The 287,500-nt window shown below is 43.8% G+C and overlaps 3 protein-coding genes, 1 long non-coding RNA gene and 1 other non-coding gene across 5 annotated transcripts in view; 1 reads left to right on the forward strand and 4 right to left on the reverse strand.

Moving 5' to 3' along the window:
- Positions 1-29,757, reverse strand: part of LOC106586792 (norrin-like) — a 55,354-nt gene extending 25,597 nt beyond the window's left edge. The window contains exon 1 of the mRNA XM_014174451.3: positions 29,470-29,757. The gene's annotated coding sequence lies outside the window, so the exon portion shown is untranslated. The remainder of the gene's footprint in view (positions 1-29,469) is intronic.
- Positions 29,758-64,645: 34,888 nt separating this feature from the next.
- LOC106586791 (FUN14 domain-containing protein 1) lies at positions 64,646-67,447 on the reverse strand. Its single transcript, XM_014174446.3, has 5 exons — positions 67,374-67,447; positions 66,685-66,841; positions 66,381-66,456; positions 66,044-66,172; positions 64,646-65,795 (listed from the first exon to the last, which is right to left on the reverse strand). Exons 1-5 carry the CDS (start codon positions 67,390-67,392, stop codon positions 65,718-65,720), a joined length of 459 nt encoding a protein of 152 aa, XP_014029921.1. The 5' UTR covers positions 67,393-67,447; the 3' UTR covers positions 64,646-65,717.
- Positions 67,448-69,396: 1,949 nt separating this feature from the next.
- On the forward strand, positions 69,397-184,740 carry LOC106586785 (lysine-specific demethylase 6A). The gene is given in 32 exon segments (XM_014174412.3): positions 69,397-69,849; positions 69,984-70,047; positions 89,336-89,444; positions 90,028-90,077; positions 93,620-93,678; positions 99,005-99,046; positions 102,622-102,742; positions 125,715-125,769; positions 126,745-126,779; positions 137,302-137,395; positions 138,956-139,082; positions 147,268-147,366; positions 147,831-148,050; positions 148,563-148,730; positions 155,724-155,846; positions 156,156-156,209; positions 163,271-163,378; positions 163,573-164,013; positions 164,841-165,766; positions 166,247-166,328; positions 166,330-166,377; positions 167,987-168,092; positions 171,385-171,590; positions 171,835-171,881; positions 172,057-172,131; positions 172,465-172,613; positions 173,480-173,594; positions 173,852-174,039; positions 174,296-174,437; positions 174,578-174,704; positions 178,335-178,505; positions 183,293-184,740. Coding segments are annotated over 32 exon segments (4,515 nt in total). The 5' UTR covers positions 69,397-69,712; the 3' UTR covers positions 183,320-184,740.
- A 71,830-nt stretch (positions 184,741-256,570) lies between these two features.
- Positions 256,571-287,500, reverse strand: part of LOC123730512 (uncharacterized) — a 67,554-nt gene continuing 36,624 nt past the window's right edge. Inside the window, exon 4 of the long non-coding RNA XR_006761954.2 lies at positions 256,571-257,319. This is a non-coding gene — a long non-coding RNA (uncharacterized LOC123730512). The remainder of the gene's footprint in view (positions 257,320-287,500) is intronic.
- On the reverse strand, positions 286,108-286,267 carry LOC123730687 (U1 spliceosomal RNA). The gene has a single exon (XR_006762122.1). It is a non-coding gene; the product is annotated as a U1 spliceosomal RNA (small nuclear RNA).

Genomic DNA, 287,500 nt, shown 5'->3' on the forward strand with positions numbered 1-287,500 from the left:
CACGCCCCCATTCTCATCGATGGGGCTGTAGTGGAGCAAGTTGAGAGCTTCAAGTTCCTTGGTGTCCACATCACTAACAAACTAGAATGGTCCAAACACACCAAGACAGTCGTGAAAAGAACACTACAAAGCCTATTCCCCCTCAGGAAACTAAAAAGATTTGGCATGGGTCCTGAGATCCTCAAAAGGTTCTACAGATGCAGCTACTCGGCCTCCGACCGCAAGGCACTACAGAGAGTAGTGCGTACGGCCCAGTACATCACTGGGGCCAAGCTTTCTGCCATCCAGGACCTCTACACCAGGCGGTGTCAGAGGAAGGCCCTAAAAATTGTCAAAGACCCCAGCCTCCCCAGTCATAGACTGTTCTCTCTACTACCGCATGGCAAGCGGTACCAGAGCACCAAGTCTAGGACCAATAGATCTTCTCAACAGTTTTTACCCCCAAGCAATAAGACTGCTGAACACATAGTCAAATGGTTACCAGGACTATTTGCATTGTGCCCCACCCCCCTCTTTTACCCTGCTGCTACTCTCTGTTTATCATATGTGCATAGTCACTTTAACCATACCTACATGTACATACTACCTTAATTAGCCCGACTAACAGGTGCCTGTATATAGCCTTGCTACTGTTATAGCCTCCCTACTGTATATAACCTCGCTACTGTTATTTTTCACTGTCTTTTTACTGTTGTTTTTTATTTCTTTACTTATCTATTGTTCACCTAATACCAATTTTGTTACTTACAAATTACACTGTTGTTTAGTAAGTAAGCATTTCACTGTAAGGTCTACACCTGTTGTATTCGGTGCACGTGACAAATAAACTTTGATTTGATTTGACTGACTACTGTGAGTCCTACAGACTTATCCTGTTGCTGATGACGTTGATCTTTACACCAGATTTTGTAGTACAGAGCCTGTACTACACATTGGACACATTGGATAAAATATTTCAGCCTGCAACAAGCTCAAGCTCCACATCATCTGACTTTGAAACATGCCAGGACAGCCAAAGGTATTTATAAAAGCACAATGCCCTCTTTAGAAAACAAAATCACCAAAACACTAAACTGTCATTAAGACAAGTGCTCCTCAAACTTTTCACACCCTTGCAGTCAGTTCTTTGGCATGCAGGAGAGGGGATGTTAGTGTACTCTCCTAGCATATTCACTCTATTGTTGACAGTGCTTGTCTACTCAACAGCATGACTGTAGGTGCTCGTAGACAACAATACACAACTAGACTGTCTGCAAGTCAAGCTCCCCTCAAACCTTTCACATCTTTGCTAACAGCCAATCTCAATGCCCCATTATTGACTCTGAGTGTAACAAAACACATATCAGTCTATTGTACCTTTTTTTAGTTTACAGATGAACATGGTTTAGTATACACATCCTCATGATCAGTCTTCATGTTTTACACATCCTCATGATCAGTCTTCATGTTTTACACATCCTCATTATTAGTCTTCATGTTTTACACATCCTCATGATCAGTCTTCATGTTTTACACATCCTCATGATTAGTCTTCATATTTTACACATCCTCATGATCAGTCTTCATGTTTTACACATCCTCATGATCAGTCTTCATGTTTTACACATCCTCATGATCAGTCTTCATGTTTTACACATCCTCATGATCAGTCTTCATGTTTTACACATCCTCATGATCAGTCTTCATGTTTTACATATCCTCATGATCAGTCTTCATGTTTTACACATCTTCATGATCAGTCTTCATGTTTTACACATCCTCATTATTAGTCTTCATGTTTTACATATCCTCATGATTAGTCTTCATGTTTTACACATCTTCATGATCAGTCTTCATGTTTTACACATCCTCGTGATCAGTCTTCATGTTTTACACATCCTCATGATTAGTCTTCATGTTTTACACATCTTCATGATCAGTCTTCATGTTTTACACATCCTCATTATTAGTCTTCATGTTTTACATATCCTCATGATTAGTCTTCATGTTTTACACATCTTCATGATCAGTCTTCATGTTTTACACATCCTCATGATCAGTCTTCATGTTTTACACATCCTCATGATTAGTCTTCATGTTTTACACATCTTCATGATCAGTCTTCATGTTTTACACATCCTCATTATTAGTCTTCATGTTTTACATATCCTCATGATTAGTCTTCATGTTTTACACATCTTCATGATCAGTCTTTATGTTTTACACATCCTCATGATGTCTTCATGTTTTACACATCTTCATGATCAGTCTTCATGTTTTACACATCCTCATGATCAGTCTTCATGTTTTACACATCCTCATGATCAGTCTTCATGTTTTACACATCCTCATGATCAGTCTTCATGTCTTTCCAGGGGACTTTCAGTACAAAGAAATCTTCTACAAAAGGTTGAAGCAGTGGGTGGTGAATAAAGTGTACGAGAGGCTTGTCCACCTGGCTGTGGAGTGGAAAGAACCAGGAGGAGACAGAGTCGCAGCCTCCCAAACGCAACATGAGTTTTACACATCCTCTGTATTTTTTTTAAGCAAGCCAACACCTGTTCTTAATCAGGAAATTAAAGGGGTTTGGGGTCAGCCAGGATGTTCTGGAGAGTGTGTTCAACAGCTTGGTAGAGAGCATCCTCAAGTTCAATATGACAGTCTGGTATGGTAATCTGAGTGTGAGGAGCAAAAGCAAACTGACCAGAATAGTAAACACAGCCAGCAAAGTAATTGGTCGACCACAGGCACAGTTGAACAGTCTGTTCAAAAAGAAGGTACTGGCTGTCGTTAGCGACCCTTCCCACCCTCTACACCATCAGTTCGAGAGGCTTCCCTCTGGCCAGAGCATCAGAATGCCCATGGCCAAGAAGAACGTGTTCAAACATTCATTTGTTCCTTGTGCTGTAGGAATACTAAATGCAAAGTCAGTTGAATCAGTATATGTACTTATCTATCTAGGGCAGTTGGGACAGCGGTCTGTTTTGAGTGAATGTATGAATGTCCTCTATGTTGTTAGTATGCAACATGATGGACTGACTGGTTTAAATGTGTATGATGTGAGAATGTACGTGTATGTGATTCTTTTAATGGAAGGTGATGCTAAAGAAAAATGTCCATCCTGGATGGACAACAAAGTTTTATTCTATTCTATTCTAAACCAGCAGCCATTCCCCAACACACCAGCTGAAGAACATTCTGGAACCTGCCTGAAACATTCAACCAACACAACATCCATATTCAGTTAGACTGATTTAAAAATTATGATATAAACCCAATTTTATACATACGGTATGTACAACACCTAGCAATATCTATACCACAATGCAGTGGTGAGTATATTAGGCATTCTGTATTATACACGTGACTAAATGATTCCAGCTTCATCAGAAACCAATAAAGCGTTCATTTTAACTTAATGATCAATTCATTGTGATATTCATGAAATGTATTTGGATAAACTAGCTTCAGTCTTACTGCTAATACAAACGATGTAGGGAGTTGTGTATCATTTAAACACATCTGTTGGCAAGTAAACATATCTTAATAAAACAGTAGATTAGTCTGTCAATATATCAAATAAGTAGACATGACTTGTATTCAAGACAAAGTTTATTTGCTCTGGAGACCGAGGTGAGTTTACACATCAGTATGCAGGAACAGTTATGGCATTTTATGATATATATACAGTAGTAGAAAAATATACTACTAATGCTTATAATAAATACTACAGTTCTACAAAGGGAATACTGGCATATGGTGTGTTTGGGTGGTGCAGTGAGGGGTTCGGAGTCACTTTAATACAAGGGGAGTTTGTTGTTATGGGACCTTTCACATCTCTTATTGAGAGTCATCAACGTATTTGTATCCGAGAGATATTGTCTGTGAGAGAAAGACGAAAATACTATATGACGTTCATGGGAAATCGTTGAGTACTGTCTGTATTCTTACCGTAGCAGCACGGTGTAGAATAGGAGAAATGTCACAGACACATGGTAGCTAGCTAGACTCAGACTAAATTGAGTCATCAAGCCAAAGTCATTCCTTTACTCTCCGCCATCATCATCAAAACAGTTATACAGTTTTGCTCATAATGAGAGACACTGAGGCTAGCAAGGCTAGTTAGCTAGCTATAATGTTAGACTACAGTACATTTTACGTATAGCGAACAACAGCTAGCTAGCTTGGCTTGTTGTCACGCCCTGACCTGAGAGAGCCTTTTTATGTCTCTATTTAGGTTTGGTCAGCGTGGGATTTGGGTGGGCATTCTATGTTCTTTTTTCTATGCTTTGTATTTATTTGTTTTGGCCTGGTATGGCTCTTAATCAGGGACAGCTGTACATCGTTGTCGCTGATTGGGAGTCATACTTAGGCAGCCTGTTTTCCTTTGGGGTTTGTGGGTAGTTATTTTCTGTTTTGTACATTTTGTGACCTGACAGAACTGTTGGCTGTCGTTCATTTTCTTGTATGTTTGAGGTGTTTCTTATTATTAAATCATTAATATGAACACTCACCACGCTGCGCTTTGGTCCCCTTCTTCTACAGATGACAAGCGTTACACTTGTAGTGGTTCTAACAAGCCCAGTTATGGCCGATTCAATCACCAAATTGTACTGAACAACAATGCCTCGGTTAAAAGCGAGATTATATTGCTAGCTAGCTACCGACAGCAAAACTATTTACTCGTTTGTAATTTATCCTCCTGAGTTCTGGTCCAGCTGGTTTAGGCTGCCGCCACTGCTTGCTGGTCTCTCAATTATTTTTCTCACCGTCTCAACTCCTCTTCAGTGTATTCCAGCTCAATTGAATAGGACTGTATGTTCCTATTAAAAACCTGTTAGGGACAGACGTTCCGCTAGCGGAACGCCTCACCAATATGCAATGGTAGAGCGTGGCGCGAAATACAAATACCTCAAATGCTATAACTTCAATTTCTCAAACATATGACTATTTTACACCATTTTAAAGACAAGACTCTCGTTAATCTAACCACATTGTCTGATTTCAAAAAGGCTTTACAGCGAAAGCAAAACATTAGATTATGTCAGGAGAGTACCCTGCCAAAAATAATCACACAGCCATTTTCAAAGCAAGCATGTCACGTCCTGACCAGCAGATGGAGCTGTTGTAGTAGTTTTAGGGTCAGGACGTGGCAGTCTTGTGTGTGTGATTGTTCTGTGTTGGTCTTGTGACTCCTGATCAGGAACAGCTGGGGATCGTTGTTCCTGATTGGGAGTCATATATGTAGGAGTATGTTTGTCACTTGGTTTTGTGGGTAGTTGTTTTTGCACTGTGTTGGTGAGCCTGCAAAACTGTTTAGTGTTGTGGGTATCATTTATTGTTTTGTCAAGTGGATGCTTTACTCTTTTTTTGTTAATTAAAATATGAGTATCCACAACTCCGCTGCATTTTGGTCTTCCCTGCAACACAACGAAGGATTTTGTGACAGAACTACCCACCACCAAAGGACCAAGCAGCGGAGAAGAGGACAGAGGCAAGTGAGGGAGGAATGTTGGAAGCAGCGCGCTCGGGAGGTGATGGATTCCTGGTCGCTGGAGGTGTTGACGGAGAGGATTGACTGGACATGGGAGCAGTTGCGGGTCCACTGTGACAACCTGCCTGGGAGGCAGGTAGAACCCGAGAGGCAGCCCCAATAATATTTTAGGGGGGGCACAAGGGCTATTTGGCGGGGCGAGATTACAGCCCCAGGCCAGCTCCCCGTACCCTTGTAGGGCAGACTGGACAGGTCCCGTGCTTTGGGGTTGGGGCTGTGGTGAGGCCTGGGATTTTCAGGCCGGTAGGCAAGGTACCAGCGCCCCGCATGTGCCAGGGCGAAGTAGGCATCGAGCCGGAAGGGGTGATGCCAACCCTGCGCTCAAGACCGCCAGTGCGCCCTTTCGGTCCGGTGTTTCCCGCTAGACGCACTAGCATGGAGGTGCGTGTCTCCAGGCTGGCACGTCCAGTACCAGCCCCACGCATCAGGAGTCTAGTGCGTCAGCCCAGCCTCGCCAGTCAACAGTCGTCGGAGCTGCCCGCCAGTCAACAGTCGTCGGAGCTGCCCGCCAGTCAACAGTCGTCGGAGCTGCCCGCCAGTCAACAGTCGTCAGAGCTGCCCGCCAGTCAACAGTCGTCGGAGCTGCCCGCCAGTCAACAGTCGTCGGAGCTGCCCGCCAGTCAACAGTCGTCGGAGCGGCCAGACTGCGCTGAACTGCCGACGTGGCCAGACTGGGCTGAACTGCCGGCGTGGCCAGACTGCGCTGAACTGCCGGAGTGGCCCTCCTGCCCTCCGGTCCAGCCCAAGGGGCCCTCCTGCCCTCCGGTCCAGCCCGAGGGGCCCTCCTGCCCTCCGGCCCAGCCCGAGGGGCCCTCCTGCCCTCCGGCCCAGCCCGAGGGACCCTCCTGCCCTCCGGCCCAGCCCGAGGGGCCCTCCTGTCCCCCGGCCCAGCCCGAGGGGCCCTCCTGTCCCCCGGCCCAGCCCGAGGGGCCCTCCTGTCCCCCGGCCCAGCCCGAGGGGCCCTCCTGTACCCCGGCCCAGCCCGAGGGGTCCGTCTGCCGGTCGCAGCTATCGGCGCCACCGAAGTGGGTGACGCCGAGGGTGGAGCAAGGTCCACGTCCTGCACCTGAGCCACCTCCAGGATAGGTGGGTTGGGGAGGGAGGGTGTAGCACAGTGCCGTCGTTGACGGCAGCCACCCTCCCTTCCCTCCCTTATTGTTTAGGGGTTATTGTTTATGGGTTTTGTTGGGGATTTTGTTTGTTGGTGTTTTTTTTGTTGTTAGGTGCATTCCGGGGTCTGCACCTTGAGGGGGGGGGGGGGGTACTGTCACGTCCTGACCAGCAGATGGAGCTGTTGTAGTAGTTTTGGGGTCAGGACGTGGCAGTCTTGTGTGTGTGATTGTTCTGTGTTGGTCTTGTGACTCCTGATATTCCATTATCGTATTTAGAAGCATGTCAAACGCTGTTTAAAATCAATTTTTATGCTATTTTCTCGTAAAACAGCGATAATATTCAAACCAGGCGACATTGTATTCATTCATAGACTGAAAGAAAAACATGGAGTCGTCTCGTGGAAGCGCATCTCTAGTGTCATTGTTCCCTGCCTGACCACTCACAAAAACTCCCGCTGTTTTTCGCCCAGAGACTGCAGACACCTCATTACACTTTCTGGTGCCTTCTGAGAGCCAATGGAAGCCTTAGAAAATGTCAAGTTACAGCACAGATGCTGTATTTTCGATAGAGATGCCACAGAAGGAGAACAAATTGTCAGACAGGGCACTTCCTGTATGGAATCTTCTCAGGTTTTGGCCTGCCATATAAGTTCTGTTATACTCACAGACACCATTCAAACAGTTTTAGAAACTTTAGAGTGTTTTCTATCCAAATCTACTAATTATATGCATATTCTAGTTTCTGGGCAGGAGTAGTAACCAGATTAAATCGGGTACATTTTTTATCCGGCCATGAAAATACTGCCCCCTATCCCAAACAGGTTAAAATAACATTTAAAAAAATGTCGGCGTCAGTCTCTTCTTGGAAAGAGGAATCATCAGAAGCAGCCATTGTAGCTAATTATTTAGCAGTCTCGGTTAGACAGTAAGCTGGTACCGCCCCTGTTTTGAAAAGCCTGCCTTTGAAAGACTGCCTTTGAGGGAGGGTAAAAAGAAGTATGGCTTGCATCAGGCTGTAGTCTTTACAAAGCCAGAGAAAATGAGTCAACCTAGATATCCTGCAATGTCCTGTCAGATAGGAATATCGTTGAGACAAGTCCAATGTCTCCATTGAACAAGGACAACCATTTGGAGAAACATAAAGTGCGGTTGGAGAAACATAAAGGTGACAATAGTTGCTACAAAACATGACTCTATTAATTTTTTTATCAGACAGCAGGCTCAATCAACCAATGACATCATTGGTTGAAATTTCCCGGTGTGAAATATAAAAAAACACAGCTATAGTACATAATTATGTCTGAAACATCCTCTCATCACTCATAAATATGTAGGAAGACAGGAATTTTTTTTGTGTCAAGTTGTGAAGTTTCCCTTTAATACATACACTGAGTATACTAAAGATTATGAACACCTTCCCCCAACCATTTTTGCCAGCAGAACAGCCTCATTTCATTGGGGCATGGGCTCTATAAGGTGTTAAAAGCGTTCCATAGGGATGCTAGCCCAGATTGACTCCAATGCTTCCCACAGTTGTGTCACGTTGGCTGGATGTCCTTTGGGTGGTGGACCATTCTTGATACACACAGGAGCGTAAAAAAACCCAGCAGTGTTTCAGTTCTTGACACAAACCTGGCACCTACTACCATACCCCGTTCAAAGGCAATTCAATATTTTATCTCACCCATTCTCCCTCTGAATGGCACACATACACAATCCATTTCTCAATTGTCTCAAGGCTTAAAAATCCTTGTTTAACCTGTCTCCTCCTCTTTACCTACACTGATTGAAGTGGATTTAACAAGTGACATCAGTAAGGGATCATAGCGTTAACCTGGATTCACCTGGTCAGTCTATTTCATGGAAAGAGCAGGTATCCTTAATGTTGTATATACTCAGTGCTTAACCACCAGAAACATCTCTATTTAGGCTGTGGGACTTTTGGGAGGAATGAGGAGCTTATTAAGGCAACCCTTAAGAGTCTATTGATGCATCCGTACGTCAATCTAAGTAGCATAATAAAAAAAAAAACCATCAAAATCCGTCAGTTTAAACTAAAGATACTGTCTCTGCTGCACATCCGCCTATGTCAGCCTTCCGAATCTGCAGTGGAAGGTGGCCGAGTTACAGTACAGTAGTGTTTGTCAGACTCTCACCAATACGATTGGGTTCTCTGTTTTGCTCTACATTCCCTACAAGTGTCATTGGACTGTCTGAAGGTAACCCGGTACCGGTTTAAAAAAATGAATGGAAGTGTGGAGGTAGTTTTGTGGCAACAAATTTTTTTTAAAATCTGTGTCCAGAAAACTGATACATTTCCTTTATATCTCTAGATACAGTGCATTCTGAAAGTGTTCAGACGCCTTGTCTTTTCCACATTTTGTTATGTTACAGCCTTATTCTAAAATGGATTTAAAAAAAAATCCTTATCAATCCACACACAATAACCCATAATGACAAAGCAAACATTTATTTTAAAAAATCGAATTAAAAAACATTTACATAAGTATTTACTCAGAACTTTGTTGAAGCACCTTTGGCAGCAATTACAGCCTTGAGTCTTCTTGGGTATGACACTACAAGCTTGGCACACCTGTATTTGGGGAGTTTCTCCCATTCTTCTCTGCAGATCCTCTCAAGCTCTGTCAGGTTGGATGGGGAGCGTCACTGCACAGCTATTTTCAGGTCTCTCCAGAAATGTTCGATCGGGTTCAAGTCCAGGCTCTGGCTGAGCCACTCAAGGACATTCAGAGACTTGTCCCAAAGTCATTCCTGCGTTGTCTTGGCTGTGTGCTTAGGGTCATTGTCCTGTTGGAAGGTAAACCTTTGCCCCAGTCTGTGGTTCTGAGAACTCCGGAGCAGGTTTTCAACAAGGATCTATTTTTCTACATTCATCTTTCCCTCAATGTTGACTAGTCGCGGCAGGTAGCCTAGTGGTTAGAGTGTTGGACTAATAACTGGAAGGTTGCAAGATCACATCACAGCTGACAAGGTAAAAATCTGTTGTTCTGCCCCTGAACAAGGCAGTTAAGCCACTGTTCCTAGGCTGTCATTGAAAATAAGAATTTGTTCTTAACTGACTTTCCTTGTTAAATAAAGGTAAAATAAATGTTTAAAAAGTCTCCCAATCCCTGCTGCTGAAAAACATCCCCACAGCATGATGCTGCCACCACCATGCTTCACCGTAGGGATGGTGCCAGGTTTCCTCCAGACGTGACGTTTAGCATTCAGACCAAAGTGTTCAATCTTGGTTTCACTTCAGAACAACTTTTCTGTTGGACTGTCTGTTGTTCCATGTAATGTCAAATTCAATGTTTCAGCCAATAATTTTTTTAATATATTCAAATAGCTAAATGATCCTTGGTATGACCCCCCCCCCCCCCCCCCGGCTTAGACAGGGCTTAGAGTCTAGAGGGCTTTAAGGCAATGAGAAAGAAAGGGAGAGATTAGTTTGTAGTGTTTTCCCATGCTATGGTGGATGCCTAGCTGACACATGCACGAACACACGAACACACAGACACACACGAACACACACACACAAACACACAAACACATACACAACTCGACCCCCTGGAGGCTGCAGGTGAGGAGTTTCTTTGCTAAGCTGAGGCAGACAGGGATTCTGTAAGATTTCACATACCACATTTTCATTCCCACCAAGTTTAACTACACAATAGGTGGGTCTTTCCACAAAAAGTGGATATTTTTTAATATTTTAAGTAGAAATTGTGCACCAATATTGAATATTAAAAGCCTTGTATATTAAATGAAGTGTTCTTTAATTTAAACCACATGGATAATTAAATTTATTTTATATGAATAAAGGCTTGATAAAGTAAAAGAAAATCTGCATTTTGACAAGATTTTAACCCAAATTTTAACCCAATCCCCAAATGTATCCAAGTTTCACCATCATTGTAAAGTTATTTTGCTGCTTTGGCAAAGTCATTTCTGAAGATTATGATTTATTTCTTGTGATTAGTGAATAATTAACAATTACGTTTTAAGGTCAAACCTGTTATGTGGTGATACTATTCCTTTTTATTTTATCAAAAGAAGCATTGAACATCTAAAAGTAAAATCATAGAGTAGAAGCAGGTAAACTTTATTTGGCACTTAATAGCCACTCACTATAGTAAAACATTTATTTTTTTACCTTTTGGTATGGGAATTTTTTTTTTACGAAGTTGAACATGTGCTCTTTAAGACTCTTTCAAATATATATATTTCTTTACCAAGGTAGACTTCTCAAAAGGCACCAGACGACCCAGGTGTTTTGTCGTTGCTGTCGGTGAGTTGGGATGAGGTGTATAAATATCCCTGCATGGTGCCAACTTCTCTTTTTGGTCTTTGGCTGGAGAATAGAGACACACATACATGTACATGTGTGTGTATGTGTGTGTGGGTATGTGAATTGCTGGTATTCTAGTGTGGCTGGGGAATAATATATTCTGAGGGATCCTCTCATCTTTATTTGTGTGTTGGAAGCAGTCCACAGTTGTTATGGGGACTTGTCTGTCCCCATAGGTAACTGCTGCCTGACAGGGAAGACAGGGAGGGATGGGGGAGTGTTTGTAGGTGAAAAGTTGGTTGTCTACAGCCAGTTATTTTTCTCTCTCTCTCTCTCTCTCCCTCCCCACATCATGCCAAGTTTACGTCATCGCTTTCTGTTCAATCCCATCCTCCATTGTTTCACCAGCTTTGAATAAACTAAAGGGCAGATTCTTTAGGGAGGCACACATACACACACACTGACAGACCCTTCAAAGTTAAGCCCCTCTCTAAATATATCCCCCTGGTAGAGATAAGACAAACAGTGTGGATTTGAGGCTGGTTTTCAGCCAATGATAGGCAGCCATGTGAGCCAAGCTAAGACAATGTTACGTTTACAATTGATGAGAGAGAGAGAGAGAGAGAGAGAGAGAGAGAGAGAGAGAGAGATGTACCTTAGCCAACCGAGAGAGAGAGAGACACATTTGGATGAGAAAGCACAAAAAAAAAATACTATTTGACACATTGGAAAGAATCAACCAAAAGACAGAGCAAATTGGAATGCTATCTGGCCCTAAAAAGAGAGTACACAGTGACAGAATACCTGACCACTGTGGCTCACCAAAAATTAAGAAAATCCTTTACTATGACTCAGTAAGCATAGCCTTGCTACTGAGAGAGGCCGCAATAGGCAGGCCTGGCTTTTTTTGCCCACAAAATGAGGTGGAAATTGAGCTGAACTTCCTAATCTCCTGCCAAATGTATGACCACATTAGAGATACATATTTACCTCAGATTACACAGACACACAAATAATTTGAAAACAAATCAAACATTGATAAACTCCCATATCTGTTAGGCGAAATACCGCAGTGTGCAATCACAGCAGCAAGATTTCTGTCCCTTTGCCACGAGAATAGGGTAACCAGTGGAGCACAAACAGCATTGTAAATACCACCAATATTTATCTGTTTATTTATCTTCCCCTACTATTCGTACTACAACTATTTGCACATTGCTAAAACAGTGTACTGATAATATAGCTGATAATATAACACTTCAAATGTCTTTATCTTTTTGAAACCTTTTTGAGTGCAACGTTTACCGTAAAATTCGAATAGTTTTTTGTTGATATTGTTTTGTGTCTTCTCACTTTTGTTTATTGTTTATTTCACTTGCTTAGGCAATTTCTCTCTTTTTTGCTCTTTCTTTCTTTATCTCTTTCTTTCATTCTCTGTCTCGGAGGACCTGAGCCCTAGGACCATGCCTCAGGAATACCTGGCCTGATGACTCCTTGCCGTCCCCAGTCCACCTGGTCGTGCTGCTGCTCCAGTTTCAACTGTTCTGCCTGCGGCTATGGAACCCTGACCTGTTCACCGGATGTGCTACCTGTCCCAGACCTGCTGTTTTCAACTCTCTGGAGACAGCAGGAGCAGTAGAGATACTCTGAATGGTCGGCTATGAAAAGCCAACTGAAGTTTACTCCTGAGGTGCTGACCTGTTGCACCCTCTACAACCACTGTGATTATTATTATTTGACCCTGCTGGTCATCTATGAACATTTGAACATCTTGGCCATGTTCTGTTATAATCTCCACCTGGCACAGCCAGAAGAGGACTGGCCACCCCTCATAGCCTGGTTCCTCTCTAGGTTTCTTCCTGGGTTCTGGCCTTTCTAGGGAGTTTTTCCTAGCCACCGTGCTTCTACACCAGCATTGCTTACTGTTTGGGATTTTAGACTGGGTTTCTGTACAGCACTTTGTGACATCAGCTGATGTAAGAAGGGCTTTATAAATACATTTGATTGAATGGAGACACATGTTTCCCATGTCAATAAAGCCACTTTGAATCTAATTGAATTGAGAGAAAGAAAGAGAGACACACACACATATTTCTCTCAGATTACACAGACCCACAAAGAATTCGAAATCAAATCCAATTTTGATCAACTTCCATATCTATTGGGAGAAATACCACAGTGTGCCATCACAGCAGCAAGATTTGTGACCTGTTGCCACAAGAAAAGGAAAACCAGTGAAGAACAAACACCATTGTAAATAAAAAATTTAATATTTTCTATAATGTAAAATAATAGTAAAGACATAAAAACTATGAAAGAACACATATGGAATCATGTACTAACCAAAAAGAGTTAAACAAATCTAAATATATTTTAGATTCTTCAAAGTAGACACCCTTTGCCTTGATGTCTTCACTATTATTCTATAATATGCAAAATATAAAAATAAACAAAAACCATTGAATGAGTAGGCGTGTCCAAACTTTTGACTTGTACTGTATGTTTCCATGCCAATAAAGCCATTTGAATTGAGAGAGAAATAGAGAGAGAGAGAGAGAGAGAGAGAGAGAGAGAGAGAGAGAGAGAGAGAGAGAGAGAGAGAGAGAGAGAGAGAGTGTGTGTGACCTGCAAGTCTCTATGATCTAAGACCAGTCATTGTCTATGATCTAAGACCAGTCATTGTCCATTATCTAAGCCCAGTCATTGTCTATGATCTAAGCCCAGTCATTGTCCATTATCTAAGCCCAGTCATTGTCTATGATCTAAGCCCAGTCATTGTCTATGATCTAAGCCCAGTCAATGTCCATTATCTAAGCCCAGTCATTGTCTATGATCTAAGCCCAGTCATTGTCCATTGTCTAAGCCCAGTCATTGTCTATGATCTAAGCCCAGTCATTGTCCATTATCTAAGCCCAGTCATTGTCTATGATCTAAGCCCTGTCATTGTCCATTATCTAAGCCCAGTCATTGTCTATGATCTAAGCCCTGTCACTGTCCATTATCTAAGCCCAGTCATTGTCGAATGATAATATTTATTGACCAGTACTCCATCTTCCCAACTACATCACTGAGGCCTCTCCAGACTAATCACACACCCAATTACCTGGGCCACTATACCTATTTTGCCAATTGGACTGGACCCCTTTGTTACACAGAACCCTACTAATCCATCACGACTGCTCTATTCTATGGTTATTCTTTAAAAGTGCCTTCCTCGCCATCTTAAATAAGCATGCACCATTCAAAAAATCTTGAACCAGGAATAGATATAGCCCTTGTTTCACTCCAGACCTGACTGCCCTTGACCAGCCCAAAAACATCCTGTGGCGTACTGCATTAGCATCGAATAGCCCCCGTGATATGCAACTTTTTAGGGAAGTTAGGAACCAATATACACAGGCAGTTAGGAAAGCTAAGGCTAGATTTTCAAACAGAAATTTGCATCCTGTAGCACAAACTCAAAAAAGTTCTGGGACACTGTAAAGTCCATGGAGAATAAGAGCTTGTCCTCCCAGCTGCCTGCTGCACTGAGGCTAGGAAACACTGTCACCACTGAAAAATCCACTATAATTGAGAATTTCAATAAGCATTTTTCTATGGCTGGCCATGCTTTTCACCTGGCTACCCTACCCCGGTCAACTGCCCTGCACCCCCCCCGCAGCAACTCGCCCAAGCCTCCCCCATTTTTCCTTCACCAAAATCCAGATAGCTGATGTTCTGAAAGAGCTGCAAAATCTGGACCCTTACAAATCAGCCGGGCAAGACAATCTGGACCATCTCTTTCTAAAATGATCTGCCAAAATTGTTGCAACCCCTATTACTAGCCTGTTCAACTTCTCTTTCGTATCGTCTGAGATTCCCAAAGATTGGAAAGCTGCCGCGATCATACCCCTTTTCAAAGGGGGAGCCACTCTAGACTCAACTGTTACAGACCTATATCTATCCTACCCTGCCTTTCTAAGGTCATCGAAAGCCAAGTTAACAAACAGATTACCGACCATTTCGAATCCCACCGTATCTTCTCCGCTATGCAATCTGGTTTCAGAGCTGGTCATGGGTGCACCTCAGCCATGCTCAAGGTCCTAAACGATATAATAACCGCCATCAATAAGAGACAATACTGTGCAGCCATCTTCATCGACCTGGCCAAGGCTTTCGACTCTGTCAATCACCACATTGTTATCGGCAGACTCAGCAGCCTTGGTTTCTCAAATGACTGCCTCGCCTGGTTCACCAACAACTTCTCTGATAGAGTTCAGTGTGTCAAATCGGAGGGCCTGTTGTCCGGACCTCTGGAAGTCTCTATGGGGGTGCCACAGGGTTCAATTCTCGAGCCGACTCTCTTCTCTGTATACATCAATGATGTCGCTCTTGCTGCTGGTGATTCTCTGATCCACCTCTACGCAGACGACACCATTCTGTATACTTCTGGCCCTTCTTTGGACACTGTGTTAACTAACCTCAAGACGAGCTTCAATGCCATACAACTCTCCTTCCGTGGCCTCCAACTGCTCTTAAATGCAAGTAAAACTAAATGCATGCTCTTCAACCGATTGCTGCCCACACCTGCCCGCCCACTCAGCATAACTACTCTGGACGGTTCTGACTTAGAATATGTGGACAACTACAAATACCTAGGTGTCTGGTTAGACTGTAAACTCTCCTTCCAGACTCACATTAAGCATCTCCAATCGAAAATTAAATCTGGAATCGGCTTCCTATTTCGCAACAAAGCATCCTTCACTCATGCTGCCAAACATACCCTCGTATAACTGACCATCCTAACGATTCTCAACTTCAACAATGTAATTTACAAAATATCCTCCAACACTTTACTCAACAAATTGGATGCAGTCTGTCACAGTACCATCCATTTTGTCACCTAAGCCCCATATACTACCCACCACTGCGACCTGTATGACTGTCTCGTTGGCTGGCCTTCGCTTCATACCCTTCGCCAAACCCACTGGCTCCAGGTCATCTACAAGTTTTTGCTAGGTAAAGCCCTGCCTTATCTCAGATCACTGGTCACCATAGCAGCACCCACCTGCAGCACACGCTCCAGCAGGTATATCTCACTGGTCACCCCCAAAGCCAATTCTTCTTTTGGCCACCTTTCCTTCCAGTTCTCTGCTGCCAATGACTGGTACGAACTGCAAAAAACACTGAAGCTGGAGACCCATATCTCCCTCACTAGCTTTAAGCACCAACTGTCAGAGCAGCTCAGAGATCACTGCACCTGTACATAGCCCATCTGTAAATAGCCCATCCAGCTACCTCATCCCCATACTGTATTTATTTATTTATCTTGCTCCTTTGCACCCCAGTATCTCTACTTGCACATTCATCTTCTGCACATCTATCACTCCAGTGTTTAATTGGTATATTGTAATTACTTCGCCACCATGCCCTATTTATTGCCTTACCTCCCTTATCTTACCTCATTTGCACACAATGTATATAGACTTTTTCTACTGTATTTTTGACTGTATGTTTGTTTATTCCATGTGTAACTCTGTGTTGTTGTGTGTGTTAAACCTCTTTGCATTATCTTGGCCAGGTTGCAGTTGTAAAATGAGAACTTGTTCTCAACTAGCCTATCTGGTTAAATAAAGGTGAAATAAAAAATAAATAAATCACCAATTTGATAACATCACAGAGAGTCATTTGGACACATAGTGGCTGACATTTATTTGATATTATACACAGTGGCAGACAATGAAGAGCTAAGGTTAACGGTGCTGCAGTGAATTATAGCCATGTGATGAGAAACCTTGCCTCTAGCTTTTGTCAAGGCTTCAGATCTCAGTACTTTAGTTCTCAGTGTTCAGTTTGTCAGGAAGTGTATTGTAGATGTTGTACCCACTGTGACTATTAAAATCTACCCTAACCAGAAACCGTGGATAGATGGCAGCATTCGACTAAAACTGAAAGTGCGCACCACCATGACTGGGAATATGGCAGAATACAAACAGTGTAGTTCTTCCCTCCGTAAGTCAATCAAACAGGCAAAACGTCAGTATAGAGACAAAGTGGAGTTGCATTTCAATGGCTCAGAAACGAGACGTATGTGGCAGGGTCTATAGACAATCATGGACTACAAAGGGAAAACCAGCCACGTCGAGGACACAGAAGACTTGCTTCCGGACAAGCTAAACACCATCTTCACCCACTTTGAGGATATCACAGTGCCTCCGATGCGGCCCTCTACCAAGGACTGTGGGCTCTCCTTCTCTGTGGCCGACGTGAGTCAGACATTATTGAAAGCGTGTTAGCCCTCGCAAGGCAGCCGGCCCAGAAGACACCCCTAGCCATGTCGTCAGAGCATACGCATAGCAGCTGGCTGGAGTGTTTACGGACATTTTCAATCTCTCCCTATCCCAGTCTGCTGTCCCCACATGCTTCAAGATGTCCACCATTGTTCCTGTACCCAAGAAATCAAAGGTAACTTAACTAAATGACTTTCGTCCCGTAGCACTCACTTCTGTCATCATGAAGTGCTTTGAGAGACCAGTCAATGATCAAATCAACTTTAACTTACCTGTCATCCTAGACCCACAATTTGCTTACCGCCCGATAGATCCACACTGCACACTGCCCAATCCCATCTGGACAAGAGGAATACCTACAGTTGAAGTCGGAAGATTACATACACCTTAGCCAAATACATTTAAACTCAGTTTTTCACAATTCCTGACATATAATCCCTGTAAAAATTCCCTGGCTTAAGTCAGTTAGGCTCACCACTTTATTTTAAGAATGTGAAATGTCAGAATAATAGTAGAGAGAATGATTTATTTCAGCTTTTATTTCTTTCATCACATTCCCAGTTGGTCAGAAGTTTACACACACTCAATTAGTATTTGGTAGCATTGCCTTTAAAATGTTTAACTTGGGTCAAACGTTTCGGGTAGCCTTCCACAAGCTTCCCACAATAAGTTGGGTGAATTTTGGCCCATTCCTCCAGACAGAGCTGGTGTAACTGAGTCAGGTTTGTAGGCCTCCTTGCTCACACACACTTTTTCAGTTCTGCCCACAAATTTTGTATAGGATTGAGGTCAGGGCTTTGTGATGGCCACTCCAATACCTTGACTTTGTTGTCCTTAAGCCATTTTGCCACAACTTTAGAAGTATGCTTGGGGTCATTGTCCATTTGGAAGATCCATTTGCAACCAAGCTTTAACCTCCTGACTGATGTCTTGAGATGTTGCTTCAATATATCCACATAATTTTCCACCCTCATGATGCCATCTATTTTGTGAAGTGCACCAGTCCCTCCTGCAGCAAAGCACCCCCACAACATGATGCTGCCACCCTCGTGCTTCACGGTTGGGATGGTGTTCTTCGGCTTGCAAGCCTCCCCCTTTCTCCTCCAAACATAACGATGGTCATTATGGCCAAACAGTTCCATTTTTGTTTTATTAGACCAGAGGACATTTCTCCAAAAAGTACGAGCAGTTGTAAACTGTAGTCTGGCTTTTTTATGGTGGCTTTGGAACAGAGGCTTCTTCCATGCTGTGCGGCCTTTCAGGTTATGTTGATATAGGTCTCGTTTTACTATGACTATAGATACTTTTGTACCTGTTTCCTCCAGCATCTTCACAAGGTCCTTTGCTGTTGTTCTGGGATTGATTTTCACTTTTCACACCAAAGTACATTCATCTCTAGGAGACAGAATGCGTCTCCTTCCTGAGTGGTATGACGGCTGCGTGTTCCCATGGTGTTTAAACTTGCGTACTATTGTTTGTACAGATGAACGTGGTACCTTCAGACTTTTGGAAATTGCTTCCAAGGATGAACCGGACTTGTGGAGGTCTACAATTGTTTTTCTTAGGTCTTGGCTGATTTTTGTTTGATTTTCCCATGATGTCATGCAGAGACCCTGAGTTTGAAGGTAGGCCTTGAAATACATTCACAGGTACACTTCCAATTGACTCAAACTATGTAAATTACCCTATCAGAAGCTTCTAAAGCCATGACATCATTTTCTGGAATTTTCCAAGCTGTTTAAAGGCACTGTCAATTTAGTGTACGTAAACTTCTGACCCACTGGAATTGTGATACAGTGAATTATAAGTGAAATAATCTGTCTGTAAACAATTGTTGGAAAAATGACTTGTGTAATGCACAAAGTAGATGTCCTAACCGACTTGCCAAAACAATAGTTTGTTAACAAGAAATTTGTGGAGTGGTTGAAAAACGAGTTTTGATGACTCACACCTAAGTGTATGTAAACTTCCAACTTCAACTGTACATGGACTTGAAATCACTGGCCACTTTAATAATTGAACACTAGTCACTTTAATAAGGTATACATATTTTGCGTTACTCATCTCATAAATGTTTATGCATGTACTGTATTCTATTCTATTCTATTCTACGGTATCTATAATCTGTGGAGCTAGAAACACAAGCATTTTGCTACACCCACTATAACATCTGTTCACAAGTTTATGTGACTATTAACATTTGATTTGATTTAATATGGTCTTGAAGGGTGTAGACAGCTCAGGTTCGATACCTGGTAACCAAGCAAGACCTAACCACAAGAGTTCTACATCCAATCCTACACATCCATCCTACACATCCATCCTATCTGTCTATCCATCTATCCATCCTATCCATCCATCCACCCATTTTTTCTGCATTGGGAAGACATTTTCCTCTACATTTATGACCTGGCACATTCTTTCACTGTTAGAATGACTTCACTGTACGTGCAGTGTGTTCATTATAATTCATTTACTGTGCCTGCAGTGTGTTCATTATAATTCATTTACTGTGCCTGCAGTGTGTTCATTATAATTCATTTACTGTGCCTGCAGTGTGTTCATTAGTTAAAGGCACGTTCCTGCTACAGTGAGACATAGTTCACCAGACTAGTTCACCAGACTAGTTCACCAGACTAGTTCATCAGACTAGGTCACCAGACTAGTTCACCAGACTAGTTCACCAGACTAGTTCACCAGACTAGTTCATCAAACTAGTTCATCAGACTAGTTCACCAGACTAGTTCATCAGACTAGTTCACCAGACTAGTTCATCAGAGTAGTTCACCAGACACAGTTCACCAGACTAGTTCATCAGACTAGTTCACCAGACTAGTTCATCAGACTAGTTCACCAGACACAGTTCACCAGACTAGTTCATCAGACTAGTTCATCAGACTAGTTCACCAGACTAGTTCACCAGACTAGTTCATCAGACTAGTTCATCAGACTAGTTCACCAGACTAGGTCACCAGACTAATTCATCAGACTAGTTCACCAGACTAGTTCACCAGACACAGTTCACCAGACTAGTTCACCAGACATAGTTCATCAGACTAGTTCATCAGACATAGTTCACCAGACTAGTTCACCAGACTAGTTCATCAGACATAGTTCACCAGACTAGTTCATCAGACTAGTTCATCAGACATAGTTCACCAGACTAGTTCATCAGACTAGTTCACCAGACTAGTTCACCAGAATAGTTCATCAGACTAGTTCATCAGACATAGTTCATCAGACTACTTCACCAGACTAGTTCACCAGACATAGTTCACCAGACTAGTTCATCAGACATAGTTCACCAGACTTGTTCATCAGACTAGTTCATCAGACATAGTTCACCAGACTAGTTCACCAGACATAGTTCACCAGACATGTTCATCAGACATAGTTCACCAGACTAGTTCACCAGACATAGTTCACCAGACTAGTTCACCAGACTAGTTCATCAGACTAGTTCATCAGACTAGTTCATCAGACTAGTTCACCAGACTAGTTCACCAGACTAGTTCACCAGACTAGTTCACCAGACTAGTTCACCAGACTAGTTCACCAGACATAGTTCATCAGACTAGTTCATCAGACATAGTTCACCAGACTAGTTCATCAGACTAGTTCATCAGACATAGTTCACCAGACTAGTTCATCAGACTAGTTCATCAGACATAGTTCACCAGACTAGTTCATCAGACTAGTTCACCAGACTAGTTCACCAGAATAGTTCATCAGACTAGTTCATCAGACATAGTTCATCAGACTACTTCACCAGACTAGTTCACCAGACATAGTTCACCAGACTAGTTCATCAGACATAGTTCACCAGACTTGTTCATCAGACTAGTTCATCAGACATAGTTCACCAGACTAGTTCACCAGACATAGTTCACCAGACATGTTCATCAGACATAGTTCACCAGACTAGTTCACCAGACATAGTTCACCAGACTAGTTCACCAGACTAGTTCATCAGACTAGTTCATCAGACTAGTTCACCAGACTAGTTCACCAGACTAGTTCACCAGACTAGTTCACCAGACTAGTTCACCAGACTAGTTCATCAGACTAGTTCATCAGACTAGTTCACCAGACTATTTCATCAGACTAGTTCATCAGACTAGTTCACCAGACTAGTTCACCAGACTAGTTCACCAGACTAGTTTACCAGACTAGTTCATCAGACTAGTTCACCAGACTAGTTCACCAGACTAGTTCACCAGACACAGTTCATCAGACTAGTTCACCAGACTAGTTCACCAGACTAGTTCACCAGAATAGTTCATCAGACTAGTTCATCAGACTAGTTCACCAGCAAACTGGCCATCTGAGTGTCACCACGGTCCAAATAAATGGACATACACACTGGTGAATAGAAACACACTGGTGGATAGAAACACACTGGTGGATAGAAACACACACTGGTGGATAGAAACACACTGGTGGATAGAAACACACTGGGGGATAGAAACACACTGGTGGATAGAAACACACTGGTGGATAGAATCACACACGGGGGGATAGAAACACACTGGTGGATAGAATCACACACTGGGGGATAGAAACACACACTGGGGGATAGAAACACACTGGTGAATAGAAACACACTGGTGGATAGAAACACACTGGTGGATAGAAACACACTGGTGGATAGAAACACACTGGGGGATAGAAACACACTGGTGGATAGAAACACACTGGGGGATAGAAACACACTGGTGGATAGAAACACACACTGGGGGATAGAAACACACACTGGGGGATAGAAACACACTGGGGGATAGAAACACACACTGGTGGATAGAAACACACTGGGGGATAGAAACACACTGGGGGATAGAAACACACACTGGTGGATAGAAACACACTGGGGGATAGAAACACACACTGGTATATAGAAACACACTGGGGGATAGAAACACACTGGTGGATAGAAACACACACTGGGGGATAGAAACACACTGGTGGATAGAAACACACTGGGGGATAGAAACACACTGGTGGATAGAAACACACTGGGGGATAGAAACACACTGGTGGATAGAAACACACACTGGGGGATAGAAACACACACTGGGGGATAGAAACACACTGGGGGATAGAAACACACACTGGTGGATAGAAACACACTGGGGGATAGAAACACACTGGGGGATAGAAACACACACTGGGGGATAGAAACACACTGGGGGATAGAAACACACACTGGTGGATAGAAACACACTGGGGGATAGAAACACACACTGGGGGATAGAAACACACTGGGGGATAGAAACACACTGGGGGATAGAAACACACTTGGGGATAGAAACACACACTGGGGGATAGAAACACACTGGGGGATAGAAACACACTGGGGGATAGAAACACACTGGGGGATAGAAACACACTTGGGGATAGAAACACACACTGGTGGATAGAAACACATACTGGTGAATAGAAACACACACTGGTGAATAGAAACACACTGGGGGATAGAAACACACTGGTGGATAGAAACACACTGGTGGATAGAAACACACTGGGGGATAGAAACACACACTGGTGGATAGAAACACACTGGGGGATAGAAACACACACTGGTATATAGAAACACACTGGGGGATAGAAACACACTGGTGGATAGAAACACACACTGGGGGATAGAAACACACTGGTGGATAGAAACACACTGGGGGATAGAAACACACTGGGGGATAGAAACACACACTGGTATATAGAAACACACTGGGGGATAGAAACACACTGGGGGATAGAAACACACTGGGGGATAGAAACACACTGGTGGATAGAAACACACTGGGGGATAGAAACACACTGGGGGATAGAAACACACTGGGGGATAGAAACACACTGGTGGATAGAAACACACACTGGGGGATAGAAACACACTGGTGGATAGAAACACACTGGGGGATAGAAACACACTGGGGGATAGAAACTCAAACTGGGGGATAGAAACACACTGGTGAATAGAAACACACTGGTGAATAGAAACACACTGGTGGATAGAAACTCAAACTGGGGGATAGAAACACACTGGGGGATAGAAACACACTGGGGGATAGAAACACACTGGGGGATAGAAACACACACTGGTGGATAGAAACACACACTGGGGGATAGAAACACACTGGTGGATAGAAACACACACTGGGGGATAGAAACACACTGGGGGATAGAAACACACACTGGTGGATAGAAACACACTGGGGGATAGAAACACACACTGGGGGATAGAAACACACTGGGGGATAGAAACACACTGGGGGATAGAAACACACACTGGTGGATAGAAACACACTGGGGGATAGAAACACACACTGGTATATAGAAACACACTGGGGGATAGAAACACACACTGGGGGATAGAAACACACTGGTGGATAGAAACACACTGGGGGATAGAAACACACTGGTGGATAGAAACACACTGGGGGATAGAAACACACTGGTGGATAGAAACACACACTGGGGGATAGAAACACACACTGGGGGATAGAAACACACTGGGGGATAGAAACACACACTGGTGGATAGAAACACACTGGGGGATAGAAACACACTGGGGGATAGAAACACACACTGGGGGATAGAAACACACTGGGGGATAGAAACACACACTGGTGGATAGAAACACACTGGGGGATAGAAACACACACTGGGGGATAGAAACACACTGGGGGATAGAAACACACTTGGGGATAGAAACACACACTGGGGGATAGAAACACACTGGGGGATAGAAACACACACTGGGGGATAGAAACACACTGGGGGATAGAAACACACTGGGGGATAGAAACACACTTGGGGATAGAAACACACACTGGTGGATAGAAACACATACTGGTGAATAGAAACACACACTGGTGAATAGAAACACACTGGGGGATAGAAACACACTGGTGGATAGAAACACACTGGTGGATAGAAACACACTGGGGGATAGAAACACACACTGGTGGATAGAAACACACTGGGGGATAGAAACACACACTGGTATATAGAAACACACTGGGGGATAGAAACACACTGGTGGATAGAAACACACACTGGGGGATAGAAACACACTGGTGGATAGAAACACACTGGGGAATAGAAACACACTGGTGGATAGAAACACACTGGGGGATAGAAACACACTGGTGGATAGAAACACACACTGGGGGATAGAAACACACACTGGGGGATAGAAACACACTGGGGGATAGAAACACACACTGGTGGATAGAAACACACTGGGGGATAGAAACACACTGGGGGATAGAAACACACACTGGGGGATAGAAACACACTGGGGGATAGAAACACACACTGGTGGATAGAAACACACTGGGGGATAGAAACACACACTGGGGGATAGAAACACACTGGGGGATAGAAACACACTGGGGGATAGAAACACACTTGGGGATAGAAACACACACTGGGGGATAGAAACACACTGGGGGATAGAAACACACTGGGGGATAGAAACACACTGGGGGATAGAAACACACTTGGGGATAGAAACACACACTGGTGGATAGAAACACACACTGGTGGATAGAAACACACACTGGTGAATAGAAACACACACTGGTGAATAGAAACACACTGGTGGATAGAAACACACTGGTGGATAGAAACACACTGGGGGATAGAAACACACACTGGTGGATAGAAACACACTGGGGGATAGAAACACACACTGGTATATAGAAACACACTGGGGGATAGAAACACACTGGTGGATAGAAACACACACTGGGGGATAGAAACACACTGGTGGATAGAAACACACTGGGGGATAGAAACACACTGGGGGATAGAAACACACACTGGTATATAGAAACACACTGGGGGATAGAAACACACTGGGGGATAGAAACACACTGGGGGATAGAAACACACTGGTGGATAGAAACACACTGGGGGATAGAAACACACTGGGGGATAGAAACACACTGGGGGATAGAAACACACTGGTGGATAGAAACACACACTGGGGGATAGAAACACACTGGTGGATAGAAACACACTGGGGGATAGAAACACACTGGGGGATAGAAACTCAAACTGGGGGATAGAAACACACTGGTGAATAGAAACACACTGGTGAATAGAAACACACTGGTGGATAGAAACTCAAACTGGGGGATAGAAACACACTGGGGGATAGAAACACACTGGGGGATAGAAACACACTGGGGGATAGAAACACACACTGGTGGATAGAAACACACACTGGGGGATAGAAACACACTGGTGGATAGAAACACACACTGGGGGATAGAAACACACTGGGGGATAGAAACACACACTGGTGGATAGAAACACATTGGGGGATAGAAACACACACTGGGGGATAGAAACACACTGGGGGATAGAAACACACTGGGGGATAGAAACACACACTGGTGGATAGAAACACACTGGGGGATAGAAACACACACTGGTATATAGAAACACACTGGGGGATAGAAACACACACTGGGGGATAGAAACACACTGGTGGATAGAAACACACTGGTGTGTGATGGTGAGAGAACGATCCCCACATAGATGGATAGACACACACACACACACACACAAACACACACACACACACACACACACACACACACACACACACACACACACACACACACGGACACACACACCTGGATTGGTCTGACTACACATGTTTCTGGAGACGTGTTTGACACTTCAAACACACCTCCTCTCCTCCTACTCCTCTCCAAACAATTCAAGAACAGTCTTTTCACACCAGCAGAACACACACAATGAGCATGAGGTGTTTCTCAACTGGTATCATTGGCTTCGACTGAAGTGAGATGTCTGGATGGAAGTATGTGTTGCTTACTCTGTTTCTTTCTCTCTCTGTCTCTCTCTGTATCCAGCAATCTGTCTCTCTTCTTTACCGGAGTCCCATTGTAGCTGTCATCATCGCCACTCGGCATGAGGCCATAACCCCGATACTAACCCTGCACACATGCACACATGCACACACACCCACACAGACACACACACAGACCCACACTCACACTGATACACACACCCACACACACAGACACACACACACACACACCGCGAAAGCTATGTCCCTAGGCTTCATCATTCAGGCACAACAAACCTCACCTCAGAAATCCTCTCATCCACACCCCCCCCCCCTCCCCCACATAAATATAGATTTATTCTTAATTCCATTCCTTTACTTTAGATATGTGTGTATTGTTGTGAAATTGTTAGATATTGCTTGTTAGAATTAACTACACTGTTGGAGCTAGAAACAGACGCATTTCGCTACACCCGCAATAACATCTGTTAAACACGTGTCTGTGAGCAATAACATCTGTTAAACACGTGTCTGTGAGCAATAACATCTGTTAAACACGTGTCTGTGAGCAATAACATCTGTTAAACACGTGTCTGTGAGCAATAACATCTGTTAAACACGTGTCTGTGAGCAATAACATCTGTTAAACACGTGCCTGTGACCAATAACATCTGTTAAACACGTGTCTGTGAGCAATAACATCTGTTAAACACGTGTCTGTGAGCAATAACATCTGTTAAACACGTGCCTGTGACCAATAACATCTGTTAAACACGTGTCTGTGACCAATAACATCTGTTAAACACGTGTCTGTGACCAATAACATCTGTTAAACACGTGTCTGTGACCAATAACATCTGTTAAACACGTGTCTGTGAGCAATAACATCTGTTAAACACGTGTCTGTGAGCAATAACATCTGTTAAACACGTGTCTGTGACCAATAACATCTGTTAAACACGTGTCTGTGAGCAATAACATCTGTTAAACACGTGTCTGTGACCAATAACATCTGTTAAACACGTGCCTGTGACCAATAACATCTGTTAAACACGTGTCTGTGACCAATAACATCTGTTAAACACGTGTCTGTGACCAATAACATCTGTTAAACACGTGTCTGTGATCAATAACATCTGTTAAACACGTGTTTGTGACCAATAACATCTGTTAAACACGTGTCTGTGACCAATAACATCTGTTAAACACGTGTTTGTGACCAATAACATCTGTTAAACACGTGTCTGTGACCAATAACATCTGTTAAACACGTGTCTGTGACCAATAACATCTGTTAAACACGTGTCTGTGACCAATAACATCTGTTAAACACGTGCCTATGACCAATAACATCTGTTAAACACGTGTCTGTGACCGATAACATCTGTTAAACATGTGTCTGTGACCAATAACATCTGTTAAACACGTGTCTGTGACCAATAACATCTGTTAAACACGTGTCTGTCACCAATAAAATGTGATTTTATTTGATATTTTGATACTCTCACATAAACACAGAACCTGCCTTCACACGTCAACCTAATAAACAGTCAATTTGTTTCTGTCTGTCTCCTCTCTGTGTGTCTCTCTCATCAGCACACACACACACACACACACACACACACACACACACACACACACACACACACACACACACACACACACACACACACACACACACACACACACACACACACACACACACACACACACACACACACACCGTTCTGTTCTATGAGCCAGGGGGTGTAATTATGTGGACTGATTTGACATCATAACACAGCAGCATAATGATTGTCACACTGACAGTAACAATGTTCTTACGGCTATTATGAATAAGATATTTGGCAACACAAGCAGCCATGGTGTCACGCACACACACACACACACCACACACACACACACACACACACACACACACACACACACACCACTTCATACAAATGTTCACATAAACACCTTCTAGTTCTGTCTGTCTGTCTGCGCTGTGGTCACACTGATTTATATATCTATCTTCAGCAACACATATGTTGAATAATAAGATACCTCCAACAACATTACACAGAGTATGTTGAGTAATGAAATACCTCCAACAACATTACACAGAGTATGTTGAGTAATGAAATACCTCCAACAACATTACACAGAGTATGCTGAGTAATGAAATACCTCCAACAACATTACACAGAGTATGTTGAGTAATGAAATACCTCCAACAACATTACACAGAGTATGCTGAGTAATGAAATACCTCCAACAACATTACACAGAGTATGCTGAGTAATGAAATACCTCCAACAACATTACACAGAGTATGCTGAGTAATGAAATACCTCCAACAACATTACACAGAGTATGTTGAGTAATGAAATACCTCCAACAACATTACACAGAGTATGTTGAGTAATGAAATACCTCCAACAACATTACACAGAGTATGCTGAGTAATGAAATACATCCAACAACATTACACAGAGTATGTTGAGTAATGAAATACCTCCAACAACATTACACAGAGTATGTTGAGTAATGAAATACCTCCAACAACATTACACAGAGTATGCTGAGTAATGAAATACCTCCAACAACATTACACAGAGTATGTTGAGTAATGAAATACCTCCAACAACATTACACAGAGTATGTTGAGTAATGAAATACCTCCAACAACATTACACAGAGTATGTTGAGTAATGAAATACCTCCAACAACATTACACAGAGTATGCTGAGTAATGAAATACCTCCAACAACATTACATAGCTACATGTATTACTCTATCTATTCATGTCTATGGTTGTACGATAGCACATACCAGTATGTCATCATCACAGTCCTTAAAGGCTAAATCTGTTTCTGATTTCTGATCATTTTAATAGTTCATATAACTCTATTGATGGCTAGAAATACCACAGCAGAGTCAGGAGATACCTGATGACTGCGTCTGAATCACTAAACAATGAGCTGACCAGGCAGGACCAATGCTTCAACCATCCTCTAATGGCTTTAAAAAGATCTGTATTATATATAATCTACCTATTGATGGAAGTACTGTTGATATAATTGTCTGTATAGTACATAAGATAAGGCAACCATCACCCAAAGCAATACTGTGCTATAATTATGCTTCATTCAGTTTGAACATTAATTGGTTACCGGCTAAAATACCTTTTGATGGAAAATATGATATCACAGTTATTCTGTCTATGTGTGCAGGAAATAGCAAACTGGAGCCCTAATGCTGTAAACCACAGTATTAACCGACATTCAGTTTGAACATGACAGTCTGCTAATGTACCCCATAAATGCCAGTTATGATGGAATAACTGCTGAGGACACCCAGTGATCGTGAGTATCAAATCCAGAGAAGGTGCACCGATCCTGGGTTGAGAGTGAGAGGAGCCCTGGGTCACCTCCAGATCTCTGGTGGTTCCATGGTGGTCTTACCTTCAACCCGCCACCGTAGACAGGAAGACAGGAATATCCAACAGCTGCTGCTGATCCGACACAGCCAGTAGAGTCTCCTCTTCCTTCTACAATAGCTTTTCAATCCCTCTGTCCCCTCTTTCACTTGCTCTCCTCTCTCTGTTTCTCTTTCTCTCTGTCTCTCTCTCTCTATGTCTCTCTATCTCTATCTATCTATCTGTCTCTCTCTCTGTCTCACTCTATATACCTCTGTCTCTCTCTCTGTCTCTCTCTCTCACACAGACTCGTGCAGACTGATCGTGTGAGCTTTGCTCACCCCCTTTCTCGCTCTTTCATTCGCTCACTCTTCCCTCCCTCTCTCTCTCTGCACTCCCTCCCTCCATCTCTCTCTCTGCTCTCCCTCCCTCCATCTCTCTGTTCTCCCTCCCTCCCTCTCTCTCTCTGCTCTCCCTCCCTCCCTCCCTCCCTCCCTCCCTCCCTCCCTCCCTCCCTCCCTCCCTCCCTCCCTCCATTCTCTGCTCTCCCTCCCTCCCTCTATCTCTCTGCTCTCCCTCCCTCCCTCCATCTCTCTGCTCTCCCTCCCTCCATCTCTCTGCTCTCCCTCCCTCCATCTCTCTGCTCTCCCTCCCTCCCTCCCTCCCTCCCTCCCTCCCTCCCTCCCTCCCTCCCTCCCTCCCTCCCTCCCTCCCTCCCTCCCTCCCTCCCTCTCACTTCAATTCAATATAATTTCAATTACATTTCAATTTAAGGGCTTTATTGGCATGGGAAAGATATTTTAACATTGCCAAAGTAAGTGAAGTAGAAAATAAATAACAGTGATTTTTTTTTTTATACAGTAAACATTACACTCACAAAAGTTGCAAAAGAATAAAGACATTTCAAATGTCATATTATGCACAAATAGTTAAAGTACAAAAGGGAAAATAAATAAACATAAAAATGGGTTGTATTTACAATGGTGTTTGTTCTTCACTGGTTGCCCTTTTCTTGTAGCAACAGGTCACAAATCTTGCTGCTGTGACGGCACACTGTGGTATTTCTCCCAATAGATAAGGGAGTTTATCAAAATTGGGTTTGTTTGTGTCTGTAATATGGTCATACATTTAGCAGGTTCGGAAGTGCAGCTCAGTTTCCAGTTCATTTTGTGGGCAGTGTGCACATAGCCTGTCTTCTCTTGAGAGCCAGGTCTGCCTATGGCGGCCTTTCTCAATAGCAAGGCTATGCTCACTGAGTTTGTACATAGTCAAAGCTTTCCTTAAGTTTGGGTCAGTCACAGTGGTCAGGTATTCTGCCACTGTGTACTCTCTGTTCAGGGACAAATAGCATTCTAGTTTGCGCTGTTTTTTTAATAATTATTTTCCAATGTGTCAAGTAATAATCTTTTTGTTTTCTCATGATTTGGTTGGGTCTAACTGTTTTGCTGTCCTGGGGATCTGTGGGGTCTGTTTGTGTTTGTGAACAGAGCCCCAGGACCAGCTTACTTAGGGGGCTCTTCTCCAGGTTCATCTCTCTGTAGGTGATGACTTTGTTATGGAAGGTTTGGGAATTGCTTCCTTTTAGGTGGTTGTAGAATTTTATGGCTCTTTTCTAAATTTTGATAATTAGCGGTTATCGGCCTAATTTGGTTCTGCATGCATTATTTGGTGTTTTACATTGTACACAGAGGATATTTTTGCAGAATTCTGCATGCAGAGTCTCAATTTGGTGTTTGTCCCATTTTGTGAATTCTTGGTTGATGAGCGAAACCCAGACCTCACAATAAAGAGTAATGGGTTCTATAACTGATTCAAGTGTTTTATAGCCAGATCCTAGTTGGATCCTCTCTCTCTCTACTCTCCCTTCCTCTCTCTCTCTACTCTCCTACCCTTCCTCTCTCTCTCTACTCTCCCGCCCTTCCTCTCTCTCTCTACTCTCCCGCCCTTCCTCTCTCTCTCTACTCTCCCGCCCTTCCTCTTTCTCTCTACTCTCCCGCCCTTCCTCTCTCTCTCTATCCTCCCACCCTTCCTCTCTCTCTATGCTCACTCACTCTCTCTCTCTTTCTAACCCGCTCTCTGTCATTCTCTCTACACCTCTCTATCTCTGTCTTTCTCTCTCTTTCTCACACTCCCTATTTTAAGGGGGAAACAAAAAGGGAAGTGCTTGGATGCGTTTGATGTGGAACGTGACACAGTAGTCATACATCAGACACACCAGCTGACACACAGACAAGCTCCCACAAGGCAAATGGGTATTCCAGGCCCGGACTGCTGTGCTCTACTTGCGCCATCAGAAGGCCGACCAAAAGCCTGGGCCAGTTTTACGAGGTCGGGGTTATAAAACTGTTAACAGAATTAGTTTATTTAAAAACAACTGGTCCCCTGGCCTTCCTGTTCGCACATGACCAATCACTATAGGACACCAGGGGGTTGGGGTGAGGAGGGGGACAGAGGGGGGCGGGAACTGTAACTTACCTCTGCTGGATATAATGGTAGACGTCAGAGTAAAATGGCATCCTCCTCTCATTTTCCAAATAACTGAAATGTTTTTGTTACCCTCAATTTATTTAACTAGGCAAGTCAGTTAAGAACAAATTCTTATTTACAATGACAGCCTAGGAACAGTGGGTTAACTGCTGTGTTCCAGGGCAGAATAACAGATTTTTACCTTGTCAGCTCAGGGATTCGCTCTAGAAACCTTTCGGTTACTGGCCCAACACTCTAACCACTAGGCTACCTGTCACCATGTTACCAGGTTGTTATCGTTAATGAGAATTCATTGTGGAGACACAGACAGTTGGTTCTTCTGTCCTAAACTGTCTCCACAGGGAGATAGACAGCCTAAAGACAGTAAGACAATAGCATCATAAGATTGCTGACAGAATGGATGAGGGATGATACATGAGAAAAGTCATGAGGCATTTTGAAGGAGAGACAATCGTTAGTGGGATACAGCAGTAGCCATACCTTCTCCCAAGGCGGACACAGATCCTGCCAATAATATTACAGTTTCATGTCTCTTTTCTTAAAGCATTTCTGGAATTCTACACAATTTGAGAAGATCAATATCATATGACCAAGGATACTGGCACCAGTGGTGAGAATGTAATCTGTTAAATGAAGTGTGGATCCCATACAAAAATACAACGTTTAGAGAGCGAGCGAGAGAGAGAGAGAGAGAGAGAGAGAGTGTGAGAGAGAGACAGACAGAGAGAGCGAGAGAGAGTGAGAGACAGAATGTGAGAGAGAGTGTGAGAGAGACAGAGAGCAGCAGAGAGAGAGAGAGTGAGAGAGAGAGAGAGAGAGTGAGAGAGAGACAGAGAGAGACAGAGAGACAGAGAGAGAGAGAGAGAGAGAAAGACAGAGAGAGAGACAGAGAGAGAGAGAGAGAGAGAGAGAGACAGAGAGAGAGAGAGAGAGAGAGAGAGAGAGAGAGAGAGAGAGAGAGAGAGAGAGAGAGAGAGAGAGAGAGAGAGGAATATGTTATCTTCGGATTCCACTGTCTAAGGACACCAAATATAAAGAGAAAAAACATGTTGTAACAAAGATATTCAACGTGCTTCAAACAATAGGCGCCTGAGACAATCTAAGAATAACAACCAAGCCGAATCAAAGATGACGGAGTGAGTATTATAATAAAAGCTGTGTGTCTAATGACAACATATACCTAGGTAATCATTCATATCACAGACAGACAGACATCCTGGTATGCAGTCTAAACTCTCTGGGGAAATAAGGAGGCAAGCCTCACAACTACACCTGAAAGACCTTAGCTGACCCTTAAAAGATCTCACCTTCTGTCCCACGCACGCGCGCGCACACACACACACACACACACACACACACACACACACACACACACACACACACACACCACACACACACACACACACACACACACATCCCTTCTCCTGTCTCTGACAGGAGCGATTTACAGCTGAGAGAGACAGAGTGGAAAGTTACACCTCACCAACAGGCAGCTTGGAGAGATCCAAGAGACTGTACTTCTATTTAGAAAAGAGGTTTAATAGTTTCACTGGTTTTAAAGGATCGCCTCAATGATTCTAAGTGGAAAACAGAATACAAATGATTCCCTGGAGGGAAATCTGAGTATCCCTGTTTGGCATAGAACGCCTGTGTTAGCATGAGGTGGTGACAGATTAAATGAGTCTAGGAACTGATGTTACAAAATATCAAATCAAATCAATCAAATCAAATGTTATTAGTCGCGTACACAACCATTTAGGCAGGTTTTATGGCGGCTGCAACCAAATGTTCCTATCAATCAGTAAATGTCAACAAGCACACAATAATCCCCCCAAAAATATAATATAATCATATACGTAATAAAATAATATACTTCATATTGTTCCGTTACAGCAAAAAGCAAATCCCACATGAAGTAAGTCTGAGAGAGTAGTACTGTGGATGACGTATTAAAGCAGGAGATGCTGTGTGTGTGCGTATGTTTTTTTATTTTAATTTTTTATTTCACCTTTATTTAACAGAAGAAAAGAAAGAGAAAATCAGGACAGAAGAAAAAGGATATCAAAGTGAAACAGTTCTCTAAAGACACAAGAGACAATAATACAAGAAACAACACTTCTGTAGCTTGTCAACTATGTGTCTGTCTATCCCTGTTCTCTCCTCTCTGCACAGGCCATACAAACGCTTCACACCGCGTGGCCGCTGCCACTCTAACCTGGTGGGCCCAGCGCGCACGACCCACGTGGAGTTCCAGGTCTCCGGCAGCCTCTGGAACTGCCGGTCTGCAGCCAACAAGGCTGAGTTCATCTCAGCCTATGCTACCCTCCAGTCCCTAGACTTCCTGGCGCTGACGGAAACATGGATTACCACAGATAACACTGCTACTCCTACTGCTCTCTTCGTCTGCCCACGTGTTCTCGCATACCCCTAGAGCATCGAGCCAGCGGGGTGGTGGCACTGGAATCCTCATCTCTCCCAAGTGGACATTCTCTCTTTCTCCCCTGACCCATCTGTCTATCTCCTCATTTGAATTCCATGCTGTCACAGTTACAAGCCCTTTCAAGCTTAACATCCTTATCATTTATCGCCCTCCAGGTTCCCTTGGAGAGTTCATCAATGAGCTTGACGCCTTGATAAGTTCCTTTCCTGAGGATGGCTCACCTCTCACAGTTCTGGGTGACTTTAACCTCCCCACGTCTACCTTTGACTCATTCCTCTCTGCCTCCTTCTTTCCACTCCTCTCCTCTTTTGACCTCACCCTCTCACCTTCCCCCCCTACTCACAAGGCAGGCAATACGCTTGACCTCATCTTTACTAGATGCTGTTCTTCCACTAATCTCATTGCAACTCCCCTCCAAATCTCCGACCACTACCTTGTATCCTTTTCCCTCTTGCTCTCATCCAACACTTCTCACTCTGCCCCTACTCGGATGGTATTGCGCCGTCCCAACCTTCGCTCTCTCTCTCCTGCTACTCTCTCCTCTTCCATCCTATCATCTCTTCCCTCTGCTCAAACCTTCTCCAACCTATCTCCTGATTCTGCCTCCTCAACCCTCCTCTCCTCCCTTTCTGCATCCTTTGATTTTCTCTGTCCCCTATCCTCCAGGCCGGCTCGGTCCTCCCCTCCTGCTCCGTGGCTCGACGACTCACTACGAGCTCACAGAACAGGGCTCCGGGCAGCCGAGCGGAAATGGAGGAAAACTCGCCTCCCTGCGGACCTGGCATCCTTCCACTCCCTCCTCTCTACATTCTCCTCTTCTGTCTCTGCTGCTAAAGCCACTTTCTACCACTCTAAATTCCAAGCATCTGCCTCTAACCCTAGGAAGCTCTTTGCTACCTTCTCCTCCCTCCTGAATCCTCCTCCCCCTCCCCCCCCCCCCCCTCCTCCCTCTCTGCGGATGACTTCGTCAACCATTTTGAAAAGAAGGTTGACGATATCCAATCCTCGTTTGCTAAGTCAAACGACACCGCTGGTCCTGCTCACACTGCCCTACCCTGTGCTTTGACCTCTTTCTCCCCTCTCTCTCCAGATGAAATCTCGCGTCTTGTGACGGCCGGCCACCCAACAACCTGCCCACTTGACCCTATCCCCTCCTCTCTTCTCCAGACCATTTCCGGAGACCTTCTCCCCTTCCTCACCTCGCTCATCAACTCATCCTTGACCGCTGGCTATGTCCCTTCTGTCTTCAAGAGAGCGAGAGTTGCACCCCTTCTGAAAAAACCTACACTCGATCCCTCCGATGTCAACAACTACAGACCAGTATCCCTTCTTTCTTTTCTCTCCAAAACTCTTGAACGTGCCGTCCTTGGCCAGCTCTCCTGCTATCTCTCTCAGAATGACCTTCTTGATCCTAATCAGTCAGGTTTCAAGACTGGGCATTCAACTGAGACTGCTCTTCTCTGTGTCACGGAGGCTCTCCGCACTGCTAAAGCTAACTCTCTCTCCTCTGCTCTCATCCTTCTAGACCTATCTGCTGCCTTTGATACTGTGAACCATCAGATCCTCCTCTCCACCCTCTCCGAGTTGGGCATCTCCGGCGCGGCCCACGCTTGGATTGCGTCCTACCTGACAGCTCGCTCCTACCAGGTGGCGTGGCGAGAATCTGTCTCCGCACCATGTGCTCTCACCACTGGTGTCCCCCAGGGCTCTGTTCTAGGCCCTCTCCTATTCTCGCTATACACCAAGTCACTTGGCTCTGTCATATCCTCACATGGTCTCTCCTATCATTGCTATGTAGACGACACACAATTAATCTTCTCCTTTCCCCCTTCTGATAACCAGGCGGCGAATCGCATCTCTGCATGTCTGTCAGACATATCAGTGTGGATGACGGATCACCAGCTCAAGCTGAACCTCGGCAAGACGGAGCTGCTCTTCCTCCCGGGGAAGGACTGCCCGTTCCATGATCTCGCCATCACGGTTGACAACTCCCTTGTGTCCTCCTCCCAGAGTGCTAAGAACCTTGGCGTGATCCTGGACAACACCCTGTTGTTCTCCACTAACATCAAGGCGGTGACCCGATCCTGTAGGTTCATGCTCTACAACATTCGCAGAGTACGACCCTGCCTCACACAGGAAGCGGCGCAGGTCCTAATCCAGGCACTTGTCATCACCCGTCTGGATTACTGCAACTCGCTGTTGGCTGGGCTCCCTGCCTGTGCCATTAAACCCCTACAACTCATCCAGAACGCCGCAGCCCGTCTGGTGTTCAACCTTCCCAAGTTCTCTCACGTCACCCCGCTCCTCCGCTCTCTCCACTGGTTTCCAGTTGAAGCTCGCATCCGCTACAAGACCATGGTGATTGCCTACGGAGCTGTGAAGGGAACGGCACCTCCATACCTTCAGGCTCTGATCAGGCCCTACACCCATACAAGGGCACTGCGTTCATCCACCTCTGGCCTGCTGGCCCCCCTACCTCTGAGGAAGCACAGTTCCCGCTCAGCCCAGTCAAAACTGTTCGCTGCTCTGGCACCCCAATGGTGGAACAAGCTCCCTCACGACGCCAGGACAGCGGAGTCAATCACCACCTTCCGGAGACACCTGAAACCCCACCTCTTTAAGGAATACCTAGGATAGGATAAAGTAATCCTTCTAACCCCCCCCCCCCCCTTAAAAGATTTAGATGCACTATTGTAAAGTGGTTGTTCCACTGGATATCATAAGGTGAATGCACCAATTTGTAAGTCGCTCTGGATAAGAGCGTCTGCTAAATGACTTAAATGTACATGTAAATTTAACCAGGTAGGCTAGTTGAGAACAAGTTCTCATTTACAACTGCGACCTGGCCAAGATAAAGCAAAGCAGTTAGACATATACAACAACACAGTTACACATGGAATTAACAAACATACAATTAATAATACAGTAGAAAAATCTATATACAGCATGTGCAAATGAGGTAGGATAAGGGAGGTAAGGCAATAAATAGGCCATGGTGGCAAAGTAATTACAATATAGCAATTAAACACTGGAATGGTAGGATGTGCAGAAGATGAAAGTGCAAGTTGAGATACTGGGGTGCAAAGGAGCAAGATAAATAAATAAATAAATAAATAACAGTATGGGATGAGGTAGATTGGATGGGCTATTTACAGGTGAGCTATGTACAGGTGCAGTGATCTGTGTGCTGCTCTGACAGCTGGTGCTTAAAATTTATATTACATTTTAGTCATTTAGCAGACGCTCTTATCCAGAGCGACTTACAGTAGTGAATGCATACGTTTCATACATTTCATACATTTTTTCTCCGTACTGGTCCCCAGCTAGTGAGGGAGGTAAGAGTCTCCAGCTTCAGAGATTTTTGCAGTTCGTTCCAATCATTGGCAGCAGAGAACTGGAAGAAGAGGCGGCCAAAGGAAGAATTGGCTTTGGGGGTGACCAGTGAGATATACCTGCTGGGAGCGTGTGCTACGGGTGGGTGCTGCTATGGTGACCAGTGAGATGAGATAAGGGGGGACTTTACCTAGCAGGGACTTGTAGATGAACTGGAGCCAGTGGGTTTGGCGACAAGTATGAAGCGAGGGCCAGCCAACGAGATCATACAGGTCGCAGTGGTGGGTAGTAAATGGGGCTTTGGTGACAAAACGGATGGAAGCCGATATAGCCAAATAGGAAGCCGATTCTAGATTTAATTTTGGATTGGAGATGTTTAATGTGAGTCTGGAAGGAGAGTTTACATTCTAACCAGACACCTAGGTATTTGTAGTTGTCCACATATTCTAAGTCAGAACCGTCCAGAGTAGTGATGCTGGTGTCCAGGGCACAGCTGGGGGCAGAGGGTGGTCTATAGCAAGCGGCAACAGTGAGAGACTTGTTTCTGGAAAGGTGAATTTTTTGAAGTAGAAGCTCGAATTGTTTTGGTACAGACCTGGATAGTAAGATAGAACTGCAGGCTATCTCTGCAGTAGATTGCGTGCGTGTGTGCGCGCGCGTGTGTGTGTGCGTGCGTGCATGCGTGCGTGCGTGTGTGTGTGTTTGTGTGTGTGTGTGTGTGTGTGCATTCGTGTGTGTGTACATATCTAGTGCAGCCGTTGTAGCAGCTGTAATAGTACTTGCAGCAGTAGTAGTAGCAGTAGCAGTAGTAGCAGCAGTAGCAGTAGTAGCAGCAGCAGCAGTAGTAGCAGTAGTAGTAGCAGTTGTAGCAGTAGCAGTAGTAGCAGCAGCAGCAGTAGTAGCAGTAGTAGTAGCAGTTGTAGCAGCAGCAGTAGTAGCAGTAGTAGTAGCAGTTGTAGCAGTAGCAGTTGTAGCAGTAGCAGTAGTAGCAGTAGCAGCAGTAGCAGGAGCAGGTGAGGCAGTTGCGGCAGTAGCAGTAGCGGCAGTATCAGTAGTAGCAGCAGTAGCAGTTGCGGCTGTAGCAGTAGTAGGAGCAGTAGCAGCAGAAGTAGCAGATGTAGCTGTAGCAGTTGTAGCAGTAGGAGCAGTAGCAGTAGTAGCAGTAGTAGCAGTAGGAGCAGTAGCAGTAGGAGCACTAGCAGTTGCAGTAGTAGTAGTAGAAGCAGTAGCAGTAGTAGTAGCAGTAGCAGTAGCAGTATTAGTAGTAGTGTAGCGTGGTTCGTTCTGCGTTGTGTACTTTTATTTAGGACACTGCCACAACTGGAATTCTGATGGTTGAATCATTTTTATTCGACCTGCACACGAAGAGACAACACACAATATGTTAGCCCTCGGTGCAGTCACAGCTCTCGGGCACCTTGCTAGTTGAAGGTCCGGCAAAAGAGCGGGAACTGCATACATACATTCAGTGCCCAACAGCACACTATACAATACAATTAAAATGATATACAACATATTCGGACAAAATAAAAGACATACCTGCACACGAAGAGACAACACACAATATGTTAGCCCTCGGTGCAGTCACAGCTGTCGGGCACCTGCGTGAGCACATAGCAACTCACTCAAACACGGTCCCAAATACTCCCGAGTTACAATAGGTACCCTAATTAGCGAGCTTGGTGAAAGTTGTTAACATAAATCTTTATAATTGTCCACATTGTAACAAAACCTATAGTTGCGTAACAGCACTTTATGTAACTTTACCACAGTTTTATATTGACAAATTACGGCGCCAAGGACAACATACCTTGCTAGTTGAAGGTCCAGCAAAAGAGAACAATAAAAGGGTACGTAAGTACGGATAACCCGCGATGGACCAAACCAAAATATACAAACTTTTACAATTAGGTGTATTTACAATATAGATATCAAAAAATGTTTGTACACCGAAAAATAACATTAACTATGCTGCTGTAATTAAATAAAGAAAACACATTGAATTATTATTATTGTTATTAACTTATTAACATCCCCTCTTGACCTGGCCTACTTGAACTGTCCTTGTGTGCAACTTGGTGCATAATCTAGGGGAACAACATCACTCTACTACATTAGCATGAGCAGTAGCGGCAGTAGCAGTAGTAGCAGTAGTAGTAGTAGCAGCAGTAGCAGTAGTAGCAGCAGTAGCAGTAGCAGATGTAGCAGTAGCAGTTGTAGCAGTAGCAGTAGTAGCAGTTGTAGCAGTAGCAGTAGCAGTAGCAGGGGAGGCAGTAGCAGTAGTAGTTGCGGCAGTAGCGGCAGTAGCAGTAGTAGCAGCAGTAGCAGTAGTAGCAGCAGTAGTAGCAGTAGCAGTAGTAGCAGCAGTAGCAGTTGCGGCAGTAGCAGTAGCGGCAGTAGCAGTAGCAGCAGTAGCAGTAGTAGCAGTAGCAGTAGTACCAGCAGTAGCAGTAGTAGCAGCAGTAGCAGTCGCAGTTGTAGCAGTAGCAGTAGTAGCAGTAGCAGCAGTAGCAGCAGTAGCAGTTGCGGCAGTAGCAGTAGCAGAAGTAGTAGCAGCAGTTCTAGCAATAGCAGTAGCGGCAGTAGTAGCAGTAGCAGTAGTAGCAGTAGCAGAAATAGCAGTAGCAGCAGTAGCAGTAGCAGCAGTAGCAGTAGTAGCAGTAGTAGCAGCAGTAACAGTAGCAGTTGTAGCAGTAGCAGTAGTAGCAGTAGCAGCAGTAGCAGTAGCAGTTGTGGCAGTAGCAGTAGCAGTAGTAGCAGCAGTAGTAGCAGTAGCAGTGGTAGTAGTAGCAGTAGTAGTAGTAGCAGTAGTAGTAGCAGAAGCAGTTGTAGCAGTAGCAGTAGCGGCAGTAGCAGTAGCAGCAGTAGTAGCAGTAGCAGTAGCAGTGGTAGAAGCAGCAGTAGTAGCAGCAGTAGCAGTAGCAGTTGTAGCAGTAGCAGTAGTAGCAGCAGTAGTAGCAGTAGTAGCAACAGTAGTAGCAGTAGCAGTGGTAGTAGCAGTAGTAGCAGTAGCAGTAGCAGTGGTAGTAGTAGCAGTAGTAGTAGTAGCATTAGTAGTAGCAGTAGCAATAGTAGCAGTAGTAGCAGTAGCGGTGGTAGTAGTAGCAGTAGCAGTAGCATTATTAGTAGTAGGGCTGCTTGGTGTTATTCTAACTTATGGGCCAGAAACACATTCAGTCTTCATTCAGGAGATTGATCTCCAGCCTTATTTGTCTTCATTCAGGACATTGATTTCCAGCCATATTTCAGTCTTCATTTAGGAGATTGATTTTCAGCTACACGAAAAAAGGGAAAGGGCCCATCATTTGGGGAGATTTATGTTGACCGGTGCAGACAAACAGGCCTGTTCGCCTCCAAAATGGGCTCTACCGGGAATGATAGTCCAAATGAAAATAGTCCCCTAGAACTAATTTACAGCCGGTGTAGAATAACTTCTTTTCATTTAAACAGCTAGAATAAAGTTATGCCCGCTCGCTGCCAAAGACAACCTGTGTGTGCGTGTGTGCGCACACGTACGTTTGATGAGTGTACCAGGTTTGACTGAGCGTCGGGGGATAGACTTCTGCTGAAGAAGTGTTCAGAACCTTTTAGGCGGAGGTAGTAAATGGATAATGACTGTTACGGGAACAAAATGTAAAAGAAATGGGGAATTGTCTGAAGATGTAGGGCATTTTCACTGATTTGCTCCCAGCATTTTCTCAGAATTTAGCTGATTATTCTTTACACACACACACACACACACACACACACACACACACACACACACACACACACACACACACACACACACACACACACACACACACACACACACACACACACACCTTATCTTCACAGAGCAGAGAGAGAGAGAGAGAGAGAGAGAGAGGGAGAGGGAGAGGGGGGGGAGGGATTGACAAATATAAAGAGTAACTGTTTCCCCATGTGCACCTGGCATTGGTTGACACTTTGAAAGTCTGGTCTTAATCCTGTCCCCCTACCCCTCCTCCCTGCTCCGCTGCCAACACCTATAGGTACTGAGGAATTACAGGAAGGAAGGGATAGTAGAATGAAGGACAGCAACCAAAACCAGCCTCCTAAAGTCTCTTAATCTCTCCCTTCATCTCTCTCTGTCTCTCCCCTCATTTCTCTCTTCATCGCTCTCTCCTCATCTCTCTCTTCATTTCTCTTTATCTCTCCATCTCTCTTTCTCTCTTCCTCTTTATCTCTTTTCATCACTCTCTTCTTCACCTTTCATCATCTCTCGCTATCTCTAAATTCATCTCTTCATCTCTCTTCCTCTCTCTTTATCTCGCTCCATCGCTCTCTTTATCTCTATTCATCTCTCTTCACCTCTCTTCATTTCTCTTTATCTCTCTTTATCTCTCTATCTCTCTTCATCTCTCTTCATCATCTCTCGTTATCTCTAAATTCATCTCTCTTCATCTCTCTCTTTACTTCTCTTCATCCCTCTTCCTCTCTCTTCATCTCTCTCTATCTCTCTTCATCTTTCTTCATCTCTCTCGTCATCTCTCTTCATCATCTCTCCATCTCTCTTCATTATCTCTCTTTACCTCTCTTCACCTCTCTTTATCTCTAAATTCATCTATCTTCATCTCTCTTTATCTCTCCTCATCATGTCTCTTCATCTCTCAATTCATTTCTCTTCATCTCTCTCTTTATCTCTCTCTTCATCTCATTCTCTTTATCTCTATTCATCTATCTTCATCTCTCTTCATCTCTTATTTAATCTCTCCATCTCTCTCTTTATCTCTCTAATTAGCTCTCTTCATCTCTCTTCATCTATCTTCATCTCTCTCTTTGTCTCTCTTTTTATCTCTCTTCATCTTTCTTCATCTCTCTTTATCTCTCTCTTCATCTCCCTTAATCTCTCCTCATCTTTTGTCATCTCTCTTTTTATCTCTCTTCATCTCTCTTCATCTTTCTTCATCTCTCTCTTCATCTCTCCTCATCATCTCTCTTCGTCTCTCAATTAATCTCTCAATTAATCTCTTTTCAACTATCAAATCATATCTCTTCATCTCGCTCTTCATCTCTTTCTTCATCTCTCTCTATCTCTATCTATCTTCATCTCTCAAATCATCTCTCCTCATCTCTCTCTTCATCTCTCTTCATCTCTCAATTCATGTATCTTCATCTCTCTCTTCATCTCACTCTTCATCTCTCTCTTTATCTCTCTTCATCTCTCAATTAATTTCTCTTCATATTTCTTTATCTTTCTTCATCTCCCTTTATCTCTTCACCTCTCTTCATCATCCCTCTGCATCTCTCAAATCATCTCTCTTCACCTCTCTGAAATCATCTCTCTGCATCTCTGAAATCATCTCATTCGCTTCATCTCTTTCTTCATCTCTCTCTTTCTCTCTCTTCATCTTTCTCTTCATCTCTCTTTTTATCGCTCTCTTCATCTCTTATTTAATCTCTCTCTTCATCTCTCTATCTCTCCATATCTCTCTCTCTTCATCTCTATTTCTGTCTCCATCTCTCTCTTCATCTTCCTCTTTATCTCTCTCTGTATCTCTTTTTATCTCTCTTCATCTCCCCTCATCTCTCTCCATCTCTCTTTTTTTATCTCTCTTCATCTCTCAATTCATCTCTCTTCATCTCTTGCTTTCTCTCTTCATCTTTCTTCATCACCTCTCTTCTTTCTCTCCATCTCTCTCTTTATCTCTCTTCATCGCTCTCTTTATCTCTCTTTATCTCTCCCTTTATCTCTCTCTTCCTCTCTTCATCTTTCTGTTCATATCTCTCTTCATCTCTCTTTAAATCTCTCTTCATCTCTTGCTATATCTCTCTCGTCATATCCATGTCTCTCTTTATCTAATTGTATCTCTCTCTTTATCTCTCTCATCTCTCAATTTATATATTTTTATATCTCTCTTCATCTATTGCTTTCTCTCTTCATCTTTCTCTTCATATCTCTCTCTTCAGCACTCTATCTCTCTCTTCATCTTCCTTTTTATCTCTCTCTTCATCTCTCTCCATCTCTGTCTTTTTCTCATTTTGTCTCTCTTTATCTCTCTTCATCTCTCTCTTCATCTTTCGCTTTCTCTCTTTATCCTCTATGGGCTACTCAACAGCCACTTTAAGCCTGTGGCGCGATTTTCAAAACCTTAAAAATCCTATTACTTCAATTTCTCAAACATATTACTATTTTACAGCTATTTAAAGACAAGACTCTCGTTAATCTAACCACACTGTCCGATTTCAAAAAGGCTTTACAACGAAAGCAAAACATTAGATTATGTCAGCAGAGTACCCAGCCAGAAATAATCAGACACCCATTTTTCAAGCCAGCATATAATGTCACCAAAACCCAGAAGACAGCTAAATGCAGCACTCACCTTTGATGATCTTCATCAGATGACAACCCTAGGACATTATGTTATACAATACATGCATGTTTTGTTCAATCAAGTTCATATTTATATCAAAAACCAGCTTTTTACATTAGCATGTGACGTTCAGAACTAGCATACCCCCCGCAAACTTCCGGGGAATTCGCTAACATTTTACTAAATTACTCACGATAAACGTTCACAAAAAGCATAACAATTATTTTAAGAATTATAGATACAGACCTCCTCTATGCACTCGATATGTCCGATTTTAAAATAGCTTTTTGGTGAAAGCACATTTTGCAATATTCTAAGTACATAGCCCAGGCATCACGGGCTCGCTATTTAGACACCCGGCAAGTTTAGCACTCACCATAATCATATTTACTATTATAAAAGTTTGATTACCTTTTGTTGTCTTCGTCAGAATGCACTCCCAGGACTGCTACTTCAATAACAAATGTTGGTTTGGTCCAAAATAATCCATCGTTATATCCGAATAGCGGCGTTTTGTTCGTGCGTTCCAGACACTATCCGAAATGGTAAAGAAGTGTCGCGCGCATGGCGCAATTCGTGACAATAAAATTCTAAATATTCCATTACCGTACTTCGAAGCGTGTCAACCGCTGTTTAAAATCAATTTTTACGCCATTTTTCTCGTAGAAAAGCGATAATATTCCGACAGGGAATCCCCTTTTCGGCAAACAGAGGAAAAAATCACAAAGGCGGGGGCGGTCGGGTCATGCGCATAAGCCCAGAGTCCCTTGATCGGCCACTTGAGAAAGGCGATAATGTGTTTCAGCCTGGGGCTGGAATGACGACATTCTGTTTTTTCCCGGGCTCTGAGAGCCTATGGAAGACGTGGGAAGTGTCACGTTAGAGCAGAGATCCTTAGTAAAAGATAGAGATGGAAAAGAAGTTCAAGAAATGGTCAGACAGGCCACTTCCTGTAAAGGAATCTCTCAGGTTTTGACCTGCCATTTGAGTTCTGTTATACTCACAGACACCATTCAAACAGTTTTAGAAACTTTAGGGTGTTTTCTATCCATATGTAATAAGTATATGCATATTCTAGTTACTGGGTAGGAGTGGTAACCAGATTAAATCGGGTATGTTTTTTATCCAGCCGTGTCAATACTGCCCCCTAGCCCTAACAGGTTATCTTTCTCTTCATATCGCTCTTCATCTTTCTCTTCATCTCTCTCTTTATCTCTCTCTATCTCTCCCTTTACCTCTCTTCATCTCTCACTTCATCTCTCTTCCTCTCTTCATCTCTCTTTATCTCTCTTCATCTCTCACTAGAACTGCTCCTCTGTTTCATCTGTAGATTGTGCCTTTAGCTAAAAGCACCGTAATCTCTTCTCCAGCAGGGGCCTATTTTATTGAATAGTAATGCAGTTACTAAGGCTACCCTAAATACAACATTGGATGAAGAAACATCAGGCTGGCGTTATTTTGTGATACTGTGATCAGGTTGAATGCTGGTTGATAAAAATTATGTTTTAGCTACCACACAAAAATGTCTTAACCAGACTGTAATATGATCTTTCTGTAGTTAGCTACTTGCATATTCTAAATGCAGGGCTGTATGTCAGATTATATATCAGATAGATGAACCTATTCATCGACCTTTGGACCTATCCACAGTTATTTGTAGGGCAAGGTGTCACACAAAAATTAGAATCAACTGGAACGCAGCCTCTCCTTGTGTTTGTCTCCTGTTAAAGGAGTCGGTACTGCGAGAAAATAGTCTGTCGTTAAACACACTAGGAAACTTTCCCCTATCATTCACTGGGGTCTGTAACGAGTCAGTCCTTCCAACATTGGCCCTGGCAGCATCAAGCATGCATTCTTCTGTTATCACATGTAGCTAACATGCACACGCACGCACATGTTCACAGGAGACCTTTTAACCCCAGAGACTTTTATGACCTTTTCCGGCGTATCGTATTTTACAGTGTTTTACAGCCAGTACCGAGGGAGGGAGCAGGACGACAGTAAAGTTAAACAAGGAAAGGACAACATTACACACTCCCCACCCGGGTGTTTTCGTCTCTCTGCTCCTTTCCCACTCCCCAGGTCACACCACCATAGCATCTGGAGGGAGGTCAGTCTGACCTGTGAAATGTGACCTGTGCTTTTTCTATGTCCTGGTAACTTTGTCTTTGGGCCAGTGACTGTGTTACATAGTCCGATGGGAGGGGGAGGAGGGAAGGATGTGAGGGTTATTGTCCCTCCTCACACTCTGTTTCGGGATGCATAAAAGGCCAAGTATGCACTCAAGCCTCCCCTTCCTCCCCCTTCCTCCAGATGACGTCAGAGTTTTTTTTAGCTTGTTTAAGCGGGTGGTGGTGGAGGCAGCGGGCAGGAGTGTGTGTGACTCGGGAGGGTAATATTTGAGTAGGTGTGAAAGCAGACAGTGAAGACCCAATAATGCCCTAGAGGTGATGTCATACACTCTTTCTGAGCTCCGAGTTGGGGGGGATTGTGTGTGTGTGTGTGTGCTGCGCACGTGTGTGTGAGTGTGTTTGTGTTGATGGATTGGGATCTCTCTGTTCCCTGTTTAAGAGGCGGGGGATTGGATGGTTGATTAGCAAATGTTTGAGTTATCCCCTGGACCAGAGAAACATATCAGTGACATAGATGGAGGCTCTGATTTCAACCAACCTGCCGATCAACCAGTTACTTTTTACACCCCAACACCACACACACACACACACACACACACACACACACACACACACACACACACACACACACACACACACACACACACACACACACACACACACACACACACACACACACACACACACACACACACACACACACACACACCCCAAGAATATCATGATCATCATGGTACATAGAGGGTAGTCCACTGAAACTGAGAAGAGGATGAGAGGAGAAGACGAGAGGAGAGTAGTGGAAAGACGAGAAGAAGAGGACAGAGGAGAGGATGAGAGGAGGTAAAAGGAGAGAAGGGGAGGACAGAGGAGAGAACGAGAAGAGGTGAAAGGAGAGAAGAAGAGAGAAGATGAGGACAGAAAAGAGGATGAGAGGAGAGGAAAGAAGAAGGGGAGGAGCGAAGAGGACAGAGGAGAGAAGAGGACAGAGAAGAGAAGTAGACAGAGAAGACAAGGACAGAGAAAGAAGGAGGACAGAGGAGAGGAGGGGAGAGAAGAACAGATGAGAGAAAAGGAGAGAGGAGAGAAGAGGAGGACAGAGGAGAGAAAAGAAGAGGAAAGGAGATGAGAGAAGAGGACAGAGGAGAGGACAGAGGAGAGAAGTAGAGGACAGAGGAAAGGAAAGAAGAGGAAAGGAGATGAGAGGAGAGGACAGAGGAGAGAATACGACAGAAGAGAAGAGGACAGAGGAGAGAAGAGGAGGGGACATGAGAGAAAGCAGAGGAAAGGAGAAGAGAAAATAGGAGAGGAGATCAGAGGACTGTGGCGATTGCCATAATGTCATACGTCACATAATCAAGTCTTGCCTGATTATTCAGGTCCTGACATTAACACCTGTTCATTTTTAGAAGCACATTTATTGATGTGTGGATGTAGTGGAAGAATGAGAGAAGGTGATATACTCGCAACTAGCTAGCGTGGGAGCACAGTGTGATGACTCAATCACGATTTATGACATTGTTTGGATAGCAGACCATCTGTGGGCTATCACCGGGGTCAAACACACCTTATCTGTGGCAATCTCAAGGAAGAGACGTTCTCACGGAAGTCCTGGGGTCACTGACGCTAGGAGAGGTGTGAAGACTGATGAAAATGTGAAATAACAATAACGACACAGGAGATACACTCCTATCATTTAAATTGAGTTGATTAGATTACAATCTGGGTGTGTTTTCCTGTCTTTTGTTTTCACTAGCATGGTGCTAAGAAATGTTAATTCATGTTGGGGGTGCGTTCCTTTTGGTTAAAAGGGCAGTGAATTTGTTCATATTTAGAGATCTTGCTATCAAGCTCCTGTGTGTATCAGACACACATTGTTTTTTCCTCTGAAGAGATTATTCTGGAATAAAGACACGTGGAAACCACATTAAATCTTAACCTATTGGTGATAGTCATTTACTCTGAGTAGTCTGGAATGTATCATGTATTTCATGTAGACTGGAATTATTTGAGTGTTAATTATTTTTGACTAATAAATGATATTAGTTGAATTGAGTAAATGCAGCCCTGGTTTTACAAAGTAATTATTTGATTGACTATAACGCCTATAATTTAGCAGGTGTATTAATAGTTGTTATTTACACTATACATAGCACATGCTTGGGTTCCACCTTGACGTCTCTGATCTGCTTGCCTCAATAAAGTAATGCTAGAACATTGGTCGCCAGGATTAGCTATTTGTATCTATTCTCTTAATAACTTCATAACGGTGTAAGATAGACACATGTTCATTATAATCATACTTAGAGGTGATGTAAGGCTATTTTTTACACTGCTGCTACTTAGTATGTACAAATGACCTTGACTAACCTGTACCCCCGCACACTGACTCTGTACAGGTACCCCCTGTATATATAGCCTCGTTATTGTTATTTTTTACTTTTTATTTTATTTCATTTTTTACTTTAGTTTATTTAGTAAATATTTTCTTAACTATTTCTTGAACTGCATTGTTGGTTAAGGGCTTGTAAGTAAGCATTTCACGGTAAGGTCTACACCTGTTGTATTCGGCGCATGTGACAAATACAATTTGATTTGATTTGATTGGTTAGGAACTATAAAACAGCAGCCATCCCCTCCGGTGCCATTATCCACGGCAGACAGGCACGCTTCTGATTACACTGGATCCTCTGTATTCCCTCTGCTGTGCCGAGTAGATAACTGGGGAAACGGCCTGATAAGGGATAAGCTTCTGACAAGGCAGAGGCATCCAAACTTAGCGAACAATCCAGAGAGCTATAACTACTGTCAGGCACAGGCTGCTGTCCCATTCTCTACCCTTCTCCCCTATTTTGTGTGTTTTGTCACGTTGTTGGTAACTTATTTTGTACATAATGTTTCTGCCACCGTCTATTATGACCGAAAAGAGCTTCTGGATATCAGAACAGCAATTATTTACCTCGAACTGAACCAAGATTTTTTCTTTAATGAGTCTGAAGCGAAGGATATAGCGTTGCTACCGGACCAGGCCCATCCCCGTCATTCGCATGAAGAAAAGATAGAGATACTGGGAGCGCAGATCCGGGTGCTTTGTGAGAATTCCTCAGCGAGTAGGTAACCCGCCTCTACCATCCGTTTTATTGGCCAACATGCAATCACTGGAGAATAAACTGGATGAGCTCCGTTGGAGACTATCCTACCAATGGGACATTAAAAACTGTAATATCTTATGTTTCACACAGATAATATACAGTTGGCTGGGTTTTCCGTGCATCGGCAAGACAGAACAGCTATGTTCGGTAAGACGAGGGGTGGTGGTGTGTGTCTATTTGTCAATAACAGCTGGTGCGCAATGTCTAATATTAAGGAAGTCTCGAGGTATTGCTCACGTGAGGTAGAATACCTCATGATAAGCTGTAGACCACACTATCTACCAAGAGAGTTTTCACCTATATTGTTTCATAGCTGACTATTTACCACCACAAACCAATGCTGGCACTAAGACCGCACTCAACGAGCTGAATAAGGCCATAAGCGAACAAGAAAATGCTCATCCAGAAGCGTCGCTCCAAGAGGTCGGGTACATTAATACAGACAAACTTAAATCCGTTTTACCTCATTTATACCAGCATGTCACATGTGCAATCAGAGGAAAAAAAACTCTAGACCACATTTACTCCAAACACAGAGACACATACAAAGCTCCCCCTTGCCCTACATTTGGCAAATTGGACCAAAATTCTATACTCCTGATTCCTGCTTACAAGCAAAAACTAAAGCAGTACCAATGACTTGCTCAATACGGAAGTGGTTAGATGACACGGATGCTACGCTACAAGACTGTTTTGCTAGTACAGACTGGAATATGTTCCCGTGACTCATCCGATGGCATTAAGAAGTATAGCACCTCAGTCACCAGCTTCATCAATAAGTGCATCGACGACGTCATCCCCACAGTGACCGTACGTACATTTCCCAAACAGAAACCATGGATTACAGGCAACATCCGCAATGAGCTAAAGGCTAGAGCAGCCGCTTTTAAGGAGCAGGACACTAATCCGGACACTTATAAGAAATCTTGATATGCCCTCAGACGAACCATCCAACAGGCAAAGCGTCAATACAGAACTAAGATTGAATGCTCTGATGCTCGTCAGATGTGGCAGGGCTTGCAAACTATTACGGACTACAAAGGAAAACCCAGCCGCGAGCTGCCCAGCAAGCTACCAGACAGGTTAAATGCCTTTCATGACTAACTGGGAAGTGTATTCACTGACATTTTCAATCTCTTCCTGACCGAGTCTGTAATAACTACATGTTTCAAGCAGACCACCATAGTCCCTGTGCCCAAGAAAGCGAAGGTAACCTTCCAAAATGACTACCGCCCCGTAGCACTCACGTCAGTAGCCATGAAGTGCTTTGAAAGGCTGGTCATGGCTCACATCAACACCATCTTCCCTAGACCCACTCTAATTCGCATACCACCCCAACAGATCCACAGAATATGCGATCTCAATTGCACTACACACTGCCCTTTCTCACATTCACAAAAGGAACACCTATGTGAGAATGCTTTTTATTGACTACAGCTCAGCATTCAACACCATAGTGCCCACAAAGCTCATCACTAAGCTAAGGATCCTGGGACTAAACACCTCCCTCTGCAACTGGATCTTGGACTTCCTGACGGGCCGCCCCCAGGTGGTAAGGGTAGGCAACAACACATCTGTCACGCTGATCCTCAACACGGGTGCCCCTCAGGGGTGCGTGCTCAGTCCCCTCCTGAACTCCCTGTTCACCCACGACTGCGTGGCCAAGCACGACTCCAACACCATCATTAAGTGCTGACGACACAACAGTGGCAGGCCTGATCACCGACAACGATGTGACAGCCTATACGGAGGACGTCAGAGACCTGGCAGTGTGGTGCCAGGACAACAACCTCTCCCTCAACATGAGCAAGACTAAGTAGCTGATTGTGGACTACAGGAAAAGGAGGGCCGAATTGGCCCCCATTAACATCGACGGGGCTGTAGTGGAGCGGGTTGAGAGCTTCAAGTTCCTTGGTGTCCACATCACCAACAAACTATCATGATCCAAACATACCAAGACAGTCGTGAAGAGGGCATCACAATGCCTATTCCCCCTCCCCTAACCCGGACGACCCTGGGACAATTGTGTGCCACACTATGGCACTCCCGATCACAGCCAGTTGTGATACAACCCAGGATCGAACCCAGGTCTGTAGTGACACCTCTAGCACTGCGATGCAGTGCTTTAGAGCGCTGCACAACTAGGGAGGCCATAATCCATGTCTTTTATTGAAAGAGGATAATATATACAGCGAGCAGTGAGGTGATTGATTTCATAGGCTGATGATCTATCTGGTGGTTTCTTCTCCATATCTTTGTCTCTGTGTTGCCTGTGTTGGGCCGGTTAGAGTGTTGGGTCGATGTTGGTCTGGACACTACCGAACATATCTTCCAGGAGGACAGAGTAGTTAATGCTCTTCACCTCCAGTCCATGTCAAACTGTGGACAATCAATTAAGTCGATTCAATTCAACAATAGCAGAATAAAGGGCTCAAGGCAACACACAATATAAGACTGAACTAGTCCCTCATTGAGGATGACAGTTGACCTGTTTTGTTAAATAAAGGTTCCCACTGGGCACAGATGTCAATTCAACGTCTACTCCACGTTGGTTCAATGTAATTTCATTGAGATGGCGTGGAATCAACTTTGATTCAACTAGTGTGTGCCCAGTGGGTTAGAAGTCCTAAATTAAATAATTGTCATACTAGTAACATCCCTGAACTTAAATAGATGCAGATCAAATACATTCACAAAACATAACAGCTTTGGCTTTGAAAAAGTGCAATGTTAGTGGTAATAAAACTATATCAAAACTGAAAAAATATGTTCAAACAGGTGTCCCAGGAAGACATAGGTACTGTAGATGCCAGGCATCAGCAGAAGTGGACAATCAGGAAAATAACAGAGCCTGGATGATGGGGCAAACAACCCAAAACAAGTCCACAAGCAGAATCAGGCAACTCTTCTGATGTCATCACTGTGAGACAGAGATGTGAGGACATGATGATGCAAAGTCACGGCAGCCATTGTTACTCTCTGGTGGGTCCGTGTAGCTGGTTTAGAAAGGCAGAGAAGCCCAGCAGAGCGTAAAAATCGCCTGTCCTTGGTTGCAACACTCACTACCGAGTTCCAAACTGCCTCTGGAAGCAATGTCAGCACAAGAACTGTTAGTCGGGGGCTTCATGGGTTTCCATGGCCGAGCAGCCAAGCGTCGGCTGGAGTGGTGTAAAGCTCGCCGCCATTGGACTCTGGAGCAGTGGAAACGCGTTCTCTGGAGTGATGAATTACCCTTCACCATCTGGCAGTCTGACGAACAAATCTGGATTTGGCAGATGCCAGGAGAACGCTACCTGCCCCAATGCATAATGTCAACTGTAAAGTTTGGTGGAGGAGGAATCATGGTCTGAGGCTGTTTTTCATGGTTCGGACTAGGCCCCTTAGTTCCAGTGAAGGGAAATCTTAACGCTACAGCATACAATGACATTCTAGACTATTCTGTGTTTCCAACTTTGTGGTAGTAGTTTGTGGAAGGCCCTTTCCTGTTTCAGCATGTTTGTCAAGATCGGTGGGGCAAACAACCTCATGCACATTCAACCCCATCAAACACCTTTGGAATTAATTGGAACACCGACTGCGAGTCAGGCCAAATCGCCCAACATCAGTGCCCGACCTCACTAATACTCTTGTGGCTGAATGGAAGCAAGTCCCTGCAGCAATGTTCCAACATCTAGTGGAAAGCCTTCCCAGGAGAGTGGAGGCTGTTAAAGCAGCAAAGGAGGGACCAACACCATATTAATGCCCATCATTTTGTAATGAGATGTTCGACCAGCAGGTGTCCACATACCTTTGGTCATGTAGTGTACGCGTCTCTAATATGGTCATACATTTGGCAGGAGGTTAGAAAGTGCAGCTTGGATTCCACCTCATTTTGTGAGGGTACATAGCCTGTCATCTCTTAAGAGTCAAGTCTTGCTCACTGAGTCTGTACATAGTCAAAGCTTTTCTTAGGTTTGGGTCAGTCACAGTGGTCAGGTATTCTGCCACTGTGTACTCTCTGTTTAGGTCCAGATAGCATTATAGTTTTTGTTGATGCTTTCCAATGCGTCTCATGATTTGGCTGGGTCTAATTGTGTTGCTGTCCTGGGGCTCTACGGGCTCTGTTTGTGAACAGAGTATCTCCCCCCCCCTCTCACTCCATCTCTCCCCCCCATCCCCCTCTCCCTCCCTCTTTCTACTTTCCCCCCCTCTCCGTTCCCTTCCCTATCTCTCTCCCCCTTTCCATTCCCTCTTTTTCTCTCCATTCCCTCCCCCTATCTCTATCGCCCCTCTCACTCCCTCTTTCCCCCCTTCCCACTTTCCCTATCCACCTGTCCCTCCTCTCTCTCTCTCCCCCTTTCTCTCCATCTCTCTCCTGACCAGATGAGCGCAGAGATTAGACAAGGGAGACCAGACGAGCACAGATGAGAAATCATCATTGATGCCAAGCTTGAAAGAGGAGATGCAAGACTTGCGTGCACGTTTTTGTGTGAGGACACAGCTGTTTTCCGTGTGTTGTTGAGGAGTCTGGAGCCAGTCCTTGACATTATGACATACCATCTTCATTACAGCAGCATTGGATAGGGAGGAGGAGGAGGACATTTAAGACAAATCTGAAACTACCCCAGGGTAACCACATGGCCGCATAAACAAGCTGATTGACCCTGTGGCGTGGCTAGACATCCATTTCCTACATGCTATGATCTACTGTGTGTGTGTGTGTGGCTCCCGACATGCTGATCTGTGGGGATCTTCTGGTTCCAATGCTTCACTCACACACTGCTGGAACTAATGGCTGCTACTCAAGCAGCTAGGGATCTGGGGCCATTGGCCAGCTGATTGTTGGCAGGCCGTGTCACTGCCTGTCTGTGTGGGTCTGTCTGTTTGGGTTTGGGGTATATATGGTTTTTGGGGTCAAGGTATGTGTGTGTGTGTGTGTGTGTGTGTGTGTGTGTGTGTGTGTGTGTGTGTGTGTGTGTGTGTGTGTGTGTGTGTGTGTGTGTGTGTGTGTGTGTGTGTGTGTGTGTGTGTGTGTGTGTGTGTGTGTGTGTGTGTGTGTATGGCTCCCTACCTGTGTTGGTCCTTGTGTGTGAAGGATCGGGTCATGTCGGAGAATCTCTCAAAGTCTTTCTTGCGGAGGTGGTCCTGAGCCACAGCCAGCGTGAGGCCAACCTCCGCCTCGGGCAGCTGGCGCTCACAGAAACTACGACTCGACATCATCTCCTCGTGTTCTGACAGACCACACTGCAGACCCCCCAGCAAGCACCTGGCAAACATACAATAACCAACCAGTAAGGCCCTGGCAGGAGCACAGAGAGTCCTACTCAGAGACAAAACCATTGTAAGAAGGTACAGGCCAGGAGGGCTCAGGGGCAGGGGAGCCTTGTACTTTACTTGACTGAAGTCCTCTGAGAGAGGGGCAGAGAGAGATATAACAGAACGAAATAGAGAGAGATCGATAGATAGATAAAAAGATAAGGAGAGAGAGAGACAAAACATTTGGAATGAAGAGAGAGGAGAAAGTAGTAGAGAGTGAGAGAGAAGGCAACAGTGGGTTAGGGGATCCATCTCTAACAGACCTGAGCCTCAGACAAAAACCTATACAATATTTGACCCCCTGATGTCCCCATCAGGCCTCTCCATCATTGGGGGGCCCCTGGGATAGTCTGTGACTAATACAGGGAGCCCCCCATAGTCAGTTTAACCTTGCCAAGAAACCTAGGAGGGGAAGCAGAGTGGGGTGGAGTGACCGACAGACAAGAGTTAGATTACTGCAGACTGGTTGAACCCCCCCTCTCCTAAACCCTCCCGTCTACAGATCGTGGGCCCCATTTGGATGGTGCAATACGGCGGACGTTACCGAATAAACAAGAGCATGAATCATGATAGCGGATTAATTTCAAAGCTTCTCGCTCACAGTGGCGAATCATCAGGTGGCGGTGGGGTATCTACTGTCAGTCTGGGACAGGAGACTGACAGACCTGGAGCTGCTGCTTTGGCGTTGGAAAAAGTTCTAAATGACATCTGGAATTCCACAGCCTCCAGGACTCCAACTATGGGTAAGACTATGTTCACACAGTGGATTTGAACTGCTGATATCACCATGAGAGTCAAAGCTTTGTTTACTATGACGTCAGGTGTCTGGTTAGACTGTAAACTCTCCTTCCAGACTCACATTAAACATCTCCAATCCAAAATTAAATCTAGAATCGGCTTCCTATTTTGCAACAAAGCATCTTTCACTCATGCTGCCAAACATATCCTCGTAAAATGGACTATCTTACCGATCCTCGACTTCATCGATGTCATTTACAAAATAGCCTCCAACACTCTACTCAGCAAATTGGATGCAGTCTATCACAGGGCCATCCGTTTTGTCATCAAAGCCCCATATACTACCCACCACTAGGACCTGTATGCTCTTGTTGGCTGGCCCTCGCTTCATATTCGTCGCCAAACCCACTGGCTCCAGGTAATCTATAAGTCTCTGCTAGGTAAAGCCCCGCCTCATCTCAGCTCACTGGTCTCCATAGCAGCACCCACCCGTAGCACGCGCTCCTGCAGGTATATCTCACTGGTCACCCCCAAAGCCAATTCCTCCTTCGTCCGCCTTTCCTTCCAGTTCTCTGCTGCCAATGACTGGAACAAACTGCAAAAATCCCTGAAGCTGGAGACTCATATCTCCCTCACTAGCTTTAAGCACCAGCTGTCAGAGCAGCTCACAGATCACTGCACCTGTACTTAGCCCATCTGTAAATAGCCCATCCAACATCCCCATATTAATTGTATTTATTTTGCTCCTTTGCACCCCAGTATCTCTACTTGCACACTCATCTTCTGCACATCTATCACTCCAGTGTTTAATTGCTATATGGTAATTATTTCGCCACTATGGCCTATTTATTGCCTTACCTCCCTTAGCCTACCTCATTTGCACACACTGTATATAGACTTTTTTTCTATTGTATTATTGACTGTGTGTTTGTTTATTCCATGTGTAACTCCGTGTTGTTGTTTGTGTCGCACTGCTTTGCTTTATCTTGGCCAGGTCGCAGTTGTAAATGAGAACTTGTTCTCAACTAGCCTACCTGGTTAAATAAAGGTGAAATAAAAAGTGCTGTAAACGCTGCTCTATCACCGAAGCGTCCAGGCCTGGTTAATGTTAACGCTGCTCTATCACCCAAGCGTCCAGGCTTGGTTACTGTAAAGCACTTTGTGACATATTTTGTTGTTATATACAGTATATATACACATTTTGATTTATTGACAGTGATTATTCTAAGAGTTGCATGGTTTTGATGCAGTGGAGAGATTTCCATAAAAATGTATTATCATATTGATGGTAAAAATTATTATAATTATGTTATTCTAATCTCCAGCCAAATTGAACCTTCACTAAATATGAATGACAAAATCTAAATTCAGATATGGAAAGCATCTTGGGGTCAATCTAAAACATTTAAAGATTATGGAAATACTTGACATTGAAAACAGCAAACATGGGTGCACTTGAGTTTGCCAGAGCAATGCAGTGAAGTTTATATTATACTTATACTGACATCCAGTGGTTATACACCAGAACTGCAGGCGATGGGCTAAGGTATTGGATAAAACAGATTACCAAAGTTGGTGTGTGTGTGTATTATGTGACTCACCAACGCCGTATTTGGAGCAGTAGAACGCTTTGCTGAAGTTGTCACAGTCACAGATGACCACCCTGCATCCCCACACATTGACCACACGTCCCAGTGTCCCCCCTTCTTATAGAACTTCTCTTGGACCGCACCCATCTGACAGAGGAGGAGAGGAGAGGAGAGGAGAGGAGAGGAGAGGAGAGGAGAGGAGAGGAGAGGAGAGGAGGAGGGAGAGGAGAGGAGAGGGAGAGGAGAGGAGAGCTAGAGAAAGAGAGAGAAAGAGAGAGAAAGCGAGAGAAAGCGAGAGAAAGCGAGAGAGAGAGGAAGCGAAAGAGAGAGAGAGAGAGAGAGAAAGCGAGAGAGAGAGAGAGAAAAAGTGAGAGAGAGACAGAGAGAGAGAGAGAGAGAGAGAGAGAGAGAGAGAGAGAGAGAGAGAAAGAGAGAAAGAGGAATACAACAGTAAAATATGATGGATCAAACTGACCCTGTACACTAAAGAACAGAACTGTGTTTCTACAACATCCCTTACAGGTCACCAAATTATAGGCTTCTTTTCTATTTCACATTCGAAATTGCCAAATATGACCATTTGACTGTGTAAAATCTCCCTAGCAACACCTAACTTTGAGGGTGTCCAGGATGTAGCATCCTGCCTGGCCCATAGGACCAAACATGTTGAGTACCCTTCGGTCTGTAATCTCTCCGGGCTGACGCTTGGGAATGGGAGCATGGTGCAGGAGAGAACAGAGGAGAAAACCCACAGATGGAGAAGAGTCAGAATTAAAAACACACACAAGCACACACACACTTATACACACACACACACACACACACACACACGTGCCAAGCTAAAACCCACACACACAAACCACACCACCTCCACACCACAAGTGGCTGGTTCTTGCCCCCTAGTCCTTGGGAATGGAAGCAACATAACAGGGAGAAAGAGAAAGAAGACTAACAGACCAAATCATTATAATTTGTCTTGAGGGACAGGCTTACTTTTTTATCTGGGGAAAATCCTTATGTGCCACTGGCTAGGAGGTTCAGATGCAACCTTTCAGGATGACATTTAGAGAAAGGCAATCGAAACAAACAGCATGACAATCTCTTGAGAAAAAAATAAGGAAAACAACTGAATGAGCAGTGGCCATTTTTTATGCTGAGTTAGTGTCTAAACAGTGACAGCTAGATGTTGTTTTTTTACCTTTATTTAACTAGGCAAGTCAGTTAAGAACAAATTCTTATTTTCAATGACAGCCTAGTCCAGGACTACAGATTTTTAACTTGTCAGCTCAAGGATTCGATCCAGTAACCTTTCAGTTATTAGTCCAACACTCTAACCACTAGGCTACCTGCCACCCCCATTACTGCAGACCTGTCAGGTTGGATGAGAGCTATGTGAGGGAAGGGAGGGCGGTAAGGAGGGATTGAGAGAGGGAGAGGGGGAGAGACAGAAAGAGAGAGAGAGACCTGTCAGAGTGGATGAGAGCTCTTTGAGGAAAGGGAGGGAGGGGAGGAGGGATTGAGAGAGGGAGGGAGAGAGAAAGAAAGAGAGAGAGTGATAGAGAGAGAGAGACCTGTCAGAGTGGATGAGAGATCTGTGAGGGAAGGAGTGAGGGAGAAGCCATCCAAGCAAAGAGAAAGAGGCACTTTTCCTCTTGACTACACATCTGTCATGATATGACGAAATCAAATGAAAATGTTGTGCATTCTACCAGGAAATGGCTTGATCTTACTCTTTTTTACGTGTGTATTGTATGATTTCACTTATGTTTTGGAGTGTCACTAAGTGGATTCACAGGAGCATTGCCTATATTCACTGGAGATTAACAACGGGAGGAACGCAGAGGAACTCATGGACCTGTTGGCACACCAATCCCCTTGCGAGAATGCAGGTACAATCATTCAGATGTATTCCCATTGGTTCACTGCATATTGTAGCCTGTATTTAAACCCTTGCAGAAGCAGCATGGAGGCAAAACGGCTCAGGGCGCCGATGAGGAAGGATCACAAATGAACATGGAGAAGCTGGAAAGGGGGTGGAGCTCTGGCCGCATCATTGATGGAGAACATGGACTGGGAAGTCCACTGTTTTTTGTTGTTTTTTCCACTGGACAGGACTCACGTTATTTTAAAGAATGGATTTTGTTTTTTAAGGAAAAGACTGTGGTTTATTGTAAATATATACTCAAAGACAATTGTGTGGCATTGTACTGCTCAACATTTCTTTGTTCCTCGGGCCTAACCCAGAGGAGGTGGAGAGGACAGAGCAGATTGAAAACCATGATCGGACTTCCCCACCCCTTAAACTGGAGAAAGACCTTTTCTCTTTTTGTGGAACGAAATTCCACTTTAGCCCATTAGTAGGTGGCTTACATTTTTACCTATTTATTTGCGTTCAAAATAAATGTCCATACTTTTTGCTGAAATCACGCCTCTTTGTGTTTTATGATTAGTGTGGTTCCCAACTGCTCACGACAACCTTATACATTTAAGAGTCCTGGTCTCCAAACCTCCATCAGGTGGTGTAGTGGCAGGATTGTGACTACTGTATTTGGAACCCATGACCGTAAAAATTAGTGAAATTGCAGAAGAAGCCCCAGGTAAGGTATGGCTGGACCATTTTCTATTGGAGCACCATGGGTGCCAAAATTCCAAGGCTCAGATGTGCGCTATGAAGACTGGAAAGATCAAATTCAAGCCATGTTGCATGCCAAAAGTGGTCGGAAGCTCAGCAATGTGATTTCATCATGAGTGCATTGGAAGGAGAGGCCCGTAGAGAAATCTTCATTCTTAAAGAGGACGAACGAGCTACCCCTATACTAATTTTCCAATATTTGATATATCTACTGGTGCTTTACGTGCTCTGTTTTTTGATTGGAGACAGAAGTGAGCTGGCGCAGTGCTTTCAAAACTGAGACCCACAGGACCACCGCCAAACAGACAGACACACATAACCAGTACATCCTCGGCTTGCGAGAAAGGGCAGAAACTATGACCCCGACCATAACTTCCATCAGCTGCGCCGGGAGGCCCTGTACCTTGAGGAAGATGGGCGTGGCCAACATGAAGATGAACCAACCTGCGCAGTGGTTAGGGATCTTCCAAATAACCAAAACCTTATTCATGGGAAGAAGAGCTAAAAAGATAACCGCTGGCTGAGATGAAGGAGCAAATGGCAGACCTCAGCTGAACCATCTGGGAAAAGCTTTGAGGAACCAGGGTGAGGTATGAGGACACTTCTTTGTAAATGGACACTGGGTCCCAAGTTACCCTTATGACAGAGGCTTGTTTTAACCAACTTTTTCCAGAACAGGATGTTGGCTCCAAAGAGGACCTTGGCTGGCTGACACTGACTGCGGCAAATGGGTTACAAATCCCTTACGTTGGCTATGTACTAGCAGATGTATAGGTGGGAGAGCTTGTGTTGAAGTACAAAGGGATTGTGATTTCAAGGAGTGAACTCAATAACCCTGACTCCCTACCCATTATAGGCAGTAACATCATTGCATCATGACGGGATACGCCTCTCTCTGTTTCACAGATTAAATATGACTTCTTTCCAACATCTGCTGACCACTCAGCCATGGATCCAGGCCTCCACAACACCCACATAAAAGGTGTGGGTACCTGTCAGGGTGAAGAATCTAAACTCCTTTCCAGTCATATTGCCACGCTACCACAATACATGGCCATACCACCCACCATGTACCAGGAGGTTGATAGTATCTTAGGGACCATGCTGAAAACAGGACTAGTAAGGGAAGCACAAGCACCAGGGACGCATCAAATGTCTTAGTCAGAAAGAAGAATGGAGAACTTCGATTTTGTGTTGATTATCAGAAAATGAAAAATGTAAACTCATAAAAGATGCCCACCCGTTGCCCAGATTTGAGGAAGCACTGAGCACACTCACAAAAGCCAGTTACTATTTCACCCTAGATTTGGCCAGGTGGAAGTGACAGACCAATACCGTGAGAAAATGTCTTTCTGAACCCTGCTTGGCCTTTAGGAGTTTGAACGCATGCCCTTTGGGTCGTGCAATGCCCCCGCAACCTTCCAAAGACTAAGGCAAAGCTGTTTGGGTAACTTCGTAGCAGAGTCCACTTTGGTCTACCTTGACGGTTTCATTGTGTATTTAGCAGACTTCGAAACACTTGACCTGGATATAGTGTTTGAAAGGCTGAAGAAATTTGGCTTGAAACTGCACCCTGACAAATGTACTTTGTTTCACAAACAGGTCAAGATCCTGGGACAAATTGTCAGTGGAGATTGAGTTGCCCCTGATCCAGAGAAGATTGCCATTGTCCAGAGCTGGCTGGGCTATCCCTCAGACAGTAAAACAAGTGCAGTCTTTCCTTGGATTCGCTGGTTATTACAGTAGGCTCATACCTGGTTTTGCAAGCTTGGCCCGGCCACTCAATTGTCTCCTAGTCCCACTGTTCTTGAATTCTGAGTCTACCACCTGGATGGCGTTGTCCTCCAGATAGAAACAGATCTTACACGCAGTCGGAAGAGCATGAGACTCTTAATCTCAGGGTCGTGGGTTCGCGCCCCACATTGGGCGCTCTGTTTTTTGGGGGCCAGTAACTGAAATGTTGCTGGATCGAATCCCGAGCTGACAAGGTAAAAATATGTCTTTCTGACCCTGTCATTGTAAATAAGAATTTGTTCTTAACTGACTTGCCTAGTTAAATAAAGGTTAAATAAAAAATTACGTGATACTTCTCCTCTCGCTTTCTGAGGCACAGCCTCCCAAAAGAACGCGTCGAAGCTCAGCACCTGAGGGAGAGATGGTGAAAATATAGCATTCTGTTTGTAGTCATCCTTCTTGACAACAATTAACCACAATGTGTATGCACTCCACAAAGATTCTTTGGAAAGCCCAAAACAGTTCCATGACAGACCTGCTTGTCAAAAGCCACCCATGACAGAGTGTCACTGCCCTCTCCTTTGGGGGAGACAAGAGTAGTTTGGTTGCGCCTTCCTGCCCAGCAGCAACTCCCCTTCAATGCCTGGCTTCCCTGAACCCACCATCATATGGACCCCCTTTGGAACAGTCAAATTACTAGGACTTGTGGAATTTGTCTTTCCCCAACTGTAGGATAAGGAAGTCACAAGTGAGTCAAGAAAAGACAACAGAGCCAATTGCAGGGGAATATTATGGCTTGTGGTAAGAGGATAAAGTCAGACAAGCAGGAATTCATAACATGCAAATTGCTGCCCTAATTTCCTCGCAGCAAAAAGGAATGCACTATATAAGGCAATGCACTTGCACAATGAGGAATGCACTATATAAGGCAATGCATTTGCACAATCTGTGGACGCAGCTAGTCGATACAGTGAGGGAAAAAAGTATTTGATCCCCTGCTGATTTTGTACGTTTGCCCACTGACAAAGAAATGATCAGTCTATAATTTTAATGGTAGGTTTATTTGAACAGTGAGAGACAGAATAACAACAACAAAAATCCAGAAAAACGCATGTCAAAAATGTTATAAAATGATTTGCATTTTAATGAGGGAAATAAGTATTTGACCCCTCTGCAAAACATGACTTAGTACTTGGTGGCAAAACCCTTGTTGGCAATCACAGAGGTCAGACATTTATTGTAGTTGGCCACCAGGTTTGCACACATCTCAGGAGGAATTTTGTCCCACTCCTCTTTGCAGATCTTCTCCAAGTCATTAAGGTTTCGAGGCCTCCACAGATTTTCTATGGGATTAAGGTCTGAAGACTGGCTAGGCCACTCCAGGACCTTAATGTGCTTCTTCTTGAGCCACTCCTTTGTTGCCTTGGCTGTGTGTTTTGTGTCATTGTCATGCTGGAATACCCATCCACGACCCATTTTCAATGCCCTGGCTGAGGGAAGGAGGTTCTCACCCAAGATTTGACGGTACATGGCCCCGTCCATCGTCCCTTTGATGCGGTGAAGTTGTCCTGTCCCCTTAGCAGAAAAACACCCCCAAAGCATAATGTTTCCACCTCCATGTATGATGGTGGGGATGGTGTTCTTGGGGTCATTGGCAGCATTCCTCCTCCTCCAAACACGGCGAGTTGAGTTGATGCCAAAGAGCTCCATTTTGGTCTCATCTGACCACAACACTTTCACCTAGTTGTGCTCTGAATCATTCAGATGTTCATTGACAAACTTCAGACGGGCATGTATATGTGCTTTCTTGAGCAGGGGGACCTTGCGGGCGCTGCAGGATTTCAGTCCTTCACGGCGTAGTGTGTTACCAATTGTTTTCTTGGTGACTATGGGAAGATTGCCTTGAGAAGATCCTCCCGTGTAGTTCTGGGCTGATTCCTCACTGTTCTCATGATCATTGCAACTCCACGAGGTTAGATCTTGCATGGAGCCCCAGGCCGAGGGAGATTGACAGTTCTTTTGTGTTTCTTCCATTTGCGAATAATCGCACCAACTGTTGTCACCTTCTCACCAAGCTGCTTGACGATGGTCTTGTAGCCAATTCCAGCCTTGTGTAGGTCTACAATCTTGTCCCTGACATCCTTGGAGAGCTCTTTGGTCTTGGTCATGGTGGAGAGTTTGGAATCTGATTGATTGATTGCTTCTGTGGACAGGTGTCTTTTATACAGGTAACAAACTGAGATTAGGAGCACTCCCTTTAAGAGTGTGCTCCTAATCTCAGCTCGTTACCTGTATAAAAGACACCTGGGAGCCAGAAATCTTTCTGATTGAGAGGGGGTCAAATACTTATTTCCCTCATTAAAATGCAAATCAATGTAGAACATTTTTGACATTCGTTTTTCTGGATTTTTGTTGTTGTTGTTAAACTATCTCCTCACTGTTCAAATAAACCTACCATTAAAATTATAGACTGATCATTTCTTTGTCAGTGGGCAAACGTAGAAAATCAGCAGGGGATCAATACTTTTTTCCCCTCACTGTATATAACGTTAGTTAGCGTAAGCTGTTTTTTCCGTTCGCTTCAATTCGCCAAGCATAGAGTATATATGGTCATTCAATAAACAAAATACAGTCAAATATAACCACTACAAAACGTACGTTTTTGATAAGAGAATTGCCAGGCAGCATCGGCAGCGCCATAGTGGCAGAGAACTCCTTCCGTCCTTCCCCAGTTTCAGGTTGCCATGGAGCGTGCCGGTTATCCTCCGTTGCCCGGCAACAGTGCAGCGTCAGAATCTAGGGTTTCAGTTTAATTTTTTTGCAACATTCTTCTCTGAAAATGGTAACACTGTACAGGAACATTTTGCAATATTGCAACAACATTTGGAAATAATATACAATTTCAATGACATAGTAACGATGACTTGAAAGATAAATACTTGCTCATTAAAGTAATTTAACTCAAATTGGAGGGCAGGAAAATATCTGCGCCTTAAACTCAAAGCACCATAGGAAGTTTAGTTTATTAGGATCCCTATTAGCTACAGCACTCTGCACATGCAGCACCTACTCTTCCTGGAGTCCACATAAAACATTCAAATACATGACAAAGTACAGAACAGTAATAGACAAGAACAATAAAAAATAAGTTATATATAGGAAAGACACCAAGAGACAACAAAAATAGAATTTACACACTATACATACATATTCATATTCTTATATACAGTACAGGTAAATTAGATCTTTAGAAATAGTAGAGGCGCTGTGATACAATGTTTTTATCTGTTTTTTAAAGCTAAACTTGACACAGACATAGGCCTATTCTTTCATTTGAAAACAAGAAAGAAAGCCATGATTGTTGGTTGCATTTGGTCTTTTATATTAAGAATATATACACAAACTACAACAGCATTGTAATTCAATAACAAAGGTAAATTGCTTTCCTGTGAAAGAGAAAACACAAAAGAGGCTATATTACCTCCAAGCAAATATTGCACTGCTCGTAAAGGCAAAACAAAGATAGTCATGGTAATCCTAAATCAATAAATATAATGTGATTGAAGTATTAACTCATACAATGAATGAAAATGGCATATGTTGTGCAAACATGTAGCACTGCATGACTTGGGTATACTTGCGGTGTAGGACTATATTGACCAGAAAACACTCCAAAGAACTAGACCCAAATGTAATCAATAAGTTCCCGCATTGCAGCCCAATTAGGTGTGTATGTGTAACAAGTGAAACAGTACACTGTGCATATACTGTACACATGCATGAAGTTCTGATGAAGACCACACAGTTGATCTCAATAAATACAGCATCAATCGCAGTGTTTTACATCTTCCTATCCTTTTTACATATGTACATACGTCAATCTCCAGCACCAGCTCAAAGCCATTGGAAGTGAGTATGTTTCTATCTTTTCATATGATGAATATATGAATCAGAGTGAGTCAGGAACACTGGATCCCATCTACAGGGTTGCAACACCTGTGTGCTCTTATCGCGTTTTGATGAATAACTGTTTTATTGACCAGCGTTTCCCACAGGACCCACTGGCTAGTTCCTTTTGGGTTGTACCCAATTGCCTTGAGTTGGGGGCTAAAGCCTAGCTAGAAACACGGTTTTGTTTATATGGTGGAGCAGCAGGATATCTTGATTCCAGTTTCTATCAGGTGGTGCTAAAACCATGCAATTACATGGTAGATAGACAGGTAGGTATTGTGAAACAGTACAGTAAGTACACATTACAGAGTATTTACAACTGTGTTACCTGTTTGCGGGTTGTGTAATTGGCTCATTTTGATATATTGTGCTGTGCATCTGTTCTTGTTGTTCCCATCACCTTTTTAAAAGGGCACTTCATTTCACAGCCACACCTCTCAAGTGATTCCTATATAAAACTGCAGGCCCCTGTTGTGTTCTTAGGATGCCAGCCCAAGCAAGAAGCCTCCGAAGAATCCACTGGTGACGATAATGTTTGTCTTCACAAACTCTGTGGACTGGGAGAGAGATAGAGATAAATAACGGTATTAAAATATAAGAAAGGTGCAATATCCTTTTAAGACAAATAACAAATCTGAATGCATATGGATAATTGATCCTTTGACTTAGTAGCCTAGTCTGTACAAGTAGGCAGAATTTGTATTATGTCAGTATGAATGTAGTTCAATTCACACTGCTTTGTCATGCACAAATCAAATCAAATGTTATGTGTCACATGCGCCGAATACAGCAGGTGTAGGGCTACCTGGTCGATAAAAGAGTTGAGCTCTGGTACAGCCCTGTCGGCTTTCCTCTTCAGGTGCCTCTTGGCTTTGTTGACATCCTTCTCCACTCTCTTCCAGTCCACCTGCACATAGCCACTGTGGTTGGCTATCTGGAGAATAGAATAGAGTTTTTTTATTTTCGGGACTATTAAAAAAACTAAGCAAAAATGCTATGTAAAATAATCTATGACAATAAGGATTTTAGCTAATAGTATTGTAGCTAAAGAGCAAGCTTCTCTTCACAGTGGGTGACCAGCATGTGAAATAACTCATTTAGACTTGTATACTGTACATTAAAAACTTGTGGTGATTTCCTACCTGTAATAACAGGAATCCTCCACCCACAGCGGTGGCTGCGATCTTCCCCACCTTCTGGAAAAGATATCCTGCACACCTGGCAGCGAGAGACAATGCAAAACTCAAATTAAACCCTATCCTGCATGTAGTACACTAAACAGGGCAATAGAATCCTCTACAGAGGAAGCCTGTATTTTGATCATACCATGCATTAAAGTAGAGTAGCACTGACCACCATGTGAGAGAGATATCAAATGATAAAGAACAGTCCTGAGGATGCTCTGTTGTATAATCAATATAGGCTACCTTGGCCTGCAGGACTTACCAGCCACTCACACCACCCAGTGCTATTTGTGTGGCCACCGAATACTTCTCAGCCATAGGACCCGAATTGTTCCCACCAAATAGGCAGCCCCACCATTGTTGACGCCTGGCATATTGTGTCAGGTCGACCACCTCATATGTGTCCTCATTCTCTGGGTCTTGGGACGGGAGACACAAAGTAGAGCACTTTATGTACAAGAGGCGAACAATTGGCAGTAGCACAAGTATTAATATCCCCGCCAGACGTTTTGGCTGATTGTGCCATATTCCATTGGCAAGTCTGTTTCGTTTTCGTGAGAAACAGTATAAATGAAGTAACGTAAAACCATTTTGGAAGGAGAGGATTATGAGTCTGATTTCTTACAGGCACATCTTGGCATAATAATCCATTCGCGTATGTGGGGAAATAAAACGTAAAATTGCACAGTGTTATAACGTGGTAACAATGTTGCAACTGTAGCCATTCCTACTTATCTTGATATAATCTATGACGTTGATACATTGAAACACACCGAGTGAGTGCGATCAGAGACCGAGAGAGTAGACCTAACAGTTTTTTTAGCGAGTAGGTTGCCACATATTTGACATATGTGGATATGATTTAATGTTCTATAGCGTACATCTAAGATGGAAATATGGGTCCAAATATGGAAACATAAAGGTCGTTTTTGGTTTGAGAGCGACACTTACCCTCTTCACGATCCGCCATTTTGGAGTGTCTTGACTTGAATGATGTTGACAAATGCTGTCACAGGCGTGATGGGATACATGGTTTGCATAGTTTGTCACACAGTCAAACAGAATTTCATGCATTTAAAAAATATCCCTCTAATTATTGATCTTATTAGAATGTATCAATACAGTTTAGAATTTAATGCAGCTTTCATAAATGTAGGTTGGCTCACAAATAAATAAAACTGACATATTAACAAATAAAATGTTTTACCCCCCCCAAAAATGTATAGCTTACAAAATATACAACTGCACACAGTGAATGCAACAGCACAGAATAGGCTACTTCAGTCTGTTATTTTGGAGCAGGATTATAGCTATAATAGAGTCGGGTCTGTAGCCTTTGCAATAAATGACTTATTAATGTTTTAATGTTTTTTGTGTATTTCATATTAACATTCATCAGAGTGATTTATGGGTAATATACCCTGTGGTACTATTGTATGGTATGTAATATGACAACTGTACAGTATGACACTATGACAACTGGACTGGTATTCTGGGAGATGTTTTAGTATTACACATAATCTAACTCAATATCTCCAATATCTAAGAGCTCTTGAGCTTTATGTAACTAAGCCTATTCTATGACTTCATGGTCGGTTATTATTTCCTTTATATTGAAAAGACACAATCTGGAGTCTGTGTTTCATCCCTTTGGCAGCCCACCCATTTAATGGACAGATTTTAATTAGATAACTTTTGCACCTGGAGTTTATCAATCGAACTGGAAAGTGACCTCTGCTCTGAGTTATCAAGTCTGATGGACGAAGCCACATCGTCTGCAGGAGACAACAACAACAGCCAGCAGGATCAAGGCTCCCCATATACTTCATCCAATACCCAAATCTTCACCTTATGTCATTATGAGTTGAACATTGGTAACAACCCCAACTCTCCAAGGCCTGTTGTGTTGTGATGGGCATGTTTAGTCAGCTCCCATATGAGTACTCCAGCATCAGACCATTTAGAGAAGCTTCAAGTTTTACTGTTACGTGCACACGTACAGTGAAATGCCTTTCCTGCAAGTTCTAGTCTGGCATATGTCTGAAGATACAGCATCTTGCCTACAATGGCATTGGCATCTTGCAAAAATAAACACATTTGTCTATGCTAACACTTGTAACACTTAGCACTTATATACAGTACAAGTCAAACGTTTTGACACACCTACTCATTCAAGGGTTTTTCTTTATTTGTACTATTTTCTACATTGTAGAATAATAGTGAAGACATCAAACTATGAAATAACACATATGGCATCATGTAGTAACCAAAAAAGTGTTACACAAATCAAAATATATTTTATATTCTTCAAAATAGCCACCCTTTGCCTTGATGACAGATTTTCAAACTCTTGGCATTCTCTGAAGTATTACATACTATAATTTTGTAAATCACACACAGCATTGTTATAGCAAACAGTGATAACAAAGCAATCACATCAGATAAAATAGTAATAGCAACACTGTAGCATTCATGCATAATCCTTGGCAACCAACTGACCTGTACCCCCTCCCATACGTTCTCTCCGGAATCCTTGGGACGTCCATACCCCCCATGTAGTTTCGATTTCAAATGGTCAAGGTAAGGGTTAACGTTAGGGTTAGGTAACTAGACTTTCCTAGTTAAAAAAATTAAATAAAGGTAAGGGTTGTGTTAAAAGTTTATAGTAAAGGTTAGGATTAGGGTTTAGTGTAGGGACGCCCCAAGGATCCCAAATTATCACTAACCATACTGGCAACATTTGAAAAGGACAGTTACCTTAACCAATAAGATACCTCAAAGTAGACCTACAAAAAACGTAATACTAATCACAATACAACATGGGAAACCAATCGAAAGAAGCTGTGGAACTGCGTAAAGTTCAGGGTTTGTTATTCATGTGTGTGAGGAACGACACCCAAGAAAAATGAAGTCACATGATAACGCACAGATACATTCGTTGGTCACAGTGAAGCGAGGGCGTTTCTACGGTGGCGGCGTGCATTCGCCTATGTGACACAATTACAACAACTTTGAGCTGGTGTGGGGGGAAGTTTACTATATTACCAAATAACGTCCTATCGTAAAAACCGGCATCAACTCTACTCCATGCATTATTTGGCAATTACATACATTTAGTATTTTGTGTACAATCATGCGATAAGGCTTTTTTGGACGTGTCTTGTTTTCCTTCAGGATTTGGCAATCACTCGGCTGAGCTAGCTACGTTTTCAGTCCTACATACGGTGGTGTACTTTCGTTGTTGTTATATTTTTGGTGGAGTTTGTCGCCCGCTTCCCTGTTCCTTTTCTATGAAATCGTGCGGAGTGTCGCTCGGCGCTGCTGGTGATGAGGAAAAGAAAATGGCGGCGGGAAAAGCGAATGAAATCGAATTGGACTTTCCGAAGCTAACAGCTCAGGAGAGAGACAGCTTGGTCGAAATTGACAGGTTAGCGAATGAACAATGCATTTGCTTTCTTTGTCTACGTTTTTGTGTATTGAGTTTTCGTACATTAAAGTCTTTTAAAACGACGTATATGTCCCAAGTAATACGGAACCGCCTGTGTTGTCCTCTGCTTGCAGTTCACTATTTGGATTTCAGAGGCTTCATGAAGATGGCGCCAGAACGAAGGCCTTGCTGTTAAAGGTATGTCACAGATAGGACCAGAGTCGCCCCTCCGCTGTCACTCCTGATTTGTGCATATCTGGAATAAGTGTCAGGGACCTGCTGGATATTTAACCACAATCCCCTTCCATTAGTTAGAAGCCCAGGCGCACAAGTGGGTGGATATTACGTTAATGAATTCTCTTTCCAGTCAGTGTGAATTATAGTTGTATCTTGACAAAATGTGGAAAAGTGGCACCGGACATTTGTCCGGCAGCATTTAAACTTAACTAACGTTACAGGACAGTTGAGAAATGCATTGGGTGCGTAACCTGATTACGGCGTCCACCCACGGTTCTCATAATGACACAAGTCACATTTAGATTATCGTAATTAATTTTAAGAGGATGTAACTGTAGGATGCAACTGCGTGCGTCCTTACCAAATTCTGATGCGCATTTAAACATGTTAGAATAACTGCCACATTTACTTTTCCTCAGCCAACAACACCAGTAATGAACAGCAAAATCACTAACCTATGTCAATCTACTATCCCCCATAGTAGAAAAGTTTACATTCTGTTGGTCAGTTTTTCGTTATGTGCGAGAAAGAAATGGCCTATTCCAAACCGACTCAGGGACAGTTGTGGGAAGATGATTCTTAAATTCATACTACCAGTATGAATACTAGGCTACATCTGACAAAAATGTGAATGCAATGATGCTGATGCAACAGAACAGAATGTTGATAAAACTATTTTTCTTCTCATTATAAGCGAAGCAATGTGCACAAGGCAGTAGGCTACATACTAATGTTCGTTCCTTAAAGTGGAACTGATGGAGTTTTAAGTACTTTGCAGATATGAAACAGACAATCATCAGTCAAAAATATAAATTTCCCAGTTTATGCGACAAAACCAACTTTATAAGAGGTTTTAGTAATAGGTTCTGTTTTCCTCAACATTCCATGACATGACTAAGGTATTGTTGGCAGAATAGATGGATTATATATATATATATATAAATATATATATGATGGAAGCATTTCAATGCTTGATTATAATTCACCAATACATTTAATTCACACTCACTCCAGTGTTTAATTGCTAAATTGTAATGACTTCGCCACTACGGCCTATTTATTGCCTTAACACCCTAAACTTACCTCATTTGCACACACTGTATATATATTTTTTTCTATTGTGTTATTGACTGTAGGTTTGTTTATTCCATGTGTAACTCTGTGTTGTTTGTGTAGCACTGCTTTGCTTTATCTTGGCCAGGTCGCAGTTGAAAATGAGAACTTGTTCTCAGCTGGCCTACCTGGTTAAATAAAGGTGAATTTTTTTTTTTTTTAAAATACAATTTCTTGGTAGTCCAAAAATATTGCTATCCGGATGTAAATCACAGCTGATCTGGTACATTGTTTGCTGCCTCCATTGGGATGCACTGTTTTAGTTTCAATGGCTCAATATAAAAATAAAAAAAATGGAATAATGTAACTAAGGCTGGGAATGTCAATACAATCAAACTAGCAAAGATCACAAGTCTATCATAACGTGACTAATAGGCTAGCACATCTGTTTATGTAGCAAGCTAAAAACACGGAGCCTAACATTAGCAACATGTCATTGGAGGAGTGGGTGAGTGACACTTTTTCCCCTCATTGTTTTTTGGTGGCTTTACTATACTCAGCTAGAGATACAGGTGTCATTTGGTTAGCTAGCAAGAACTTGAACAACTGTTATCCAGTTAGCATATCGCTTGCTTTCGCAAATTCACTCTCGCTATCTACTCCTATTTCAAAGCACTCTCGTCTGAGTGTGCAAGAGCGCAGAATGACTGATGAATTTACGAAAGCGCAACACCCACTAAATATGACCGACCGGGGTCAGTAAACGTAGGCAAAGAAAGTAATAGTTAGTCAAGAACGCTCTAGATAACATGTAAACAGCCTAACTAGCTCTGCCAGGGTGAGTAAAATGGTCAGAGTAAGGTGTTGTCTCATTTGTGTTTGGAAATACTGTAGCAAGTTAGCTTTGGGTGCTTGTTTGGGACAAGCATGTATTGTTGTCAGCCAAGCTGCAGAAGGACGAGTAGGCTACAATTCCCCATCGTTTCAGTGCAATTTTGAGGGTTTATGTAATGTTCCTTCGTTATATTTTAGCTCTTCTTTCTCGGTCTAGCATAAGTTGTTGATCTTTTTGTTGATATGCATGACTGAGGGAGAGAGAGCCTACCTTTTTCATGGTTGTTTGATCAATAGGACTGTGAAGTTCCCAAATGTATGAGGACTCCCAAGTGGTATTTACATATTTGCAGAAATCCATTCATGTGTATTTTGTGGCTTTTGGCAAATGTGTTCTAATGATGTAAAGTCATGCTGTTGTTACTGCCTGTAAACACACAGTCTAGTTCAAAGTAAATGATGGCAGGCCTGTGTGGCAAATAAAGGTCTATTGTAGCTATGATTGGCTATGGCTTCTAGTCCTGGACGAAACAGATGGTTTTATTTGCTTCAGTGTCTATTAATTGTCCAAACGCACGTCCACTTTCCCACTCTGTATTCTATAGCATTTTCACAAACTCCTTAGTATATGTTAGGGATGCACGATATATCGATGAACATATTGGAATCGGACAATATTTGCTAAAAATGCCAACATCGACCCGATGTCTCGTTTAACGGCGATGTGCAAAACCGATGTTAAAGCTGATGTGCATAACTATATAACGTAGGCACATGACGTAATGGCACCATATAAAATTTAGCGCTACACGTGCAACACAGCATTCCTAACCTAGCCCACAATGTCTGCTGTGTGGATCGAGCAGTCAACAAGTCGAGCAGTCATTTGAAAGAGTAAGAACATTTCAGTGAGACAACTCAAAGGCGAAATCCATTAACCTCTCTCGGGTATGTGGGACGAAATTGTCCCACCTAGTCAACAGCCAGTGGAATCGTGTGGCGCGATATTCAAAAACCTTAAAAATGCTATAACTTCAATTTCTCAAACATATTACTATTTTACACCATTTTAAAGACAAGACTCTCGTTAATCTAACCACATTGTCCGATTTCAAAAAGGCTTTACAACGAAAGCAAAACATTAGATTATGTCAGGAGAGTACCCAGCCAGAAATAATCAGACACCCATTTTTCAAGCTAGCATATAATGTCACAAAAACAAAACCACAGCTAAATGCAGCTCTAACCTTTGATGATCTTCATCAGATGACACTCCTAGGACATTATGTTATACAATACATGCATGTTTTGTTCAATCAAGTTCATATTTATATCAAAAAGCAGCTTTTTACATTAGCATGTGATGTTCAGAACTAGCAAACATACCGAAAACTTCCGGTGAATTTACTAAATTACTCACAATAAACATTCACAAAAAACATAACAATTATTTTAAGAATTATAGATACAGAACTCCTTTATGCAATCGCGGTGTCAGATTTTATAATAGCTTTTCGGCAAAAGCACATTTTGCAATATTCTGAGTAGATAGCTCGCCATCACGGGCTAGCTAATTTGACACCCACCAAGTTTGGCGTTCACTAAACTCAGAATTACTATAAGAAAAATTGGATTACCTTTGCTGTTCTTCGTCAGAATGCACTCCCAGGACTTCTACATCAACCACAAATGTTGTTTTGGTTCAAAATAATCCATAGTTATGTTCAAATATCCTCTGTTTTGTCCGTGCGTTCAGGTCCCTATCCGAACGGTGACGCGCGGACGCATGTCGTGACAAAAAATGTCTAAATATTCCATTACCGTACTTCCAAGCATGTCAAACGCTGTTTAAAATCAATTTTTATGCGATTTTTCTCGTAAAATAGCGATAATATTCCGACCGGTAGACGTTGTTTTCGTTCAAAGACTGAAAGAAGAAAATTGTGTCTTCATGTGCACACGCGCGCCCGTGTCATTGTTCTCAGATCAACCACTTTCCAAATGCGCTACTGTTTTTCAGCCAGGGACTGCAGAGTCATCATTCCCCGTTCTGGCGCCTTCTGAGAGCCTATGGGAGCCTTAGAAAATGTCACGTTACAGCAGAGATCCTCTGTTTTCGATAAAGAGGCTATAGAAGGCCAAGAAATGGTCAGAGAGGGCACTTCCTGTATAGAATCTTCTCAGGTTTTGGCCTGCCATATGAGTTCTGTTATACTCACAGACACCATTCAAACAGTTTTAGAAACTTTAGGGTGTTTTCTATCAAAATCAAACAATTATATGCATTTTCTAGTTTCTGGGCAGGAGTAATAACCAGATTAAATCAGGTACGTTTTTTATCCGGACGTGAAAATACTGCCCCCTACCCAAGAGAGGTTAACGCCAAGATAATGGAATTCATTGCCCTTGACAATCAACCGCTCTCTGTCGTGGGTGATGTTGGCTTTTGCAAAATGTTCGAGAACCGGTACACACTACCAAGTGCGCTATTTTTCAAATGTTGCCCTACCGGAGTTACATAGTAATAGCGTCACTGCTATTAGCTTCACGACTGATATTTGGACCAGCGATATCAGCCCCTATCACAGTGCGTGGTCAAGGATTTTGTACTGAGGAAAGTCGTATTGCATGCTCATGAATGTGCTGGTTGTCATACCGCTGCTGCAACTTGGAAACATCAACACACTAGCTAGCGCCAATCGAACAACTGACTCGAGAAATAAGCTCATCAACTGTGTCTGCAGCAGACGTCATGACATTGAAACGCCTGCTCAACAAGACTGCTGACACAGACTGTGAACAAGCTATTCGGTTGCTGCGGGGGGTGCAGAGCTGTTGGCCAGGGTAGCCAGGTGGAAAGCATGGCCAGCCATAGAAAAATGTTTTATTGAAATTCTCGATTTTCGGGGATTTATCGGTGGTGACAGTGTTTCCTAGCCTCAGTGCAGTAGGCAGCTGGGAGGAGGTGCTCTTTTTGTCCATGGACTTTACTGTGTCCCAAAACCTTTTGTAATTTGTGCTGTAGGATGCAAATCTATATTTTAATAATCTAGCCTTTGCTTTCCTAACTGACTGTGTATATTGGTCCCTAACTTCCCTGAAAAGTTGCATATCGCGGGGGCTATTCGATGCTAATGCAGTACGCCACTGGATGTTTTTGTGCTGGTCAAGGGAAGTCAAGTCTGGGGTGAACCAAGGGCTTTATCTGTTCTTAGTTCTACATTTTTTGAATGGGGCATGCTTATTTAAGATGGTGAGGAAAGCACTTTTAAGGAATAACCAGGCATCCTCTACTGATTGGATGAGGTCAATATCCTTCCAGGATACCTGGGTCAGGTTGATTAGACAGGCCTGCTCGCTGAAGTGTTTTAGGGAGCGTTTGACCGCAGATCCATTATTGACGCAGGCAATGAGGCAGTGATCGCTGAGATCCTGGTTGAAGACAGCAGAGGTGTATTTAGAGGGTAGGTTGGTCAGGATGATATCTATGAGGGTGGCCGTGTTTATGGATTTGGGGTTGTACCTGGTAGTTACCTTGATAATTTGTGTGAGATTGAGTGCATCTAGCTTAGATTGTAGGATGGCCGGGGTGTTAAGCATATCCCATATTTAGGTCACCTAAAAGTACGAACTCTGAAGATAAATGGGGGTCAATCAATTCGTATATGGAGTCCAGGGCACAACTGGGGCTGAGGGGGGTCTATAGCAAGCGGCAACAGTTAGACTTATTTCTGGAAAGGTGGATTTTTAGAAGTAGAAGCTCGAACTGTTTAGGCACAGACCTGGATATCATGACAGAACTCTGCAGACAATCTCTGCCGTAGATTGCAACCCGCCCCCTTTGGCAGTTCTATCTTGGTGGAAAATGTTTTAGTTGGATGGAAATTTCAGAATTTTTGGTGAGCTTCCTAAGCCAGGATTCAGACACGGCTAGGACATCAGGGTTGGCAGAGTGTGCTAAAGCAGTGAATTAAACAAACTTAGGGAGGAGGCTTCTGATGTTAACATGCATGAAACCATGGCTTTTACGGTTACAGAAGTCAACAAATGATAGTACCTGGGGAATAGGTGTGGAACTGGGGGCTACAGGGCCTGGGTTAACCTCTACATCACCAGAGGAGGAGTAGGATAAGGGTATGGATAAAGGCTATAAGGACTGGTTGTCTAGTGCGTTGGGAACAGAGAATAAAAGGAGCAGCTTTCTGGGTGTGGTAGAATAGATTCAGGGCATAATGTACAGACAAGGGTATGGTAGGATGTGAGTACAGTGGAGGTAAACCTAGGTTTTGAGTGATGAGAGGTTTAGTCTCTGGTGGGACCAGTTAAGCCAGGTGAGGTCTCCACATGTGTGGGGAGTGGGACAAAAGAGCTATCTAAGGCAAGGTGAGCGGGACTGAGGGCTCTACAGTGAAATATAACAATACGGACTAGCCGACAGCAGTAGACAAGGCATATTTACATTAGCGAGAAGCATAAAGTAGTCACAAGTGTTGATCGGGAGATCTAAGACGACAACGGTTAAATGACGACGAATGGGCAGAGCGGGTCTGTTAGGTACATACAGGACCTGAGTTCGAGGTTGGGGCCGACAGATAAACAAAATGAGGTACCATGTTATTGAAATAGTCCAGGGGGCATCAGCTGTGTGCCCGAGTGATCATAGTGTCCAATGAACAGCAATAGGTGAGTCAGGGAGCCGTTCAGTAGTCAGTACTACGCTAGGCGAGTGGGAGACACGGCGCTTAGAAAGCTAGTGGGCCGGGCAAGAAGATAGGTCTTCGGCGGCATCGCGGAAAAAGCCTGTTGAGACCACATCGGGTGACCACGTCGGCAGACCAGTCGTGATGGATCGGCGGGGCTCCGCGTCGACAACAAAGGGTCCAGGCCAATTGGGAAAAGAGCTATTGTAGCCCTAGAATTAGCTGGTATATGGCCCTAGCTCGTGGCTAGCTCAAGGCTAACTGGTGCTTGCTTCGGGACAGAGGCGTTAGCTAACAGTAGCCACTCGGTAGCAGCTAGCTAGCTGCGATGATCCTGTGTAATGATCCAGAGCGGCAACAATCTGGTGATGTGGTAGGGAGAAGCAGTCCGATATGCTCTGTGTTGATATCGCGCTGTGCAGACTGGCATGTATTGTCTGAGCTAAAGCTGGCGGTGTCCGAGCTAAAACGTGAAGACCGCAAGCTGTGGCTAACAAAGACTAGTAGCTAGTTAGCTGGCTAGCAGCTGACGAAGGTTCCTGTTATATGGAATTAAAATAGCAGATCCGTACCACATTGGGTGAGGTGGGTTGCAGGATATTTAGTTCGTAGATAGAAATACAAGAAAAAATAACACATGGAATCTTGTAGTAACCAAAAAAGTGTTAAACAAATCACAATATATTTTATATTTGAGGTTCTTCAAATAGCTACCCTTTGCCAAGAGTGGGCAAAGCTGTCATCAAGGCATTCTCTCAACCAGCTTCACCTGGAATGCTTTTCCAACAATCTTGAAGGAGTTCCCACAAATGCTGAGCACTTCTTGGCTGCTTTTCAATCACTCTGCTGTCCGACTCATCCCAAACCATCTCAATTGGGTTGAGGTCGGGTGATTGTGGAGGCCAGGTCATCTGATGCAGCATTCCATCACTCTCCTTCTTTGTCAAATAGCCCTTTCACAGCCTGGAGGTGTGTTGGGTCATTGTTCTGTTGAGTGCCTCCCGAGTACCTTAGACCAATGCACCACTAGGGAGGCCCCACAAATTATTTCATTTAGAATTGTTGCACAATGATTGGGCTTATGAATGCACGTTTTACTGCAGCAGCAACAGGAGCTGTAGCAGCAGCTCTCGCACTCTGACAGATTCTCTGCTTAAGCTAGGCTCTGTCTGTATGCTGTGCGTGTGATAAATAATCATAGCGACTAACAAAAATACACGTCCCAATTTTAATTCCACAAAATAATGTAAATTAACCCGGCCAAATGTATTTAAATTGACTGGTATTTTCACAAATGAATAGGCTAAAAATCATATTTCTTTGGGGCTTAAAGCTGGCTATTACCGGCTAACGGAAACCTCGGTTGACTATCATCAGTAGTGTTGTCACGATACCAGAATTTTGACTTCGATACCAGATTTAGTATCACGATACCAAAACGATACCGCGGCAGAAGCGTATTAGCTAATGTCACAGAATAATCACTGGGCATACTGATTTCCTATACTGTGTATTTTGTAGGCTATTTAAACATGTCATATTATAACGCTCACATGAGTGTAATGCGTGGAGGTATGTTTTCGTTAGAAACCATGCTGTTGGCATTTTCTGTCCTCTCGTTTGTTTCTCAAAAGTGGCTGTGTCAGCTGCAAGCGCAAGTAGCCTGGGTAGCTTACTGCTGCCCCATTGAGAAGACTCGGACAAATTACTAGACAGACTTGATCCTCTCAATCCGTGTATGACGGGAGACAGATTTGACAGAAGTCCCGAAAGTAACAAAAATGTTGTGTTCTAGTATCAAAAGTACTGATGTTTCAGTATACCGTGCAACACTAATCACCAGTCACCATGCACTTATACCATAACACAATTACATGGTAGCTAGCTACTTCATATTAAAGGGGCAATCATCAGTTACTATATCCCTTTTTGGACTTATAAAATAATATGATTCTTGAAGAATATAACTTAGAAACACCCCATGAGCTTAGTTCAACTGTCGTATCCCACCAGAACCCAAAATATAAGCTTGTTTTACTCTGTAAACAAAGAAAAGGTAATCAAACACTACATAGTTAAAACTATAATTTTGATATCATGGATGGTCAGTGCTTGCATCCATAGCTCTCTCTATGAATTTGAGTGGTTAAAGTTCTCCAGCCCCATCACTCAGCTTTCTACCAAACCAGGGACGGGAGACAGCTTTGTTATTGTTTTTACGTAATTTACGTACAGGAATGCTTGCTAATAAGCAACAACACATTTTTTGCAGTGTTGTTTTTCTGTGTTGGTGACAGACTTCATAGCTCAAATGTTCCATTCATATTGGAACTGTCCCATCATATAAACGTGTCAAGCTCAAATAAACTGCTGTTTGATCAGAGCTTGTCGTGGGGGAGGCGAGGCTGGTGGACTCCACACTTACTACTAGGTTACCTACAGACGCATGGCTGATGAAGGGCAGGCCTGTTACTTAATGGTCTACGGCTCCTGTTTGTCTGTTCTTTATATATTGAGTTTTTGTTCAGTAAAAGAGTGGCCCAATCACTGGCCACTTTAGTAAATGGCTCACTAGTCACTTTAAACAATGCCACTTTAAATAATGTTTACATATCTTACATCACTCATATCATATGTATATACTGTATTTTATACCATCTACTGCACCTTGCCTATGCTGCTCAGCCATCGCTCATCCATATATTTATATGTACATATTCTCATACACCCATTTAGATTTGTGTGTATTAGGTAGTTGTTTAGGAATTGTTAGATTACTTGTTAGATATTACTGCATTGTCGGAACTAGAAGCACAAGCATTTTGCTACACTCGCATTAACATCTGCTAACCATGTGTATGTGACCAATGAAATTTGCTTTGACATTGAGGATACAGGGTTATTGAAAATGGAGAATCTGTTGAGCTGCCTAGAACTTGCCACGGTGTCCCTATCAGATTTTGCACTGGGAGCCAAATCAAGTAATCATCAATCAAAGTTGTTGGTTTCTCAGGCGGGTAAACTATTAGATTTTGAAATATGACAACTCCATACATGGCGCTGATTTCCTGTGCCCTGTATTTTGTAGGTTAGTTCACTCACAGCCTAGTGTAGGTTTTTAGTGTTTATTTTTTTAGAGAGTGTTTGCATGGTAACATTGTTGGTTTATAAATGTTTTGCTTTTATATGTAGGGTAGGCCTAGCTAGTTAGCTGGGAGTTAGTAGTAAGGCTACCACTTTCCTCATGGTTAATGGCAATTCAGTGTGTAATGATGACCAATCTGAAGCATTGTGACGTCTTGTAACACATCAAACAAAGAAACCACTCCATAGCATGACCCAAGACAAACCCACCGTGCGGTTCTGAGTCTGACCCACTATGTTGAAAACCATTGACCTAACTTCATCAACTTCAGAATGCAACACTGTAACACTACGTTAATATTAGCCCTGTAATATATATTTGATTGATTGAGTAATGACCCACCCTGTGAGGAGATGAAGGCGGGCCCGGCACCATGCAGGGCAGAGAGAGCTCTGCTGCTGGAGCTAAAGACATGTCACTTCATTTTTTATATAACCTTTATTTAACTTGGCAAGTCAGTTAAGAACAAATTCTTATTTACAATGACGGCCTACCAAAAGGCAACAGGCCTCCTGCGGGGACAGGGGCCTGGGATTAAAATAAATAAATACAATATAAATAGGACAAAACACACATCACAACGAGAGAGACAACACAACACTACATAAAGAGAAACCTAAAGCAGCAACACAACATCATAACATGGTAGCAACATAACATGGTAGCATCTTAACATGGTAGCAGCACAAAACATGGTAGAAACATTATTGGGCAGGGACTTCGGACCACTTGGCATCCAGCCAGTACGCCACTACACTTTCCTTTTTTAAACCCTCCTCTCTTGGCACATGGCAGGCTTTCAGCTGATAATTAAGGCATGAAAACAGAGTGTTAGCCAGCTCTGGACCTGCTCCAGAAAGGGGGATAGAGTGGGGACGTAAAAGTGTTGCCCTGGATTGGAAGGCTTTGATTGGTTACTGTACTGTGCGCACTAGTTCCTATTACAGAGAGAAACTGTCAACTGTTGTTTTTTCATATCAATGGATGGACAAACAGGACGGGAAAGCTTGACGTAGGCTACCCTTTTATTAGGGCATGTTTGGAGATACTATAGTAGCTTGCTTTGCTTGGACATTTGACAGACATTTGATTAGTTAACTTGGCGTTGTTAGTTTGGATTGTATCCAGATGTTGATACCGTTTCTGTGCCATGTGAGGTCGACCGATTGTGATTTTTCAACGCCGATGCTGATTATTGGAGGACCAAAAAAAGCTGATACCAATTAATCGGCCATTTTTTTAAATGTATTTGTAATAGTGACAATTGCAACTAGAGGTCGACCGATTATGATTTTAATACCGATTATTGGAGGACCAAAAAAGCTGATACCGATTTTAATCGGCCGTTTATTTTTTTATTTTTTATAATGACAATTACAACAATACTGAATGAACACTTATTTTAACTTAATATAGTACATCAATAAAATCAATTTAGCCTCAAATAAATAATGAAACATGTTCAATTTGGTTTAAATAATGCAAAACAAAGTGTTGGAGAAGAAAGTAAAAGTGCAATATGTGCCATGTAAGAAAGCTAATGTTTAAGTGCCTTGCTCAGAACATGGGAACATATGAAAGCTAGTGGTTCCTTTTAACATGAGTCTTCAATATTCCCAGGTAAGAAGTTTTAGGTTGTAGTTATTATATTATTATAGGAATTATAGGACTATTTCTCTCTATACGATTTGTATTTCATATACGTTTGACTATTGGATGTTCTTATAGGCACTTTAGTATTGCCAGTGTAACAGTATAGCTTCCGTCCCTCTCCTCGCTCCTACCTGGGCTCAAACCAGGAACACATCGACAACAGCCACCCTCGAAGCAGCGTTACCTATGCAGAGGAAGGGAAAAAACTACTCCAAGTCTCAGAGCGAGTGACGTTTGAAACGCTGTTAGCGTGCACCTGGCTAACTAGCTAGCCATTTCACATCGGTTACACAAGCCTAATCTCGGGAGTTGATAGGCTTGATGTCATAAACAGCACAATGCTTGAAGCATTGCGAAGAGCTGCTGGCAAACGCACGAAATTGCTGTTTGAATGAATGCTTACGAGCCTGCTGGTGCCTACCATCGCTCAGTCAGACTGCTCTAACAAATCATAGACTTAATTATAACATAATAACACACAGAAATATGAGCCTTTGGTCATTAAAATGGTCAAATCCGGAAACTATAATTTCCAATATAAAACGTTTATTCTTTCAGTGAAATACGGAAGCGTTCCGTATTTTATCTAATGGATGGCAACCCGAAGTCTAAATCTTGCTGTTACGTTGTACAACCTTCAATGTTATGTCATAATTAATTACGGCCTTTGTTAGGAATAAATGGACTTCACACAGTTTGCAATGAGCCAGGCGGCCCAAACTGCTGCATATACCCTGACTGCTTGCACGGAATGCAAGAGAAGTGACACAATTTCTCTAGTTATAAGAAATTCATGTTAGCAGGCAATATTAACTAAATATGCAGGTTTAAAAATATATGCAGGTTTAAAAGTCATTGATGTTTATGATTAGGTACATCGGTGCAACGACAGTGCTTTTTTCGCAAATGCGCTTGTAAAATCATCACCCGTTTGTCGAAGTAGGCTGTGATTCGATGAGAAATTAACAGGCACCGCATCGATTATATGCAACGCAGGACACGTTAGATAAACTAGTAATATCATCAACCATGTGTAGTTAACTAGTGATTATGTTAAAATTGATAGTTTTTTATAAGATAAGTTTAATGCTAGCTAGCAACTTACCTTGGCTTCTTGCTGCCCTCGCGTAACAGGTAGTCAGCCTGCCACGCAGGCTCGCCGTGGAGTGCAATGTAAGGCAGGTGGTTAGAGCATTGGACAAATAACCGCAAGGTTGCAAAAATGAATCCCCGAGCTGACAAGGTAAAAATCTGTCGTTCTGCCCCTGAACAAGGCAGTTAACCCACCGTTCCTAGGCCGTCATTGAAAATAAGAATGTGTTCTTAACTGACTTGCCTAGTTAAATAAAGGTGTAGAAATAAAAATAAATAAAAAAAGATAGGCAAATCGGTGTTCATTAATACCAATTACCGATTGTTATGAAAACTTGAAATCGGCCCTAATTAATTGGCCATTCCGATTAATCGTTCGACCTCTAGTACCATGGTAAGACCATGTATATGGTAGTACTGAATGTGCGCGTGAGGTGCGATATCAAAAAGGCACAAAAAAAACAATTGTGTGTATGTACAGTTGAAGTCGGAAGTTTACATACACTTAGGTTGGAGTCATTAAAACTTAAACTGTCCCACAAATTTCTTGTTAACAAATTTCTTGTTTCTTGTTAACAAACTATACTTTGTGCATGACAGAACACATTTTTCTAACAATTTCACTTATAATTCACTGTATCACAATTCCAGTGGGTCAGAAGTTTACATACACTAAGTTGACTGTGCCTTTTAAACAGCTTGGAAAATTCCAGATGTCGTGGCTTTAGAAGCTTCTGATAGGCTAATTGACATAATTTGAGTCAATTGGATGTGTACCTGTGGATGTATTTCAAGGCCTACCTTCAAACTCAGTGCCTCTTTGCTTGACATCATGGGAAAATCAAAAGAAATAAGCCAAGACCTCAGAAAAACAATGGTAAACTTCCACATGTCTGGTTCATCCTTGGGAGCAATTTCCAAACGCCTGAAGGTACCACGTTCATCTGTTCAAACAATAGTACGCAAGTATAAACATCATGAGACCACGCAGCCATCATACCGCTCAGGAAGTAGACGCGTTCTGTCTCCTAGAGATTAACGTACTTTGGTGCGAAAAGTGCGAATCAATCCCAGAACAACAGCAAATGACATTGTGAAGATGCTGGAGGAAACCGGTACAAAAGTATCTATATCCACAGTAAAACGAGTCCTATATGGATATAACCTGAAAGGCCACTCAGCAAGGAAGAAGCCACTGCTCCAAAACCACCATAAAAATCCAGACTACGGGTTGCAACTGCACATGGGGACAAAGATCGTACTTTTTTGATCAATGTCCTCTGGTCTGATGAAAATAAATAAATAATTGGAACTGTTTGGCCATAATGACCATCATTATGTTTGGAGGAGAAAGGGGGAGGAATGCAAGCCAAAAAACACCATCCCAAATGTGAGGACGGGGGTGGCAGCATCATGTTGTGGGGGTGCTTTGCTGCAGGAGGGACTGGTGCACTTCACAAAATAGATGGCATTAAGAGGGAGGAAAATGATGTGGATATATTGAAGCAACATCTCAAGACCTCAGTCAGGAAGTTAAAGCTTGGTCGCGAATGGGTCTTCCAAATGGACAATGACCCCAAGCATACTTCTAAAGTTGTGGCAAATTGGCTTAAGAACAAGAAAGTCAAGGTATTGGAGTGGCCATCACAAAGCCCTGACCTCAATCCCATAGAAAATTTGTAGGCAGAACTGAAAAGCGTGTGCGAGTAAGGAGGCCTACAAACCTGACTCAGTTACACCAGCTCTGTCTGGAGCAATGGGCCAAAATTCACCCAACTTATTGTGGGAATCTTGTGGAAGGCTACCCAAAACGTTTGACCCAAATTAAACAATTTTAAGGCAATGCTACCAAATACTAATTGAGTGTGTGTAAACTTCTGACCCACTGGGAATGTGATGGAAGAAATAAAAGCTGAAATAAATCATTCTCTTTACTATTATTCTGACATTTCACATTGTTAAAATATTGCCAAGAAACTGAAGGTCTCGTACAATGCTGTGTACTACTCCCTTCACAGAACAGCGCACACTGTCGTAACCGTAATAGAAAGATGAGTGGGATGCCCCGGTGCACAACTGAGCAAGAGGACAAGTACATTAGTGTCTAGTTTGAGAAACGGATGCCTCACAAGTCCTCAACTGGCAGCTTCATTAAATAGTACCCGCAGAACACCAGCCTCAACGTTAACAGTGAAGAGGTGACTCCGGGATGCTTGCCTTCTAGGCAGAGTTCCTCTGTCCAGTGTCTGTGTTCTTTTGCCCATCTTAATCTTTTTATTCTTATTGACTGGTCTGCGATATGGCTTTTTCTTTGCAACTCTGCCTAGAAGGCCAGCATCCCAGAGTCATCTCTTCACTGTTGACGTTGAGACTGGGTTTTTGCGGGTCAGAATCAGAATCTCCACAAAAGGGCTTTATTACAGACAGAACTACCCCCCCTCAGATGATCCCGCAGGTGAAAAAGCCAGATGTGACAGTCCTGTGCTGGTGTGGTTACACGTGGTCTGTAGGCCTGTTGGATGTACTGCCAAATTCTCTAAAACGATGTTAGAGGCGGCTTATGGTAGAGAAATTAATATTCAATTCGCTGGCAACAGCTCTGTTGGACATAACTGCAGTTGTGTGGCAAAACTGCACATTTTAGTGGCCTTCTATTGTCCCCAGCACAAGTTGCACCAGTGTAGAGATCATGCTGTTTAACCTCTTGGGGCTAGGTGGGACGCTAGCGTGCCACCTGTGGTGCACTCCATCAACAGCAGGTGCATTTCAAGAGCGGCAAATTTGAATCCAAATAAATGTCAAAATTCAAATTTTTCAAAAATACAACTATGTTACACCATTTGAAAGATAAACATCTCCTTAATCTAACCACGTTTTACGATTTCAAAAAGGTTTTACGGCGAAAGCATAAATTTAGAGTATGTTAGGACAGTACATTTACAAGAGTTGTGTGTAATGTTTTGTCAAGTCAAAGACAGGGTCACCAAAACCATAAAACCAGCTAAAATGATACACTAACCTTTTACAATCTCCATCAGATGACACTCCTAGGACATTATGTTAGACAATGCATGCATTTTTAGTTCTATCAAGTTCATATTTATATACAAAAACAGCGTTTTACTATGGCATTGATGTTGAGGAAATCGTTTCCCTCCAATAACCGGCAGTCAAGTCAGCGTCAGAAATTAAATAATTAAAATTAGAAAACATTGTTAAAATATTATATTGTCATTTAAAGAATTATAGATTTACATCTTTTGAACGCAATCAACTTGCCAGATTTAAAAATAACCTTACTGGGAAATCACACTTTGCAATAATCTGAGCACTGTGCCCAGAAAAATACGCGTTGCGATACAGACTAGACGTCATGTTGGGGAGATCTAAAATCGAAAATACTATGTAAATAATCCATTACCTTTGATTCTCTTCATCAGATGTCACTTCCAGGTATCACAGGTCCATAACGAATGTAGTTTTGTTCAAAAAAGCTCATCATTTATGTCCAAAAATCTCCGTCTCGTTAGCACATGATGTAAGCCAGCCGGACTTCTCGTCATGAACGAGGGGAAAAAATATATTTCCGTTCGTTCAAACATGTCAAACGTTGTATAGCATAAATCATTAGGGCCTTTTTTAACCAGAACATGAATAATATTCAAGGTGGACGAATGCATAGCCTTTTATAACGTATTGGAACGAGGGTACCCAACATGAAGTAGCGCGCCAGGTGTCTAATGGGACATCACCGTTCCATGGCTCTTGTTCGGTCAGATCTCCCTCCAGAAGACTCAAAACACTTTGTAAAGGCTGGTGACATCTAGTGGAAGCAATAGGAAGTGCCAAAATATTCCTAAACCCCTGTGTCTTTCAATGGGATAGCTTTAAAGTCAATACAACACATCAGGTATCCACTTCCTGTCAGAAAATGTCTCAGGGTTTTGCCTGCCAAATGAGTTCTGTTATACTCACAGACACCATTCAAACAGTTTTGGAAACTTTAGAGTGTTTTCTATCCATATATAATAAGTATATGCATATTCTAGTTACTGGGTAGGATTAGTAACCAGATTAAATCGGGTACATTTTTTTTATCCAGACGTGCAAATGCTGCCCCCTAGACCCAACAGGTTAATCAGCTTCCTGATATGCCACACCTGACCTGTCAGGTAGAGGGATTATCTTTGCGAAATGCTCACTAACAGAGACGTAAACAAATTTGTGCTCAAAAACTGAGATTAATAAGCTTTTTGTGCATATGGAACATTTCTGTGATCTTTTATTTCAGCTCATGTGACATGGGACCAACACTTGACTTGTTATGTTTATATTTTCGTTTCCTGAGTCATGTTTGTGCCTGTGAGATTAGAGTCCGACAAGTAGAAGCGTTGTCTTCTCTTCCCTTGCAGTTGAAACTCAAACAAAATCAACAAAGGTTGTGATCAAAACATTGTAAATAGCCAAGAAACACAAGGACAAAGTTTCACTTTGGTAGACTTTTGCTTCAAGTCAATTAGACTAACTTTTATGCCTGTGCACAGGGCTTATAAAAATGAATCTTTCACTCAGCTCTTTGTGTGCACAGCCCCCATCCAGGCAGTGTTGCAGCGCCAGGTGGAATAGACTATTTAGGATTCGTAGTTTGACTTTCATTTACCAGCTATAAAATAAAATGTCGGAAATACTTAAAACAGCTACTGCAGTATTTATTTGACTATAAATGGGATCATACTTGACTTTTTTTCATTCAGGAAATGCTCACTGTGGAGCCCTGAACACCCGCCAACGTGGCTGGTGAATAGATATATCACCCGCCAATGCCAAAATCAACCCGCAGGCTGTTAATTTTAGATCCTGCACATCGACTCTGTACTGGTTCACCGTGTATATAGCCAAGTTATCACACACTGTGCATTTTATACATTTTTATTATAACAGTACGTGTTTTACTGTTCTATTAAATAAATATATTTTAAGTATCATTTTCTCTCTTTTCTTTCTCTCTGCATTGTTGGGAAGGGCCTGTAAGTAAGCATTTCAGTGTTAGTCCACACCTGTTTTCCGAAGTATGTAAAATTAGATTTGATGTACCTTTGCCTGCTTGCCTGAAAGTATTTTTTTTTACCCTGCAATAGAATTCAAGCATGTCGAGGAAGTTTGAACGTTTCTGTGGGACCATACTTCATGCCATCCCATTGCTTCCCATTCTCTGTTCTTCATTAGGCTGGCTTCTCATGCTATGGAGCCTAGCTGCAGTGCCTGATTGGACGGCTGGCTCTCTTCCTCTGGCAACTCAGGACAGAGCCCTGTACCCAGGGGTGTATGGGAAATATTTCCCACATAGGGTGGTGAAATAGTCCTCTGGAGTGGTGTGTTACTTTGGGGGAAAGTGGTAACTCTGGAATGGTGTGTTACTTTTTGGGAAATGGGGTGACTGGAATGCTGTGTAATTTGGAGGGGAAAAAGGGGTGACCTGAAATGGTGTGTTATTTGGGGGGTGACATTTGTCTGGTTCATATCAGCCACTGTCTGCTTCAGTCAGGTCCCGAGTGATCCTGTAGCACAGTGTCTGGGATGTCTGTGTCTGGCTGGCTAGATCTGAATGGATGAGACAGGGCTGTGGTGTGACGATTGAGACTACGCTGTCTGTGTGTCTCTGTCTCCCCTCAGGACTGCACTGACCTCTCTCCTCTTTCGCTTCTCTTTTTCTCTCTCTCTCTTTCCGCTCGCTCGCTCGCTCGCTCGCTCGCTCGCTCACTCACTCACTCACTCACTCACTCACTCACTCACTCACTCACTCACTCACTCACTCACTCACTCACTCACTCACTCACTCACTCACTCACTCACTCACTCACTCACTCACTCACTCACTCACTCTGTCTGGCACCTTTGGCTGCCTGACTGACTCAGATCCCCCTCCTAGTCAGTACAGCTCTACAGTGTCACCTGCTCTACATTGTGTGTCAAATGAAGACATGACCACCGCTTTACCCTGGTTCCTGTAATGCCATTGCTCCTGCACTGTGATAACATGCCTAACAAATGCAAATGTCGTTTTGATATCAAGTTGGAGGATTTGAAATTGCTCGACCGAACTACCCCCTTTATTCTCTCTGAGTGGCTAGGCTATATCCCGGCCACTGGTCCTGGTGATATACAGCTGGGCTGCACATACTTTTAATTCAGCCAGTGAATCGCCATCCTCCAGCTCACTGCCTGTTTCCAGGTGCTGCTCTCTCATTTGGCCCTCAGCCAAAGTGGGTAGTCACACCTCCCTCTTTGAAAGTCTGTGGTGGTGGTTTGTGTGATTTGTGTGGCTGTTATTTACATTTTGCCAGGCTATAACCCCAACTTTGGCATGGGAGCCTTGGCTTGTCACCTTGCCAAACGACTTGGGCGGTGAAAGCCTTGCAATGCACCCTCCCACTGAAAGGTCACCTGTGTGTCTGGGGCGACCTGCCATAAACCTGTATCTATTTTTATGAGAGGTACAGCGATATGGTTCAGTGATGATCAAGTTATTTGAGGGACTTGTAGTTGCTGTTTTGTAACACATTTAGATGGCTGTTATTGATTTCATATGTTGGATATTTTTTGCCATTAGACAGACCGTAATCAACGTGGATAGTTTTTAGGAAACGTAGGCCTATAAGCTCAAACTGATTTAGTGTGGACTTCTAAAAGTTGGGGCCTTTTTTAGACCACCATTTTTAATACGGGGTGTTGAAATGATTTCCCTCTTTCCCCTCTCCCCCTCTCTCTGCAGGCTGTAAGCTGCTATGACTCTGCCATCCTGAAGTCAGAAGGGAAAGTAGAGCCAGAGGTGTTCTGCCAGCTGGGCCACTTCAATCTTCTCCTGGAGGACTATCCAAAAGGTGATCAAACATATATGCGTGCGTGCGCACACACACAGTCTACACCAGATCACATCCTTAATTTAGTAATAACAATGCTTTTGAAATTGTATGTTTGGCAGAATGTAGGATTTCGGTGTTGGGCTTTGTCCTTTAAAGTAGCAGCAACTGCCAGACAGACTACACGTCATACCTCTTATTCTTCCCAAACCCTGTAAAAGGTGTCTGGGAAATTACAAATAATAGTAGGCAGTTATGTTGGTGTGTGGAATGCTCTGCTGTCTCTGTTGTCACACGGATAGTCTGAGTTCCTTCACTTGTCTGCCGTTATGTAATTCCACTGCCATTGTTTGCGGATGGCTCTGGGCTTTATATGACTACAAGTCTGGAGGAGTTTCTTGAAGAAATGTAGTTTGTGTGCGTTTTCATGCTTGAGTGTTTTTTTTAAGTTCGAAGAGCTGTTTATTGTTATACTTTGGGTTTTATTTGGCCTGTATAGCTGATGAGGTAGTGGATTGTGTGTTGAGTGGATGAAGATGATGTAATGTAGGCTAATTGTTACAGCATTGTTTTGATCTGTTCACTAACTGGTCTCTCCTCTCAGCATTATCTGCGTATCAGAAGTACTACAGTTTACAGTCGGACTACTGGAAGGTGAGTGGCTACTTTCTGAAACACCATGTATCCAAGTAGGTCTAGCTGTCGACTTCTACTTTCTGAAACACCATGTATCCAAGTAGGTCTAGCTGTCGACTTCTACTTTCTGAAACACCATGTATCCAAGTAGGTCTAGCTGTCGACTGCTACTTTCTGAAACACCATGTATCCAAGTAGGTCTAGCTGTCGACTGCTACTTTCTGAAACACCATGTATCCAAGTAGGTCTAGCTGTCGACTGCTACTTTCTGAAACACCATGTATCCAAGTAGGTCTAGCTGTCGACTGCTACTTTCTGAAACACCATGTATCCAAGTAGGTCTAGCTGTCGACTGCTACTTTCTGAAACACCATGTATCCAAGTAGATCTAAATGTTGACTGCTGACCCCTTGTTGTCTTGGCATTTAACTGCATACAACCACCTTGACGATGACAGTCTGTTCATAAAGGAATGGTGTTAGACTAGGGAAGCTGTTCTCCAGTGTCTGGGTCATATTCAGTCGACCGTTTGACCCGGCCAGGCCAGCCACCAGCTCTTATCATGCAGTGTGTCCTTTCCCTGCCCAGTGTGGGTGGATAAGAGGAGGATGGATGTTAGTTCCAGTCTGCCGTGGTGCCCATTGGCATGTGAGTGGAGATAAGGTGTTGGGGATGTGACCATGATGGGGACAGACAGCGTTGTGTTTCTGCCCCTGTTCACTGCTGGGGAAGTGTTTGATGATCTCTCCCGGGCTGTGGTTCGTGTTCTGGGGCTGTGACTGGGGCTGCCTGGGAGAAAGGGCTATGGCTTTAGACTGGAGTAAGGAAGGGCTACCTGAGACTGGGCAGAGCGCTGAAGCTGGGGTGTAGGGTTGGAGCTTGATTGAGGATCTCTAGACTGAGCATCAGGTTGGGCTTTGGACTAGGGGCTGGGTGTAGGGTTGGAGCTTGATTGAGGATCTCTAGACTGAGCATCAGGTTGGGCTTTGGACTAGGGGCTGGGTGTAGGGTTGGAGCTTGAGTGTGAGACTGTTGGCGAGGAGCCAGGTCTGGGGTAGAGGACTTGACTGGGAGGAGCAGGGAGGTAGGCTATACTCCCTGAGTCTGTGGAAGAAATGGTCAAAACATTGACTGAACTTGACTGAGTCTGTCTGTCTCATGGGATACGTGAGGTGAATGTGAAGGGTAGGCTGCCAGGCTGTCAGAAACGTTCTTACTCAGACTCACGCATCCTCTCTCACTTTCTCACCTCTCACATCGTCTTACTCTGGGGACCGATGCGTATCGATGAATTATTACTGGTGTTGCATGGTATACTGAAACTTTTGTACTTTTTCCGATATTAGAACCTGAAAAACGGTGTGGTACTAAAATGTTTGCTTTCGGTACTTCTCTCAAATGTGTCTCACGTCGTCTACTGACAGAGAGAGTATCAAGTCTGTCAGTGCAGCCGATGTCCCCTTGTCGTCTGCTCCACTTACTCATTGCTAGTTGTAGCGGCTAGAGTCTCTGTCCTGAGGAACCACTGCACTCACTGGGAGTCTGGGCTGCATCAGTTATGCTGCACAGAAGTTGAACTCTAATGCATGTAGAATTGTTGAAAATATTGAATTACTCTTTGCAAAACAATGTCCATTATATAACTTTATTCATTCACTTCATCTCCCCCGCTTCACCTCTTTCCCAGTCAAGATCATCTTAGCTCGAGCCTCGCTGTCTGTCTGTGTCTGTGTCTGAGATGTCATGGGTCTTAAAGAGACAGCACAGACTTTTATAAAATAACAGATTGCTTCTTCTATGCAGATGTTGTTGATCAATAAAATTAGTCCCAAATGGAAGGGAAACAGTTTGTCAAATTGACTGTGATTTATATAATTGATTCATTAATGCATACATTCAAATCTAAAAAGTCAAATGTAATGATATTGACCTCATGTGGAAACCGTCAGCCATGCTGTCTGTCTGATCCTCCTAACTCCTCAGCCATGCTGTCTGTCTGATCCTCCTAACTCCTCAGCCAGGCTGTCTGTCTGATCCTCTCTCCTCCTAACTCCTCAGCCATGCTGTCTGATCCTCTCTCCTCCTCTCCTCAGCCATGCTGTCTGATCCTCTCCTCTCTCCTCCTAACTCCTCAGCCATGCTGTCTGATCCTCTCTCCTCCTAACTCCTCAGCCATGCTGTCTGTCTGATCCTCTCTCCTCCTAACTCCTCAGCCATGCTGTCTGATCCTCTCTCCTCCTAACTCCTCAGCCATGCTGTCTGATCCTCTCTCCTCCTAACTCCTCAGCCATGCTGTCTGATCCTCTCTCCTCCTAACTCCTCAGCCATGCTGTCTGATCCTCTCTCCTCCTAACTCCTCAGCCATGCTGTCTGATCCTCTCTCCTCCTAACTCCTCAGCCATGCTGTCTGATCCTCTCTCCTCCTAACTCCTCAGCCATGCTGTCTGATCCTCTCTCCTCCTAACTCCTCAGCCATGCTGTCTGATCCTCTCTCCTCCTAACTCCTCAGCCATGCTGTCTGATCCTCTCCTCTCTCCTCCTAACTCCTCAGCCATGCTGTCTGATCCTCTCCTCTCTCCTCCTAACTCCTCAGCCATGCTGTCTGTCTGATCCGCCCTCCTCCTAACTCCTCAGCCATGCTGTCTGTCTGATCCTCTCTCCTCCTAACTCCTCAGCCATGCTGTCTGTCTGATCCTCTCTCCTCCTCTCACCTCCAAAAAATGTAATTCTTATTAAGAACATTTACATCTGATTGGTATTGAAAATTACATTTGTTTTCAGGTTGATTGGTATGTCTGTATGAGTAGGAGGTTCTGTGGTTAGAGGCTTTCGGTTGTGACTGATACCGGTACTATAGTGTCATGTGAAACTATGGCACAATGGTAACCTCTGAAAGGTGAATTACTGGGACACAATGGTAACCTCTGAAAGGTGAATTACTGGGACACAATGGTAACCTCTGAAAGGTGAATTACTGGGACACAATGGTAACCTCTGAATTTCACTATTTGGAAATGCACTGCAGTATGTATTTAGGCCTCTACTCTACCATTGCCCTTATGAGCATAGAATGCACTTTAATCCTGAGAGGGAGGAGGAGCTACTGTTTTTTGGCTAGGCCAACTAAACACTTTCCGTTTAGTAATATCAATCCCTCCAGGATTGCATTATCATTTTTTGTGGGCAAAATCAACAATTCCCTTCATATTAGGCTACGCTAGGGCCTGCAAACTTCACTAATCACGGCACTATTTCCTCATAAAACAGTCAAATCATCTCCATTTTGGGACAAGATCTTTGCATATTCTAATGCAAAAATGTCAGAATAGTGCACTGTGAAGTCAAGTGTCCCCCCCCTCCCCTCCCCTGCAAATATCCCAGCTAAATCCTAGAGGGACTGTGAAGTGTCCTTTTTTGTTGAAACTTGACTGAGTAATCAGCGCTGTTCAGACATTCTATCTTTTATTTTTTAATTTTTTGAATAATTTTTTTGTACCAATGCTGTTTGAGAAATAGACGAAATGTTCCTGCCACTAATGTTTTTTTCTCCCTCTCTCAAGAATGCTGGCTTTTTATATGGCCTTGGTTTGGTCTACTTCCATTACAACACATTTCACTGGTAAGTACACATTCACAGTATATTCCTTTGGACTGTAGTGCGTTTTTATTAGCTAGAGACCTGAGATCTGGATTTGCTTGGCCTTGTGGGCCTGTGTAGTGATACACAGGCTATATAGTACATTACATTTGTGTAGCTATTGTGTGTTCCTTACTGTGTGTGTATGTTGTGTTTTCATTGAACCCTTACCTGACTGGTGGGATTGACTGTTGAGTAGTCAATTATGCTTCTTTCATTCTATAAACTCATAGTTTTAAATTCAAATAACATTTTATTGGTCATATACACGTGGTTAGCAGATGTTTAGCAAAATGCTTGTGCTTCTAGTTCTGACAGTAATATCTAACAAGTAATCTAACAATTCCCCAACAACTACCTAATACACACAAATCTAAAGGGGAGAATGAGAATATGTACATGGATGAGCGATGGCCGAGCGGCATAGGCAAGGTGCAGTAGATGGTATAAAATACACTATATACATGTGATATGAGTAATGTAAATATTATTAAAGTGGCATTATTTAAAGTGACTAGTGATCCATTTATTAAAGTGTCCTGTGATTGGGTCTCAATGTAGGTAGCAGCCTCTCTGAGTTAGTGATTGCTGTTTAGCAGCCTAATGGCCTTGAGATAGAAGCTGTTTTTCAATCTCTGTAAATTCTGTTTATCAGTGCTGCCATTGCTTTGTATGACACTTGTTTTTCTAAGAATGTTGATATTTACTGCCACTGTCAATTGTAGGTCAGACAGCCCAGAATACTACTTACAGCAAATATAGAAGATTTGATATGCAGCCAGACTAGAGCCTGTGCGTTTCGGGGGGGGGGTGGGGGTGGAATGAGGAAGTTAGGCAGCTGACAGTTCAGGGAAAGGAAATCCTTCTACGTTCATACACTCAAGAGCTTAAGTTACGGTCATGAAAAGGTTAAAGCGTGGGGAGAGGGCGTAGTGTAATATGCTGTCTTAAACTCTTGTCCGCAGTAATGCTAGTTATGTGTTGGGCGTGCGACCAGTCTCAATGTCAACAGTGAAGCGGTGATTCTGGGATGCTGGCCTTCTAGGCAGAGTTCCACTGTCTGGTGTCTGTGTTCTTTTGCCCATCTTATTCTTTTATTGGCCAGTCTGAGATATTGCTTTTCCTTTGCAACTCTGCCTATAAGGCCAGCATCCCGGAGTCGCCTCTTCACTGTTGACGTTGAGACTGGTCTTCTGCGGGTACTATTTAATGAAGCTGCCAGTTGAGGACTTGAGGCATCTGTTTCTCAAACTAGACACTCTAATGTACTTGTCCTCTTGCTCCGATGTGCACCGGGGCCTCCCCTCTTTCTATTCTGGTTCGAGACAGTTTGCGCTGTTCTGTGAAGGGAGTAGTACACAGCGTTGTACAAGATCTTCAGTTTCTTGGCAATTTCTCACAGGGAATAGCCTTCATCTCTCAGAACAAGAATAGATTGACAAGTTTCAGAAGAAAGTTCTTTGTTTCTGGCCATTTTGAGCCTGTAATCGAATCCACAAATGCTGATGCTCCAGATACTCAACTAGTCTAAAGAAGGCCAGTTTTATTGCTTCTTTAATTAGCACAACAGTTTTCAGCTGTGCTAACATAATTGCAAAAGGATTTTCTAATGATCAATTAGCCTTTTAAAATGATAAACTTGGATTAGCTAAAACAATGTGCCATTGGAACACAAGTGATGGATGCTGATAATGGGCCTTTGTACGCCTATGTACATATTCCATTGAAAACCAGCCGTTTCCAGCTACAATAGTCATTTACAACATTAACAATGTTTGTTATTTTAATGGACAAAAAAATGTGCTTTTCTTTCAAAAACAAGACTATTTCTAAGTGACCACAAACTTTTGAACAGTAGTTTGTATATAAGGCTTATGAGAAGGGGGGAGACGAATAGACTATGACGTTCATCTAAACTGGAGGGGGAAATGATTGTCTAAACAAACACCCAACAATGATAGTGAATACAGTGGGGGGAAAAAGTATTTGATCCCCTGCTGATTTTGTACGTTTGCCCACTGATAAAGAAAGGATCAGTCTATAATTTTAATGGTAGGTTTATTTAAACAGTGAGAGACAGAATAACAACAAAAAAATCCAGAAAAACGCATGTCAAAAATGGTATAAAATTATTTGCATTTTAATGAGGGAAATAAGTATTTGACCCCCTCTCAATCAGAAAGATTTCTGGCTCCCAGGTGTCTTTTATACAGGTAACGAGCTGAGATTAGGAGCACACTCTTAAAGGGAGTGCTCCTAAAAGCAGCTTGCTACCTGTAAAAAAGACACCTGTCCACAGAAGCAATCAATCAATCAGATTCCAAACTCTCCACCATGGCCAAGACCAAAGAGCTCTCCAAGAATGTCAGGGACAAGATTGTAGACCTACACAAGGCTGGAATGGGCTGCAAGACCATCGCCAAGCAGCTTGGTGAGAAGGTGACAACATTTGGTGCGATTATTTGCAAATGGAAGAAACACAAAAGAACTGTCAATCTCCCTCGGCCTGGGGCTCCATGCAACATCTCACCTCGTGGGGTTGCAATGATCATGAGAACGGTGAGGAATCAGCCCAGAACTACACGGGAGGATCTTGTCAATGATCTCAAGGCAGCTGGGACCATAGTCACCAAGAAAACAATTGGTAACACACTACGCCATGAAGGACTGAAATACTGCAGCGCCCACAAGGTCCCCCTGCTCAAGAATACATATACATGCCCGTCTGAAGTTTGCCAATAAACATCTCAATGATTCAGAGGACAACTGGTGAAAGTGTTGTCATCAGATGAGACCAAAATGGAGCTCTTTGGCATCAACTCAACTCGCCGTGTTTGGAGGAGGAGGAATGCTGCCTATGACCCCAAGAACACCATCTCCACCGTCAAACATGGAGGTGGAAACATTATGCTTTGGGGGTGTTTTTCTGCTAAGGGGACAGGACAACTTCACCGCATCAAAGGGACGATGGACGGGGCCATGTACCGTCAAATCTTGGGTAAGGACATCCTTCCCTCAGCCAGGGCATTGAAAATGGGTCGTGGATGGGTATTCCAGCATGACAATGACCCAAAACACACAGCCAAGGCAACAAAGGAGTGGCTCAAGAAGAAGCACATTAAGGTCCTGGAGTGGCCTAGCCAGTCTCCAGACCTTAATCCCATAGAAAATCTGTGGAGGGAGCTGAAGGTTCGAGTTGCCAAACGTCAGCCTCGAAACCTTAATGACTTGGAGAAGATCTGCAAAGAGGAGTGGGACAAAATCCCTCCTGAGATGTGTGCAAACCTGGTGGCCAACTACAAGAAATGTCTGACCTCTGATTGCGAACAAGGGTTTTGCCACCAAGTACTAAGTCATGTTTTGCAGAGGGGTCAAATACTTATTTCCCTCATTAAAATGCAAATAATTTTATACCATTTTTGACATGCGTTTTTCTGGATTTTTTTGTTGTTATTCTGTCTCTCACTGTTTAAATAAACCTACCATTAAAATTATACACTGATCATTTCTTTGTAAGTGGGCAAACGTACCAAATCAGCAGGGGATCAAATACTTTTTCCCCCCACTGTATGTACAGTGCTCACTCACCGGGAATATGGCCGATGCTTTCCACTGGTGCCAATAAGATAGGCTATTGGCCTACTGTTAGCTCAATTAAGTTGAGAATTTTGATAATTAAAAAGCAGATTTGTTTTTTTTTATTGTGTTCTCTTTACAGCAAGAGCCATTTGCTTTCGAAACGTATGTTTTCCCGCGATTACATGTTTTAAATATTGCAGTATGCCTGGCTGGGCCTCTACTTTTTGCTGACAGTTGCAACTCAACAATCGTCTATTTGGTATAACTCACGCGCGTTGCCCAAATTACATGCGCTGCCTGCCTTTCCTTCCAACTGTAGGCAATATGGTTTAAAACAAGCTAACGATCCTCTGTGTTCAAATCATGCAAATCAAATTAGTGGCCTATTTTGAATGATAGTATTTATTTATGTATAGACAGAAGTAGGCTATATAATTACTAGGGGAAAGCTTCCCCTAACCTTATGGACACGCCGCCTATGAGCCTATGTCAATCTACTATTTCCCCATAGTAGAAAAGTTGACCTATTCAATTGGTCAACTTGTCGAGATAGAAATAACCCAAACAGACTCTAGGACAGTTGTGGGACGATAGATCCCAAATTCATACAACCAGTAGGTCTAGACTACATAAAAAATTAAATACTTAAAAAGCAATGAATCTGATCAGAACATTTAGCTTAAAATGTTGATAAACTATAATTTCTTAAAATGATTAGCGCACAAGGCTGTAGGCTACGCACAAATGTGCATTTGGCTACTGGACAACGAAAGCAAGTTGAAAACCAATAGAAATAGGCTACTGGTTTCAAAGGCTTTTGGAAGTCTTTAAATAATTGCCTCCGGATATGGTCGCATTTTTGCCTAAGCTACTTTGAAGCGAGGTAAAACATGCCTCATATGTAGTGAAACGTTCAAGTAAAAATAAAATGAAGTAGCTATATGTTTTAAAAATGCCTCCAGCTCCTGAGCATTTGAATGGCGAATGAGAAGCACACTTTTTAATCATGGCCCCAAAACTTTTTTTAACACACGATTGCATTTAGAATTGTTGCGCTATGATTGGGCTTATAAAAGTGTTGTCTGACGGTTTTTCCGTTCTGTCTGTATGCTGTGTGCATGTGATAAATAAGATGCATAACGAATACACATCAATTTAGTTCCTTTAAATTATGCAAATGAAGCCATAGACCGATTTACATCAACTGGTATTTCCGTCGATGAATAGGCTAAAAAACATTATTTCGCAATGGGATATTATTTTTCTCCCGGACAATTTTATTTATCTGCTCACACTTTGCCTCTGCATTGGGGTGCTCTGTGTGGAATCCAGTGTTCAGTCTTCGTTGTCTGTCTCAGCCAGGTAACCAGTTACCAGACCCTGCTGTGTTGTTAACAGTACTGTCTCTCGGTCTCTTCACAAGCTTACCTCACTGTTTTCTACCACTATCCAAGCCTGTAAAGTGTATGGGACGAGTGACTACCACAGATGCCACTATAACCGAAAAAGCCTAACTAAATAATTTTAAATCACAAAATAAAAATGACACCAGAAGCTTACTAAATACTCTCCCTCCCCATATACCTATTATATGGAATATATTACTGTACTTTAGAGTTGAAGTTGGGACCTTGTTGAGTAAGAACTTTGCTGTGGCTGTGTAATGGTGTTAGGCGTCTGTGGCATTGCCTGATATTGACTATTGTAGGTCCCCTTTCTCCCTGTCTAGGTCAGTGCAGCCCTCCTCAGAGGCCCATGCAGGACAGAGAAGGTAGGCCCACTATGTTGGTTTCCATATGGAGAAATTATGCTAGAATGTGTCTTTGATGCAACTTGATGCCATCTTGAATCTATATGTTGTCACGGCAGTCATTATACATTTTAGTAATTCCATAGAGAATAATGCAACTACATTTTACATTTTACATTTTAGTCATTTAGCAGACGCTCTTATCCAGAGCGACTTACAAATTGGTGCATTCACCTATAATATCCAGTGGAACAACCACTTTACAATAGTGCATCTAAATCTTTTAAGGGGGGGGGTTAGAAGGATTACTTTATCCTATCCCAGGTATTCCTTGAAGAGGTGGGGTTTCAGGTGTCTCCGGAAGGTGGTGATTGACTCCGCTGTCCTGGCGTCGTGAGGGAGCTTGTTCCACCATTGGGGTGCCAGAGCAGCGAACAGTTTTCACTGGGCTGAGCGGGAACTGTGCTTCCTCAGAGGTAGGGAGGCGAGCAGGCCAGAGGTGGATGAACGGAGTGCCCTTGTTTGGGTGTAGGGCCTGATCAGAGCCTGAAGGTACGGAGGTGCCGTTCCCCTCACAGCTCCGTAGGCAAGCACCATGGTCTTGTAGCGGATGCGAGCTTCGACTGGAAGCCAGTGGAGAGAGCGGAGGAGCGGGGTGACGTGAGAGAACTTGGGAAGGTTGAACACCAGACGGGCTGCGGCGTTCTGGATGAGTTGTAGGGGTTTAATGGCACAGGCAGGGAGCCCAGCCAACAGCGAGTTGCAGTAATCCAGACGGGAGATGACAAGTGCCTGGATTAGGACCTGCGCCGCTTCCTGTGTGAGGCAGGTAAGTGTGAGGCAGGTAACTAGTAAGTGTTACTGCCCTGACTAGGAGCCATCTTGAATCTACGTGTTGTAAAGCCAACAGTCGGACCGTCACGGTAGACAACTCGTGTCGCCCTCCCAGAGTGCAAAGAAACTTGGCGTGACCCTGGAGAACACCCTGTTGTTCTCTGCAAACATCAAAGCAGTGACCTGCTCCTGCAGTTTTATGCTCTACAACATCCTACCTCACACAGGAAGCGGCGCAGATCCTAATCCAGGCACTTGTCCTCTCCCATCTGGACTACTGCAACTCACTGTTGGCTGGGCTCCCTGTTTGTGCCATCAAACCCCTGCAACTTATCCAGAACACCGGAGCTCGCCTGGTCTTTAACCTTCCGAAGTTCTCTCATGTCACCCTGCTCCTACGTACACTCCACTGGGTTCCAGTCGAAGCGCGCATCCACTACACGACCATGGTTCTTACCTACGGAACTGGAAGAGGAACTGCCCCTCCTACCTTCAGGCTATGCTCAAACCCTACACCCCAATCCGAGCACTCTGTTCTGCCACCTCAGGTCTCTTGGCCCTCCCACCCCTACGGGAGGGCAGCTCCCGCTCCGGTAGGACAGCAGAGCCCTGGCCATCTTCCGAAAACATCTGAAACCCTAACCATCAAACAGTATCTTTTAAATAATTCTCACCTCAACCTGGATTATATATCTATTGTTGGATTTTTTTTAATGCTAGGTCTGACTGCCCTGTTGGAGCTAGAAACACAAACATTTCTGCAAATCTGTGTACGCAAACAAACTTTGATTAGGGGGCTACAGGGAAGCATGTAATCTGGATTCCCTCTATGTACTACAAGTTACTTTCAACAGCTAGAGGCTACAGAGGAATGCAGCACTATCAGATGTAATGTTACCAGATTTCTCCAACCGACCCTGGTCCTAGAGAGTTACAGGGCTAGAGCTGTGGTCTCCAACCAACCCTGGTCCCAGAGAGTTACAGGGCTAGAGCTGTGGTCTCCAACCGACCCTGGTCCCAGAGAGCTACAGGGCTAGAGCTGTGGTCTCCAACCGACCCTGGTCCCAGAGAGCTACAGGGCTAGAGCTGTGGTCTCCAACCGACCCTGGTCCCAGAGAGCTACAGGGCTAGAGCTGTGGTCTCCAACCGACCCTGGTCCCAGAGAGCTACAGGGCTAGAGCTGTGGTCTCCAACCGACCCTGGTCCTAGAGAGCTACAGGGCTAGAGCTGTGGTCTCCAACCGACCCTGGTCCTAGAGAGCTACAGGGCTAGAGCTGTGGTCTCCAACCAACCCTGGTCCTAGAGAGCTACAGGGCTAGAGCTGTGGTCTCCAACCGACCCTGGTCCCAGAGAGCTACAGGGCTGGACTAGTAGAGCAGTGGTCTGGTCCCAGAGAGTTACAGGGCTGGACTAGTAGAGCAGTGGTCTGGTCCTAGAGAGCTACAGGGCTAGAGCTGTGGTCTCCAACCGACCCTGGTCCCAGAGAGTTACAGGGCTGGACTAGTAGAGCAGTGGTCTGGTCCCAGAGAGTTACAGGGCTGGACTAGTAGAGCAGTGGTCTGGTCCCAGAGAGCTACAGGGCTGGACTAGTAGAGCAGTGGTCTGGTCCCAGAGAGCTACAGGGCTGGACTAGTAGAGCAGTGGTCTGGTCCCAGAGAGCTACAGGGCTGGACTAGTAGAGCAGTGGTCTGGTCCCAGAGAGCTACAGGGCTGGACTAGTAGAGCAGTGGGACATTTTCCCTACATTTGATAATACAACAGGATTTTGTCAGTAATAGCATCATTCTGGTATTAGTGGGGTTCAGTCAGAGAGAACTTGGCATTGTGTGGTGTTGTCCCTCTGTCTCTACCAGTCTGTCTGTCCTGGGGACTGTTTAATGTTATTCTTCTGTCTCTACCAGTCTCTTTGGCTTGAGGACTGTTTAATGTTATTCTTCTGTCTCTACCAGTCTCTTTGGCTTCTGGACTGTTTAATGTTATGCTTCTGTCTCTACCAGTCTGGTTTTCTGTTAGCTTGTCTGCTGTACACTCAGTTTCACTGCCAGTCTGTTCCAGCCTAGAGAAGCTAATGTGCCTACCACTCTGGAAGGAACGTATGAATAAGAGAGTGGGAGGGAGGGAGGGATGAAGGATTGGAACAGGGAAAGGAGGGGGAGTGAGGCCAATGGGTTCAGAATGCTTATCCTGTGTGTTTGTGTGTAGTGAGATCAGTGTTTCTACAGTAGTCTCTCGTGCTGTGGCAGTCCCCTGTCATGCGATAGCCTTTGTTTTCACAACTGCACTGTGAGTGGATTTTTTTTTTGGAATAGGTTCTTGTAATTGTTTGTTTATGTGTTGAATATGGGTATTTGTATATCAGAGGGTGAAGCAGTAGAGTGGGTCAGGTTTATTTTGCAGCCTATATAGTTTATGTGGTTTACATCAGTGTTGTTATGGGTGGGGGTTATGTTGCCAAGGTAACAGCAGTGCTTGCTCTCTTGCTTCTGTTCATTCTCTCTCTCTCGCTCTCTCTGAATCCAGAGATGCTCTAGCAGGGTACAGAACTGGAGGACTCTACAATGCCTCTGAATGTGAAATAGAAATGTATTTTACAACAGTAGGAGCGTGTCAAGGTTTTTCTTACTCACTCGATTTTTATCCCAGAAAAAAAAGCAGCCTCATTTAACATATCTGGTTATTTCTACACATTTTGCTTTTTTTTTTGTGTGTGTTTTGTTCCATCCTATGTTTAACGCTCTCCTCCTGTTTCTCTCTGTATGCAGGGCGATAAAAGCATTTCAGGATGGGCTCTATATTGACCCCAGTTTCTCCCGAGCCACAGAGATCCACATGAGGCTAGGCCTCATGTTTAAAGGCAACACCGATTACGAGTCCAGTCTGAAGGTATGTACTGCTACTATTAAAGGGCTGATCCCAATTAGTCGACTGCATTTGATTTTTAGTCTATATCACTTCCCCATTACGTGTATCACCAGTGATACATTTTCTGTAATTCCTATCATTTGTAATCTACGTTTGTTAGATTATGGTAATTTATGTTAATGAATTCAATTTATTATAATTATTCCAGTCTTACCGTTCACATCGTTGGAGTGGACACATTGTTTGCAGAGCGCACAACCTATGCTACGCTTGCAAGAAACAAGTTTTTGTTTATTTCATTCCATTTACAAGTTTTGTCAATTCAATTTAGTCATTATCTTTAGTTTGGATTTAATCAGTCAGTGTTGAGTAAGGACGCGCACCTGATTACACATAGACGTATATAGGCCTATAGGCAACCTGGGCTGTGAGCAAATGTATATGGGGATGTGATAGTATTTCTGATTAGCTTAACACACAACCTAATGACCTGTGGAGCTTCTCAGAGTAATGTTCTCTTCACCTCAAACATCAAGCAAACAAAGTCTGTTTATACATCCATTGAGAATGACATCAGGTCCTCAATGTATTTGAAACATCTTTCCAGCGCTCTCCCTTTTCGATAACCTCTCAGCATGAAAGAGCAAAATGTCATGTTCTGATCCAGTGGAAACGTCATAGAACAGGCCTACCTGATTACTTCTTATTAGTGCTTGACTTGGACTGAAATAGGTTCCGGTACTCATTTTGGTTAGTGATGCACCGATATGACATTTTTGGCCGATTCCGATATTTTCCTTGCCAAAAAAAAGATACCGATAACTGATATTTAAAAATGTTGTATAGTTATCACACACACACACACACACACACACACACACACACACGGACACACACGGACACACACACACACACGGACACATGGACACAGTGGTCTAAGGCACTGCATCTCAGTGCAAGAGGCATCACTACAGTCTCTGGTTTGAATCCAGACTGTATCACATCCGGCTGTGATTGGGAGTCCCATAGGGTGGTGCGCAATTGGCCCAGCATCGTCCAGGTTTGGCCGTCATTGTAAATAAGAATTTATTCTTAACTGACTTGCCTAGTTAAATAAAGGTTACACACACCACACTGACCAAAAAGTTATTTTGTTGGCATTCACATATGTCCCCATTACCAGTAAAACATAATCAAAACCTATTTCTTTCACTTACTTGCTGTGCTGTTTCTTTGTTCATTCGTTTCATTCTCAACCAGGATTTCTATGGAACGTCGTTTGGGTCTCTGCTATGGAACGCCGTTTGGGTCTCTGCTATGGAACGCCGTTTGGGTCTCTGCTATGGAACGCCGTTTGGGTCTCTGCTATGGAACGCCGTTTGGGTCTCTGCTATGGAACGCCGTTTGGGTCTCTGCTATGGAACGCCGTTTGGGTCTCTGCTATGGAACGCCGTTTGGGTCTCTGCTATGGAACGCCGTTTGGGTCTCTGCTATGGAACGCCGTTTGGGTCTCTGCTATGGAACGCCGTTTGGGTCTCTGCTATGGAACGCCGTTTGGGTCTCTGCTATGGAACGCCGTTTGGGTCTCTGCTATGGAACGCCGTTTGGGTCTCTGCTATGGAACGCCGTTTGGGTCTCTGCTATGGAACGCCGTTTGGGTCTCTGCTACGGAACGCCGTTTGGGTCTCTGCTACGGAACGCCGTTTGGGTCTCTGCTACGGAACGCCGTTTGGGTCTCTGCTACGGAACGCCGTTTGGGTCTCTGCTACGGAACGCCGTTTGGGTCTCTGCTACGGAACGCCGTTTGGGTCTCTGCTACGGAACGCCGTTTGGGTCTCTGCTACGGAACGCCGTTTGGGTCTCTGCTACGGAACGCCGTTTGGGTCTTTGCTACGGAACGCCGTTTGGGTCTTGCGCGTCAAATAAGCTTGTTGACCAATCAGGACCTGAATATGACTGCACGTCACATAATTTATTAACGCGTTTTGTAAATTTTTTACATGGTTATTACACATTGATTACTCTATTACTCGTATTTCATGTCACAACGATTCATTGATACGTATGCTATGATGCTGGTAAAGTTGTCTCGTGCACCTACAGTGCTGGTCATAAAAAAAAAAAAAAGCTAGCTCATGGATGCAAACAATGTTCTTCCCCAAAAACATAGCAAAACGACAGTCTAGGTGTCATCATCTAAAATAACCCTAATTTATAAGACGGTTCTAATTTTATTAATGGTGGCCAGACCCATCTATGTGAAGCTAGCCACAGTAAGGATTAGTCACATAGTGGAGTTTGCAGTTAGCCTTCAAAATAAAAGTATGACATAAATCTACTTTTTGTATTAATTTGCATCACTGTCAATGACTTTTATTTTGAAGGCAAACCACAAATTCCTCTATTGCGCCTAATCCTTATTGTGAGCAAATCAAGTGCCCTATAAATCTACCGCTGGCCAATCGGATGGCTGAGATGACCCTGTCTTCAGTAACATAGCAAGCATAAAGAAAAGCTACAGCAAAGTTGATACTGTGAGATTTCAAAACGTCTAAAACCATGACTAGAGAGAGATTGTCAACGAATACAGCAAAGAGATGCTGTTTTTGAGTGAATTCATGTTTAAGTTCTTACTCAGCACTTTCAACACTTTTATTTTTTTTTTATTTTTATTTTTTTAATAGGACAGGAAATGTTCTTCCTATTTCCGCTCAGCGCTTCATCACACACTGCAGCAGTAATGAATGATTGGAGAAGTGTATCATTAGGCATGTGTTGTTATTATTGGCCTGGGTCTTTTTTTAGAATATCAATAATATCGAGTGTCAACATATCTAGATCTCTCCCTCTCTCTTGTCATTTTGTCTTATTTCATCAAACCGTAAGCTTAAAGCTTCAGACCAGCTCAATGCATATAGTTGATTTTATTAAAACACATAGGGTGTGTCTATATATGTAAAAATACACTTTTAAAAATGTAAACCAATCGATTGGTTAAAAGAACAGACAACTTTTGATCGACCAAGATTTTCTTTAGTCGGGGACAGCCTGCTGCTGTATAAGCCTAGGTATGTAGCCTATCTAGTACTGTACACGATACACACCCCTCTTAGCCAGCACACTGCAGTCCTCCAGAACTAGGAGTGAGACCCACTGCCCTAGTACCCTCTAGGGGTCAACAGGTCCCTCCCCAGTCTAACACTAGCATGGTCTTACCAGCCTCTCTAATGCGCGATTAAATCAGAGCTCTCCTTTATGACAGTCTATGTCTCCTATTTCACAGAACGACCTTCCCTACTGGATTATGTGTAGAAAAGAATAGCCTGTTTGGTGGGTGTGTAGGCCTGTCTGGTGCCATTGACATTGACACTATAAGCTAGGGTGGATTTTTGTCCTCTGTGAAAGTGATACATCTGAATGTATACTTTGTTCTGCTTTGTTTTGCCCAGACCAGACACCTGAGGGCTTCTGAACTAGACAGGGTTAGAGCTGCCATGCATTGGATAGGGCTGGGGGTTGAATGGTGCTATTATTCCCAGCAGAGCTCACAGAGGAGTTGCATGTAGTAGACTGTCTGAGTCTAACGGTGGGTTTACATGCTATATGGATCTATGGGTTTATATGGAACGGTGGGTTTACATGCTTATATGGAGCGGTGGGTTTACATGCTTATATGGAGCGGTGGGTTTATATGGAGCGGTGGGTTTATATGGAGCGGTGGGTTTATATGGAGCGGTGGGTTTACATGCTATATGGAACGGTGGGTTTACATGCTATATGGAGCGGTGGGTTTACATGCTATATGGAGCGGTGGGTTTACATGCTATATGGAGCGGTGGGTTTACATGCTATATGGAGCGGTGGGTTTACATGCTATATGGAGCGGTGGGTTTATATAGAATATGGAACGGTGGGTTTATATAGAATATGGAACGGTGGGTTTACATGCTATATGGAGCGGTGGGTTTATATAGAATATGGAACGGTGGGTTTATATAGAATATGGAACGGTGGGTTTACATGCTATATGGAGCGGTGGGTTTATATAGAATATGGAACGGTGGGTTTATATAGAATATGGAGCGGTGGGTTTATATAGAATATGGAGCGGTGGGTTTATATAGAATATGGAGCGGTGGGTTTATATAGAATATGGAACGGTGGGTTTATATAGAATATGGAACGGTGGGTTTATATAGAATATGGAACGGTGGGTTTATATAGAATATGGAGCGGTGGGTTTATATAGAATATGGAACGGTGGGTTTATATAGAATATGGAACGGTGGGTTTATATAGAATATGGAACGGTGGGTTTATATAGAATATGGAACGGTGGGTTTATATAGAATATGGAACGGTGGGTTTATATAGAATATGGAACGGTGGGTTTATATAGAATATGGAGCGGTGGGTTTATATAGAATATGGAGCGGTGGGTTTATATAGAATATGGAGCGGTGGGTTTATATAGAATATGGAACGGTGGGTTTATATAAAATATGGAACGGTGGGTTTATATAGAATATGGAACGGTGGGTTTATATAGAATATGGAACGGTGGGTTTATATAGAATATGGAACGGTGGGTTTATATAGAATATGGAACGGTGGGTTTATATAGAATATGGAACGGTGGGTTTATATAGAATATGGAACGGTGGGTTTATATAGAATATGGAACGGTGGGTTTATATAGAATATGGAACGGTGGGTTTATATAGAATATGGAGCGGTGGGTTTATATAGAATATGGAACGGTGGGTTTATATAGAATATGGAGCGGTGGGTTTATATAGAATATGGAGCGGTGGGTTTACATGCTATATGGAACGGTGGGTTTATATAGAATATGGAACGGTGGGTTTATATAGAATATGGAACGGTGGGTTTATATAGAATATGGAACGGTGGGTTTATATAGAATATGGAACGGTGGGTTTATATAGAATATGGAACGGTGGGTTTATATAGAATATGGAACGGTGGGTTTATATAGAATATGGAACGGTGGGTTTATATAGAATATGGAAGGGTGGGTTTACATAGAATATGGAAGGGTGGGTTTATATAGAATATGGAACGGTGGGTTTACATAGAATATGGAACGGTGGGTTTACATGCTATGTGGAACGGTGGGTTTACATGCTATGTGGAACGGTGGGTTTACATGCTATGTGGAGCGGTGGGTTTACATGCTATGTGGAACGGTGGGTTTATATAGAATATGGAGCGGTGGGTTTACATGCTATATGGAGCGGTGGGTTTACATGCTATATGGAGCGGTGGGTTTACATGCTATATGGAGCGGTGGGTTTACATGCTATATGGAGCGGTGGGTTTATATGGAGCGGTGGGTTTATATGGAGCGGTGGGTTTACATGCTATATGGAACGGTGGGTTTATATAGAATATGGAGCGGTGGGTTTATATAGAATATGGAACGGTGGGTTTATATAGAATATGGAGCGGTGGGTTTATATAGAATATGGAACGGTGGGTTTATATAGAATATGGAACGGTGGGTTTATATAGAATATGGAACGGTGGGTTTATATAGAATATGGAAGGGTGGGTTTATATAGAATATGGAAGGGTGGGTTTATATAGAATATGGAAGGGTGGGTTTATATAGAATATGGAAGGGTGGGTTTATATAGAATATGGAAGGGTGGGTTTATATAGAATATGGAAGGGTGGGTTTATATAGAATATGGGTTTATATAGAATATGGAAGGGTGGGTTTATATAGAATATGTGAGAGCGGTGGGTTTATATAGAATATGGAACGGTGGGTTTATATAGAATATGGAACGGTGGGTTTATATAGAATATGGAACGGTGGGTTTACATTCTATATGGAACGGTGGGTTTACATGCTATATGGAACGGTGGGTTTACATGCTATATGGAACGGTGGGTTTATATAGAATATGGAACGGTGGGTTTATATAGAATATGGAACGGTGGTTTTATATAGAATATGGAACGGTGGGTTTATATAGAATATGGAGCGGTGGGTTTATGTAGAATATGGAGCGGTGGGTTTATGTAGAATATGGAGCGGTGGGTTTACGTAGAATATGGAGCGGTGGGTTTATGTAGAATATGGAAGGGTGGGTTTATATAGAATATGGAACGGTGGGTTTATATAGAATATGGAGCGGTGGGTTTATATAGAATATGGAGCGGTGGGTTTATATAGAATATGGAGCGGTGGGTTTATATAGAATATGGAACGGTGGGTTTACATGCTATATGGAACGGTGGGTTTATATAGAATATGGAACGGTGGGTTTATATAGAATATGGAACGGTGGGTTTATATAGAATATGGAATGGTGGGTTTATATAGAATATGGAACGGTGGGTTTACATGCTATGTGGAGCGGTGGGTTTACATGCTATGTGGAACGGTGGGTTTACATGCTATGTGGAGCGGTGGGTTTACATGCTATGTGGAGCGGTGGGTTTACATGCTATGTGGAGCGGTGGGTTTACATGCTATGTGGAGCGGTGGGTTTACATGCTATGTGGAGCGGTGGGTTTACATGCTATGTGGAACGGTGGGTTTATATAGAATATGGAAGGGTGGGTTTATATAGAATATGGAACGGTGGGTTTACATTCTATATGGAACGGTGGGTTTACATGCTATATGGAACGGTGGGTTTACATGCTATATGGAACGGTGGGTTTATATAGAATATGGAACGGTGGGTTTATATAGAATATGGAACGGTGGGTTTATATAGAATATGGAGCGGTGGGTTTACATAGAATATGGAGCGGTGGGTTTATATAGAATATGGAACGGTGGGTTTATATAGAATATGGAACGGTGGGTTTATATAGAATATGGAACGGTGGGTTTATATAGAATATGGAGCGGTGGGTTTATATAGAATATGGAGCGGTGGGTTTATATAGAATATGGAACGGTGGGTTTACATGCTATATGGAACGGTGGGTTTATATAGAATATGGAACGGTGGGTTTATATAGAATATGGAGCGGTGGGTTTATATAGAATATGGAACGGTGGGTTTACATGCTATATGGAACGGTGGGTTTATATAGAATATGGAACGGTGGGTTTATATAGAATATGGAACGGTGGGTTTATATAGAATATGGAACGGTGGGTTTACATGCTATGTGGAGCGGTGGGTTTACATGCTATGTGGAACGGTGGGTTTACATGCCATGTGGAGCGGTGGGTTTACATGCCATGTGGAGCGGTGGGTTTACATGCTATGTGGAGCGGTGGGTTTACATGCTATGTGGAGCGGTGGGTTTACATGCTATGTGGAGCGGTGGGTTTACATGCTATGTGGAACGGTGGGTTTATATAGAATATGGAAGGGTGGGTTTATATAGAATATGGAAGGGTGGGTTTATATAGAATATGGAACGGTGGGTTTATATAGAATATGGAACGGTGGGTTTATATAGAATATGGAGCGGTGGGTTTATATAGAATATGGAGCGGTGGGTTTATATAGAATATGGAACGGTGGGTTTACATGCTATATGGAACGGTGGGTTTACATAGAATATGGAGCGGTGGGTTTATATAGAATATGGAACGGTGGGTTTATATAGAATATGGAACGGTGGATTTATATAGAATATGGAACGGTGGATTTATATAGAATATGGAACGGTGGGTTTATATAGAATATGGAACGGTGGGTTTACATGCTATGTGAAACGGTGGGTTTACATGCTATGTGGAGCGGTGGGTTTACATGCTATGTGGAGCGGTGGGTTTACATGCTATGTGGAACGGTGGGTTTACATGCTATGTGGAACGGTGGGTTTATATAGAATATGGAACGGTGGGTTTATATAGAATATGGAACGGTGGGTTTACATGCTATATGGAGCGGTGGGTTTACATGCTATATGGAGCGGTGGGTTTACATGCTATATGGAGCGGTGGGTTTACATGCTATATGGAGCGGTGGGTTTACATGCTATATGGAGCGGTGGGTTTATATGGAACGGTGGGTTTACATGCTATATGGAACGGTGGGTTTACATGCTATATGGAACGGTGGGTTTACATGCTATATGGAGCGGTGGGTTTACATGCTATATGGAGCGGTGGGTTTACATGCTATATGGAGCGGTGGGTTTACATGCTATATGGAGCGGTGGGTTTACATGCTATATGGAGCGGTGGGTTTACATGCTATATGGAGCGGTGGGTTTACATGCTATATGGAGCGGTGGGTTTACATGCTATATGGAGCGGTGGGTTTACATGCTATATGGAACGGTGGGTTTACATGCTATATGGAGCGGTGGGTTTACATGCTATATGGAGCGGTGGGTTTATATAGAATATGGAACGGTGGGTTTACATGCTATATGGAGCGGTGGGTTTACATGCTATATGGAACGGTGGGTTTACATGCTATATGGAGCGGTGGGTTTATATAGAATATGGAACGGTGGGTTTACATGCTATATGGAACGGTGGGTTTACATGCTATATGGAACGGTGGGTTTACATGCTATATGGAACTGTGGGTTTATATAGAATATGGAACTGTGGGTTTATATAGAATATGGAAGGGTGGGTTTATATAGAATATGGAAGGGTGGGTTTATATAGAATATGGAAGGGTGGGTTTATATAGAATATGGAAGGGTGGGTTTATATAGAATATGGAACGGTGGGTTTATATAGAATATGGAACGGTGGATTTATATAGAATATGGAACGGTGGGTTTATATAGAATATGGAACGGTGGGTTTATATAGGATATGGAACGGTGGGTTTATATAGAATATGGAACGGTGGGTTTATATAGAATATGGAACGGTGGGTTTATATAGAATATGGAACGGTGGGTTTATATAGAATATGGAAGGGTGGGTTTATATAGAATATGGAAGGGTGGGTTTATATAGAATATGGAACGGTGGGTTTACATGCTGTATGGAACGGTGGGTTTATATAGAATATGGAACGGTGGGTTTATATAGAATATGGAACGGTGGGTTTATATAGAATATGGAACGGTGGGTTTATATAGAATATGGAACGGTGGTTTTATATAGAATATGGAACGGTGGGTTTATATAGAATATGGAACGGTGGGTTTACATGCTATATGGAACTAAGTGTAAACTCTGACAGTCTATTAGCTAGAAAGGTATCTTGGCGTTGTAGAGAACATGTTGCTGTTGTAAAGCATATTTTCTGCGATTCTAGAAATGTTTCCATTGAGCTAAGAGAAAATGTGCAATTTTTAAGCATATTTTTGGAAATTATACACGTTTTGGCATGGAGATGAGAAAGAATTTTGCTGTTAAAGCTAATTTCCACCAATTCTATGCATTTTGCCATGGCTAATGTTGTTCCTCTGTTCATTAACATTAACTAAATCAATGTGCATGTTCCCTGAATGTTCTATTCTCCCTGACTGTCTAGATTTTATTTGATTGTTGGTTCTCAGAGATGGTATTATAAAATATATGTACTTTTTATCTGGTTTTGGTCGTTTAAGTTGACACATTGTTTTTACATTCAGAAAATTACCACTAAGTCGGCCCGCCTAAGAATTATCTATACAGAAAAAACCCTGTAATTAGCTCCATATTAAAGAGATAGTTTGAGATTTTGTCAATGAATCCCTTTATCTACTTCCCCAGAGTCAGATGAACGGGAACAGCTAGCATGATAACTTCCTTCATTCTGGACGCAGAGACATATAAATGGTATCCACAATGGTATTCTGTTGCAGCTAGCGATATTTATAAAATAATGATTTTTACATGGACAAATCCCTACAAATATTTTTTCCAATAGTGGACACAGTTTGAAAACCCCATGCGCTAGGCTACTTACTATGCATTTGCATGCTATATGTAACTATGGATTTGCATGCAGTATATTGGATTAGGGGAGTAGTCCTCAGGGATCTGTCCAAATAAGGCTGCTACAGCTCTCCCTCTCAGCATGTTGAATTCCATCACTCTAGGCCTAGAAAGTGACCTAATCTAAATGACTGGCTGTGTTGGCTGTGGATGGATACACATGTTGTTATGGAGACTGGGTTCTCTCAGGACTGGGGAGATGGCCAGCGAGGGACATCCTACCCTGGGACAGGAAAGGAACAGGCCATTTGTCTGTCTCTGGTTCTGCACTGGCTTCCTGTTGATTGGCTGCTGACGGCCTATCAGCTTTGTGGAACACGTGTGTGTGTGTGTGTGTGTGTGTGTGTGTGTGTGTGTGTGTGTGTGTGTGTGTGTGTGTGTGTTTGTGTTTGTGCAGCACTGGGTTCATGAGGTTGCCGTGTGTGTGCAAGCAGCAGTATTGAGCTGTACAGGCTACACACATGCTGCACGTCCTCTCTCTTCCTTAGTCACACACACACTGGCCCAGTTATCTACAGAGAGATGGAGAGGTGTGAGCAGAGAGAAAATAATAGGAGGGGAGATGGAGAGAATAAGAGCAGGGAGGCTGAGTGATGAGGGTACGAGCAGATGCAATGGAAGGGAGGCTGAGTGATGAGAGGGTACGAGCAGATGCAATGGAAGGGAGGCTGAGTGATGAGAGGGTACGAGCAGATGCAATGGAAGGGAGGCTGAGTGATGAGAGGGTACGAGCAGACAGAATCAAATCAAATGTATTTATATAGCCCTTCGTACATCAGCTGATATCTCAAAGTGCTGTACAGAAACCCAGCCTAAAACCCCAAACAGCAAGCAATGCATGTGAAAGAAGCACGGTGGCTAGGAAAAACTCCCTAGGAAAAACTCCCTAGAAAGGCCAAAAACCTAGGAAGAAACCTAGAGAGGAACCAGGCTATGAGGGGTGGCCAGTCCTCTTCTGGCTGTGCAGGGTGGATATTATAACAGAACATGGTCAAGATGTTAAAATGTTCATAAATGACCAGCATGGTCAAATAATAATAATCATAGTAGTTGTCGAGGGTGCAACAAGCACGTCCGGTGAACAGGTCAGGGTTCCATAGCCGCAGGGAGGGAGGCTGAGGGATGAGAGGGTACGAGCAGACTGAATGGAAGGGAGGCTGAGTGATGAGAGGGTAAAGGAGGGGAGAGAAATAGAGAAGGGAGGGGTGGAGCATACGGCCTAGTGGAAGTGGTTTCCATCCCTCCTGAAAGAGGGAGGGGGGGAGAGGCAGTGGTAAGTTGGCTGAATGGAGAAAAGGCATAGAGACGGTTTGTATTTTCATGTAAAAGGAATCAATGAGCCAACCTATGGAAATAACCAGCCATTTTGCATAAATTGATGTGCTTTTGACACCACATGCTACTGTATTTACAACAAACACACCCACTCAGTCACTCTCTCAGCAGGTGCTAATGTAGGCAGTGAGAGAGACAGATGGAGAAGGTAAGGGATCACTAGAGTAACTGACTGGTACATATTAGTCAGCTGATGAGAATCCTTCCTGGGGAGGGAGGGAGAGGGACATCCTCTACTGCAGCCATCTGCTGAATAGTAATCAGTGACACCGAGAGGGGGAGATCCTCTACTGCAGCAGTCTGTGGAGAGCTGTAGAGAGGGAGGGAGAGAAGGGGCAAGGAGGAGCAGTAGAGAGCTGTAGAGGGAGAGAAGGGGAGAAGAAAAGCAGTAGAGAGCTGTAAGAGGGAGAGAAGGGGAGAAGAAGAGCAGTAGAGAGCTGTAGAGAGAGAGAAGGGGAAAAGAAGAGCAGTAGAGAGCTGTAGAGGGAGAGAAGGGGAGAAGAAGAGCAGTAGAGAGCTGTAGAGGGAGAGAAGGGGAGAAGAAAAGCAGTAGAGAGCTGTAGAGGGAGAGAAGGGGAGAAGAAGAGCAGTAGAGAGCTGTAGAGAGAGAGAAGGGGAAAAGAAGAGCAGTAGAGAGCTGTAGAGGGAGAGAAGGGGAGAAGAAGAGCAGTAGAGAGCTGTAGAGGGAGAGAAGGGGAGAAGAAGAGCAGTAGAGAGCTGTAGAGGGAGAGAAGGGGAGAAGAAAAGCAGTAGAGAGCTGTAGAGAGAGAGAAGGGGAGAAGAACAGTAGAGAGCTGTAGAGGGAGAGAAGGGGAGAAGAAAAGCAGTAGAGAGCTGTAGAGGGAGAGAAGGGGAAAAGAAGAGCAGTAGAGAGCTGTAGAGGGAGAGAAGGGGAAAAGAAGAGCAGTAGAGAGCTGTAGAGGGAGAGAAGGGGAGAAGAAAAGCAGTAGAGAGCTGTAAGAGGGAGATAAGGGGAGAAGAAGAGCAGTAGAGAGCTGTAAGAGGGAGAGAAGGGGAAAAGAAAAGCAGTAGAGAGGGAGGGAGAGAAGGGGCAAGGGGGAGCCGTAGAGAGCTGTAGAGGGAGAGCAGGGGAAAAGAAGAACAGTAGAGAGCAGTAGAGGGAGAGAAGGGGCAAGGAGGAGCTGTAGAGAGCAGTAGAGGGAGAGAAGGGGCAAGGAGGAGCTGTAGAGGGAGGGAATGGGAAAAGAAGAGCAGTAGAGAGCTGTAGAGGGAGAGAAGGGGAGAAGAAGAGCAGTAGAGAGCTGTAGAGGGAGAGAAGGGGAGAAGAAGAGCAGTAGAGAGCTGTAAGAGGGAGAGAAGGGGAGAAGAAGAGCAGTAGAGAGCTGTAAGAGGGAGAGAAGGGGAAAAGAAAAGCAGTAGAGAGGGAGGGAGAGAAGGGGCAAGGGGGAGCCGTAGAGAGCTGTAGAGGGAGAGCAGGGGAAAAGAAGAACAGTAGAGAGCAGTAGAGGGAGAGAAGGGGCAAGGAGGAGCTGTAGAGAGCAGTAGAGGGAGAGAAGGGGCAAGGAGGAGCTGTAGAGGGAGGGAATGGGAAAAGAAGAGCAGTAGAGAGCTGTAGAGGGAGAGAAGGGGAGAAGAAGAGCAGTAGAGAGCTGTAGAGGGAGAGAAGGGGAGAAGAAGAGCAGTAGAGAGCTGTAGAGGGAGAGAAGGGGAGAAGAAGAGCAGTAGAGAGGGAGGGAGAGAAGGGGCAAGGGGGAGCCGTAGAGAGCTGTAAGAGGGAGGAGAGAAGGGGAGAAGAAGAGCAGTAGAGAGCTGTAGAGGGAGAGAAGGGGAGAAGAAGAGCAGTAGAGAGCTGTAGAGGGAGGGAATGGGAAAAGAAGAGCAGTAGAGAGCTGTAGAGGGAGAGAAGGGGTGAAGAAGAGCAGTAGAGAGCTGTAGAGGGAGAGAAGGGGAGAAGAAGAGCAGTAGAGAGCTGTAAGAGGGAGAGAAGGGGAGAAGAAGAGCAGTAGAGAGCTGTAGAGGGAGAGAAGGGGAAAAGAAGAGCAGTAGAGAGCAGTAGAGGGAGAGAAGGGGAGAAGAAGAGCAGTAGAGGGAGAGAAGGGGCAAGGAGGAGCTGTAGAGAGCTGCTGGAAGATGTAATGATGTTTCAGGGAGTTCCTGCACCGCACATAAGGTTTGGCAGACATGGTAGAGTATTCTTTGTGTTTTGGTCTAGTGATTCATTTTCCATGTTGAGTGTGTGTGACTTTGAAGATGTTTGTTTGTTCCAGGTATATCTCCTCAGCTGGTGTGTGTGTGTGTGTGTGTGTGTGTGTGTGTGTGTGTGTGTGTGTGTGTGTGTGTGTGTGTGTGTGTGTGTGTGTGTGTGATTAGCTGAGCTGTGACTTACACTCTGCCAGCACTGACTGAGGTGTGGAAGAGAGAGAGGGGGGAGGGAGGTTGGCTGATGTACCCTGATTTTTATCTGCCTGACATTGACGTGTGTGAGAGACACGGTTAAATATATTTATTTTAGACAAGCGGCTCTGTTATTTTTGATGAGGTGTTATGCCTTATCTATTTGATGTGGGTTACATTCCTTTGCTTCCTGTTTTCAGTGTTGCATTACCAGTACAGTGTGCTACCAGTTTCCAGTGTTGCGTTACCAGTACAGTGTGTGCATATGTTACAGTATGTATTTTATTATAAACTGGGTGGTTTGAGCCCTGAATGCTGATTGGCTGACAGCCATGGTATATCAGACCGTATACCACATTTATGACAAAACATGTATTTTTACTGCTCTAATTATGTTGGTAGCCAGTTTATAATAGCAATAAGGCACCTCGGGAGTTTGTGTCGTGTCTAACAGCCCTTAGCCGTGATATATTGGCCATATACCACACCCCCTCGTGCCTGTTTGCTTAATTATACTATGTTCTGTTGGTATGTCACAGGCTGGTGATGGTGATAAGATGTTGTCTAAGTAATAAGGTGTGTTGCAGAACCTGTGATATGAATGTTTTTTTTAGCTTAAGCATTATTGTCATGGTGTATTTGTGTAGGGGTCAGAGTATGTGAGCTGTGCGGTCGGAAATCCCGCTCATAGCTCATGGAGTGGTGCTTGCGCATGTCCTTTCCAACCGCTCCGCTAAAAACTGCTCCTCAAAAAAACCTGACGCTCCAAATTCGCTCCATTCATTAAAATCACTCATCATTTGAAATGGGCTACATGTCATTTTTAAAAAGCATATAAACACTAAATATTTCAGGATTCAGACAGGTTGCCTAAAAACGAACTAAAATGTATTATTTAGGCTATTTTATTTCAATAATTTTTAGGCCATAGCCTACAAAGAACTACATTGTGAAGCATTTGTGAGAGTGACACTCTAGGCTAGCAGTGACATTAAGCGCTCAGCATTTAAACAACATTTCGAAACATGAGTTTGGCCAGAGTTTGTGGCTTCAAGCTCATGCAATGGTGTCTGGAGAGCAGGCCAGCAGTAGAGACTACCCTCTCAGCGCTTGGAGAGCAGGCCAGCAGTAGAGACTACCCTCTCAGTGCTTGGAGAGCAGGCCAGCAGTAGAGACTACCGTCTCAGTGCTTGGAGAGCAGGCCAGCAGTAGAGACTACCCTCTCAGTGCTTGGAGAGCAGGCCAGCAGTAGAGACTACCCTCTCAGTGCTTGGAGAGCAGGCCAGCAGTAGAGACTACCCTCTCAGTGCTTGGAGAGCAGGCCAGCAGTAGAGACTACCCTCTCAGCGCTTGGAGAGCAGGCCAGCAGTAGAGACTACCCTCTCAGCGCTTGGAGAGCAGGCCAGCAGTAGAGACTACCCTCTCAGCGCTTGGAGAGCAGGCCAGCAGTAGAGACTACCCTCTCAGCGCTTGGAGAGCAGGCCAGCAGTAGAGACTACCCTCTCAGCGCTTGGAGAGCAGGTCAGCAGTAGAGACTACCCTCTCAGCGATTGCAGAGCCACTGGGGATGCTAAACACCCTTCGGGCCACTCTTACCAGGCTGGGCAGGGATATGTTTTATAATTTTTTTCTGTTGGTAGGCCTAAGGGTTATTTGACCTAATATCCTTTTCAAAACGGAAAGCTCCTTGAAAGAGGTAATATGCCAGGCATATTGGGCCAAAATCAATGATGGCCTATTGTATAGATAATAGAACAAATGAACAAAACTTTTAAGAGATCTGGTTTTTAGTTTAGAAATACTTTGCTACAATGATACACTTAGCTAGCTACCCACCTGGTTCCTTTGTGTTATAGCATGTGCACGTACTAAGTACACCATCATGCTTTTGGGATACCTATCTTTTCAGATTTCACAATGATTTCCTCCTCATCTTTGACTACCAATGCATGCTGGGTAAGGCATGCCCTGAGCTCGTGAAGTGAGCATTACTGGAGAGAAATTGGACCGGGCAAGAAGGCCAACACTCCAGCCTTTGGGGAAATTGGCGCCACGCTCCAGTCAAACTGAGCACGCTCCATTGCTCGCTCCACTCCAGCTTCGCTCTGCTTGTAATACTCTGATAGGGGTATAGCATGTGCAGGCTTTCGCTCCAGCCCAACACTTAACACTTGGTGCCTAAATGTAGGTTGTGGTATCAGGTGTGGTATAGCTCAGCTGGAACAAAAGCCGGCAGCTCTCCAGGATTACCGGATCATGACCAGAACATGACACTGAAACCAATAGAGGCCTAAACTATATGTTGAGACTGGGGCCTGCCGCCTACCTCGGGTACAGGAGAGTGAGATACTGCTAGGCCCGGGTGGCTGAGCTGGCTGACTGGTTGGCTGCACTGTCTGCAGCGGATGGCTTTCTGCTTGGCTGATTGGCAGGGATTATTAATGGGATTGGGACGTTTGTTGCTTAAGTGTCATGCAGGGCAGGATTAAAGTAACTCGAATCTCCAACCTATTCTAAAGCAATGAGCGTATTCTTGGCCTTTGTACTGTGAAGCTTGGTGGTGCTGACCTGACTGACAATCTGGCTCTGGGTTAATATCTGTGAGCCATGGGTGTTGTTAGCGCTTAGCGTTTAGCCAAATGTTAACATTTGCACCAGCTTCCAGGCTAATTAAGCTCCTAACCCTCTGCCAAGCGTCAGCATAAGCATCCAAGCTACTCTTGAGCCCTGTCATCTGCCCATTGTCCCCCCTCATTGAGGTTTCAGTGACGGTACCAAACAGCAGAAGAATGGTGTGTGTGTGAGTGTAGAAGAGAGAAATGGAGGTGTAATGGTTCTTACTTTCAGCTTTGGACAAAGTGCAGGGGTTGGAGCCAATCAAAGCCAGCGGAAAATGCTGCAGAGAGAGAATGCATGTCATTAAGCAGGGTTTCTATGCAGCGTTGGTTAGCATTTCACATGAAGTATACAAACATGTCTGGTCCCGCCAGGCTTACAAACAAGAGCTAAAGTATGACAGTGCAACGGACAGAGAGGACGTTCAAAGACGGGGTTGACCATGTGACTAGCCTCCACAACCCTGCTGCAGCGTCCTGCAGAATATCTGCAGGATATCCCCCCCCCCCCCCCGACAGACAGTTACTAGGAATAAGATGAATGGACATATGATGTGGTGAGATGGATGGATCGGAAGAGAATGAGGATATCCTGCAGGAATTCTGTGACAAAAATCTAGCAAGCGATGAGTGTCGATTAGGCTTGGGCAGATTCCTGTGTATTCCGGGCATTTGGATATGGCAATGAGATGGTTTTTCAGTACCGTTGAAACCATTTCCTTTAAGTTTTTTTTAAATATGTTTGAATATTTGTAGTTACTTTTAAAGTGAATACATGCAGTCAACTTGTGCAATTTGTTAGGAAATAAAGATCTAGGAAAAAAAGAAGATTGTGTTCTTAATTTCACGTCACAATTTTTCATTATGAAGCTTACCGGTAGTTCCCAGTGGTGGTGTATGTTTACAAGCACACCACAACGAGAGACCGGAGCCTTGCTAGTCACTCACTGTTGTGCAGCACTCGGCATGTGATCTAGTTACAGTATAGAGTTCACAACTAAATGTTTGCCAGTTAGATATCATAACTATCAAGTTAACTGTCTGAAATATGATAAATGCTCTGCAGTTGGGCATCTGGTTTGCTAATTTAGTAGCTAGTTAGATATCTAGCTAAGTGGTTAGCTTTTTTTCCAAATCAAGTTTCACTTGGTAACAGCAGAGAACCCCCTCCTAGATCAAGATCCCTGTTTTCTGATATTTGTTTTGTGCAGCAAACTTTCAGTAGCATTTTTTTGTAACTTGTATAACTTTAAGAGCGGGGATGTCTATCCTACAAATAATTTAGGTCAGATACTTTAATGTTCAATGCGCTTGTTAGAATTTCAGTAGCATTACATGTACTTGTTAGCATTGCTAACCTTCGTTTGCAGATGTTCAGTGGTGTTTGACTATCTCCCCTTGTGTTCAGTGCAGGTATTATGGAATATCCCGATAAGGCACGAGGTCGGTATGAAGGTTTGACAATCTGTATGCTGCCCAAGCCTAATGTGGAGCAGAGTATGTGAGCAAAGCGTGGCCAATTTGACTGGAGTTTGGAGCGAGTTTCCTAAAGGCTGGAGCGTCTGACTTCTCGCCCGCTACAATTTCCCTCCAGTATCACTCACTTCACGAGCTCAGGGCATGCCCAGCCCAGCATGCATTTGTGGTCTACTTGTGTGCCGCTAAAGATTAAGAGGACCAAGAGCAAGAGAGGGAGTGTGTTGATGTAGTGTCCACAATTAAAGAATCATTGTGAAATCTGAAAAGACAAGTATCCCAAAAGCATGATGGTGTACTTAGTACATGCACATGCTATAATATAAAGGAATGAGGTGGGGAGCTAGCTGTGTGTCATTGCAGCAAAACAAAAAAATCAGATCTCTTAAAAGTTTCATTAGTTTTCGTTATATTATCTATACAATAGGCCGTCATTGATTTTGGCCCAATAGTTACCTCTCAAGGAGCTTTCTGTTTTGATAGGGTTATTTTACCTAAAGTCCTTTAGGCCTACCTACAGGAGAAAAAAAACAAAAAAACAACTAATCATCCCTGCCCAGCCTGGACAGAGTGACCAGAAGGGTGTTTAGCATTCCCAGTGGCTCTGCAAGCTCTGATATTCTTCGCTGCTGGTCTGCTATTCAGGCACCATCGCATGAGCCTGAAGCCACAGACTCTGGCCACACTCATGTTTGTGAAAAATGATGATTCAAAGGCACTGTAGATAGAGCATAATATGGCATTTTTCATTTCATTTGCAATTCATTCTAAGTCACAGTTTAGACTATAATGATTTAATACAACAAAATGTTGAAATAGTGTAGCCTTGAGAATGTTGATCTTCCATCTGGAAGGTTCTACCATCTCCACAGAGGAACTCTGGAGCTCTGTCAGTGACCATCGGGTTCTTGGTCACCTCCCTGACCAAGGCCCTTCTCCCGTGATTGCTCAGTTTGGCCGGGCGGCCAGCTCTAGGAAGAGTCTTGGTGGTTCCAAACTTCTTCCATTTAAGAATGATGGCCACTGTGTTCTTGAGGACCTTCAATGCTGCAGACGTTTTTTGGTACCCTTCCCCAGATCTACGGACAATTCATTCGACCTCATGGCTTGGTTTTTGCTCTGTCATGCACTGTCAACTGTGGGACCTTTATATAGACAGGTTTGTGCCTTTCCAAATCATGTCCAATCAATTGAATTTACCACAGGTGGACTCCATTCATATTGTAGAAACATCTCAAGGATGATCAATGGAAACAGGATGCACCTGAGCTCAATATTGAGTCTCATAGCAAAGGATCTGAATGGTTATGTAAATAAGGTATTTGTTTCTTAGTTTAAATACATTTCCAAAGAATGTCTAAAACCTGTTTTTGCTTTGTCATGATGGTGTATTGTGTGTAGATTAATGAGGAAAACAATGAATTTAATCAATTTTAGGACAAGGCTGTAACTTAACAAAAGGGGGAAAAAGTCAAGTGGTCTGAATACTTTCAAATGTATTATATGTAGAGCAGACAATTGACTACTCATATTCCACATCAATCTGAGCTTGCAATATTGGGTTACATTACCTTATGTGCCCCTCCCCCCATAATTACTATTCACTGTTTGAGATCAGGGTGTGTGTCAAAATATCTATAGGTTTAACAACTTTTGCAGTAAAATATTTTTACACAACCATCCATTTCATATATGGGTGACCTTGGTGGTGTTTTGTTATACAATGGGGGGGGGGGGAGTATTTGATCCTCTGCTGATTTTGTACTCTTCCCCTCTTACAAAGAAATGATCAGTCTATAATTTTAATGGTAGGTTTATTTGAACAGTGAGAGACAGAATAACAACAACAAAAATCCAGAAAAACGCATGTCAAAAATGTTATAAAATGATTTGCATTTTAATTGGGGAAATAAGTATTTGACCCCTCTGCAAAACATGACTTAGTACTTGGTGGCAAAATCCTTGTTGGCAATCATAGAGGTCAGACGTTTCTTGTAGTTTGCACACATCTCAGGAGGGATTTTGTCCCACTCCTCTGCAGATCTTCTCCAAGTCATTAAGGTTTCGAGGCTGACGTTTGGCAACTCGAACCTTCAGCTCCCTCCACACATTTTCTATGGGATTAAGGTCTGGAGACTGGCTAGGCCACTCCAGGACCTTAATGTGCTTCTTCTTGAGCCACTCCTTTGTTGCCTTGGCCGTGTGTTTTGGGTCATTGTCATGCTGGAATACCCATCCACGACCCATTTTCAATGCCCTGGCTGAGGGCATTGACAGTACATGGCCCCGTCAAATGATGCGGTGAAGTTGTCCTGTCCCCTTAGCAGAAAAACACCCCCAAAGCATAATGTATCCACCTCCATGTTTGACGGTGGAGATGGTGTTCTTGGGGTCATAGGCAGCATTCCTCCTCCTCCAAACACGGCGAGTTGAGTTGTTGTCAAAGAGCTCCATTTTGGTTTCATCTGACCACAACACTTTCACCAGTTGTCCTCTGAATCATTCAGATGTTCATTGGCAAACTTCAGACGGGCATGTATATGTATTCTTGAGCAGGGGGACCTTGCGGGCGCTGCAGGATTTCAGTCCTTCACGGCGTAGTGTGTTACCAATTGTTTTCTTGGTGACTATGGTCCCAGCTGCCTTGAGATCATTGACAAGATCCTCCCGTGTAGTTCTGGGCTGATTCCTCACCGTTCTCATGATCATTGCAACCCCACGAGGTGAGATCTTGCATGGAGCACCAGGCCGAGGGATATTGACAGTTATTTTGTGTTTCTTCCATTTGCAAATAATCGCACCAACTGTTGTCACCTTCTCACCAAGCTGCTTGGCGATGGTCTTGTAGCCCATTCCAGCGTTGTGTAGGTCTACAATCTTGTCCCTGACATCCTTGGAGAGCTCTTTGGTCTTTGCCATGGTGGGGAGTTTGGAATCTGATTGATTGCTTCTGTGGACAGGTGTCTTTTTTACAGGTAACAAGCTGCGGTTCGGAGCACTCCCTTTAAGAGTGTGCTCCTAATCTCAGCTCGTTATCTGTATAAAAGACACCTGGGAGCCAGAAATCTTTCTGATTGAGAGGGGGTCAAATACTTATTTCCCTCATTAAAATGCAAATCAATTTATAACATTTTTGACATGCGTTTTTCTGGATATTTTTGTTGTTATTCTGTCTCACACTGTTCAAATAAACCTACCATTAAAATTATAGACTGATCCTTTCTTTATCAGTGGGCAAACTTACAAAATCAGCAGGGGATCAAAAACGTTTCCCCCCACTGTACCTCGGGTAGAGGTATCACATTTTAGTTGGGGCGGGGTGGGCTTGCCACTAGCCTATAGGTTGAGCCATCTCCATATTGATTACACATCAAATCATATTTAGCAGATGTTATTGTGGTTGTAGTGAAAATGCTTGAGCTCCTAGCTCCAACAGTGCAGTAATATCTAATAATTGGGTGGCATTGACTAAAATACAGTAGAATAGAATACAGTATATACATATGAGATGAGTAAAGCAGTATGTAAACATTATTCAAGTGGCCAGTGATTCCATGTCTATGTACATAGGGCAGCAGCCTCTATGTGCAGGGTTGAGTTGCCGGGTGGAAGCTGGCTAGTGATGGCTATTTAAGTCTGATGGCCATGAGATAGAAGCTGTTTTTCAGTCCCTCGGTCCCAGCTTTGATGCACCTGTACTGACCTCGCCTTCTGGATGATAGTGGGGTGAACAGGCCGTGGCTCCCTCAGCTGTTTCCTGAAGTCCACTATCAGCTCCTTTGTTTTGTTGATGTCTAGAGAGAGGTTATTTTCCTGGCCCCACTCTGTCAAGGCCCTCACCTTCTTCCTGTAGGCTGTCTCGTCGTTGTTGGTAATCAGGCCTACTAACGTTCTCATTTGCAAACTTGATAGTTGAGTTGGAATTGTGCGTGGAAGTGTTCACCCACGCAGTCATGGGTGAACAGGGAGTACAGGAGGGGGCTAAGCACGCAACTTTGTGGGTCCCCTGTGTTGAGGATCAGCGAAGTGGAGATGTTGTTCCCTACCTTCACCACCTGGGGGCGGCCCGTCAGGAGTCCAGGACCCAGTTGCACAGGGCTGGGTTCAGACCCAGGGCCACGAGCTTAATGATGTGCTTGGTGGGTACTATGGTGTTGAAGGCTGAGCTGCAGTCAATGAAAAGCATTTTGATGTAGGTATTCCTCTTGTCCAGATGGGATAGGGCAGTCTGCAGTGCGATGGCGTTGTCTGTGGATCTTTTGGGGCGTTAAGCAAATTGAAGTGGGTCTATTGTGTCATGTAAGGTGGCGTTGATATGATCAAAACCAGCCTCTCAAAGCACTTCGTGATGACAGAAGTGAGTGCTACAGGGCGATAGTTCAGTTACCTTTGATTTCTTGGGTACAGGAACAATGGTGGACATCTTGAAGCATGTGGGGACAGCAGACTGGGATAGGGAGAGATTGAATATGTTTGTAAACACTCCAGCCAGCTGGTCTGCGCATGCTCTGAGGACTCTAGGTTTTGAGTAGGTTTTAATAGTCACCATGGGAACAACATACCCTATACACACATCCAGTCCCATTCAGGTCTACACACACTAGACTAGGGGAGTTGGGAAAATGACATGTTCTAAGTCAGGGCTCTCCAACCCTTTCCCTGGAGAGCTACCCTCCTGTATATTTTCACTCCAACTCTTTCCCTGGAGAGCTACCCTCCTGTATATTTTCACTCCAACCCTTTCCCTGGAGAGCTACCCTCCTGTATATTTTCACTCCAACTCTTTCCCTGGAGAGCTACCCTCCTGTATATTTTCACTCCAACTCTTTCCCTGGAGAGCTACCCTCCTGTATATTTTCACTCCAACTCTTTCCCTGGAGAGCTACCCTCCTGTATATTTTCACTCCAACCCTGTCCCTGTAGAGAGACCCTGCTGTAGGTTTTCACTCCAACCCCAGTTGTAAATGACCTGATTCAGCTTATCAACCAGCTAATTATTAGATTTGGGTGTGCTATATTCGTGTTGGAAAAACCCCCTGCAGGACGGTAGCTCTCCAGGAACAGGGTTGGAGAGCCTGGTTGTAAGGCCGTGTGCATCCGCAGAGTTGGGTCTGCTGTTGAGGAGACACTGCAGCAGGGTTGTGGTGGCTAGTCACATGGTCAACCCCGTCTTTGAACGTCCTCTCTGTCCGTTGCACTGTCATACTTTAGCTCTTGTTTGTAAGCCTGGCGGGACCAGACATGTTTGTATACTTCATGTGAAATGCTAACCAATGCTGCATAGAAACCCTCCTTAATGACATGCATTCTCTCTCTGCAGCATTTTCAGCTGGCTTTGATTGGCTCCAACCCCTGCACTTTGTCCAAAGCTGAAAGTAAGAACCATTACACCCCCATTTCTCTCTTCTACACTCACACTCAAACACACCATTCTTCTGCTGTTTGGTACCGTCACTGAAACCCCAATGAATTCCCCTTCCTGCTTTTTCCCCAGCATGTGGAGTTATGTACTCACTAGCTATGTGAGATGATGCATTATCCATAATGACAGTGTCAGGTTGACTTGGTCATTTGTCAGTATTAACCACGTAAAGGAAAGGGCACAGAACGCTGTCTGGATATTTTTATCATTTCATTATTTACTCCCGGTTGCCGTGCAATTTCCCCATGGTCTGTACGCCTGACCCTGGGGTTTTCAAGGCGACACACACACTCATTCCGACCACCTTCCTGAGATTGAGTTGCCTAGGAGACCACATTAGAAGGGATCGGCAGAGCTCAGACTAGAGCTCAGACTCTGCCACACGTACACTTACATGTGAGCAGTTTTATACACACCACACACACACACACATTGGAGACCTAACCTCTCTCCCATCTGTAGCCACACACCATGCAGACCCCTTCCTTCTGCACCCAGGGGAGTCAGAGGCTGTGCCACAGGGGAGTCAGGGGCAGTGCCACAGGGGAGTCAGGGGCAGTGCCACAGGGGAGTCAGAGGCAGTGCCACAGGGGAGTCAGAGGCAGTGCCACAGGGGAGTCAGAGGCAGTGCCACAGGGGAGTCAGAGGCAGTGCCACAGGGGAGTCAGAGGCAGTGCCACAGGGGAGTCAGAGGCAGTGCCACAGGGGAGTCAGAGGCAGTGCCACAGGGCAGTCAGAGGCAGTGCCACAGGGGAGTCAGAGGCAGTGCATGGATTTATTTGCCATAGCCCTCTCTAAAAACACATGTTTTTCTCCCAGCTGGAGCTTCTGTTTGGTTTCATCACTAAGGGGAAATGTGAGAGAGCACACTATGTAAGTAATCTCCAGTCCTTTGTGTCAGTTTGTAACTCTCTCTTTCTATTTACAGTCCAGTTCCACATCGCTCATTTATATGAGATTCAGGTAAGAAATCCTTCCTTATTTCCCCTTTTTCTCTGGTGCTGGTAGTGAAGTCTGCTGTGAAGTCTGCTGTACATATTGGTGGTGGATAGGTTGAGTTGACCTCATAGAATATAGATCTTCTCATGACCTAGTATCACTATATACCTTGTCATATAGCCTATCTTGTAATCCATTATCAGTTGTTGTCATTACTCCTAAAAGGGAAGTTAGCTGTGGTCTGTTTACCTTGTGGTCTGCACAAACCGTTATTTCTTTGTCCTCTGTGACAGCAGGAAGTAGGCATATACAAACTGAAACAAGGCAACAGTAAACATGAATGATGCAGCCCACCCCTCCCTTGGGCCTGTTAGTGACAACTAGAAACATGAACAACATTTATTGTCAACTGTATCTGTATGGAATTAAAGTACCTATACATAGTCTACACAGACTTATCAAATGTTAACTTTTTGTGAATGAGCTTATCGAGTCAGTCAAAAGTTTGGACACACCTACTCATTCAAGGATTTTTCTCTATTTTTAATATTTTCTATAATGTAGAATAATAGTGAAGTCATCAATGAAATAACACATATGGAATCATGTAGTAATAAAAAAAGTGTTAAACAAATCTAAATAGATTTTTGATTCTTCAAAGTAGCCACCCTTTGCCTTGATGACAGCTTTGCATACTCTTGGCATTCTCTCAACCAGCTTCACCTAGAATGCTTTTCCAACAGTCTTGAAGGAGTTCACACATATGCGGAGCACTTGTTGGCTGCTTTTCCTTCACTCTGCGGTCCAACTCATCCCAAACCATCTCAATTGGGTTGAGGTCGGGTGATTGTGGAGGCCAAGTCATCTGATGCAGCACTCCATCACTCTCCTTCTTGGTCAAATAGCGCTTACACTGCCTGGAGGTGTGTTGGGTCATTGTCCTGTTGGAAAACAAATGATAGTCCCACTAAGCACAAACCAGATGGGATGGCGTATCGCTGCAGAATGCTGTGGTAGCCATGCTGGTTAAGTGTGCCTTGAATTCTAAATAAATCACTGACAGTGTCACCAGCAAAGCATCCCCACACCATCACACCACCACCTCCATGCTTCATGGTGAGAACCACACATGTGGATATCATCCGTTCACCTTCTCTGCGTTTCATAAAGACACAGCGGTTGGAACCAAAAATCTCAAATTTGGTTCATCAGACCAAAGGACAGATTTCCACCGATCTAATGTCCATTGCTCGTGTTTCTTGGCCCAAGCAAGTCTCTTCTTATTGGTGTCCTTTAGTAGTGGTTTCTTTGCCGCAATTTGACCTATGAAGGCCTGATTCACACACTCTCCTCTGAACAGTTGTTGAGATGTCTGTTACTTGAACTGTGAATTCCGGATTTCCGGATTGACTGACCTTCATGTCTTAAAGTAACGATGGACTGTCGTTTTGCTTTGCCTTAAATGGACTTGGGTCTTTTACCAAATAGGGCTATCTTCTGTATACCGCCCCTACCTTGTCACAACACAACTGATTTGCTCATGCATTAAGAAGGAAAGAAATTCCACAAATTAACTGAAATGCATTTCAGGTGACTACCTCATGAAGCTGGTTGATAGAATGCCAAGAGTGTGCAAAGCTGTCATCAAGGCAAAGGGTGGTTACTTTGAAGAATCTCAAATATAAAATATATTTTGCTTTAACACTTTTTTTGGTTAAACGAATAGTAAAAATAAAGAAAAACCCTGGAATGAGTAGGTGTGTCCAAACTTTTGACTGGTACTCTATGTACAACATGTCATGACTAGCACAAAAGGGATAGGATATAAGCTTGTTCAAAGTTTGGAATTTCAGTTGATTATTATAGCGCCCCCCCTTGGGCCAATCAGTGTAATTTTGTAAATGCCGGATCTCTGATCCCCCCCCAAGTGAGGAGCAAAACCCGCAGACACTCGGCTCTCCAAAGAATGACTTTGACACGTGTGATTTAGGTGAAAAACAAAACTGACCTCAGATCAGTGTCCAGTGACAACGTGAGCCAGGAGAACTCTACAGCTCCAGTCACAGTGCTCTCCTAACCTGCTATAGTCTGCCCCCCCCCCCCCCCCCCACTCCTCATCCAATCAGCTCTTCTCTGCCATGCCTGGAGCTGTGGTGATGCCAGGGCAACAACAAATAGTTTCAAATGTCCACGGTTAATGAGGTGTTTTAGGGGCGAACATGGTTATTTTCTGAATAGTAGACATGTTCAATTGGTTAAGACAGCTACTGCTTGTCAACACCTTGCTGTTGGTCCCTGAAACACACTGTGGTGACAGCAAGCCATAGGACAGCTACCTGCCCTGCTGCTTTTAACCGTTCGTGGTGTGTCCAAAGCTTTAGAATGAGTTGAATTTCAGATGTACAGTTGGTAGGACTAGTTTTAATCAGCCTTTGAAACATATATTGACTCCTCATGGCTGTTGTCCCTCTGCAGCAGACATATGGTGAGCAATATGTTTGGAATATCGAATCGCAGTAAAATCGCAGTATTGAATCGCAATACATATAAACTCAGCAAAAAAAGAAACGTACCTTTTTCAGGAGCCTGTCTTTCAAATATAATTTGTAAAAATCCAAATAACTTCACAGATCTTCATTGTAAAGGGTTTAAGCACTTTCCCATGCTTGTTCAATGAACCATAAACAATTAATGAACATGTACCTGTGGAACGGTCGTTAAGACAAGAACAGCTTACAGACGGTAGGTAATTAAGGTCACAGTTATGAAAACTTAGTACGCTAAAGAGGCCTTTCTACTGACTCTGGAAAAACACCAAAAGAAAGATGCCCAGGGTCCCTGCTCATCTGCGTGAACGCTCCTTAGGCATGCTGGAAGGAGGCATGAGGACTGCAGAGGTGGCCAGGACAATAAATTGCAATGTCCGTACTGTGAGACGCCTAAGACAGCGCTACAGGGAGACAGGACGGACAGCTGATCGTCCCTGCAGTAGCAGACCACGTGTAACAACACCTGTACAGGATCGGTACATCCGAACATCACACCTGCAGGACAGGTACAGAATGGCAGCAACAACTGCCCGAGTTACACCAGGAACGCACAATCCCTCCATCAGTGCTCAGACTGTCCGCAATAGACTGAGAGAGGCTGGACTGAAGGCTTGTAGGCCTGTTGTAAGGCAGGTCTTCACCAGACGTCACCGGCAACTACGTCGCCTATGGGCACAAACCCACCGTCGCTGAACCAGACAGGACTGGCAAAAAGTGCTCTTCACTGACGAGTCGCGGTTTTGTCTCACCAGGGGTGATGGTCGGATTCTCGTTTATCATCGATGGAATGAGTGTTACACCGAGGACTGTACTCTGGAGCGGGATCGAGGTGGAGGGTCCGTCATGGTCTGGGGCGGTGTGTCACAGCATCATCGGACTGAGCTTGTTGTCATTGCAGGCAATCTCAATGCTGTGCGTTACAGGGAAGACATCCTCCTCCCTCATATGGTACCCTTCCTGCAGGCTCATCCTGCCATGACCCTCCAGCATGACAATGCCACCACGCACAGAACGAGCAGTATGGCTGATTTCCTGCAAGACAGGAATGTCAGTGTTCTGCCATGGCCAGCGAAGAGCCCGAATCTCAATCCCATTGAGCATGTCTGGGACCTATTGGATCGGAGGGTGAGGGCTAGGGCCATTCCCCCCAGAAATGTCCGGGAACTTGCAGGTGCCTTGGTGGAAGAGTGGGGTAACATCTCACAGCAAGAACCTTCAAATCGGGTGCAGTCCATGAGGAGGAGATGCACTGCAGTATTTAATGCAGCTGTTAGCCACACCAGATACTGACTGTTTCTTTTGGTTTGACACCACCCTTTGTTAAGGGGCACATTATTTCATTTCTGTTAGTCACATGTCTGTGGAACATGTCCAGTTTATAGCTCAGTTGTTGAATCTTATGTTCATACCAATATTTACACATGTTAAGTTTGCTGAAAATAAACGTAGTTGACAGTGAGAGGATGTTTCTTTTTTTGCAGCGTTTAGAATCGTGAGAATCGCAATACGTATCTTATCGTGATAATATCATATCGTATTGTAAGGTCCCTGGCAAATCCCAGGCCTATTAATACACTTATTTTCCAATGGGACATATTGGAAAGGTAAACACCACCTCATATTGAGATGTAGTGACTGGTAATGGTTGGTGCATTAGATCCTGGTGGTTGGGGTGCTGTGTGTACAACTGGGTTTGATTACCCTGGTTTTTATAGCCAGACAGGAAGAGCCAAAGCCAGACTGCTTTATGGCCCTGTGTGTGTGTGTATGTATCAGGGCCTTTACAGCTACAGACATGGAGGTGCTTCGACTTGGTGATGGCTGAGTAAGAGCAGATGAGAACAGAGACCTCCAGACTACACACAACCGGATCAGACCCAATATCAATGAGAATAATTAACAAGTCTCAGAGTGTGCTTTTCAGGTTTACCCAGATACAAAACAGCACTGAAGGTGGGAAAATACACACACACACACACACTTTTCCACAAGCACATAGAGTAGCTAGCCAAATAGAAAAAGTAGCCAGCCAGGCTCCCCAGACAAGCTCTATTTTGGTGTCCTCTGGTACATTCTAATGCTAGATTGTATTTTTAACCAGCAACTATCAGGAAATAACACTGAATTTTAAAAAGGTCACACTTTTACAGTGTTAGTTTCATTAACTGTTGTACAATATGATATAAAACCCCAGACAAACATTATTTCTACTGCCGACTTCCACAGGATTCAAGCTTCCTTTTTAATAGCCACTTTCTCAGCTTTCTGCAATACAGGTATGCAATCATAGAATGAAGCAGGTCTTAACTTTTTTTAAACAATTCAATCTGTTTTCTTTTATCATATTTCAAATCAAAATCCAATAACATTTTATTTTGTCACATGCTTTGTAAACAACATGTGTAGAGTAACGGTGAAATGCTTACGATCCCTTCCCAACAAAGAAACATTTTATAGAAAAATGATAAAACAAGAAATAAATGGAAAAATGATAACACAAGAATTAAATACAAAATGAGTAACGATAACTTGGCTATATACACGGGGTACCAGTACCGAGTCGATGTGCAGGTGTACAAGGTAATTGAGGTAGATATGTACATATCTTTCTGAAGACAGTCTTTCACTCCCCTTGACTTTTTCCACATTTTCTTGTGTTACAGTACGTGTCAAACTCTGTCTGTTACAACAAAAGTGTCTTCGCTCCTCCCTTGTTCTTGATTGATGAAATGAGGTCACTAATTAGTAAGGAACTCCCCTCACCTGGTTGTCTGTCTTAATTGAAAGGAAAAAAACTAACCCCGCAGACACTAGACCCTCCATGGAATGAGTTTTACGTCCCTGTGTTACAGCCTGAATTTAAAATATATTAAATTGATGTTGCGGGAGAGGTTGTTGTCCTGGCACCACACTGCCAGGTCTCTGACTTCCCTGTATGCTCTCTCATCGTCTTCAGTGATCAGACCTACTACCGTTGTCGTCTGCCAACTTAATGATGTTGTGGGTGTACAGGAGGGGACTAAGCACCCACCCCTGAGGGGCCCCCGTGGCAATCTCAATGCTTAATGGGTCAGCGTGGCGGATATGTTGTTTCCTATTGTCACCAACCTGGGGGCCCTTTATGAAGTCCAGGATTCAGTTGCAGAGGGAGGTGTTTTTTTTTTTTTTCTCCCCCAGGGTCCTTAGCTTAGTAATGAGCTTGGAGGGCACAATGATGTTGAATGCTGAGCTGCAGCCAATGAACAGCATTCTCACATAGGCGTTCCTTTCGTCCGGGTGAGAAAGGGCATTGTGGAGTGCAATAGAGATTGTGTCATCTGTGGATCTGTTGGGGCGGTAAGCAAATTGTTGTGTGTCTGGGATGATGGTGTAGAAGATGTGAGCCATGATCAGCCTTTCAAGGCATGTCATGGCTACAGATGTGAGTGCTACAGGGCGATAGTCATTTAGACAGGTTACTTTGGCATTCTTGAGCACAGGGACTATGGTGGTCTGCTTAAAACACGTAGGTATTACAGACTGGGTCAGGGAGAGGTTGAAAAAGTCATTGTAGATACTTGCCAGCTAGTCAGCGCATGCTCTGAGTACGAGTCCTGATATCCCCTTGTGAATGTTAACTTGTTTAAAGGTCTTACTCACATCGGCTACAGAGAGTTTGATCACACAGACATCCGGAACAGCTGGTGCATAGTTCAATGTTGCTTGCCTTGAAGCCAACATAGAAGGTATTTAGCTTGTCTTGTAGGCTCACATCACTGGACTACTTGTGGCTGGGTTTCCCTTTGTAATCCATGATAGTTTGCAAGCCCTGCCACATCAGTGTCCCGCTCATTGAAAGCACCAGCTCTAGCCTTTAGGGCTCCCGAGTGGCACAGCGATCTAAGGCACTGCATCACAATGCAAGAGGCGTCACCACAGTCCCTGGTTTGAATCCAGGCTGTATCACATCTGGCCGTGATTGGGAGTCCCATAGGGCGGCACACAATTGGACCAGCGTTGTCCGGGGTAAGCCGTCATTGTAAATAAGAATTTGTTCTTAACTGACTTGCCTAGTTAAATAAAGGTTACGTTTTTAAATTTTAAAAATTTTATATTTTTTTATATAAAAAAATTATGTTTAGCTCAGTGTGTATGTTGCCTGTAATCACTGTGGGGACAACGTCATCAATGCACTTATTAATGAAGCCGGTGACTGATGTGATTAACTCCTCAATGCCATCGAATCAATCCCGGAACATATTTCAGTCTGCTACTTCCTGTTTGAGTTTTTGCTTATAAGCAGGAATCAGGAGGATGGAGTTATGGTCAGATTTGCCAAATGGAGGGTGAGGGAGAGCTTTGAATTCGTCTGATTGATAGTGCCGTAAAGGTGATCTAGAGTTTTTTTTTTCCGCATCTAGTTGGACAGGTGACGTTGGTAGAAATTGGGTAAAGCGGATTTCAGTTTTCCTGCATTAAAGCCGCCGGCCACTAGGAGTGCCTCCTCTGGGTGAGTATTTTCTTGTTTGCTTATGGCCCTATACATCTCATTGAGTGTCACCTTAGTGCCAGCATCGGTTTTTGGCGGTAAAACGGCTACAAACAATATAGATAAATTCTCTTTCTAGATAGTGAGGTCTACAGCTTATCATGAGGTATTCTGTCTCAGGTGAGCAGAACCTCGAGACTTCCTTAATATTAGAGATGGTGCACCAGCTGTTGTTATCAAAGAGACATACCCCTTCTGAGCTTCCCTGATGCAGCTGTTCTGTCCTGCTGATGTATAGAAAAACCAGCTAGATTTTTTAAAATCTTTTATACTGTGTCCTTGTTCAGCCACGACCTGGAGAAACCTAGGATATTACAGCTCTTCAGATCACGTTGATAGGATGGACTCGAACGGAGCTGATCCAGTTTACTCTCCAGTGATTGCATGTTCGCCAATAGTAGAGGCGAATTATCCACACTGCGACATTGTCTCGTTAGTTATCCCGCTCGGTGGTCTCTATAGCGACGTCTCCTCCTTTGATTGTCAGTGTTTTGGGCCTGGTCTGCGATAATCAATGTCCTTTGCCTCCAACTCATCGAAGTAGAAGTTCTTGTCCAAATGGAGGTCTAGTGATAACTGTCCTGATGTCCAGAAGCTCTTTTCAGTCATAGAAACAAGTTACTATCAGCGCCGAAAATACACAAAATGGCACAATTGGTCAGGACCCCGTAAAATGGCCGCCATTCCCTCCTGCGCCATTATCCCATTTTAGACCACAGTGAGGCTCTCTCCACTAGCCTACCTATTGTTCTTGCAGTGAGGAGTATCCACCATCTTTATTGAATGTTTTCATAATTTAGCTGCAGATAATTGCCAAAAAGCCTACCAGTATGAAAATTAGGGAGCCAAATGAACAGCTCTCTTACCGAGACAATTCGGTAGGCTACTGACGAGTCACTCACTTCAATGTCACTTTCTGGCAAGTCCGGATGGACTTCATATCGAAAAATGCAAACAAGATCTTTACAGTACTTGTCTGGATGCGATACCATGGACATATAACTAGGTTGTATGATTTCTGAATGGAAATGATATGAGATCGACTTTATTCAGTCAGTTCGACAACCTATAAACTAGTCAAGCTTGCTGTTTGTCAATCAAAGCACAGTAAATGGTATGGGTGTGCCGACATGGCCTTACTCGTAATCGTATCCATAAATTGACAGTTGATAATGGGATGGAATAATACTTGTGAATGAAAATAACAGAAGTGTTTTAATATGCTTAAGTAGATGTTGGCAAAATAACTACGTGCCCATTTTAACTGCTACAGATTTTGAGCAGGGTGCGCGTGTGTGTGTGTGTGTGTGTGTGTCCTCAACTTGCAGCCGGCAGCCAAGTTTGCTGTCACTCAGTCAGAATGCGCATCACCTTTTCATATTTTTCCCTACCCATGCCTCGCTTGTTAGATATTATGCAAAATGATAGCTTGATAGCAAACGTCCTTCGGCATGTGATTTACTATGGGAACAGGCAGCGGCAATCTAAATCATCAAACCGAAAACATGCAAGGGAAAACTGATTGGGTGAAATTATGAAGCGAGCGGATGGAGAAATACAACTTCACTCTATCCAATCAGAGCAGCAGGATCAACATACAGCATGTCCTTCTCTTTACAGACAGCCACATGACTGACTGACATGAGAAAGATGTGTGCTGGCACCCGAAAATGTATTTGTTACAAAAAAGAATTACATCCTAGTCGTATACAGTAAATTGCCCAAATCCGTTAAGATGCTTGTTTTGTCCGACTATTTGGCACACCGTTAGTAAATAACCTATACACCACCATGTGGCATTCAGAAAGTATTCAGACCCCTCGACTTTTTTGTTACTTTACAGCCATATTCTAAAATGGATGAAATAGTTCGTTTTCCCTCATCAATCTACACAAAATAACTCATAATGACAAAGCAAAAACAGTTTTTTTAGACATTTTTGCTAATATATATATATATATATATATATATATATATATATATATTTTTTTTTTTTTTTTTAACGAAATCAGATTAACATAAGTATTCAGACCCTTTACACAGTACTTCATTGAAGCACCTTTGGCAGCGATTACAGCCTTGAGTCTTATGACGCTACAAGCTTGGTACACCTGTATTTGGGGAGTTTCTCCCATTCTTCTCTGCAGATCCTCTCAAGCTCTGTCAGGTTGGATGGGGAGCATCGCTACACAGCTATTTTCAGGTCTCTCTAGAGATGTTTGATCGGGTTCAAGTCCGGGCTCTGGCTATTATGTACCCTACTCAGGGGGAGTGGTCAAGTTAAACCCAGCCTCACTGTGTATCAATGCTACAGTAGGTGTCTTTCTAGCTTTCTATCAACCGTAGCTAGCATATTTTATGTTCACTATTAAAGGTTTACATTTGTAAATGACTTTTTCTAAAATAAGCTCAGCAAGTAGATTGATGGGCACTTGTTTTTGATCTGAACAGCTGACGTGTGCTGTGTGAAGGCATCAACTCATGTACTGCTCCAGATGTTGTGACTAGTGATGCTAGCGTGTGCTGTGTGAAGGCAGCAACTCATGTACTGCTCCAGATGTTGTGACTAGTGATGCTAGCGTGTGCTGTGTGAAGGCATCAACTCATGTACTGCTCCAGATGTTGTGACTAGCGGTGCTAGCGTGTGCTGTGTGAAGGCAGCAACTCATGTACTGCTCCAGATGTTGTGACTAGTGGTGCTATCGTGTGCTGTGTGAAGGCAGCAACTCATGTACTGCTCCAGATGTTGTGACTAGTGATGCTAGCGTGTGCTGTGTGAAGGCAGCAACTCATGTACTGCTCCAGATGTTGTGACTAGTGGCAGCGTGGTGGTGCTTGAATCACCGGCCAGTCATGTTGCTCAAATTCAAATGGCATGAAATTTACACATGTAGTCTTAAATGTTTCTTCAATGTTTTTAATTATAGACTGTGACAGAGCAGGGAAATGTTGAACTGGAATGCAAAAACACTTCTGCACTTGGCGGTCCCGTTCTGTGGGCTTGTGTGGCCTACCATTCCGTGGCTGAGACGTTGATGTTTCCACTTCACAATAACAGCACTTACAGTTGACCGGGCAGCTCTAGCAGGGCAGAAATTTGATGAACTGACTTGTTGGAAAGGTGGCATCCTATGACGTTGCTATGTTGAAAGTCACTGAGCTCTTCAGTAAGGCCATTCTACTGCCAATGTTTGTATATGGAGATGGCATGGCTGTGTGCTCGATTTTTATACACCTGTCAGCAATGGGTGTGGCTGAAATAGCCGAATCCACTAATTTGAAGGGGTGTCCACATACTTTTAGCCTGTAGTGTATCTGAGAGTGGTCTGAGGTGTCTAAACTTCTTAGTTACTGACCAGTGAGACCATAAAACACACTGACTCTTCGGTCTGGCTTAAACATCCTTCCTCTCTCTCTTTTCCTTCCCCTCTCTCTCTATCACTCTCTTTCCCCCACTGTCATTCTGCAGAAGAAATTCAGAGCAGCAAAAGAAGCGTATGAGAGTTTACTACAGACAGAGAATCTACCTGCACAGGTGAAGGCTGCTACACTGCAGCAACTAGGTAAGTCCTCCTCTCTCCTATGTACCACTGCATCAAAGACGATACATTTGGGCCTACTTGTTACAAGCAATATGTCACTTGTTGACATGTCCTTTTGGTAACGTTAACCTATCATTTTCTTTGCGTCTTGTTAAAAATATATCCTAGTTTGTTCTTGAAGGTTCTATTTGAAAAGTGCAGTCTTTTACATGTTATGTATAAAAAGTGTTGAACTTTCTAGAGCAGTGTCTAGGTGCGGTGTGGTGTTTTAGTCGTCAGTTACTTTACCACATGCCTCTCTAGTACTTTGTATTTTATTTTTTATGATTTATAAAATGTATTTTTATTTTATAAACAATACAAAACATACACATACAAACATTACTGCATCACACCTGCCTATATCCACTAGCCCTATATCCAGCACCCTAATACATTTCTTCCACATGTCCTCAAACTGCACCATTTGTTGCTGAAGGTACTAATATGTATAAGGCTGATAACACAGGATTGCATTGTGTTCTGGGAGAAGTTGTGCTCCTTGTTGTTTACCATATTCCCAACTGGACAGTATTCCCAGATCCCCACCTCTTCCCTGCTCCCATCGCAGTTTTCCCAAGTCTCTCCCAAGCCTCCAGTCTCTCTCTGCCCTGGACTGACTGATGCACACACGTACCTTCCCCGACGTAGTCCTCTCTGAACACAGACAGCTCTTGTCTTGTTTCTTGCCGTCCTCCCCCAATTTGGGATGTTCCCTAGGGTCTGAAAAACATTCTCTCTTTCTGCCCTGCCAGCCACCCTGCTGGGGAACACAAGCGTTTCGCTACATCCGCAACAACATCTGATATAAATATGTGTATGTGACCGATAAAATGTTATTTGGTGGTGGCCTTCCAGCAAGGCTCGCCACAGCTGTTGTGTGGAGCGATGGGGAGGTGTGTGTGTGTGTGTACAGAGAGAGAGGTGGGAGCGACCCCAGGGGTGAGTTGTTTAGACCTTTGAAGACACGGCTGATGTGTGGACGATGAATCCCCCGCTCTCCTTCCCTCCCTCCCTCTTTCTCCTCCCTCTTCTTCAGAAAGCTCTAGATAGATGTGCCTTTTGGTCCTTTTATGAGACTGGTGCTTTTACACACCAGACAGACAGCAGTGTTCCCCTCTGTGACTGACAGTCTAGTGTAGTTTTAATATGTACTGTATATTAGTGTAGTACTAGACCTTCTAATGGACTAGCAGAAGCACCTGCAGGATCAGTTGTGTTGACTTACTATTGGAGACAGTAAAGTGTAGTGGTTCTGTTGACCGGCTAGCAGAAGGCTAGCCCTGGACCCAGACTAGCAGTGGCGTAAAGTGTAGTTCTGTTGACCAGCTAGCAGAAGGCTAGCCCTGGACCCAGACTAGCAGTGGCGTAAAGTGTAGTTCTGTTGACCAGCTAGCAGAAGGCTAGCCCTGGACCCAGACTAGCAGTGGTGTAAAGTGTAGTGGTTCTGTTGACCAGCTAGCAGAAGGCTAGCCCTGGACCCAGACTAGCGGTGGTGGTTGTTGGATCCTTCACCCTGCTAACTCCCCTGGTCTCCTCCAGGCTGGATGCATCACACAGTGGAGCAGTTACGGGACCAAGGCTCCAAGGACAGCTATGCCATCCAGTGTCTGCAGAAGTCACTAGAAGCAGACCCCAACTCTGGACAGTCCTGGTACTTCCTCGGCAGGTAAAAGTATTTTCTTTCGTAAACATTTTGGCATTTTCTTTCGTAGTGAATTCCTGCTGGCTATTGTTTCCCTTTAGCAAGTGTGTAAAACGTTAAACCGCTTTGTGTAGAATAAGACTCTGCCCTGAAGGTCTTTTCTCTCTTCAGCTCCTGTCTCACCTGTTTCTCTACAATCTATAGAGCTGTTTCAGAGCTGCTCCTCTGATCACGCTGATTTTTATTGATTCAAGTCTGTACTCTCTGGGAAGACAGCGTGTTACACAGACACCTAATGATTAATAGCTCTGTAAATCTGACCTATTAATTAGATGGAATTTTTCCTTTCTGTTATTACACACGCTTTTATAAAGGCTTTTATATAGTGCTTACTTATTTAATCTACTTATTTTAGTATAGATCATTAGACCACAGTTGACCTGGTTTGGCTAGTGTGGCAGACAGTATTGCAGTGGATAGATGGCCTCCTGTCTGTAGTACAACTAAGGGCTGCAGCAGTATGTTGTTGTGTTAGCGGCTGTGAGAGAAGTTAATGGCTAGCAAGCAGGGTTTGGTAGGTTACTTTATAAATGTAATATGTTAGTTACTAGTTACTAGTTACCTGTCCAAAATTGTAATCGGTAACGAAACATTTGGATTACCCAAACTCAGTAATGATTACATTCAGTTACTTTTACATTAATTTCCCCTTAAGAGGCATTAGAAGAAGACAAAATGTATGTTACCAATTGAAACACATCTATTGCAGGATACATCAATGTGAAAGTTCACATGGCTGGCCATATATGGATGTTCAGTTTTACTATATGGCTTCTTCTAACCCATCACTTTCTACTACATATAATAACATGATTAAATTACATCTTTACGTTAAAAACCAAAATCTATCAGAATTCCAGTCATTCCAATAAATGTTATACCCCTTGATCTTCAAGAAAAGGACTTGGAAATATGAAGGTACAGATTAGCCAAATGGTTTTACCTGAGCATGACCCAAAACTAAGGATTTATTAGCCAGCCCTACTCTGTTGTTTATGATTGTGTTGTCATGGAGGACTGATTGGGCTCATTGATTCCAGTTGATAAATAAATGCTGTGCTCATGGAATGGCACGCTTTGAGCACTACTGAAAAGTGTTACGGAAGCCGTGTGGCTCAGTTGGTAGAGCATGGTGTTTGCAACGCCAGGGTTGTGGGTTCGATTCCCACGGGGGACCAGTACGGGGGGAAAAGAATTATGAAATGTATGCATTCACTACTGTAAGTCACTCTGGATAAGAGTGTCTGCTAAATGACTAAAATGTAAATGTGAAATGTTATTTATATGTGAAAAATGAATGCCATATGCTGCATTTGCTATAGGCCTGTTGCTTACCTTTTCATTGGGGACACTTTGATATCTTGATAATATGCAGCTGTTTAAAGGGCAAATCAACAAATCTGTTTTGGTAAAAAGCTGAGGGATGGGCCTGGAGAAATGTAACCACTCAGATTAATAGACAGAGCTATTAATGCAAGGACTGACCATACATGATATGAAGATTATTGTTTTAACCATGTTATGAGGCTATACAGCGTTTATTTACACTACCGGTCCAAAGTTTTAGAACACCTACTCATTCAAGGGTTTTTCTTTATTTTCTACTATTTTCTACATTGTAGAATAGTAGTGAAGACATCAAAACTATGAAATAACACATATGGAATCATGTGTTAAATAGGGTTAAGTGTTAAATAAATCAAAATATATTTTATATTTAAGATTTTTCAAATAGCCACCCTTTGCCATGATGACAGCTTTCCACGCTCTTGGCATTCTCTGAACCAGCTTCTCCTGGAATGCATTTCCAACAGTCTTGAAGGAGTTCCCACATATGCTGAGCACTTGTTGACTGCTTTTCCTTCACTCTGCGGTCCAGCTCACCCGAAACCATGTTATATTTGTGGTTCTGATGGAGTATGACAGTTGAACTAAGCTTATGAAGCGTTTGTAGGTTATATTATTCAAGAATCAGTGGGTATATATATCCAGTGCCTTCAGCAGGGTTGCACATTTTGGGGAGTATTCAGAGGTGGGAACTTTCCAGGGGAATTAACGGGAATATATGGGAATTAACGGAAATAGATGCAAGTTAATATTAATACCATTTAAATGTAGATGTTTTTTGCATTGGATATATTTACCATATCATATGGAGACAGAAACATAAACATTTTACCTTATCAAAAGTAGACATAATTGCAGATTATTAAATCTTTCCTGTAGAAATAAATAAAAAACAATTGTTACGATTTTAACTTTAATTAAATGAGTCGACTCTTCACATGGGATGATTTCACTGAACAACAAAATAAAGTGAATATTGAAGGGTCCCAATGATCCAGGAGTTTTAGGTTGCTTACCACTCTCTCCCAAAATACATAATCTAGGAGGATCCTCTTGATGGGGCTGTCCATATTGGCAGACTGATATGGCCATTTCTTGGAGAGACTCCTTCCCCTCCAGGAGACTGTCAAACATGATGACAACACCACCCCAACATGTGTTGCTGGGCAGCTTCAATGTGGTGCTCTTATTCTTCTCACTTTGCTTGGTGAGGTAGATTGCTGCTATAACTTGATGACTCTTCACATACCTAACCATTTCCTTGGCTCTCTTGTAGAGTGTATCCATTGTTTTCAGTGCCATGATGTCCTTGAGGAGCAGATTCAATGCATGAGCAGCACAGCCAATGGGTGTGATGTGAGGGTAGGACTCCTCCACTTTAGACCAAGCAGCCTTCATGTTTGCAGCATTGTCTGTCACCAGTGCAAATACCTTCTGCGTTCCAAGGTCATTGATGACTGCCTTCAGCTCATCTGCAATGTAGAGACCGGTGTCTGTTGTCCCTTGTGTCTGTGCTCTTGTAGAATACTGGTTGAGGGGTGGAGATGATGTAGTTAATTCTTCCTTGCCCACGAACATTCAACCACCCATCAGAGATGATTGCAATACAGTCTGCTTTCTCTATGATTTGCTTGACCTTCACTTGAACTCTGTGGAACTCTGCATCCAGCAAATGACTAGATAAAGCATGTCTGGGTGGAGGGGTGTATGCTGGGTTAAGAACATTCAGAAATCTCTTCCAATATATATTGCCTGTGAGCATCAGAGGTGAACCAGTTGCATACACAGCTCGAGCAAGACATTCATCAGCATTTCTCTGTTTCTCCATTGAGTAAAAAAAAAGTCTGATTCCAGGAGGACCATGAGCTGTTGCTATCGATAAGGTGTCTGATTCATCATTTTCACCTCAAATAGAAGTGGAGGGACTTTTGTCAGAGGTTGCTTGTTGTGAGCGCTGAGGGAACATTATGCACTTGGCCAGATGATTCTGCATCTTTGTTGCATTCTTCACATATGATTTGGCATAGTATTTGCAAATGTACACAGCATTTCCTTCTATATTATCTGCAGTGAAATGTCTCCACACATCAGATAGTGCCCGTGGCATTTTCCTGTAAAGATTAGAAAAAACCCAAATACAATTCCATGTACAGATAAATAGATAAGCAGTTAGATTAAACAACTCCTTTGTAAGATAATGTTTTAAAATGAAACATGTATTGAAACAGGTGAATTAACACTCCTCAGTTAGCAGGCTCAAGCAAGCTAAAACTAACTAACAGAAATTGTTATGATTTAAAATTATTTAGAAATTATTTAAACACACTTTGCCGTAGGCTACTATTTACTAATTAACCACAAAAAATAATGTATGTCATATAAAATATATTCACCCCACCCAGTATTGTAATCAAAACTTACCAGAAAGCATGTAGTCCTTGGCTCAGACAGTGTAGTAGTGTGGGCTCAATAGCATCTCATTAGTGTACAAGATCTTGAGAATCAGCTGCACATGTGATGGAAGAATGCACTGTGCATGCAGAGGGTTGCATTTCCATTGAATTGGGGATAGTTTAACCAAAATATGCCACAAGACCAAGAATTGCCTTATGTGTATCCCACAAAAAAAGGTTCAACGTTATACGCTAACATTTTTGATGAATTTTAAGCAAAATTCCCAGGCTTAATTTACCATGGAAAATTTCCGCAACCCTAGCCTTGAGACAGCGTTCACACCCCTTGACTTTTTCCACATTTGGTTGTTATAGCCTGAATTTAAAATAGATTAAATTGATATTTATTTTGTCACTGGTGTCGATACAATACCCCATAATGTCAAAGTGGAATTATGTTTTACTAAATGTTTACAATTTAATAACAAATGAAAAGCTGAAATGTCTTGTCAATAAGTATTAAACCCCTTTGTTATGGCAAGCCTAAATAAGTTCAGTAGTAAAAATAAGCTTAACAAGTCAAATAATTAGTTGCATTGATTCACTCTGTGTGCAGTAAGTGTTTAACATGATGTTTGAATGACTACCTCATTTTTGTACCCTACACATATAATTATTTGTAAGGTCTCTCAGTCCAGCAGTGAATTTCAAACACAGATTAAACTGTGAGGTTTAAACAGGGAGGTTTTCCAATGCCTCGCAAAGAAGGGCACCTATTGGTAGATGAGTAAAAATAATAAAAGCAGACATTGAATATCCCTTTGAGCATGGTGAAGTTATTAATTACTCTTTGGATGGTGTATCAATACATCCAGTCACTACAACGATACAACGATTCCTAACTCAGTTGCCGGAGAGGAATGAAACCGCTCAGGGATTTTACCATGAGGCCAATGGTGATTTTAAAACAGTTACGGAGTTGAATGGCTGTGATAGGAGAAAACTGAGGATGGATCAACAACATTGTAGTTACTCCACAATACTAACCTATTTGACAGTGAAATGAAGGAAGCCTGTACAGACCAAAAAATATCGCCAAAACATGCATCCCGGTATCAACAAGGCACTGAAGTAATACTGCAAAAAATGTGACAAAGCAATTAACTTTTTGTCCTGACTGCAAAGTGTTATGTTTGGGGCAAATCCAATACAACACTGAGTACCACCCTCATTATGTTACGGGTATGTTTGTAATTGTTAAAGACTGGGGAGTTTTTTCAGGATAAAAAAGGAATAGAATGGCGGTCAGCACAGGCAAAATCCTAGAGGGGAAACCTGGTTGTCTGCTTTCCACCAGACACTGGGAGATGAATTCTCCTTTCAGCAGGACAATAACATAAAACAAAAGGCCAAATCTACACTAGAGTTGTTTACCAAGAAGACAGTGAATGTTCCTGAGTGGCCCAGTTACCGTTTTGACTTAAATAACTTAAAAATCTATGGCAAGACCTGAAAATGGTTGTCTAGCAATGACCAACAACCAATTTGGCAGAGCTTGAAGAATGTTGAAAAGAATAATGGGCAAATGTTGCAAAATCCAGGTGTGGAAAGCTCTTGGAGACTTACCCAGAAACACTCGCAGCTGCAATCGCTGCCAAAGGTGCTATTACAAAGTATTGACTCGGGGGGTGTGAATACTTATGAAAATTAGATTTCTGTATTTCATTTTCAATAAATGTGCAAACATTTCTAAAATCATGTTTTCACTTTATCATTATGGGGTATTTTGTGTAGATGGGTTCAGGCTGTAACACAACAAAATGTGCAATAAGTCAAAGGGTATAAATACTTTCTGAAGGCACTACAGATTGTCCCTTTATTATTTTATTTCATTTAACATTTAACTAGGCAGGTCCGTTAAGAACAAATTCTTATTTACAACGACGGCCTACCCCTGCCAAACCCTAAGCCAGATGACGTTGGGCCAGTTGTGCGCCACCCTATGGGACTCCCAATCACTGACGGATGTGATTCAGCCTGGATTCCAACCAGGGTCTGTATTGACTCCTCTAGCACAGTGATGCAGTGCCTTAGACCGCTGCGCCACTCAGGAGCCCGAGCTAGGTGAGGTCGCTAGGTGAGACAACCACATCACAGTCGTAGCAAGTACATTTTTTCTCAATAAAGTAATTATCGTCAAAGTTGGTGCAAGTGGGAAGTGCAGGCCGTGGGATTTCTGCTATTGGTTGTTGTGTGGTAGAACCACTGAATGCATGGTTCTGCATGAGCTGTAGTCACCCTTTGAGCTTGTAGATGTGCAGTTGCATAACTGTGTGTAGAGTGTTAGCTTTAGGGCTGACCTCATTTAGTCAACCGGTCAATTGTTTGGTTGATAGGCTGTTGGTCGGCCAAGATTTCTTTAATGGAGCACTAGCAACAACAACAATAAATGGTGTACAAGACACCCGTCTCATTGGCTCCTGTTTGAGTGGACTGATCGATTGTGGAGGCTGTTGTAATGAGCTTTATTGGCATGGGAAGCATATGTTCACATTGCTAAAGAAAGTGAAATAGATAATAAACAAAAGTGAAATAAAAAATACGAAATGGACAGTAAACATTACACTTACAAAAATTCCAAAGGAATAGAGACATTTAAAATGTCATATGTCAATATACAGTGTTGTAACGATGTGCAAATAGTTAAAGTTCAAAAGGGAAAATAAACATACATGTGGGTTGTATTTAAAATGGTGTTTGTTCTTCACTGGTTGCCCTTTTCTTGTGGCAACAGGTCACACATCTTGCTGCTGTGATGGCACACTGTGGTATTTCACCCAGTAGATAAGGGAGTTTATCAAAATTGGATTTGTTTTGGAATTCTTTGTGCGTCTGTGTAATCTGAGCGAAATACGTGTCTCTAATATGGTCATACATTTGGCAGGAGGTTAGGAAGTGAAGCTCAGTTTCCACCTCGTTTTGTGGGTAGTGTGCACATAGCCTGTCTTCTCTTGAGAGCCAGGTCGACCTACGGTGGCCTTTCTCAATAGCAAGGCTATGCTCACTGAGTCTGTACATACCGTAAATTCCGGACTATAAGCCGCAACTTTTTTCCCAGGCTTTGAACCTCGCGGCTTAAACAATGACGCGGCTAATATATGGATTTTACCCGCTTTCAAAAAAAAATCTCCCAAAAAACATATTCTGTGATGTGCTCAGTTTTTTGGCGGCATGAAGCTTTCATTAGACCATTGAAATTGCCGAACGGGTTAAGGTCAAACAACTTTTTTGTTTACTGTTTAGATTAAATCGAGCGCTCTCAAACTTCCCATCATTCTGATTACGGTAGTCATTTTGTCACCCTCATCATGGCAAAGACACGGAGAAATGCATATGATGCAGCTTTCAAGTTGAAGGCGATTGATCTGGCTGTTGGAAAAGGAAATAGAGCTGCTGCACGGGAGCTTGGTCTTAATGAGTCGATGATAAGACGTTGGAAACAGCAGCGTGAGGAATTGACTCAGTGCAAAAAGACAACTAAAGCTTACTGCTGATTAAAAAAAAATTGATACAAGCTGTGTTTCGTTAAAGCCTATTTATTTTTGTTACAAGCCGTGGTTCGTTAAAGCCTATTTATTTTTGTTACAAGCCGTGTTTCGTTAAAGCCTGTGTAAAGTTAATTTGTTTCAATGTACCTGCGGCTTATAGACATGTGCGACTTATTTATGTTCAAAATAAAATAAAAAAAATTCAGTGGGTGCGGCTTATACTCAGGTGCACTTAATAGTCCGGAAATTACGGTAGTCAAAGCTTTCCTTCATTTTGGGTCAGTCACAGTGGTCAGGTATTCTGCCACTGTGTAATCTCTGTTTAGGGCCAAATAGCATTCTAGTTTTCAGTTTTTTGTTAATTCTGTCTCTCGTTCTTGCAACCTCGCTCCCTCTGTTTCACTCTCGCTCCCTCTGTTTCACTCTCGCTCCCTCTGTTTCACTCTCGCTCCCCCTGTCTCACTCTCGCTCCCCCTGTCTCTCTCACTCTCGCTCCCCCTGTCTCTCTCACTCTCGCTCCCCCTGTCTCTCTCACTCTCGCTCCCCCTCTCTCTCTCACTCTCGCTCCCCCTCTCTCTCTCTCTCTCGCTCCCCCTCTCTCTCTCGCTCCCCCTCTCTCTCTCGCTCCCCTCTCTCTCTCGCTCCCCCTCTCTCTGGCTCGCTCCCCCTCTCTCTGGCTCGCTCCCCCTCTCTCTGGCTCGCTCCCCCTCTCTCTGGCTCGCTCCCCCTCTCTCTGTCTCGCTCCCTCTCTCTCTCTCTCGCCCTCTCTGTCTCGCGCCCTCTCTGTCTCTGACAGTCTGACAGTATCTCTCTCTTCATACTCATATTGATAGTACTAAGCATAATGTGTGTTCTCTCCAGGTGCTACTCCAGTATTGGGAAAGTCCAGGATGCCTTCATCTCCTACAGACAGTCCATTGACAAGTCTGAGGCCAGCGCTGACACCTGGTGCTCCATAGGGTAAGACCTGACACACTGCAGCCAGCGTGTACTCACCTATCATCTGTCTGTAGGAACCTTGGAGAAGTCTTAAAGGATTACTCAATCTGAAGGCTTATAGGTGTTGGCCATGGCAACAGGAGGGAGGTAGTGGTCCCTAGAGTTACATATGGATAGACTTGGCGTGTGGCCACCCGAGGGAGAGAGGACACTAAAAACTCCATGCACTCCCCCCTCTCCCCATCACTTGCTCTTTCTCACTTTCTCTCTTCCTTCTTCCCTCCCTCCCCTCTCTCTCCTTTCCCTCCCCTCTCTCTCCTTTCCCTCCCCTCTCTCTCCTTTCCCTCCCCTCTCTCCTCCTTTCCCTCCCCTCTCTCTCCTTTCCCTCCCCTCTCTCTTTCTTCCCTTCCTACCTTCCTTCCTTCCCCTCTCTCCTTCCCTCCCTCCCTTCCCTCTCTCTCCTCCCCCCTCCCTCCCTCCCCCAGTGTTCTGTACCAGCAGCAGAACCAGCCTATGGACGCTCTGCAGGCGTACATCTGTGCAGTGCAGCTGGACCACAGTCATGCGGCTGCCTGGATGGACCTGGGCACGCTCTACGAGTCTTGCGGGCAGCCGCACGACGCCATCAAGTGTTACATCAACGCCACGCGCAGCAAGGCCTGCACCAACACCGCTGTCCTCACACACCGCATTAAGCTGCTGCAGGTAGGCAGGGATGCAGAGAGGGAGGGATACACACACACATGCAGAGATATGAAAACACACACACACACACACACCAAGCAGAAGCAAATTATTTTACTGTCTGTTTTCTATTAAACGTAGTGCTGTGAGTTGTGTTGCAGTGTTTGTATGTGTTTTAAAGCCAATGACATTATTCACTCTCTGAAAGAGTTGTATTTTATACATGTGTGTATCCTTGTTTATTGTAAAGGATGTGATTATTCAGTTTTTTTATTTGAATCATTGAGATATGAACACTTGATTCATATTGATGCGATACTACACATTCTCACCAGTAATCGTAAGACATAATCTCATGGCATTGACCATTCTTTGAGTGATTATTTTCATTTGACTTCATCTCATCTCTGGAGAGGCTGTATTTCATGTGCAATTACCTATAGTGTAACAAGGTGCTCAGTCAGTGGGTTGTCCTACCATAACGTAGAGCAGTACTGAAATGTGTCTTTATGCCATTCCCCCTCCTCCTATAGGCTCGGTTGTGTAACCCTCAGACAGGTAGTGTTGCGGGGGGGGAGGGTGGTAAAATGCTTCCTAGTATTGAGGAGGCGTGGAGCCTGCCCATCCCCGCTGAGCTCACCTCCAGACAGGGGGGCCTGAACACTGCAGCAGGCAGCCCAGGGCCACAGGCACAGCAGCAGGTGAGACCTCGAGAGAGACCCCCCCCCCCCCCCCCCCCCCCCCCAGCTAACAAACCCCTGTTTCTACCTAAACTAACCTGTCCTGGTGCATCTTAATAGCTTTCATCTTTCCTCGTCTTCCTCCTCTCATTGGCACTGATCTGCAAACTCAGGATAGTTGAATACAGTGGATGCCCTCTAGCAATATATACATTCACCTGACCGGTCTAGAAACGTTTTGCATCAGTGCAGACAAACCAAAGGAGTTGAGTTGAGAGAATCCCCCTCACAAACACTAAGCTCACATACAGGAGATTTACTAGGTGTAATTCTCTGTGTGGTTCATAATACAGTAGATTTACTAGGTGTAAATCTCTGGTTCATAATACAGTAGATTTACTAGGTGTAGTTCTCTGTGTGGTTCATAATACAGTACCGTAATTTCCGGACTATTAAGCGCACCTGAATATAAGCCGCACCCACAGATTTTTTTTTGATTTTTTTATTTTGAACATAAATAAGCCGCACATGTCTATACGCTGCAGGTGCCTACCGGTACATTGAAACAAATGAACTTTACACAGGCTTTAACGAAACACGGCTTGTAACAAAAATAAATAGGCTTTAACGAAACACGGCTTGTAACAAAAATAAATAGGCTTTAACGAAACACGGCTTGTAACAAAAATAAATAGGCTTTAACGAAACACGGCTTGTCACAAAAAATTAAAAATTAGCAGTAAGCTTTAGTTGTCTTTTTGCACTGAGTCAATTCCTCACGCTGCTGTTTCCAACGTCTTATCATCGACTCATTAAGACCAAGCTCCCGTGCAGCAGCTCTATTTCCTTTTCCAACAGCCAGATCAATCGCCTTCAACTTGAAAGCTGCTTCATATGCATTTCTCCGTGTCTTTTGTCATGATGAGGGTGACAAAATGACTACCGTAATCAGAGTGATGGGAAGTTTGAGAGCGCTCGATTTAATCTAAACAGTAAACAAAAAAGTTGTTTGACCTTAACCCGTTCGGCAATTTCATTGGTCTAATGAAAGCTTCATGCCGCCAAAAAACTGAGCACGTCACAGAATGTGTTTTTTTTGGGGGAAAGAAATTGAAAGTGGGAAAAATCCATATATTAGCCGCGTCATTGTTTAAGCTGCGAGGTTCAAAGCTGGGGAAAAAGTATAGTCCGGAATTTACGGTTGATTTACTAGGTGTAATTCTCTGGTTCATAATACAGTATATTTACTAGGTGTAATTCTCTGGTTCATAATACATTAGATGTACTAGGTGTAATTCTCTGGTTCATAATACAGTAGATTTACTAGGTGTAATTCTCTGTGTGGTTCATAATAGAGCAGTACAGGTCATAAGTCAAGTCCTTTTCTCACTCACCCCATCTCCTCACCCTGACTAGCTGTTTGACATGACATGACAGAATGAATGTAAACTACTGATATGCTGTTGATATCTGTTCGTGACTATGAATATTTAATTCCTTGTCAACTTGCATGTCTTGTCTTTTTTTCTTGGATAACCGTTTGACATTAAAACTACCATGGCACCAAAGGTTTGATGGTAAACGGTGGTAACCCAGATATTTTTGTTCCTTAAGTTTCTCACATTAAAATTCATCTCATTCCTCTTGCCAAGAAAAATACTTTCACACAGTTTGTTGGCTCTGAGATTTCTGATTAGAAGTATCACTTAGGTTGTTGTCAGGATTTTGGCATCTGCTCTGACCCCCTCCTCTCTTCCCTCCCCCCATAACCCCCACACTCCTCTCCTGCCTCCCCCTATAACCATCCCACTCCTCTCCTGCCCCCCCCCCCTCCCTCCTCTCCTGCCCCCCCCTATAACCATCCCACTCCTCTCCTGCCTCCCCCTATAACCATCCCACTCCTCTCCTGCCCCCCCCTATAACCATCCCACTCCTCTCCTGCCTCCCCCTATAACCATCCCACTCCTCTCCTGCCTCCCCCTATAACCATCCCACTCCTCTCCTGCCTCCCCCTATAACCATCCCACTCCTCTCCTGCTCCCCCCTATAACCATCCCACTCCTCTCCTGCCTCCCCCCTATAACCATCCCACTCCTCTCCTGCCTCCCCCCTATAACCATCCCACTCCTCTCCTGCCCCCCCCTATAACCATCCCACTCCTCTCCTGCCTCCCCCTATAACCATCCCACTCCTCTCCTGCCCCCCCCTATAACCATCCCACTCCTCTCCTGCCTCCCCCTATAACCATCCCACTCCTCTCCTGCCTCCCCCTATAACCATCCCCCTCCTCTCCTGCCTCCCCCTATAACCATCCCACTCCTCTCCTGCCCCCCCCTATAACCATCCCACTCCTCTCCTGCCTCCCCCTATAACCATCCCACTCCTCTCCTGCCCCCCCCTATAACCATCCCACTCCTCTCCTGCCTCCCCCTATAACCATCCCACTCCTCTCCTGCCCCCCCCTATAACCATCCCACTCCTCTCCTGCCTCCCCCTATAACCATCCCACTCCTCTCCTGCCTCCCCCTATAACCATCCCCCTCCTCTCCTGCTCCCCCCTATAACCATCCCACTCCTCTCCTGCCCCCCCCTATAACCATCCCACTCCTCTCCTGCCTCCCCCTATAACCATCCCACTCCTCTCCTGCCCCCCCCCCTATAACCATCCCACTCCTCTCCTGCCCCCCCCTATAACCATCCCACTCCTCTCCTGCCTCCCCCTATAACCATCCCACTCCTCTCCTGCCTCCCCCTATAACCCCCACACTCCTCTCCTGCCCCCCCCTATAACCATCCCCCTCCTCTCCTGCCCCCCCCTATAACCATCCCCCTCCTCTCCTGCCTCCCCCTATAACCATCCCACTCCTCTCCTGCCTCCCCCTATAACCATCCCACTCCTCTCCTGCCTCCCCCTATAACCATCCCACTCCTCTCCTGCCCCCCCCTATAACCATCCCACTCCTCTCCTGCCCCCCCCTATAACCATCCCACTCCTCTCCTGCCTCCCCCTATAACCATCCCACTCCTCTCCTGCCTCCCCCTATAACCATCCCACTCCTCTCCTGCCTCCCCCTATAACCCCCACACTCCTCTCCTGCCCCCCCCTATAACCATCCCCCTCCTCTCCTGCCCCCCCCTATAACCATCCCCCTCCTCTCCTGCCTCCCCCTATAACCATCCCACTCCTCTCCTGCCCCCCCCTATAACCATCCCACTCCTCTCCTGCCCCCCCCTATAACCATCCCACTCCTCTCCTGCCCCCCCCTATAACCATCCCCCTCCTCTCCTGCCTCCCCCTATAACCATCCCACTCCTCTCCTGCCTCCCCCTATAACCATCCCACTCCTCTCTTCCCTCCCCCTATAACCATCCCCCTCCTCTCCTGCCCCCCCCTATAACCATCCCACTCCTCTCCTGCCCCCCCCTATAACCATCCCACTCCTCTCCTGCCTCCCCCCATACCCTCCTCTCCTTCCTTCCTGCCCCCCCCTATAACCATCCCACTCCTCTCCTGCCCCCCCCTATAACCATCCCACTCCTCTCCTGCCTCCCCCTATAACCATCCCACTCCTCTCCTGCCTCCCCCTATAACCATCCCACTCCTCTCCTGCCTCCCCCTATAACCATCCCACTCCTCTCCTGCCTCCCCCTATAACCATCCCACTCCTCTCCTGCCTCCCCCTATAACCCCCACACTCCTCTCCTGCCCCCCCCTATAACCATCCCCCTCCTCTCCTGCCCCCCCCTATAACCATCCCCCTCCTCTCCTGCCTCCCCCTATAACCATCCCACTCCTCTCCTGCCCCCCCCTATAACCATCCCACTCCTCTCCTGCCCCCCCCTATAACCATCCCACTCCTCTCCTGCCCCCCCCTATAACCATCCCACTCCTCTCCTGCCTCCCCCCATAACCATCCCACTCCTCTCCTGCCTCCCCCTATAACCATCCCACTCCTCTCCTGCCCCCCCCTATAACCATCCCACTCCTCTCCTGCCTCCCCCTATAACCATCCCACTCCTCTCCTGCCCCCCCCTATAACCATCCCACTCCTCTCCTGCCCCCCCCTATAACCATCCCACTCCTCTCCTGCCCCCCCCTATAACCATCCCACTCCTCTCCTGCCCCCCCCTATAACCATCCCACTCCTCTCCTGCCCCCCCCTATAACCATCCCACTCCTCTCCTGCCTCCCCCTATAACCATCCCACTCCTCTCCTGCCTCCCCCTATAACCATCCCACTCCTCTCCTGCCCCCCCCTATAACCATCCCACTCCTCTCCTGCCTCCCCCTATAACCATCCCACTCCTCTCCTGCCCCCCCCTATAACCATCCCACTCCTCTCCTGCCCCCCCCTATAACCATCCCACTCCTCTCCTGCTCCCCCCCCTATAACCATCCCACTCCTCTCCTGCCCCCCCCTATAACCATCCCACTCCTCTCCTGCCTCCCCCTATAACCATCCCACTCCTCTCCTGCCCCCCCCTATAACCATCCCCCTCCTCTCCTGCCTCCCCCTATAACCATCCCACTCCTCTCCTGCCTCCCCCTATAACCATCCCACTCCTCTCCTGCCTCCCCCCATACCCTCCTCTCCTGCCTCCCCCTATAACCATCCCACTCCTCTCCTGCCTCCCCCTATAACCATCCCACTCCTCTCCTGCCTCCCCCTATAACCATCCCCCTCCTCTCCTGCCCCCCCCTATAACCATCCCACTCCTCTCCTGCCCCCCCCTATAACCATCCCACTCCTCTCCTGCCCCCCCCCCTCCCTCCTCTCCTGCCTCCCCCCTATAACCATCCCACTCCTCTCCTGCCTCCCCCTATAACCATCCCACTCCTCTCCTGCCTCCCCCTATAACCATCCCACTCCTCTCCTGCCTCCCCCTATAACCATCCCACTCCTCTCCTGCCCCCCCCTATAACCATCCCACTCCTCTCCTGCCCCCCCCTCTCCCCATCCCACTCCTCTCCTGCCCCCCCCTATAACCATCCCACTCCTCTCCTGCCTCCCCCTATAACCATCCCACTCCTCTCCTGCCCCCCCCTATAACCATCCCACTCCTCTCCTGCCTCCCCCCTATAACCATCCCACTCCTCTCCTGCCCCCCCCTATAACCATCCCACTCCTCTCCTGCCCCCCCCTATAACCATCCCACTCCTCTCCTGCCCCCCCCTATAACCATCCCCCTCCTCTCCTGCCTCCCCCTATAACCATCCCACTCCTCTCCTGCCTCCCCCTATAACCATCCCACTCCTCTCCTGCCTCCCCCCCCTCCCTCCTCTCCTGCCCCCCCCTATAACCATCCCACTCCTCTCCTGCCTCCCCCTATAACCATCCCACTCCTCTCCTGCCTCCCCCCATACCCTCCTCTCCTGCCTCCCCCTATAACCATCCCACTCCTCTCCTGCCTCCCCCCTATAACCATCCCACTCCTCTCCTGCCCCCCCCCCCTCCCTCCTCTCCTGCCCCCCCCTATAACCATCCCACTCCTCTCCTGCCTCCCCCCTATAACCATCCCACTCCTCTCCTGCCCCCCCCTATAACCATCCCACTCCTCTCCTGCCCCCCCCTATAACCATCCCACTCCTCTCCTGCCCCCCCCTATAACCATCCCACTCCTCTCCTGCCTCCCCCCTATAACCATCCCACTCCTCTCCTGCCGCCCCCTATAACCATCCCACTCCTCTCCTGCCTCCCCCCTATAACCATCCCACTCCTCTCCTGCCCCCCCTATAACCATCCCACTCCTCTCCTGCCCCCCCCTATAACCATCCCACTCCTCTCCTGCCCCCCCCTATAACCATCCCACTCCTCTCCTGCCCCCCCCTATAACCATCCCACTCCTCTCCTGCCCCCCCCTATAACCATCCCACTCCTCTCCTGCCTCCCCCTATAACCATCCCACTCCTCTCCTGCCTCCCCCTATAACCATCCCACTCCTCTCCTGCCTCCCCCTATAACCATCCCACTCCTCTCCTGCCTCCCCCTATAACCATCCCACTCCTCTCCTGCCCCCCCCCATCCCTCCTCTCCTGCCTCCCCCTATAACCATCCCACTCCTCTCCTGCCTCCCCCTATAACCATCCCACTCCTCTCCTGCCCCCCCCCTCCCTCCTCTCCTGCCTCCCCCTATAACCATCCCACTCCTCTCCTGCCCCCCCCTCCCTCCTCTCCTGCCTCCCCCTATAACCATCCCACTCCTCTCCTGCCCCCCCCCTCCCTCCTCTCCTGCCCCCCCCCCTCCCTCCTCTCCTGCCTCCCCCTATAACCATCCCACTCCTCTCCTGCCTCCCCCTATAACCATCCCACTCCTCTCCTGCCCCCCCCCTCCCTCCTCTCCTGCCTCCCCCTATAACCATCCCACTCCTCTCCTGCCCCCCCCCTCCCTCCTCTCCTGCCTCCCCCTATAACCATCCCACTCCTCTCCTGCCCCCCCCCCCTCCCTCCTCTCCTGCCTCCCCCTATAACCATCCCACTCCTCTCCTGCCCCCCCCCCCTCCCTCCTCTCCTGCCTCCCCCTATAACCATCCCACTCCTCTCCTGCCTCCCCCTATAACCATCCCACTCCTCTCCTGCCTCCCCCCATACCCTCCTCTCCTTCCTTCCTGCCTCCCCCCTATAACCTTCCTCTCCACTCCTGCCCCCCCCCTCCCTCCTCTCCTGCCTCCCCCTATAACCATCCCACTCCTCTCCTGCCTCCCCCCATACCCTCCTCTCCTTCCTTCCTGCCTCCCCCCTATAACCTTCCTCTCCACTCCTGCCCCCCCTCCCTCCTCTCCTGCCTCCCCCTATAACCATCCCACTCCTCTCCTGCCTCCCCCCATACCCTCCTCTCCTTCCTTCCTGCCTCCCCCCTATAACCTTCCTCTCCACTCCTGCCCCCCCTCCCTCCTCTCCTGCCTCCCCCCTATAACCTTGCTCTCCACTCCTGCCCCCCCCTCCTCTCCTGCCTCCCCCTATAACCTTCCTCTCCACTCCTGCCCCCCCCCTCCCTCCTCTCCTGCCCTTCCAGGCATGTAAGCCCCACCAGGGAGGTGAGGGAGGCCAGGTACAGACACAGGTCTCTCCCCATCCCTGCCACACTGACAGTCAGGCCAGCCCTGCCAAGAGGAAACGCACCACCAGCCCAGCTAAGGTAGGGTTCAGTCTTTTACCCAGCCCAACTGACTCTAAACTAGGGTTATATTCATTAAGGCATTCATTCAAATGTGTTTCAACGGATAACTAAAGTGAGTGTTTCTTATTGGACATAGTCCCACCCTTTTTCAGTAAGTTTTCATCCATTTGGTGCCTAATGACAACAATCCAGCTCGGGTACTAAAGCCTGGGAACTGTCCACTCCATCACACAACTGGTGAACGCAAAAAGGAATGACGCTGAAACGTTTACAAGGTATATTGACGAGCATCTCTCTCTTCTCTCTCTCTCTCTTCTCTGAGCACAGAGTGATGTACAACAGCAGATCCCCAGCTGGTACCTAACAGCACAGAGACTACAGGTGGGTTATTCTCTGTCAGAGTCAGACCTGAACTGTATTTGTTAACCCCTGTAGGTCTAAGCCCTTAAATTGCAATATCTACTAAGTTAACATATGGAATTGTTTTAAGATGATGAAGCCATTTGATTGTGAATTTTAGGACCCCTGTAGGTATACAAATAAAACACAAACTCAGCAAACTGCGTTTATTTTCAGCAAACTTAACATGTGTAAATATTTGTATGAACATAACAAGATTCAACAACTGAGATAAACTGAACAAGTTCCACAGACATGTGAATAACAGAAATGGAATAATGTGTCCCTGAACAAAGGGGGGGTGGTCAAAATCAAAAGTAACAGTCAGTATCTGATGTGGCCACCATCTCCTCCTCATGGACTGCACCAGATTTGCCAGTTCTTGCTGTGAGATGTTACCCCACTCTTCCACCAAGTCACCTGCAAGTTCCCGGACATTTCTGGGGGTATTGGCCCTAGCCCTCACCCTCCGATCCAACAGGTCCCAGACGTGCTCAATGGGATTGAGATCCGGGCTCTTCCCTGGCTATGGCAGAACACTGACATTCCTGTCTTGCAGGAAATCACGCACAGGCGAGCAGTATGGCTGATGGCATTGTCATGCTGGAGGGTCATGTCAGGATGAGCCTACAGGAAGGGTACCCATGAGGGAGGAGGATGTCTTCCCAGTAATGCACAGCGTTGAGATTGCCTGCAATGACAACAAGCTAAGTCCGATGATGCTGTGACACACCACCCCAGACCATGACGGACCCTCCAAATCGATCCCGCTCCAGAGTACAGGCCTCAGTGTAACACTCATTCCTTCGCCAATAAACGTGAATCCAACCATCACCCCTGGTGAGACAAAACCGCGACTCGTCAGTGAAGAGCACTTTTTGTCAGTCCTGTCTGGTCCAGCGACGGTGGGTTTGTGCCGGTAGGCGACGTTGCCGGTGATGTCTGGTGAGGTCTCTTACAACAGGCCTTCAAGCCCTCGGTCCAGCCTCTCTCAGCCTATTGCAGACAGTCTGAGCACTGATGGAGGGATTGTGCGTCCCTGGTGTAACTCGGGCAGTTGTTGTTGCCATTCTGTACCTGTCCTGCTGGTGTGATGTTTGGATGTACTGATCCTGTGCAGGTGTTACATGTAGTCTGCCACTGCAAGGACGATCATCTGTCCGTCCTGTCTCCCTGTAGCGCTGTCTTAGGCGTCTCACAGTACAGACATTGCAATTTATTGCCCTGGCCACATCTGTAGTCCTCATGCCTCCTTGCAGCATGCCTAAGGCACGTTCATGCAGATGAGCAGGGACCCTGGGCATCTTTCTTTTGGTGTTTTTCAGAGTCAGTAGAAAGGCCTCTTTAGTGTCCTAAGTTTTCATAACTGTGACCTTAATTGCCTACCGTCTGTAAGCTGTTCATGTCTTAACGACCGTTCCACAGGTGCATGTTCATTAATTGTTTATGGTTCATTGAAGAAGCATGAGAAACAGTGTTTAAACCCTTTACAATGAAGATCTGTGAAGTTATTTGGATTTTTACGAACAATGTTTTAGTGTTTGTCCTGTATCTGAGAGATATAAGAAGTCAGGATTTGTATTTATATACACTGCTCAAAAAAATAAAGGGAACACTTAAACAACACAATGTAACTCCAAGTCAATCACACTTCTGTGAAATCAAACTGTCCACTTAGGAAGCAACACTGATTGACAATAAATTTCACATGCTGTTGTGCAAATGGAATAGACAACAGGTGGAAATTATAGGCAATTAGCAAGACACCCCCAATAAAGGAGTGGTTCTGCAGGTGGAGACCACAGACCACTTCTCAGTTCCTATGCTTCCTGGCTGATGTTTTGGTCAATTTGAATGCTGGCGGTGCTTTCACTCTAGTGGTAGCATGAGACGGAGTCTACAACCCACACAAGTGGCTCAGGTAGTGCAGCTCATCCAGCTCGCTCAATGCGAGCTGTGGCAAGAAGGTTTGCTGTGTCTGTCAGCGTAGTGTCCAGAGCATGGAGGCGCTACCAGGAGACAAGCCAGTACATCAGGAGACGTGGAGGAGGCCGTAGGAGGGCAACAACCCAGCAGCAGGACCGCTACCTCCGCCTTTGTGCAAGGATGAGCAGGAGAAGCACTGCCAGAGCACTGCAAAATGACCTCCAGCAGGCCACAAATGTGCTTGTGTCTGCTCAAACGGTCAGAAACAGACTCCATGAGGGTGGTATGAGGGCCCGACGTCCACAGGTGGGGGTTGTGCTTACAGCCCAACACCGTGCAGGACGTTTGGCATTTGCCAGAGAACACCAAGATTGGCAAATTCGCCACTGGCGTCCTGTGCTCTTCACAGATGAAAGCAGGTTCACACTGATCACGTGACAGACGTGACAGAGTCTGGAGACGCCGTGGAGAACGTTCTGCTGCCTGCAACATCCTCCAGCATGACCGGTTTGGCGGTGGGTCAGTCATGGTGTAGGGTGGCATTTCTTTGGGAGGGCCGCACAGCCCTCCATGTGCTCGCCAGAGGTAGCCTGACTGCCATTAGGTACCGAGATGAGATCCTCAGACCTCTTGTGAGACCATATGCTGGTGTGGTTGGCCCTAGGTTCCTCCTAATGCAAGACAATGCTAGACCTCATGTGGCTGGAGTGTGTCAGCAGTTCCTGCAAGAGGAAGGCATTGATGCTATGGACTGGCCCGCCTGTTCCCCAGACCTGAATCCAATTGAGCACATCTGGGACATCATGTCTCGCTCCATCCACCAACGCCACGTTGCACCACAGACTGTCCAGGAGTTGGCGGATGCTTTAGTCCAGGTCTGGGAGGAGATCCCTCAGGAGACCATCCGCCACCTCATCAGGAGCATGCCCAGGTGTTGTAGGGAGGTCATACAGGCACGTGGAGGCCACACACACTACTGAGCCTCATTTTGACTTGTTTTAAGGACATTACATCAAAGTTGGATCAGCCTGTAGTGTGGTTTTCCACTTTAATTTTGAGTGTGACTCCAAATCCAGACCTCCATGGGTTGTTAAATTGGATTTCCATTGATTATTTTTGTGATTCTGTTGTCAGCACATTCAACTATGTAAAGAAAAAAGTATTTAATAAGATTATTTCTTTCATTCAGATCTAGGATGTGTTGTTTAAGTGTTCCCTTTATTTTTTTGAGCAGTATATTTTAGATCCATGTTTTGTCACGTTATTTTTGGCTCATTTTACCCGCAATGACATTTTTTCAATTTGTACAGCCCAGTCCTGGGCACTGGTGGAAAAATACACAATTGTCATACTTGAGTGAAAGTAAAGATAAATTAATAGGAAATTACTCAAGTGAAAGTCACTCAGTAAATACTACTTGAGTAAAAGTATTTGGTTTTAAATATATTTAAGTATCAAAAGTAAAAGTATAAATAATTTCACATTCCTTATATTAAGCAAACCACACGGCACGATCTTGTTGTTTTTTTACGGATAGCCAGGGGCACACTCCAACACTCTGACATAATTTACAAATGAAGCATTTATGTTTATTGAGTGTGCCAGATAAAGGCAGTAGGGATGACCAGGGATGTTCTCTTGATGTGTTGAGTGAGTCTGCCAGATAAAGGCCGTAAGAATGACCCGGGATGTTCTCTTGATGTGTTTAGTGAGTCTACCAGATCAGAGACAGTCGGGATGACCAGGGATGTTCTCTTGATGTCTGTGAATTGAACCATTTTCCTGTCCTGCTAAGCATTCGAAATGTAACAAGTACTTTTAGAAAATGTATGGATTAAAAAGTACATTTTCCTTAGGAATGTCGTGAAGTAAAAGTTGTAAAAAATATTAGATATTGGTGACATTTGTTTGTAGTGCCAACGGTTTGGTCTGGACAGTTGGTTTTGTGAGAAGACTTCTTCAAAGTCAGAATGTCTGTAAAATGTGTGGGTGTCGTAGAGCCAAACACCTGACAATATCGTGTTTGTGAGAGTCTCCCCTTTCCATAATGGTGACATAATACACTGAAATTATTGCATGTTGCATTTATATATTTAAAAAAAAAAGATTTTACTGAGTTACAGTTCATATAGGGAAATCAGTCAATTGAAATAAATTCATTAGGCCCTAATCTATGTATTTTACGACTGGGAATACAGATATGCATTTGTTGGTCACAGATATGGATCAGAAAACCAGTCAGTATCTAGTGTGACCACCATTTGCCTCATGCAGGGCGACACATCTCCTTCGCATACAGTTGATAAGGCTGTTGATTGTGGCCTGTGGAATGTTGTCCCACTCCTCTTCAATGGCTGTGCGAAGTTGATGGGTATTGGCAGGAACTGGAACACGCTGTCAGACATGTTGATCCAGAGCATCCCAAACATGCTCAATGGGTGGCATGTCTGAGTTTGCAGGCCATGGGAGAACTGGGACATTTTCAGCATCCAAGAATTGTGTGCAGATCCTTGCGACATGGGGCCGTGCATTATCATGCTGAAACATGACGTGATGTTGCGGATGAATGGCACGACAATGGGCCTCAGGATCTCGTCACAGTATCTCTGTGCATTCAAAGTGTCATCAATAAAATGTAATTGTGTTCGTTGTCCGTAGCTTATGCCTGCCCATACCATAACCCCACCTCCACCATGGGGCACTCTGTTCACATTGTTGACATCAGCAAACCGCTTGCCCACATGATGCCCGCCATCTGCCTGGTACAGTTGAAACCAGGATTCATCCATGAAGAGCACACTTCTCCAGTGTGCCAGTGGCCATCGAAGGTGAGCATTTGCCCACTGAAGTTGGTTACGACCCTGGTACCCTGTTAAGGACAAAGAGCACACAAATTAGCTTCCCTGAGACTGTTTCTGACAGTTTGTGCAGAAATGATTTGGTTGTGCTAAACCACACTTTCACCCTGTCCGGGTGGCTGGTCTCAGATGATCCCGCAGGTAAAGAAATCGGATGTGGAGGTCCTGGGCTGGAGTGGTTACACGTGGTCTTCAGTTGTGAGGCCGGTTGGATGTGCTGCCAAATTCTCTAAAATGATGTTGGAGGCGGCTTATAGTAGATAAATTGACATTCAATTCTCTGGCAACAGCTCTGGTGGACATTCCTGCAGTCTGCATGCCAATTGCACGCTCCCTCAAAACTTGAGACATCTGGAGTATGACACAACTGCACATTTTAGTGGCCTTTTATTGTCCCAGCACAATGTGTACCTGTGTAATGATCATGCTGTTTAATCAACTTCTTGACATGCCACATCTGTCAGGTGGACGAATTATCTTGGCAAAGGAGAAATGCTCACTACCAGGGATGTAAACACATTTTCAAAACATTTGAAAGAAATTAGCTTTTTGTATGTATGGAACATTTCTGTGATCTTTTGTTTCAGCTTGAGAAACATGGGACCGACACTTTACATGTTGCGTTTATATTTTTGTTCAGTGTAGTTTGTAGCTTACATGGTTCAGGTTTTAGACGATATCATGACGATTCTCTTGTCCGGATCTGTGTAGAAAAAGTCAGCTTTCACAAGCCCCATGTTATGGAATAGGCGCACATTTTATAACAGGGGAAAGAAAGCGGGCCATGAGCTGCGGCTCAACGGTATGTCTCTAGTATAAACACACAGGGGGAGCTGCAGCTCAACGGTATGTCTCTAGTATAAACACACAGGGGGAGCTGCAGCTCAACGGTATGTCTCTAGTATAAACACACAGGGGGAGCTGCAGCTCAACGGTATGTCTCTAGTATAAACACACAGGGGGAGCTGCAGCTCAACGGTATGTCTCTAGTATAAACACACAGGGGGAGCTGCAGCTCAACGGTATGTCTAGTATAAACACACAGGGGGAGCTGCGGCTCAACGGTATGTCTCCTAGTATAAACACACAGGGGGAGCTGCAGCTCAACGGTATGTCTCTAGTATAAACACACAGGGGGAGCTGCAGCTCAACGGTATGTCTCTAGTATAAACACACAGGGGGAGCTGCAGCTCAACGGTATGTCTCTAGTATAAACACACGGGGAGCTGCAGCTCAACGGTATGTCTCTAGTATAAACACACGGGGAGCTGCAGCTCAACGGTATGTCTCTAGTATAAACACACAGGGGGAGCTGCAGCTCAACGGTATGTCTCTAGTATAAACACACAGGGGGAGCTGCAGCTCAACGGTATGTCTCTAGTATAAACACACAGGGGGAGCTGCAGCTCAACGGTATGTCTCTAGTATAAACACACAGGGGGAGCTGCAGCTCAACGGTATGTCTCTAGTATAAACACACAGGGGGAGCTGCAGCTCAACGGTATGTCTCTAGTATAAACACACAGGGGGAGCTGCAGCTCAACGGTATGTCTCTAGTATAAACACACAGGGGGAGCTGCAGCTCAACGGTATGTCTCTAGTATAAACACACGGGGAGCTGCGGCTCAACGGTATGTCTAGTATAAACACACAGGGGGAGCTGCGGCTCAACGGTATGTCTCCTAGTATAAACACACAGGGGGAGCTGCGGCTCAACGGTATGTCTCTAGTATAAACACACAGGGGGAGCTGCAGCTCAATGGTATGTCTCTAGTATAAACACACAGGGGGAGCTGCAGCTCAACGGTATGTCTCTAGTATAAACACACAGGGGGAGCTGCAGCTCAACGGTATGTCTCTAGTATAAACACACAGGGGGAGCTGCAGCTCAACGGTATGTCTCTAGTATAAACACACAGGGGGAGCTGCAGCTCAACGGTATGTCTCTAGTATAAACACACAGGGGGAGCTGCAGCTCAACGGTATGTCTCTAGTATAAACACACGGGGAGCTGCGGCTCAACGGTATGTCTCTAGTATAAACACACGGGGAGAGATTCAGGATTCAACATGATGTCAGTGTTTGATGCTGTGGAGCATCAATCAGCTTTGCAGGGTTTTAATGCGAGTCATTTTAGACCCTACATCTCTTTTCCAAAGCAACTTGAGGACTGAATAGTAAGAATAAAAGTCGTAAGCGAAACAATTCAGAATGTAAATAGTTAAGGATGGTTCTAAATGCCTTTCCCTCCACCTCTAGCTCCTGGATCAGCTCCGGGCCAACCGGACCAGTCTTAAACCACCACAGGTACAGATGCTGGATCAGCTGGAAAACCAGTTCTCTCTCATGCAGCAGCATCAACAGCAGGTACACACACACACACACACACTCAAACAAACCTGTGGCTTTATGTATGAATAACTTCAGCCATCATTCCCTTCCAGTGTTTAAAGACATTTGGAGTGCTATATATAAGAAAAAGACCTGTTAGTGTAGACAGTAGTTTTATTTAAATTTCCAATAACTATACTTTTCTGTCTCTCTCCCTTTTAATTGGCTAGGTGAAACAGCAGGCAGCAGGCCAGTTGTGGCCCACCCTACCCAACGGCCCCTCGCTATCCCCAAACTCCCTCCCCTCGCCTCACCCCCTCTCCCGGACTTCACCTGTCAGTCACACCACAGCCCACCCTCCCTGCACTCTTCAGCCAATGGCCAACGGACCTTTATCTTTAAGTCACCTGGGACAGCTGGATAATCAGGAGGCGGGGACCATGGGCAATAATCACACTCCCGGTTTACCGGGTGCAGGGACTTTACCGGGACGTCTAACAGGAGGTGGCAGGAGTAACAGAAACGTGCCTTACCTGCAGCAGAACTGTCTACCTCACAACTGCACAGCCACTAGTGATACCAGTACCCCTACCAGCAACAACACGAGTCACCGCAGTAACAGTACCAGTAATGCAGAGGAGGCCTGGAAGAGCCAGCAGCACTCCACTCAGGTACATAATGATGGTACTGTCACTGTTGAGCTGCTCTTGTCTGTCTTGTCTGTCTATCTCCTTCGTTCTAGCTCTCTTTCACTCTGACTTGGTCTCACACTCACTCTTTCTTGTTTTGTCTCACCCTCCTAATGTTCGTTGCTGATTTGTCTCACCCTCTAATGTTCGTTGCTGTTTTGTCTCACCCTCTAATGTTCGTTGCTGTTTTGTCTCACCCTCTAATGTTCGTTGCTGTTTTGTCTCACCCTCCTAATGTTCGTTGCTGTTTTGTCTCACCCTCTAATGTTCGTTGCTGTTTTGTCTCACCCTCTAATGTTCGTTGCTGTTTTGTCTCACCCTCTAATGTTCGTTGCTGTTTTGTCTCACCCTCCTAATGTTCGTTGCTGTTTTGTCTCACCCTCTAATGTTCGTTGCTGTTTTGTCTCACCCTCTAATGTTCGTTGCTGTTTTGTCTCACCCTCTAATGTTCGTTGCTGTTTTGTCTCACCCTCTAATGTTCGTTGCTGTTTTGTCTCACCCTCTAATGTTCGTTGCTGTTTTGTCTCACCCTCTAATGTGCGTTGCTGTTTTGTCTCACCCTCTAATGTTCGTTGCTGTTTTGTCTCACCCTCTAATGTTCGTTGCTGTTTTGTCTCACCCTCCTAATGTTCGTTGCTGTTTTGTCTCACCCTCCTAATGTTCGTTGCTGTATTGTCTCACCCTCCTAATGTTCGTTGCTGTTTTGTCTCACCCTCTAATGTTCGTTGCTGTTTTGTCTCACCCTCCTAATGTTCGTTGCTGTTTTGTCTCACCCTCTAATGTTCGTTGCTGTTTTGTTTCTCCGTCAGGGGCTTCACAAAGGTCCAGGTTCATATTCGGCAGGTCCCAATGGAGAACACCTTTCCTCCCCCTCCCATCCCACCCAGGCTGCTGGCCTTGGTGCTCAAAGTCTAAATCAGGTCGGACATTCCACCGGGCCCTGCCCTGCCTCCTCTTCCTCCTCCTGTTCCTCCCTCTCCTCCTTCTCCTCTTCGCCACAGAGGGGCGGTGCCCCCAACCATCTCCCCTCCTCTCCCCTCCCCTCCGCCACCACTACCTCAGGGGCCCAAACCAAAGAGACCACGCCTTTAGGAAGCAGCAGCGGATTGGCTACCCCTGCAGGGACACTGCTCAGTCCCAGTCTCACCGCCCTTACACATGGATTGCCTAATCACATCCAGCAGGGGGCGGTGACCACCACGTACAGCTCGGGGAGCCAATCCCAGCCCGGCTCTCCTCCTCTGGGCGCGCACAGTTCAGACGATCCTCAGTTCTCAGCCTTGCTCAGAGGAAAGGACAATAATAAGGATGATGAAAACCACGATAGTAATAATAATCATCATCGTGGCGTTAGTCAAGGAGCCACCATGGACGATAACATCAAGGTCAACAACATCCACCCGGGTGTCCACCATGGAGGTCCCAAACCCCTGTCGGAACACTCTGTGGCCTCCTCGCCCCTCTCAGCCATGTCCGTCACCACCTCCTCCCCCCCTCGCTCCACTAACCCCCACACCCCCACAGCCATCAACTTCGCCAGCCTTAACAGCAGCCCGTCCAACAGCGGAACCAGCGGTACCACCACTACCCCACAGGTCAATGGTAAGGGGCTAGAGGACTCTCGCAGCCCAGTCAAGGCGGATCTCACTGAGCTGGCTCACAGAAGGCCAGCCCTGGCCTCATGGTCCTCAGTATCAATCTACCCCAGCTCCAACCAGGTGCTCAAAGCATGCAGGTAGGACATCATATCCTTCTGTCACATCAGTCACACTTCAATTGTAGCCAATTTGCGTTTTGATCGGAGTGTATGCCCATTAGATGGATGTGGTAAAGGCTATGTGTTGTTATGCAGTGTTTCATTGTAAATGTCATACTAACTAGAGTTCACTGTCTGAGTCACATGGAGCTGACTGTGGTGCCTGACTGTGGTGCCTGACTGTGGTGCCTGACTGTGGTGCCAGTTAATCTGTAATCTGTTTTAACGGTGATCTGTTTTAAGTGTTTTCCGCTCCACAATGCATATCTAGACTCCAGATTCATTGTGTTGGTTTGTGCTGCTGCTATTAGCTGAAAAGTGATCTGTGCTGTCTCACCTAGCCAATTAAAGAGGAGAGATGAGAGAGATACAACAAAAAGCATCGTTATTGGAACAGTTTAAAAATACTGTTTATACTAAGACCTGGTGTTTTCTCTATATCACCCCCCGTGTCTTTAGGAACCTGGGGAAGAACGGCCTGTCCAGCCGCAGTATCCTCCTTGATCAGTGTCCCCCGCCCCGGCCCCCCCCTGCCCCCCTCACCCTCGCTGCCGAAGGACAAACTCAACCCCTCCACACCCAGTATCTACGTGAGTAAATCGCTGTGAGGGTTTTTAGTCATGTCTGTATGTTGGGATTAGGGTTTCCGTTAGCCTGTAATAGCCGGCTTTTGGACAATTCATTTTTTATTTTTAGAAAACCAGATGAATGAAATTGGCGCTGGCCAATTTGTCTGGGAGAAGAAGAAAAAATCCCAAATATCCGGCGCCACATTTTCCTAACAGAAACCCTGGTTGGGATTTCATTCCTCTGTGCTTTTTGGCTGGCTGGCCTGGGCTCTATGGCTGGCTGGCCTGGGCTCTATGGCTGGCTGACCTGGGCTCTATGGCTGGCTGACCTGGGCTCTATGGCTGGCTGACCTGGGCTCTATGGCTGGCTGACCTGGGCTCTATGGCTGGCTGACCTGGGCTCTATGGCTGGCTGACCTGGGCTCCTCGGCTGGCTGACCTGGGCTCCTCGGCTGGCTGACCTGGGCTCTATGGCTGGCTGACCTGGGCTCTATGGCTGGCTGACCTGGGCTCTATGGCTGGCTGGCCTGGGCTCTATGGCTGGCTGACCTGGGCTCTATGGCTGGCTGACCTGGGCTCTATGGCTGGCTGACCTGGGCTCTATGGCTGGCTGACCTGGGCTCTATGGCTGGCTGACCTGGGCTCTATGGCTGGCTGACCTGGGCTCTATGGCTGGCTGACCTGGGCTCTATGGCTGGCTGACCTGGGCTCTATGGCTGGCTGACCTGGGCTCTATGGCTGGCTGACCTGGGCTCTATGGCTGGCTGACCTGGGCTCTATGGCTGGCTGACCTGGGCTCTATGGCTGGCTGACCTGGGCTCTATGGCTGGCTGACCTGGGCTCCTCGGCTGGCTGACCTGGGCTCCTCGGCTGGCTGGCCTGGGCTCCTCGGCTGGCTGACCTGGGCTCCTCGGCTGGCTGACCTGGGCTCCTCGGCTGGCTGACCTGGGCTCCTCGGCTGGCTGACCTGGGCTCCTCGGCTGGCTGACCTGGGCTCCTCGGCTGGCTGACCTGGGCTCCTGGGCTGGCTGACCTGGGCTCTGTGGCAGGGCTGACCTGGGCTCTGTGGCAGGGCTGGCCTGGGCTCTGTGGCAGGGCTGGCCTGGGCTCCGTGGCAGGGCTGGCCTGGGCTCCGTGGCAGGGCTGGCCTGGGCTCTGTGGCAGGGCTGGCCTGGGCTCCGTGGCAGGGCTGGCCTGGGCTCCGTGGCAGGGCTGGCCTGGGCTCCGTGGCAGGGCTGGCCTGGGCTCTGTGGCTGGCTGGCCTGGGCTCTATGGCTGGCTGGCCTGGGCTCTATGGTCTTAGTTGGAATAAACACTAACGGTCTAGTTTGCGTTTCAAGTCAAAAGTCAACGGGCTGGCAGGTGGGCTAGCGGTAAGAGCGTTTGGCCAGTAACTGAAATGTTGCTGGTTCAAATGCCCGGGCTGACAAGGCTCTGTGGATGTGCCCTTGAGCAAGGCACTTAACCCCAATGCTCCTGTAAGTCGCTCTGAATAAGAGCATCTGCTAAATGACTTAAATGTAAATAATTTGGTATTCAGTTGGTTACAGTTTTGTAGTGTGGTTTGGCTATACTCGACATTAGAGCGGGTGTGTGGTCTCTGATCTGTCTGTTTCTCCATGGTGTGTAGCTGGAGAATAAGAGAGACGCCTTCTTCCCTCCACTTCATCAGTTCTGTACCAACCCCTCCAACCCTGTCACTGTCATCAGAGGGCTGGCCGGGGCGCTCAAACTGGGTGAGTTACACACACTGCTGGCAGTCATATACCGCTATTACATACAGTACTGCTGCTGGAGGCATTCCACTCCAGCAAAATAAATAATAGTCTTCTGTCTAGTCCTGTTTGGGAAATCATTCGAATTTTGTTTAACTTAGTAAAAGCTTTGTGTGTGTGTGCACTCATTTCTGTGTGTGTTTGCACTCATTTCTTTGTGTGTGTGTGTGTGTGTGTTTGCACTCATTTCTTTGTGTGTGTGTGTGTGTGTGTGTGTGTGTGTGTGTGTGTGTGTGTGTGTTGTGTGTGTTTGCACTCATTTCTTTGTGTGTTTGCACTCATTTCTTTGTGTGTGTGTGTGTTTGCACTCATTTCTTTGTGTGTGTGTGTGTTTGCACTCATTTCTTTGTGTGTGTGTGTTTGCACTCATTTCTTTGTGTGTGTGTGTTTGCACTCATTTCTTTGTGTGTGTGTGTTTGCACTCATTTCTTTGTGTGTGTGTGTTTGCACTCATTTCTTTGTGTGTGTGTGTGTTTGCACTCATTTCTTTGTGTGTGTGTGTGTTTGCACTCATTTCTTTGTGTGTGTGTGTGTTTGCACTCATTTCTTTGTGTGTGTGTGTGTTTGCACTCATTTCTTTGTGTGTGTGTGTGTTTGCACTCATTTCTTTGTGTGTGTGTGTGTGTGTGTGTGTGTGTGTGTGTGTGTGTGTGTGTGTGTGTGTGTGTGTGTGTGTGTGTTTGCACTCATTCACTGGCTTGGGGGGTGTGTGTGTCTAACAACTTTACATGTATGAGAACAGCACCACCTGCAAGCAGAGAGTGTCATTACATTCAATGTAGCATGTGGAGTAAAGTATTTGCTGCAAAGAAAATATATTGGCTCCCTCACTCCATCAGTTCTCTACTGTTGCATGCCACATCAACACACAATGGATAGGTGCAGTGAAATGTGTTGTTTTACAGGGTCAGCCATAGTAGTATGATAGGTGCAGTGTAATGTGTTGTTTTACAGGGTCAGCCATAGTAGTATGATAGGTGCAGTGTAATGTGTTGTTTTACAGGGTCAGCCATAGTAGTATGATAGGTGTTGTTTTACAGGGTCAGCCATAGTGGTACGATAGGTGCAGTGAAATGTGTTGTTTTACAGGGTCAGCCATAGTAGTACGATAGGTGCAGTGAAATGTGTTGTTTTACAGGGTCAGCCATAGTGGTACGATAGGTGCAGTGAAATGTGTTGTTTTACAGGGTCAGCCATAGTAGTACGATAGGTGCAGTGAAATGTGTTGTTTTACAGGGTCAGCCATAGTGGTACGATAGGTGCAGTGAAATGTGTTGTTTTACAGGGTCAGACATGGTAGTACGGCGCCCCTGGAGCAAATTAGCCGCTAGTGCACCTGCTAGAAACTCACTCAAAATATCTGGATGGATAAATATACTGCTCAAAAAAATAAAGGGAACACTTAAACAACACAATGTAACTCCAAGTCAATCACACTTCTGTGAAATCAAACTGTCCATTTAGGAAGCAACACTGATTGACAATACATTTCACATACTGTTGTGCAAATGGAATAGACAACAGGTGGAAATTATAGGAAATTAGCAAGACACCCCCAATAAAGGAGTGGTTCTGCAGGTGGTGACCACAGACAACTTCTCAGTTCCTATGCTTCCTGGCTGATGTTTTGGTCACTTTTGAATGCTGGCGGTGCTTTCACTCTAGTGGTAGCATGAGACGGAGTCTACAACCCACACAAGTGGCTCAGGTAGTGCAGCTCATCCAGGATGGCACATCAATGCGAGCTGTGGCAAGAAGGTTTGCTGTGTCTGTCAGCGTAGTGTCCAGAGCATGGAGGCGCTACCAGGAGACAGGCCAGTACATCAGGAGACGTGGAGGAGGCCGTAGGAGGGCAACAACCCAGCAGCAGGACCGCTACCTCCGCCTTTGTGCAAGGAGGAGCACTGCCAGAGCCCTGCAAAATGACCTCCAGCAGGCCACAAATGTGCTTGTGTCTGCTCAAACGGTCAGAAACGGACTCCATGAGGGTGGTATGAGGGCCCGACGTCCACAGGTGGGGGTTGTGCTTACAGCCCAACACCGTGCAGGACGTTTGGCATTTGCCAGAGAACACCAAGATTAGCAAATTCGCCACTGGCGCCCTGTGCTCTTCACAGATGAAAGCAGGTTCACACTGAGCACATGTGACAGATGTGGCAGAGTCTGGAGACGCAGTGGAGAACGTTCTGCTGCCTGCAACATCCTCCAGCATGACCGGTTTGGCGGTGGGTCAGTCATGGTGTGGGGTGGCATTTCTTTGGGGGGCCGCACAGCCCTCCATGTGCTCGCCAGAGGTAGCCTGACTGCCATTAGGTACCGAGATGAGATCCTCAGACCCCTTGTGAGACCATATGCTGGTGCGGTTGGCCCTGGGTTCCTCCTAATGCAAGACAATGCTAGACCTCATGTGGCTGGAGTGTGTCAGCAGTTCCTGCAAGAGGAAGGCATTGATGCTATGGACTGGCCCGCCCGTTCCCCAGACCTGAATCCAATTGAGGACATCTGGGACATCATGTCTCGCTCCATCCACCAACGCCACGTTGCACCACAGACTGTCCAGGAGTTGGCGGATGCTTTAGTCCAGGTCTGGGAGGAGATCCCTCAGGAGACCATCCGCCACCTCATCAGGAGCATGCCCAGGTGTTGTAGGGAGGTCATACAGGCACGTGGAGGCCACACACACTACTGAGCCTCATTTTGACTTGTTTTAAGGACATTTCATCAAAGTTGGATCAGCCTGTAGTGTGGTTTTCCACTTTAATTTTGAGTGTGACTCCAAATCCAGACCTCCATGGGTTGATAAATTGGATTTCCATTGATTATTTTTGTGTGATTTTGTTGTCAGCACATTCAACTATGTAAAGAAAAAAGTATTTAATAAGATGATTTAATTCATTCAGATCTAGGATGTGTTATTTTAGTGTTCCCTTTATTTTTTTGAGCAGTGTAGTTTGTATTTCATTAAGCTAGTGTTTCTGAACTCTGTGTTTTACTGCACTGGGAAATACTTTTCAGCCATGCTGCCAGAAATGAGCTGTTTTTCAGTGACATATTTTTTGCAGATGCAAGTTGTGAGTTTACTAAACATCACATTTCTTTTATTTCTCCACTTTTCCTAATTTCCCATCCCTTTCTCTGTCTCCCACTTCTTTCCTCTCCTTCGCTATCTTCCCTCCCTCCACCCTTCTCTCTCTCCCTCCACCCTTCTCTCTCTCCCTCCACCCTTCTCTCCCACCCCCGTCCACTCTCTCAGACCTGGGTCTGTTCTCTACTAAGACCCTGGTGGAGGCTAACCCAGACCACCTGGTGGAGGTCCGGACCCAGCTGTCTCAGCCCACCGATGAGAACTGGGACCTGAGCGGCACCAGGAAGATGTGGCGCTGCCAAAGCAGCCAGTCACACACCACCATCGCCAAGTACGCCCAATACCAGGCGTCGTCCTTCCAGGAATCACTACGGGTTAGTAGAGGGAGCGGGTGAAGGATACAGACACAGACCAACACAGAGAACCATCACCATTGCAAATGCTCTCAATACAAGGCCTTGTTGATTAGAGACACAAGGAGTTTTGAGCGGGGTCCTGTTCTCTGAAGGCCGTGTGTGCTGAGACCTGCCCCTGTCAGGCACTGAATATTCACATGTTCTCTCCTGACTCTGTCACTCAAACTAGACAACATAAATCTATATTGAATGTATTTCCCAGGAGGAGAAGAAGATGGAGCTGGAAGCAGAGGCAGCCAACGCAGAGAGGTAAGACGTCTCTGTCTGGCCGTCTGTCTGTCTGGCCGTCTGTCTGTCTGGCCGTCTGTCTGTCTGGCCGTCTGTCTGTCCCTCCCTCCCTCCCTCCCTGGCCGTCTGTCTCTCTCTCGGTCTGTGTGTCATATCGCTCTGCTCTGTCTAAACTACATATGCCATGATCCCATAGTGCGGCGTGGCGGAAGAAAGGGCCCTTCAAACACATCAAGTTTGGCACCAACATCGACCTCTCTGACGATAGGAAGTAAGTGTTCCACACAACTCTCACTGACAACATTATGTAGTTCTGTTAACGAGAGACTTTAGTTTGACCATTTTAATGTGAGTCGATTTTACCTTTTCATATAAACCAGATTATATCATGGTCCAAAAACAGACTGGTTAGGGTCTACAGGTGGAGCTGCCTCCAGACCGTTTGGTTGTAGAAACAGACACGGGGTATGGCCTAGGGAGAAAAGGACAAGGGCTGGTTTTGGATTAGGCATTGTTATCATCATGAGGATCTCTGAGGTTGGGTGCGGTGTGTGTCTGTGCAGTAGAGTTTACTGCTGACCCTTGCCCTCTGACCTCATCCAAGGTGGAAACTGCATCTGCAGGAGCTCAGTAAGCTGCCAGCCTTTGCCAGGGTGGTGTCTGCTGGAAACCTGCTCAGCCACGTAGGACACACCATCCTGGGCATGAACACTGTCCAGCTTTACATGAAGGTCCCTGGGAGCAGGACGCCAGGTACACACACACAGATGCACTCATACACACTGTACACACTGTACACACACACTTTATGAACACCTAAATGCAACACAAACACCAGACCTGGGTTCAAATACTATTTCAAATATCTACGTTACTTTCGCATACATTTCCAAGTAAATATTGAAATGTAATTTTTTATTTTTTTTTAAGACGAGGAGTTGAGTATTGGAATGTATTTAGAAATATTCAAATACACTGACTCAAATTAAGTCCCATGCATTTAACCCAGGTATTTGAGCGTTGGGCCAGTAACAGAAAGGTCGCTGGTTTGAATACCTGAGCCGACAAGGTGAAAAACCTGCCAACGTGCACTTGAGCAAGGCACTTAACCCTAATTTTCTCTAGGGGCGCCGTACTACTATGTCTGACCCTGTAAAACAACACATTACACTGCACCTATCATACTGCTATGGCTGACCCTGTAAAACAACACATTACACTGCACCTATCATACTACTATGGCTGACCCTGTACAACAACACATTACACTGCATCTATCATACTACTATGGCTGACCCTGTAAAACAACACCTATCATACTACTATGGCTGACCCTGTACAACAACACATTACACTGCATCTATCATACTACTATGGCTGACCCTGTAAAACAACACATTTCACTGCACCTATCTGTTGTATGTGACAATAAAACATAATAAAATACTTAAAGTGGTTGATTCAGTCCACATTATTTGAAAGTACTCAAATACACAGAAAATATGTATTTAAATAACAAATAATCATATATTTGATTCCAGGTCTGACACACAATTTGTTTTTTGTAGTCATTTTGTTTTATGCATTTTGTTTTATGAGGTATTTGTCTCGTCTTTTAGGTCACCAAGAGAACAACAACTTCTGTTCAGTGAACATCAACATTGGCCCGGGGGACTGTGAGTGGTTCTCTGTGCCCCAGCCTTACTGGGGAATCATCAACGACTTCTGTGAAAAGTACGTCAACAAAAATCTCCTGCTTCTAACTCAACACCGTGGATCTCATACCTCTGTTTACAGCCAATACAATCTGAAGTCACAGACAAGTCGAACTCTGCTTTGACTATAGTGTACCTAATGCTAATAAAAGTAGAATTCATTTTTTCATATTTTCATTCACTGTAGAAATGATGTAACAATGTATTTGATTTGATCAACTGCAAGGAGTCGGCAGTATTTGTATTTCTAACATCCTGTGTGTCTCTCTCCTCCAGGAACAACATCAACTTCCTGATGGGTTCATGGTGGCCCAACCTGGAGGACCTGTACGAGGCACATGTCCCTGTGTACCGCTTCATCCAGCGCCCCGGAGACCTGGTGTGGCTCAACACGGGCACCGTCCACTGGGTCCAGGCCATCGGCTGGTGCAACAACATCGCCTGGAACGTAGGACCCCTCACTGGTAAGACGGGGAGAACAAGGGGATATGCTTAATATGAACATGCACTGTTGTTTTATGGGTTTTAATGCTGAATTTGTTGGAGCATCATTTAAATATGATAGATGGATTCTGATAAGCCTTGACATTGTGAAATTGAAATGATATTGTCATTAATACCCCCTTCTACTTCTCCTCTCCCCCTCTGTCTCCCTCACTTTTGCTTTATCTTCCTCCCCTGCTCTCTTTCTGTCTCTCTCTCTCTCCCCTCCCTCCTCAGCGTACCAGTATAAGCTGGCAGCAGAGCGTTATGAATGGAATAAGCTGCAGAGCGTCAAGTCCATCGTCCCCATGATACACCTCTCCTGGAACATGGCCAGAAATATCAAAGTCTCCGACAGCAAGCTCTTCCAGATGATCAAGTGAGTTTCACTCACACACACACACACACACACACACACACACACAATTCCCTTTCGCTCGCCCTCTCACTCATACACACTTGCGCTCGTGCACGCACACACACACACACCTAACCCCTGTGTCTCTTGGTCTCTGCTAGGTACTGTCTGCTGCGGACGTTGAAGCAGTGTCAGATGCTGCGGGAGCTACTGCAGGCGTCAGGCAAGGAGCTGGTGTGGCACGGCAGGACCAGGGACGAGCCCGCACACTACTGCAGCATCTGTGAGGTACACACACACACACACTGTCCTTATGGGGCCCAAACAATTGATTCCCATTCAAAATCCTATTTTCACTAAGCAGGGTTTCCGTTAGCCGGTGATGATTTAAAAAAGGCGGTAAAGCCGATTATGTAAAACTGTTGCCGACCAAAACGACCGGGAGAAACAATTATCCCATTGCAGAATAATGCTTTTTATTAATTGATGGTAATACCACTTCATAGAAATACAGTTGACCGTCATGCTTATCAGTCTATTGGTTAATTTGCCTAATTTACTGGAATTAAATTGGCCTTTTTTTTTTTTTCATTAGTCACCATGTATCCTATTTGTCCAACACAACTATCACATGCGCACAGCATACAGAGTCTATTCTGAGCTGGATTTCTCCTGCTGCTCCTCAGCTGGTTGCTGCTGGAGTAAAACATGTGGTTCTCATGCTGCTCCTCAGCTGGTTGTTGCTGGAGTAAAACATGTGGTTCTCCTGCTGCTCCTCAGCTGGTTGCTGCTGGAGTAAAACATGTGGTTCTCCTGCTGCTCCTCAGCTGGTTGCTGCTGGAGTAAAACGTGGTTCTCCTGCTGCTCCTCAGCTGGTTGCTGCTGGAGTAAAACATGTGGTTCTCCTGCTGCTCCTCAGCTGGTTGCTGCTGGAGTAAAACATGTGGTTCTCCTGCTGCTCCTCAGCTGGTTGCTGCTGGAGTAAAACATGTGGTTCTCCTGCTGCTCCTCAGCTGGTTGCTGCTGGAGTAAAACATGTGGTTCTCCTGCTGCTCCTCAGCTGGTTGCTGCTGGAGTTAAACATGTGGTTCTCCTGCTGCTCCTCAGCTGGTTGCTGCTGGAGTAAAACGTGGTTCTCCTGCTGCTCCTCAGCTGGTTGCTGCTGGAGTAAAACATGTGGTTCTCCTGCTGCTCCTCAGCTGGTTGCTGCTGGAGTAAAACATGTGGTTCTCCTGCTGCTCCTCAGCTGGTTGCTGCTGGAGTAAAACATGTGGTTCTCCTGCTGCTCCTCAGCTGGTTGCTGCTGGAGTAAAACATGTGGTTCTCCTGCTGCTCCTCAGCTGGTTGCTGCTGGAGTTAAACATGTGGTTCTCCTGCTGCTCCTCAGCTGGTTGCTGCTGGAGTAAAACGTGGTTCTCCTGCTGCTCCTCAGCTGGTTGCTGCTGGAGTTAAAACATGTGGTTCTCCTGCTGCTCCTCAGCTGGTTTCTGCTGGAGTAAAACATGTGGTTCTCCTGCTGCTCCTCAGCTGGTTGCTGCTGGAGTAAAACATGTGGTTCTCCTGCTGCTCCTCAGCTGGTTGCTGCTGGAGTAAAACATGTGGTTCTCCTGCTGCTCCTCAGCTGGTTGCTGCTGGAGTAAAACATGTGGTTCTCCTGCTGCTCCTCAGCTGGTTGCTGCTGGAGTAAAACATGTGGTTCTCCTGCTGCTCCTCAGCTGGTTGCTGCTGGAGTAAAACGTGGTTCTCCTGCTGCTCCTCAGCTGGTTGCTGCTGGAGTAAAACGTGGTTCTCCTGCTGCTCCTCAGCTGGTTGCTGCTGGAGTAAAACATGTGGTTCTCCTGCTGCTCCTCAGCTGGTTGCTGCTGGAGTAAAACATGTGGTTCTCCTGCTGCTCCTCAGCTGGTTGCTGCTGGAGTTAAACATGTGGTTCTCCTGCTGCTCCTCAGCTGGTTGCTGCTGGAGTTAAACATGTGGTTCTCCTGCTGCTCCTCAGCTGGTTGCTGCTGGAGTAAAACATGTGGTTCTCCTGCTGCTCCTCAGCTGGTTGTTGCTGGAGTAAAACATGTGGTTCTCCTGCTGCTCCTCAGCTGGTTGCTGCTGGAGTAAAACATGTGGTTCTCCTGCTGCTCCTCAGCTGGTTGCTGCTGGAGTTAAAACATGTGGTTCTCCTGCTGCTCCTCAGCTGGTTGCTGCTGGAGTAAAACATGTGGTTCTCCTGCTGCTCCTCAGCTGGTTGCTGCTGGAGTAAAACATGTGGTTCTCCTGCTGCTCCTCAGCTGGTTGCTGCTGGAGTAAAACATGTGGTTCTCCTGCTGCTCCTCAGCTGGTTGCTGCTGGAGTTAAAACATGTGGTTCTCCTGCTGCTCCTCAGCTGGTTGCTGCTGGAGTTAAACATGTGGTTCTCCTGCTGCTCCTCAGCTGGTTGCTGCTGGAGTTAAACATGTGGTTCTCCTGCTGCTCCTCAGCTGGTTGCTGCTGGAGTAAAACATGTGGTTCTCCTGCTGCTCCTCAGCTGGTTGCTGCTGGAGTAAAACATGTGGTTCTCCTGCTGCTCCTCAGCTGGTTGTTGCTGGAGTAAAACATGTGGTTCTCCTGCTGCTCCTCAGCTGGTTGTTGCTGGAGTAAAACATGTGGTTCTCCTGCTGCTCCTCAGCTGGTTGTTGCTGGAGTAAAACATGTGGTTCTCCTGCTGCTCCTCAGCTGGTTGCTGCTGGAGTAAAACATGTGGTTCTCCTGCTGCTCCTCAGCTGGTTGCTGCTGGAGTTAAAACATGTAGTGCATGATTTAAAAAAAGCTACTATTTTTATTTCTCAACTGGTAGTTGAAGCATGCCTCCAATTCACCATTCAGGTGCAGGCAACAGGATATCAGCGTTTCACCCACCACTTAACAATGTGAGCTGGACGCAGTATGCATTTTAAAACATACTTTATCGTTTGTATCCTGACTGTTTTATTTCATGTTATGAGGCATGTCCTACCTTGCTTGAAATCCGACCATGGAAACAAGGCAATTCTTTTATAAAGATTTATAAGAGGTGCGTCAGTTTCAAGTTTGGGGAAGCTTACCATTGGTTTTCATATAAACTTTATTTTTTTATCCAGAAGCCAAAGGTACAATCCTAGTCATATTGCAACCCATCCTAGTTGTTACAGCATCAGATTACCACTCTTTCTAACTGTTCCGATGTGGAACCACTAGCAGGCGCGCTGTTCAGAATGGTGGGTTGTTTTTACCGCAAATTACATTTTGGCAAATGTTTGACGTTTTCTTGGCTGCTTCATTACATGTGTTGCATGTTCTGTTAAGATGCATTATCATATTATAAATGTGATTTCTGTCATTCTGAGCACTATGGGTGGACACCGTAATGGGTTTATGCACCCAATGCATATGGTTCAGTAAAGTTGCTCAAATGGACAGTAAATTAAAATCTTCCCGGTCGCATTGTCTGGCGTCACATTTCCCAAATGGGAACTCTGCCCCTAATTAGCGTTATCGTAATGACTGGAAGCCTATGGGTATCTGCTAGAATGCTTGTCAATGCTAGTCAATGCTAGCAGATACCATAGACTTCCAGTCATTGCGCTAACACTAGTTAGCATTTGCTAGTGAAACTACCTTCATACTGGACACAGGGGCATGCAAATTGTGGGGAAGACTCTGGGAAGTAACTAAAGGGCCTCGTTGCAACAATCCCGAAGTATCCATTTAACCCCTAAACCTAACCCCTAAACCTAACCCCTAAACCTAAAATAGCCTTTTTCCTTGTGGGGACTGGCAATGTCCCCTCTTGTCTGAATTTTCCTTGTTTTACTCTCCTTGTGAGGACTTCTGGTCCCCACAAGGATAGTAAAAGCAAAAAATACACATGTACTTCTCCTCACACACTCACTCACTCACTCTCCCTATTTCCAGGTGGAGGTGTTTGCCCTGCTGTTTGTAACCAGTGAGAGTAACAGCAGGAAGACGTACGTGGTGCACTGTCAGGACTGTGCCCGTAGGGGGAGCTCTAACCTGGACAACTTTGTGGTGCTGGAGCAGTACAAGATGGACGACCTCACACAGGCCTACGACCAGTTCATACTCGTAAGTCAACAAGGACACTAGTGACGATGGCCAGTAGGTTAACACTAGAACAGCTAAAGCAGCCATTTTGACTGCTCGTGAATTTAAAACCATTTATTACTCTGCCATGCCCCCCCCCGTCTTTGACTTTTTCTATAATCCACACTGTCGTTGTTAGAATCTTAATTTCACAAACAGAACTGGAGTTCTAACCAGCATGCCATTTTATGAATGGTTTTCCTCCTCCTTCCTGACAGTAGAGCATGCTCTGCTCCTTCTCACAAAAGTGGAAGGTACTGTGCCCAGTTCATACCCTGGGCTCCCGAGTGGCGCAGCGGTCTAAGGCAATGCATCTCCGTGCTAGAGGCGTCACTACAGACCCTGATTCGATTCCAGGCTCTATCACAACCGGCCGTGATTGGGAGTTCCAAGGGGCGAACCTAAATTGTACCGAAACTAATTTCACACATATAACAGATGAAATAAATGAAGAAAAAGTATGATGGGGGAGAATGGATGAGTTGATGAGCGAGGGGACACAAACAATGCATTATTGTAATCACCAGTTGTTACCGACCGTCTCCATTAGTTCGGTCTTATGTAGCAAAATTTGAAATTGTGTTTTTTACATTTGATAAAAGTAGAGACTCGGAGCTCTAAAAATGTATTTCATACACTACAGTTGAGGAACGATAGGAAAGTAATTCTGCTTTGAAAGTTGATACACTTGTAAAATCACTTTTGAGAAAATGGCCTTTGAATGTTTTGGTACTATTACTGGAGAGCTCTTTGTCTACAACCATTCAGCATCGTTCACACCATCTTAAGCTTTAGCCCCACCCATCATCTCTTTAAGAATTCACATGTGAGGCCATGTACTAAACAACCAAAGATTAAAAGACTAAAGGTTGATTTATACTACGGGTGTGTTCGTAAATTTAATCTGGAGTGCCAGAGTGTTTTCTGGCCGTTCGTAAAACTGAGTGTTCTAACAGAGCTGGGTAGGCTGTTTTTATGTTATCCAGAGCTTTGGTGACTGCAACTGTGCTGCTGGCAACAATTTAATTATGCTTTTTTGCCAACGTTCACTGACACCGGCCATATTCAACGGGTGTTGAGCATTCGTAAATCTGACAGTTATTCTGTGCTCTAGCTAGCTAGGTGAACAATGAATCGTAATCCCAACTCAAAACATTACTAACCTGAATGAATGTGCACGTAGCTAACCAACCAGGTTCAATGTTAGCTAGCTAATATTAGGCTATAATTAGCAATGCAAATGTCTCTGAGACACAAATTATATTACTACACAGATCATACATGTAACGTTAGCTAGCAAGCCAGGCAGCTTTAACAGTACACTTAAACTTGAAATGAAAGCGACAAAATTAGAAACGTGTAATATCTGAAAATGTAGCTAGCTAAACTATCTTACCTGTATACATGGATGGACACTTCTCCCTCTCTGTCACCGATTCCACTTAGTTTGAATATGTAATCAGGAGACGGGTGACTTATACAACAGCCTTCTGTGTGTTCTCTTTTCGACCTTATCTGCATAATTGCAATCAAACGGCAGACTTTTCTGTATTTCCTTAGCTGTCATTCTCTAATTCCACTGATTTCAAAACTCGGTCCACCAGACAGTGGAGAGCAACACTTATGCAGTTCTACTTCATGATATCTTTAAAAAAAAGCACCACTAGAAAGGATTACCTACACACACTGACCAGCTCATATTATAGACAGAAGCGTGCTACATGGCAGACCAATCCGAACTCATCTCTCGGCATGTCCAGCCCACTCATTATCTCAGCCAATCATGGCTAGCGGGAAAGTTGTCGACTTTTTCCATGACGAATACAACTAGGTTCATAATTTTAACAATTTTATTTGTATTTACAGATGGCATACAAGTTTGTTATTAAGGCACATCAAAGTTCACATATTCCAGAAGGTAATTCTGCCCAAAAACTGAATTTTAATTCTTAAAAAAAGTTTAAGTTCAAATGGCTCTCCTGTGAAGTGAAGGCTCTCCTGTGAAGTGAAGGCTCTCCTGTGAAGTGAAGGCTCTCCTGTGAAGTGAAGGCTCTCCTGTGAAGTGAAGGCTCTCCTGTGAAGTGAAGGCTCTCCTGTGAAGTGAAGGCTCTCCTGTGAAGTGAAGGCTCTCCTGTGAAGTGAAGGCTCTCCTGTGAAGTGAAGGCTCTCCTGTGAAGTGAAGGCTCTCCTGTGACACGCGACATACGCTTAGTTTCCTGAAACGAGTCATATTTGTGAATGAAAAACAGGGAAGGCCATTCTTTTGTATTGGTATATTCTAATTATAATCTCAAAAGGTTATCTACACAATATCAGTAGTTTTCAGTCTACTCTGACTTACTTGGAGTACACAGTGAGAGTGTGTGCATAATTTGCAATGGCAAGAAGACCAAGATATAAATAAAAATGCCAATAGTATACAAAGCTGTCATCAAGGCCAAGGGTGGCTACTTTGAAGAATCTAAAATCAAAAATATATTTTTTATTTCATATGTGTTATTTCATAGTTTTGATGTATTCACTATTATTCTACATTGTAGAAAATAGTAAAAACAAATCAAGAAAAACCCTCGAATGAGTGGGTGTCCACATTTTTGACTGGTACTGTATATACATACATACAGTTAATTCGGATAGTTTTCAGACCGCTTCCCTTTTTCACATTTTGTTACGTTACAACCTTATTCTAAAATTAATTAATTTAATATTTTCCTTCAACGTACACAATACCCCATAATCACGAAGCGAAAACAGGTTTTTAGAATTATTTTGCAAATTTATTACAAATAAAAAAGAGACCTTATTTACTTAAGTACTCAACCCTTTGCTATGAGACTCAAATTTGAGCTTAGGTGCATCCTGTTTCCATTGATCATCCTTTATATTTCTACAACTTGACTCTTCCTAGAGCTTGCCGCCTGGCTAAACTGAGTAATCGTGGGAGAAGGGCCTTGGTCAGGAAGGTGACCAAGAACCCGATGATCACTCTGACAGAGCTCCAGAGTTCCTCTGTGGAGATGGGAGAACCTTCCAGAAGGACAACCGTCTCTGCAACACTCCACCAATCAGGCGTTTATGGTAGAGTGGCCAGACGGAAGCCACTCCTCAGGCACATGACAGCCCACTTGGAGTTTGCCAAAAGGCACCTAAAGGACTCTTAGACAATGAGAAACAAGATTCTCTGGTCTGATGAAATCAAGATTGATTGCCAAGTGTCACGTCTGGAGGAAACCTTGCACCATCCCTACGGTGAAGCATGGTGGTGGCAGCATCATTCTGTGGGGATGTTCTTCGGGGGCAGGTACTGGGATACTAATCAGGGTGAGGGAAAGATGAACACAGCAAAGTACATAGAGATCCTTGATGAAAACCAGCTCCAGAGCACTCAGGACCTCGGGTCATACATCATTTAAAAGCTTAACTTCTTGTTAATCTAGCCGGTCTATCAGATTTCAAAAAGGCTTTACGGCGAAGGCACACCATGCGATTATCTAGTGGACAGCGCTTCGCACACAAAAGCATTACATACATTTTCCAACCAAGCAGATGCGTCGCGAAAGAAATAGCGATAAAATAAATCACTTACCTTTGAAGATCTTCATCTGGTTGCAATCACAAGGGTCCCAGCTACATAACAAATGGTCCTTTTGTTCGATAAAGTTCCTAATCAATCCTCAAGTATGTAAATAAACAATAACATTTAAGACGGAGAATACCGCAGACCATTACCGGAGATAAATAACAAAGTACGGGCACTCACCAGAACGCGTTACAAACACTACAGCCAAAATGGGAGCCACTTAGAAAAACTACAAGTTCTAGCTAATTTTTCAAAAAACAAGCTTGAAATTCTTTCTAAAGACTGTTGACATCTAGTGGAAGCCCTAGGAACTGCAATCTGGGATGGCTTCCTTTTATATTCCCATTCCCAGCCATTGTAATGAGGTGAGCTGAAAAAATAATAATTCTGGATGGATTGTCCTCGGGTTTTCGCCTGCCATATCAGTTCTGTTATACTCACAGACATTATTTTGGAAACTTTTCTATCCAATACTACCAATTATATGCATAGCTTTGGGCCTGAGTAACAGGCAGTTTACTTTGGGCACCTCATTCATCCAAACTTCTGAATACTGCCCCCTAGCCCAAAGACGTTAATGCTGCTGGTGGCCACACCAAATACTGACTGTTACTTTTTTGATTTTGCCCCTCCCCCCTGTTCAATTTATGTCTGTTGTTGAATCTTATGTTCATACAAATATTTACACGTTCAGTTTGCTGAAAATAAACGCAGTTGACACAGAGTACGTTTCTTTTTTAGTTTAGTTACTGTCCCAAGGATGGAGGTTTAAACAAGTGGAAAAATGGACACTGAAACAGGATATTGACAAGCCAGAAGGAAATTTGCATTATGCAAGGAGCCAACATTCACTTCACTAAGCTTTCATTCTTCCTTGCATAATTACTGCAGTCACTTCTACATGGTGTCAATAAGTGGGCACCCCTTAAAAAGCATTACCCTACACATGGTGTCAATAGGTGGGCACCCCTTAAAAAGCATTACCCTACACATGGTGGCATTCAGTAGTAAGTCTACACACTAGTGAGTCAAAATTCATTAGTTCAAGTAAGAGTCTGAGCATGCACACTTTTTTTTCTCGAAAAAAGGTACTAGCTTGTTCATTAGTAAGTCTTCAACCAGTTTACATGAATCTCATCTCTCTCTCTCTCTCTCTCTCATATATCCCTATCTCGTTCTCCCTCCACAGGCTCCTCCTCTGCCATCATCCTCTTGATGGTAACATTCTGTTGTTCTGAGGACAATAAGAATCCATGCTGGACTCCCAAAACCCACCGGAAGCCCCTTTTCTGATATTCAGGAAGTGAGCCAGCAGTCCTCTTCTGCTTTCTGTAGATATTCCACAAGGCAGCTGGGTGAAAAGCTGTGTGTCTATGCAACCTGCCCAGAGTGGAGGTGAGGTGTCTCCTCTTAGAGGACTGGAAGGGGAGAGCATTACTCCTGCCTCCGCCACCAGCCGTGGTGGAAACAGTACCCCATTGTCATACTTGAGTAGAAGTAAAGATACCTTAATAGAAAATGACTCAAGTGAAAGTCACCCAGTAAAATACTACTTGAGTAAAAATCTAAAACTATATGGTTTTAAATATACTTCAGTATCAAAAGTAAATGTAATTGCTAAAATATACTTAATCAAAAGTACAAGTTTTAACATTTACACATTTCTTATATTAGGCAAAGCAGATGGACACATTTTAATCATTTTTTTCATTTACAGATAGCCAGGGGCACACTCCAACACTCAGATATCATTAACAAATGAAGATTTTGTGATTAGTGAGTCTGCCAGATCAGAGGCAGTAGGGATGACCAGGGATGTTCTCTTGATAAGTGTATGAATAAGACCATTTTCCTGTCCTTCTAAGCATTTCAATTGTAACGAGTACTTTTGGGTGTCAGGAAAAATGTATGGGGTAAAAAGTACATCTTCTTTAGAAATGTAGTGAAGTAAAAGTTGTCAAATATAAATAGTAAAGTACAAACTACTTAATTGCTGTCTGGCTCAATAGCTGACAAAAATGATGACTGCATTTATTTTGTATATATTTTGTTAAAACTGGCAACAACATCATACAAAGACTACTGACTTGATACACGTTTCCATTTTTAATTCTGTTTGTGGGCTGATACAAACGTTCTCTGAGTTGGTGTCCCCCCCTTGAGTCTACGTCCTAGAATCGCTGGTCTTTTGTATGTTAGTAAATAGAAGTCGTCTTTGGGCAAGAAAATAAGAAAAAAACATTTTGTAAAGTAATATATATTTTTTTTACTGCTTTTGATATTTTGGAACCATATGGTTTGGTTCTGTAGGTAAAATAGTATTCTAATGAGAGAAAAATTAACAGCCAAGTCACCAAGAGACTTATGGAATAAACTCTTTTTTTTTTTCGAATCTTGTTGTAAATTTACACTATTTATAAAATGTATATTTATTGCTTGAAAATATTTGTTGATCGAATGCTGTAATTTTTTTCCCCAGATTACCTGCCATTAAAGGAGTTGTCATTTTATACACAACCCTTCCTACGTTTTCTATATGAATAAAACTGCTTTAGCAAAGCATTTTTCCAGAGACTCCTTGAAATGGTTTTATTGTTTGAAGGATGTTTGTCATTAAACAGAAGTTGTCTTTATTTACATCTGGAACTTCTCTCGTGTTTCTTCTCTAGTTTCATCTCTCTGGTGCACAGAGATGCTGACCGCTTCACTACCTGATACTAGCAAGCCAAGGTCAACTGCTGACCATTTCACTACCTGAAAGTAGCTATTGGAGGTCAGCTGCTGACCATTTCACTACCGGATAGTAGCTAGCCAAGGTCCAGTTGTGCAGTGGTAGGTATACCCACTTGTTTTGTCGGCATTGAGTATACTCCTTAATCCCCACGATGCGTATCAAAGTAGTGTAGTGGAGGTATACGCCATATCAATTAATAAGGCTGATGGAACAGATCAGAATGTTTAGCTTATAGTGTTGATAAACTACTTCTTCACATTTTAAGCACAGCAATGTGCACACGGTGGTAGGCCTACTCGCAAATGTTCCAAAATGCAATTTGCGGGAAGACACGGTTATGCACACCACACATAAGAGCAGTTTCATGGACAGAGATGGAAATATCCCATTAGAAATTTAGAAAGAGGGGAGATCTAAAGATGCAAAAACTACATTTGGGTTGCTAATATAACTAGGATAATGCCTTTGGCTGCTAGACTATGAAATAAAGTTGATTTGAAAACCAAAAGAACAGGAGAGTGCATATGAGGAAGTCTTTATTAAATAATTGCCTCCACGTTTCTATGGTGGGATTTTGGCTATAGGCTGCTTTGAAGCAAGGTAAAACATAGCGATGCTAATGATAGGCCTTTGTTAACTGCTGTATCTCCAAAGTAGCATATGCTTACGTGGCACAATGATATCGTGATTATTTGCATCAATAATCCATCTCGTGTCTTCCCTGTGGCTCAGTTGGTAGAGCATGGTGTTTGCAACGCCAGCATGGTGTGTGCAACGCCAGGGTTGTGGGTTCGATTCCCACGGGGGGCCAGTACAACAACAAAAAAAGGAAATGAAATATATGCATTCACTACTGTAAGTCGCTCTGGATAAGAGCGTCTGCTAAATGACTAAAATGTAAATGTAAAATGTGTGCACTACAGAAACCTAACAGTACTAGGTGCCTGCACAGTGAAATAAAGGGTTACTACACTCAAATCTACATTTCTAAGATTTTCCCCAGACGTCAAAGGTGGTATCCTGATGTGGTTTAAGGATTGTTGTGGACTTAGAACATCCTATGTTGTTTTTCTAGAAAAAGAAGTGGGACTTTGAGAGAGAACCTGAAGAAAATAAAACCTCTGAAGCCTGTGAATTTCTGACTCGGTTGATAGCCTCATGTTTCAATAGTTGGTCTACTATTAGCCTACTTGGGTTGGCCTGACTGTGAAAGACCAATATGGGATAGATAATTTTAGGTCATTCAGCGTGTATGTCACTTTTTTGTGAGATTTTGGGAAAAATTAAGAGTATACCCACTTCTCCAGGCATCAATACACCACAGCTGAGGTCTGAAGCAGGCAAGCATTACTACTAGGGCTATCAAATGGTAAAAAATGTTTTATTGAGTTTATCGTTGGATTCACATACTGACACCACACCATACTTTCCCACTCATAAACGCTGCTGCTACTGTTCCTTTTTTTCCCTCATATTATTTATACTCAGCCATACTCTGCCTACAGTGCCTTTTAGAAAGTATTTACACCCCTCGACTTTTGTTGGTGGTTTTCCAATGTCTTGCAAAGAATGGCACCTATTGGTAGATGGGTATAGAAAAAAAGCAGACGTTGAATATACGTTTGAGCACGGTGAAGTTATTATTTACACTTTGGGTGGTGTATCAATACACCCAGTCAATACAAAGATACAGGAGTCCTTCCTAACTCCGTTTCCGTAGAGGAAGGAAACCTTTCAGGGATTTCACCTTAGTATTGCGGAGTAACTACAATGTTGTTGATCCATCCTCCGTTGACTCATTCCTCATTAAACTCTAACGGTTTTAAAGTCACCATTGGCCTTGTAAATGACAGTGAACAGAAGGAAGCCTTTCCATTCCAAAACAATAAGGCACTAAAGTAAAACTGCAGAAAAATGTGGCAAAGAAATAAACTTTGTCTTGAATACGAAGCATTTTGTTGGGGGCAAATCCAACACAACACATCACCACACTTCATGCACTAAACAAAAAGATAAATGCAACATGTAATGTGTTGGTCCCATGTTTCATGAGCTGAAATAAAAGATCCCAGAAATGTTCCTTACGCAAAAAAAGCTTATTTCTCTCAAATGTTGTGCACAAATTTCTTTACATCTCTGTTAGTGAGCATTTCTCCTTTGCCAAGATAATCCATCCACCTGACGGGTGTGGCATATCAAGAAGTTGATTTAACAGCATGATCATTACACAGGTTCACCTTGTGCTTGGAACAACAAAAGGCTACTCTAAAATGTCACAGATATCTCAAGTTTTGAGGAAGTGTGCCATTGACATGCTGACTGCAGGAATGTCCACCAGAGCTTTTGCCAGATACTTTAATGTTCATTTCTCTACCATAAGCTGCCTCCAAATGTAATTTTAGAGAATTTGGCAGTACGTCCAACCAGCCTCACAACCGCAGACCACGTGTAACCACGCCGGCCCAGAACTCCCCACCACGTTTCTTCACCTGCGGGATCGTCTGAAACCAGCCACCCGGACAGCTGATGAAACTGGGGGTTTGCACAACCAAAGAATTTCTGCACAAACTGTCTGAAACCGTTTCGGGGAAGCTCGTCGTCCTCACCAGGGTCTTGACCTGACTGCAGTTTGGCATCGTAACCAACTTCAGAGACGTGTGCTCTTCATGGGCAGATGGCAGAAAGCGTGTATGGCGTCGTGTGGGCGAGCGGTTTGCTGATGTCAATGTTGTGAACAGAGTGCCCCATGGTGGAGTTATGGTATGGGCAGGCATAAGCTACGGACAACGAACACATTTTATTGATGGCAATTTCAATGCACAGAGATACCGTGACCAGAACCTGAGGCCCATTGTCGTGCCATTCATCCGCCGCCATCACCTCATGTTTCAGCATGATAATGCACAGCCCCATGTCAAAAGGTCTGTACACAATTCCTCGAAGCTGAACATTTCCCAGTTCTTCCAAGGCTTGCATACTCATCAGACATGTCACCCATTGAGAATTTTTGGGATGCTCTGGATCGACATGGATGAGTGTGTTCCAGTTCCTGCCAATATCCAGCAACTTCGCACAGCCATTGAAGAGGAGTGGGACAACATTCCACAGGCCAATACTTATGTAAATGAGATATTTCTGTATCTCATTTTCAATAAATTTGCAAACATTTCTTAACATTCTTCACTTTGTCATTATGGGGTATTGTGGAGGGCAGCCTGCCTGCAGAGTGCTCTAAATATACCAGAATATTACATCTTCATCCTATAAGGTTTAAGGCAGTGCGATGTTACAGCTGCTTCTCTTTAGACATATAGCCAGTAGTAGGGCGGATTGGCCATCTGGCAATATGCATCCAACAAATTTGTAGAGTCACAAGCTTGATGTAGTTATTGCGTGCTATGAATGAGACCAAATACTTTACTTTTTACTACACAGGTTAACTTTTTACTACTTTAATGCATATATGTGAATTTGTCCCAATACTTTTGGTCCCCTAAAATGGGGTGGGCTATGTATAAGAAGTGTGGTAATTTCTAAATGGTTCACCTGATATGGATGAAAATAACCTCAAATCAAACCTGACAGTCTGCACTTTAACCTTACAGTCATTGTATAATTTCAAGTCCTAAGTGCTGGAGTACAGAGCCAAAACAACAAAATGTATCACTGTCCCAATACTTTTGGACCTCACTGTAGTTAATGTGTTGTTTCCACTTCCTTAGGTGTTAAACCCCAAATTCCTGTGATATTACTTAGTGCACATAAATATGTATGTAATTAATCTCTATTGAACAAAAATAAATCTGGAAAGGAGTCCTATTTTGACAGTAAAATAAGAGTAACTATAGTCTATGTCTACCCCAAATTCTTGACAATCACTGGATTAGGTTGCAGAAAATATCTTCAGTCATGCATTCCTGCTTGGACGTGTTAGATGAAATAACGTATTTCTTGAATAGCTCAGTAGTCTATTTATTACATTCTTAATAAAGCACTATGAATTACTTTGTAAGCTGACTACTCATGATTTGGTCAGGGGCCAAGGGAAAGTGTTAGTCTGGAGGCCTGTAATAATAAACACACAGGGTAGGTGTTGATTCAGGGGAACACATACGACAGGTACTCATTTGCAATATAACCTAAGCCGGTATCTTAGCCTTTATAACGTATAAGGCATAAGCAGGCAGATAGACAGAGAACAAGAAGAAGCACAGAATGACAGCAGAGAAGATGCTGAGACAGCTAGACAGCACAACAGGGAGGCAAACCAAATGGCTACAGAAGAGGAACAGTTATAGAGGTGAGTTGTATCTCCAGACAGAGGAACAGTTATAGTGGTGAGTTGTATCTCCAGGCAGAGGAACAGTTATAGTGGTGAGTTGTATCTCCAGACGGAGGAACAGTTATAGTGGTGAGTTGTATCTCCAGACAGAGGAACAGTTATAGTGGTGAGATGTATCTCCAGAGGAACAGTTATAGTGGTGAGTTGTATCTCCAGAGGAACAGTTATAGTGGTGAGTTGTATCTCCAGAGGAACAGTTATAGTGGTGAATTGTATCTCCAGACGGAGAAACAGTTATAGTGGTGAGTTGTATCTCCAGACAGAGGAACAGTTATAGTGGTGAGTTGTATCTCCAGGCAGAGGAACAGTTATAGTGGTGAGTTGTATCTCCAGAGGAACAGTTATAGTGGTGAGTTGTATCTCCAGACAGAGGAACAGTTATAGTGGTGAGTTGTATCTCCAGACAGAGGAACAGTTATAGTGGTGAGTTGTATCTCCAGAGGAACAGTTATAGAGGTGAGTTGTATCTCCAGACAGAGGAACAGATCTAGTGGTGAGTTGTATCTCCAGAGGAACAGTTATAGAGGTGAGTTGTATCTCCAGACAGAGGAACAGATCTAGTGGTGAGTTGTATCTCCAGACAGAGGAACAGTTATAGTGGTGACTTGTATCTCCAGACGGAGGAACAGTTATAGTGGTGAGTTGTATCTCCAGACAGAGGAACAGTTATAGTGGTGAGATGTATCTCCAGAGGAACAGTTATAGTGGTGAGTTGTATCTCCAGAGGAACAGTTATAGTGGTGAGTTGTATCTCCAGAGGAACAGTTATAGTGGTGAATTGTATCTCCAGACGGAGAAACAGTTATAGTGGTGAGTTGTATCACCAGACAGAGGAACAGTTATAGTGGTGAGTTGTATCTCCAGGCAGAGGAACAGTTATAGTGGTGAGTTGTATCTCCAGAGGAACAGTTATAGTGGTGAGTTGTATCTCCAGACAGAGGAACAGTTATAGTGGTGAGTTGTATCTCCAGAGGAACAGTTATAGTGGTGAGTTGTATCTCCAGACAGAGGAACAGTTATAGTGGTGAGTTGTATCTCCAGAGGAACAGTTATAGTGGTGAGTTGTATCTCCAGACAGAGGAACAGTTATAGTGGTGAATTGTATCTCCAGACGGAGAAACAGTTATAGTGGTGAGTTGTATCACCAGACAGAGGAACAGTTATAGTGGTGAGTTGTATCTCCAGGCAGAGGAACAGTTATAGTGGTGAGTTGTATCTCCAGAGGAACAGTTATAGTGGTGAGTTGTATCTCCAGACAGAGGAACAGTTATAGTGGTGAGTTGTATCTCCAGAGGAACAGTTATAGTGGTGAGTTGTATCTCCAGACAGAGGAACAGTTATAGTGGTGAGTTGTATCTCCAGACAGTGGAACAGTTATAGTGGTGAGATGTATCTCCAGAGGAACAGTTATAGTGGTGAGTTGTATCTCCAGATGGAGAAACAGTTATAGTGGTGAGTTGTATCTCCAGAGGAACAGTTATAGTGATGAGTTGTATCTCCAGACAGAGGAACAGTTATAGTGGTGCGTTGTATCTCCAGACAGAGGAACAGTTATAGTGGTGAGTTGTATCTCCAGACAGAGGAACAGTTATAGTGGTGAGTTGTATCTCCAGACAGAGGAACAGTTATAGTGGTGAGTTGTATCTCCAGAGGAACAGTTATAGTGGTGAGTTGTATCTTCAGACAGAGGAACAGTTATAGTGGTGAGTTGTATCTCCAGAGGAACAGATATAGTGGTGAGTTGTATCTCCAGACAGAGGAACAGTTATAGTGGTGAGTTGTATCTCCAGACGGAGGAACAGTTATAGTGGTGAGTTGTATCTCCAGACGGAGGAACAGTTATAGTGGTGAGTTGTATCTCCAGACAGAGGAACAGTTATAGTGGTGAGTTGTATCTCCAGACAGAGGAACAGTTATAGTGGTGAGATGTATCTCCAGAGGAACAGTTATAGTGGTGAGTTGTATCTCCAGAGGAACAGTTATAGTGGTGAGTTGTATCTCCAGAGGAACAGTTATAGTGGTGAATTGTATCTCCAGACGGAGAAACAGTTATAGTGGTGAGTTGTATCTCCAGAGGAACAGTTATAGTGGTGAGATGTATCTCCAGAGGAACAGTTATAGTGGTGAGTTGTATCTCCAGATGGAGAAACAGTTATAGTGGTGAGTTGTATCTCCAGAGGAACAGTTATAGTGATGAGTTGTATCTCCAGACAGAGGAACAGTTATAGTGGTGAGTTGTATCTCCAGACAGAGGAACAGTTATAGTGGTGAGTTGTATCTCCAGACAGAGGAACAGTTATAGTGGTGAGTTGTATCTCCAGACAGAGGAACAGTTATAGTGGTGAGTTGTATCTCCAGACAGAGGAACAGTTATAGTGGTGAGTTGTATCTCCAGACAGAGGAACAGTTATAGTGGTGAGTTGTATCTCCAGAGGAACAGTTATAGTGGTGAGTTGTATCTTCAGACAGAGGAACAGTTATAGTGGTGAGTTGTATCTCCAGAGGAACAGATATAGTGGTGAGTTGTATCTCCAGACAGAGGAACAGTTATAGTGGTGAGTTGTATCTCCAGAGGAACAGTTATAGTGGTGAGTTGTATCTCCAGACGGAGGAACAGTTATAGTGGTGAGTTGTATCTCCAGACGGAGGAACAGTTATAGTGGTGAGTTGTATCTCCAGACAGAGGAACAGTTATAGTGGTGAGTTGTATCTCCAGACAGAGGAACAGTTATAGTGGTGAGATGTATCTCCAGACAGAGGAACAGTTATAGTGGTGAGATGTATCTCCAGACAGAGGAACAGTTATAGTGGTGAGATGTATCTCCAGAGGAACAGTTATAGTGGTGAGTTGTATCTCCAGAGGAACAGTTATAGTGGTGAGTTGTATCTCCAGAGGAACAGTTATAGTGGTGAATTGTATCTCCAGACAGAGGAACAGTTATAGTGGTGAGTTGTATCTCCAGACAGAGGAACAGTTATAGTGGTGAGTTGTATCTCCAGAGGAACAGTTATAGTGGTGAGTTGTATCTCCAGAGGAACAGTTATAGTGGTGAGTTGTATCTCCAGACAGAGGAACAGTTATAGTGGTGAGTTGTATCTCCAGAGGAACAGTTATAGTGGTGAGTTGTATCTCCAGACAGAGGAACAGTTATAGTGGTGAGTTGTATCTCCAGACAGAGGAACAGTTATAGTGGTGAGTTGTATCTCCAGACAGTGGAACAGTTATAGTGGTGAGTTGTATCTCCAGATGGAGAAACAGTTATAGTGGTGAGTTGTATCTCCAGAGGAACAGTTATAGTGATGAGTTGTATCTCCAGACAGAGGAACAGTTATAGTGGTGCGTTGTATCTCCAGACAGAGGAACAGTTATAGTGGTGAGTTGTATCTCCAGACAGAGGAACAGTTATAGTGGTGAGTTGTATCTCCAGACAGAGGAACAGTTATAGTGGTGAGTTGTATCTCCAGAGGAACAGTTATAGTGGTGAGTTGTATCTTCAGACAGAGGAACAGTTATAGTGGTGAGTTGTATCTCCAGAGGAACAGATATAGTGGTGAGTTGTATCTCCAGACAGAGGAACAGTTATAGTGGTGAGTTGTATCTCCAGAGGAACAGTTATAGTGGTGAGTTGTATCTCCAGACGGAGGAACAGTTATAGTGGTGAGTTGTATCTCCAGACGGAGGAACAGTTATAGTGGTGAGTTGTATCTCCAGACGGAGGAACAGTTATAGTGGTGAGTTGTATCTCCAGACGGAGGAACAGTTATAGTGGTGAGTTGTATCTCCAGACGGAGGAACAGTTATAGTGGTGAGTTGTATCTCCAGACAGAGGAACAGTTATAGTGGTGAGTTGTATCTCCAGACAGAGGCACAGTTATAGTGGTGAGTTGTGTCTCCAGACAGAGGAACAGTTATAGTGGTGAGTTGTATCTCCAGACAGAGGAACAGTTATAGAGGTGAGTTGTATCTCCAGACAGAGGAACAGTTATAGTGGTGAGTTGTACCTCCAGAGGAACAGTTATAGTGGTGAGTTGTATCTCCAGACAGAGGAACAGTTATAGAGGTGAGTTGTACCTCCAGAGGAACAGTTATAGTGGTGAGTTGTATCTCCAGACAGAGGAACAGATCTAGTGGTGAGTTTTATTTCCTGGGGTGTTTTGACGTATTGTATTTGTTTTGGCTGCGGATCCAACTTGTTCTGTATCTTTAGTCCTCCGACTAAAAGATCCGGAGTTCCCTACTGTATGTTCTCTACTACACACGCAGAGAACAGGCTACTCGGGTCAAGTTAGATCAAGCTGAATCAATGTCTGCAAGATCACATAATGATCACAATATTCTACAAAACATTACCGAATATAATAGCATAGTGTAATGTTACTGTAAGACTAAACCTCCGCCGCATTTTTCGCTCGTGGCCAAAATGAACAGTGTACGCCACCAGGCAAAATACACAGGTAGTTCACACCATCTGCTCTGAAATTAGCTCATTGTACATCATTCAAAACATCACTGAAGGCTACTTCAAAAACAGCTCTGTATAACTCCAGATTTAAATCCATATATCCCCATGAAACTGATCTGATATCAAATGGTTGGTTACTATGGGTAAAACTTTAAGAATTATCATTCACGATTAAATGCGGTGGTGCTTTTGTCTTACAGTAAAGCAATGCTGTTATACTTGGTTCAGGTTATGTCGAATACTGTGATCATTATATGAGATCTTGCAGACATCGATTCAGCTTGGTCTAACTTTTTTAAACAGGCACCTTTCACCTGAGTAGCAGGTTCTCTGCACGTGGAGAATATCTGCATGCACAGAATCTTCAGGAAGCTCCTGATCTTTTAGTCAGGGACAAAAAAAAACAGAAAAAGTTGGATCTGCAGCCATGGCATGAGCTGATTAAAAAAGAGGAGGACCATGTCTGAACAGTCACTGGTACTGGAAATGGTTGACAAACAGTAATCTATTGCCATTGTTGTGTCAGCACTACTGCCTGTGTCTAAGTCGGGCATGTGTGTATAATCTGCCCCTAGCCACCCGAACTGCACCTACAGTATCTGAAATATGAAAATGATCAATCAGATCGCCAGGTAGCCTTTTGTTCTAGTGAATATGAGTCACTAGTAGATCGCCAGGTAGCCTTTTGTTCTAGATGAGTCGCTAGTAGATCGCCAGGTAGGCTTTTGTTCTAGTGAAGATGAGTCACTAGTAGATCGCCAGATAGCCTTTTGTTCTAGATGAGTCGCTAGTAGATCGCCAGGTAGCCTTTTGTTCTAGATGAGTCGCTAGTAGATCGCCAGGTAGACTTTTGTTCTAGATGAGTCACTAGTAGATCACCAGGTAGCCTTTTGTTCTAGTGAAGATGAGTCACTAGTAGATCGCCAGGTAGACTTTTGTTCTAGATGAGTCACTAGTAGATCGCCAAGTAGCCTTTTGTTCTAGATGAGTCACTAGTAGATCGCCAGGTAGCCTTTTGTTCTAGATGAGTCACTAGTAGATCGCCAGGTAGCCTTTTGTTCTAGATGAGTCGCTAGTAGGTCGCCAGGTAGCCTTTTATTCTAGATGAGTCGCTAGTAGATCGTCAGGTAGCCTTTTGTTCTAGATGAGTCACTAGTAGACCGCCAGGTAGCCTTTTGTTCTAGATGAGTCGCTAGTAGATCGCCAGGTAGCCTTTTGTTCTAGTGAAGATGAGTCACTAGTAGATCGCCAGGTAGCCTTTTGTTCTAGATGAGTCACTAGTAGATCGCCCGGTAGCCTTTTGTTCTAGATGAGTTGCTAGTAGATCAACAGGTAGCCTTTTGTTCTAGATGAGTTGCTAGTAGATCACCAGGTAGCCTTTTGTTCTAGTGAAGGTGAGTCACTAGTAGATTTTGCTAAACTGAATTTTCTATGGATGATAAACGTAGGCAAACTCTGTTTTTGCAAAAATTGAGTAAATTATAAAAAAGTTACTTTTGGTCACTCTGGATGTGCATGCCCACTTTGCAAACCAAGGCTGATTACTGGTCAAGAATCAAGACATGCAACTTTTTGATTCTGAAGTATAGATAAGAATTTAAAGAACTGACCAAAAATGTATAGGAAAATAAACTACTTTTTGGGGAAATTATACCACCACAAAAAGGGCACAAGTCTCTGGACTTGAACCCTATTGAAAACCTGTGGTTTGAATTGAAGAGGACAATCCATAAACTCAGTCGAATGATGTTAAGGATCTGGAAATATTTTGTATGGAGGAATGGTCCAATATCCATTCCAATGTGCTCTCCAATAAAACATTTTAGAAAAAGGCTCAGTGTCATTATCCTCACAAGTGTAGAACTAAAAACAGGGGTGCCAATAATCTTGACCCCTATTATAATTTGTGTTACTTGTTAAACAAATTCTCTTTCTGTGAGCAATTCTATTAGTATAAATAACATTTGCAAAAGAAAATGTAGCATACAATATAGCTCAGTATTTGTATTATTTTTTGCTCATCTTTATCAAGGGTGCCAATAATTATGGATCTGACTGTACATTTATGATACATATACGTATATAATTTCTCTGCATCCATTCCCTAGTTTGTAATATCAACAAGCAAGTTTGACCATTGCGTCGTCTTTTACAGCTGAGATGGCGGTCATTATAGGGATATACAGTGCTTTCGGAAAGTGCTCAGACCCCATGACTTTTTACACATTTTGTTACGTTACAGCCTTATTCTAAAATGGATTGAAAAAAATATATATATTCTCATCAACCTACACACAATAACCCATCATGACAAAGCAAAAACAGGGTTTTAGAAATATCACATTTACGTAAGTATTTAGACCCTTTACTCAGTACTTTGTTGACGCACATTTGGCAGCGATTACAGCCTCGAGTCTTCTTGGGTATGACGCTACAAGCTTGGTACACCTGTATTTGGGGAGTCTCTCCCATACTTCTCTGCAGATCCTCTCAAGCAATGTCAGGTTGGATGGGGAGCTTTGCTGCACAGCTATTTTCAGGTCTCTCAAGAGATGTTCGATCGAGTTCAAGTCCGTCTCTGGCTGGGTCACTCAAGGATAGAGCTGTTGCGGTGACCATACTGTATTACCGGCGCCACACCGGCGGTCAAGAGTCTTGAAGCCAGTCAAATTCCACATGACCTTTTAGTCAAGGTAATTAGGCTTCTCCAAGCTCTGATGCTGCTGCTGGTCATTGGTAGCCTATCAAACTTGCTAACTGCCTGGTAATCAGCACTCTGTTGTCCCTCTAATCACTCTGACATCAATGTAAATGTATTAGAAAATCTAATCAAACACTTCATGAGAGCGCATGAGCTCATGTTGCACAACATTTCTATAGGCTATGTAATTACGGGAGAAAACAGAGTGATAGTCGCTAATTAAAAGAGGAGGATCCCATCAGCATTCTATAGGCTAGACCTACTATATTTATTTCTCAACTTTCCTAATATTAAGCACATTGCTTATATTCACCACAGGAGTATAGCCTACCTGGCTGTCATGAAAATAAACCACGGGGAAAAGTGTCCTCCATTCGCTATTTGAGTGAATAGATGACATGTATTTTCAATACAGGTGCATGATAATGGTCCATTCTAAATCAAATCAAATGTCTCATATATATGATATAGAATATGTAAAGACAAGATTAAATCAAGAATAGTCTGATGGGTGACAGTCTATTAGTCTATCACTTGTGAATTATACACTGCTCAAAAAAATAAAGGGAACACTTAAACAACACATCCTAGATCTGAATGAAAGAAATAATCTTGTTAAATACTTTTTTCTTTACATAGTTGAATGTGCTGACAACAAAATCACACTAAAATAAACAATGGAAATCCAATTTATCAACCCATGGAGGTCTGGATTTGGAGTCACACTCAAAATGAATGTTGATCCAACTTTGATATAATGTCCTTAAAACAAGTCAAAATGAGGCTCAGTAGTGTGTGTGGCCTCCACGTGCCTGTATGACCTCCCTACAACGCCTGGGCATGCTCCTGATAAGGTGGCGGATGGTCTCCTGAGGGATCTCCTCCCAGACCTGGACTAAAGCATCCGCCAACTCCTGGACAGTCTGTGGTGCAACGTGGCGTTGGTGGATGGAGCGAGACATGATGTCCCAGATGTCCTTAATTGGATTCAGGTCTGGGGAACGGGCGGGCCAGTCCATAGCATCAATGCCTTCCTCTTGCAGGAACTGCTGACACACTCCAGCCACATGAGGTCTAGCATTGTCTTGCATTAGGAGGAATCCAGGGCCAACCGCACCAGCATATGGTCTCACAAGGGGTCTGAGGATCTCATCTCGGTACCTAATGGCTGTCAGGCTACCTCCGGCGAGCACATGGAGGGCTGTGCGGCCCCCCAAAGAAATGCCACCCCACACCATGACTGACCCACCGCCAAACCGGTCATGCTGGAGGATGTTGCAGGCAGCAGAACGTTCTCCACGGCGTCTCCAGACTCTGTCACGTCTGTCACGTGCTCAGTGTGAACCTGCTTTCATCTGTGAAGAGCACAGGGCGCCAGTGGCGAATTTGCCAATCTTGGTGTTCTCTGGCAAATGCCAAACGTCCTGCACGGTGTTGGGCTGTAAGCACAACCCCCACCTGTGGACGTCGGGCCCTCATACCACCCTCATGGAGTCTGTTTCTGACCATTTGAGCAGACACATGCACATTTGTGGCCTGCTGGAGGTCATTTTGCAGTGCTCTGGCAGTGCTCCTCCTGCTCCTCCTTGCACAAAGGCGGAGGTAGCGGTCCTGCTGCTGGGTTGTTGCCCTCCTACGGCCTCCTCCACTTCTCCTGATGTACTGGCCTGTCTCCTGGTAGCGCCTCCATGCTCTGGACACTACGCTGACAGACACAGCAAACCTTCTTGCCACAGCTCGCATTGATGTGCCATCCTGGATGAGCTGTACTACCTCAAATCAAATCAAATCAAATTTATTTTTATATAGCCCTTCGTACATCAGCTGATATTCTCAAAGTGCTGTACAGAAACCCAGCCTAAAACCCCAAACAGCAAGCAAAGCATGTGAAAGAAGCACCTACCTGAGTCACTTGTGTGGGTTGTAGACTCCGTCTCATGCTACCACTAGAGTGAAAGCACCGCCAGCATTCAAATTGACCAAAACATCAGCCAGGAAGCATAGGAACTGAGAAGTGGTCTGTGGTCTCCACCTGCAGAACCACTCCTTTATTGGGGGTGTCTTGCTTATTGCCTATAATTTCCACCTGTTGTCTATTCCATTTGCACAACAGCATGTGAAATTTATTGTCAATCAGTGTTGCTTCCTAAGTGGACAGTTTGATTTCACAGAAGTGTGATTGACTTGGAGTTACATTGTGTTGTTTAAGTGTTCCCTTTATTTTTTTGAGCAGTATATATTATCACTTGTGAATGATGCCCAGCATCAGAAACAATGGCTTTTTTTTTTTTGTTTTGTTTTTTTTTCTGCCCAAATCAGTCGCACACTTCATGTAGCCTAGCCCATAGGCCTATAACTAAAGTGGCCAAATAACTTCTTAAAATAAAGCACATTAATCCACTTTACAAGGGGTGTAGAGCCTAACTGGCATATATAAGCAGCACATGAGTTTCAATTTTGGGGAAGATCATTTTCACCATAAAAATGCACCTTTATAATAAAAGCATTGCATGCATAATTGCATTTGCTGTCACTTTTGATAAGGGTGAATTATGCTAATGGAACATTCACGCTTATAGCCTATTACCATGTACATATTGCTACGCTTACAATGTGAAGAAATAAACTATTAGGCTATCAACATTTTAAGCTAAACGTAAGCTAAAACAGTTTTTTGGGTGCTAAAGGTTGTATGAATTTGGGATCTATCGCATCCCACAACTATCTCAGACTATGTTTGGAATAATTGTTTCTCGCACAGAATCGAATAGGTCGACTTTGGTACTATGGGGGATAGTAGATTGACATAGGCTAGTGATTTAAGGACGCGGCCAGTTGCCGATGTTTCGCAGCACTCCGGGCCGCAAAAAGCATACTTTTTTTTAGGGTGCATTACGGCCACAAATGGGATGAAATTGGAGGCATTAGTGCTTGTCAAATTGTGAATGAGAGACTATTGGAGTGTGTACAGCCAGCAAAAATCTAAGCAGAGCTCATGCCTTTCACACACCTTTTTTCAAATCATATTTCTAATCTCATCACAATGTATTAAAAATCTAAACATATAGCCCAACATTTGTACAACAACTAAAGTTACATTGATAACTGTATATTAAGCATATAGGAGTACCTGTTTCTTTGTTATCTGCTCAACACAGAATAGCCGCATGTGCGCACTCCCTCAAATCGTTTAGGAGATAATATTTAATTGAACTTTATTCAATTGTATTCTTCATACTATAAAATAACATAAAATAGTGCCATGGAATTATAAGCAAATATTGTCTGCCAAATGAACTAGTGTAGCCCACAGCCATTTGGCATAGCCACATCAGGACCTAACACAAGGACAACTCAGTATGCTACTCTGTTCTTCTGAAATAGACTACATTTTCTTCATATCATTTCGACCTGTCTAAAACAAATAATGGATTTATTGTGAAGGTGTAGGCTATATTTCATGGATTATTAGACTTTTTAAATGGGTTGTAGGTTATGTGTGGAACCAAGGAGATGCTAAATGTGTTTGTTAATTATCGGTTAATTACCGTAAGACTGACAGTTCATCACCGGCCTATGAAATTTCATGACTGCCATAGCCCTACTCAAGGACATTCAGAGACTTGTCCCGAAGCCACTCCTGTTTTCTTGGCTGTTTCTTTAGGATCGTTGTCCTATTGGAAGGTGAACCTTCACCCTGGTCTGAGGTCCTGAGCACTCTGGAGCAGGTTTTAATCAAGGATCTCCTTGTACTTTGCTACCTTCATCTTTGCCTTGATCCTGACTAGTCTCTCAATTCATGCCACTGAAATACATCTCCACAGCATGATGCTGCCACCACCATGCTTCATTGTAGGGATGGTGCCAGGTTTCCTCCAGACATGACACTTGGCATTCAGGCCAAAGAGTTCAATTTAGGTTTCCTCAGACCAGAGAATCTTGTTTCTCATGGTCGGAGAGTCTTTAGGTACCTTTTGGCAAACTCCAAGCGGGCTGTCATGTGCCTTTTACTGAGGATTGGCTTCCGTCTGGCCACTCTACCATAAAGGCTTGATTGGTGGAGTGCTGCAGAGATGGTTGTCATTTCGGAAGGTTCTCCCATCTCCACAGATGAACTCTAGAGCTCTGTCAGAGAGACCATCGGGTTCTTGGTCACCTCCCTGACCAAGGCCTTTCTCCCCCGATTGCTCAGTTTGGCCAGAAGGCCAGCTCTAGGAATTGTCTTGGTGGTTCCAAACTTCTTCCATTTAAGAATGATGGAGGCCACTGTGTTCTTGGGGACCTTCAATGCTACAGAAATGTTTTAGTACCCTTCCCCAGATCTGTTTCTCGACACAATCCTGTCTTGGAGTTCTATGGACAATTTGTTTGATCTCATGGCTTGGTTTTTCCAGTGACTTGCACTGTAAACTGTGGGACCTTATATAGACAGGTGTGTGCCTTTCCAAATCATGTCCAATCAATTGAATTTACCACAGGTGGACTCCAATCAAGTTGTAGAAACATCTCAAGGATGATCAATGGAAACAGAATGCACCTGAGCTCAATTTCAAATCTCATAGCAAACTGTCTTAATATTAATGTAAATAAGGTATTTCTGTTTTTTACTTTTAATAAATGTGCAAAAATGTCTAAACCTATTTTTGGTTTGTCATTATGGGGTATTGTGATGTCATTATGGGGTATTCTGTGGAGATTTCTGAGGATTTGTATTATTATTTTTAATCCATTTTAGAATAAGGCTGTAACATAATAACATTTAGAAAAAGTCAAGGGTCTGAATATTTTCCAAAGGCACTGTATACTCTGTGTTTATATCAATCAACCAGACAGGTCCTACAGGCTCTAGTTTTGTTGCACCTGGACTACTGCCCAGTTGTGTGGTCATGTGCGGCAAAGAAGGACATTGCAGTTGGTCCAGAACAGAGCAGCATGTATTGCACTTAGATGTACACTGAGGGCGAATGTCAATGATATGCATGTCAATCTCTCCTGGCTCAAAGTTGAGGAGAGATTGACTGCATCATTATTTGTCTTTGTGCGAGGCATTGATGTGTTGAAGGTACTGAACTGTCTGTTCAAGCAGTTGACACACAGTTCGGACACTCACGGGTACAAGACATTTACAGTCCCCAGGTCCAGAACAGAGGCTGGGAAATACACAGTATTAAATAGAGCCATGACTACATGGAGCTTTCTGCCATCCCAGGTAACTCAATCTAGCAATAAAACCACATTCAAAAACTGGATAAAGAACACCTTACGGCACAACGGGGACTGTGAAGAGACATGGAGATATATTTTGTATTGCATTTTGCATTGTACTATGCAGTATACTATGTAGTGTACTATGCAGTGTGCTATGTAGTGTACTATGTATAGTATGTATTTTAGTTGTTTTGTTTCCTGTTTGGACCCCAGGAAGAGTAGCCAATTCCTTGGCAGCATCTAACTGGGGATCCTAATAAAATACTACATTCTAAAATACTGTCAGAAATCAGCTTCTCTCCCCTAGTCTGTGTGTGGACCTATTTCCCCCGCAATTCCAACCCAATCTTCCATATGATGCCACCATACACAAAGACAGCAGTCATCATTAAATATCCCCACTGTGCTTCTGTAGATCTGATAGAATAGTGGAACATATTGTTTTTGTTTCATTAAGGAAAAGGAACTTCGCAGTTACTTCAGACAACTACTGTTTGCCCTTAGGACTCTGATTATTAGAACTATTTATCTGACTGTTTTTAGATGTTCTGTTTGTACACTCACTGCTCGCGGGGTAGCATTTTCATCTCTTGTAGACAATTACAGCATCTCAGTAAATTGTCCCTCTAATACAGAGTTACAGTCATGCTTAAAGGGACACAATTGCCACTGAATTACGAGCACACAAAAGAAACCTGGGTTGTGTTCAATAGGGAAAGAAAGTTTTGAAACAACTAACACTGAACAAAAATATAAACGCAATATGTAAAGTGTTTGTCCCATGTTTAATGAGCTAAAAAAATATATTCCCAAAAATTATTATTTAGATTTTTGTTCAGTGTAATTTCAGTGTATTTCCCTATCGGACCCAACCCAGGTTTCTTTTGTGTGCTCGTAATTCAGAGGCAATTGTGTTCCTTTAATACACATAAAAAATGTTGTGCACAAATTTGTTTACAACCCTGTTAGTGAGCATTTCTCCTTTGTCAAGATAATCCATCCACCTGACAGGTGTGTCATATCAAGAAGCTGATTAAACAGCATGGTCATTACACAGGTGCAGCTTGTGCTGTGGACAATAAAAGCCCACTTTAATGAAGCATACATGACACGCACACTCACACACTTAGTTTGCTTACACCACTCACACCTTACCATCTACATGATTTTATTTGGGTTTCTATGCAAAGTATATTATTTAATGTTTCTTTAAGCCCGCTACTAATTACTTGAAATGAGACATACACTCAGTTTATTAGGTACACCACCTAATAAAGCGCATGACCTAAGCGACTTTGAGCATGGTATGATCGTCGGTGCCAAATTCCAGTATCTCAGAAACGGCTGGGCTTTTCACGCATGACGGTGTCTAGGTTTTACCGAGAATGGTGCAACAAACAAAAAACATCGAGTCAGTGGCAGTCCTGTGGGTGAAAACAGCTTGTTGATGAGAGAATGGCAATAATCTTGCAAGCGAACAGGCAGGCCTCAAGCAGACCAATAACGGTGCAGTACAACAGTGTTGTGCAGAACTGCGTCTCGGAATGTACAACTCATCGGTCTGTGTCACGGATGGGCTACTGCAGCACACGACCACAGCGGGTTCCACTCCTATCAGCTAAGAACAAGAAGAAGCGACTCCAGCGGGCACACGATCACAAACACTGGACAATTGAGGAGTGGAAAAACATTGCTTGGTCAGGATTTGGCGTAAGCAGCATGAGTCCATGGCCCCATCCTGTCTGGTGTCAACAGTACAGGCTGGTGGCGGTGGTGTAATGGTGTGGGAATGTTTTTCCAGGCACACGTTAGGTCCCTTGATACCAATTGAGCAATGTTTCCATACCCCAAAGAATTCAGTCTGTTCTGGAGGGAAAGGGGGGGTCTGACTCAACTAGATGGGTGTGCCTAATAAACTGGCCACTGAGTGTATAATCATGCCAAAATATGATTCAAAAATTGAATTCACTGACAGAGAGAGAGGTAATGAAACACAAATAGACATTTACAGTAGCTGGCTAGGCTAGTCAAATGAACAGTGGCTAGCTTTCAATAAATTGGTTAAATGGTCAACAAAAACAGATATTTAAATGCACTCGAAAACAGATATTTATCTTATTTCAGTCTTGGGAGCTAGCTACACTACATGACCAAAAGTATGTGAACACCTGTTTGTCGAACATCTCATTCCAAAATCATGGGCATTAAAATGGAGTTGGTCCCCTCTTTGCTGCCTCCACTCTTCTGGGAATGAAGGCACTGATGTTGGAACATTGCTGCGGGAACTTGCTTCCATTCAGCCACAAGAACATTAGTGAGGTCGGGCACTGATGTTGGGCGATTCGGCCTGGCTCGCAGTTGGCGTTCGAAACCATCCCAAAGGTTTTTGATGGAATTGAGGTCAGGGCTCTGTGCAGGCCAGTCAAGTTCTTCCACACCGATCTCGACAAAACATTTCTGTATGGACCTTGCTTTGTGCACAGGGGAATTGTCATGCTGAAACAGGAAAGGGCCTTCCCCAGACTGTTGCCACAAAGTTGGAAGCACAGAATCGTCTAGAATGTCATTGTATGCTGTAGTGTTAAGATTTCCCTTCACTGGGACTAAGGGGCCTAGCCCGGACAATAAAAAACACCCCCAGACCATTATTCCTCCTACACCAAACTTTACAGTTGGTACTATGCATTGGGGCAGGTAGCGTTCTCCTGGCATCCGCCAAACCCAGATTCGTCCTTTGGACTGCCAGATGGTGAAGTGTGATTCATCACTCCAGAGAACGCGTTTCCACTGCTTAAGAGTCCAATGGCAGTGAGTTTTACACCACTCCAGCTGACGCTTGGCAATGCTCGACCATGAAAACCTATTTTATGAAGCTCCCGACGAACAGTTATTGTGCTGACTTGCTGCCACTGGCAGTTTGGAACTCGGTAGTAAGTGTTGCAGCCGAGAACAGAAGATTTTTATGTGCTATGCTCTTCAGCACTCAGCGGTCCTGTTCTGTGAGCTTGTGTGGCGTACCTAGACGTTTCCACTTCACAATAACAGCACTTACAGTTGACCGGGCAGCTCTAGAGGGGCAGAAAATTGATGAACTGCCTTGTTGGAAAGATGGCATCCTATGACAGTGCTATGTTGAAAGTCACTGAGCTCTTCAGTAAGGCCATTTTACTGCCAATGTTCGTCTATGGAGATTTCATGGCTGTGTGCTCGATTTTATACACCTCAGCAATGGGTGTGGCTGAAATAGCCGAATCCACAACTTTGAAGGGGTGTCCACATACTTTTGTATATATAGTGTATATCTGTTCCTCTTCATTAGACAGCAGCTCACATTTTCACGAGGCTTTGTTTACATCATAGATAGCAGGCCAAAGGCTGCCTTCATTACGAAGGGAATGTACAGGAGTTCTGATTGGTTCTACATTTAGCAGTTCAGCAAATTTGCCTGAGCAGACAGTGTTGAAATATTCTTTATGGGAAAATGGGCAAGAATTGAAGGCGTCAACTAATTTTATAGTCATCATAAGAATGTTTTAATGTCATAAACAAAAATTCTGCTCCTCCCTCGAAGGGGATGGATCAACTTCACGTTTTTTGGCTTCGGCCCACCACCTACATGTAAAATAGCTTTGAGTACTTTGGGAAATTGCAACCCCTTATCATCATCATCGGTCTCCCCATCCCCCGGTAACGTCAGCGCTGGTAGTCATTCATTCCACTCACCCTGCTCCAGGTCGATGACTCCTATGCTGCTGGCATCTGTGATGAACACTCTGGTTGTCTAGCAAGCCGAACACGTCCTCCCCTAGCCGGGTATGGTAGAGCAGGAAGCCCAGGCTGTTGTGGCCCAGGTCCTGGGTGATCTGGAGCAGCTGGTAGTCCTAATCAATCCTCTAGATGAACTCCCTGGAGGAACTAGAAAAGGCCCCACAGAGGTCTGGAGCTCGCCCACACCATCAGCCTGCCACACGAGCCCTGGTGGCGGGGGAACGGCCAGCCCTCTGTGCCTGGGAACATCTGGGAATGGGGAGTGGAGGAGGTGAGAGAAGACGGGGAGAAGAACATTTTTAAAAAGAGAGAAGGAAACAGGATACAGAGAAGAGCAGCGGAGGAGAGGAGGAGGGTAAGATGGTGAACAAACATCAGAGGGCTTGCCACTGGGTTGTTCCATGACTCTGTCTCCAGAACAGTAGGAACCCCTTTGATCCACGTACGGGGGGAATGAAGGCAGCAGCTACATCAAAGGGGTTCCTTCTGTTCTGGACAGAGTCACCTGAGGTCTCTGCTGCTTGTATTGTGATCTCCATGGTCAGTGTATTTATTCCTTAAAATATTGAATTTGGCCTTTACTACTGTAGCCCAAAGAAACAAATTGAATAACACATTCATGAAAGGCAGAAAAGAGAGTCAAAAAATAAATCATAAGGATGAAAGTTTTGAAGTGTCTGTCCTCTGTCTAGGAGATATAACATACAGTTGAAGTCGGAAGTTTAAATACACCATAGCCAAATACATTTAAACTCAGTTATTCACAATTCCTGACATTTAATCCTAGTTAGGATCGCCACTTTATTTTAAGAATGTGGAATGTCAGAATAATAGTAGAGAGTGATTTATTTCAGCTTTTATTTATTTTATCACATTCCCCTTGGGTCAGAAGTTTACATACACTGAATTAGTATTTGGTAGCATTGCCTTTAAATTGTTTAACTTGGGTCAAATGTTTTGGGTAGCCTTCCACAAGCTTCCCACAATATGTTGGTTGAATTTTGGCCCATTCCTCCTGACAGAGCTGGTGTAACTGAGTCAGGTTTGTAGGCCTCCTTGCTCGCACACGCTTTTTCAGTTCTGCCCACACATTTTCTATAGGATGAGGTCAGTGCTTTGTGATGGCCACTGCAATACCTTGACTTTGTTGTCCTTAAACCATTTTGCCACAACTTTGGAAGTATGCTTGGGGTTATTGTCCATTTGGAAGACCCATTTGTGACCAAGCTTTAACTTCCTGACCGATGTCTTGAGATGTTGCTTCAATATATCCACATAATTTTCCGTTCTCATGATGCCATCTACTTTGTGAAGTGCACCAGTCCCTCCTGCAGCAAAGCACCCCCACAACATGATGCTGCCACCCCCGTGCCTCACGGTTGGGTTGGTGTTCTTCGGCTTGCACGCCTACCTCTTTTTCCTCCAAACATAACGATGGTTATTATGGTCAAACAGTTCTATTTTTGTTTCATCAGACCAGAGGACATTTCTCCTAAAAGTACGATCTTTGTCCCAATGTGCAGTTGCAAACCATAGTCTGGCTTTCTATGGCGGTTTTGGAGCAGTGGCTTCTTCCTTGCGAGTGGCCTTTCAGGTTATGTCGATGTAGGACTCGTTTTACTATGGATATAGATACTTTTGTACCCGTTTCCTCCAGCATCTTCACAAGGTCCTTTGCTGTTGTTCTGGGATTGATTTGCACTTTTCGCACCAAAGTACGTTCATCTCTAAGAGATAGAATGCATCTCCTTCCAGAGCGATGTGATGGCTGCGTGGTCCCATGGTGTTCATACTTGGGTACTATTGTTTGTACAGATGAACGTGGTACCTTCAGGCATTTGGAAATTGCTCCCAAGGATGAACCAGACTTGTGGAGGTCTACAATTGTTTTTCTGAGGTCTTGGCTGATTTCTTTTGATTTTCCCATGATCTCAAGCAAAGAGGCACTGAGTTTGAAGATAGGCCTTGAAATACATCCACAGGTACACCTCCAATTGACTAAAATTATGTCAATTAGCCTATCAGCAGCTTCTAAAGCCATGACATCATTTTCTGGAATTGTACAAGCTGTTTAAAGGCACAGTCAACTTAGTGTATGTAAACTTCTGACCCACTGGAATTGTGATACAGTGAATTATAAGTAAAAAAATCTGTCTGTAAACAATTTTTGAAAAAAATGACTTGTGTCATGCACAAAGTAGATGTCCTAACCGACTTGCCAAAACTATAGTTTGTTAACAAGAAATTTGTGGAGTGGTTGAAAAGCGAGTTTTAATGACTTCAACCAAAGTGTATGTAAACTTCCGACTTCAACTGTATATGTAGTTTATTTTACACATAACCCCTTATTTTGTTGGCACAAAAATACTCCAATTAATTTGTATGGGTTACCTTTAGACTAGTCCTGTGATACTTGTGGGGGTCGTAGAGAAAAACGGAGAACACTATTGTATAGAGTGGTCCTATTAGGAAGTAGGCCGTTTTCGTCAGAAGACCCGATTTTTCATGATGTCTCCTGGTCGGACAAACGGCTCTGTAGCTCTGCCACTTTCCACAGCAGATGTTTTTTTTGTATTGGCTGCATCCCAATCCACGGCAGATGCGGAAGGCCGACATAGATGGATGTGGTGGATTGAGATGCAGCCCATGCAAAAAAATATATCTCTAGCTTTAACTGACGGATTTTGATGTGGATTTTTTTTATTATGTTAATTAGATTGATGCACCGGCAATAGACTCTAGGGGATTAAAGTATACCAGTAGCTATAACTTTCACTGTCACTATTGTTCTAATATAGATATATAACTGGTAAGGAAAGGAAATTAGTCTTGGAACAGAATTGAGGCTCAGTTGATCTTTCCTGGCCATTGGACAACATCCGTTGGAAACAATGGAAATATAACAATTTTCTCTGGCAGAAGTTTAACAGGTGTCTTAGGACATGTATTTTAGATGTATCACCATTATCTACTGTACTTGTGTCATAATATTCCTTAAGACTTTACACATTCTGACTCTTGGCACACATTACTGTAACATTGAGGTATGTGAGGAACATACAGTACTATAATGCACAGGAAATATACAGTAGAGATCTTCGTGGGCTATACTCAGCCTTGACTAAGGGTTGTAAGTTGGTGGTCTGTTGATATTCCTCTAGTGGTGTGGGGGCTGTGCTTTTGCAAAGTGGGTGGGGTTATATCCTGCCTGATTGGCCCTGTCCAGGGTTATTGTCAGACAGGGCCAATGTGTCCCCTGTCCATCCGTCTCAGCATCCAGTATCTATGCTGCGATAGTCAATGTGCCGGGGGGCTAGGGTCAGTCTGCCCTATCTGGAGTAATTCTTATGTCTTATCTGGTGTCCTGTGTGATCTTAAGTATTCTCCCTCTAATTCTCCCATCTCTCTCCCCCCTCCCGGAGGACCCGAGCCCTAGGACCATGCCTCAGGACTGCCTGGCCTGATGACTCCTGGCTGTCCCAGTCCCTAGTCCACCTGGTAGTGATACTGATCCAGTTTCTGCTGTTTTGCCTGTGGCTATGGAACCTTGACGTGTTACCAGACCCCCCCACCACCCTCTCTACCGCACCTGCTGTCTCGACCTCTGAATGCTCGGATATGAAAAGCCAACTGAAATTTACTCCTGAGGTGCTGACCTGTTGCACCCTCTACAACCACTGTGATTATTATTTGACCCTGCTGGTCATGTTTGAACATCTTGGAGAACGATTTGGCCTTAATGACCATGTACTCTTATAAGAGAGGACTGGCCACCCCACAGAACCTGGTTTCTCTCTAGGTTTCTTCCTAGGTTGCTGCTAGTTTTTCATAGCCACTGTGCTTCTACATCTGCATTTGCTTGCTGTTTGGGGTTTTAGGCTGGATTTCTGTGTAGCACTTTGTGATGTCTGCTGATGTAAAAAGGGCTTTATAAATACATTTGATTGATTGATTAATTGAACTGAGTGAAGAAACAATCTTGTGTTGCCTTACTTAGTTAGGCCCAGTGCAGTCAAAAATGTGATTTCCCTGTGTTTTATATATATTTCCACACTATGAGGTTGGAATAATAATGTGAAATTGTGAAAATGATGATAATGCCCTTCTAGTGTAAAAACTGTTTGAAATGACCGCCGAAAATTTCAGCCTGTTTTGGTGGGATGGAGATTTGTCTGGCGGTTAATTAGTTAATAGACCAAAAAGAAAGAGTTCCAAAACTCTCTGCCAATAACAGCTAGTTTTCAGTTTTCTCTCCCCACTCAGACCACTCCCAGCGAGTCTTAGCTAAATTCTTGTTTGAGAAATGTCTTTTTTTTTTTATTTTTAAATTTGAATTAAAAACTGTCACAGTAAGGTACATCATGATTTGATATTGAGATAAAAATGGCTGCGTTGGGCCTTTAAGTATGAGCATTCTGGTCTAATTGTAGTGTGCAGAGCTAATGCATAACCAGTAGGTGTCACTCTAGGTAAACTTGAGAGAGGTCGTCCAGTGGTAAGTCTGATGTAGTGACACCAATAATAATACAGTACCTTCAGAAAGTATTCACAACCCCTCCACATTTTACACATTTTGTTGTGTTACAGCCTGAACTTAACATTGATTACATAGAGATCTCATGTAACTGGCTTACACACAATACCCCATAATATTCACAGTGGAATTATGTTTTTAGAAATGTTTAGAAATGAATTACAAATGAAAAGCTGAAGTGTCTTAAGTCAATAAGTATTCAACCACATTTGCCACGGCAAGCCTAAATACATTCAGGGATAAAAATGTGTCCATACATACCTGTACCCATACACACCTGTACCCATAGACACATGTACCCGTCACACAAGTGTGAATAAAAATGTGCTTCACAAATCATATAATAACTTGCATGTGTTTAACATGATTTTTTAATGACTACTTCATCTCTGTACCTCACACATACAATTATCTGTAAGGTCCCTCAGTCAGGCAGTGAATTTCAAACACTGATTTTACCACAAAGACCAGGGAGGTTTTCCAATCCCTCGCAAAGAAGGGAACCTATTGGCAGATTTAAAAAAAACAGACATTGAATATCCATTTGAGCATGGTTATTAATTATTTATTAATTACACTTTGGATGGTGTATCAATACACCCAGTCACTACAAAGATACAGGCGTCCTTCCTAACTCAGTTGCCGGAGAGGATGGAAACCGCTCAGGGATTTCACCATGAGGCCAATGATGACTTTAAAACAGCTACAGATTTGAATGGCTGTGATAGGAGAAAACTGAGGATGGATCAACAACATTGTAATTACTCCACACATCAGACATATTAAAATGGAACGGAGTCAAACATGTTTCATTTGTTACACGTGTTTGATACCGTTCCATTAATTCCATTCCAGACAATACAATGAGCCCATCCTCCTATAGCGCCTTCCACCAGCCTCCTCTGACACCCACCCATACAAGAAAGAACAGGTTCTTAGTTCAAAGCAGTTGTTAATTGCTGAAGGTGTATTTTAAGTGTGTGAGTCACAGAGTGACTCAGCTGGAGTGCGTTCCATTCCAGTTTGTTTTTACTCTTATATCCCGTGAGTCACACACACTTCAGCACATAACACACATGTCAATGTTTTGGGAGAGGAAACTGGATGTACAGCAGGGTAGAGTAATATTTCACCAGCCCAGAGGGAAGCACAGTCAGTTGTGGAAGTGGTGGGCTGTTGAGAAATGTGACGGACAAGGTTCATTGGGTTAGAAGCATGTTCATGGGATAGAGAGAGAGAGATCAAGGATTGGAAAGACTCAACCAGAATATGCTAATACATGGAATTTATATTTTATGATTTTAAATACAGTTAATGCAGTTACATTTGAAGGTGCCTTTTACGATTCTTCAGCCAATGCAGAGGCTGTATCTTTGGTTGAAGATGGACAGTCTTTATCACTTCTGCTCTGAAACATCAGGACCATCACAGTGCAATCTGGTCATGATGTAGTTTATTCCCATTCTGGTCATAATGTAGTTTATTCCCATTCTGGTCATGATGTAGTTTATTCCCATTCTGGTCATGATGTAGTTTATTCCCATTCTGGTCATGATGTAGTTTATTCCCATTCTGGTCATGCTGTAGTGTATTCCCATTCTGGTCATAATGTAGTTTCCCACTGGTCGGGCCCATTCTGGTCGAGTGCCCACGGCGTGTCCCACGGCTTGTAGTTCCCATTCTGGTCATGATGTAGTTTATTCCCATTCTGGCTGCGAGTACCCACGGCGTGTCCACGGCTGCTGTAGGTTCCCATTCTGGTCGGGATCCCACGGCAGCTGTAGGTTTCCCACTGGTCGGCCATTCTGGTCATGATGTAGTTTATTCCCATTCTGGTCATGCTTAGAAAACATGTCTACTATGTCTAAACATGTCTACTATGTTCATTCATGTTTCCCACATTTGAAAGACTCCCTATTAGTTTAATGAAATATTTAGCTATGTTTTTTTCCCCATTTGAATTCATGGCAGCCTTCTTAGTTGCGTTATCCAACTTTCACTAGGACTATAGGGCAAGCATATTGTATCTTAGTCCCATAGTTAAGGTATTACAATGACACGATCTCACATTGCCATTCAGTTGTTCAACAATCAACAGGAATGAACAAGGACAGTGCAATGAAGAACACGCACATGAAAAAAACCCTGCGTTCCAAAATCTGACCACACTGCTCTGTCTGTCCTTTAGATTCAGTCTTTTGTCTCCTGTCTGTCAACTACTGTAGTAGAACTTTGTCTCCACATGTGCGCATGGCTCTATATATACGGCCCAGAAATAGGTTCCTCGCGCGCCCTGTGAGTCACCAAGCGCTCATGCCCTTTGCGGTTGCGGTCCCATGTCTCTCCGGATGTGAAGAGAACTGGGTAGCTGCAGCCCAATATGGTGAGGTGGTGTCCAAATGAAAGCAGTAGGCGTGTGGACAGGAGTGGGTGTGTCTAAATGAAAGTAGTAGGCGTGTGGACAGGAGTGGGTGTGTCTAAATGAAAGTAGTAGGCGTGTGGACAGGAGTGGGTGTGTCTAAATGAAAGTAGTAGGCGTGTGGACAGGAGTGAGTGTATCTAAATGAAAGTAGTAGGCATGTGGACAGGAGTGGGTGTGTCTAAATGAAAGTAGTAGGCGTGTGGACAGGAGTGGGTGTGTCTAAATGAAAGTAGTAGGCGTGTGGACAGGAGTGGGTGTGTCTAAATGAAAGTAGTAGGCGTGTGGACAGGAGTGGGTGTGTCTAAATGAAAGTAGTAGGCGTGTGGACAGGAGTGGGTGTGTCTAAATGAAAGTAGTAGGTGTGTGGACAGGAGTGGGTGTGTCTAAATGAAAGCAGTAGGCGTGTGGACAGGAGTGGGTGTGTCTAAATGAAAGTAGTAGGTGTGTGGACAGGAGTGGGTGTGTCTAAATGAAAGTAGTAGGCGTGTGGACAGGAGTGGGTGTGTCTAAATGAAAGTAGTAGGCGTGTGGACAGGAGTGGGTGTGTCTAAATGAAAGTAGTAGGTGTGTGGACAGGAGTGGGTGTGTCTAAAGCACTCTGTTTTGATTGAGAGGTTAACACACCATTTTGTCTTTGTGTTTTACCACATAGCTATGGTACATTGAACTACCTTAAAGGCACTGCATGTTCATGCTGACTTCTGCATAGGTTGTGTATCATTTACAGTGAAATGGCCTCTGCAGAAGTCAGGGCATTTATACTTCTTGCACTTCCCGAGCAGTGGTAGAGCTGATGTGAAGGAAGTTGTCAAGGAAGTGAGTTCGTGTTTATACAGTACCTCCTGCCCTCACCTACCATCAACCAATCATGTCAATGCAGAGCTATACGAAGCCCTCCCCATTGTTGAACAATTTGAGAGGTGCACAGCGACGCGGTACGGAGCTCAATTTGGCCTCTGTGTGCCTCCAGAGGCTCCGCAATTGCATCACACCCTCCATATGGCGCCTCCGACCCCTAAACCTGTCCGCCCTGCAGATATAACCACGGGGACTGCGGGTTATGAGTCAACCAGTGCATCGCTAATGCCTATAAAGCCACAATCTGGTAGAATTCCCCGAGATTCCTGTCAGGTTACAGGCTGCTCTCTGCCATGACTCATCGGATGCGCCGGGTGTTGTTTCTAGAGGTTTGCATCGTAACGCACCGAGTCACAGGATTTATATAATATGCCAGGTGTAAAATAATGAAATACTTCACTTTGCTTTCATCCACCGAGCTGTACCCGTGTTTTTGCAGACTAGAGGAGGACTCAATGGGAAGCTCTGTCCACTCACGCTATATTTGTCAACACCACTCCTGTGCATTCCTATATGGCCTATGACTGATTCAGGAGTGAAAGCAGATCTGGGGATTAGGACCTTCAGGTCGCTCTGCAGTGAGACATTGATGTTAAATTGGTTTGGGCACAATGGTCTAGTTAAAGTGTTTAAATATTCTTTTTTTTTTTATTAATGGGGAGTTTATTTCCCATTGTGAGTAACACACATTGGGTACTTTTAAGTTTGCGCCACAGGACATTCTTGTCGGAGACTTGTGCTCTCCTACTGAATATGATAAGATGTCTTACTTATACCAAACATGATACATCTTATTGTTAGAAGGATTGCATTGGGTAAAGATTTAGTTTATCTTGGTTTCCATAGTTTTTCCATTAAAAAGTTGACATTCCTCAATGTAGTCTCTCCTACTTGATGCATGTGGTCAATATTGACAAAGAAAAAAGCCATGTGGTGGCACTGTTCACAACAAATATGTATCATCACCCTTTGGAAAAAATATTTCAGTCAAAGTGCAGTATACTGCAATACGCTGTCCAAAAATAACACCATTTTTTTTATTGCAGTAATATTGTGTTTAGATTGCAGTATAACTGTTATTCTGCTCTAATGCAACCTTTTTTTGTAAGGGCAACACATAAGATGTGACTTTTTTGTTGTTGTCAGAGATTGATATCACTGGAGGAGATCTTCACAGGTGAGGGGTTTTTACAAACCCGCCTTTATTTTTCTCAGTTGAATGTTGTAACAATTTATTTTAAATAAGACACAGGGATGTTCCAGTAAATAGCCTACAACGTGCCTGTAGCACATTGCTCATTTGAAACAGTGGGTACATGTTAATCCATTGTGGCTAAGGTTAGATTTAGTCATATTCAGACACATTACAATCATACAGAGTAAAGTAGGTGAAGGGTCAACGCTCCCTCAATATCTCTAATGACTTCATTACTAATGTAACAGTTAGGAAGGAACAGCTAGATGGAAGCTTGAACCAGTGACTCTGTGGTTATCATGTGCCATAATAGTCCAGACCTCTTGGCAGATCCAGCGGTATTGCCTACATACAGGATTCTATTTTTCTACCATGGAATGAATGCATTTAGGACATTTCTTTAGCTTTTTAATAAGAAAAGGGTTTTAGTTCCCTGAGTATTGGTCTTCTGAGCAGGTGATACAGTAGGGCAGACTGACCAGCTACCTGGGCTACAAGGGGAACTCCATTGTTCTAACAACTAGAATGATTAGATAATTCACACACAATAATTCACACACACCCTTATTCTCAGTCTGCCCTGTACGGAGATTGTGCACGCCCCGGTATCCAAACATGCATGGCTTGAGATGAGGTCACCGGCGGAGTGTGTGTAGCTAGCTACCTAGTTTAAATATCAACAGTAATGCCATAGCAGCATAACATTTGATTAAAGCGTCAAAACACTTGATTTACATCATCATCAATATTCGGTCTGGTTGATTGTTACAAGCAGCAGAGAGTTTGTTTTTTCATTTTGAACACCTGCCCCTGAATGGTCTGTGCACAGGCCTGTGTGTGTGTGTGTGTGTGTGTGTGTGTGTGTGTGTGTGTGTGTGTGTGTGTGTGTGTGGTGTGTGTGTGTGTGTGTGTGTGTGTGTGTGTGTGTTAGTGCGTATCGTGCGTGCGTGCGTGCGTGTCTGTGTGTGTGAAGAAGAGGGAAGTAAGGGGGTTTTGGACTGAGTGAGTCCCTTGGCTCCAGCCCAAGAGTCTTGGAGCAGGACTTCAGTGAGTGAATCATACAGTGAGCTCCAAAGGTATTGGGACAGTGATACATGTTTTGTTGTATTGTCTCTATACTCCATCACTTTGGATTTGAAATGATACAATGACCATGAGGTTAAAGTGCAGACTGTCAGCTTTAATTTGAGGGTATCTTGAACTGTTTACAAATTACAGTCCTGAGTGAATTATGGATAATGATGAGTGAGAAAGATACAGATGCACAAATATCATACCCCCAATATTTGTATTTTTGTGGCAGGTATGATATTTGTTTGTCTGTAAACTTTCTCACTCATCATAATTGACGATTAATTCAGGATTATCCATAACCATGGTAGCATCCACATGAATGTAGAAGTGTTTAGAAACATTCTATTTTCATTTATAGTAAAAGTGACTCCAAAACGACAATACATTATTTATCGTTCATTACTATTGGTCACAAAATAATCTGAAATACAACCAAATCAAAAAAGCAAATGCATCCAACAATTTGGTAGAGTCTCAAGATTGATTTAATCATTGCATCCTAGGAATATGGGACAAAATGCTAAACTTTTTACTACTTTAATACACATATAAGTGAATTTTCCCCAATACTTTTGGGGGCCTAAAATGGGGGATACTATGTGCAAAAAGGCTGTAATTTCGATTGACCTGATATGGATGAAAATGCCCTCAAATGAAAGCTGACAGTCTGCACGTTAATCTCATAGTCATTGTATCATTTCAAATCCAAAGTGTTGGAGTACAGAGCCAAAACAACAACAAAATTGTCACTGTCCCAATACTTTTGGAGCTCACTTTAGTTCTCATTGTAATAATCACAGTGATAAAGTGGATCAGATTGTGCAAACACCCCACACAAATAACCATTGTTTAATAAAAGTGGATCCCACAGTCTTCTCTATATCTGACCAGGCTAAGAATGGGACCCTAACCTTAAAACTAACCTGAACTTTAACCCTTGATAGATAACATAATGGGAGCTTAGTTTAAAAACTAAGGATAGGAATGACTTAGTAAGGTTGGGCTTCATTCCATTTCAACTCACTCAATTGATGCCTCAATCGATGAATTGAAACTTTTACATACCGGATAGAAAGAAAATGTAAATTCAACGAATGACTGAATGACAGCTGTTTGTAGACCTGTGCTAAGCTAGAGAGACGTACTGTACAGGCGGCTCAGAGATCCATTGATTGTGGCTGTTGCTAATGTCCCCTTAAAACCTTTAACTCTAAGAGGAAGCAGATTGGGCGGGGGTGAGGGAAAGAGAGGGTTCAGGGAGGAGGAGTGAGGGAAGCAGGGAGAGGGTGGGGTTACATCAGTAGCATGGAGGACAGGAAGTGCTGTCATATTCAGGAGGAAGTGCTGTCATATCCAGGAGGAAGTGTGACTCGGCTCTAGCACATTCCTTGAGGCTGAATTAGCCCAGAGCAGTAGGTGAGGGAACAATTTAACGGTTCAGCAAGTACCGTCTGTGATAGCACGACACTGAATGTGGTCCCCCTCTGTGGCTTCCTGTCCAGTCCTGCCTTGTCAGACCAAAGACAGCACTAACGGAGGAGGAAGGGATGGAAAGAGACAGCGAGCGAGAGTGGGTTGTGTCAGTCTGAATAGCAGAAGGACAGCCCTCAAAGCGAGGGAGGGATTCTTCCTCTTCTCGTCAATACCCAGAAGTCACCAGTCCCCATTTCCTCTCTCTCTCTCTCTTTCTGTTTCCTCTGTCAGTTCTCAGATTTCAGTCTCTGCTTTGTGAGGTTAACCCTTAAGTTTACAGAGGAGTCAGCCGTTTTGGTTCCCTTTACAACAACTGACAATCAAGACTAATTGAATTGAATTAAATTGAATATACTGAACAAAAATATGAATGCAACATGTAACAATTTCAAAGATGTTGCTGAGTTACAGTTCATATATGGAAATCATTTAATAAAAAAAAAATCATTCGGCCCTAATCTATTGATTTCACAAGACTGGGCAGGGGTGCAGCCATTGGGGGGGCTGGGTGGGGATACAGTGCCTTCGGAAAGTATTCAGACCCCTTGACTTTTTCCACATTTTGTTACGTTACGACCACTAGGTTCCTTGGGGCGGCAGGTCGCGTAGTTAGAGGTTAGAGCATTGGGCCAGTAACCGAAAGGTTGCTGGATCGAATCCCAAAGCTGACAAGGTAAAAATCTGTCATTCTGCCCCTGAACAAGGCAGTTCCCCAGTAGACTGTCATTGTAAGTAAGAATTTGTTCTTAATTTAACTGACTTGACTAGTTAAATAAAGGTTCAAATGTATTCTAAAGTTGATTAAATTGCTTTTTTCCCTCCTCAATGTACACATAATATCCCAAAATGAGAAAGCAAAAACATGTTTTTAGACATTTTTGCAAATGTATTAAAAACACAAGATATGACATTTACATAAGTATTCAGATCCTTTACTCAGTACTTTGTTGAAGCACCTTTGGCAGCGATTACAGCCTCAAGTTTGTCTTGGGTATGACCCTATGTAACCGATGTGAAATGGCTAGTTAGTTAGCGGTGGTGAGCGATAATAGCGTTTCAATCGGTGACGTCACTCGCTCTGAGACTTGAAGTAGGGTTTCCCCTTGCGTTGCAAAGGCCGAGGCTTTTGTGGCGCGATGGGTAACGATGCTTCGTGGGGTGTCAGTTGTTGATGTGTGCAAGGGTCCCTGGTTCGAGCCCGGGTTGGGGCGAAGTGAGGGACGGAACCTACACTGTTACACCTTCAAGCTTGGCACACCTATATGTTGGGAGTTTCACTCATTCTTTTCAGTCTCTCCAGAAATGTTCGATTGGGTTCAAGTCTGGGCTCTGGCTGGGCCACTCAAGGACATTCAGAGACTTGTCCCGAAGCCACTCCTGCGTTGTCTTACCCCTCTGTCTTTCACCATCTTACCCCTCTCACCCTTTCACCATCTTACCCCTCTCAGTCTTTCGCCATCTTACCCCTCTCAGCCTTTCACCATCTTACCCCTCTGTCTTTCACCATCTTACCCCTCTGTCTTTCACCATCTTACCCATCTCAGTCTTTCACCATCTTACCCCTCTCAGCCTTTCACCATCTTACCCCTCTCAGCCTTTCACCATCTTACCCCTCTCAGCCTTTCACCATCTTACCACTCTCAGCCTTTCACCATCTTACCACTCTCAGCCTTTCACCATCTTTCCCCTCTCAGCCTTTCACCATCTTACCCCTCTCAGCCTTTCACCATCTTACCCCTCTCAGTCTTTCACCATCTTACCCCTCTGTCTTTCACCATCTTACCCATCTCAGTCTTTCACCATCTTACCCCTCTCAGCCTTTCACCATCTTACCCCTCTCTCCCTTTCACCATCTTACCCCTCTCTCCCTTTCACCATCTTACCCCTCTCTCCCTTTCACCATCTTACCCCTCTCAGCCTTTCACCATCTTACCCCTCTCTCCCTTTCACCATCTTACCCCTCTCAGCCTTTCACCATCTTAGCCCTCTCAGCCTTTCACCATCTTACCCCTCTCTCCCTTTCACCATCTTACCCCTCTCTCCCTTTCACCATCTTACCCCTCTCAGCCTTTCACCATCTTACCCCTCTCAGCCTTTCACCATCTTACCCCTCTCTCCCTTTCACCATCTTACCCCTCTCTCCCTTTCACCATCTTACCCCTCTCAGCCTTTCACCCACTGACTGAATGTTTCTCCCAGGGCTGTGTGTCAGTCTCAGGGTCTTTGACTGTGTCCCCTATGATAAAACATACAGCAGCTCATCACTACTTTCCATTCACTCTCAGGTCAACTCTACTCTAGGACGAAGTACTGTCCTCTGTGAATGGGGAAAGTGTGTGTAGAGAGTGTATGTGACAGAGAGAATCACGTGGTATGGAACAGGTTTGTCTTCCCCAGTGGAAAAAGTGTACTCAGCTGATTACTACACACACACACAGACACACATGCGAACGTGCACGCAATCGCAGCTCACCACACACACACACACACACACACACACACACACACACACACACACACACACACACACACACACACACACACACACACACACACACACACACACACACACACAATCTACACTGCTTCTACTCTGTTAATCACATATCATTATGCCTAGTCACCTTACCCCTATATATATATATATATATATATATATATATATATATATATATATATATATATATCTCCCTTTCTCATTCCAGTATCCCTGCACATTGTAAATATGGTATTGGAACTTACCCTGTATATACAGTGCCTTCAGAAAGTATTCTTACCCCTCAACTTATTCCACATTTTGTTGTATTACAGCCTGAATAAAACACGGATTAAATAGATGTTTCTCTCTCACCCATCTACACACAATAATACCACACAATGACAAAGTGAAAACATGTTTTAGAAATGTAAGCAAATTTATTGAAAATGAATTACGGAAATATCTAATTTACATAAGTATTCACACCCCTGAGTCAATAAGTGGTAGAAAACCTCTTTGGCAGCGATTAAAGCTGTGAGTCTTTAAGGATAAGTATCTAAAAGCTTTGGACACCTGGATTGTACAGAATTCTTAAAGCTCTGTCAAATTTGTTGTTGGTCTGTCAAATTGGTTGTCGATCATTGCCACACAACCATTTTCAAGCAGATTTAGGTCAAAACGGTAACTTGGCCATTCGGAAAACATTCCCTGTCTTCTTGGTAAGCAACTCCAGTGTAGATTTGCCCTTGTGTTTTAGGTTATTGTCCTGCTGAAAGGTGAACTAATCTCCCGGTGTCTGGTGAAAAGCAGACTGAAACAAGTTTTCCTCTAGGATTTTGCCTGTGCTTAGATCCATTCCGTTTCTTTTTTATTCAGAAAAACTTCCCTGTCCTCAATGACTACAAACATACCCATAACATGATGCAGCCACCACCATGCTTGGAAATATGGATTGGGATATTCAATAATGTGTTGTATTGGATTTGCCCCAAACATAACACTTTGTAATCAGGACAAAAAGTGAATTACTTTGCCACATTTTTTGCAGTATTACTTTAGTGCCTTGTTGCAAACAGGATGCATGTTTTGGAATATTTGTGTTCTGTGCAAGCTTCCTTCTGTTCACTCTGTCTATTAGGTTAAAATTGTGGAGTAACTACAATGTTGTTGATCAATCCTCAGTTTTCTCCTATCAAATACAGTTGAAGTCGGAAGTTTACATACACCTTAGCCAAATACATTTAAACTCAGTTTTTCACAATTCCTGACATTTAATCCTAGTAAAAATACCCTGTCTTAGGTCAGTTAGGATCACCACTTTATTTTAAGAATGTGAAATGTCAGAATAATAATAGAGAGAATGATTTATTCCAGCTTTTCTTTCTTCCATTACAAGTAGGTCAGAAGTTTACATACACTCAAAAATATTTGGTAGCATTGCCTTTAAATTGTTTAAATTGTGTCAAATGTTTTGGGTAGCCTTCCACAAGCTTCCCACAATACTTTGGGTGAATTTTGGCCCATTCCTCCTGACAGAGCTGGTGTAACTGAGTCAGGTTTGTAGGCCTCCTTGCTCGCACACGCCTTTTCAGTTCTGCCCACATATTTTCTATAGGATTTGAGGTCAGGGCTTTGTGATGGCCACTCCAATACCTTGACTTTGTTGTCCTTAGGCCATTTTGCCACAGATTTGGAAGTATGCTTGGGGTCATTGTCCATTTGGAAGACCCATTTGTGACCAAGCTTTAACTTCCTGACTGATGTCTTGAGATGTTGCTTCAATATATCCACATAATTTTCCGTTCTCATGATGCCATCTATTTTGTGAAGTGCACCAGTCTCTCCGGCAGCAAAGCACCCTCACAACATGATGCTGCCACCCCCATGCTTCACGGTTGGGATGGTGTTATTCGGCTTGCAAGCTTCCCCCTTTTTCCTCCAAACATAATGATGGTCATTATGGCCAAACAGTTCTATTTTTGTTTCATCAGACCAGAGGACATTTTTCCAAAAAGTACGATCTTTGTCCCCATGTGCAGATGCAAACCGTAGTCTGGCTTTTTTATGGCGGTTCTTGATCAGTGGCTTCTTCCTTGCTGAGCGGCCTTTCAGGTTATGTTGATATAGGACTTGTTTTACTGTGGATATAGATACTTTTGTACCTGTTTCCTCCAGCATCTTCACAAGGTCCTTTGCTGTTGTTCTGGGATTGATTTGCACTTTTCGCACCAAAGTACGTTCATCTCTAGAACGCATCTCCTTCCTGAGCGGTATGACGCCTGCATGGTCCCATGGTGTATATATTTGCGTACTATTGTTTGTACAGATGAACGTGGTACCTTCAGGCATTTGGTAATTGCTCCCAAGGATGAACCAGACTTGTGGAGGTCTTGGCTGATGTCTTTTAATTTTCCCATGATGTCAAACAAAGAGGAACTGAGTTTGAAGGTAGGCCTTGAAATACATCCACAGGTACACCTCCATTTGACTCAAATGATGTCAATTAGCCTATCAGAAGCCTCTAAAGCCATGACATCATTTTCTGGAATTTTCCAAGCTGTTTAAAGGCACAGTCAACTTAATGTATCTTCTGACCCACTGGAATTGTGATACATTGAATTATAAGTGAAATAATCTGTCTGTAAACAATTGTTTGAAAAATGACAGGTGTCATGCACAAAGTAGATGTCCTAACCGACTTGCCAAAACTATAGTATGTTAACAAGAAATTTGTGGAATGGTTGAAAAAGTAGTTTTAATGACTCCAACATAAGTGTATGTAAACTTTCAACTGTAAATGTTTTAAAGTCACCATTGGCCTCATGGTGAATTCCCTGAGCAGTTTCCTTCCTCTTCGGCAACTGAGTTAGATCGGAAGCCTGTATCTTTGTAGCAGCTGGGTGTATTGAAACACCATCCAAAGTGTAATTAATAACTTCACCATGCTCAAAGGGATATTCAGTGACCACTTTAAAAATGTTTTACCCGTCTTCTTTGCGAGACACTGGAAAACCTCCCTGGTCTTTGTGGTTGAATCCGTGTCTGCTGTACTTGTGCACGTGAAATTCAAACTTGAAACTGGCTACCCGGATTACCTGCATTGACTCTCTTGCACTGACTTTATGCACACACACTGTTCTCTGTCCACAAACTCAAAATTAACCCCCCCCCCCCACACACACACACACCACATACGCTGCTACAACATTCTGTCATCTATCTATTGCCTAGTCACTTTAGCCCTACCTAAATGTACATAGTTACTGCAATTACCTCGTACCTCTGCACATCGACTCGGTACTGATACTCCCTGTATATAGCCATGTCATTACCTTTTACCCCTGCACATAGACTCGGTACTGGTACTCCCTATATATAACCATGTTATTACCTCGTTCCCCTGCACATCGACTTGTTACCGGTACTCCCTATATCAAACCATGTTATTTTTACTCTTTATTTAATGTGTATTTATTCCCCATACCACTATTTAAAAAAAAAAAGTTTATCTTTAATTCTGCATTGTTGGAAAAGGACCTGTAAGTAAGCATTTCACTGTTAATCATCGCCTGTTATTTACGAAGCACCTGACAAATAATATTTGATTTGACACACACAAACACACCACATTAAAATCCTGACTAAACGAGCTGACAATCACCACAGCTTCCTGTCATGTGATCCTTATTTTCAACATACCATTTTTCTTCCTCTCTTCCTCTTTCTCCCTACATCTCTCCCTCTCTTCTACACCCTCTCCCCCTCTCTCCATCCGCCCTCCTTCCCCGACTTTCAGTATTGCTCAACTGTTCCTCTCTGCCTCATAGTGTGAATGAATGAAGAAATGACCCTTGTCACATGATGTGGGTCTGTGAGGTCATAGACTTCTCTCTCTGTGACACGTTCTGCATGGTCAGGGTTTTCCCTGCATGGAAATGGAATGTGTTGAGGGAATATTCTACAGAACCGCTTCGTGGTGGTCCTGCATCGGTGGCAATTTGAACCCTTGTCAATAGAGGTTAAAGTTGAAGATGACCCCTGGGGGTCAGCCGTTGGGGTCAAGGGTCAGAGGTGAACTATCGCCACAACAATCTGACAGACAGACTCCCAAAGGCGTGTAGCCTACGGGCATGACCAAATATAGAGACCCACAACCACGCCACATCACAAGACAGTGACGGCATGGACTCAAAGTAGATGTCACCATAGCATTAAGTCTATCGGATATGTCACCTTTGACGCTTGACCTCTAGTGACATACCCTAGGGGACACCAGTGGTCGATGACATCATCCGACCACAGTCTCCGGTGACAGGCGGGCAGCGTCAGCATAGCTGGATGTGACTAATGGAAAGATAAAGGTATTTTTTGTGGAATATCAGTGAGCTAAAGTTGACACAGTCATCAACACGCATGACTGACATTCATTCAGGAAAGATAAATAGAGAGGGGGGGTTAGTGGAAGACAGAGAGGAAAAGAAACAGAAAGAAAGAGAGAGAGAGAGAGAAAGAGAGAGAGAGATCGAAAATATATAGAGAGAGAGAGAAAGAGAGAGAGTGAAAGTGAGAGAGATTAAAAATATATATATAGAGAGAGAGAGCGAGAAAGAGAGATTTATTAAAATAGCAGTGCTCTGAGTACACCACATGTACTCAATGACCTGTGTGTTAACTCTGAAACCACACAGCCATATAAAGATAATGGACAAGTTCTCTCTCTCTCTCTCTCTCTCTCAATTTCAATTCAATTTAAGGGCTTTATTGGCATGGGAAACATATGTTAACATTGCCAAAGCAAGTGAAGTAGAAAATAAACAAAAGTGAAATAAACAATAAAAATGAACAGTAAACGTTACACTCACAGAAGTTCCAAAAGAATAAAGACATTTCAAATGTAATTTTATGCCTATATAAAGTGTTGTAACGATGTGCAAATGGTTAAAGCACAAAAAGGAAAATAAATAAACATAAATATGGGTTGTATATACAATGGTGCTTGTTCTTCACTGGTTGCAAATCTTGCTGCTGTGATTACACATTGTGGTATTTCACCCAGTAGATATGGAAGTTTATCAGAATTGGGTTTGTTTTCGAATTCTTCGTGGATCTGTGTAATCTGAGGGAAATATGTGTCTCTGTCAGTAGTTGCTAGGAGTGGTGGTAGGAGTCAGGCGCAGAGAGCAGAGGTAAGGAACTTTGTGTTTATTTAAATAAAACACAACACGATCGACGCCAACACAATCGGCGCGGAAAAAATGCAAAGTGCCCAGAACAGGTGCACAGCATGCATACAATATAACAGCAGCAAATCGCCAGCACATCCAACTACAAAAAACACAACCTGACGCTAAATAATCCCGCACAAACCTGGGCGGGCTAACCAGGCTTAAATAACCAAAATCAAAAGACCCAAATGAGGAACAGGTGCAAACAATAAGACATACCAAATGAAAAAGGAAAAAGGGATCAGCGGTGGCTAGTAGGTCGGTGACGACGACCGCCGAGCGCCGCCCGAGCAGGCAGGGGAGCCACCTTCGGTGGGATTCGTGACAGTACCCCCCTCCTGACGCGCGGCTCCCGCAGCGCGCCGCCACCGACCTCGAGGGCGACCCGGAGGACGAGGCGCAGGGCGATCCCCATGAAGGCGGTGGAACTCCCTCAGTAGTGGGGGGTCCAAAATGTCCTTCCTGGGTACCCAGCACCTCTCCTCCGCGCCGTACCCCTCCCAGTCGACGAGGTACTGTAGGCCCCCCCCCCCCAAAGTCTGGAGTCCAGAATGGCGCGTATCTTATACGCCGGGGACCCCCCAATGTCCAGCGGGGGGGAGGAACCTCCGGCACCTCACCTTCCTGCATGGGACCAGCCACCACCGGCCTGAGGAGAGACACATGAAACGAGGGGTTAATACGGTAGTAAGATGGAAGTTGTAACCGGTAACACACCTCGTTTATCCTCCTCAGGACTTTAAACGGCCCTACACACTGCGGGCCCAGCTTCCGGCAGGGCAAGCGGAGGGGCAGGTTTCTAGCCGAGAGCCAGACTCGATCCCCTGGTGTAAACACAGGGGTCTCGCTGCGGTGCTGGTCAGCGCTCTTCTTCTGCCGTCCACTCGCCTTTGTGAGTGCGTCTTGGACGGCTCTCCAAGTGTCCTTCGAGCGCTGCACCCAATCCTCCACCGCAGGAGCCTCGGGTCTGGCTCTGGTGCCATGGAGCCAGGACCGGCTGGTAGCCCAACACGCACTGGAACGGTGACATGTTGGTTGATGAGTGCCGTAGAGAATTTTGGGCTATTTCTGCCCATGGCACGCATCTCACCCATTCTCTGGGCCGGTCCTGGCAATACGTCCTTAGAAACCTACCCACCTCTTGGTTCACCCTCTCCACCTGCCCATTACTCTCGGGGTGGAAACCCGAGGTCAGGCTGACTGAGACCCCCAAACGTTCCATGAACGCCCTCCAAACTCTGGACGTGAACTGGGGACCCCGATCAGAAACGATGTCCTTGGGCACCCCGTAGTGCCGGAAGACATGGGTAAACAGGGCCTCCGCAGTCTGCAGAGCCGTAGGGAGACCGGGCAACGGGATGAGACGACAGGACTTCGAGAACCGATCCACAACGACCAGGATAGTGGTGTTCCCCTGAGATACGGGAAGGTCAGTGAGGAAGTCCACTGACAAGTGTGACCACGGCCGCTGTGGAACGGGGAGGGGGTGTAATTTCCCTCTAGGCAGGTGTCGAGGAGCCTTGCTCTGAGCGCACACCGAGCAGGAGGAAACATAAAACCGCACGTCCTTACCCAAGGTGGGCCACCAGTACTTCCCCCTCAGGTTCCGCACTGTCCTCTCGATCCCAGGGTGACCCGAAGAGGGGAGATTATTGGCCCATCGAATCAATCGATCACGGAGACCAAGCGGTACGTACTGAACACCTGCCGGACACTGCGATGGTGCAGGTTCTGACCGTAACGCCCGCTCGATCTCCGCGTCCAACTCCCATACCACCGGAGCTACCAAACACGACGCTGGAAGAATGGGAGCCGGATCAATGGCCCTCTCCTCTGTGTCATATAGGCAGGACAGTGCGTCGGCCTTCGTGTTCTGTGAACCTGGCCGATAAGAGATCGTGAACCGGAAACGGGTAAAGAACATGGCCCACCTGGCCTGACGCGGATTCAGTCTCCTAGCTGCCCGGATGTACTCGAGATTACGGTGGTCAGTCCAGATGAGGAAAGGGTGCTTAGCCCCCTCAAGCCAATGTCTCCACACCTTCAGAGCCTTGACCACAGCTAACAACTCCCTGTCCCCCACGTCATAGTTCTGCTCCGCCGGCCCGAGCTTCCTAGAAAAGAAAGCGCACGGGCGGAGTTTGGGTGGCGTGCCCGAGCGCTGTGATAGCACAGCCCCCACCCCAGTCTCGGATGCGTCCACCTCCACTATGAATGCCAAAGAGGGATCCGGATGAGCCAGCACTGGAGCGACGGTAAACAGCTCCTTCAGGCGACTGAACGCTCTGTTTGCCTCTGCTGACCAGCGCAAGCGCGCCGGACCCCCTTCAGCAGTGAGGTAATGGGAGCAGCAACTTGACCAAAGCCCCGGATAAACCTCCGGTAGTAATTGGCAAACCCTAAAAACCGCTGCACCTCCTTTACCGTGGTCGGAGTCGGCCAATTACGCACGGCTTTAACGCGGTCATCCTCCATCACCACCCCCGAGGTGGAAATGCGATACCCCAGGAAGGAAACGGCTCATTTGAAAAACTCACATTTCTCAGCCTTGACGTACAGGTCATTCTCCAGCAGTCGCCCAAGCACCTTGCGCACCAGGGAGACATGCGCGGCGCGGGTAGCGGAATAAATCAGGATGTCGTCAATATACACCACCACCCCCTGCCCGTGCAGGTCCCTGAGAATCTCGTCAACAAAGGATTGAAAGACGGCTGGAGCATTCTTTAACCCATACGGCATGACGAGGTACTCATAGTGGCCCGATGTGGTACTGAATGCGGTTTTCCACTCGTCTCCTCCCCGGATACGCACCAGATTGTAAGCGCTCCTGAGGTCCAGTTTCGTGAAAAAACGCGCGCCGTGAAATGATTCCACCGCCGTAGCGATGAGAGGTAGTGGGTAACTGAACCCTACTGTGATGGAATTTAGACCTCGATAATCAATGCACGGACGCAACCCTCCATCCTTTTTCTTCACGAAAAAGAAACTCGAGGAGACGGGTGACATGGAGGGCCGAATGTACCCCTGTCTCAGAGATTCCGTGACATATGTCTCCATAGCCAACGTTTCCTCCTGTGACAATGGGTACACGTGACTCCTGGGAAGTGTAGCGTTTACCTGGAGATTTATCACGCAATCCCCTCGTCGATGAGGTGGTAATCGGTTCGCCCTCTTTTTACAGAAGGCGATAGCCAAATCGACATATTCTGAGGGAATGCGCACAGTGGAAACCTGGTCTGGACTCTCCACCGTCGTCGCACCGATGGAAACTCCCTTACACCTGCCTGAGCACTCCTCTGACCACCCTCTGAGAGCCCCCTGTCTCCACGAAATATTGGGATTGTGATTGGCCAGCCAGGGAATCCCCAGCACCACCGGAAACGTAGGAGAATCAATGAGGAAGAGACTAATCCGTTCCCCATGATCCCCCTGCGTTACCATGTCCAGTGGCACCGTGGCCTCCCTGACCAGTCCTGACCCTAATGGTCGGCTATCTAAGGAGTGCACGGGGAAAGGTTGGTCCAACGACACCAGGGGAATCCCTAGCCTTAATGCGAGCCCACGATCCATAAAGTTTCCAGCTGCGCCTGAATCGACTAGCGCCTTATGCTGGAAAGAGGGAGAAAACAAGGGGAAAGTTACTAAAACGAACATGTGACCAACAGGGAGCTCTGGGTGAGGTTGGTGCTTACTCACCTGAGATGAACGAGGAGTGCTCCGCCTGCGATCCCGATTCCCAGAGGAGCTCCCCCAGCACCGGTCGGCAGTGTGTCCTCTCCGACCACACTGGGTACAAGAGGAGCCTCCTCCTCTGGTTCCCCTGGACGCGGCCCCCCCTAGCTCCATAGGTATGGGAGCTGGAGGACCTGGAGATGGAACCAACAGGGCCCTGTCTGGACGCCCGCGCTCAGCCAGCAGATTGTCGAGACGAATGGACATGTCGATTAGTTCATCTAGTGACAGGGTAGTGTCCCGACAGGCTAGCTCACGGCGGACGTCCTCCCGGAGGCTACACCGATAGTGGTCCATCAGGGCCCTGTCGTTCCACCCCGCTCCAGCAGCCAAGGTCTGGAACTCCAGAGCAAAGTCCTGTGCGCTCCTCGTCTCCTGCCGTAGGTGGAACAGCCATTCACCCGCCGCCCGGCCTTCTGCTGGGTGGTCGAACACGGCCCGGAAACGGCGGGTGAACTCGGGGTAGTGATCCCTTGCCGAGTCTGGGCCATACCACACTGCGTTGGCCCACTCCAGGGCACGTCCCGTTAAGCAGGAGACGAGGACGCTTACGCTCTCCTCTCCCGAGGGAGTTGGACGAACGGTAGCCAGGTACAACTCCAACTGTAGCAGGAACCCCTGGCACCCAGCCGCCGCTCCATCGTACTCCCTGGGGAGAGCCAGGCGTATGGCTCCGGGTCTGGACGTCGGTGGAGGGGTAGATGGTGGAGGGGGAATTGGTGCTGGGGATGCGTTAGGGAGGCCACTCCTCTCCCATCGGTCCATCCTCTCCATCATCTGCTCCATCGCTGAGCCGATTCGGTGGAGGATGGTGGTATGGTGAAGGACCCGTTCCTCCATCGATGGGAGAGGAGGGGAGGCTGCTCCTGCTGACTCCATAGCGGGTGCGGGATTCTGTCAGTAGTTGCTAGGAGTGGTGGTAGGAGTCAGGCGCAGAGAGCAGAGGTAAGGAACTTTGTGTTTATTTAAATAAAACACAACACGACCGACGCCAACACAATCGGCGCGGAAAAAATGCAAAGTGCCCAGAACAGGTGCACAGCATGCATACAATTTAACAGCAGCAAATCGCCAGCACATCCAACTACAAAAAACACAACCTGACGCTAAATAATCCCGCACAAACCTGGGCGGGCTAACCAGGCTTAAATAACCAAAATCAAAAGACCCAAATGAGGAACAGGTGCAAACAATAAGACATACCAAATGAAAAAGGAAAAAGGGATCAGCGGCGGCTAGTAGGTCGGTGACGACGACCGCCGAGCGCCGCCCGAGCAGGCAGGGGAGCCACCTTCGGTGGGATTCGTGACAGTCTCTAATAAGGTCATACATTTGGCAGGAGGTTAGGAAGTGCAGATCAGTTTCCACCTAATTTCGTGAGCAGCGTGCACATAGCCTGTCCTCTCTTGACAGCCTACGGCAGATTTTCTCAATAGCAAGGCAATGCTCACTGAGTTTGTACATAGTCAAAGCTTTCCTTAAGTTTGGGTCAGTCACAGTGGTCAGGTATTCTGCCACTGTGAACTCTCTGTTCAGGGCCAAATAGCATTCTAGTTTGCTCTGTTTTTTTGATAATTATTTTCCAATGTGTCAAGTAATTATCTTTTTGTTTTCTCCTGATTTGGTTGGGTCTAATTGTGTTGCTCTCTCTCTCTCTCTCTCTTTCTCTCTCTCTCTCTCTCTCTCTCTCTCTCTCTCATGACTGGCTATGATGGATGTTATTTTTTATGTTGCTGTTATAAAGGCTTTATGAATGCATACATAAGGGGGGCTACAGTAAAGTGGTACCGATAATATTATGACACCGTTATGGTTCACGTTATGGTACCCTACATGTAGTGAACTCAAACACCCACCTCTTCTTCCCACACTGACTATCTGGTTTGGAGGGCAGGCCTCGTGGTCCTGAAAACACTCAACACACTGCTGTACGGATGCCAGACAGATGCTCTCTCACACAATGTATGAATAAACACATAAACATTGCCATCATGAGGTGTGTGTGAGTGCCTACCTGCATGCATGTGTGTGTGTATGTGTGTGTGTGTGGACCAGCTGGATTGCGTGAGAGTGATAGTAAGGTGTTGGTGTTTGTTCTACATTATCAACCTGACTGACTAATCTACCATATCAACCTGACTGACTAATCTACCATATCAACCTGATTGACTAATCTACCATATCAACCTGACTGACTAATCTACCATATCAACCTGACTGACTAATCTACCATATCAACCTGACTGACTAATCTACCATATCAACCTGGCTGACTAATCTACCATATCAACCTGACTGACTAATCTACCATATCAACCTGACTGACTAATCTACCATATCAACCTGGCTGACTAATCTACCATATCAACCTGACTGACTAATCTACCATATCAATATGGCTGACTAATCTACCATATCAACCTGACTGACTAATCTACCACATCAACCTGATTGACTAATCTACCATATCAACCTGACTGACTAATCTAACATATCAACCTGACTGACTAATCTACCATATCAACCTGACTGACTAATCTAACATATCAACCTGGCTGACTAATCTACCATATCAACCTGGCTGACTAATCTACCATATCAACCTGACTGACTAATCTACCATATCAACCTGGCTGACTAATCTACCATATCAACCTGGCTGACTAATCTACCATATCAACCTGACTGACTAATCTAACATATCAACCTGGCTGACTGATCTACCATATCAACCTGACTGACTAGTATACCATCTCAATCTGACAGTCCAACCTGGTTTACAAATCTACCATATCACCTGACCAATCAATCAATCAATCAATCAATCAATCAATCAATCAATCAATCAATCAATCAATCAATCAATCAATCAATCAATCAATCAATCAATCAATCAATCAAATGTATTTGTAAAGCCCTTTTTACATCAGCTGATGTCAAAAAGTGCTACACAGAAACCCAGTCTAAAACCCCAAACAGCAAGCAATGCAGATGTAGAAACACAGTGACTAGGAAAAACTCCCTAGAAAGGCAGGAACCTAGGAAGAAACATAGAGAGGAACCAGGCTCTGAGGGGTGGCCAGTCCTCTTCTGGCTGTGCCAAGTGGAGATTATAAGAGTACATGGCCAAGATGTTCAAACGTTCACCAGCAGGGTCAAATAATAATAATCACAGTGGTTGTAGAGGGGGCAACAGGTCAGCACCTCAGGAGTAAATGTCAGTTGTATTTTCATAGCCGGTAATTCAGAGTTAGAGACAGCAGGTGCAGTAGAGAGAGAGAGAGAGTCGAAAACAGCAGGTCCGTGACAAGGTAGCACGTCCGGTGAACAGGTCAGGGTTCCATAGCCGCAGGCAGATTAGTTGAAACTGGAGCAGCAGCACAACCAGGTAAACTATGGACAGCAAGGAGTCATCAGGCCAGGTTGTCCTGAGGCATGGTCCTAGGGCTCAGGTCCTCTGAGAAAAGTGAAAGAGAGAGAGATAGAGAGAGAGAGGTAGGGAGCATACTTAAATTCACACAGGACACAGGATGAGACAGGAGAAATACTCCAGATATAACAGACTGACCCTAGCCCCCCGACACATAAACTATTGCAGAATAATTACTGGAGGCTGAGACAGGAGGGGTCGGTCAGACTATACCCCAGGACAGGGCCAACCAGGCAGGATATAACCCCACCCACTTTGCCAAGCACCCACACCACTAGAAGGATATCTTCAACCACCAACTTACTACCCTGAGACAAGGCTGAGTATAGCCCACGAAGATCTCCCTCACGGCACGAACCCAAGGGGGGCACGAACCCGGACAGGAAGATCACGTCAGAGACTCAACCCACTCAAGTGACGCAACCCTGCTAGGGACGGCATGGAAGAGCACCAGTAAGCCAGTAAGCCCCCGTAATCGGGTTAGAGGCAGAGAATCCCAGTGGAGAGAAGAGAGGGGAACCGGCCAGGCAGAGACAGCAAGGGTGGTTCGTCGCTCCAGTGCCTTTCCGTTCACCTTTACACCATTGGGCCAGACTACACTCAATCATAGGACCTACTGAAGTCTTCAATAAAGACTTAAAGGTCGAGACCGAGTCTGCGTCTCTCACATGGATAGGCAGACCATTCCATAAAAATAGAGCTCTATAGGAGAAAGCCCTGCCTCCAGCTGTTTGCTTAGAAATTCGAGGGACAGTAAGGAGGCCTGCGTCTTGTGACCGTAGCGTAAGTGTAGGTATGTACGGCAGGACCAAATCGGAAATATAGGTAGGAAGAAGCACATGTAATGCTTTGCAGGTTAGCTGTAAAACCTTGAAATCAGCCCTAGCCTTAACAGGAAGCCAGTGTAGAGAGGCTAGCACTGGAGTAATATGATCACATTTTTTGGTTCTAGACAAGATTCTAGCAGCCGTGTTGAGCACTAACTGAAGTGAATTTAGTGCTTTATCCTGGTAGCCGGAATCTAGAGCATTGCAGTAATCTAACCTAGAAGTGACAAAAGCATGGATACATTTTTCTGCATCATTTTCGACGAGATATGTTAAATTCTTTGCAATGTTACATAGATGGAAAAAATCTGTCCTTGAAACAGTCTTGATATGTTCATCAAAAGAGAGATCAGGGTCCAGAGTAACGCCGAGGTCCTTTACAGTTTTATTTGAGACGACTGTACAACCATCAAGATTAATTGTCAGATCCAACAGAAGATCTCTTTGTTTCTTGGTACCTAGAACTAGCATCTCTGTTTTGTCTGAGTTTAAAAGTAAAAAATGTGCCCGCCATCCACTTCCTTATGTCTGAAACACGGGCTACCAGGGCAATTTTGGGGATTCACCATGTTTCATCGAAATGTACAGCTGTAAATCGTCCGCATAGCAGTGAAAGTAAACATTATGTTTCCGAATGACATCACCAAGAGGTAAAATATATAGTGAAAACAATAGAGGTCCTAAAACTAATCTACCATATCAACCTGACTGACTAATCTAACATATCAACATGGCTGACTAATCTACCATATCAACCTGACTGACTAATATATCATATCAACCTGGCTGACTAATCTACCATATCAACCTGGCTGACTAATCTACCATCTCAACCTGGCTGACTAATCTACCATATCAACCAAATAGTCCAACCTGGATGACTAATCTACCATTTCAACTTGGCTGACTAATCTACCATATCAACCCAACAGGCCAACCTAGATGACTAATCAACCATTTCAACTTGGCTGACTAATCTACCTTACAAACCTGACAGGCCAACCTGGATGGCTAATCTACCATATCAACCTGACTGACTAATCTACCCATATCAACCCAACAGGCCAACCTGGCTGTCTAATCTACCATATCAACCCAACAGGCCAACCTGGCTGTCTAATCTACCCATATCAACCCAACAGGCCAACCTGGCTGTCTAATCTACCCATATCAACCCAACAGGCCAACCTGGCTGTCTAATCTACCATATCAACCTGACTGACTAATCTACCATATCAACCCAACAGGCCAACCTGGCTGTCTAATCTACCCATATCAACCCAACAGGCCAACCTGGCTGACTAATCTACCATATCAACCTGACTGACTAATCTACCATATCAACCCAACAGGCCAACCTGGCTGTCTAATCTACCATATCAACCCAACAGGCCAACCTGGCTGACTAATCTACCATATCAACCCAACAGGCCAACCTGGCTGTCTAATCTACCATATCAACCCAACAGGCCAACCTGGCTGACTAATCTACCATATCAACCCAACAGGCCAACCTGGCTGACTAATCTACCATATCAACCTGACAGGCCAACCTGTTTTACTAATCTAACATATCAACCTGGTTGACTAATCTAACATATCAACCTGGCTGACTAATCTAACATATCAACCTGGTTGACTAATCTACCATATCAACCTGACTGACTAATCTAACATATCAACCTGGCTGACTAATCTACCATATCAACCTGGCTGACTAATCTACCATATCAACCTGGCTGACTAATCTAACATATCAACCTGACTGACTAATCTACCATATCAACCTGACTGACTAATCTACCATATCAACCTGACTGACTAATCTACCATATCAACCTGGCTGACTAATCTACCATATCAACCTGACTGACTAATCTACCATATCAACCTGACTGACTAATCTACCATATCAACCTGACTGACTAATCTACCATATCAACCTGACAGGCCAACCTGGTTTACTAATCTAACATATCAACCTGGTTGACTAATCTACCATATCAACCTGACAGGCCAACCTGGCTTACTAATCTACCATATCAACCTGACTGACTAATCTACCATATCAACCCAACAGGCCATCCTGGCTGTCTAATCTACCCATATCAACCCAACAGGCCAACCTGGCTGACTAATCTACCATATCAACCCAACAGGCCAACCTGGTTCACTAATCTAACATATTAACGATCTGGGCTGGTACAACCCTCCCTGGTTGTGTGGTGAGAGATGTTAACAATCCAAATGAATGCACAATGACAGGTTTGGAATGAAAGACTGGCTGCGTTACAAGTGGGATCAGTTTGGAGTTCTGAAAATGTACCACATACTTGTTGAAATAGTACCAAAGCAATAAAAAGAACTGTAATGTTTGGTAATTCACCATTTAAATTGGTTGCGGTGATCAATTGCAAAACATTGCGAGTACGTCACAGTTAGGATTAGGGTGCACCAGTTCTGTAGTGAAATAAATCACAGTTAGGATTAGGGCGCACCAGTTCTGTAGTGAAATAAATCACAGTTAGGATTAGGGCGCACCAGTTCTGTAGTGAAATAAATCACAGTTAGGATTAGGGCGCACCAGTTCTGTAGTGAAATAAATCACAGTTAGGATTAGGGCGCACCAGTTCTGTAGTGAAATAAATCACAGTTAGGATTAGGGCGCACCAGTTCTGTAGTGAAATAAATCACAGTTAGGATTAGGGCGCACCAGTTCTGTAGTGAAATAAGGCACAGTTAGGATTAGGGCGCACCAGTTCTGTAGTGAAATAAGGCACAGTTAGGATTAGGGCGAACCAGTTCTGTAGTGAAATAAATCACAGTTAGGATTAGGGCGCACCAGTTCTGTAGTGAAATAAATCACAGTTAGGATTAGGGCGCACCAGTTCTGTAGTGAAATAAGTCACTTTGATATTAAAAAATATAGTGCTTTGGGTCAATGTGCTTCTGGTGGGAAGTTTACTACCAATATAATATTATTGGTACGTGGTACCCGTATGTCTCCTGTGTGTGAGATATGAGGCTGATTGTGGAACAGGACCACATGTTGATATGGGAGCACAGCAGAGTTAATACAGAGGACTGTTGTGGAACAGGACCACACGTTGATATGGGAGCACAGCAGTGTTAATACAGAGGACTGTTGTGGAACAGGACCACACGTTGATATGGGAGCACAGCAGTGTTAATACAGAGGACTGTTGTGGAACAGAACCACACGTTGATATGGGAGCACAGCAGTGTTAATACAGAGGACTGTTGTGGAACAGGACCACATGTTGATATGGGAGCACAGCAGTGTTGATACAGAGGACTGTTGTGGAACAGAACCACACGTTGATATGGGAGCACAGCAGTGTTGATACAGAGGACTGTTGTGGATATCTACATTAAGAAAGTTCCACTGTCCAAGGACATTAAAGCCTCAATCTGGAGTTTGTGTTTCAGAGAGTGGTTACATTTCCCCAGCCCCATCACTCAGATTACTAAACAAATATTTTGCCTCTACGGTGTTTTATAAATATGACATATTGTAGCAATGAATATTCCATCAACTAAAATGACTGGACATCTTACAGACTGTGGTTTTTAAAGTTTCATCATCCTCCCTGGATTTGGTTTGTCAGGTCAGTTGGTGATAAATCTGTTCTTATGACATCTCTACGTCTGTTTATGACCTCCTGACGTTACCTATTATAACATTATGCAAATCTTTTTCTGCTATCAGCTGCAGTATTCCTGTGGAAAACCTCTCTAGAGAACACACACACATTCACATCTGGAGATGAATGATTCTGAGATAGAGAGAGAGGGGTGGAGAGGGAGAGACTGAGGGGTAATGTTTACTTATAGTAGGAGTGACGTGAGGGTGGCCATGGCGACAAAATCCTCTCACATCACAGCTCTGATGATGACGTCGGTGATGGGCCATTCATGCCTTGATCTTTGAACTCCAGCATGTTGTTTGTGCCGTTCTGGCAAGGCTTACTTACTGTACTTACTGTTGTGAACCTATAAACCCTCTGTTTCTCGATTCAATTCAATTTCAATTGAAGGGCTTTAATGGCAATGTATGTTTACATTGCCAAAGCAAGTCAAATAGATAAATGTACAGTAAACATTACACTTACAAACATTTCAAATGTCATATTATGTATATATACAGTGTTGTAATGATGTGCAAATAGTAGTAAAGGGAGTAGTAAAGGGAATATAGGTAAATATAGGTTGTATTTACAATGGTGTTTGTTCTTCACTGGTTGCCATTTTCTTGTGGCAACAGGTCACACATCTTGCTGCTGTGATGGCACACTGTGGTATTTCACCCAATAGATATGGGATTTAATCAAAATTGGATATGTTTTCAAATTCTTTGTGGATCTGTGTAATCTGAGGGAAATATGTGTCTCTAATATGGTCATACATTTGGCAGGAGGTTAGGAAGTGCAGCTCAGTTTCCAACTAATTTTGTGGGCAGTGTGCACATAGCTTGTCTTCTCTTGAGAGCCAGGTCTGCCTTCGGTGGCCTCTCTCAATAGCAAGGAAATGCTCACTGAGTCTGTACATAGTCAAATATTTCCTTAATTTTGGGTCAGTCACAGTGGTCAGGTATTCTGCCACTGTGTACTCTGTTTAGGGCCAAATGGAATTCTAGTTTGCTCTGTTTTTTGGTAAATTCTTTCCAATGTGTCAAGTAATTGTCTTTTTGTTTTCTCATGATTTGGTAGGGTCTAATTGTGTTGCTGTCCTAGGGCTCTGTGTGGTCTGTTTGTGTTTGTGAACAGAGCCCCAGGACCAGCTTGTTTAGGGGGCTCTTCTCAAGGTTTATTTCTCTGTAGGTCATGGCTTTGGTGTGGAAGATTTGGGAATTGCTTCCCTTTAGGTGGTTGTAGAATTTAATGTCTCTTTTCTGGATTTTGATAATTAGTGGGTATCGGCCTAATTCCTTCTGCATGCATTATTTGGTGTTTTACGTTGTACACAGAGGATAGTTTTGCAGAGTTCTGTATACAGAGTCTCAATTTGGTGTTTGTCCCATTTCGTGAACTCTTGGTTGGTGAGCAGACCCCAGACCTCACAACCATAAAGGGCAATGGGTTCTGTAACTGATTCAAGTATTTTTTGCCAGATCCTAATTGGTATGTCGAATTTTATGTTCCTTTTGATGGCATAGAAGGCCCTTCTTGCCTTGTCTCTCAGATCATTCACAGCTTTGTGGACGTTACCTGTGTCGCTGATGTTTAGGCCGAGGTATGTATCGTTTTTTGTGTGCTCTAGGGACTTTGTATTCGTGGTCCTGGGAACTGGACCTTTTTTGGAACACCATAATTTTTGTCTTATTGAGATTTACTGTCAGGGCCCAGGACTGACAGAGTCTGTGCAGAAGATCTAGGTGCTGCTGTAGGCCCTCATTGGTTGGTGACAGAAGCACCAGATCATCAGCAAACAGTAGACATTTGACTTCAGATTCTAGTAGGGTGAGGTCGGGTGCTGCAGACTGTTCTAGTACCCTCGCCAATTCGTTGATATATTTCCCTGTGGAAAGCAATGTGTGTGTTTTTTGCCAATTTTAACCGCACCTTTGTTGTTTGAGTACATGGATTTTATAATGTTGTATGTTTTTCCCCCAACACCACGTTCCATCAATTTGTATTGCAGGCCCTTGTGCCAAATTGAGTCGAAAGATTTTTTGAAATCAACAAAGTATAAGAAGACTTTGCTTTGTTTGTTTGTCAGTTATGGTGTGCAGGGTGAATACGTGGTCTGTTGTAAGGTAATTTGGTAGAAAGACAATTTGACATTTGCTCAGGACATTATTTTCACTGAGGAAATGTACAAGTCTGATGTTAATGATAATGCGGAGGATTTTCCCCAGGTTGCTGTTGACACATATCCCACGGTAGTTATTTAGGTCAAATTTGTCTACACTTTTGTGGATTGGGGTGATCAGTCCTTGGTTCCAAATATTGGGGAAGATGCCAGAGCTGAGGATGATGTTAAAGAGTTTAAATATAGATAATTGGAATTTGTGGTCTGTAAATTTTATCATTTCATTTGGGATACCATCAACACCCAGGCCTTTTGTGGTTGGAGCATTTGTATTTTGTCCTGTTGTTCATTCAATATAATTGGAGAATGACATTGTTTCTCTCTCTGTGAACCTAGAAACCCTCTCCCTGTTTCTCTCTCTCTGAACCTATAAACCCTCTCTCTGCTTCTCTCTCTGTAAACCTATAAACCCTCTCCCTGTTTCTGTCTCTCCGAACCTATAAACCCTCTCTCTGTTTCTCTCTCTGTGAACCCATAAACCCTCTCTCTGTTTCTCTCTCTCCGAACCTATAAACCCTCTCTCTGTTTCTCTCTCTGTGAACCCATAAACCCTCTCTCTGTTTCTCTCTCTCCGAACCTATAAACCCTCTCTCTGTTTCTCTCTCTGTGAACCCATAAACCCTCTCTCTGTTTCTCTCTCTCCGAACCTATAAACCCTCTCTCTGTTTCTCTCTCTGTGAACCTATAAACCCTCTCTCTGTTTCTCTCTCCCGGAACCTATAAACACTCTCTCTGCTTCTCCCTCTCTCCCTGTTTCTCTCTCTCTCTCTGTTTCTCTCTCTCTCTCTCTCTCTCTCTCTCATCACTCGGAGTTCCGGCTGCTTTGCATATTGATGATAACCTGACCGTCCTCCAGTCCTTGCCTGGCTAGCGTCAATCAACTTATACATTTGACATTTTACTCATTCAGCAGGCACTCTTATCCAGAGCGACATACAGGAGCAATTAGGGTTAAGTGCCTTGCTTAAGGGCACATCGACATATTTTTCACCAACCAGCAACCTTTCAGTTACTGGCCCAACACTCTTACCGTTCCACTTATCAAAGGAACAATGTAGCACCACACACCCCTCCCATTATGGATTACTACTAACAATTACAGAACATTATAGAGCACTCATAATGTACTAGGAAGTCCCATAATTGGGATTCTTACAGTTTATCCATTCACAAACTTTGATTGGTTGAGGTAAGTGTTACAGTGTCACAATTGTCATATTTATGGTTGCAAAGGGAGGGTACAGTGGCTTGTGAAAGTATTCACCCCTTTGGCATTTTTCCTATTTTGCTGCCTTACAACCTCGAATTAAAAAATATTTTTTGGGGGTTTGTATCATTTCATTTACACAACATGCCCACCACTTTGAAGATGCAAAATTGTGAAACAAAGAAGAAATAAGACAAAAAAACAGCGTACATAACTACTCACCCCCCAAAGTGAATACTTTGTAGATCCACCTTTTGCAGCAATTACAGCTTGGAGTATATCTCTATAAGCTTGGCACATCTCGAATCCCACCGTACCTTCTCCACTATGCAATCTGGTTTCCGAGCTGGTCATCGATGCACCTCAGCCACGCTCAAGGTCCTCAACGATATCATAACCGCCATCAATAAAAGACAGTACTGTGCAGCCGTCTTCATCGACCTGGCCAAGGCTTTCGACTCTGTCAATCACCGCATTCTTATCGGCAGACTCAATAGCCTTGGTTTCTCAAATGACTGCCTCGCCTGGTTCACCAACGACTTCTCAGATAGAGTTCAGTGTGTCAAATCGGAGGGCCTGTTGTCCGGACTTCTTGCAGTCTATGGCGGTACCACAGGTTTCAATTCTCTGGCAGACTCTTTTCTCTGTATATATCAATGATGTCGCTCTTGCTGCTCGTGATTCTCTGATCTGATCTACGCAGACGACACCATTCTGTATGCATCTGGCCCTTTTCTGGACACTGTGTTAACAAACCTCCAAACAAGTTTCAATGCCATACAACACTCCTTCCATGGCCTCCAACTGCTTTTAAATGGTAGTAAAACTAAATGCCTGCTCTTCAACCGATCGCTGCCCGCACCCGCCTGCCCGACTAGCATCACTAGTCTGGATGGCTCTGACTTAGAATATGTGGACAACTACAAATACCTAGGTGTCTGGCTAGACTGTAAACTCTCCTTCTAGACTCACATTAAGCATCTCCAATCCAAAATTAAATCTAGAATCAGCTTCCTATTTTGCAACAAAACCGCCTTCACTCATGCTGCCAAACATACCCTCATAAAACTGACTATCCTACCGATCCTTGACTTCAGCGATGTCATTTACAAAATAGCCTCCAACACTCTACTCAGCAAAATGGATGTAGTCTATCGCAGTGCCATTCATTTTGTCACCAAAGCTCCATTTACTACCCACCGCTGCGACCTGTATGCCCTCGTTGGCTGGTCCTCGCTTCATATTTGTCGCCAAACCCTCTGACTCCAGGTCATCTATAAGTCTTTGCTAGTTAAAGCCCCGCCTTATCTCAGCTCAATGGTCACCAAAGCAACGCCCACCTGTAGCACGCGCTCCAGAAGGTATATTTCCCTGGTGATTCTCAAAGCCAACACCTGCTTTGGCCGCCTTTCCTTCCAGTTCTCGCTGCCAATGACTGGAACGAATAGCAAAAATCACTGAAGCTGGAGACTTATATCTCCCTCTCTAACTTTAAGCATCATCTGTCAGAGCAGCTCACGCCCAACTACCTCATCCCGATATTGTTATTATTTTCTTTGCTCTTTTGCACCCCAGTATCTTTACTTGCACAACATCATCTGCACATCTATCACTCCAGTATTTATGCTAAATTGTAATTATTTTGCCTCTATGGCCTATTTATTGCCTTACCTCCCTAATCTTACTACATTTGCACACACTGTACATAGATTTTTCTATTGTGTTATTGACTGTACGTTTGTTTATCCCATGTGTGACTCTGTGTTGTTGTTTTTGTCGCACTGCTTTGCTTTATCCTGGCCAGGTCGCAGTTGTGAATGAGAACTTATTCTCAAGTGGCCTACCTGGTTAAAGAAAGGTGAAGAAAAAGAATATATAGTGGCCCTTTTGGGTACTTCAGATTATTACAGGTGTCTGTAATAGTCTCTGGCCTTCTAACATGGAAAATATATGAATGAATTAAATAAGATTTATTTTTACTATGTCAATATGTATTTGTTGTCAATGTTTTGGCATCAAACTGGTGGCAGATGTGAACACAGTCAATAGAGTTAATCGAAAAGAATACCAATGTTGATTACAGTGCATTCGGAAGTATTCAGACCCCTTGACTTTTTCCAAATTTTGTTACGTTACAGCCTTATTCTAAAATTGATTAAATAGTTTTTTTCCACCTCATCAATTTACACACAATACCCCATAATGACAAAGCAAAAACTTAAAATATCACATTTACATAAGTATTCAGACCCTTTACCCGAAAGGTTGCTGGATCGAATCCCCAAGCTGACAAGGTAAAAATCTGTCATTCTGCCCCTGAACAAGGTAGTTAACCCACTGTTCCCCGGTAGGCTGTCATTGTAAATAAGAATTTGTTCTTAACTTCTTTGGAGTAGGGGGCAGTATTTTCACGTCAGGATGAAAAGCATGCCTAGAGTAAACTGCCTGATACTCAGGCCCAAAAGCTAGAATATGCATATAATTAGTAGATGTGGATAGAAAACACTCGGAAGTTTCTAAAACTGTTTGAATGATGTCTGTGAGTATAACAGAACTCATATGGCAGGCAAAAACCTGAGAAAAATCCAACCAGGAAGTGTGGAAATCTGAGGTTTGTAGTTTTTCAAGTGATTGCCTATCCAATATACAGTGTCTATGGGGTCATATTGCACTTCCTAAGGCTTCCACTAGATGTCAACAGTCTTTAGAACGTTGTTTCAGGCTTCTACTGTGAATGGGGAGAGAATAAGAGCTGATTCAGTCAGGTGTCTGGCAGTCAGCCATTATTTTAGTTACGCGCGCGGCCATGAGCACGAGCTCAGTTCTCTTTCCTTTATGAAAACAAAGGAATTGTCCGGTTGGAATATTTTTGAAGATTTATGATAAAAACATCCTAAAGATTGATTCTATACATCGTTTGACATGTTTGACTTTTTTCACTTTTTGTCTGGACTTTAGTGCGCGCGGTTTATGCATTTGGAATAGTGAACCTAACGCACGAACAAAATTGAGGTATTTGGACATAAAGATGAACTTTATCGAACAAAATGAACATTTATTGTGGAACTGGGATTCCTGGGAGTGCATTCCGATGAAGATCATCAAGGTGAATATTTATAATGCTATTTCTGACTTCTGTTGACTCCACAACATGGCGGGTATCTGTATGGCTTGTTTTGGTGTCTGAGCACTGTACTCAGATTATTGCAAAGTGTGTTTCGCCGTAAAGCTTTTTTGAAATCTGACACAGCGGTTGCATTAAGGAGAAGTATATCTTTAATTCTATGCATAACAGTTGTATATTTTATCAATGTTTATGATGAGTATTTCTGTAAATTGATGTGCTCATTCACCGGATGTTTTGGAGGCAAAACATTTCTGAACATTACACGCCAATGTAAAATGGGGTTTTTGGATATAAATATGAACTTTATCGAGCAAAACATACATGTATTGTGTAACATGAAGTCCTATGAGTGCCATCTGATGAAAATCATCAAAGGTTAGTGATTAATCTTAGCTGTATTTGTGTTTTTTGTGACGCCTCTCCTTGCTTGGAAAATGGCTGTGTGGTTTTTCTTGTCTAGGTGCTGTCCTAACATAATCTAATGCTATGCTTTCGCCATAAAGCCTTTTTGAAATCGGACACTGTGGTTGGATTAACGAGAAGTGTATCTTTAAAATGGTGTATAATACCATTATGTGTGAGAAATTTGAATTATGAGATTTTTGTTGTTTTGAATTTGGCGCTCTGCTATTTCACTGGCTGTTGGCGAGTGGGACCCCACCGTCCCACATACTCCAGTGTCATTCTGCCCCTGAACAAGGCAGTTAACCCACTGTTCCCCGGTAGGCTGTCATTGTAAATAAGAATTTGTTCTTAACTGACTTGCCTAGTTAAATAAAGGTTAAAATGTATTCTAAAATTAATTAAATTGCTTTTTTCCCTCCTCAATGTACACACAATACCCCAAAATGAGAAAGCAAAAACAGGTTTTTAGACATTTTTGCAAATGTATTAAAAATACAAAACTGAAATATGACATTTACTTACAGTTGAAGTCGGAAGTTTACATACACCTTACCCAGATACATTTAAACTCAGTTTTTCACAATTCCTGACATTTTATCCTAGTAAATATTCCCTGTCTTAGGTCAGTTAGGATCACCACTTTATTTTAAGAATGTGAAATGTCAGAATAGTAGTAGAGAGAATTATTTCTTTCAGCTTTTATTTCTTTCATCACATTCCTCCTGACAGAGCTGGTGTAACTGAGTCAGGTTTGTAGGCCTCCTTGCTCGCACACGCTTTTTCAGTTCTGCCCACACATTTTCTATGGGATTGTGGTCAGGGCTTGGTGATGGCCACTCCAATACCTTGACTTTGTTGTCCATAAGCCATTTTGCCACAACTTTGTAGGTATACATGGGGTCATTGTCCATTTGGAAGACCCATTTGCGACCAAGCTTTAACTTCCTGACTGATGACTTGAGATGTTGCTTCAATATATCCACATAATTTTCCACCCTCATCTATTTTGTGAAGTGCACCAGTCCCTCCTGCAGCAAAGCACCCCCACAACATGATGCTGCCACCCCTGTGGTGTACGGTTGGGATGGTGTTCTTCGGCTTGCAAGCCTCCCTCTTTTTCCTTCAAACATAATGATGGTCATTATGGCCAAACAGTTCTATTTTTGTTTCATCAGACCAGAGGACATTTCTCCAAAAAGTTTGATCTTTGTCCCCATGTGCATTTGCAAACCGTAGTCTGGCTTTTTTTATGGTGATCTCGGAGCAGTGGCTTCTTCCTTGCTGAGCGGCCTTTCAGGTTATGTCGATATAGGACTCGTTTTACTGTGGATATAGATACTTTTGTACCTGTTTCCTCCAGCATCTTCACAAGGTCCTTTGCTGTTGTTCTGGGATTGATTTGCACTTTTCGCACCAAAGTACGTTCATCTCTAGGAGACAGAACGCGTCTCCTTCCTGAGTGGTATGACGGCTGCGTGGTCCCATGGTGTTTATACATGCGTGCTATTGTTTGTATAGATGAACGTGGTACCTTCAGGCATTTGGAATTTGCTCCCAAGGATGAACCAGACTTGTGGAGGTCTACAATTGTTTTTCTGTGGTCTTGGCTGATTTCTTTAGATTTTCCCTTGATATCAAGAAAAGAGGCACTGAGTTTGAAAGTAGGCCTTGAAATACATCCACAGGTACACCTCCAATTGACTCAAATGATGTCAATTAGCCTATCAGAAGCTTCTAAAGCTATGACATCATTTTCTGGAATATTCCAAGCTGTTTAAAGGCACAGTCAACTTAGTGTATGTAAACTTCTGACCCACTGGGATTGTGGTACAGTGAATTATAAGTGAAGTAATCTGTCTGTAAACAATTGTTGGAAAATTACTTGTGTCATGGACAAAGTAGATATCCTAACCGACTTGCCATTACTATAGTTTGATAACAAGAAATTTGTGGAGTGGTTGAAAAATGAGTTTTAATGACTCCAACCAAAGTGTATGCAAACTTCCGACTTCAACTGTAAGTATTCAGATCCTTTACTCAGTACTTTATTGAAGCACCTTTGGCAGCGATTACAGCCTCGAGTCTTCTTGGGGATGACAATTCAAGCTTGGCACACCTGTATTTGGGGAGTTTCTCCCATTCTTCTCTGCAGATCCTCTCAAGGTCTGTCAGGTTGGATGGGGAGCGTTGCTGCACAGCTATTTTCAGGTCTCTGTGGAGATGTTTGATCGTGCTCAATTCCAGGCTCTGACTGGGCCACAGACTTGTCCCGCAGCCACTCCGGTGTTGTTTTGGCTGTGTGTTTGTGTTCATTGTCCTGTTGGAAGGTGAACCTTTTCCCCAGTCTGAGGTCCTGAGCTCTCTGAAGCAAGTTTTCATCAAGGATCTCTCTGTACTTTGCACCGTTTATCTCTCCCTCCATCCTGACTAGTCTCCCAGTCCTTGTGACTGAAAAAGATCCCCACAGCATGATGCTGCCACCACCATGTGTCACCATAGGGATGGTGCCAGGTTTCCTCCAGATGTGAAGCTTTGCATTCAAGCCAAAGAGTTCAATCTTGGTTTCATCACACCAGAGAATCTTGTTTAACTCTGGAGCTCTGTCAGAGTGACCATAAGGTTATTGGTCACCTCTCCCCCGATTGCTCCGTTTGACCGGGCGGCCAGCTCTAGGAAGAGTCTTGGTGGTTCCAAACTTCTTCCATTTAAGAATGATGGAGGCCACAGTGTTCTTGGGGACCTTCAATGCTACAGACATTTTTGGTACCCTTCCCCAGATCTGTGCCTTGACACAATCCTGTCTAGGAGCTCTACGGACAATTCCCTCTACCTCATGACTTTGTTTTTACTCTGCCATGCACTGTAAACTGTGTGACCTTATCTAGACAGGTGTTTTGCCTTTCCAAATCATGTCCAATCAATTGAGTTTATCGCAGGTGGACTCCAATCAAATTGTAGAAACATCTCAAGGATGATCAATGGAAACAGGATGCACCTGAGCTCAATTATCGAGTCTCATAGCATAGGGTCTGAATACTTATGTAAGGTTTTTTTAAATTAGTATATTATTAATTTGATAAAATAAAATAAAAAACTGTTTTTTCTTTTTCATTATGAGGTATTGTGTGTAGATTGAAGAGGGAAATAACGAATTTAATCAATTTTAGAATTAGGCTGTAAAGTAAAAAAATTGGAAAATATCAAAGGGTCTGATTACTTTCCGAATGCACCGTAGATGCTTTATTCATTAATTTGGCATTTTTTTTCTTGAACCAGTATGTTCAATCTGCTACAAATTGATGGACAATATGGACACAGATATAATAAATGAATACTATATATGAATACATACAAGTTATTCAATTTTCATTTACCAAATTTATGATAGATTGTCATACATTTTCTGTTAATTACCAAAATTACTGAATTACTGTTAAATTACCAGTAGATTTGCAACCCTAGTCATATGGCCATTTCAAGGTAATCTCTCATCTCCCTCTTTATGCTGCCCCATCATCCTAACTGTGTATGTTTATGTGTGTGTGTGTGTGTGTGTCCATGCACATGTGTTTGTGTGCGTGTGTAGAACTGAGACCTGGTAGGTAGTGTGTCAGAAGAGCTATTTATATCTGGATTGTCTTGTGGGATTCCCCAGTAGATCCGAGATTGGCCAAGAGACAACATGTCCTGTTATTTCTACACTGTAAAAATAGAACATCTCAGAACACCATGATTATTTATTGAAACCATGAAAAGTAGTGTGAATAAGCTCAGATCTGGTCTTGGAGGGTGTTTGAATGTAAATCCAACGTAAGTGTTTCAATACACAGAACGTGATTTAAAACAGAAATGAAGTACTCTGAAACACCCAAAGTGGTTCTTCAACCTAAATATTGGTGTTTTTAAGAAAGTGTTGTAAAAACACTTTTTGGGGTTTCAGTGCATGGAAAAGGCAGCATTAAAGCACAAAAACTGGTTTTCTTATACAATCAATGGTTTAGAAATACAAATGGTTTATATATTAAATGTTATTTGATGATAAGGGCCTATGGAGAATATTTATTGTGGAATTCCACCTTTATTTTTTCTATGCTTTGTTTAGACAGATTGGAAAAGGGAGGTGCAGTAAGATTTACATTTACGTCATTTAGCAGATGCTAAAGATGGTGCACTTATATTGGATTTTTACCCACTCAACCACACAGCCACGCAGTAAGACATTATTCTGGGGTGAATTGAAATGGACTCAAAACAACAACCAACATATAGGCCTACTTAATTTAAAAAGGAGTCTAGGGGTAACGCACCCGGTTTAGACGTGTCACCCCTCTCCTCACTGAAGAACGGGGTTCAATTTCCTGCTCCAACCCCACAATCTGTTTCTCCCACAAGTCTGTGTCCTCTCTGTCATTTCAGAACTATCAAAATACCCCCAAAATATGTTTTTTTTTATTTATTATGCAAGTTGTTTCAATGATATGCTAATTTCATTTGACCAAAATACTGAAAGAATAAATCCAACTTTAATATGTTGCTGAAAATGTAAGTATCTCTCATGAGGACAACTATAGACAGAGAAAATTGAGTAAATTCATTGGAAATCTTGCATTTCCTATCTTGCCACGTGACTGTTTTTAGAGGATTGTGGGTAATTCATATTTTTTTGACTTTATGATTCTTTCACACAATGTTGTATGCATGTTTGAAGAAAGAAAAGTATATTTCTATATTAGAATGAAGTATTAAGCTTGTTGTTCCATGAGGTGTAATGGATCATGATGAACAGCTATTAGAACCGTGACACAAATTGACGTTCAGCACCCATTCCCACATTCTTGATTGTCAATGGAAAAGTTAAAGACAAAATCCCAAAATTTTGCAGTTCAACTGCTAGTAAATGTTAGTGGTTTGAACACTGTGCTTGACAAATGCCTGAAAAAATGACAAACACATAAACCATTGTTAAACAGTAAGACACCAGATAAAAGGATCTAATTTTGTACTAGACAAGATTGAAAACATAATGTTTTCAATCTTTTTTGTTAGTGCTCCCAGTCCCTGGCAAGGTGTTGCACAACATTTGACTAAGTGGTGTTACAACACACGTCATGTTTCAGAACATCTCTGGATGACGTGTTTCAATACTCCAGCAAAGTCAAGGTTTTGTCTCTTTCATGTTGGTGGCAGCTCAGTTGCCACTTGTTTTGGTCTTACTAAAAACATAATTTCAACAGTGTACAGTTTAAGTCGGAAGTTTACATACACTTAGGTTGGAGTCATTAAAACTTGTTTTTCAACCACTCCACAAATTTCTTGTTAACTAACTATAATTTTGGCAAGTCGGTTAGGACATCTACTTCGTGCATGACCCAAGTAATTTTCCAACAATTGTTTACAGACAGATTATTTCACATTGAATTCACTGTATCACAATTCCAGTGCGTCAGAAGTTCACATACACTAAGTTGACTGTGCCTTTAAACAGCTTGGAAAATTCCAGAAAAAGATGTCATGGCTTTAGAAGCTTCTGATAGGCTAATTGACATCATTTGAGTCAATTGGAGGTGTACCTGGTGATGTATTTCAAGGCCTACCTTCAAACTCAGTGCCTCTTTGCTTGACATGGGAAAATCAAAAGAAATCAGCAAAGACCTCAGAAAATAAATTGTAGACCTCCACAAGCCTGGTTCATCCTTGGGAGCAATTTCCAAACGCCTGAAGGTACCACGTTCATCTGTACAGACAATAGTACGCAAGTATAAACACCATGGGACCACGTAGCTGTCATACCGCTCAGGAAGGAGACGCGTTTTGTCTCCTAGATATGAACAACAGCAAAGGACCTTGTGAAGATGCTGGAGGAAACAGGTACAAAAGTATCTATATCCACAGTAAAACGAGTCCTATATCGACATAACCTGAAAGGCCGCTCAGCAAGGAAGAAGCCACTGCTCCAAAACCGGCATAAAAAAGCCAGACTACGGTTTGCAACTACACATGGGGACAAAGATTGTACTTTTTGGAGAAATGTCCTCTGGTCTGATGAAACAAAAATAGAACAGTTTGGCCATAATGACCATCATTATGTTTGGAGGAGAAAGGGGGAGGCTTGCAAGCCGAAGAACCCCATCTCAACTGTGAAGCACAGGGTGGCAGCATCATGTTGTGGGGGTGCTTTGCTGCATGAGGGACTGGTGCATTTCACAAAATAGATGGCATCATGAGGGTGGAAAATTATGTGAATGTATTGAAGCAACATCGCAAGACATCAGTCAGAAAGTTAAAGCTTGGTCGCAAATGGCTCTTCCAAATGGACAATAACCCCAAGCATACTTCCAAAGTTGTGGCAAAATGGCTTAAGGACAACAAAGTCAAGGTATTGGTATTGCCATCACAAAGCCCTGACCTCAATCCTATAGATCATTTGTGGGCAGAACTGAAAAAGCATGTGCGAGCAAGGAGGCCTACAAACCTGACTCAGTTACACCAGCTCTGTCAGCAGGAACGGGCCAAAATTCACCCAAACGTATTGTGGGAAGCTTGTGGAAGGCTACCCGAAAAGTTTGACCGAAGTTAAACAATTTAAATGAAATGCTACCAAATACTATTTGAGTGTGTAAACTTCTGATCCACAGGGAATGTGATGAAAGAAATAAAAGCTGAAATAAGTCATTCTCTCTACTATTATTCTGACATTTCATATTCTTAAAATAAAGTGGTGATCCTAACTGTCCTAAGACAGGGAATCTTTACTAGGATTAAATGTCAGGAATTGTGAAAAACTGAGTTTAAATGTATTTGGCTAAGGTGTATGTAAGCTTCCCACTTCACCTGTATATACTCCATCTCTTTCTCTCTCTCTGTCTTTCTAACCTTCTTTCCATCACATATACATACTTCGTCAGTTTAGTGTGTTTGTGTGTGTGTGTGTGTGTGTGTGTGTGTGTGTGTGTGTGTGTGTGTGTGTGTGTGTGTGTGTGTGGAGAGAGAGGCCCTGATAAATGTGGAATCAGAAAGATCAAAGCCTGCAGAAGCAGAGAGGAGTGAGGAGAGATCAGTCCTGCGCGCGCGCATGTGTGTGCGCAGTATTCTGATTCATCTCTTTGGGATGCTGTGTGAAGTTTGGTGGTTGGGTCCTTCTGCGCCCTTAGATATAAATCTGTGTGTGTAAATCTGTGTGTGTGTGTCGGTGCATGTGTGTGTGTATGGATGTCCATGCACAACTGTGTTTGGATAGAAGCTGGGTAAGACGCTTCTGGAATCATACAGAAAAACCTCTGAGTTTGTGTCCATGCACAAGTGTGTTCCGCGTGCGTGCGTGTGTGTGTATTGACAAACCCCTGGCACACAGACGGATGATGAGAATAAGGGTGTGTGTGTGTGTGTGTGTGTGTTGACAAACCCCTGGCACACAGATGGATGATGAGAATAAGGATGTGTGTGTGTGTGTGTGTGTGTGTGTGTGTGTGTGTGTGTGTTGACAAACCCCTGGCACACAGATGGATGATGAGAATAAGGATGTGTGTGTGTGTGTGTGTGTGTTGACAAACCCCTGGCACACAGACGGATGATGAGAATAAGGATGTGTGTGTGTGTGTGTGTGTGTTGACAAACCCCTGGCACACAGATGGATGATGAGAATAAGGATGTGTGTGTGTGTGTGTGTGTGTGTTGACAAACCCCTGGCACACAGATGGATGATGAGAATAAGGATGTGTGTGTGTGTGTGTGTGTGTTGACAAACCCCTGGCACACAGACGGATGATGAGAATAAGGGTGTGTGTGTGTGTGTGTGTGTTGACAAACCCCTGGCACACAGACGGATGATGAGAATAAGGGTGTGTGTGTGTGTGTGTGTGTGTGTGTTGACAAACCCCTGGCACACAGATGGATGATGAGAATAAGGATGTGTGTGTGTGTGTGTGTGTGACTGTTTGACAATATAAAGTGCCTTCAGAAAGTGCTTTAATAAATAAACACAACATAATACAAAACAAGAAACACGAACAACGCAGACATGAAAATGAAACAGAAACAATAACGCTTGGGGAAGGAAGCAAAGGGGGTGACATTGAGAGGGAAGGTGGAAGTGATGGAGTCCAGCTGAGTCTGATGATGTGCAGGTGTGCGTAACGATGGTGACAGGTGTGCGCCATAATGAGCAGCCTGGTGACCTAGAGGCCGGAGAGGGAGCACACGTGACACTGTTTCCATTGATCATCCTTGTGATGTTTCTACAACTTCATTGGGGTCCACCTGTGGTAAATTCAATTGATTGGACATGATTTGGAAAGGCACAAACCTGTCTATATAAGGTCCTACAGCTGACAGTGCATGTCAGAGCAACAACCAAGCCATGAAGTCGAAGGAATTGTCCGTAGAGCTCCGAGACAGGATTGTATCGAGGCACAGATCTGGGGAATGGTGACAAAAAATGTCTACAGTATTGAAGGTCCCCAAGTTACACAGTGGCCTCCATCATTCTTAAATGGTAGAAGTTTGGAACCACCAAGACTCTTCCTAGAGCTGGCCGCCCGGCCAAACTGAACAATCAGGGGAGAAGGGCCTTGGTCAGGGAGGTGACCAAGAACCTGATGGTCACTCTGACAGAGCTATAGGGTTCCTCTGTGGAGATGGGAGAACCTTCCAGAAGGACAACCATCTCTGCAGCACTCCACCAATCAGGCCTTTATAGTAGTGTCCATATGGAAGCCACTCTTCAGTAAAAGGCACATGACAGCCCGCCTTGAGTTTGCCAAAAGGCACCTAAAGACTTTCAGACCATGAGAAACAAGATGCTCTGAACAATCCAAGATTGAACTCTTTGGCCTGAATGCCAAGCGTCACTTCTGGAGGAAACCTGGCACCATCCCAATGGTGAAGAATGGTGGTGGCAGCATCATGCTGTGGGGATGTTTTTCAGCGGCAGGGACTTCGGGACAAGTCTCTGAATGTCCTTGAGTGGCCCAGCCAGAGCTCGTACTTGAACCCAATTGAACATCTCTGGAGAGACCTGAAAATTGCTGTGCAGCAACGTTCCCCATCCAACATGACAGAGCTTGAGAGGATGTGCAGAGAAGAATGGGAGAAACTCCCCAAATACAGGTGTGCCAAGCGTGTAGCGTCATACCCAGGAAGACCCGAGGCTTTAATCACTGCCAAAGGTGCTTCAACAAAGTACTGAGTAAAGGGTCTGAATACTTACGTAAATGTGATATTTCAGTTTAAATTTTTTATAAATTATAAACAATGTCTAACATCCTGTTTTTGCTTTGTCATTATGGGGTATTGTGTGTAACAATTTAATCAATTTTAGAATAAGGCTGTAATGTAACAAAATCTGTAAAAAGTCAATGGGTCTGAATACTTTCCGAAGGCACTGTATGTGTAAGGTGGTGTGTGTACCCTAGGGTAGAGATGGTGTGTGTGTACCCTAGGGTAGAGATGGTGTGTGTGTACCCTAGGGTAGAGGTGGTGTGTGTGTACCCTAGGGTAGAGATGGTGTGTGTGTACCCTAGGGTAGAGGTGGTGTGTGTGTACCCTAGGGTAGAGATGGTGTGTGTGTACCCTAGGGTAGAGGTGGTGTGTGTGTACCCTAGGGTAGAGATGGTGTGTGTGTACCCTAGGGTAGAGATGGTGTGTGTGTACCCTAGGGTAGAGATGGTGTGTGTGTACCCTAGGGTAGAGGTGGTGTGTGTGTACCCTAGGGTAGAGATGGTGTGTGTGTACCCTAGGGTAGAGATGGTGTGTGTGTACCCTAGGGTAGAGATGGTGTGTGTATAGCCTAGGGTAGAGGTGGTGTGTGTGTACCCTAGTGTAGAGATGGTGTGTGTGTACGATAGGGTAGAGATGGTGTGTGTGTACCCTAGGGTAGAGGTGGTGTGTGTGTGTACCCTAGGGTAGAGATGGTGTGTGTACCCTAGGGTAGAGATGGTGTGTGTGTGCACCCTAGGGTAGAGATGGTGTGTGTGTACCCTAGGGTAGAGGTGGTGTGTGTGTGTACCCTAGGGTAGAGATGGTGTGTGTGTAACCTAGGGTAGAGATGGTGTGTGTGTACCCTAGGGTAGAGATGGTGTGTGTGTGTACCCTAGGGTAGAGATGGTGTGTGTGTACCCTAGGGTAGAGATGGTGTGTGTACCCTAGGGTAGAGGTGGTGTGTGTGTGTACCCTAGGGTAGAGATGGTGTGTGTGTACCCTAGGGTAGAGATGGTGTGTGTGTACCCTAGGGTAGAGATGGTGTGTGTGTGTACCCTAGGGTAGAGATGGTGTGTGTGTACCCTAGGGTAGAGATGGTGTGTGTGTACCCTAGGGTAGAGATGGTGTGTGTGTGTACCCTAGGGTAGAGATGGTGTGTGTGTACCCTAGGGTAGAGATGGTGTGTGTGTACCCTAGGGTAGAGGTGGTGTGTGTGTGTGTACCCTAGGGTAGAAGTGGTGTGTGTGTACCCTAGGGTAGAGGTGGTGTGTGTGTGTACCCTAGGGTAGAGGTGGTGTGTGTACCCTAGGGTAGAGATGGTGTGTGTGTACCCTAGGGTAGACGTGGTGTGTGTGTACCCTAGGGTAGAGATGGTGTGTGTGTACCCTAGGGTAGAGGTGGTGTGTGTGTACCCTAGGGTAGAGGTGGTGTGTGTGTACCCTAGGGTAGAGATGGTGTGTGTGTACCCTAGGGTAGAGGTGGTGTGTGTGTGTACCCTAGGGTAGAGGTGGTGTGTGTGTGTACCCTAGGGTAGAGGTGGTGTGTGTGTGTACCCTAGGGTAGAGGTGGTGTGTGTACCCTAGGGTAGAGATGGTGTGTGTGTACCCTAGGGTAGACGTGGTGTGTGTGTACCCTAGGGTAGAGATGGTGTGTGTGTACCCTAGGGTAGAGGTGGTGTGTGTGTACCCTAGGGTAGAGGTGGTGTGTGTGTACCCTAGGGTAGAGATGGTGTGTGTGTACCCTAGGGTAGAGGTGGTGTGTGTGTGTACCCTAGGGTAGAGGTGGTGTGTGTACCCTAGGGTAGAGATGGTGTGTGTGTGTACCCTAGGGTAGAGATGGTGTGTGTGTGTACCCTAGGGTAGAGGTGGTGTGTGTACCCTAGGGTAGAGATGGTGTGTGTACCCTAGGGTAGAGATGGTGTGTGTACCCTAGGGTAGAGGTGGTGTGTGTACCCTAGGGTAGAGATGGTGTGTGTACCCTAGGGTAGAGATGGTGTGTGTACCCTAGGGTAGAGATGGTGTGTGTACCCTAGGGTAGAGATGGTGTGTGTACCCTAGGGTAGAGATGGTGTGTGTACCCTAGGGTAGAGATGGTGTGTGTACCCTAGGGTAGAGATGGTGTGTGTACCCTAGGGTAGAGATGGTGTGTGTACCCTAGGGTAGAGATGGTGTGTGTACCCTAGGGTAGAGATGGTGTGTGTACCCTAGGGTAGAGATGGTGTGTGTACCCTAGGGTAGAGATGGTGTGTGTACCCTAGGGTAGAGATGGTGTGTGTACCCTAGGGTAGAGATGGTGTGTGTACCCTAGGGTAGAGATGGTGTGTGTACCCTAGGGTAGAGATGGTGTGTGTACCCTAGGGTAGAGATGGTGTGTGTACCCTAGGGTAGAGGTGGTGTGTGTACCCTAGGGTAGAGATGGTGTGTGTGTACCCTAGGGTAGAGATGGTGTGTGTACCCTAGGGTAGAGGTGGTGTGTGTACCCTAGGGTAGAGATGGTGTGTGTGTACCCTAGGGTAGAGATGGTGTGTGTACCCTAGGGTAGAGATGGTGTGTGTACCCTAGGGTAGAGATGGTGTGTGTACCCTAGGGTAGAGATGGTGTGTGTACCCTAGGGTAGAGATGGTGTGTGTACACTAGGGTAGAGATGGTGTGTGTACCCTAGGGTAGAGATGGTGTGTGTGTACCCTAGGGTAGAGATGGTGTGTGTACCCTAGGGTAGAGATGGTGTGTGTACCCTAGGGTAGAGATGGTGTGTGTACCCTAGGGTAGAGATGGTGTGTGTACCCTAGGGTAGAGATGGTGTGTGTACCCTAGGGTAGAGATGGTGTGTGTACCCTAGGGTAGAGATGGTGTGTGTACCCTAGGGTAGAGATGGTGTGTGTACCCTAGGGTAGAGATGGTGTGTGTACCCTAGGGTAGAGATGGTGTGTGTACCCTAGGGTAGAGATGGTGTGTGTACCCTAGGGTAGAGATGGTGTGTGTACTCTAGGGTAGAGATGGTGTGTGTACTCTAGGGTAGAGATGGTGTGTGTACCCTAGGGTAGAGAGGTCTAGCCTTCAATAAGAACCCTGATGCCTCCAGTCTGACAACTCAGATTGAGCTCTAATGTGTGTTGATGTCTCTCTCTCTCCCTCTCTCTCTCTCTCTCTGGCAGGGACAATATTTAAACAACTGTAGCTATACATCTTAGCAGTATCTGTGTGGCTTGGAGTGATTTATACAGGTATTTATTCTAAATACAAATCATTTCTAGATAAATCATTTGGTCCCAGATCTGTTTGTGATCTTGCTGTCAAGCCAAACATTGTTTATTCCCAGTGTGATATTTTCCCATAAAACTCTTTCAACTTTCATATAAAATATCAGTCACACAACTATATACTTGTGTATATATATGTTTATTACATATTTTTCAATTATTGTATTTTCAATGTGAAACATTTGACACATAGTTGCAGAATGAATGTGAACTTACCTCGTTGAGTCATTGAGTTATTGAACCCTTCAGCTGTTGAAGGCTGTTTTTGTTGCCAGTTATTAAATCCTTCAGCTGTTGAAGGCTGTTTTTGTTGCCAGTTATTGAATCCTTCAGCTGTTGAAGGCTGTTTTTGTTGCCAGTTATTGAATCCTTCAGCTGTTGAAGGCTGTTTTTGTTGCCAGTTATTAAATCCTTCAGCTGTTGAAGGCTGTTTATGTTGCCAGTTATTGAATCCTTCAGCTGTTGAAGGCTGTTTATGTTGCCAGTTATTGAATCCTTCAGCTGTTGAAGGCTGTTTTTGTTGCCAGTTATTGAATCCTTCAGCTGTTGAAGGCTGTTTTTGTTGCCAGTTATTGAATCCTTCAGCTGTTGAAGGCTGTTTTTGTTGCCAGTTATTGAATCCTTCAGCTGTTGAAGGCTGTTTATGTTGCCAGTTATTGAATCCTTCAGCTGTTGAAGGCTGTTTTTGTTGCCAGTTATTGAATCCTTCAGCTGTTGAAGGCTGTTTATGTTGCCAGTTATTGAAATCCTTCAGCGGTTCAAGGCTGTTTTTGTTGCCAGCCTAAAACCCAGCAGACAATGTAGCTGTAGCTTAAACCACACAGAAATCTACATTGTATGCTAGGTCCAGGACCAAGCAAAGATGTCTCATCAGCTGTCTCACGCACACACACACACACACACACACACACACACACACACACACACACACACACACACACACACACACACACACCACACACACACACACACACACACACACACACACACACACACACACACACACACACACACACACACACAAACACACCCGCACCCACTCACGCACCCATGCATACACACAGAGTTATCATAGAATGTGGCATTTCATCTGTTCTCTATTGAGTGATTTCTAGGGAAACTGCATGCATCACATCCTAAACAATGCTCTCCTCTCTTAAAGGCTCTTTTCTATTGTGCCTGACATGTTTTTCTCTGCTCTCGTCAATCTCTTTTCTATGGGCCGCCAGTCAGCATCTTTTAGAAAACAGCACAATTCATTAAAGAATACCAAGAACCCTTTGAATGGCTCACCGCCAAGGACGCTACAGCGGGAGAAGAGATTTGACAGGAGAGGAGAGAAAAAGAAGAGATTAAAAAGAAAAGAGACAGAAAGAAAAGAATCAGAAATAAAGCCCTGACAGGCACAGAGAGATTCATAGGATGTAACCCCCCCATATGATAACATACTAGCCAATCAGAGAGAAATGAAATGTGCAATTAACCACTAGGCAGGAAGTAGGAGGCGTGTCTTCAGAGACCCAGTAGCCAGATGTAGCTGCTGATCATTATACAGGATCTACACTGCCTACTGAGCAACTGACCAACACGCAAATACAGAGTAAATGAATGGAGGAGAGGGATGGGGAGATCGAGGGACTGGGTCACAGATAGAGAGGATCCACGTGGATGACTTTGCTGCTTGGAAGAATCTTCAGAATCTTCATCATGATCATCAGGATCCATTCTGGTTAGAGAGAGAGGGAGACACAGATAAAGAGAGAGAGATGGTCATTATTGGGTAAGGAATCATAAGGTAACATTTACTGCAGCTAGTAAGAGAGATGAGATGAGGAAGGGGAGTAGGACGGGAGAAGTAGGAGAAGAAACAAGGGGAGAGGATGGGGTGAGGAGAGGGGAGGGAGAGGAGAGGAGAAGGAGAAGAGTGAGGAGGGAGAGGGAGGAGAGGAAACAAGGGGAGAGGAAGGGGTGAGGAGAGGAGAGGGGAAGGGAAGGGAAGGAAGAGGAGAAGGGTGAGGAGGGAGAGGGAGGAGAGGAAACAAGGGGAGAGGATGGGGTGAGGAGAGGAGAGGGGAAGGGAAGGAAGGAAGAGGAGAAGGGTGAGGAGGGAGAGGGAGGAGAGGAAACAAGGGGAGAGGATGGGGTGAGGAGAAGGGAAGGAAGAGGAGGAGGGAGACGAAGAGAGAGAACAGACATAGAGAGGAGAGGATGGGCTGAGGGGAGAGGGGAAGCATAGCCTATGGGAATTATCTTTGTATGGCCATCTCTAAGCGTGGCATTATCAGTTGCAGATTCCTGTCATTCCTTCCCATTAGGCCCGGGGCAACTGGAGGCAGCAGCCCACAATGGCTCCGATGCAACACTCATGGGGCTTGCATTCTCTCTCTCAGGGAGAAGTTTCCTCTAGGCACTTTGTTCCAGGCACTGATCAGCTTAACCTCTCCAAATCCTTACCTGAACCATTAGATAATCACTCCACCACTGATCTAGGATCAGCTTACCCTCCCTGAATCCCATTAAAAAGTAATATAGGGACAAATGTGTTATCATGGCAGTTATCTACTGTATACCTCCTTCAGAGAACACGTTACCCCCTAATGAGCGGAGAGAGGGAAGACAGGACATGGGAATGGGGTGATAGAGAGAGTAGAGGAGGGATAAATAGAGAGGCAGATGAAAAGAACGAGAGGAGGGATGGAGGAATGGAGGGACGGAGGAATGGAGGGACGGAGGAATAGAGGGACGGAGGAATAGAGGAACGGAGGGACGGTGGAATGGAGGAATGGAGGGATGTAGGAATAGAGGAATGTTGGAATGGAGGGATGATGGAATGGAGGGTTGGATGAATGGAGGGATGGAGGAATGCACACTGAGCGAAAAGAGGGAGGAAAGAAGGGAACAGAGGGGCTGAATGGTTAGATGGAGGGTAGGTATGCATGCTGGGCTTTCCCTCTTGTCACGTGTCCAGTTGGGCCTCTGCATAGCTGAAGCCTCATGACCATGCTGATCAAACATAGCTGCCTAGTACTCTACTCAACCAGCTGATGCTCACTTGACTCCAATTTCTCCTTATTAAGGGAAAGTCTCTATCTCTCTCTCTTGTTCTACTCTCTTAGATTTTAGCATTCTGTCTGATGAGCTTCAGCGCTATGGCCTTCTCTCCTTCTCCCTCTCTTTCTGTCTCTCTTTTTCTCCCTCTCGCTGCGTGTCTCTCTCTCTCCCTCTCTTTCTCAATTCAATTCAAGGGGCTTTATTGGCATGGAAAACATATCTTAACATTGCCAATGCAAGTGAAGTAGATAATATACAAAAGTGAAATAAACAATAAAAATGAACAGTAAACATTACTCTCACAGAAGTTCCCAAAAAATAAAGACATTTAAAATGTCATATTATATATATACAGTGTTGTAACGATGTGCAAATGGTTAAAGTACAAAAGGGAAAATAAATAAACATAAATATGGGTTGTATTTACAGTGGTGTTTGTTCTTCACTGGTTGCCCTTTTCTTGTGGCAACAGGTCACAAATCTTGCTGCTGTGGTATTTCACCCAGTAGATATGGGAGTTTATCAAAATCAGGGTTGTTTTGTAATTCTTTGTGGATCTGTGTAATCTGAGGGAAATATGTGTCTCTAATATGGTCATACATTTGGCAGGAGGTTAGGAAGTGCAGCTCAGTTTCCACATTTTGTGGGCAGTGTGCACACAGCCTGTCTTCCCTTGAGAGCCAGGTCTGCCTACGGCGACCTTTCTCAATAGCAAGGCTATGCTCACTGAGTCTGTACATTGTCAAAGCTTTTTTCTCTCTCTCTCTCTCTCTCTCTCTCTCTCTCTCTCTCTCTCTCTCTCTCTCTCTCTCTCTCTCTCTCTCTCTCGACATGGGCCAAACATCTGTCTTTTATCTAGTCAACGACATGAGCCAAACTTCTGTCTTTTATCTAGTCAACGACATGGGCCAAACTTCTCAGTATTTTATCTAGTCAATGACATGGGCCAAACTTCTCAGTATTTTATCTAGTCAACGACATGGGCCAAACTTCTGTCTTTTATCTAGTCAATGATGACATGGGCCAAACATCTGTCTTTTATCAAGTCAACGACATGGGCCAAACTTCTGTCTTTTATCTAGTCAATGACATGGGCCAAACTTCTCAGTATTTTATCTAGTCAACGACATGGGCCAAACTTCTCAGTATTTTATCTAGTCAACGACATGGGCCAAACTTCTGTCTTTTATCTAGTCAATGACATGGGCCAAACTTCTGTCTTTTATCTAGTCAATGACATGGGCCAAACTTCTGTCTTTTATCTAGTCAACGACATGGGCCAAACTTCTCAGTATTTTATCTTGTCAATGACATGGGCCAAACTTCTGTCTTTTATCTAGTCAACGACATGGGCCAAACTTCTCAGTATTTTATCTAGTCAACGACATGGGCCAAACTTCTGTCTTTTATCTAGTCAATGACATGGGCCAAACTTCTCAGTATTTTATCTAGTCAACGACATGGGCCAAACTTCTCAGTATTTTATCTAGTCAATGACATGGGCCAAACATCTGTCTTTTATCTAGTCAACGACATGGGCCAAACTTCTGTCTTTAATCTAGTCAATGACATGGGCCAAACTTCTGTCTTTTATCTAGTCAACGACATGGGCCATACTTCTCAGTATTTTATCTAGTCAACGACATGGGCCAAACATCTGTCTTTTATCTAGTCAACGACATGGGCCAAACTTCTGTCTTTAATCTAGTCAATGACATGGGCCAAACTTCTGTCTTTTATCTAGTCAATGACATGGGCCAAACATCTGTCTTTTATCTAGTCAACGACATGGGCCAAACATCTGTCTTTTATCTAGTCAACGACATGGGCCAAACATCTGTCTTTTATCTAGTCAACGACATGGGCCAAACATCTGTCTTTTATCTAGTCAATGACATGGGCCAAACTTCTCAGTATTTTATCTAGTCAACGACATGGGCCAAACATCTGTCTTTAATCTAGTCAATGACATGGGCCAAACTTCTCAGTATTTTATCTAGTCAATGACATGGGCCAAACTTCTGTCTTTTATCTAGTCAACGACATGGGCCAAACATCTGTCTTTTATCTAGTCAACGACATGGGCCAAACTTCTCAGTATTTTATCTAGTCAACGACATGGGCCAAACATCTGTCTTTTATCTAGTCAACGACATGGGCCAAACATCTGTCTTTTATCTAGTCAACGACATGGCCAAACATCTGTCTTTAATCTAGTCAATGACATGGGCCAAACTTCTCAGTATTTTATCTAGTCAACGACATGGGCCAAACTTCTCAGTATTTTATCTAGTCAATGACATGGGCCAAACTTCTCAGTATTTTATCTAGTCAATGACATGGGCCAAACTTCTGTCTTTTATCTAGTCAACGACATGGGCCAAACATCTGTCTTTTATCTAGTCAACGACATGGGCCAAACTTCTCAGTATTTTATCTAGTCAACGACATGGGCCAAACTTCTCAGTATTTTATCTAGTCAACGACATGGGCCAAACTTCTCAGTATTTTATCTAGTCAATGACATGGGCCAAACTTCTGTCTTTTATCTAGTCAACGACATGGGCCAAACATCTGTCTTTTATCTAGTCAACGACATGGGCCAAACTTCTCAGTATTTTATCTAGTCAACGACATGGGCCAAACTTGTCAGTATTTTATCTAGTCAATGACATGGCCAAACTTCTCAGTATTTTATCTAGTCAACGACATGGGCCAAACTTCTGTCTTTTATCTAGTCAACGACATGGGCCAAACATCTGTCTTTTATCTAGTCAACGACATGGGCCAAACTTCTGTCTTTTATCTAGTCAATGACATGGGCCAAACATCTGTCTTTTATCTAGTCAACGACATGGGCCAAACTTCTGTCTTTTATTTAGTCAACGACATGGGCCAAACATCTGTCTTTTATCTAGTCAACGACATGGGCCAAACTTCTGTCTTTTATCTAGTCAATGACATGGGCCAAACATCTGTCTTTTATCTAGTCAAGGACATGGGCCAAACTTCTGTCTTTTATCTAGTCAACGACATGGGCCAAACTTCTCAGTATTTTATCTAGTCAATGACATGGGCCAAACATCTGTCTTTTATCTAGTCAACGACATGGGCCAAACATCTGTCTTTTATCTAGTCAACGACATGGGCCAAACATCTGTCTTTTATCTAGTCAAGGACATGGGCCAAACTTCTCAGTATTTTATCTAGTCAACGACATGGGCCAAACTTCTGTCTTTTATCTAGTCAACGACATGGGCCAAACATCTGTCTTTTATTTAGTCAACGACATGGGCCAAACTTCTGTCTTTTATCTAGTCAACGACTTGGGCCAAACTTCTGTCTTTTATCTAGTCAATGACATGGGCCAAACTTCTGTCTTTTATCTAGTCAACGACTTGGGCCAAACTTCTCAGTATTTTATCTAGTCAACGACACGGGCCAAACTTCTGTCTTTTATCTAGTCAATGACATGGGCCAAACTTCTCAGTATTTTATCTAGTCAACGACATGGGCCAAACTTCCCAGTATTTTATCTAGTCAATGACATGGGCCAAACTTCTCAGTATTTTATCTAGTCAATGACATGGGCCAAACTTCTGTCTTTTATCTAGTCAACGACGTGGGCCAAACATCTGACTTTTATCTAGTCAATGACATGGGCCAAACTTCTGTCTTTTATCAAGTCAACGACATGGGCCAAACATCTGTCTTTTATCTAGTCAATGACATGGGCCAAACATCTGTCTTTTATCTAGTCAATGACATGGGCCAAACTTCTGTCTTTTATCTAGTCAACGACATGAGCCAAACTTCTCAGTATTTTATCTAGTCAATGACATGGGCCAAACTTCTGTCTTTTATCAAGTCAACGACATGGGCCAAACATCTGACTTTTATCTAGTCAATGACATGGGCCAAACTTCTGTCTTTTATCAAGTCAACGACATGGGCCAAACATCTGTCTTTTATCTAGTCAATGACATGGGCCAAACATCTGTCTTTTATCTAGTCAATGACATGGGCCAAACATCTGTCTTTTATCTAGTCAACGACATGAGCCAAACTTCTGTCTTTTATCTAGTCAACGACATGGGCCATACTTCTCAGTATTTTATCTAGTCAACGACATGGGCCAAACATCTGTCTTTTATCTAGTCAACGACATGGGCCAAACTTCTGTCTTTAATCTAGTCAATGACATGGGCCAAACTTCTGTCTTTTATCTAGTCAATGACATGGGCCAAACATCTGTCTTTTATCTAGTCAATGACATGGGCCAAACATCTGTCTTTTATCTAGTCAATGACATGGGCCAAACTTCTCAGTATTTTATCTAGTCAACGACATGGGCCAAACATCTGTCTTTAATCTAGTCAATGACATGGGCCAAACTTCTCAGTATTTTATCTAGTCAATGACATGGGCCAAACTTCTGTCTTTTATGTAGTCAACGACATGGGCCAAACATCTGTCTTTTATCTAGTCAACGACATGGGCCAAACTTCTCAGTATTTTATCTAGTCAACGACATGGGCCAAACATCTGTCTTTTATCTAGTCAACGACATGGGCCAAACATCTGTCTTTTATCTAGTCAACGACATGGCCAAACATCTGTCTTTAATCTAGTCAATGACATGGGCCAAACTTCTCAGTATTTTATCTAGTCAACGACATGGGCCAAACTTCTCAGTATTTTATCTAGTCAATGACATGGGCCAAACTTCTCAGTATTTTATCTAGTCAATGACATGGGCCAAACTTCTGTCTTTTATCTAGTCAACGACATGGGCCAAACATCTGTCTTTTATCTAGTCAACGACATGGGCCAAACTTCTCAGTATTTTATCTAGTCAACGACATGGGCCAAATTTGTCAGTATTTTATCTAGTCAATGACATGGCCAAACTTCTCAGTATTTTATCTAGTCAACGACATGGGCCAAACTTCTGTCTTTTATCTAGTCAACGACATGGGCCAAACATCTGTCTTTTATCTAGTCAACGACATGGGCCAAACTTCTGTCTTTTATCTAGTCAATGACATGGGCCAAACATCTGTCTTTTATCTAGTCAACGACATGGGCCAAACTTCTGTCTTTTATTTAGTCAACGACATGGGCCAAACATCTGTCTTTTATCTAGTCAACGACATGGGCCAAACTTCTGTCTTTTATCTAGTCAATGACATGGGCCAAACATCTGTCTTTTATCTAGTCAAGGACATGGGCCAAACTTCTGTCTTTTATCTAGTCAACGACATGGGCCAAACTTCTCAGTATTTTATCTAGTCAATGACATGGGCCAAACATCTGTCTTTTATCTAGTCAACGACATGGGCCAAACATCTGTCTTTTATCTAGTCAACGACATGGGCCAAACATCTGTCTTTTATCTAGTCAAGGACATGGGCCAAACTTCTCAGTATTTTATCTAGTCAACGACATGGGCCAAACTTCTGTCTTTTATCTAGTCAACGACATGGGCCAAACATCTGTCTTTTATTTAGTCAACGACATGGGCCAAACTTCTGTCTTTTATCTAGTCAACGACTTGGGCCAAAATTCTGTCTTTTATCTAGTCAATGACATGGGCCAAACTTCTGTCTTTTATCTAGTCAACGACTTGGGCCAAACTTCTCAGTATTTTATCTAGTCAACGACACGGGCCAAACTTCTGTCTTTTATCTAGTCAATGACATGGGCCAAACTTCTCAGTATTTTATCTAGTCAACGACATGGGCCAAACTTCCCAGTATTTTATCTAGTCAATGACATGGGCCAAACTTCTCAGTATTTTATCTAGTCAATGACATGGGCCAAACTTCTGTCTTTTATCTAGTCAACGACGTGGGCCAAACATCTGACTTTTATCTAGTCAATGACATGGGCCAAACTTCTGTCTTTTATCAAGTCAACGACATGGGCCAAACATCTGTCTTTTATCTAGTCAATGACATGGGCCAAACATCTGTCTTTTATCTAGTCAATGACATGGGCCAAACTTCTGTCTTTTATCTAGTCAACGACATGAGCCAAACTTCTCAGTATTTTATCTAGTCAATGACATGGGCCAAACTTCTGTCTTTTATCAAGTCAACGACATGGGCCAAACATCTGACTTTTATCTAGTCAATGACATGGGCCAAACTTCTGTCTTTTATCAAGTCAACGACATGGGCCAAACATCTGTCTTTTATCTAGTCAATGACATGGGCCAAACATCTGTCTTTTATCTAGTCAATGACATGGGCCAAACATCTGTCTTTTATCTAGTCAACGACATGAGCCAAACTTCTGTCTTTTATCTAGTCAACGACATGGGCCATACTTCTCAGTATTTTATCTAGTCAACGACATGGGCCAAACATCTGTCTTTTATCTAGTCAACGACATGGGCCAAACTTCTGTCTTTAATCTAGTCAATGACATGGGCCAAACTTCTGTCTTTTATCTAGTCAATGACATGGGCCAAACATCTGTCTTTTATCTAGTCAATGACATGGGCCAAACATCTGTCTTTTATCTAGTCAATGACATGGGCCAATCTTCTCAGTATTTTATCTAGTCAACGACATGGGCCAAACATCTGTCTTTAATCTAGTCAATGACATGGGCCAAACTTCTCAGTATTTTATCTAGTCAATGACATGGGCCAAACTTCTGTCTTTTATCTAGTCAACGACATGGGCCAAACATCTGTCTTTTATCTAGTCAACGACATGGGCCAAACTTCTCAGTATTTTATCTAGTCAACGACATGGGCCAAACATCTGTCTTTTATCTAGTCAACGACATGGGCCAAACATCTGTCTTTTATCTAGTCAACGACATGGCCAAACATCTGTCTTTAATCTAGTCAATGACATGGGCCAAACTTCTCAGTATTTTATCTAGTCAACGACATGGGCCAAACTTCTCAGTATTTTATCTAGTCAATGACATGGGCCAAACTTCTCAGTATTTTATCTAGTCAATGACATGGGCCAAACTTCTGTCTTTTATCTAGTCAACGACATGGGCCAAACATCTGTCTTTTATCTAGTCAACGACATGGGCCAAACTTCTCAGTATTTTATCTAGTCAACGACATGGGCCAAATTTGTCAGTATTTTATCTAGTCAATGACATGGCCAAACTTCTCAGTATTTTATCTAGTCAACGACATGGGCCAAACTTCTGTCTTTTATCTAGTCAACGACATGGGCCAAACATCTGTCTTTTATCTAGTCAACGACATGGGCCAAACTTCTGTCTTTTATCTAGTCAATGACATGGGCCAAACATCTGTCTTTTATCTAGTCAACGACATGGGCCAAACTTCTGTCTTTTATTTAGTCAACGACATGGGCCAAACATCTGTCTTTTATCTAGTCAACGACATGGGCCAAACTTCTGTCTTTTATCTAGTCAATGACATGGGCCAAACATCTGTCTTTTATCTAGTCAAGGACATGGGCCAAACTTCTGTCTTTTATCTAGTCAACGACATGGGCCAAACTTCTCAGTATTTTATCTAGTCAATGACATGGGCCAAACATCTGTCTTTTATCTAGTCAACGACATGGGCCAAACATCTGTCTTTTATCTAGTCAACGACATGGGCCAAACATCTGTCTTTTATCTAGTCAAGGACATGGGCCAAACTTCTCAGTATTTTATCTAGTCAACGACATGGGCCAAACTTCTGTCTTTTATCTAGTCAACGACATGGGCCAAACATCTGTCTTTTATTTAGTCAACGACATGGGCCAAACTTCTGTCTTTTATCTAGTCAACGACTTGGGCCAAAATTCTGTCTTTTATCTAGTCAATGACATGGGCCAAACTTCTGTCTTTTATCTAGTCAACGACTTGGGCCAAACTTCTCAGTATTTTATCTAGTCAACGACACGGGCCAAACTTCTGTCTTTTATCTAGTCAATGACATGGGCCAAACTTCTCAGTATTTTATCTAGTCAACGACATGGGCCAAACTTCCCAGTATTTTATCTAGTCAATGACATGGGCCAAACTTCTCAGTATTTTATCTAGTCAATGACATGGGCCAAACTTCTGTCTTTTATCTAGTCAACGACGTGGGCCAAACATCTGACTTTTATCTAGTCAATGACATGGGCCAAACTTCTGTCTTTTATCAAGTCAACGACATGGGCCAAACATCTGTCTTTTATCTAGTCAATGACATGGGCCAAACATCTGTCTTTTATCTAGTCAATGACATGGGCCAAACTTCTGTCTTTTATCTAGTCAACGACATGAGCCAAACTTCTCAGTATTTTATCTAGTCAATGACATGGGCCAAACTTCTGTCTTTTATCAAGTCAACGACATGGGCCAAACATCTGACTTTTATCTAGTCAATGACATGGGCCAAACTTCTGTCTTTTATCAAGTCAACGACATGGGCCAAACATCTGTCTTTTATCTAGTCAATGACATGGGCCAAACATCTGTCTTTTATCTAGTCAATGACATGGGCCAAACATCTGTCTTTTATCTAGTCAACGACATGAGCCAAACTTCTGTCTTTTATCTAGTCAACGACATGAGCCAAACTTCTCAGTATTTTATCTAGTCAATGACATGGGCCAAACTTCTCAGTATTTTATCTAGTCAACGACATGGGCCAAACATCTGTCTTTTATCTAGTCAATGATGACATGGGCCAAACATCTGTCTTTTATCAAGTCAACGACATGGGCCAAACTTCTCAGTATTTTATCTAGTCAACGACATGGGCCAAACATCTGTCTTTTATCTAGTCAATGATGACATGGGCCAAACATCTGTCTTTTATCAAGTCAATGACATGAGCCAAACTTCTGTCTTTAATCTAGTCAATGACATGGGCCAAACTTCTCAGTATTTTATTTAGTCAACGACATGGGCCAAACTTCTGTCTTTTATCTAGTCAATGACATGGGCCAAACATCTGTCTTTTATCTAGTCAAGGACATGGGCCAAACTTCTGTCTTTTATCTAGTCAACGACATGGGCCAAACTTCTCAGTATTTTATCTAGTCAATGACATGGGCCAAACATCTGTCTTTTATCTAGTCAACGACATGGGCCAAACATCTGTCTTTTATCTAGTCAACGACATGGGCCAAACATCTGTCTTTTATCTAGTCAATGACATGGGCCAAACTTCTCAGTATTTTATCTAGTCAACGACATGGGCCAAACATCTGTCTTTAATCTAGTCAATGACATGGGCCAAACTTCTCAGTATTTTATCTAGTCAATGACATGGGCCAAACTTCTGTCTTTTATCTAGTCAACGACATGGGCCAAACATCTGTCTTTTATCTAGTCAACGACATGGGCCAAACTTCTCAGTATTTTATCTAGTCAACGACATGGGCCAAACATCTGTCTTTTATCTAGTCAACGACATGGGCCAAACATCTGTCTTTTATCTAGTCAACGACATGGCCAAACATCTGTCTTTAATCTAGTCAATGACATGGGCCAAACTTCTCAGTATTTTATCTAGTCAACGACATGGGCCAAACTTCTCAGTATTTTATCTAGTCAATGACATGGGCCAAACTTCTCAGTATTTTATCTAGTCAATGACATGGGCCAAACTTCTGTCTTTTATCTAGTCAACGACATGGGCCAAACATCTGTCTTTTATCTAGTCAACGACATGGGCCAAACTTCTCAGTATTTTATCTAGTCAACGACATGGGCCAAACTTCTCAGTATTTTATCTAGTCAACGACATGGGCCAAACTTCTCAGTATTTTATCTAGTCAATGACATGGGCCAAACTTCTGTCTTTTATCTAGTCAACGACATGGGCCAAACATCTGTCTTTTATCTAGTCAACGACATGGGCCAAACTTCTCAGTATTTTATCTAGTCAACGACATGGGCCAAACTTGTCAGTATTTTATCTAGTCAATGACATGGCCAAACTTCTCAGTATTTTATCTAGTCAACGACATGGGCCAAACTTCTGTCTTTTATCTAGTCAACGACATGGGCCAAACATCTGTCTTTTATCTAGTCAACGACATGGGCCAAACTTCTGTTTTTTATCTAGTCAATGACATGGGCCAAACATCTGTCTTTTATCTAGTCAACGACATGGGCCAAACTTCTGTCTTTTATTTAGTCAACGACATGGGCCAAACATCTGTCTTTTATCTAGTCAACGACATGGGCCAAACTTCTGTCTTTTATCTAGTCAATGACATGGGCCAAACATCTGTCTTTTATCTAGTCAAGGACATGGGCCAAACATCTGTCTTTTATCTAGTCAACGACATGGGCCAAACTTCTCAGTATTTTATCTAGTCAATGACATGGGCCAAACATCTGTCTTTTATCTAGTCAACGACATGGGCCAAACATCTGTCTTTTATCTAGTCAACGACATGGGCCAAACATCTGTCTTTTATCTAGTCAAGGACATGGGCCAAACTTCTCAGTATTTTATCTAGTCAACGACATGGGCCAAACTTCTGTCTTTTATCTAGTCAACGACATGGGCCAAACATCTGTCTTTTATTTAGTCAACGACATGGGCCAAACTTCTGTCTTTTATCTAGTCAACGACTTGGGCCAAACTTCTGTCTTTTATCTAGTCAATGACATGGGCCAAACTTCTGTCTTTTATCTAGTCAACGACTTGGGCCAAACTTCTCAGTATTTTATCTAGTCAACGACACGGGCCAAACTTCTGTCTTTTATCTAGTCAATGACATGGGCCAAACTTCTCAGTATTTTATCTAGTCAACGACATGGGCCAAACTTCCCAGTATTTTATCTAGTCAATGACATGGGCCAAACTTCTCAGTATTTTATCTAGTCAATGACATGGGCCAAACTTCTGTCTTTTATCTAGTCAACGACGTGGGCCAAACATCTGACTTTTATCTAGTCAATGACATGGGCCAAACTTCTGTCTTTTATCAAGTCAACGACATGGGCCAAACATCTGTCTTTTATCTAGTCAATGACATGGGCCAAACATCTGTCTTTTATCTAGTCAATGACATGGGCCAAACTTCTGTCTTTTATCTAGTCAACGACATGAGCCAAACTTCTCAGTATTTTATCTAGTCAATGACATGGGCCAAACTTCTGTCTTTTATCAAGTCAACGACATGGGCCAAACATCTGACTTTTATCTAGTCAATGACATGGGCCAAACTTCTGTCTTTTATCAAGTCAACGACATGGGCCAAACATCTGTCTTTTATCTAGTCAATGACATGGGCCAGACATCTGTCTTTTATCTAGTCAATGACATGGGCCAAACATCTGTCTTTTATCTAGTCAACGACATGGGCCAAACATCTGTCTTTTATCTAGTCAACGACATGGGCCAAACTTCTCAGTATTTTATCTAGTCAACGACATGGGCCAAACATCTGTCTTTTATCTAGTCAACGACATGGGCCAAACATCTGTCTTTTATCTAGTCAACGACATGGCCAAACATCTGTCTTTAATCTAGTCAATGACATGGGCCAAACTTCTCAGTATTTTATCTAGTCAACGACATGGGCCAAACTTCTCAGTATTTTATCTAGTCAATGACATGGGCCAAACTTCTCAGTATTTTATCTAGTCAATGACATGGGCCAAACTTCTGTCTTTTATCTAGTCAACGACATGGGCCAAACATCTGTCTTTTATCTAGTCAACGACATGGGCCAAACTTCTCAGTATTTTATCTAGTCAACGACATGGGCCAAATTTGTCAGTATTTTATCTAGTCAATGACATGGCCAAACTTCTCAGTATTTTATCTAGTCAACGACATGGGCCAAACTTCTGTCTTTTATCTAGTCAACGACATGGGCCAAACATCTGTCTTTTATCTAGTCAACGACATGGGCCAAACTTCTGTCTTTTATCTAGTCAATGACATGGGCCAAACATCTGTCTTTTATCTAGTCAACGACATGGGCCAAACTTCTGTCTTTTATTTAGTCAACGACATGGGCCAAACATCTGTCTTTTATCTAGTCAACGACATGGGCCAAACTTCTGTCTTTTATCTAGTCAATGACATGGGCCAAACATCTGTCTTTTATCTAGTCAAGGACATGGGCCAAACTTCTGTCTTTTATCTAGTCAACGACATGGGCCAAACTTCTCAGTATTTTATCTAGTCAATGACATGGGCCAAACATCTGTCTTTTATCTAGTCAACGACATGGGCCAAACATCTGTCTTTTATCTAGTCAACGACATGGGCCAAACATCTGTCTTTTATCTAGTCAAGGACATGGGCCAAACTTCTCAGTATTTTATCTAGTCAACGACATGGGCCAAACTTCTGTCTTTTATCTAGTCAACGACATGGGCCAAACATCTGTCTTTTATTTAGTCAACGACATGGGCCAAACTTCTGTCTTTTATCTAGTCAACGACTTGGGCCAAAATTCTGTCTTTTATCTAGTCAATGACATGGGCCAAACTTCTGTCTTTTATCTAGTCAACGACTTGGGCCAAACTTCTCAGTATTTTATCTAGTCAACGACACGGGCCAAACTTCTGTCTTTTATCTAGTCAATGACATGGGCCAAACTTCTCAGTATTTTATCTAGTCAACGACATGGGCCAAACTTCCCAGTATTTTATCTAGTCAATGACATGGGCCAAACTTCTCAGTATTTTATCTAGTCAATGACATGGGCCAAACTTCTGTCTTTTATCTAGTCAACGACGTGGGCCAAACATCTGACTTTTATCTAGTCAATGACATGGGCCAAACTTCTGTCTTTTATCAAGTCAACGACATGGGCCAAACATCTGTCTTTTATCTAGTCAATGACATGGGCCAAACATCTGTCTTTTATCTAGTCAATGACATGGGCCAAACTTCTGTCTTTTATCTAGTCAACGACATGAGCCAAACTTCTCAGTATTTTATCTAGTCAATGACATGGGCCAAACTTCTGTCTTTTATCAAGTCAACGACATGGGCCAAACATCTGACTTTTATCTAGTCAATGACATGGGCCAAACTTCTGTCTTTTATCAAGTCAACGACATGGGCCAAACATCTGTCTTTTATCTAGTCAATGACATGGGCCAAACATCTGTCTTTTATCTAGTCAATGACATGGGCCAAACATCTGTCTTTTATCTAGTCAACGACATGAGCCAAACTTCTGTCTTTTATCTAGTCAACGACATGAGCCAAACTTCTCAGTATTTTATCTAGTCAATGACATGGGCCAAACTTCTCAGTATTTTATCTAGTCAACGACATGGGCCAAACATCTGTCTTTTATCTAGTCAATGATGACATGGGCCAAACATCTGTCTTTTATCAAGTCAACGACATGGGCCAAACTTCTCAGTATTTTATCTAGTCAACGACATGGGCCAAACATCTGTCTTTTATCTAGTCAATGATGACATGGGCCAAACATCTGTCTTTTATCAAGTCAATGACATGAGCCAAACTTCTGTCTTTAATCTAGTCAATGACATGGGCCAAACTTCTCAGTATTTTATTTAGTCAACGACATGAGCCAAACTTCTGTCTTTTATTTAGTCAACGACATGGGCCAAACTTCTGTATTTTATCTAGTCAATGACATGGGCCAAACATCTGTCTTTTATCTAGTCAACGACATGGGCCAAACTTCCCAGTATTTTATCTAGTCAATGACATGGGCCAAACTTCCCAGTATTTTATCTAGTCAATGACATGGGCCAAACTTCTCAGTATTTTATCTAGTCAATGACATGGGCCAAACATCTGTCTTTTATCTAGTCAACGACATGGGCCAAACATCTGTCTTTTATCTAGTCAATGACATGGGCCAAACTTCTCAGTATTTTATCTAGTCAATGACATGGGCCAAACATCTGTCTTTTATCTAGTCAACGACATGGGCCAAACTTCTCAGTATTTTATCTAGTCAACGACATGGGCCAAACTTCTGTCTTTTATCTAGTCAATGACATGGGCCAAACATCTGTCTTTTATCTAGTCAACGACATGGGCCAAACTTCTGTCTTTTATCTAGTCAACGACATGGGCCAAACATCTGTCTTTTATCTAGTCAACGACATGGGCCAAACTTCTCAGTATTTTATCTAGTCAATGACATGGGCCAAACTTCTGTCTTTTATCAAGTCAACGACATGGGCCAAACATCTGTCTTTTATCTAGTCAACGACATGGGCCAAACATCTGTCTTTTATCTAGTCAACGACATGGGCCAAACTTCTGTCTTTTATCTAGTCAACGACATGAGCCAAACTTCTGTCTTTTATCTAGTCAACGACATGAGCCAAACTTCTCAGTATTTTATCTAGTCAATGATGACATGGGCCAAACTTCTCAGTATTTTATCTAGTCAACGACATGGGCCAAACTTCTGTCTTTTATCTAGTCAACGACATGAGCCAAACTTCTCAGTATTTTATCTAGTCAACGACATGAGCCAAACTTCTCAGTATTTTATCTAGTCAACGACATGGGCCAAACTTGTCAGTATTTTATCTAGTCAACGACATGGGCCAAACTTCTGTCTTTTATCTAGTCAACGACATGAGCCAAACTTCTGTCTTTTATCTAGTCAACGACATGAGCCAAACTTCTCAGTATTTTATCTAGTCAATGACATGGGCCAAACTTCTCAGTATTTTATCTAGTCAACGACATGGGCCAAACATCTGTCTTTTATCTAGTCAATGATGACATGGGCCAAACATCTGTCTTTTATCAAGTCAACGACATGGGCCAAACTTCTCAGTATTTTATCTAGTCAATGACATGGGCCAAACATCTGTCTTTTATCTAGTCAACGACATGGGCCAAACATCTGTCTTTTATCTAGTCAATGATGACATGGGCCAAACATCTGTCTTTTATCTAGTCAACGACATGGGCCAAACTTCTCAGTATTTTATCTAGTCAACGACATGGGCCAAACTTCTGTCTTTTATCAAGTCAACGACATGAGCCAAACTTCTGTCTTTTATCTAGTCAACGACATGAGCCAAACTTCTGTCTTTTATCTAGTCAACGACATGAGCCAAACTTCTCAGTATTTTATCTAGTCAATGATGACATGGGCCAAACTTCTCAGTATTTTATCTAGTCAACGACATGTGCCAAACTTCTGTCTTTTATCTAGTCAACGACATGAGCCAAACTTCTCAGTATTTTATCTAGTCAACGACATGGGCCAAACTTCTCAGTATTTTATCTAGTCAATGACATGGGCCAAACTTCTCAGTATTTTATCTAGTCAACGACATGGGCCAAACTTGTCAGTATTTTATCTAGTCAACGACATGGGCCAAACTTCTGTCTTTTATCTAGTCAACGACATGGGCCAAACATCTGTCTTTTATCTAGTCAACGACATGAGCCAAACTTCTGTCTTTTATCTAGTCAACGACATGAGCCAAACTTCTGTCTTTTATCTAGTCAACGACATGAGCCAAACTTCTCAGTATTTTATCTAGTCAATGACATGGGCCAAACTTCTCAGTATTTTATCTAGTCAACGACATGGGCCAAACTTCTGTCTTTTATCTAGTCAATGACATGGGCCAAACTTCTCAGTATTTTATCTAGTCAACGACATGGGCCAAACTTCTGTCTTTTATCTAGTCAACGACATGAGCCAAACTTCTGTCTTTTATCTAGTCAATGACATGAGCCAAACTTCTCAGTATTTTATCTAGTCAACGACATGGGCCAAACATCTGTCTTTAATCAAGTCAATGACATGGGCCAAACATCTGTCTTTAATCTAGTCAACGACATGAGCCAAACTTCTGTCTTTTATCTAGTCAATGACATGAGCCAAACTTCTCAGTATTTTATTTAGTCAACGACATGAGCCAAACTTCTGTCTTTTATTTAGTCAACGACATGGGCCAAACTTCTGTATTTTATCTAGTCAATGACATGGGCCAAACATCTGTCTTTTATCTAGTCAACGACATGGGCCAAACTTCCCAGTATTTTATCTAGTCAATGACATGGGCCAAACTTCCCAGTATTTTATCTAGTCAATGACATGGGCCAAACTTCTCAGTATTTTATCTAGTCAATGACATGGGCCAAACATCTGTCTTTTATCTAGTCAACGACATGGGCCAAACATCTGTCTTTTATCTAGTCAATGACATGGGCCAAACTTCTCAGTATTTTATCTAGTCAATGACATGGGCCAAACATCTGTCTTTTATCTAGTCAACGACATGGGCCAAACTTCTCAGTATTTTATCTAGTCAACGACATGGGCCAAACTTCTGTCTTTTATCTAGTCAATGACATGGGCCAAACATCTGTCTTTTATCTAGTCAAGGACATGGGCCAAACTTCTGTCTTTTATCTAGTCAACGACATGGGCCAAACTTCTCAGTATTTTATCTAGTCAATGACATGGGCCAAACATCTGTCTTTTATCTAGTCAACGACATGGGCCAAACATCTGTCTTTTATCTAGTCAACGACATGGGCCAAACATCTGTCTTTTATCTAGTCAAGGACATGGGCCAAACTTCTCAGTATTTTATCTAGTCAACGACATGGGCCAAACTTCTGTCTTTTATCTAGTCAACGACATGGGCCAAACATCTGTCTTTTATTTAGTCAACGACATGGGCCAAACTTCTGTCTTTTATCTAGTCAACGACTTGGGCCAAAATTCTGTCTTTTATCTAGTCAATGACATGGGCCAAACTTCTGTCTTTTATCTAGTCAACGACTTGGGCCAAACTTCTCAGTATTTTATCTAGTCAACGACACGGGCCAAACTTCTGTCTTTTATCTAGTCAATGACATGGGCCAAACTTCTCAGTATTTTATCTAGTCAACGACATGGGCCAAACTTCCCAGTATTTTATCTAGTCAATGACATGGGCCAAACTTCTCAGTATTTTATCTAGTCAATGACATGGGCCAAACTTCTGTCTTTTATCTAGTCAACGACGTGGGCCAAACATCTGACTTTTATCTAGTCAATGACATGGGCCAAACTTCTGTCTTTTATCAAGTCAACGACATGGGCCAAACATCTGTCTTTTATCTAGTCAATGACATGGGCCAAACATCTGTCTTTTATCTAGTCAATGACATGGGCCAAACTTCTGTCTTTTATCTAGTCAACGACATGAGCCAAACTTCTCAGTATTTTATCTAGTCAATGACATGGGCCAAACTTCTGTCTTTTATCAAGTCAACGACATGGGCCAAACATCTGACTTTTATCTAGTCAATGACATGGGCCAAACTTCTGTCTTTTATCAAGTCAACGACATGGGCCAAACATCTGTCTTTTATCTAGTCAATGACATGGGCCAAACATCTGTCTTTTATCTAGTCAATGACATGGGCCAAACATCTGTCTTTTATCTAGTCAACGACATGAGCCAAACTTCTGTCTTTTATCTAGTCAACGACATGAGCCAAACTTCTCAGTATTTTATCTAGTCAATGACATGGGCCAAACTTCTCAGTATTTTATCTAGTCAACGACATGGGCCAAACATCTGTCTTTTATCTAGTCAATGATGACATGGGCCAAACATCTGTCTTTTATCAAGTCAACGACATGGGCCAAACTTCTCAGTATTTTATCTAGTCAACGACATGGGCCAAACATCTGTCTTTTATCTAGTCAATGATGACATGGGCCAAACATCTGTCTTTTATCAAGTCAATGACATGAGCCAAACTTCTGTCTTTAATCTAGTCAATGACATGGGCCAAACTTCTCAGTATTTTATTTAGTCAACGACATGAGCCAAACTTCTGTCTTTTATTTAGTCAACGACATGGGCCAAACTTCTGTATTTTATCTAGTCAATGACATGGGCCAAACATCTGTCTTTTATCTAGTCAACGACATGGGCCAAACTTCCCAGTATTTTATCTAGTCAATGACATGGGCCAAACTTCCCAGTATTTTATCTAGTCAATGACATGGGCCAAACTTCTCAGTATTTTATCTAGTCAATGACATGGGCCAAACATCTGTCTTTTATCTAGTCAACGACATGGGCCAAACATCTGTCTTTTATCTAGTCAATGACATGGGCCAAACTTCTCAGTATTTTATCTAGTCAATGACATGGGCCAAACATCTGTCTTTTATCTAGTCAACGACATGGGCCAAACTTCTCAGTATTTTATCTAGTCAACGACATGGGCCAAACTTCTGTCTTTTATCTAGTCAATGACATGGGCCAAACATCTGTCTTTTATCTAGTCAACGACATGGGCCAAACTTCTGTCTTTTATCTAGTCAACGACATGGGCCAAACATCTGTCTTTTATCTAGTCAACGACATGGGCCAAACTTCTCAGTATTTTATCTAGTCAATGACATGGGCCAAACTTCTGTCTTTTATCAAGTCAACGACATGGGCCAAACATCTGTCTTTTATCTAGTCAACGACATGGGCCAAACATCTGTCTTTTATCTAGTCAACGACATGGGCCAAACTTCTGTCTTTTATCTAGTCAACGACATGAGCCAAACTTCTGTCTTTTATCTAGTCAACGACATGAGCCAAACTTCTCAGTATTTTATCTAGTCAATGATGACATGGGCCAAACTTCTCAGTATTTTATCTAGTCAACGACATGGGCCAAACTTCTGTCTTTTATCTAGTCAACGACATGAGCCAAACTTCTCAGTATTTTATCTAGTCAACGACATGAGCCAAACTTCTCAGTATTTTATCTAGTCAACGACATGGGCCAAACTTGTCAGTATTTTATCTAGTCAACGACATGGGCCAAACTTCTGTCTTTTATCTAGTCAACGACATGAGCCAAACTTCTGTCTTTTATCTAGTCAACGACATGAGCCAAACTTCTCAGTATTTTATCTAGTCAATGACATGGGCCAAACTTCTCAGTATTTTATCTAGTCAACGACATGGGCCAAACATCTGTCTTTTATCTAGTCAATGATGACATGGGCCAAACATCTGTCTTTTATCAAGTCAACGACATGGGCCAAACTTCTCAGTATTTTATCTAGTCAATGACATGGGCCAAACATCTGTCTTTTATCTAGTCAACGACATGGGCCAAACATCTGTCTTTTATCTAGTCAATGATGACATGGGCCAAACATCTGTCTTTTATCTAGTCAACGACATGGGCCAAACTTCTCAGTATTTTATCTAGTCAACGACATGGGCCAAACTTCTGTCTTTTATCAAGTCAACGACATGAGCCAAACTTCTGTCTTTTATCTAGTCAACGACATGAGCCAAACTTCTGTCTTTTATCTAGTCAACGACATGAGCCAAACTTCTCAGTATTTTATCTAGTCAATGATGACATGGGCCAAACTTCTCAGTATTTTATCTAGTCAACGACATGGGCCAAACTTCTGTCTTTTATCTAGTCAACGACATGAGCCAAACTTCTCAGTATTTTATCTAGTCAACGACATGGGCCAAACTTCTCAGTATTTTATCTAGTCAATGACATGGGCCAAACTTCTCAGTATTTTATCTAGTCAACGACATGGGCCAAACTTCTCAGTATTTTATCTAGTCAACGACATGGGCCAAACTTCTGTCTTTTATCTAGTCAACGACATGGGCCAAACATCTGTCTTTTATCTAGTCAACGACATGAGCCAAACTTCTGTCTTTTATCTAGTCAACGACATGAGCCAAACTTCTGTCTTTTATCTAGTCAACGACATGAGCCAAACTTCTCAGTATTTTATCTAGTCAATGACATGGGCCAAACTTCTCAGTATTTTATCTAGTCAACGACATGGGCCAAACATCTGTCTTTTATCTAGTCAATGATGACATGGGCCAAACATCTGTCTTTTATCAAGTCAACGACATGTGCCAAACTTCTGTCTTTTATCTAGTCAATGACATGGGCCAAACTTCTCAGTATTTTATCTAGTCAACGACATGGGCCAAACTTCTGTCTTTTATCTAGTCAACGACATGAGCCAAACTTCTGTCTTTTATCTAGTCAATGACATGAGCCAAACTTCTCAGTATTTTATCTAGTCAACGACATGGGCCAAACATCTGTCTTTAATCAAGTCAATGACATGGGCCAAACATCTGTCTTTTATCAAGTCAACGACATGTGCCAAACTTCTGTCTTTTATCTAGTCAATGACATGGGCCAAACTTCTCAGTATTTTATCTAGTCAACGACATGGGCCAAACTTCTGTCTTTTATCTAGTCAACGACATGAGCCAAACTTCTGTCTTTTATCTAGTCAATGACATGAGCCAAACTTCTCAGTATTTTATTTAGTCAACGACATGAGCCAAACTTCTGTCTTTTATTTAGTCAACGACATGGGCCAAACTTCTGTATTTTATCTAGTCAATGACATGGGCCAAACATCTGTCTTTTATCTAGTCAACGACATGGGCCAAACTTCCCAGTATTTTATCTAGTCAATGACATGGGCCAAACTTCTCAGTATTTTATCTAGTCAATGACATGGGCCAAACATCTGTCTTTTATCTAGTCAACGACATGGGCCAAACATCTGTCTTTTATCTAGTCAATGACATGGGCCAAACTTCCCAGTATTTTATCTAGTCAATGACATGGGCCAAACTTCTCAGTATTTTATCTAGTCAATGACATGGGCCAAACATCTGTCTTTTATCTAGTCAACGACATGGGCCAAACATCTGTCTTTTATCTAGTCAATGACATGGGCCAAACTTCTCAGTATTTTATCTAGTCAATGACATGGGCCAAACATCTGTCTTTTATCTAGTCAACGACATGGGCCAAACTTCTCAGTATTTTATCTAGTCAACGACATGGGCCAAACTTCTGTCTTTTATCTAGTCAATGACATGGGCCAAACATCTGTCTTTTATCTAGTCAACGACATGGGCCAAACTTCTGTCTTTTATCTAGTCAACGACATGGGCCAAACATCTGTCTTTTATCTAGTCAACGACATGGGCCAAACTTCTCAGTATTTTATCTAGTCAATGACATGGGCCAAACTTCTGTCTTTTATCAAGTCAACGACATGGGCCAAACATCTGTCTTTTATCTAGTCAACGACATGGGCCAAACATCTGTCTTTTATCTAGTCAACGACATGGGCCAAACTTCTGTCTTTTATCTAGTCAACGACATGAGCCAAACTTCTGTCTTTTATCTAGTCAACGACATGAGCCAAACTTCTCAGTATTTTATCTAGTCAATGATGACATGGGCCAAACTTCTCAGTATTTTATCTAGTCAACGACATGGGCCAAACTTCTGTCTTTTATCTAGTCAACGACATGAGCCAAACTTCTCAGTATTTTATCTAGTCAACGACATGGGCCAAACTTCTCAGTATTTTATCTAGTCAACGACATGGGCCAAACTTGTCAGTATTTTATCTAGTCAACGACATGGGCCAAACTTCTGTCTTTTATCTAGTCAACGACATGAGCCATACTTCTGTCTTTTATCTAGTCAACGACATGAGCCAAACTTCTCAGTATTTTATCTAGTCAATGACATGGGCCAAACTTCTCAGTATTTTATCTAGTCAACGACATGGGCCAAACATCTGTCTTTTATCTAGTCAATGATGACATGGGCCAAACATCTGTCTTTTATCAAGTCAACGACATGGGCCAAACTTCTCAGTATTTTATCTAGTCAATGACATGGGCCAAACATCTGTCTTTTATCTAGTCAACGACATGGGCCAAACATCTGTCTTTTATCTAGTCAATGATGACATGGGCCAAACATCTGTCTTTTATCTAGTCAACGACATGGGCCAAACTTCTCAGTATTTTATCTAGTCAACGACATGGGCCAAACTTCTGTCTTTTATCAAGTCAACGACATGAGCCAAACTTCTGTCTTTTATCTAGTCAACGACATGAGCCAAACTTCTGTCTTTTATCTAGTCAACGACATGAGCCAAACTTCTCAGTATTTTATCTAGTCAATGATGACATGGGCCAAACTTCTCAGTATTTTATCTAGTCAACGACATGGGCCAAACTTCTGTCTTTTATCTAGTCAACGACATGAGCCAAACTTCTCAGTATTTTATCTAGTCAACGACATGGGCCAAACTTCTCAGTATTTTATCTAGTCAATGACATGGGCCAAACTTCTCAGTATTTTATCTAGTCAACGACATGGGCCAAACTTCTCAGTATTTTATCTAGTCAACGACATGGGCCAAACTTCTGTCTTTTATCTAGTCAACGACATGGGCCAAACATCTGTCTTTTATCTAGTCAACGACATGAGCCAAACTTCTGTCTTTTATCTAGTCAACGACATGAGCCAAACTTCTGTCTTTTATCTAGTCAACGACATGAGCCAAACTTCTCAGTATTTTATCTAGTCAATGACATGGGCCAAACTTCTCAGTATTTTATCTAGTCAACGACATGGGCCAAACATCTGTCTTTTATCTAGTCAATGATGACATGGGCCAAACATCTGTCTTTTATCAAGTCAACGACATGTGCCAAACTTCTGTCTTTTATCTAGTCAATGACATGGGCCAAACTTCTCAGTATTTTATCTAGTCAACGACATGGGCCAAACTTCTGTCTTTTATCTAGTCAACGACATGAGCCAAACTTCTGTCTTTTATCTAGTCAATGACATGAGCCAAACTTCTCAGTATTTTATCTAGTCAACGACATGGGCCAAACATCTGTCTTTAATCAAGTCAATGACATGGGCCAAACATCTGTCTTTTATCAAGTCAACGACATGTGCCAAACTTCTGTCTTTTATCTAGTCAATGACATGGGCCAAACTTCTCAGTATTTTATCTAGTCAACGACATGGGCCAAACTTCTGTCTTTTATCTAGTCAACGACATGAGCCAAACTTCTGTCTTTTATCTAGTCAATGACATGAGCCAAACTTCTCAGTATTTTATTTAGTCAACGACATGAGCCAAACTTCTGTCTTTTATTTAGTCAACGACATGGGCCAAACTTCTGTATTTTATCTAGTCAATGACATGGGCCAAACATCTGTCTTTTATCTAGTCAACGACATGGGCCAAACTTCCCAGTATTTTATCTAGTCAATGACATGGGCCAAACTTCTCAGTATTTTATCTAGTCAATGACATGGGCCAAACATCTGTCTTTTATCTAGTCAACGACATGGGCCAAACATCTGTCTTTTATCTAGTCAATGACATGGGCCAAACTTCCCAGTATTTTATCTAGTCAATGACATGGGCCAAACTTCTCAGTATTTTATCTAGTCAATGACATGGGCCAAACATCTGTCTTTTATCTAGTCAACGACATGGGCCAAACATCTGTCTTTTATCTAGTCAATGACATGGGCCAAACTTCTCAGTATTTTATCTAGTCAATGACATGGGCCAAACATCTGTCTTTTATCTAGTCAACGACATGGGCCAAACTTCTCAGTATTTTATCTAGTCAACGACATGGGCCAAACTTCTGTCTTTTATCTAGTCAATGACATGGGCCAAACATCTGTCTTTTATCTAGTCAACGACATGGGCCAAACTTCTGTCTTTTATCTAGTCAACGACATGGGCCAAACATCTGTCTTTTATCTAGTCAACGACATGGGCCAAACTTCTCAGTATTTTATCTAGTCAATGACATGGGCCAAACTTCTGTCTTTTATCAAGTCAACGACATGGGCCAAACATCTGTCTTTTATCTAGTCAACGACATGGGCCAAACATCTGTCTTTTATCTAGTCAACGACATGGGCCAAACTTCTGTCTTTTATCTAGTCAACGACATGAGCCAAACTTCTGTCTTTTATCTAGTCAACGACATGAGCCAAACTTCTCAGTATTTTATCTAGTCAATGATGACATGGGCCAAACTTCTCAGTATTTTATCTAGTCAACGACATGGGCCAAACTTCTGTCTTTTATCTAGTCAACGACATGAGCCAAACTTCTCAGTATTTTATCTAGTCAACGACATGGGCCAAACTTCTCAGTATTTTATCTAGTCAACGACATGGGCCAAACTTGTCAGTATTTTATCTAGTCAACGACATGGGCCAAACTTCTGTCTTTTATCTAGTCAACGACATGAGCCATACTTCTGTCTTTTATCTAGTCAACGACATGAGCCAAACTTCTCAGTATTTTATCTAGTCAATGACATGGGCCAAACTTCTCAGTATTTTATCTAGTCAACGACATGGGCCAAACATCTGTCTTTTATCTAGTCAATGATGACATGGGCCAAACATCTGTCTTTTATCAAGTCAACGACATGGGCCAAACTTCTCAGTATTTTATCTAGTCAATGACATGGGCCAAACATCTGTCTTTTATCTAGTCAACGACATGGGCCAAACATCTGTCTTTTATCTAGTCAATGATGACATGGGCCAAACATCTGTCTTTTATCTAGTCAACGACATGGGCCAAACTTCTCAGTATTTTATCTAGTCAACGACATGGGCCAAACTTCTGTCTTTTATCAAGTCAACGACATGAGCCAAACTTCTGTCTTTTATCTAGTCAACGACATGAGCCAAACTTCTGTCTTTTATCTAGTCAACGACATGAGCCAAACTTCTCAGTATTTTATCTAGTCAATGATGACATGGGCCAAACTTCTCAGTATTTTATCTAGTCAACGACATGGGCCAAACTTCTGTCTTTTATCTAGTCAACGACATGAGCCAAACTTCTCAGTATTTTATCTAGTCAACGACATGGGCCAAACTTCTCAGTATTTTATCTAGTCAATGACATGGGCCAAACTTCTCAGTATTTTATCTAGTCAACGACATGGGCCAAACTTGTCAGTATTTTATCTAGTCAACGACATGGGCCAAACTTCTGTCTTTTATCTAGTCAACGACATGGGCCAAACATCTGTCTTTTATCTAGTCAACGACATGAGCCAAACTTCTGTCTTTTATCTAGTCAATGACATGGCCAAACTTCTGTCTTTTATCTAGTCAAGGACATGGGCCAAACTTCTCAATATTTTATCTAGTCAATGACATGGGCCAAACTTCTCAGTATTTGATCTAGTCAATGACATGGGCCAAACATCTGTCTTTTATCTAGTCAATGACATGGGCCAAACATCTGTCTTTTATCTAGTCAATGACATGGGCCAAACATCTGTCTTTTATCTAGTCAATGACATGGGCCAAACATCTGTCTTTTATCTAGTCAACGACATGGGCCAAACTTCTCAGTATTTTATCTAGTCAACGACATGGGCCAAACATCTGTCTTTTATCTAGTCAACGACATGGGCCAAACTTCTCAGTATTTTATCTAGTCAACGACATGGGCCAAACATCTGTCTTTTATCTAGTCAACGACATGGGCCAAACTTCTGTCTTTTATCTAGTCAATGACATGGGCCAATCTTCTCAGTATTTTATCTAGTCAATGACATGGGCCAAACTTCTGTCTTTTATCTAGTCAACGACATGGGCCAAACTTCTCAGTATTTTATCTAGTCAACGACATGGGCCAAACTTCTGTCTTTTATCTAGTCAACGACATGGGCCAAACATCTGTCTTTTATCTAGTCAACGACATGGGCCAAACTTCTGTCTTTTATCTAGTCAATGACATGGGCCAAACTTCTCAGTATTTTATTTAGTCAACGACATGGGCCAAACTTCTCAGTATTTTATCTAGTCAATGACATGGGCCAAACTTCTCAGTATTTTATCTAGTCAACGACATGGGCCAAACATCTGTCTTTAATCTAGTCAATGACATGGGCCAAACATCTGTCTTTTATCTAGTCAACGACATGGCCAAACATCTGTCTTTTATCTAGTCAATGACATGGGCCAAACTTCTGTCTTTTATCTAGTCAACGACATGGGCCATACTTCTCAATATTTTATCTAGTCAAGGACATGGGCCAAACTTCTGTCTTTTATCTAGTCAACGACATGCACCAAACTTCTGTCTTTTATCTAGTCAACGACATGGGCCAAACTTCTCAGTATTTTACCTAGTCAACGACATGGGCCAAACTTCTGTCTTTTATCTATTTAATGACACTTGCTGATGATATTGTCACTTCTGTCCTTTCTAGCGTGGCCATCTAGAAACTACTGGGCAGTGCTGTGTGTGGTAGGGTGGCAGGGATGGGCGGAGTGCGTGGTGATGGAGCATGGCCTGGGGATGTGGCGAGGAATGCACTTCCTGGATCCGCATGAATGAACTGAGAGGGACCCGGGACATTGTACACAGAGAGGGGGGGGGGGGAGAGATACATGGTCAGTGGTAAGCTGATATGTTACACTCTCCCTCTCTCTCTGATCTGCTTCTTTCCATCCATTGATGATGCTTTGTTTGTTTGTTTGTTTTTTAGTTTGTTTGTGAGTGCGTGCGTGTGTGATTCTGCCAGTGTGGCTGATCAGAAAGGGTCAAGTGTGTGTAAAGAGATCGGTTATTTCCAGTGAAACCCAGAAGAGTATGGCTGAGAGGGACACAAGTCTTATTGACCAGAACAAGGTCAATGGAAGCACAGTCACACCATACAGACAGATCCTTTTCTGTTCACACAGACCTACACTAGTCCAGGTTCCAGTGACCAAAGCAAAAAAACAGCAGATTTTTAGATACAGTAGGTTAGCAAATCTACAACACTTTAAGAATCCTGAAAGCTAGCAAGCATCCAAACACAACGTGATCCTACAGTAGGCAAAAAAAGGTTTATATAGAACACGTACCTGGGCCCGTACCTGGGCTCAAACCAGGGACACTCTGCACACATCAACAACTGACACCCTCAAAGCATCGTTACCCATCGCTCCACAAAAGTCACGGCTCTTGCAGAGCAAGGGGAACAACTACTTCAAGGTCTCAGAGCAATTGAAACGATATTAGCGCGCACCCTGCTAACTAGCTAGCCATTTCACACCGGTTACATAAACATAGTGAAGAATGACAAAGAAGGGGTGAAAAGATGTGTAAGTGGATGAGGGTGAGTTGGGAGGACAGTGTGTGTGTGTGTAGGATGTGTGAGTTGGGAGGACAGTGTGTGTGTGAGGGTGAGAGTGAGTTGGGAGGACAGTAGGTGTATGTAGGATGTGTGAGTGTGAGTGTGTGAGTGTGAGTTGGGAGAACAGTGGGTGTGTGTAGGATGTGTGAGTTGGGAGGACAGTGTGTGTGCGTAGGATGTGTGTGTGTGTAGGATGTGTGAGTTGGGACGACAGGCCCCAGAATCTTAATTTCTATGGTTTCCTCTTTTCATCCATAGTTGAGAGACACAAGTTGCTTTTGCACTAAATGAAATTCAAACCAGAGATCCATAAACAACCCTTAGTTTACAGCACCTCACTCTCTGGTCCTCTTTCAGCACCAACTACCATGTCATTCTTTCAGAGCATCGGCCAAACAGATACTAGTTCTCAGCTTCAACATGTCCAGATCTGGAGAGTCTGATCTGAGGAACCGTCCAACCAGAGAGAGGGAAGCCAGCTCCAATTAGCCATTTCCTGGTCTATGGAGACATGGAGGTCATGGAACATCAAAGGTCCCTGCCATCCCTTTTCCCACAACCTTCCCAATCCCAGAGATTTCCACATTTAGGAACTTTGGAGGGGTCAGTACAGCCAGAGTGCAATGGCTGAGCCTCGCCCTGGGTGAACCTCCTTCTTGATCACGGTATCTCCCTTGCCAGGTAAGTAGGATCCTACTGCTGTAGTGATTGTTATCCATAGAGGGTGTGTTGGTGTAAAAGCTATTGAAAAAAATGAACGACGTAAAGCCACGCCTTCAGGCACCTTTCAGAAGGTGAACTCTCTATCAGTGACAGACACACATTCTACCTTCCTTAAACTTTCAGCAGACTTCATTCTAACCTGAATAGCTGACTGACTGGCCATACATACATTTCCAGCCAATTGATGAGAGTTCCCATAGTAGCAATATCAGCCAGGAAAAGTGTTCAGTCTCTTGTGAGTGTGGTCAATGGTGGGTGAAGATGGTTCCACTATAACACCAACTGATTACCGAGTCCCATCTGAATAACTTACTATGTACCTGGGTGAGTCCTAGCCACCTGATTAAAAACATGGATCTCAGGCCTCGCTCATTCATCCTGCTTTCCATGACATGCTTCCGCTTTCACGTCTCTTCCCGGCTCTCTGTCTCACTGAAATTCAACGCACTCTCAGAGAGGGACCAGGTAAGGGAAGCTATGGCCATATATGGGCACAGGGACACACAGTGCCAGATGGGTGTGTGGAGAACCGTTGAAACCTATCGTACCTGAGTACACAAACACACCTTTAAGAAGGCCCCTCCCATCCAACACACACACATCAAACCAAATGCAGCGAGCAGCCCTTGTGACCTCTAAGTTATCCAGTTAAACTCTTTGCCTGAACTCAACAATAGACTGACTATTGTTGTCTAAACAAAACCAAGTCAGGTCATGCCAAAAGGAACAATAGAGAGTGAAAAAGAGAGTTCTACATGGAACCCAAAAGGGTTCTACCGGAACCCAAAAAGGTTCAAACTGGAATCAAAAAGGGTTCTTCCTGGAACCAAAAAGGGTTCTCCTATGGGGACACCAGAAGAAGCCCTTTGCAATGCTTTTTTAAAGAGTGTAGTGAGAAGAGCCTCACATAGTGACATCATCAAAGATAACGCCAACACACTCACTGCACGGTGAACTGATGACCAATATCAAATGATTAAATCCTACCTGTACCAGCAAAACACTTTGTCATGGCAAAATGTCCATCTGTGAGACTTTGCCAAGTAGGACAGGGGTAAGAGTATGTAGGTATAGAGATCAGACAGAGAGCAGATTCCAACATTATCTCCCCCTGAGAATCTAATCTCAACCATCAAGATACCGGCGACACGCATCACACCGACAATATCAGAACTATCACACACACGATAAGCACACCT

This window comes from Salmo salar, chromosome 25 (genome assembly GCF_965601325.2).
Source record: "Salmo salar chromosome 25, fSalSal1, whole genome shotgun sequence".
NCBI classification, from domain to species: Eukaryota; Metazoa; Chordata; class Actinopteri; order Salmoniformes; family Salmonidae; genus Salmo; species Salmo salar.

Excerpts from the sequence above, each read along its gene's own strand:
- LOC106586791 (XM_014174446.3), bottom strand. Across the intron at positions 66,457-66,684 it reads CTGGGTGGTGTGAGTGGCTG|GTGTGCAGGATATCTTTTCC; the intron begins GTAAGTCCTGCA and ends TCTCGCTGCCAG. Across the intron at positions 66,173-66,380 it reads GAGGATTCCTGTTATTACAG|ATAGCCAACCACAGTGGCTA; the intron begins GTAGGAAATCAC and ends TCTATTCTCCAG.